This window comes from Phacochoerus africanus, chromosome 1, assembly GCF_016906955.1.
Source record: "Phacochoerus africanus isolate WHEZ1 chromosome 1, ROS_Pafr_v1, whole genome shotgun sequence".
Lineage (NCBI taxonomy): Eukaryota > Metazoa > Chordata > Mammalia > Artiodactyla > Suidae > Phacochoerus > Phacochoerus africanus.
This window is the reverse complement of record NC_062544.1, coordinates 169957426-170245783: the sequence shown is the minus strand read 5'-3', so window position 1 is coordinate 170245783 and position 288358 is coordinate 169957426. Positions and strand designations below refer to the sequence as shown.

The window sequence follows — 288358 nt, the reverse complement described above, 5'->3', positions numbered from 1 at the left end:
TGGAACCGGTATTCCTGGTCTACAAAGACAATGTTTTAAATGTTAGTGGGGCACCCCAGCTCAATCTCACCAAAATAAAACACAGTGAAACATGAAAAATAATGTGGTTCCCCTGGGGATCCCCACCACACTTTGCTGTTGTTATTTTGACTGTTTTGTGATTAGTGTAAGTAATGGGAAGAGAAATTAATATTTATAAAGAAATTTATTCACATGCACCGAGTTGTACTCATCCGTGTCCCAGCTTCCACGTGAGATACGTGAGTTACGTGAGATAGTCACAGATATGCTGTTATCTGCATTTTATGGGAGGGAAAATTGCCTCCGGAAAGTTAAATAAATCGATAAGATTTTAAAATTTAAGATGAACCTCATTACAGAAAAGAATTGGCTTTTTTGCTTTATTTTTTAGAATTGACACAGGAAATCTTGAGTTTCTTCTCTTGTCTTTTTTTTTTCTTTTTTCTGTATTTTAGGGCTGCACCCAAGGCATATGGAAGTTCCCAGCCTTTCTGCATACACCACAGCCGCAGCAACCAGATCCAAGCCACATCTGCAACCTACATTGTAGCTCATGGCACCTCGGGATCCTTAACCCACTGATCATACCCGAGTCCTCAATGATACTGGTCAGGTTCATGACCACTGAGCCACAATGGGAACTCTGAGCTTCTACTGGTGTATGGGTGAAGTTATTTTTTTAAGTCAGATATTTGAACTTGAAATATGTTTTAATGCCGAGTACATGGCAAAATATGTTCTGAACTCTAGTTCTGCCAACTCCAACCCAACCCCAAATCTTAAGTTTCAGACCCTCTTCTCATTTCCCAGTATATCCTTTTCTCTCCACCCACATAACCTGCTGACCAGAGTAGTCACTCTTGTTTACAGGGTCTATCAAACCTGGAGATTTCTTTGGGAGGCAGTGTGGGTGGAGGGGAAAATGTAGCCTTGAGCATCAGACACATCCCTCCCCTACTTATTCTACAGCATGACCTTGAGCAAATGTGACTTGACTGAGCCTCCGTCTCCACTTCAGCAAATAACATAATATATACCTCTTAGCGTTATTCTGAACATTAAGTTAGATATCATTTATACCGTCCTGGAGTGTAATTGGTTCCAAAATACTTCCACCCTCTTTAGTAGTAAATTGGGTAATATCTATCAAGAAATTATTTTTGTGGAGTTCCCATGGGGCTCAGCAGGTTAAGGATCCAGCATGGTCATTGCAGTGGCTCAGGTGCTTGGCCCAGGAACTTCTGCATGCCGTGGGCACCACCTAAATAAATTAATAAATAAATGATTTTGCCATTTCAGTTGTGGCTTAGAGTAGTGAGTACAGCCAGGAAACCCAGGCTGTTGCTATACCATAGGGATTATCTTTTGGTATTGCCCTCAGACTAATGTCAACTTTCAAAATATTTCTTGTTATTAAGGCTCAAGCGTACGAAGATGGGTTACTCAGTGCTGCTTGTGCAGGCCACACTTGCTTTTCCTCCTGAAACAAACTTTTGTCAGCACCTAAAAACACCTTGAATTGTAAAGAAGTGGGATCACATTCACAACACAGGAACTGTTGTGAATTCAGGAGAGTTCAGGAACAAGAGGATGTTGGGAAAACGGCAACTCAAGGACTGAACATGAAGAAAGCCACAGCTAGAAAAGAATCTGATTTGGGAAACGACAGTTTTATGTGTTATTGTTCATCCCTTCTATCTTTTTCTTTTCCCTGTCAAAGTTCCCAATAATTTCATTTTATTTTTTATTTTTGCTTTTTAGGGCTGCACCTGTGGCATATGGAAGGTCCCAGACGAGGGGTCGAATCAGAGCTACAGCTGCCAGCCTATACCACAGCCACAGCAATGCAGGATCCGAGCCGTGTCTGCAACCTACACCACAGCTCATGGCAACACTGGATCCTTAACCCACTGAGAGAGGCCAGGGATTGAACCTGCAACTTCGTGGTTCCTAGTTGGATTCATTTCCACTGTGCCATGATGGGAACTCCAAGTTTCCAATAATTTAAAGTTTAAAACTATTAAATAAAATTCTGCCTTTCTTCCTTTCCTTTTTCTTGCCTTTCCTTGCCTTCTCTTTTCTTTCCATTACTTCCACTCCACTGAGCATTTATTTAATCAAGAAATATAAGCTGGAGTGGGGGGAGTGTACACATTGGGAGGATGGGGTTGGCACATGCACACCACTGTATATCGGGTAGATGACTAATAGAGACCTACCGCATAGCACAGGGAGGTCTACTCAGTGTTATATAACAACCTGTATGGGAAAAAAGAATGGATATTTGTATACATAAAACCGATTCACTTTGCTGTAAATCTGAAGCTAACACAACATTGTAAATCAACTATACCCCAATAAAATTTTCAAAAGAAAAAGAAACATATGCTGAGTGCCCCACTGTGTACTGGATACAGTGCAGAGCACTGAGAATACAATGGTGAACAGAGCTGCCACAGTGTCGGAACTTATGAAGCTCACCTTGGTTGGGAAAGCAGACAAGAAGTAAGAGATATTAAATAAATAAATGAATAGTAGGAGAGGAGTTCCCGTCGTGGCTCAGAGGAAACAAATCTGGCTAGCATCCATGAGGATGCAGGTTCAATCCCTGGCCTTGCTCAGTAGGTTAAGGATCCCGAGTTGCCGTGAGCTGTGGTGTAGGTCACAGACGTGACTCACATCTGGTGTAGGTCGCTGTGGCTGGGGCATAGGCCGGCAGCTACAGCTCCTATTTGACCCTTAGCCTGGGAACTTCCATATGCTGTGGGTGCGGCCCTGAAAGGAAAAAATAATAATAATGATTATAAGAGAGTGCTAAACGTTATGAGGAAAATAAAGCAAACAATTATAGCAGAGTAACTGGGGAACCTCTTTAGATTAGGTGGTCAGAGAAGGCCTCAAGGAGGAGTGACCTTGAGCTGAGATCTGGCTGATGAGGTCTAAGTCATTTGAAGATCTGAGAGAAGAGCTTTTCAGGTGTCAGGTATAGCAAATGCCTAGGCTTTGAGTCTAGACTTTGCATTGGGGATGACCTCTGTTGAAAGAAACAGAGCAGGAAGAGCTGAAGGGAAGAGGGGCAGGAGATAGGTCATGGGAGAGGTGGGTGGGGGGAGGGGCATTTTGTAAAAGACCTTCTAGACTGATTAGGTTTTGGATTTTACACTGGTGCTTTTTATTTATTTATTTATTTTTTATTTTTTATTTTTTTTTTTTTTTGCCCTTTCTAGGGCCACTTCCTACGGTCTTCCTTAACCCACTGAGCAAGGCCAGGGATCGAACCCGCAACCTCATGGTTCCTAGTTGGATTTGTTAACAACTTCGCCATGACGACGGGAACTCCAACTGGTGCTTTTTATTTTTTATTTTTTTCTTGTTTTGTTATTTAATTTTTTTCCGCTGTACAGCATGGGGACCAAATTCCTCTTACATGTATACCTTTTTCCCCCACCCTTTGTTCTGTTGCAACATGAGTATCTAGACATAGTTCTCAATGCTACTCAGCAAGATCTCCTTGTAAATCCATTCCAAGTTGCATCCAATAACCCAAGCTCCCGATCCTTCCCACTTCCTCCCTCTCCCCTGCAGGCAGCCACAAGTCTATTCTCCAAGTCCATGATTTTCTTTTCTGTGGTAAGGTTCATTTGTGCTGTATATCAGACTCCAGTTATAAGTGATATCATATGGTATTTGTCTTTGTCTTTCTGACTCATTTCACTCAGTGTGAGAGTCTCTAGTTCCATCCATGTTGCTGCAAATGGCATTATGTCATTCCTTTTTATGGCTGAGTAGTATTCCATTGTGTATATATACCACATCTTCCGAATCCAATCCTCTGTTGATGGACATTTGGGTTGTTTCCATGTCTTGGCTATTGTGAATAGTGCTGCAAGGAACATGCGGGTGCATGTGTCTCTTTTAAGTAGAGTTTTGTCTGGATATGTGCCCAAGAGTGAGATTGAGGGGTCATATGGAAATTCTATGTATAGGTTTCTAAGGTATCTCCAAACTGTTCTCCATAGTGGCTGTACCCAACTGGTGCTTTTTAAACAAGGGATCTGCTTAAGTGACCTGCTTAATGCTTTAAAGAATTGCTCTGGGGAGTTCCCATCATGGCGCAGTGGTTAACGAATCTGACTAGGAACCATGAGGATTAGGGTTCGATCCCTGGCCTCGCTCAGTGGGTTAAGGATCCGGTGTTGCTGGGAGCTGTGGTGTAGATCACAGATGCGGCTTGGATCCTGCATTGCTGCAGCTCTGGCCTAGGCCGGTGGCTACATCTCCGATGAGACCCCTAGCCTGGAAACTTCCATATGCCATGGGAGTGGCCCTAGAAAAGGCAAAAAGAAAAAAAAAAAGGAATTGCTCTGGACTCCTGGTGGTACTGATTAGAGGTAGGAACATGAGTTTGGGAGTCATGTGAGTCCTCCAGCAGGACGGATAGTGACTGGAACTTAACGATAGCACTTGAGAAGGTGAGCGGTAGACATTTGGGAACAAGGTGTAGAAGGAGAATTCAGGTGACTTGCTGATGGATTAGATACAGAACAGCAGGAAAAGGGTGGGCTTAACCATGACTTCCAGGGTTTTAGCTTGAGCACCTGGGATTGCCATTGCTGAAATGTTAAAGACTGAGTTTGGGTTATGGGTGTATACTGAGAGTTCATTCTTGGTCATGTTAATTTTGAGATTCCTTTCAAATAGTCAATGGCAGATGTCAAGCAGTCAGTTAAATATATGGTTCTGAAGCTCAGGAGAGAGACTAGAGCTGGAGATATCATGTGAGTTTCGGAGAGAGATTAAATCATTTATTTAAAACATATGTATTGAGTGCTTATTATGTATTGGTGGATATATTCTGTACTAATGCTAGAGCAGTCAATTCCACAGTATCTTTTTCTTTTTCTTTTTCTTTTTTGGCCATGCCCCTGGCATGTGGAAGTTCCTGAGCCAGGGATCAAACCTGAGCCACAGCAGTGACAATGCCAGATCCTTTAACTGTTTTGCCACAAGGAACTCCCTTCTCTTTTTTATAACACTTGTCACCTTCTAATATACTATGGAATTGGACTTCCCTAGTGGCTCAGCAGGTTAAGGATCCAGTGTTGTCACTGCTGTGGCTCGGGTTCGATACCTAGCCCAGGAACTTCCATGTGCCAGGGACACAGCCAGAGAGAGAAAGAGAGAAAAGGATGAGAATTGGGATTAGAGGGGTAGACCTGGTTTATGGTTTGGTTTTTTGTGTGTGTGTTTTGTTTTGCTTCTTAGGGCTGCATCTATGGCATATAGCAGTTCCCAGGCTGGGGTAGAATTGGAGCTACAGCTGCCAGCCTACACCATAGCCACAGCAATGTGGGGTCCGAGCTGCATCTGCAACCTGCACCACAGCTCATGGCAATGCTGGATCCTTAACCCACAGAGAGAGGCCAGGGATCGAGCCAGCAAACTCATTGATGCTAGTCGGGTTCTTTAACCTTTGAGCCATGAAGGAAACTCCTGGTTTATGGTTTTGAATAGGGAGGTCAGGAAGCCCTTGCCGAGATGGTGAACTTTAGGAGTTCAAAGAAGTGAAGGAGTTAGCACTATGGATACCCAGGAGAAGAGTGTTCTAGATAGAGCCAGCACAACCTCCCCTGAGATGTGAATATACCTGGCACATAAACAGCAAGCCATGCTGCAGGGCTGTGAGCAAGGTACTGGAGGAAGTCTATGTGGGCCCTAAGGACCTCCATCTTTAAGAGATCAGATATATATCCAGACAAAACTTTCCTTAAAAAAGATGCATGCGGAGTTCCCGTCGTGGCGCAGTGGTTAATGAATCCGACTAGGAACCATGAGGTTGCGGGTTCGATCCCTGCCCTTGCTCAGTGGGTTAAGGATCCGGCGTTGCCGTGAGCTGTGGTGTAGGTCACATATGCGGCTCAGATCCTGCGTTGCTGTGGCTCTGGTGTAGGCTGGCAGCTACAGCTCCGATTCGACCCCTAGCCTGGGAACCACCATATGCCGAGGGAGCAGCCCAAGAGATGGCAAAAAGACAAAAAAAAAAAAAGATGCATGCACCTGCACGTTCATTGCAGCTCTATTCACAATAGACAAGACATGGAATCAACCGAAATGTCCATTAACAGACGATTGGATTAGGAAGATGTGGTATATATACACAATGAAATACTACTCAGCTATAAAAAAGAACAACATAATGCCATTTGCAGCAACATGGATGGAACTAGGGACTCTCATACTGAGTGAAGTAAGTCAGAAAGAGAAAGACAAATACCATATGATATCACTGATATCTGGAATTTAATATGCAGCACAAATGAACCTTTCCACAGAAAAGAAGATCATGGACTTGGAGAACATACTTGTGGTTGCCCAGGGGGAGGGGGAGGGAGTGGGAGGAATTGGGAGCCTGGGGTTAATAGATACAAACTATCGCTTTTGGAATAAATTAACAATGGGAGAAAAAATTTATGTATACATGTATGTGTAACTGGGTTACCATGCTGTACAGTGGGAAAAAAAAAAGTGTGTTGGGGTAAATAACAATAAAAAATAAATTAAAAAAAAGAGATCAGATAGATAGGAGGGAAGCTGTCAAAGAAGACCTTGAGTAGTAAGTAGGAAATATGACGCCACAGAAGCCAAGAGAATAAAGTGTTTCAAGAAAGGAAGACTAGTCCACTGATGCTGCTGGGAGAGTAGGCGTGATAAAAGCCACAAGTGACTGTAAGAGTTGGCCTTTGATGACATGGGCAAAAGTAGGGTCAGAGGAGTGATCTGGATGGAAGCCCAGGTAGTGAAGATGGAGGGGAGAAGCCTACTAAGGATGGAAACTAGTGGTCAGGCTATGTGTGCCCAGGACAGAGGTAGATTTTTCTCTATAAAATAGGATAACAAGTTCCAGTGCCTCCTCTCACAAGACACACATTTTGTAGCTCCTTTGGTTATAACTGCACAGTCTTTTGTGGCATTCAGTGAAACATCTGGCTGTGGGGAATCACTTTCATTCACAATGACCTTATCATCAAATTTATCCATGAACTCATCTTCTTGACAGCCTGAACAAGTCATTTATCTTTTTGTGTAATTTATCCATGCGATAGATAGGATTGCCAGGAAACTTGTTAGCTATTTCTATGGTTGTTTGAAGCATTGTCATAAAGATATATAAGTCCTGAGCTTAAAGGTGTGATTTAGGTGTCAAATATTATTGGTTAAGGACATTACATATCCTTATCCATTTTAGATACTTACTTCTTAAAATGGTCTTCCATTTTTACAAAGATGTCTTTGGGTGGCCAGTAGGCACATGAAAAGATGCTCAACATTGCTAATTATGAGAGAAATGCAAATCAAAACTATAGTGAGAGACCACCATACACTGGTTAGAATTGTCATCATTAGTAAGTCTACAAATAGCAAATGCTGAAGAGGGTGTGGAGGAAAGGGAACTCTCCTACACTGTTGGTGAGAATGTAGATTGGTACAACCACTATGGAAAAAAGTATGGAGGTATCTCAGAAAACTAAAAATAGAACTACCATATAATACAGTAATCCCACTCCTGGGCATATATCTGGACAAAGCTATAATTCAAAAATATATATGCACCCCATGTTCATAGCTGCACTATTCACAATAGCAAGACATGGAAACAACCTAAATGTCCATCACAGATGAATGGATTTAGAAGATATGGTACATATACACAAGGAAATACTACTCGGCCATAAAAAAGAATGAAATAATGCCATCCACAGCAACATGGATGCAACTAGAGATTCTCATAGTAAGTGAAGTAAGTCAGAAAGAGAAAGACAAATACTACACTGTATCACTTATACGTGGAATCTAAAAGATGGCACATGGAGTTCTCATTGTGGCTCAGTAGAAAAAAACCCAACTAGGATCCATGATGATGCAGGGTAGATCCCTGGCCTCATTCAGTGGGTTGAGGTTCCGGTGTTACCATGAGCTGTGGCGTATGTCACAGATGTGTCTCAGATCTGGCATTGCTGTGGCTGTGGCATAGGCTGACAGCTGTAGCTCCAATTCGCCCCCTAGCCTGGAAACTTCCATGTGCTGAGGGCATGGCCTTAAAAAGAAACAAACAAACAAACAAAAAGGCACAAATGAGCCTATCTGCAAAACAGAAACAGACTCACAGACATAGAAAACAGACTTATGTCGGAGTTCCTGTCACGGCTCAGTGGTTAACGAATCTGACTAGGAACCATGAGGTTGCAGGTTCCATCCCTGGCCTTGCTCAGCGGGTTAAGGATCCGGTGTTGCTGTGAGCTGTGGTGTAGGTCACAGACGTGGTTCGGATCCCACGTTGCTGTGGCTCTGGTGTAGGCCGGCGGCTATAGCTCTGATTTGACCCCTAGCCTGGGAACCTCCACATGCCATGGGAGCGGCCCTAGGAAAGGCAAAAAGACAAAAAAAAAAAAAGAAAGAAAGAAAATAGACTTGTGATTGCCAAGGGGGAGGAGGAAGGGAGTGGGATGAACTAGGAGTTTGGGGTTAGTAGGTGCAAATTATTATATTTAGAGTGGATTAACAATAAGGTCCTATACATAAGTCATATATATACTTGACTGAGTCACTTGGTTGCGCAACAGAAACTGGTACAATATTGTAAATCAACTATAATTTAATTAAAAAAGAAAGAAAGGTCTTCATATAAACCCCTAAGAAGAGAAGGGAGAGAGAACTAACTTTACAGTAAATGTCAAATGACTGATGAGGGGGAGGGGAGTCAGGGCACGATAATGCCCCATCCCCACTTCTCAGCAACACACATACTCTTACACCCTCACTCCTACTCACAGACGTGCACCCTAGAAGAAGCTGCTGACACTTAGCAACCTCAAAATAAACAGAAATGAATCTACTTGGCTTATGTCACTTCTGACATTGTGCTTGTAATGATAATAGAATTATTTGTTTCAATTTTACCACTACTTTTTATACTTTTGACTGTTATATCGAGTTTCTGATTGTTTTCTTCCCCAAGTATGTAAAGCTTCCTCTCTTTCCTCTCCCCCATTTTCCTCCCAACTGTGCTCATATAATTGAATCAATCCATAATCAACGTGAGTGAAGTTCATAAGTAAAAGCTGGGGAGTGGAATCACTTTGGCACAGTGATTTAGAGAACATACTTTAGGCGGTCCTTGGTAGCTCAATGGGTAAAGGATCTGGCATTGTCACTGCTGTAGTGAGGTTTTGATCCCTGGCCCAGGAACTTCCTCTTGCCTTGGGTGTAGCCAAAAAAAAAAAAAGAGAGAGAGAGAGGAATGAGAGAGAGAGAACAGACTCTGGATATGAACCTGGGTTTATATCCTGGCTCTGCTCTTTACTAGATGTGTAAACTTGGGCAAGTTACATAACTTTTTTATATGCCTCAATTTCTCCCTATGTTAAAAGGAGATAACGATAATGTTTTATTTTTATTTATTTATTTATTTTATTGTTATTTCCCCAACACAATTTTTTTTTCCACTGTACAGTATGGGGACCCAGTTACACATACATGTCTACGTATTTTTTCCTCCTATTATCATGCTCTGTCATAAGTAACTAGATATAGTTCTCAGTGCTACACAGCAGGATCTCATTGCTAATCCACTACAAAGACAATAGTTTGTATCCTTTAACCCCAAGCTCCTAATCCATCCCACTTCCTCCCCCTCCCTGTGATAGTGTTTTATAAGTGTTTGGCGGATATTAATTCACCTAATCTTCACAACGACTCTGTGAAATAAGTACTACAATTAAACTTATTTTACAGATGAAATCAAAGCATAGGTATTAAGTAAACTACCCTAGATTAAAATCTATTAAAAATAGATTTACTAGGAGTTCCTGTTGTGTTATCTCTGCAGTGCCAGTTCGCAAGTTTAATCCCTGGCCTGGGGCAGTGGGTTGAAGGATCTGGAATTGCTGCAGCTGTGGCATGGGTTGCAACTGTGGCTCAGTTCTGATTCCTGGTGGGGAATTCCATATGCCTTGGGGTGGCCAAAAAAGAAAAACAAAGAAACAAAAATGATTTACCATATAAGTCAGCAATTCTGAGTATATATCTCTGAGAATTGAAAGCAAGGTCTCAAAAAGATACTTGTACATCAATGTTCACAGTAGTACTATTCACAATAGCCAAAACTTGGAAGTGACCCAAGTGTCCATAGACAGATAAAAAGATAAACAAAAGGTTGTATATACATATAAAGGCATATTATTCAGCCCTAAAAGGGAAGGAAATCTGACACATGCTATAACAGATGAAACTTGAAGACACTATGCTAAATGAGATAAGCTAGTCACAAAAAGACATTGTATGATCTCACTTACAGGAGGTATTTAGAGTAGTTGAATTCATAGAGACAGGAGTTCCTTTTCGTGGCACAGCGAAAACGAATCCAACTAGGAACCATGAAGTTGAGGGTTCAATCCCTGGCTTCACTGAGTGGGTTAAGGATCTGACTCTGCTGTGAGCTGTGATGTAGGTCGCAGACATGGCTCAGATCCCAGACATGGCTCAGATCCCAGGTTGTTGTGGCTGTGGTGTAGGCTGGCAGCTGTAGCTCCGATTCAGCCCCTAGCCTGGGGCCCTCCACATGCCATGGGTGTGGCCCTAAAAAGAAAAAGAAAACAAAAAACCCCCGACAAATTCATAGAGACAGAGAGTAGACGGGTGATTGTAGAAGATAAAAGGGACTGGGGGAGAGAGTGAAACAGGGAGTTGTTTCATGAGTACAAAATATCAGCTTTGCAACGTGGAAAAAGTTCTAGAGATTGATTGTACAAAAATATGAATGTGCTTATTACTACTGAACCATACACTTAAAAATAGGATGGTAAATGTTATGCTATATATATGTTACCACAGTTAAAAACAAAACAAAAAGTGAAAACAAACAAGAAAAAAAAAACCCACCAATCTTCTTGAGAAAATAGTGATTCTGTACAGTTGAGAGTGACAGAGAGTTGGGAAAAGGATGCCTGTTGGATGCGGAAAACATGAGCTTGGTCATTGACAAGCCCAAGTACCGTGTTCCTTAGTGACCCAGATAGAAACGTCCAGACATTAGCTGGGGATGCAGGTCTGAGGCCGGTGATCTGTACCATGGAGGTTCTAGGAAGGCAAAGCAGTAGACTTTAACTGCAAAGGTGGTTTGATAGGGAAGGATGGAGATGAGGACAAAAGAAAATATGATGACAACTGCCATCATTCTAGTTTAAGAGAATGGTGATGGCTGTGCCTCAGGAAGGGGAAGCTGGAGCCTGAACAGATGGAAGAGGCAGTTGTGAGTTCATTGATGGATGCCTAACGTTTGAGGATATGCACAGCTGTTCCATTCCATTGACAGTGTTTGAAGTTCGAGTGGCTGACTGGGGCTGAGGAGCCTCTTGTCCAGCATTTCCTCAGGTAAGCCCTAGTCCTCTGAGAAATGGTCTCCTCCGACATTCACAGTGCATGTGAACATTTCAGAGCTCTTAAGAGGGTTTTGGAAAAGGGAATTGCTAACTTTGTTTAACCCAGGCTTTTCTAAACTCCTTTGACTGCCCACTCCCCTTTTATCCCCCATAAAACCTCTATGAATTTACTGAGGACTACACTTTGGGGACTTGTTTTCTAGTAAATGCAGATATTTTTCTGTTGACAAAGTAGAGCAAAGGAGAAACTGGTTAGAGGGTTGATGGATCTAAGGGTATTCAGTGTGTCCCTGTTAAGTCACCAAAACAGAGTGAGGAAGGTTCCAGAAATCCTGGCCTGACCTGGGAACTGAGGACACTGACATCTCTGCATGGACAATGGTAAGAAAGGCTGCTGGGGGTTTTGATCAAAGACAGCTTGCTGGTTTGGCTTTCTACCTACTCTACATGTGCCAGTAAAGCCCTGATCCAATCCCTCCCCTGCTTCTTTTTTATCCTCTACATTGGCTTCTTGTCTGCACTTTTCCATTTGCATAACTAATGCACACAACCCAGAGTTCCCGCAATTTTAAAGACAGCTGGCCGGCACATCTTGGATGCTGATGTCAGGAAACATCTGGAAAAGGGCTAAAGTTAGTGTAGCCCAACTGAGAACAATGGAAACACATTAATATGGAAAATTCAGTATGGGAGGGCTTTCATACAAAAAAATGGCTGCCAGGCTGATTTATAAAAGCCTTGTGCAAAACTCTCTTGTTAGTTTGGGCATTGATGCCACTGAGTCATTGAGTGATAGTCCAGTTGAAACTGAAATATTGCTGCTCTCTTTGGGACCCTTATCTTTGAGGCTTTCCTCTTCTTAAAAGATTTCCTAGACACCCTGCCAGCTAACCAAGATACTCTTTTCCTGAAAAATTCATGAACTAGTTATTTTATTTTATAATAATAGCTTTAAGCTAATCTACCCTTTTCCTCATTCTCTCTCAAAATAAAACTATATAAAATAGGAGTTCCCATTGTGGCACAGTGGTTAACGAATCCGACTAGGAACCAATGAGGTTGTGGGTTTGATCCCTGGCCTTGCTCAGTGGGTCGAGGATCTGGCATTGTCGTGAGCTGTGGTGTAGGTCGCAGATGCGGCTCAGATCCTGTGTTGCTGTGGATCTGGCGTAGGCTGGCAGCTACAGCTCCAATTCGACCCCTAGCCTGGGAACCTCCATATGCCGCAGGAGCGGCCCAAGAAATGGCAAAAAGACAAAAAACAAAACAAACAAACAAAAAAAACTATATAAAATGGAGTTCTCATATGCACATTTTTGCTGTCTCTAAGAAGTCAGTGTTGGCAGAGATAGGGAGCTTTATAAGAGCTGTGACTGCAATATTTAAATATAAACATTATATATTTGGGAAAGCCTACATGACATAATGGTCAAAAGAATGGGTTTCAGAATTTGGATTCTGGCTTCTCTTCTAAACCAAGTATATGTGACCTTGGTTAACTACTTAATTAACATAAATTAATTTGTAAAATTTTGTTAGTTACTTCTGCCTCTTCAGATTGTCATGAGGAATACATAAGCTAATGTATATTAGACATGCTTAGTGAGAAGTGTGGCCCAGGGCAGCTATTATGATTGGAGTTTTGTTGATACCCAAGGATTAAGAAGAAATTGCTGTGGAGTTCCCATCGTGGCTCAGTGGTTAGCGAATCTGACTAGCATCCATGAGGACACAGGTTTGATCCCTGGCCTCGCTCAGTGGGTTAAGGATCTGGGTTGCCATGATCTGTGGGGTAGGTTGCAGACGCTGCTTGGACCTGGTGTTGCTGTGGCTGTGGTGTAGGCTGGCAACTGCAGCTCTGATTAGACCCCTAGTCTGAGAACTTCCATAATCCACAAGTGCAGCCCTAAAAAGGAATAAATAAATAAATAGAATTAGGATTTCTCCTGAAAGTGTCCCCCTAGAATTCTACCTACCATTTCACTTCATTTTGTAGAAACCAAAGCCGTATCCTGTCTCTTCTGTGGATTAATAATTACCATCTCATACTGCCTTCCAATATTTGGACTCCTCGTCCTTTGTATGACGCTCACCTTTGCCCTCTGAAAGTTGGTTGGTTTTATCTCCATCTCCAGGGTTCTAAAATATCTCAATGATATGCTTTGGTGTCAGTCTGTTTTAATCCATTGTACCAGGTATTTGTTGGGCCCTATCAATCTGGCAGTTTGTGTTCCCTTGATTTTGGAAATCTTGGTGAATTGATTTTCTTTCTTTTTTTTTTCGTCTTTTTGCCATTTCTTGGGCCGCTCCTGCAGCATATGGAGGTTCCCAGGCTAGGGGTCGAATTGGAGCTGTAGCGGCCAGCCTACACCACAGCCACAGCAACTCGGGATCCGAGCTGTGTCTGCAACCTACACCACAGCTCACGACAATGCCAGATCCTCGACCCACTGAACAAGGCCAGGGATCGAACCCACAACCTCATGGTTCCCAGTCGGATTCATTAACCACTGAGCCACGACAGGAACTTTTGATTTATGATGAGGAGTTGTTCCTCATCATGAATTCTCTTCTCTTCTGGAACTTCTATTTATTAGAACATTGGCCCTTCCAGGAAGTTCCCATAGTGGCTCAGTGGAAACAAATCTGACTAGTAACCATGAGGTTGCAGGTTTCATCCCTGGCCTTCCTCAGTGGGTTAAGGATTCGGCGTTGCCATGAGCTGTGATGTAGGTTGAAGAGGCCACTCAGATCTGGCATTGCTATGGCTGTGGTGTAGGCCAGCAGCTGTAGCTCCAAATAGACCCCTAGCCTGGGAACCTCCATATGCCGAAAGTGCGGCCCTAAAAAGTAAAAAAAAAAAAAAAAAAATGTTGGACCTTCCAAAGTATTCCTCTGATTGTTGTCTCTTTTCTTTGCTATTATCCTTTTCTTTGTCTTTTGGCTTTATTTTCTAAGAGTTCCTCAACTTCATCACCTCCAACCTTCTAAATTTTTAAACTCTATTATCATACTTTAAATTTCCAAGAGTTCTTTTTTGTTCTCTGTCTCACTCTCTTTTTTAAAAATAACATCCTATTCGTATATCTTTTCATTTCTCTGAAGATCTTAATAATAGCTTTTGCATGGTGTGGGGTGGAGCTTATATTTCCCTGCATAGTCTGTTTCCTGTCTGGTTGATTTTTTTCTTTTTATGTGTGTGTCTGTATATTCTTTGGTGGAGGCTTGCTTTCTTTAGATGTCTGATAATCCTTACCCTTTACTCATATTTTAAAGCTGATAGGAAATTCTGTGCCATAGATGAAGTTCGTCAAATTCAGTCTGCAGGGGGATCTGCCTGTGCCATTTTTATGAGGGTAAATGTCATTGCCTTAGGTTTTTTTTCCTTGGTCTGTTTAAGTTTTTCAGGAAGGAAACATCTATTTTCCTGCCTAAATGGCTTAGTTATACCTGGCTGCTAGTGTTCTGAAAGTTGAATGTGGACTGGGGAATTACAACACTTCATTACATAAACTTTTTTTCAAATCTTTCTCCCTTCAGTATAGTGTTCCCAATCTTAATCTTGCCTAGTGTCCCTAATTCAGGCATAGGGACACTTATCCTTCTGCTGTTTTGCAGACAATTGACTAGGCTGCACTTGGGAAAGGAGTTTGGGCAGTCTGTCCTGAGAATTGAGTTGCTTCTCAGTTTTCCTCTCTGCTGGTTTAGGATTTAGCTTTCTCAGTTTGCTGACTCAGATACCAACTGACCTTTTTCAGCCTCTAATATCTTATTGCTCTAGTTATTTCCTCCTCCTTTTAATTTTAAAAAATCTCTTTTTTTCTATTTTAATGGACATTTGGGAGAGGGAGTAAATGCATTTGTTCAATCAGCCATCTCGTCAGTATTTTTTAAAAAGATACCCTTAATGTAATGACTTGTTCTGAAAAGTTATATATTTTTTATGCCAGAATTCCAAGTCAAAGAGTTCAGCTGACATCAACTAATCTACTTAGAGTAGTTTTGTAAATGTATTCATTAATTGCTAACCAGGTCTTAAAATTTTGGCCATTATAACTGTTGTGTGGTGAATGTTTCTATTTGTTGACAAAACTTGCTTGGGTTGTTCATCACCTTTCATGTGGTTATAGATGTAAACAACATGTGTGCCCCAGATGGGCTCTGAAATCCAGGCTCCCCCTTTGTGACACTCACACCAGAGGCTTCCAAACTTAAGTCCCTAAATCCACTCACTTCAGCTTGCGTCCTGGCAACTGAAAGAGAGAAATCTCTGAGTGACTAAAACCTCTATAAAGAGAAAATGTGTATAGTTGATAACTATTTTGGTGGGAGACTGTATAGTCCACCTTTTTTCTGTAGGATGAGGTGTGGCGGTAGATTTGGACTTAGGGTGGTGGCAAGGGGAGGAACAAGTTGAGTGACATGAGGAGCAAGGATTTAGATCCGTGGTAAATGTAATGTGTCAGAGTGAGGATTCTGACTGCTGATATCCTCCTGGCAGAGCCAATTTCACAGGGGGTGGAGGGTGGGGGTGACTCTGACAGTAACTGGAGTGAGCAGACGTGGCTCAGATCCTGTGTTGCTGTGACCGTGGCTCAGGCCAAGAGCTGCAGCTCTGATTCAGCTCCTAGCCCGGGAACTTCCATATGCTGCAGGTGTGGCCCCAAAAAGACAAGGGGAAAAAAAAAAAAAAAGAGTTAGCCAGGTGAAGGGGAAAGACATGGGCCAAACCTGAGGTCTGAAGTGTTGAGAGGCTCTCAAAATGACTGGGCTGTGCCCAGAGGAGGCCCAGGAGGCTTAACTGAGCCCTGAGGAGGCCAGGCATTGGAGAGCCTGCCGAGATGTAGCACAAGAGTAATGGGCACACAGTGACATTTTAGAAAAATCATTCTGGCTGTGGAAAGCTGAACACACTGGAAAGGAAAATGCTGATTGAGAGAATGGCACAGGCAGGAAATGATGGCAGCCTAAGCCAGTGTCAACCCTGAGAGAGACGGAATCAATAGACTTTCAAGGCCTGATTGTGCAGTAATGGTCATGATAGTAGATTCGAGAACCACTGAGAATCCTTGCTCTGCTTCTTCCTAACAGCAGAGATGCTTATGATGTTGGGCAGAGGTCTTGGACGGAATTGCTTGTGACACTGTACAAGGCATTATAAACTCTCTAATTATCACTTTCTCATTTGCAAAATTGATCTAGCTCTTCAAGGGCAGAGACCAAATATGTGGAGTCATCCCATTAGAAAGAGTGGTCATATCCTCTCCTCTTCCACTTTTCGTTGAGAATGAATGAAATAAATTCTGTTAGTATGGTAGTAAAGAAAAAAAGAGGATCTAAATGAGGATACTATAGCATCTACCTCATAAGGTCATCATAAGAATTAAAGAGAGAATCCCTTTGAAGACTTGAGTGTAATCCCCACACATACTATGCATTTGGAAAATATCAGGTGGAAGGGAAGGAAGAGCCAAGTATATCGTCCTGGCTGCAAGTTTGGGCACCTGAGGGGTTGGTGGTGCCAGTCTCTGAGTTGAGAAAAATAGAAGGGATATATTTGGGGGAAGGTAATAAAGTTTGCATATTTCTGATTCCAAAGCCCATGTCTTTCACGATGCCAATCTCCTTACACACACTGCTACTTTCTAGCTGCATGATTGGGCAAATTACACAGCTTTTTGTGCCTCAGTTTCCTCTTCTGCAAAATGGAGATTATAATCGTGCCTTCCTCAAAGGATTGTTTTAAGGATCAAGTTAATATATAAGCCGGGTACATAGTACAATTATTAGCTGCTATGATTATGTAGAAAAGTGTGGCAGTATCTAATGGGATATATTTTTTTCTTTCCCTTTATTATTATATTTGAGGAACAGGCATGCCACTTCTTTTCTTTTCTTTCGACTTTTCTTTTTGGCCATGACCAAGTCATGTGGAAATTCCCAGGCCTAGGATCGAAACTGCACCACATTAGTGACCCAAGCTATTGCAGTGACAATCCCGGGCCTTTTAACCTGCTGCGACACAAAAGAACTCCCAGCCTTTTCTTTTCAAGTGGATTTGCAACTAAAGAGAGAAAAAAAATTTTTTTTAAGAAGAAATGAAAGAGGAGTTTCCCTGGTGGTATAGCAGTTAGGACTTGGTGTTTTCATCACTGTGGCCTGATCTGGGAACCAAGATCCCACACTAAAACCACTGTATGCTGTGGCAATAAATAATTAAATAAATAAATAAGACTACTGTGGCTAGAGTGAAGAAGTGGTCAGTAAGGGTAGGATTAGCCTGGGAGGGCTTCTCCGAGCAAGTGAGTCTCATCAGTCCTAAAAGGATATTATGCAGCTACTCAAATGGGCATACTGACATTTGTCTGTACTGTGCCAAGGCCAGTCCAGCTAAACTAGATCAATTTGTCAATGTGTTTATGGCCTTCCTGGGAGCCAACATACCTAGAAAAGCTGAATAGGAGAGAAAAAAAAGGCTAGAGTTTCAGAAAGTGAGGACCCTTTTTTTTTTTTTTTTGCTTTTTAGGGCCACATCCTCAGCATATGGAGGTTCCCAGGCTAAGGGTCTAATGGGAGCTACAGCTGCTGGCCTACACCACAGTCACAGCAGTGTGGGATCCAAGCTGTGTTTGCAACCTATACCACAGCCCACAGCAACGCCAGGTCCTTAACCCACTGAGCGAGGCCAGGGATGGATCCCACAACCTCATGGTTTCTAGTCGGATTCATTTCTGCTGCACCATGATGGGAACTCCAGGACACTTCCTTAGGTTGAAAAAATTAATATTCTGGCTACCATACTGTAATCTCATTTCATGCTCACAACAACCTTGAAAAGTACAGTCTCCCCACTTTTCTGATATAGAAACTCTGAAGTACACAAATATATCTCACTAAATGTAAACAAATATATTTGTCCTTAACTCAATTCCCCTTAACACAGTAACCAAAATGCCCATGGCCAACCCGGTGCTATAGCTGATATGAAGAGAACCATGATGAAGGACACGTCAGAGAGGAAACCAGCAGTGGTCTTAACTGATCGAGGTTCAAATATTCTGCTTTTGTAAGTTTTATAAAAACATAGCTTTATGAGGAGTTCCCTGGTAGCCTATAAGTTAAGGATCCCCCATTGCCACTGCTGTGACTTGGGTTTGATCCCTGGCCCAGGTACTTCTGCGTGCTGTGGGCACAACCAAAAAAAAAAAAAAAATTGGTGTTCCCATCGTGGCGCAGTGGAAACCAATCCGACTAGAAACCATGAAGTTGCAGGTTCGATCCCTGGCCTTGCTCATTAGGTTAAGAAACCGGCATCCTATGAACTGTGGTGTAGGTTGCAAATGCAGCTTGGATCTAGCTTTGCTGTGGCTGTGGCATAGGCTGGCAGCTATGGCTCTGATCAGACCCCTAGCCTGGGAAACTCCATTTCCTTTGGGAGCAGCCCTACAAAGCAAGAAAACAAACAAACAAAACATAGCATTATTACATAGCTTTATGAACCCACTGACAGAGCCCTCCCAGGGCCTGGAAAGTTCCCATGAAAGTGAGGGTCCTGAAACTTAAGCTTTATTAGCTTTATTAGCTTTATAGAAAAATCTATGAATCTATATTGAAGATAGAATTAAGTAGATGGGAACAGAAATTGGGCAACTGGTATATAAAGAGATATTGGTTATAAGATGGCTGCTAGAGGGAGTTCCAGTTGTGACTAAGTGGTTAACAAACCTGACTAGGATCCATGAGAATGCGGGTTCGATCCCTGGTCTCGCTCAATGGGTTAAGGATCCAGCATTGCTATGAGCTGTGGTGTAGGTCACAGACAAGGGCAACTCGGATCTGGCATCGCTATGGCTATGGCGTAGGTCAGCAGCTGTAGCTCTGATTAGACCCCTAGCCTGGGAACCTCCACATGCCGTGAGTGTGGCCATAAAAAGACAAAAAAAAAATTTTACCTCTAGGGTCTTAAGAAGCTCTGGGAAATGGAGGAAGAGGAAAACAAAGGGGTGATTTGAAGTATTGATTTGGGGGAAACCTCCTTTAATGATTAAGCACAAAGGCCAGGCAGGTCTTTCCATGAAGTCTATTTCCTGACTTTTTATGTGTGATTTTTATCTAATTTCCTCCTCCAGAGTCCATTACCTGCACACATGCACATTTACCAAGGAAATACTAGGACTTCTATTATTCCTTATTTAATAAGTAACTTAAAATTTCAGCCATATTTTATTGTATGGCTACAAATTAAGTAGCGAGAAATATACCTTTAAATTGTTTTACACTTTTTAAAATGGGTATGATAATTACAGTTACTCTATTGCCTTTTAGCAATTCATCTTATGGGTTCCATAATTTATCTGTGGTTTCATACCATTCCTCAAATTGCATTTTAACTCTATTTGAACTGATAAGTGAATTTAGACTTTTCCAACAGAACATGTATGTCTGTTTTAGCTGACTAACTTGATAGGACTGCCTGTTCCAATTAGTCCGTTTGGAAAATATTTTCTATAAGTTAAATGAGCTAAATCAGTAGCTCTAAGCTTCTGACTAAAATATTACTTGAAAATTAGAACTGTTTTGAAAATAATGTACTGGTGAAAGTATATTGCCATTATATGCTTTTTATTTTTATTTTCAGAGTAAATAAGGCACCTCTAATTCAAAGAGAAGAGAGATAATCATTTGATAAATCTTAGTAGAAATGTTAGCAAACTCCCAGAAATTGCAGAAGTGAATGGCTTTTATAACTGGGTACCAAATCATTTTGCAAGTCAGGTTGTTTCTTTTTTTTTTTTTTTTTGGTCTTTTTAGGGCCGCACCTGCAGCATTTGGAGATTCCCAGGCTAGGGGGTGGAATGGGAGCTGTAGCTGCTGGCCTACACCACAGCCACAGCAACGCCAGATCCAAGCCGTGTCTGCAAACTACACTGAAGCTCACAGCAACACCGGATCCTCAACCCACTGAGCAAGGCCAGAGATGGGCACTGCATCCTCATGGATGCCAGTCAGTTTCGTTTCTGCTGAGCCACAACAGGAACTCCAAGTCAGGTCATTTCTAATAAAAAAATTTCCAGGAGTTTCCTTGAGGTACAGTAGGTTAAGGATGTGGTATTATCACTACAACTGCTCAGGTTGATGCTGTGGCATGGGTTTGATACCTATCCTGGGAACTTCCACATGCCACAGGCATAGCCAAAAAACTCCTCAAACCCCCAACTCTCCATAAAATTGAAGGAATCCTTAACTGAGTTATTAGCTGATGGATTATTATTATTATTATTATTATTATTGCTTTTTAGGGCCGCACCTCTGGCATATGGAAGTTCCCAGGCTAGAGGTCCAATCAGGGCTACAGCTGCTGGCCTACACCACAGCCATAACAACGCAGGATCTGAGCCACGTCTGCAACCTATACTACAGCTCATAGCAACGCCAGATCCTTAATCCACTGAACAAGGCCAGAGATTGAACCTGCAAGCTCATGGTTCTTAGATGCATTCGTTTCTGCCATGCCACAATGGGAACTCCTAGCTGATGGATTATTAAAGCAAATTTTTTTTTTCTTTTTCCACTGCACCTGAAGCATATGGAATTTCCTGGGCCAGGGATTGAATCTGAGCCATAACTGTGACCTATGCCACAGCTGTAGCAACTCCAGATCTTTTAACCCACTGAGCTGGGCTGGGGATTGAACCCTTGCTGCCACAGAGACACTGCTATATGTCGATAACCCACTATGCCACAGCGGGAACTCCTAAAGCAATTTTTTGATGATAAATTATAAAATTACGAGGAAGTTTAAGTAATTAAGATTGCTTTTGTAAAAAGTTTCTTCCATTCCTATCCTTTTATTTATTTGTTTGTTTGTTTATTTATTTTGGCCACACCTGTGGCACATGGAAGTCCCCAGGCCAGGAATCAAATACTCATTCACCTCAGAAGTCACCCAAGCCACTGCAGAGACAATATAGGATCCTTAACCTGCTGCATCTCAGTGGGAATTCTTCCCATCTTTTTATTTTTGTGATGTTTTCTTGGCAGGAACATTTATAAAAATGAGTGGTGATCATTTTGCAGTGTATGGAAATATCAAATCACTATATTGTACACCAGGAACTAACATAATGTTGTAGGTCAAATATACCTCATAAACAAACAAGCTCACAGAAAAAGAGACCAGATTTGTGGTTACAAGAGGCAGTGTGGGGAGTGAGGGGGAACTGGATGAAGACAAACAAGAGGTACAAACTTCCAGTTATAAGATAAGTAAGTACTAGGAATATAATATTTAATATGATTAATATAATTAATACTGCTATACATTGTATATGAAGGTTGTTAAAAGAGCAAATCCTAAGAGTTCTCATTACAAAGAAAAATACATTTTTTTCTTTTTCTTTTATTTTGTATCCTTATGAGATGATGGATGATCACTAAACTTCTAGTAGTCATTTCATGATGTATGTAAGTCAAATCATTATGCTGAACACCTTAAACTTATACAGGGCTTTATGTCAATTATATCTCAATAAAACTGGAAAAAATTCATAAAAATGCAAAGTAGGAATGAAACTGAGGTTCTAACTTGGGGCACATGAACTAACTGAAAAGTAAACTGTCTCGGAGTACCCTTGTGGCTCAGCAGATTAAGAATCCTACTAGTACCCATGAGGATTCAGGTTTGATCCCTGGCCTTGCTCAGTGGGTTAAGGATCCAGTGTTGCCACAAGCATAGGTCACAGACAGGGCTTGTATTGCATTTCTGTGGCTGTGGTGTAGGCCGGCAAGCTGCAGCTCCAATTTGACCCACCCCAGGAACATCTATATGCCCTAAAAAGAAAAGAAAAAAAGTAAACAGTCTCTTTCATCTCTTTAAGAACTGCATATTTGGAAGTTCCCATTGTGGCTTAGCAGTAACGAACCCAACTAGTATCCATAAGGACTCCAGTTCAATTCCTGGCCTTCCTCAGTGGGTTAAGGATCGGGTGTTGCCCTGAGCTGTGGTAATAGGTAGCAGAGGTGGCTTGGATCCTTTGTTGCTGTGGCTCTGGCACAGACTGGCAGCTGCAGCTCTGATTCGACTCCTAGCCTGAGAACTTCAATATGCTGCAGGTTTGCCCCTAAAAAATTAAAAAAAAAAAAAAAAAAGGATGGATGGGAGGAGTTTGATTTCTAAAGACCTCAGGTTAGATGATAGTTGCTTATTTTCCAAAAAAAAAAAAAAGAATGAGGCTCTAGAAGTTGGCAAACTTCATCAAAAGGCCAGACAATAACCCTTTTAGGCTTTGCAGGCCACAAAAGACTTCTGTCTCATATTCTGCCTTTTAAAAATTTTTTAGTAATCCTTTAAAAATGTAAATTAAAAAAAGTAAATCTATTGTTAGCTTAGCTCCCAAGACAACTAAAAATAGGCCCACAAGTTAGATCCTTGTTCTAGGGGATAGCAGAGCCATTTGATGGATGGCTCTTGGATCCTGTAATCACTATGTGGAGGAGAGGACCTTGGTTATCTGTACACCTTACCCAGCACTATCTTGAGAGAAGCAAAGAAACTTTGACTGTGCTGAGCCAAGACATGCTTGGGTCTATTTGTTACTATAGCTCAACCCAACAAAAATACAGGAAATTTACAAATTTAATTTACAAACATTTTTATGAGCAGAATGAATTATAAGAACTTGGAGCATCCTAATGTAGTATATTAAGATAAAAGTATGTAGGACAAGTGAGATAAAAATATGAGCTTAAGCAGACCCACAGATACAGAAAAAAAACTAGTGGTTACCAGTGGGGAGAGGACGGTGGGGAGAGACAGTATAGGAATGGGGATTAAGGAGTTCCCATCATGGCTCAGTGGTTAACGAATCTGACCAGGAACTATGAGGTTATGGGTTCGATCCCTGGCCTCGCTCAGTGGGTTAAGGATCTGGAGTTGCCATAAGCTGTGGTGTAGGTTGCAGACTCAGCTCGGATGCTGCGTTGCTGTGGCTCTGGTGTAGGCCGGCGGCTACATCTCCGATTAGACCCCTAGGCTGGGAATCTCCATATGCTGCAGGTGTGGCCCTAGTAAAAGAAAAAAAGAAAAAAAAGGAATAGGGGATTAAAAGGCACAAATATTACATATAAAATAAACTACAAGATATATTGTACAACAAGGGGAATATAGCAAATATTTTACAATAACTATAAATGGAGTATAATCTTTAAAAATTGTGATTCATGGAGTTCCCGTCGTGGGCCAGTGGTTAACGAATCCAACTAGGAACCAGAGGTTGTGGGTTCGATCCCTGGCCTTGCTCAGTGGGTTAAGGATCCGGTGTTGCCGTGAGCTGTGGTGTAGGTTGCAGACGTGGCTCGGATCCCGAGTTGCTGTGGCTCTGGCGCAGGCTGGTGGCTACAGATCCGATTAGACCCCTCGCCTGGGAACCTCCATATGCCACAGGAGCAGCCCAAGAAATGGCAAAAAGACAAAAAAAAGGAAAAAAAATTGTGATTCATGATGTTATACACCTGTGACTTAAATATCAATAATACTTCAATTAAAAAATGAAAAAATATTACCTTAAGAAAGAGGAATGATGTAAAATTTCTGCTGTTACAGAACTTGTTCACATATTTTTTTAAATGGATGATGATGGGCATCACATTACTTTGATTTTTGATTTAAATGGATCTTTTAAAGAGAGTATTGTGGCTCAGCAGGTTAATGATCTAGCATTGTCACTGCTGTGGCTCAGGTCACTGCTGTTGCAAGGGTTCCATCCCTGGCCCAGGACCTTCTGCATGCCTCAGGTGCAGCCGAAAAATAGACTATTGTGATAATTTATTGTGAAATATATATATTTTTTTGCCTTTTTAGGGCCACACCCATTGCATATGGAGGTTCCCAGGCTAGGGGTCCAATTGGAGGTATAGCTGCTGGCCTACAATACAGCCATAGCAACAAAAGATCTGAGCCACGCCTGCAACCCACACCGCAGCTCACACCAATGCCAGATCCTTGACCCACTGAGTGAGGCCAGGGGTCGAAACTGTGTCCTCAGATTTGTTAACTGCTGAGTCAGATTTGTTAACTGCTGAGCCACAATGGGAACGCTGTGAAATATTTGTATTAATAATATGTTGGAGGAGTTCCCATCGTGGCTTAGCGGTTAATGAATCTGGCTAGCATTCATGAGGACACAGGTTCGATCCCTGGCCTCGGTCAGGGGATTAAAGATCCAGAGTTGCTGTGAGCTGTGGTCTGGGTTGCAGACATGGCTCAGATCCTGCATTGCTGTGGCATAGACCAGCAGCTGCAGCTCTGATTCGACCCCTAGCCTGGGAACCTCCATGTGCCATGGGTGCAGCCCTAAAAAGACAACAGGACCAAATAATAAAAATAATAATAATACTATGTTGGAAATCACAACCTTTCCAATTATCCAAACATATGAAATAGTTTAAACATCAACTAAAAATTTTGTGAAAGTTTACATGGTTTAAAAAAATTATTTTAGGGAACATGCCAAAAGAAAAGTCTCTTCAAAGAAGCTTTAAAAATGCAGAAACAAACCTCTTTTGAAAGCTTTGTAGATTTACCGGGCTGGAAGAACAGGCAGGGACTTTTCTGGTTCAGCTCTGCCCTTTTTCAAAATCCTGTGTCCAGTTCACCTTGGAGTGTTCCTGCATAGGAATGTCTTTCCACATCAGAAGTGTTGCTTTGCTAGGTGAGGACACATTTCTTGGACCTCAGGTTTCCCACTGAGAGGAATGCCTCTTTCTTTCCTTTCAAAACTTTTCCTTTCTTGGTGGTTCTGAGGATTCATGAGTTAAACATTTGTTAAGCACTTTGCAATATTTGGCTGAAAGTACAAAGTCTTATTTATTATTGTTGGGTGGGTGGAAGGTATACAAGTGCAAATTATCATTTTCTTTCCTGGGCACACTGCGTTATCATGCTTAATCCCCAGGAAACTCGTGACCCCATTCTCTTGCTCATGTACGTAACCCACCCCCAAACTGAGCTAACAAAGGACTCCTGGGAGAGATCTGCAGTTTCTTCTGTTCTTCAGAGAATTTCTATCTGCCTACCAGGTGTGATAACTTTCTGTCTGGCTGGACTGCCAGTCATTGCTTAGTCCTCTTATAGCAGCAGTGAGTAGGAGGGAAGATGAGCCTGGGGATGAAGCAGGAGGATTGAGTTCTTGTTTTGATCTGTTCTTGTCCACTCATGTAACCCTTGGCAAGTCCCTTCACCTCTCTGAGGTTTATTTTCCTCATCTGAAAAATGAGCCAGTAGCTCCGGTCCTGGCTCAGTGAGTTACCGGGATCTATGGGAGGGTTCAATCCCTGGCCTTGCTCAGTGGGTTAAGGATTCAGCGTTGCTGTGAGTTGTGGCATAGGCAGGCAACTACAGCTCCCATTCAGCCCCTAGCCTGGGAACTTCCATATGCTTTGGGTGCGGCCCTAGAAAGACAAAAAAAAAAAAAAAAAAAGATGCAGCTCTAAAAAGCAAAACAAATTGGGTTGTGATGATCATTGTACAACTATAAATGTAATAAAATTCACTGAGTTAAAAAATAAATAAAAACTGGAGTTCCCATTGTGCCACATTGGAAGCAAATCTGACTAGGATCCATGAGGACACAGGTTCTATCCCTGGCCTCGCTCAGCGGATTAAGGATCTGGCAGTGCTATGGGCTGTGGTGTAGGTCACAGACTCTGCTCTGATCTGGTGTGGCTGTGGCTGTGGCGTAGGCCAGCGGCTATAGCTCTGATTCGACTCCTAGCCCGGGAACCTCGATGTGCCGTGGGTACAGCCCTAAGAGTCAAAAATAAATAAATAAATGTAAAAAGCAAAGCAACAACAAAAATGATCGCTTTGGAATAAGTAATTTCTATGATTCCTTCAGACTTAAAATCTCCTCTTTGCATGTCAAAATGCTGAAAATCTGCCCTGAAAATTTCAGAATATTCATGCGTTTCATTTGGCAATATGTGATACGCATCATGAAAAATACCAATGAATGAAATGCCTAAGAGATACTGTTTTCCAAATAACTTTAGGGTAGAGTTCTTTGTTTGATTCCAGTTTGCATAATAAATGTTTTATGCTGTTAGATCTATGTCGCTGCTGATGGTGGTGGTTGAGGTGATAACTGGTGGTGTAGTAGGTATTGTAGTGATGTGGGGGGAGATGGTGGAGGTGGTGGTGTAAACTTTGCAGTGACCTTGAATGAAAATACATATATTAATGCTTTCATCACAGGTCTGTTCATCTTTATGATTCCCGTAGATCTTTATTGCATTGCCTAGCACTAAGCAGGTGCTTGACAACTGCTTGATGAAGAGGGGCTGGCAGACAGCTAAGGATTCACCTTGCCCTAATATCTAAGGCAAAAACTAATGCTCTTGTAAAGGTCTCATATTTAATATCATTTGATATAACAGGCTTTCTAAGAAAGCTGTGAAAATACCGTCTTTGAAGTAATTTTAATTGATATTGCTCATGATTTACTATTTAGGAAAGGATGAAAGGTTGTGTAGATTATAGCAGGACCTCCTCTCAAAAGTAGTGGAAAAAAGCCACTGAAATAAATCTACTCAAAAGGAGTTCTCTGGTGGCCCAGTTGGTTAAGAATCCTGTGTTGTCATTGCTGTGGCTCCAGTCATAACATGGTTTATTCTCTGGCCTGGAAACTCAGGCACAAACAAAAAAAAAAAGGGAGGGGAGATCAAAATTTCATAGGAAGAGGCCTGACTTGTTCTATTTCTGAAAAGTAAAACTAAGATTTAAAAAATAATTTTATTTTATACATAACAAAATTTAGCTTACTGTAGAAACTGTGGGCTGGTCCTTGAAATGTACAAAGACTGAATCAAGTATTGCCTTTTTTTTTGGAAGCCACATAATTTTTTCAACGAAGGTTAAGAACACACAGAACACTTTTTTTTTTCACATTTTACTCTTTAATGGACACTAAATCCTGATTATTGTATAAAAAAAGTCTTTTTTTTTTTTTGTCTTTTTAGGGCCACACCTGTGGCATGTGGAAATTCCCAGGCTAGGGTTTGAATTGGAGCTGCAGTGCCAGCCTACACCACAGCCACAGCAACGTGAGATCCAAGTGGGGTCTGCAATCTACCCCACAGCCCATGGCAACAGAGGAACCTTAACCCATTGAGCGAGGCCAGGGATTGAACCCACATTCTCATGGATACTAGTCGGGTTCGTTACTGCTGAGTCGGGTTCGTTACTGCTGAACCATGATGGGAACTCCAGAAAACACTCTTAACATGTAGAAACTTAAGGAGTTTCAATGATGTCTTTCCCCCCACTGCCTTTCTTTTCTTTTTCTTTCTTTCTTTCTTTTTTTTTTTTTCTTTTTGGCTAAGTCCATGGCATGTGGAAGTTCCTGAGCCTGGAATTAAACCTGTGCTACAGCAGTGATCCCAGCTACCACAGTAACAACACTGGACCCTTAACCCACTGCACCATAAAGGAACTCCAATTTTCAGATTTTTAAATAATTCTGTTGACACATGATCATCCTTGATTTTTTTCTTCTTCAGTTGTTAGCTGGTTGACCAGTTACCCAGGATTCCAAATACTCTCTAAAAATAGTTGGATTAATGAAATCATTTCTCTTTTGCAAGATTTAACACTTTCATTTTGCACCGTGTGGGTGGATATGTACAACTTCCAATAATCAGAGGCAGTATCAGGGTTAAGAGCAGAGAGATGCTTGAGTACATGTTAAGGAATATTTTCATTATATGGTGACTTTTGCTTTCCTATATCACAATATTTCAGTGAAGATCCTGATCATTAATGTTTGGATAACAAAACACCTTGTGGAGTTCCTGGTGGCACAGCGGGTTAAAGATCTGGCATTGTCACTGCTGTGGCTCTGGCTGCTGCTGTGGCGAATTTCAATACCTGGCCTGAGAACTTCCGCATGCCACAAATGAGGCCAAAAAGAAAAAAAAAAAACAAAACAACACCTTGTATCCACTCAACCCGTATCTATTAGGCATTATTGAAAGAACTTACTGTGTCAGATAATATTCTTCAAAGATGGATGTAACTATAGTTCTCATCCCACAGATTCATTTGACCACGTGACCTTGCTCCTTTCTGATCAAGGGATGGCATCTGTATCCCTCCCACTGAACCTGGGTGAACTTTTCTGCACAGAACAGAATGTGGTGGAAGTGACTCTGATTTCAGAGGTTAGATCATAAAGGGTGATACAGCTCTTGCGTCACTCTCACTCTCAGACATTGCCAGGCTCTCATTCTTGGAACTGAGCTACCACAATGTGAAGGAACCCACACATGTGGAGGCCACTTGTAGGTGTTCCAGCTGACAGTCTCAGCTACAGTCTCAGACAACAGCCAGAATCAATACTAGACATGTGAGGCTGCCTTTGAGATGACTCCAGCCCTAGGCACCATCTGTCACCAGTTATGGAGATCCCATGAGAGATGACCACCTCACTGAGCTCACTCAACCCCCAGGACCATTGGAAAGGATAATAAAGCATTTTTACCATTTAAACCATGGAGCTAGGGTGGCATGCTTGGCAACAGTAGATATCTGAAACACTTTAATGTAATTGGCCTTCTAAATGCTTCTAATGTAGGAGTTTTGGTCATGGCTCAGTGATAATGCACCCAACTAGTATCCATAAGGACTTGGGTTCCATCCCTGGCCTAGCTCATGGGTTAAGGATCCAGGGTTGCCATGAACTGTGGTGTAGGTCACAGATGTGGCTCAGATCTGGCGTTGCTGTGGCTGTGGTGTAGGCCGGCGGCTACAGCTCCGATTAGACCCCTCGCCTGGGAACTTCCATATGCTTCGGGTGAGGCCCTAGAAAGGAAAAAAAAAAAAGTGCTTTAAAATAGTAACCCTGGAACTATATGGATTTCAGAGTTCCTGTGCCTAGGTCGGCTGCCCAACCCTAAATACCCTCCAACTGGTGGTGAGAAGGCCAAGAAGCGGATAGTTTCCTTGAATGTTCAGACATTCCAGTGAGGCTCTCAAAATGATGTCAAGGTGACAGGAGCCTGGTTAGTGCTATTAAGGTCCCTCTCCATCCAGAGACATTCCTAAGAGGAGAGGGCACAATAGGTAGGACTAAGAGGTTCTGGCTATAAAGGTAGCCAAGCCCTCCCTCATTTTTATCAGTTTCTCTAAGCACTGGCTGCCAAGGGAAGCTTCCCTCCCATTTCCCAAGCCTGGCCTCTTGATCCAGGCCAAGACCTTGACTCTGTTCTTGGACTCATTTTACTCCAGGCCTAGTAAATAGGAAGGACCAATACTGAAAAAGAGATCTATAGCAGGAATAAAAGAGCCACCACTGAAATATCAAACAGGGAGCTCCCATCATGGTGCAGTGGTTAACGAATCTGACTAGGAACCATGAGCTTGGTCATTTGATCCCTGACTTTGCTCAGTAGGTTAAGGATCTGGCATTGCTGTGAGCTGTGGTGTAGGTTGGCAGATGCGGCTTGAATCTCGCATTGTTGTGGCTGAGGTGTAGGCTGGCAGCTACAGCTCCAATTCAGCCCCCCCCCCCCAAAAAAAAGTAGGGCCATATGCGAATAACTTTTTGTTTGTTTGTTTGTTTTGTTTTTTTTAGGCACATGGAGTTCCTGGACCAGGGATCAGATCTGAGTCACAGTTGCAAACTATGCTGCAGCTCTGGCAATCCTGGATCCTTAACCCATGGTGCTGGGCTGGGGATCAAACCTGCATCCCAGCACTCCAGAGACACTGCCAATCTTGTTGCGCCACAGCAGACACTCCTTATTTTAAAAAACAATGTTAAATAGAACTTCCTTGGGTATACAGGGCCTCATTAAAATCAACTTGTGTTACAGAAGAACTAAAGGACCATGGTGGGCCCCAAAGAGAGGAAACAAGTAAGTTTATAGCTTTTTCTAAGCTCAAGGAGAGGGGATGGAGACATTTAAAGGTTTTTGTTGTTGTTTTCATTCTAGGTATTAGTCATCAGTGCAGTTTCACGTAACAGAAATGGACTCAAATCAGTTCACACAATAATAGGAATGTATTGCTCCTGTAACTGTATAGTTGTGGATTTCAGGAATGGTTATTATGAGTTCAAACAGTATTTTTAGAGATTTATCTTTTGTCATGTCCTTAATGTTCACCTGGCTCTAATTGTCTTTATTCTACACTGGCTTCTTGCATGTGGCTAACATGATTTATGCCACAATGACTAAAGTTGTAACCTCCTTACTTACTGCTTCTGTGTAAGGAGGCTAAATTTCTAGACATCACAAGTAAAAACAGACCTAAGCAGGGGAGCTCCCATTGTGGCGCAGTGGAAATGAACCCAACTAGTATCCATTGAGGATGCAGGTTTGATCCCTGGCCTCACTCAGTGGGTCAGCAATCTGGCGTTGTCCTGAGCTGTGGTGTAGGTTGAAGACCTGGCTTGGATCTGGCATTGCTGTGGCTGTGGCATAGGCCAGCAGCTGTAGCTCCGATTTGACCCCTAGCCTGGGAACTTCCATATGCTGTGGGTGTGGCCCTAAAAAGGAAAAAAAGGCCTACCTAAGTTAGATGTGCTAACCTAAGCTAAATGTCAAATACTTTCTCTTCCCTCTTCCTTTGTTACTATCAACTTTTTCACAGTATATATTTGAGGGTTTGAGGGTGGAAAGGATAAAACTGTACCTGAATACATTTTGAGTTTTTTTGTTGAAACATGATATACATACAAAAAATGCACGTATCACAGGAGTGTTCTGTTTGATTAACTTTCACAAGCTGAAAATACCCATGGAACAGAGCCAGAAGCACCTCACTTCCCTTCATCCCTACTGATTGCTCTTCTCTTGCCAAGGATGATCACTACCATGATTTCAAACAGCACTGATTTGATTTGCCTATTTTTATAATTTATCTCATGTAATCATATAGTATACACTCTTGAGCGTTTGTCTTCTTTTGATAATATCATATATGTAAAATTTATCTGTGTTTTGTTTGTAGTTGTAGTTTGTTCATTATATATTTTACATTCTATGGCTGTATAGTGCCTCCTCATTTATTTATTCAATCTACCTTTTTTTTTTTTTTTTTTGCCTTTTAGGGCCACACCTGTGGTATATGGAAATTCCCAGGCTAGAGGTCAAATCGGAGCTGTAGTTGCTAGCCTATGCCGCAGCCACAGCAACGCCAGATCAGAGCCTCATCTGCGAACTACACTACAACTGAGTGGGGCCAGGGATCAAACCCGAGTCCTCGTGAAGCCTAGTTGGGTTCGTTATCACTGAGCCACAATGGGAACTCCCTATTCAATCTACTCTTTAAAGGTTCCTGGGTGTTTTCCATTTGGAGATTTACTGCCATGAACAATTAAAATTCTAGTACATGTCTCTGAGGGAACATATGTAAACATTTTTGTTTGGTTTGTACCTAGAAGTGAAAGTCCATGGATTTAAATATTTTAGACTACTAAGTAAGACTGCCTTAAAAAAATTTTTTTTGGTCATCATGTGGTGTATGGAGTTCCCAGGCCAGGGATCATATCTGAGCTGAACTTTCATCCTGGATCTTTGCCCCACTGTGCTGGGTTAGGGATCAAACCTGTGTCCCAGAGCGGTAGAGATGCCTCAGATCCTCTTGTGCCATAGCTGGAACTCCAAGATTGCCTTTTAAGTAAATCACCTTTGACATTTAATGACTGTATTTAAAATATTTCATAGCCTTCTTCACATTCTAGGTGCTGTTCATAACCTGAAAGGTATGACTTAATATCTACAATCAGAATAAGACAAGAATGAAGGAGGAAAAGGCTAAGACTCACCCCAACAAAAAGTCACCATCCCTTGCTCAGCTCCTGGGTCTGAGCCAATTATCAGTCCACAATCCATTGATAGAAGAGGTGTCCTTAGGAACAGGGACCCTAAACACCATGGCAAGTAATGCTGCTGAAGGCCATGCTCTCCTCAGCCTGCAACGATTGCACACAGCAGGGTGCTCAAGCTGGGCCACTCCTACCCATCGTGGGACATCTGTCAGTTAATCACTGCCTTGGAACTCCCTCTTGGCCTGGCCAGGACTTTCTTAGACTTGCACTGCCGTTTGAGACTCTTCACAGCCTAACCTCCTTCCTTCTTTCCTCCCTTTCTCAGGGGTCATATTTGCCTTTGCAACCTGAATAGTTTCTCCTTGCTTTTCTGCCTTCTCCCTTCTATTCTTTACAGGTGTTTCCTCCAATACATCTTTTGCTCATCTAATTCCATCTTTGTGTCTGCTTCCTGGTGGATCTGAACTGTCTCACAAATCATCCTTGTAGTTCCCTTCCATGTAACCATCTGTTTTTCTCAATTTTTTCCTCCTCGATGGAGAGTTTGAACATTGAAAGTTAAATAGACACCTGCTCTATAAATACAGGAATCTCTATGGGCCAATTTACTGTAATTTAACTCTGCAGAGGCGTTATAGGATGTGTCAGTGTCTTCCAGAAATTGTACTAGGGAGACAGAGGTCTATTTTGTCTATTTGCAGAAGGGCAAGTTCACCTTCAAATTTTTCCTGAATTACTTTAACGGTTCTCTCCTTTTTTCTCCTCCCTTTGGACTCTAGTGGTAGAAACAGTTTGTCTCCTTTAAACCATAGAACTGAGAATACAAATGAAATGATGTTTCCAGAAGAATAGAAATTCCTGATTTAGGTTAGGCCCTTTTGAGTTCAGATGGTTTTGTGATATGTGAAAGGAAGAACGCTCTTGCTCTGAGACCAGCTACACACTGTTGCCCCAAGCTGCTGATGAATGGAACTGGCACGGGAAAAAAACTTGGCTGAGATTTTCCTTGGTGAGGTTTTGTGGCCACCAAGGAGGTTCCCTTGCAAGTAAATAAGTCTGGGTAGGAAAACACCTTTTTATGGGGTTCTTTCTGTCTATCCTACAAAAACAAATCCCCTGGCAGTGATGAAAGAGAAAAGACTGACTAAAGGTAAACACTTGGATTCTGCACAAAGGCTTTCGGTAATTTTAGGTAAAATGGGCTGGGTCCCTCCCGTACCAACAGCTTGCTTTGCAGGCTGTAAGGTCTGGTCTCCAAACTCATTTGGCCAAGCTGCCCAGAAAGTCAAAGGGAAGATTCATTAGCAAGGCTGAACTTTACCACCGGATTATGTCCGTCTGTTCAGCGGAACAGACTGAGATTTATTTCTCGAGGTGTTCAAACACTAACAACAAAATGTTTTGAAACCCATGTGATGTTTTTTGGTGAGTAAAGTGTCTAAAGGAGCTTATGTGGAAGAATCAATGTAACTGTTGCTCCAGAGTCGTCAGAGAATGCATCAAAAGAGTCCCTCTCTGCTAGTGGCTAATTTTATTCTAAGAATGGAATCCATCACTTTTAACTTGGGACCTTAGCTGGTGATGTGAAGTAATGAGGCATCAGCTCCTGGATACCTCAATACACTGATCCCCAAGGCAGAGAGAGGAGATACATCTCTCACCCAAGATGTATCAAATCAACATGAGACAAAGAACATTGTCATTCCTCATCCAAAGGTACACGTTGGGAGTTCCTGTTGTGCCTCAGCAGGTTAAGAACCTGACCCATGAGGATTTGTGTTTGATCCCAGGCCTTGCTCAGTGGGTTAAGGTTCCGATGTTGCCACAAGCTGCAGCGTAGGTCACAGATGCAGCTCCAATCCTGAATCACTGTGGTTGTGGTGTAGGCCGGCAGCTGCAGCTCTGATGTGAACCCTAGCCTGGGAACTTCCATATGCTGCAGGTGTGGCCCTAAAAAGAAAAAAAAAGAAGAAAAAAAGGTACAGGTTGTCATACTTAATTGAACAAGGCAGTCTTTTAATAATTGCAAGAGAAGTAGACAACTAAAAATCTAGGAGCTTTTTCCTTGAAAGCCATTAACCAATTTTCCTTTTTTTTTTTTTTGCTTCTTTAGGGCTACACCCATGGTATAGGGAAGTTCCAGGCTAGGGGTTGAACTGGAGCTGTAGTTGCCGGCTACATTGCTCATGGCAACACCGGATTCTTAACCTGCTGAGTGAGGTCAGGGATGGAACCCACATCCTCGTGGATACTAGTTGGATTCATTTCTGCTGTGCCACAATGGGAACTCCTAGACAATTTTACTTTTATAGATACAAATGTCTACTAGCCAGACTGAGTTATATTATCATCTCTAACCTTGAACTCCTGATTGTACAATCAATCCCAGGAAGAGCCATGATTGGCAATTTAAAAGACAGCAGTTACAGAAATTTTTAGTAAGGTGGTGGCTACATCACAGATGTCTTCCTCCATTTTCTACTTTTTTTTTTTTTGATATTCATCGAGGTGTTTTTTAAGTCTCTTTTCAGATTCTTTTCCTTCCTGTGAAACAGGAAAATGATGGCAGATGGGAGGAAATATACAGAATGAACAATAAAATGTCTCTTACCTGAAATCTTTGTTTAAAAAATTTATTTTAGGAGTTTCCGTCATAGCTCAGAGGTAACGAACCCAGCTAGGATCCATAAGGATGCAGGTTTGGTTCCTGGCTTTGCTCAGTGGGTTAAGGATCTGGCATTGCTGTGAGCTGTAGTGTATGTTGCAGACGAGGCTTGGATCCCATGTGGCTGTGGCTGTGGTGTAGGCTGGCAGTTGCAGCTCTGATTTGACCCCTAGCCTGGGAACCTCCATATGCCATGGGTGCAGCCCTAAAAAACATAAACAATTTATTTTATTGAAGTATAATTGACTTACAATATCATGTTTAATTTCTGCTGTACAGCAAAGTGATTCAGTTACACACACACACACATTATTTTTCCTATTCTTTTCCATTATGTTTTATTACAGGATATTGAATATAGATCCCCTGAAATCCTTGCCTCCAAAATGAGACGTGATGATTCAGTAGAACTACAATGTGCAGCCACTAGGTTGGTACCCATGTAGTCCTAAAATTGTTTGGCCGTAAAGGCATCATGTGATACTTGCAATTATTTTGTTGGTGATTTGTTTCTAACAGGTAAAGAGCTAAGGAATTCTGTGGTGGCTCAGTGGGTTAAGGATCCCGCAAAAAAACAAACAAAACTAAAAGACTTGTGTTCATGCTAAGAAATGCCAAGCATATGAACACAGGCAGCTATTCCATCTTTGGGTTCTCTGCTTGGGCCTTCATTCTGAGAGCTTCCTGCCTTCCCTTTATTTATTTATTTTTTAATTTCATTTTTAATTAAAAAAAAAATTTTTGCCCGTGCCCACTACAAGGAGAAATCACAGGGATTGAACCAGAGCCCCAGCAGTAAACAGAGCCCCAGCAGTGACAACACCAGGGAATTCAGTGCCTTCCCTTTAGAATCATTATACTTTTTTTTTTTTTTGGTCTTTTCTAGGACCACACCCATGGCATATGGAGGTTCCCAGGCTAGGGGTCAAATTGGAGCTGTAGCCGCCGGCCTACACCACAGCCATAGCAATGTGGGATCATTTAATTTGAGACCTACACCACGGCTTGTGGCAATGCTGGATCCTTAACCCACTGAGCGAGGCCAGGGATCGAACCTCATGGTTCCTAGTCAGATTCGTTAACCACTGAGCTACAACGGGAACTCCTCATTATACTTATTCTTGACCTTGCTCTCCCTCCTGCCCCACTATCAAAGGTGATTGGTCCAAAGATGGGCCCTGATTCAAGTTAAACCAATCAGACAGCTTTCCCTGGGAATTTAGACTTGAGGCAAAAATCCATTTCTCTTCTAAAGAGGATTTGTGTATAATATGTGAACTTGTGAGGTATAGACAATATGTGCCATCTGGATTGAAGAGCAGAAAAAGCTGGGTGTAGCAAGAAGAGTGAAGGAGATATGCAGAGAAGAGGAGGTGAGGCGTGAGAGACAGAGATGTAGACTTTCTCAAGTTCTATACAGTATCCTTGGAATTGTTCCCTTTCGCTTAAGTGAACATAACTTTTTACCTGAAGCCAAGAGGAATCTTAACTTTTCTTCCCACCCCTGGCAAATGTATGATATAGAAAATGTGAGTTTGCCAAACAGGAAATCCTGGACTCACAGGAAATATTTTGATCTTGCAGGAACCTCTTCTCCTTGCAGGAAGACATCTGCCTGCTTTGTGCACTCTTTGCCCACTCCAGCTCTCCAAAGGTCTAGAAAGACTGAATCTGAGGATCAGGGCAGACTGAGGTTTGGGGGATACCAAGGATTTGGGGCTGTTAGTGCCCCTGGTTTGGCTAAGCTAGAGTGCTTAGCTATAATTTGTGATATATTTTTTCTATAATAAAATACATTCTGTGTTCCAAATGACCAATTTACAAAATGACTTTAGGACCAAAACCCTTAAAACAACAACAACAACAAAAAAAGGACTGCCTTTTCCATATTAATTAGCAGTGACGGGGAGTTCCCGTTGTGGCTTAGCGGGTTAAGAACCCAAATAGTATCCATGAGGTTGTAGGTTCGATCCCTCAGTGGGTTAAGGATCCGGCATTGCCACAAGCTGTGGTGTAGGTTGCAGATGAAACTCTGATTCGTCCCCTAGCCCGGGAACTTCCATGTGCTTTGGGTGTGGCCCTAAACAGCAAAAAGAAAGAAAGAAAGAAAAAAATTAGCAGTGATGATTCACAACACAGAAAGGGTTCTTTAATACACCACAAACACTCTATTAATCAGGATTTGATTGCATTTTAAGTTACCTCCAACACATTTGACTTTTCACTTATTTAATGAGAGGGAGGAGACAACTAAACTTCAATTTTCTGTGCATTGAATGGCTATTAGATGACAAAGCATTTGTGCAATATTATTGTAAGTCAGTGGAGGAAAAATAACTTAACACCTCCCTTCTTTTCTTTTCTTTTCTTTTTCCTTAGGAACAGACAGAATTCTGTATGCTCTCCAGGGAGGAAGCAATTAAGACTCTGATTCAGTTAAGAAGTTGTAAGAGAAATATAATTCGAAAGCCTGGAGGCACTAGAGGGTTTGAGTTCTGGTTCTGTTGTTACAACTCAATGATCTTTGGCAAGACACAAATTTTTCTGAACCTGTTTTCTTATTTGTGATATAGGTGTTCCAGTAAAGCTTGACTGCCAATTCTTATAGAGTTACTGTGAGATTCATGTGTGACTGTACATGTGAAATTATAGTCTGTAAAATATTATGTAAATATTATTTAGTCTTATTGTGATAATTGAAATACTCATAACTTTTAATTATTATGACTAGGTGGAAATGTCTACAATCATATGATCAAATCAAGATTTATTGTATGACAGACACTATAGGAGAATAAATTCATCCTCTTATCCCAAGATTATCTGCAAATATATTATATATATTTAAAGGAAACTGTGATAGTTTTTAAGGACGTGTGAATTGAACTCATGCCCCTAGGGTTGGCTGTCCTGTGGAGCAGCATCTGCCTCTGGGCTGTCTCTCCACCCTGTCTTGGTTTGGCTGGTCCTCTCCTCGTCTCCTCGACTCCAAACCACAAATTGACCTTTCTTGACCAGGCTCAAAAAGTGACCTCACTTGAGTCTGGACAGTTCTGAGACAGAGATAATAGCAGAGCTTGTATATGTTTGGCTCCTGTCAACATGACAAATAAGACAGGGGAAGAGAGGTGGCTTGAACAGCTGGTGTAACTAGATCTAGAACTTATTTGGACAGAGGGAGGAGGTCAATGACATTGTCAACCAATGAATGTCCTATCAGGTGGCAAACTTCCAAGCTCAGCTTGAAAGACCATGTCTGACTTCTGCTCTTGTATACAGTGAGCACTCCAACTTTTTTTTAAAATTTTTTCCCAAATATATATATATTTTGTCCAAACACACGCATACACACATATATACTTTTTGAATATATGAATAATACTGAGCACCTTGAAATTTCCCCCAAACACTGTTAATTTGCTCTATCATCACACCCAAAATAATTATTAATAATATAGTTTGGGTTTCTGAGAGTGATGATTCAATTTCCTCTATCATGTGACACATTTATAGATTTACACAGATCTAAATACATATCAAGAGATTTATCTTTTTATTTTTTATTTTATTTTATTTTATTTTATTTTTTGTCTTTTTGCCTTTTCTAGGGCTGCTCCCGTGGCATATGGAGGTTCCCAGGCTAGGGGTCCAATGGGAGCTGTAGTCACTGGTTACACCAGAGCCACAGCAACGCAGGATCTCAGTCATGTCTGCCAGCTACAACACAGCTCATGGCAACGCCGGATCCTTAACCTGCTGAGCAAGGCCAGGGATTGAACCCGCAACCTCATGGTTCCTAGTTGGATTCATTAACCACTACGCCACGATGGGAACTCCTATCTTTTTATTTTTATATAGGTATTTATTTTTCGGTATTACTTTAGGATCTTATTTTTTATTCACTTTTCCCCTCATGTTTCTGAACAAAGTCATAATTATGTATTCAGTGATATTTGTTTCTGAATTTTTTTCATCAAAATTATTTTAAAAAACATCTTTTTCACACTGCTACACTATTTTCAAAAATACTTTTGCAGATAGCAGGCAAAAACTTCATTGAATATATTAAGCCATCACATATACTTAGCTAATCTCATGTTAAATGTGTAAGAAACATAATTTTCTCTTACTGTAGATGATGACGAAATTGGCAACTTTGCAATACAGCATGCTGGTTAACTTCCAGACCAGACTTTAGGTTGTTAAGCATTTTCAAAAGTGTATTTTTCTTTTCTTAATTTTTTTCATTTAAAATTATTTTCTCCAGTTGGGAAAAAAAAAGTTAAAATACTAAAGGATAAACAACTTGTGCACAGCATCCCAGTAAAGACTAAATTTCAGAAATTCTTTTTTCCTCTGGTCCAGCGGCATTGCTGAAGCAATAGATACCATTAGGCAGAACACAGTCCCGTCCATCATCACTGTCATCATCCCCATTATCAAAATTATCTTCCTTATGATCATACCAGTGATGCCTGAGGAACACCAAAGGGAAGCCTGACAATAAGACCTGCACCTGGAGAGAGTAAATGCAAAGATGGGTGACAGCACCAATCCCTATGTGTAAACTTGTTATATTCTGGGAACTGTGGTAGACACTTCCGATGCAATAAGTTATGACTACACAAGAGCCAGGTTGGATTTGCCAAGGATCTGGTAAACTCTTATCCTCTTGTTGAAATAAAGGTTAATCTTCTTCAACTGTTCTCTGGACTCTATTATTCAAACCCTTATCTATTCAAAGTCCTTGTCTGTTTTGCTCCTCTTCAGTTGCTAATGATGACTGCCCTGGGAATTTTTTCCATACTGGTTCAGCAAGTCCAGGCAGGTTCTGCCCCAAGGGCGTCTGGGCCAGAGTCCTTTAACGACTCACCCACCCCACCAAGTTTCTGACCACTCACCTTAGCTGGAATCATTCACTCAGGCAAGTCAGCAGTTCAGAGCTGAGAAAAGCAGCTTGTGGCTTTCCTGAGGCAAAATGGCAGATGATATAATTTGGACAACAGCCACTGGGCTAAGCAACCCCATGTATCGGACACTCCTGTGTGGAGAACACCTTGTTAGGTAAGGGGAAAAGAAAAAAGAAAATAAAGGCTTCTTAGACTTGTCCTCAAAGGTCTTGCAACCCTGTTCAGGAACTGAGCCCAAAGGCAGCGCCCAAATTATAGTGAATGGTGGGAGGGTACCTCACAAACTGTTAAGAGTACACCAATGGGTGCTGGAAGAGTAATGGGCAAGATCATATAAAGATCATCATTCCTGCAACAAGGACTTCAGAGAAGCAATTCCATAAAGAAATGCTAGAGGTGTTGAGTCCTGCAGCTATTTACAATTCAACCGGCAAGGCAAGAGATACTGAGATACAAGTTAAAATATAATATAAGACAGTGTTACGTGTGATTATGTGTCAAGGGAGTGGAAAAGACAAGAGCAACCTGAATTTAGGAGAAAGGAGGGAGAGATTAAGGAAGGCTTGACAGTGGAGCATGGAGTGTAGTTTTGAGCAGGGTTCAAACAAAGAGATCAGTGTAGTGAAGGACTAAGCCATTATGCATGGGTCAGAGCCTGGCTGGAGTGGATGAGGAAAGTGTTTGTGTAAAAATTAAGGTCAGAAAGCTTTGAAGATGGTAGTTTGTTGGGAGTCCTTGGGTGCTAGATTGATAGCTCTGACTTTTATTCTTGTGGGTATTGTTCCAAGCTGGTGAGCCAGGGAATGACATCATGAAAATGGGCGGCCAGAAAGGAGAGGCTGGAGGCAGAGAAACCAATTAGGAGGCCACTACCACAAGCCTTCAGAGATAAGGTTCTGCCGTAGGAGTGGGAAAGGAAGGGAAGCTTTGAGTGACAGAAGAATTGATAGGACTTGCCACTGGTTGGATGTGGACAGAGGAGAGATGAATGACTCAGGGGAGCTTTCAGTAGGAGGAATGTTGAGGGGAGGATTTGGAGGCTGGATATCAGCTCCCAGTGGAAAGTTTTGCAAGTGGAAAGATTAACATATTGGCAGGAGTGTACTCTCAATTGATTATCTTATAAAACCTGTGGAGTTTTCCTATGAGATAGGTAGTAGGTATCATACTGATTTAAAACGACAAAACCAGGGAGCAACTCCTGGCTCAAAGGATGGGAGAGTGGAAAAAAGCACTCTGATCTAGGATTACAAACCCTAGGATCTCAGGTTTTTTTTTTTTTTTTTGTATTTTTCCCACAAATTCATTTTATGAACAAAATAAAGGCATACCCCAGAGATTATTGGTTTGGTTCCAGACCACCGCAATAGAGTGAGTTGCTTGAATTTTTTTGGTTTCTTTGTGCATATAAAAGTCATTTACATTGTACTGTAGTCTGCTAATGTGCAAGAACACTATGTGTAAAAAAATGAATATACCTTAGTTAGAAATACTTTATTGCTAAAACATGCTAACCATCATCTGAGACTTCAGTGAGTCATAATCTTTTTGCAATAGTAACATTAAAGATCCCTAATCACAGATCATCATAACAAATACAATAGTAATGAAAAAGTTTAAAATACTGTGAGAATGACCAAAATATGACAAAGGCATGATCTGAGCAAATGCTGTTTGAAAAATGGAGCTGATAGTCTTGCATGATCCAGGGTTGCCACAAACTTTCAATTTGTAGAAGTACCTGTGAAGTGTGATAAAACTAGATGTTGTGCTTTAAAACTCACTGGGCCAGTCTCCTTATCTATAAAATATCTATTATCTATTCTATGGGTCTCAGCCCAGATTGCAGCCATCATTTATTAAACACTTTCACATGTAACAGAATTTGTGATAAGAACTATATTTATATTCTCTTATTTAGTCTTTAGAATGCCCATTATGCATTTTTTAAAAATTCCTAAATTTAGTGGCTTAAAATAATATTCATTTTGTTTGCTTGCAGTTCTACAATCTAGGTTGGGTTGGACTCTGTGATTCCATTGGTCTTGATGCTTGTCACTGACATGTTTACAGTCAGTTGGCGGGTGGGCTGGGGGCTGGGCTCAGCTCTGGTGCTGGATGGCTGGATTTCCCCAATTCTCCAGGCATCTAAAGAGCTCTTCCTCACCCGGTTTCTCCAGCACAGTAGTTGTATTTCTTATCTAGTGGCTCAGATCTCAAAAGACAAAAGAAACTTCCACACTTTCTTATGGGTTAAAAGAGGGAATTAGCACAGCTGTACAGCTGTGTTTTCCAGGTGAAGGCAAGTCACTGCTCCAGTCCAGATTTAAGTGGGAGGAACTCCATAAGGGTGTGACCTACAGAAGGTTGGTCCATTTAAGGGAAGCCATGTCACGTACTATCACAATATTATCTCCAATTTGTAAATGAATAATCTGTGATTTCGGGAGGTTAAATCACTTGCCCGGTGTAGAGTAGAACTAGGCATTTCAAAGCTTGTGTTCTAAGTCAAGGAGAACAGATAAAACTTGTATACAGTTTTCTCTCAATATCAGCAGATGGTTGGTTCCAGAACACCTCATCCCCCATACCAAAATCCGAGGATGTTCAAGTCCTTTATATAAAATGTATGTATGTAAATATAACCTACAGACATCCTCCTATATACTCTTTTCTCCCCCCCTGGCCTCATCTGCGGCATGTGGAAGTTCCTGGGCCAGGGGTCAAATCTGAGCCACAGCATGACCTGAGCCACAACAGTACAATGCTGGATCCTTAACCCATTGCACCGCTGGGGAACTCCATATATATATATATATATTTTTTTTTAAGGGGCCGCACCCATGGCATATGGAGGTTCCCAGGCTAGGGATCAAATCAGAGCTGCAGCTGCCAGCTTACACCACAGCTCACGGCAACGCCAGATCCTTAACTCACTAAGCAAAGCCAGGGATCTAACGGGTGTCCTTATGTATACTAGTTGGGTTTAACCACTGAGCCATGATGGGAACTCCTCCCCATATATTTTAAATCACCTCTACATTTTTTACCTAAAAAAATTAAATGTCATGTAAATGTTATAAAATTCAAGGTTTTCTTTTTGTAACTTTCTAGAAAATTAAAAAAAAAATCTACAGCAGATGTAGAAGCCACGAAAACAAAGAGTCAACTGTAATTTGTTTTAATTTAGAATCCTTTGAGGTGGGTACTGTTATTGTCCCAAGAATAGAGAGTTTAAGTATCTTACCTTAGGTGTTTGCTCCAGGGATACTTCAGATTCATCATATACTTACCTGCTACGACATACTGCCTCTATGGGAAATACCTGATACATACAAGGCACCTGTAAATGTTATTTAGTCTGAAAGTATTGTTTGAAGCACTGAAGCAAATCTCTCCAGCCATCCACTATCATATCTTACAGACAGTTTGGGAACTAGGAGTTTTCCCTTTGAGCTATTTCATGATCGGGGCAATTTCCATTTCAGGCATCTACTTTGTCCTCCACTATCTCTTGAAGTTTGGCAAGGAATGATGGCATCCTTGCCCACCCACCTCCAACTCTGATTCTCTCTGACTGGTTAACCTTATGGCTCCCTCAGCATTTTCCTCTTTTGTAGCAACCAGGTACTCTTTACAAAGCAGGACCGTCCTTCTTGGATTAGGACTTTCCTGGAGTAGGGTTGGCTTCAAGCTTCCATCCATTAATCTCCAAGTGGCTTCTAAATTAGTAACCATTTGGTTCTAGTCACCTCCTCTAGATCTGAAGCGAATTTCCCCATTGTTGCAATTGTGGTGGCTTCAAAAAGGCTGTTTCCCATGGAGTGACCTGTAGTAGCTTCCCCTTCGCTCTGCTGGTCCTAAGGGCTCAGGACTTGCTGATGGGAAAGTTCCAGAGTCTTCTGAAGAGGCCATACTCTGTCTACTTTTGACAGTGATCCATGGGGCTGTCTTTCTCTCAGGCAGCATTGATTTTTTTCTAGTCTGTGGGGAACTAGAATCAGAACACCCTCAAATACAGACAATGGGGGGCTCCCTTAGCTGGGCTCTGCTCTATTCTGGGCAGTGACAGGGAGTAGCCATTCAGGAATGCCCTCCCAATACTCCGACCTTTCCCAAAGCAAAACTATGGGGTTGCCTTGTCTTCCCCATAAACTTCTCTTTCAAAGCAACTCCAGATTTTAATATTGACTTTGTTTCATCTTCATAAAAATGTTGAAGCACAATACTTGCACTTGATACAATTCCACTTTAACAAACAGGTATGTAGGCAGGTATGTCTTCAAAAGTGCTTTACATATATTGCCTCATTTGACTTACTTCATAAGCTTCTGTTTGAATCAAATGCGGTGGACTAGGGGCTCTCTGAAGCCTGACTTACCTCGAAGCCACTCTCTCCGGCCCCCAAATGGAGTGGGGACAAGGGAAAGAAGGAATTGAGTAGCTCCAGAGGGTCAGGCAGCCTCTTACTTCCCTCAGCTGTCTTACCATGCTAGATCTAGAAGCAGGGGGTCTCCACCACTTGCCCAGATCCAGTCGGTGGGAGGGTGGGTGTTTTTTCCGGGTCACTGGCGCACCCTTTCTACTCCCAGCCACCTGCTCTGGTTCCATCCCGGCTCCAAGCTCTTCGGAGGGCGTCAGGGACATTCCAATCCTCCCACTAACCCGCGCGGATGTCTCTGGAGAGAGGGGGGCGCAATTGCTCTCCTTTTGCAGCGCCCAGCTCTGGCTAGGTTTCTTCTCAATTCCTAGTAACTCGAGTCACCCCGGAGAGGAAAAAAAGGATTGATAAAAGGTTTTAAGTTTGTTTGTTTACAATGAACCAGTTGACGAAGCCCCATCCCTAACGACAGAAGCACTTTCTGTGCGCCGTCTACGCACGAGCAGACAATTGAAAGCCAAACTGCCGAGGTGCCTCCTCGCCAGACCAAATATGGTCACGAGCTCTCAGCAGCCTCCCTTGGAAATGCTGGCCTCGGTGTCTACTCGAGTCGGGGCGCACCCAGGCCCGCCCTATGGGTCAGTCCCGGGATCCTGTGCTCAAAACTTCGGCACGGCACCCTGCATGAAGAGAGGGAGCGGCGCCTAGGACAGGCCCTTCCTCGATCTGGGCCCCTCACCCTCGTGCCCTCCGCCGCCCCCAGCCTTGGTTTCGGTCCGCAAGTCCTTGATTAAACAGGCTCGGGCCATTTTCCCTTTGATCCCGCCCCAAGTCCATGGTAAACTCAAAGGAATGCAGATCCAGGGCTCCGCGGGAGAGGTCCGCGCGACCAGGAGGAGTGGGTGGGGGGTACCCGGCTCCTCTTACCCTGCAAAGTACCCAGCAAGCCCAGGGTTTTCTGCAGCCGGGGTGGAAAGAGGAGGAGGAAGGGGAGGGACGAGCGGGGGCAGGCAGCCTCTGGACTTGGAGGTCATGCATAATTCAACAGCTCAACTTTCGGGCCCGCCTCTTTCCTGGGAGTGGGAGTTTGCTCCAAACTTTGTTTATGGGACAGTCGGGGATCCGCGGCAGCCGCTTAGTCTGCTTCACCTCCGCCTCCTCACGGAGCGCGAGCGCCTGAGGCCAGTTCGGGGGATGTGAGAGCCGAAGCCCCTAGGCTGCCAGGCACCGAGTTGGGTCGGAATTTGCCAGCCGGGCCCCGGCTCCAGCCCTGCAAGTTCGGAACGCACCCGAGTGACCCAGGCCCGACTGCGGTTCGGGCGGAACGGCGGCCGCCGCACGCCCAGACTCGGCTTCTCTGCGCGCCCAGGTAGTGCCCGCTGGCGCGCGCCCGTTCACCCGGCACCACTCCAGGGCGCTTGGCTCCTCGGGTTCCGGAGGCGAGATATCTCGGAGTTGGCTCGGTGGAAACTTTTTTGGGGGGCTGCCTGCCCTGGAAAGTTTCGACCTGTCCTTTGCCACTAGCAGTTCAGCCGCGTCTCCAGGGCAGTTAACTTCCAGCAGTGCCCTCCCCTCCTTTTCCTGGTAACTTCTGGGCTTCAAGAAAGTTGCATAATTCTCGAGGCTAGAAGGGACCCCTCCCCCATCCGGCTGGTCTTACTGATGGGTGTCTGGGGTCTCGAGGAGGACCCCTATGTGTCTCCTTTCTTTTCTTTTGATTCTACCCCCGCTCCCGCCCTGTACCCCTTTCTTCAACCTTACATAAAAAAGGCTAATCCTACTTCTTTTCTCCTTGCAGAAGATGAATCCGGCCTCGGCACCCCCTCCGCTCCCGCCACCCGGGCAGCAAGTGATCCACGTCACTCAAGACCTAGACACGGACCTGGAAGCCCTCTTCAACTCCGTGATGAACCCCAAGCCCAGCTCTTGGCGGAAGAAGATCCTGCCTGAGTCGTTCTTCAAGGAGCCTGACTCCGGCTCGCACTCGCGCCAGTCGAGTACCGACTCGTCCGGTGGCCACCCCGGGCCCCGGCTGGCCGGTGGCGCCCAGCACGTCCGCTCGCATTCGTCGCCCGCTTCTCTGCAGCTGGGCACTGGCGCGGGTGCTGCTGGCAACCCGGCGCAGCAGCACGCGCACCTCCGCCAGCAGTCCTATGACGTGACCGACGAGCTGCCCCTGCCCCCCGGCTGGGAGATGACCTTCACGGCCACTGGCCAGAGATACTTCCTCAAGTAAGTAAGCCTGGAGCTAGGGGGGACACAGAGTGATGATACTTAGCCCACCCACGCTCGTTCTTGTGCGTGTGCGTGCGTGTGTGCGTGTGTGTGAAATGAGTGCCCTTCCACGGTTTTTTCCCCAGAGATCTGGGAAGCTGAAAGTAGGGAGTGAATCTCTGGGTATTGGAATTGTAAGAGATCAACTTGTAAGGGTCTGGTGAAGGTCTTACAGAGTCCTGGAAGTCACAAGAGATTCAGGACATGGAGATTCTTCAAAGTAGGAGTTAAAAAAAGTGCTTTTTGGAGGATTCTCATGAAACACATAGGTGACTATCCTTGAATCTGGAGTACCTATGCAGATTGCTGGACCCAAGCTCTAATCCATTCCCTCCCCCCTCTAATCAGATAATTCAGAGCCTGGTCCATTGGGTTCGTGACACAAATGTAAACGCCAGAAAAGTTCTGAGGCTTGGGGAGGAGAGGGACTCTTCTTAATGTAGGGGTCTGCAGCCTCTCCATTCTTGGGAAAAGCAAGCTGGAAAAGTGAACACTGCCCAGTAGGCCTTACTGCTTCCAGCTGGGTGACATAATGACCACACAGCACCTCTGATGTAATTAGGAACTGCTTGGTGAAGTAGTTGTGGGCTGGACAAATCAATTGTGTGGAAATTGGGTCAGGAGTTTTATTATGTGGCACTTGGTAACCTAAAATACCATCTCATCAGGAGCCTGCTTTTTCATTCTTCCCTTCACATTGTTCCAGCTTTTTGGTTTAATGAATTTGGAATTATACTGTATAGGAAAATACATTCACAGGCATAAAGAAGATTATTTCAATTGTGGCGCCCTAAAAAGTTCTATTTTGGAGGAGGAACCAAGCTGGAACTTGAAATGTAACCAGTGAGGTCATGAGGGGTCAGGCTATCTATGGCCTCCCTGAAAGTGTTTCGGCTCAACCACTTCATTCAGGATTGCCTGCACTGGCTGGCTGTTCACTGCCATGGAGGGACACTCCTTCTCAGAACTTGGCTTAGAGTTTGTTTTAAAGCCCATATTTCTTCGACTGAGTAGCCTTAGTTTAAAAGTTAAGATGTTATGTGCTATTTAAAAAAGATCATCAAGCCTTTGTTTGGTGCTAATATTTGATACTTTGATTGTTATGAGAGGACCCTAATAACAAATACCCGGTGATGAAAAAGGCTTATAATAGCCAATTCTTTGACTCATACTGGTGACCAGTTATTCCCCATCCCAAAGCCATTGACATCCTGTGCAAGGAGGAGTTCTTCTTTTGTTTCTGGGGTTGATGCAGTGCTGAAAAAAAAGCACTTGTCCTGAAAGAGATTTGATGGTAATTTTATTTCTCAGTTGGTCTTCTCCTGGTGATTGAGTGATAGTGTGAACATATATTCAGTGCTTTGATTTCTAAATGGGTGGTGGAATTTAAGTATGTGATGTAATATCATGACATTTTTCTAAGTGTGATGGTATTGTTCTAAAGGATGGTGTTAGTTTATATACTATATAAAGGTCCAAAATAGCATCTTATATTAAATTTACTTGGGTAAATGTAGTTATGAATATTCTATTGTGACTTTTATAGAAATGGACTTAGTAATAAATGCAAATAGAAAACGACCTAGTCACTTATAATAATTTTGGAGGATATTTTTGGTTGCAAATGATTTTTGAACGGTGTTTATAAATATGCAGGCACAAATATATATAATATATGATTAGTATAACTGGTTTTTAAAAGTATGACATAAGTGCCAGGTTTACCTGACATCTGAGGAAGCTAGGAGGAAAAGATTCCTAAACAAATGCAAAGCAAGAGAATTCCTTTTTATACATATGTTTTGAATGACTGGAGTAGTTAAAAACTAGGTTTGTGAAACTAGGTTAAAAATGGAAGTTCCGGAGTTCCCGTCGTGGCGCAGTGGTTAACGAATCCGACTAGGAACCATGAGGTTGCGGGTTCGGTCCCTGGCCTTGCTCAGTGGGTTAACGATCCGGCGTTGCCGTGAGCTGTGGTGTAGGTTGCAGACGCGGCTCGGATCCCGCGTTGCTGTGGCTCTGGCGTAGGCCGGTGGCTACAGCTCCGATTCAACCCCTAGCCTGGGAACCTCCATATGCTGCGGGAGCGGTCCAAGAAATAGCAACAACAACAACAACAACAAAAAAGACAAAAGACAAAAAAAAAAATGGAAGTTCCCATTGTGGCTCAGTGGGTTATGGATCCGAGGTAGTCTCCATGAGGATGTGGGTTCCATCCCTGTCCTTGCTCAGTGGGTTAAGATTCTGGCCTTGCAGCAAGCTACGGTGTAGGTTGCAGATCGGTGTTGCTGTGGCTGTGTAGACCTGCAGCTGCAGCTCTGATTTGACCCCCTAGCCCGAGAACTTCCATATGTGGCAGGTGTGGCCATAAAAAGAAAAAGAAAAACAAACAAATAAATAACCAAAAATGGAAGTTAGCCTTGGGTTTAGAGAAAGTTGATATGATCCATCTGCCTCATACCCCCAACTAAACCACTCCTCAGTCCAAAGCTAGATTTGTCTTCCTTTCACTTTGAATAGGCATTGAGGACAACAGCTGGAAAAACGTATAGGTAGTAGGCCTGTAGGCCTGATCTGATGCTATCCCTGGAAATTTTTTGGCCAAAGAGCTGAGGAAATTTAAGAAATGAAGTCATTGTGACTATTGTCTTAGAAGATAGGCAATCTGCCAGGAGTTCTCTGAGTTTCTTTTGGAATCTTGTTTTAAAGTTGGAATAAGGTAAATGTTATATGCCACACTTTGTTACACAGCCTCAAAAGGCAGTGTATTTTGGTGGATTTAAGTAGAAGCTTGGATAATGATGGCAACTGACCCTGAATTAATTTTCATGAAATCTACTCATGGCTTTGCCCCATCATCTGTGAAATGGGGCTAGCAGTAGAATCCTATTTTTGATTCTGTGAGGAATGGAGGGCTTTATCAGTCAGAAGTCAAAGTATTTTATAATTGACAAGGTCATTTTTTGTGGGGATTGGGGGAAGCTAGAAAACTGAGTCAAGGGAAGGGTGACCGAGTGACTTTGGGAAAGTCATGTGATTATTTAGTGGTGGACCCTGGACTGGCCTTCTAATCTGTTGCCAGCGGAAAAGGGGATTTTCTGTTTTCCCCACTCCCACCTTTATGCCCATGTCTCTTCCCCAGGTAATCCAAAGCCTGTTCATCTAAGAAGCGTTTTGTCATTTTTCTCGGATAAGATTATTCCTAGGTATGTGATATAATCACTTTCTAGTACCTCTTAAAGAACACTTTTTCTAAGTGTTCACTCCTTTCCTGTGATGTTAGAGTAAGATTTAACAAATAGGGAGGATTGAATATTAAAACTTATGACCTCTGAAAACAACTACTTTGTTCCTGCTGTCCCCTGCAGCTCATAAATCAGGCTAGTGTGTGTAGGTTTAGGCTTTTAGCAGCTGGCACACAGATTTTGAGCATTGATCAAGCAAAAGTTTAAAAAATTTCTGGTTGCAAATGAAATACGTATTTAGTGTACATAGACCAGAAAATAGAGACTTATAAAGAAGAAAATGATCTGACTTCAGTAGATCTTTGCGTTCTTGTAGAAAACTTAATTGAATAACATTCTATAAGAAAAAAAATTTTTGGAGTTCCCGTCCTGTTTCAGTGGTTAACGAACCTGAGTAGGAACCATGAGGTTTCGGGTTCGATCCCTGGCCTCAATCAGTGGGTTAAGGATCCAGTGTTGCCATGAACTGTGGTGTAGGTTGCAGACGTGGCTCAGATCATACGTTGCTGTGGCTGTGGCATAGGCTGGTGGCTACAGCTCTGATTGGACCCCTAGCCTTGAAACCTCTGTATGCCATGTGTGCGGCCCTAGAAAAAGAAAAAAAAAAAAAAGAAAGAAAAAAATATTTTAGAGTTCCCACTGTGGTACAGTGGGATTGGAGGTGTCTTGGGAGTGCTGGGATCCAGGCTTAACAGTGGGTTAAGGATCCAGTGTTGCTGCAGCTTCTGCTTAGGTTGCAGCTGCGGCTTAGGTTGCAACTGTGGGTCGGATCTGATCCCTGGCTTGGGAACTGCATAAGTTTCAGGGTGGCCGGAAAAAAAAAAAAAAGACAAGAGATTTCCCACTTTTCAATAAAATTCCAATAACTTTTGCATGTCACTCTCAATTTTTAGTAATAATTTTAATGTTAACTTTTCTGAAATGTATGGTAGAAAGTTATTTTTATCAAAGTGATCTATATACTTGGTAACAAATCCAACAAGACAGAAGACTTTTGTTGGAAAACAGTGGTTTCCTTCACCTTCTCAAGGCTCACAGAGGGAACCTTTTATTTATTTTTTTAAATCTGTTTCTGTATGTAAGTCTTAGATTGCTACCTCCTTAACCCTAAGTAATGTGCTTTTACCACTGATTTTTGAGTTACCAATTTTTAACTCTTGATCAGAAAGTGAAAAGTAGAGCTCCTTAGATTGTTTTTTCTTCCTCTCCCAAATTTGATATTTATATTATTTGATATTTATATTATATAATTTTTAGTTTGCCTGTTAGGTTATCTTTGTTGTTTTTTGGTAACTTTTGACAGTATTTCCACATTTTGTAAGTCAGGAGGTTTGGGTGGCTATCAGTAGCACAATTTGCTTTTTGTCAGTGACACCTTAACGTTCCAAAGCTTTGAATTCATAACCAATAAAGGTTTGTGCTTTGTCCCCAAATTGACTTTTTGTTTTGTAAATTATTCTTGAAGTTGAAAAACTGTGGGCATCATTTAATATACTTTTACTGCCTATATGTTAAGATTGGATCTTAGGGAGTTCCTGTTGTGACTCAGTGGGTTAAGAACCCAACTGGTATCTATGAGGATGCGGGCTCGATCCCTGGCCTTGCTCAGCGGGTTAAGGATCCATGGTGGCCACAATCCCTGGTGTAGGTTGCAGGTGCAGTTTAGATACAATCTGGTGTTGGTGTTCTTGTGGCTGTGGCATAGGCCTACAGCTGCTGCTCCGACTTGACCCCTAGCCCAGGAACTTCCATAAAAAGATAAACAAACAAACAAGATGGGATCTTAGACTTGCACGTGGGGTCTGCTATCAGGACTCCTGGGCTGCTCAGAGGAGGCTATCTCCAGCATCAAAGTCAAATGAGTTGTTTTTCACTCTTCATCATTGTTTAAATTTGTCACCTTTTAGTTTCTTCATATTTGGCCTTGACCTTCTTAAACATATTTTGTCTAACATTTCTAATTGCCTTTTGGATTTTATATATTATTTGCCTTTATTATAGTCTCAAAAATTTCCTATACTCTCAATTCCCCTGGTTCTATCAGTTCTCTCCTTTCCTAAGCTTTTATGTCCAGATTCTTTCATTTTTCTCTTCCATTCTGGTTGCTCTCTAGGCCTACTATAGAGCTTTCATCCTAGGACTTCTCTTTACTTCTTTCCATGGCTGAAAGGGCTGTTTGTCTGCCTCTTTTTGGGTTATGCTGTCCTTTTACTGCAGTACATATTTGAGTAGCTTCTTAAGAAATGTTTGTGGGAGGTAAATTTTTCAAATCTTTTCAATTAGAAAGCATTGAAAAGCATTTTAAAAGTAGTTTTAAGTTTATTTTTCTTTTTTAAATTTTTTTAAAGATTTTTATTTTTTCTTAAATAAGAACTGACTGGCTCTTTTTTTTTTTTTTTTTTTTCCTGTTTACCTTTGGATAACTGTATAATGTAGTTGTTTTCACAAAGGGCCTCTTGTCATTCTGGAAAATTGCCTGCTGCCTCAGTTTCCTTGACTGTAAAATGAGGTCAGTAATACCTATTTCATGGTATTCTGAAAGATTAGATAAAATATTTGAAGTGTCTGGCACATAGTAGATTCTCAGTGCAAGTTTGTTCTTGCCTTCCCTTGCCTCTCTCCCCACATTCAGTCGCTCTCTGCCTGGCCAAAATCAGATGTAGAGACTTTGGTAGTGAGAGAAACTAATTTTGACTCTCAGGTATAGCTATGGCTCTGACTGACAGCCTGGATCTGGAATTGCAAACTGGTTTTTAAAATTTTGAATAAGGGAAGTTCCTGTTGTGGCTCAGTGGTTAACGAATCTGACTAGGAACCATGAGGTTGCAGGTTCCATCCCTGGCCTTGCTCAGTGGATTAAGGATTTGGTGTTGCTGTGAGCTGTGGTGTAGGTTGCAGATGCGGCTTGGATCCTGAGTTGCTGTGGCTCTGGCGTATGCCGATAGCTACAGCTCCTATTGGACCCCTAGCCTGGGAACCTCCATATGCCACAGGTGCGGCCCTGAAAAGACAAAAGACAAAATAAACAAATAAATAAATAACCACAATATCGGAGTTCCTGTTGTGGCTCAGTAGTTAATGAATCTGACTAGGAACCATGAGGTTTCAGGCTTGATCCCTGGCCTTGCTCAGTGGGTTAAGAATCTGGCATTGCCCTGAGCTGTGATGTAGATCACAGATTCGGCTTGGATCTGGCGTTGCTGTGGCTATGACGTAGGCCGGTGGCTACAGTTCCTATTGGACCCCCAGCCTGGGAACATTCATATGCTGCTGGTGTGGCCCTAGAAAAGCCAAAAAAAAAAAAAAAAAATTTAGTAAGGGCCGAGAGTCCATTTTTCTGTTAAAAAGCCAAAATAGGTGTGTCCATCACAGATGCCCTTTTGCTTCAGCATCTTGGACAGAAGATATCCGTCCCCTTCCAAGGAGGGTCAACTTTCTTCCTTTTTGACCACTCCTGAAGCAAGTGGAAATTTCCTGCCCAGGGATCGAACCATGTTACAACAGTTCCCGGAGCCACAGCAGTGACAGCACTGGATCCTTAACTGCTAGGCCACCAGTAAACTCTGGCTTTCTGATATTTGGTATCTGGTTGTAGCTGTTAGTTGAGCTGATTTTGTGCGTGGGAAGGAAAAGGAGCTGGGGTGGGATTGAGAGGGGGGTAGAGATAAGGAAGGGAGGTAATTGACATTTGTTGACAACCTCCTCTGTGCCAGAGGTGGCAGAGAGCTGAGTCATTGCTTCCCAATGATACAGGGCAGGGATTCCCCAAGGAGCACACTCCTGACACATGTGAATGGAAACTTTATTCCTCACCCTAGGTGTTTTCATGTGCATTCTTTATTTTAACCTTCACGGTGACCTGTGATCAGTATGTATTATTATTTCATTTTACTGCTGAAGAAACTGAGGCACAAGTGAGGCTGAGTAAATTAGCCCCTGGTCACATAACAGGTGAGTGGCAATAGATGGGAATCGAGTCATGTGATTCTCAAACCTGTACCTGGCCTGCCCTTATACATGGCCTGCCTCATGCCAATTACCGGCCCATTATTAGGTATCCTTGGTGACCAGATAACTTTGGAGTGGTGGGCAGAGCATTCGAGTTTGCTTCTAAACTCAGCTTGGGTGATCACATTTGGAGCTCTCAGGGAGTTCTGGTCATGGCTCAGTGGAAGCAAATCTGGCTAGCATTCATGAGGACACAGGTTCAATCCCTGGCCTCGCTCAGTGGGTTAAGGATCTGGCATTACCATGAACTGTGGTGTAGGTCACAGACAAGGTGTGGATCTGACATTGCTGTGGCTCTGATGTAGGTCAGCGGCTACAGCACTGATTCAACCCCTAGCCAGGGAACTGCCATATGCTGAGGGTATGGGCCTAAAAAGACAAAATAAATAAATAAATAAATAAATAAAATAATTGGAGCTCTCAGTGCTGGAGAGAAAGATGATGCTGTTGAAACAAACAAACCAGAAATGGATAGTATACACACAGTACCTACTTATGTTTTAATCTCATTGAGATTTCACCATTAATAAATCCATATCATTCTATAGGGAACACAGATATTGACCAATTTATGTCAGGTTGCTGAGGACTCATTAAGAGAGTTAATTAGATAATGTTAGTAAAGTACCTTCAAAAAGGTTGCTTCTTGGAGCAGTTCCCATCGTGGCTTAGTGGTTAATGAATCCGACAAGGAACCATGAGGTTGCGGGTTCGTTCCCTGGCCTTGCTCAGCAGGTTAAGGATCCAGCGTTGCCATGAGCTGTGGTGTAGGCCACAGATGCAGCTCTGATGGTGTGTTGCTGTGGCTGTGGCGTAGGCCAGCAGCAACAGCTCTGTTTAGATCCCTAGCTTGGGAACCTCTATATGCCTCGGGTGCTGCCCTAAAAAGACCAAAAGAAAAGGGTACTTCTCATTGTCTTTATAATTACAGAGATTGATTAGAAACAAATTGCTTAAAGGGTTGAGTCAGTCTCAATTTTTATTTGTTGACAAATTAAGACTTGTAGGAATTACACCCTTATGTATCATTCCCACCTTTCCCTTCCTCCCTCAATGAAATGTTTAACCACAGGAGAGGGTGATGGAGGTAAAAGAATCTACCAATCCAGGTGATTTTTTTTTTTTTTAAGAGAGGTTTAGAAGGCTGAGGGCTGAACTAATCAACTTATTATTGAAGAACAAATGCTGAGGGGGTGGCCCTTCTGCTAGCTTGTGGGGGACAATGAATGTTTTAGGACATTGGAATATCAGTAATGTTTTACAAAGTGTATTCCTTGGAACTCTAGTCATTCAGACACTTTGTGAACAAAGGGTTCCTGGACCAATAGATTTGGGACATGTTGCATGCTCTGTCCCTCTCTTGGAATTTCACAATAGACATTAAAGACTCCAAAGTTACTTCTTACAAAACTAGTTTATTTTTAAGCCAATGTTTCACAAGTGTATTTGATTTTTGAACATTTTTATTCCAACTATCATCTTTTACCATCCACCCAAGAATGTTTTAATAGACCACACTTTGGGAAACCTTTTTGTGATCTTCGCTATTACTCTGCTAGTTGAGAGTTTCATGTTTAAATCAAGTCACAGTTTTTCTTTTTGCTGTGCTTTGTGTATAGGTTTTGTTTTCATTTAGATTTCTTTTATTTATTTATTTTTTTAAAAAATTTATGGCCACACCCGCGGCACATGGAAGTTCCCGGGCCAGGGATTGAATCTGAGGCACAGCTGTGCATAGTCCTTTAACCCACTGCACTGGGCCAGGACCTGAGCTGCTGCAGTTGGATTCTTAACCCACTGCACCATGGCTGGGATGCCTATATTTCCTGATTTAATAGTCAGTTACCATTGCTTAGAGATAAGAAATGGTCCTAAATATCAGACAGATGGCATGTAACACACAAACCTCAATAGTTATGGCCCAGTATCATAATCCTGATTTTATTTTATTTTAGTTTTGTATTTTTGCCTTTTCTAGGGTCACTCCCACAGCATATGGAGGTTCCCAGGCTAGGGGTCTAATCAGAACTGTTGCCACCAGCCTACACTAGAGCCACAGCAACTCGGGATCTGAGTCGCGTCTGCCAGCTACACCACAGCTCGTGGCAATGCCGGATCCTTTACCCGCTGAGCAAGGGCAGGGATGGAACCCGCGACCTCATGGTTCCTAGTGGGATTCATTAACCACTGTGCCACGATGGGAACTCCAATCCTGATTTTATTTTAGAAAGTATGTGTGTGTGAGTGTGTGTCTGTCTGTGTGGTAGAGGGATATATACCAAAATGTTTTCTTTGATGGTCATTCCTGGGATTATGGAGATTTTTCTGGTCTGCTTTCTGCCTTTCGGTATGTTCCATATGTCATACAATAAACACTTATTTCTAAATCTGGGGGGAGGGAGGAGTTATAAAAATCACAGGAGAAAGAAAGCAAAGAAGCAAGAGAAGATTTGGGTAGGTGTGTGGGACGAGGGGGAATCTCATAGCCATAACTCAGTAACTGAAGCCTGGAGCTTACGTTACTAAAGAGATCCTCTTTGGGAGCTGCTTGTATTTTTCTTATTTTGGGTTATTTTCTTTAGAAATGAACTGACACACTAATGCTAAAATTGTAAACCAAGAACTCTCCATAAAAGTCACATCAGGATAAGAAGTAGATTTAATGGCAGATCTTCTGGATTTCCCTCAACATATTTATTAGCATGCATTCTTCCTGGACTTCTAGCTTCTGTTTAAAGTTATTATTTTTTTGCTTTTTAGGGCTACATGTGCACCATATGGATGTTACCAGGGTAGGGGTCTAATCGGAGCTGCATCTGCCGCAGCCACGGCAAGGCTGAATCTGAGCCAAGTCTGTGACCTACACCACAGCTCATGGCAATGCTGGATCCTTAACACTGAGCAAGGCTAGGGATTGAACCCGTGTCCTTATGGATACTAGTTGGCTTTGTTACTGCTGAGCTATGACAAAAACTCCTATTTAATGATATTTTATCAAGGCATTGCAGAAGATAAAGGAAAAAATGATGTTCTCTGTTCTCTGTTAGATGAAGTAAAATCGGGAATATAAGTGAATGCTTAGCACCTTGCCTGGCACAGTGAGCACCCCTGAAAGTTTACTCATTCCTGTTCTTGTTCCTGGTTGAGAAGATGATGGGGGCAGCACTCTCCCAGGACCTTGCCTTTGTACCATCCTAAAGATCTTTAGCTTTTTTTTTTTTTTAACATTTACAACAAAAAATCATTGCCCAGATGGACATTAATCCCTCACCCCGTGTGACTCAGTTTATGGGAAGAAAAGGGCAAAGAAACCATGAGTCTTATGGGACATTTCCACCCTTAAGACCCCTATTGGACAAGGACTGATAGAGGTAATTGATCAAGGCCGATGGGAGAAAACCACATCTTTCTGGACCCCACGTTGGTACCCCCCACCTTTAAGGGATACAAAACCCTATAAGACAATAGAGAGCTGGGGCTCTTCTCCCAAATCCCAGGAGCCCTGGGGGCTATTTGCTTTCCTGTAATAAAGACTTTGTTTGCTTGAAAAAAAAAATTGACTTCTTGTACTCTAGCACCATGAGCTATGCTGAAGGGGAAAAGTTTTGGCAGATTTTCTGATCTCAGGCAGATGACAGTCTTAGCTGGAGAGACATGGGGAATCCAGACAAAACTAGGCTAATAGCCCCCTTCTGACCTGTATGCAGCTGCTCTCCTGGGTAGGAAGCTCTTTGAGGTGTGTCACAATAAAGCAGTCATTTCTATTATGGTTACAGGTCTGAAACTTGCAGCCGGGCAGAACGTCCTTTGGTTTCTCTCATTGGCTCCACTCCTTCTGGCATCAGGAACTTGGCACAAGCTGTTGCCTGTGCCTGGAACATTTATTTCCCCGCTTAGGTTAACGCCTACACTACCTTCAGGCATCAGCTTAGGTGCCAGCCCTGCAGGAGGTTTTCCCTGACTCAGAGCCCTTGTGCTGGCTTAGATGCTTCTGCTGGGCTCTCCCATAGCCCTCTGTGTCTCACCACACACAGCACTGCTGCTCTAGTACTGTTGACCTGTTTCTATTTCCCATGACACTGTAACCTCTATGAGGGCAAGAGTGATGTTTTTCCTGCTTGTCATTGTGTAACCTGAGCACAGTTCCTGGCACATAAGGAAGGAATCCTGTAATATTTTCTTTTAAATCTTTGCAAGCTTGCACCCTGGAATTCTTCATAGGAATCTGCCATGTTCAGGAATGTAGTCTCATCATGTCTCTGCTCCCCTGGACTGAAAGTTTAGAATCCTAGGCCCATGTACTAAACACGGTGGAGAGGAAGATGGATGAAGGGTGAGTGTTCAGAGAAGTCTCTGTAAAGGTGGTTGGGCATCTATGGATTCTTCAGGAATGGAAACAGTGGAGGTAGGTGAGCAAAAGGGCCTTCAAGGAAAGAGGAAGAGAAGTGCAGAAGCAGAAATGCTAAGTGTCTGGCATTTGTTGTTGTTGTTGTTTTGCAATGCCCACAGCACTTAAAAGTTTCCAGGCCAGCTACTGAACCTGCACTACAGCAGCGATCTAAGCCCCCGCAGTGACAACACCAGATCCTTAAGCTACTGAGCTACACAGGAAGTCCTCTAAAGGTCTGTTTTTGAGGCCAAGGAGAACCTGACCTGATGGGGTTGAAGATAAGTGTTGGTTGGTACATGACCATGCATCCAACTGAGGCTTTAGAACTTTGCTAAGATGGGTATACCACCCTTTCACTAGAAAATGGCAACTTCCTCATCCTGTACTTTGAAGATCCAACAATCCTCGAGTTATCTGAATGTGGTGTAAGACCCCACCATTGTCCCCTATGTTGAGGTCTTCCTTGTTCTTCAGAGAACTAAGCATTTTATGCTAACTTGTGGGTCTGAAATGATAGTGCTTTCATAGCAAATCGTCCATCCGTCTGTCCATCTATATATAGATTCATCCATTGGTCATATGTTTTGATTTATATCCAATTCACTGTGCAGTTCGACCACAGTGGGTGGTCTTTGGTCTCCAAGTTAGTAGGATATGAGACTACCCTTGACTTAGGCCCATCCCCACTGAATCTGCCATTTTTGCCTGTAAGTGAACAACTTGCAAGTCCGGTTGTTCTCAGAATACACTTGTGGTTTTGGGTGAGGCTGATCAACTGGCCACAGATTCTGGAACCACAGTTAACCCACCAAAGCCCACCTAGACCCAGTCTCCTGAGGATGCCCAGCATGAGCAGCCTGTGGCCTCCCTCTTGGGTACACCCTTCCAAAACTCTTAGGGAATTCTACCAGGACCCTTTTCACATTCATTCACCATGCTGAATCACATATTAATGTTTTCAAATGGCTTTTTCAAATTAAAAATACAAAGGGGAGTTCTCGTCGTGGCTCAGTGGCTAACAAATCCGACTAGGAACCATGAGGTTGCGGGTTCAATCCTTGGCCTTGCTCAGTGGGTTGGGGATCCGGCATTGCCATGAGCTGTGGTGTAGGTCGCAGACATGGCTCGGATCTGGATCCCACGTTGCTGTGGCTGTGGTGTAGGCCTGCGGCTACAGCTCTGATTAGACCCCTAGCTTGGGAACTTCCATATGCCGAGGGTGTGGCCCTAGAAAAGACAAAAGACAAAAAATAAACAAAAAAAAACAAAGGAATTCTCTGATGGCCTAGTAGTTAAGGACTTGGCGTTGTGTCTGTTGTGCCTTGGGTTCAATCCCTGGCCCCGAAACTTCTGTGTGCCATGGGTGTGGCCGAAAAAAATTTAGAAAAATTTAAAAAAGTTTTAAAGTAGTTAATAAGTATATGTAAATGATAAAATTTTGAGTAATATCAAAGTGTATACTGTGAGAAGTCTCTCTACACCCTCCCCTAGTTCTCTGGTCCCCTCCCCAGAATACCAATCTTTTTTTTTTTTGTCTTTTCTGAGAAACTCTGTGTGAGTACAAGTATGCATATATATATAAATTAAATGTGTATTCCCACCTAGAAATACAGTACAAATGGTACACAGTCTTCTGTACCTTCCTTTTTTCACTTAGTATATCTTGGTATTCATTCCTCTTCTGTACATAAATATCTGCCTTATTTCTTTAAGAACCACATAGTATTCCGTTGTATGGAAGTACTATAAATTTCTTATACTAATCCCCCATTGTCAGACATTTAGGTTGTTTCTGACTTTACTTTTATTTATTTATTATTTTTTATGATTTTAATTTTTTCTGTTATAGTTGATTTACAGTATTCTGTCAGTTTCTACTGTACAGCAAAGTGACCCAGGCATACATGTATACATACATTCTTTTTCTCACATTATCCTCCATCGTGTTCCCTCACAAGTGACTGGATATAGTTCCCTGTGCTACACAGCAGGATCTCATTGCTTATCCACTCCAAATGCAATAGTTTGCATCTACTAACTCCAAACTCCCAGTCTATCCCACTCCCTCCCCCTCCTCCTTGGCAACAACAAGTCTGTTCTCCACTGACTTTGCTTTTAACTATAAAAATATTATTTGCTGAGTTCCCCTCATGGCGCAGTGGTTAACGAATCTGACTAGGAACCAATGAGGTTGCGGGTTCAATCCCTGCCCTTGCTCAGTGGGTTAACGATCCGGCGTTGCCGTGAGCTGTGGTGTAGGTTGCAGACGCGGCTCGGATCTTGCCTTGCTGTGGCTCTGGCGTAGGCCGGTGACTGCAGCTCCGATTCAACCCCTAGCCTGGGAACCTCCATATGCCACTGGAGCGGCCCAAGAAATGGCAAAAAGACAAAAAAAAAAAAAAAAATTTGCTCAGCCACTACTGGAGGGAGGAAAATGGAAAATAGATTCTTCTTATTTTTCTTGGATCCCTATTTAGAGACAACCATTATAAACACTTTATCCAAAGAATTCTTTGCACAAAAAGCAGAGAATCTCTGGGTCCTATATTTATTATCTCTCTAGCTTGTCTGTTAACTAATTTCGCTATCATCTACTGTTCTACTTATTAATCACTATACTTGTATACTTGTATACTTCCTATACAAGGGTGATAAATGCTGTGGTGAATGCACTGGCCAGTTAGATGGATGCCTGGCTAGTCAGAGTGAATGACGTATCGGTGTGAAGTAGCTGGTCAGGTACCTCAGTGCTGTGTGAAGTGTAGTCTGTGGATTGCCACCAGTGTGGGCTAATGTTATGGACCCATGATGAGCTAGATATGGAAGTCGAAAGTGTTTAGAAACTTTTATAGCAAAATAACATTGCTGTGACATCTAAGCACATGATCAGTGGGATTGCCTTGTGGAACAGGGTAGTTTGGGTACGTCAGAGTTTTGTGGTGAGTCATATGTGGCCTGAGCGGCCTATAAGCCATCCACAATGGGACCACATACTGATCTTGACAGATTGAAGATAAAAAACACTAGTCCTTTACCACAGATAGTTTGTTAAGAGCTGATCTGCTCCTTTCTCTCTCTCTTTTCTTTTTCAGCCGCACCCACAGCATGTGAAAGTTCCCCCACCAGGGATTGAATTTGAGCCATAGCTGTGACCTGTGCCATAACCTACTGTGCTGCAATGGGACTCCTATTCCTCTCTCTTAATTCAGTTTATCTATTAACCATTCATTTACCTACCTACCATTTTATTTTTCCATCCATCCTTACAACTATATTTTATGTTACCAACTAATCAATTAATCACACCTCTCATTAACTTAAGAATGATTGACCTAAGATGTTGAATAATGAATCTCAATATGGAAACAAATTCTATGGCACAAAGATTGTATATGATTTTTTTTCAGTACATAATATATCTCATCTTTGTGGCCCCCACGCTAACTCATTATTTTAAAAATTTGCTTTTCGGAGTTCCCTTCATGGCTCAGTGGTTAACGAACCCTACTTGGGTCCATGAGGACACGGGTTTGATCCTTGGCCTTGCTCAGTGGGTTAAGGATCTGGCGTTGCTGTGAGCTGTGGTGTAGGTTGCAGATGCAGGTTGTGGCTATGGTATAGGCCAGCAGCTGTAGCTCCGATTTGGCTCCTAGCCTGGGAACCTCCATATACCATGGATGTGGCCCTAAAAAGACAAAAAAAAAAAAAAATTAGCTTTGATAACACTTCAATTCTGAAGATAAATCCAAATTCTCTTCTTTTTTGTGACTAAGCTACCTGCAAGCATTGCTAGCTATAGACTCAGTAATGAAAACATGGTGACTGGAGAAAAATGCACATATTAGATTGTTTATTAAAAATATACATTTCTTGGGAATCCTTTGTGGCACCATGGAGTAAGGATCTGGCATTGTCACTGCAGCAGCTGCTGTTGCTGCTATGGCACAGGTTTTATTCCTGGCCCGGGAATTTCCACATGCTGCAGGTGAAGCTGAAATATATATATATGCACTTTGTGGTGGATTTTCTACAAATATTAAAATACTGAATATTTGTCTTTCCCCCAGTTTGTCCATGAAAAACCTTTCTTGGCTTAGGTGTTCACAGGTTGAGAAAGCAACTGTGATAATTCATCAGAAAGTAGAAAACACAGGCAAATGATAAACATAACTAAAATAGTGTAACTAAAATGAACAGACATTGCTGTTCATTTTACTGACTTTTACTGACTGTTTTACTGACTGACTGTTTTGCTGACTTGATTTTAATTTTGGTTATCTTTTTAACAGCTGGCTTTTTAACATAATTTTATCAAAAAATTAAAGCAGAACTGAAGGATATAAAGTGGAAAGTAAAAGTACTCCACCCTCTGGTTTTACTCAGATGGAACTACTGTTCACAATTGCATGCATATCTTCTAGGGATTTATTATGTATACACATGACCTCATTTATAATTGCATCAGTGGGTTGTTTTGGGATTATGGGAACCACAGCTTAGGTGGTCTTTGTTTCTGGTCGACCCTCACACAACCTCAGGACTGATACAGAAGTGGATTAAATTGTGGAGAACTCGATATGATGCTTGATGCAGAGGTCTGAGGGTGAGAAGCCTTGTTGGGGTAACTGTAGTTCAGGGACTGGGATTTGGCTTTGAGGTTCAGAAAACTGATATCCTTGGTGCTCCAAAACTGATGAGGTTTTCAAGGGCTGTCTGATGTAGGCTGTACTGGGATGAAATGGGAAGACATTTTAACCACAGTTTCACAATTAGCAAGCTGTGACTTGAATATTTTGCCACTCTGGCATGAAGGTACTCATGAGAGTGATTGAATCATGGGAACTTGCTTTGGAGGTGCTGGAAAAAGGGATGTGCAATTAGTCATTTGAGGGATAGTGAAATCATTTCAGAGATATTAGAGAGGTAAATTGAACAGAATTTGGTGATGGATTAGATAAGGCAGTGAGGAAAAGAGGTAAAATGGAAGATGCAGGTTGCTGGCTGTATGATGGTGGTGCTTCTAATTGTAACAAGCAAGGAGTTCCCTGGGGCTCAGTGGGTTAAGGATCTGGTGATGTCACTGTTGCAGCTCGGTTCGATCTCTATCCCTGGGACTTTCGCATGCTGTAGGTGTGACTAACCCCCACCCCTCTCCCCCCAAAAAATCAGAATAATTGTAACAAGCAGTACTGGAAGGCTTAGAAGAGGCAGTTTTAACTGTTGAGTTTGATATGAGTGTAAGCTATCCAAGGGGGAGATAACTATATCTACCTGTTATATTATCTATATAACTATAACTATATATATGTGTGTATTGTGTGTATATATTATTTTTTTTCTTTTTTTTCTTTTTTTTTGCTTTTTAGGGCCACACCCATGGCATATAGAAGTTCCCAGGCTAGAGGTCAAATCGGCGATGTACCTGTCAGCCTACGCCAAAGCCACAGCAACGCCAGATCTGAGCCCTGTCCTCGACCTACACGACAACTCATGGCAACACCAGATCCCCTACCCACTGAAAGAGGCCAGGGACTGAACCACATCCTCATGGATACTTGTCGGGTTTGTTACTGCTGAACCAAAATGGGAACTCCTTATATTATTATTCAAATTCAGGTGTGGATGAAATTCCTTAGATAGAGGTTGCAAATAGATTGAAAGAAAGGAAAAGTTCCATTAGACTTGGTAAAGGAGATGGATGAGAAACAACCAAAGATATCTATGAAGAAATCCAGAAAGTAGTGCCTGAAATTCAGGGAAGTTCAAGGAGGAAGGGTGTTCCTCAGAGGTCCAGGAAGATGAGAACTGAAAAATATGCAGTGAATGGTTTTTCCACTGAGGCCACTTTCTTAATCCCGAGTAGGGCATGGTCAGGGGCTTGGGGCATTAATTCTTATAAAGTAATTTTTGAAGAGGGAAAAATGATGCAAATAAGCATCCAAGGAGTTCCTGTTGTGGCACAGTGGAAACAAATCCAACTAGTATCCATGAGGATATGGGTTCGATACCTGGCCTCACTCAGTGGGTTGGGGATGTGGCATTGCTGTGAGCTGTGGTGTAGGCTGGCAGCTGCAGGGCTGATTCAACCCCTAGCCTGGGAACTAACATATGCTTGGGGTGGGGCCCTAAAAAGCAAAAAAAAAAAAAAAAGTGTCTGAATTACATAAAGTAGGCCCCACAAATTCCCACCTAAGTAGTGGGCCCGCTAAAGAGTATGGTGCTCTCCCAGTGGAGGTCCACTGCCATCTAGAAGGACCACATGTTTGTTTATTTAAACATCCAGTTAACATCAGGTCTGAAATCAGTGTTTTATAACTAACCGAGATAAGTTATAAGACCTGGGTAAAAATATTACTCTAATTGATGGGATAATCACTCGCCATGTAGAAAATTACCATCTCCAACCCTAGTTGTGGTCAAACCTTTGTCACAGTTTGTAGCTCACAGGACTGTTATTGCTGAGACGCGTCATCCTTAATTGCAGCCATAAAAATAGCAGATTATGTTTGGAGAGTATCAGTTAAAAATTTATGGTTCAGAGTATTATGTAACTGTAGTTTCAGATAAACATTTATCTTTCCATCTTTGTTTCTCCGTTTGCAGGAACTGATTTTGTTAGCCAGCAAAGAGGATCCTGAAATTAATGCAGGAAAGTGCCCTGGGCCAGTTTACCTGTTCACAATGGAAGTAAATAAAACACATTTGATTATATCAAACTGGTTTGAGTTTGAGTTTGAATACATTTTATAGTTCAAGCTGGGATTGTAGTTAAAAGGCCAGTCTTCTAATTTGGGAGCATCTAGTGGCCCTGTGACTGGTTTGAGACTTATATGAACATGTGAATTTAGTAGGAGGGATTAAGAATCATAAAGAATCGGTAAACTTAAGTGCTGCTTATAAAATTACTAATGTTTTCTGGAGACACACTCTCTAGTGCAGTCAACACTTTTATGGGTCTTTGTTTTATGTACTATGTGAAGTATGTCTATGTATATAGGACTTTTGGAAAATACGGATTCTTGTTGCATAATTATATCATCCAAAATGTATCTGGCTATTCGTACATTTTAACATAAAATCCAACCATAAGTATGTATTGTAGAAAAACTTATAAGGAGAGACAGGAATGGCGAAGGGATCAGCTACTTAAAAGTTTAGCTGTACCCAAATGTGTTTACAAATATGGTCCGTTTTTGGAGTTCCTGTTGTGGCTCAGCAGGTTAAAACCTGACTAGTATCCATGAGGATGCAGGTTCACTCCCTGGCCTTGCTCAGTGGGTTGGGGATCTGGCGTTGCCATGAGCTGTGGTGTAAGTCTGCAGCTACAGCTCCAATTTGACCCCCATTCCGGAAACTTCCATATACCGCAGGTGCAGCTCTAAAACAAAAAGCATTATAAAAATATGGTCCATTTTTTTCCATTGGCTTTTGCAAAAGTTGAGTTATCTGCAGTCTGAAAAAAGTTAAACTTGCATTTGTTGATCTCGCATTTCTGTAGGATGAGGATGGCAAGGGCTCTGCTTGAGGCTTCGGAAAGCTGGAATTTTCTAGCCGGGGGTCCAAGGGCTGTAACCCATACGGGACACAGAGGAGCCATTGTTCTTTGTGTTTGTCTGTTGCTTACATTTTAATAACTATTGAGTGGTTGGTGATTATTAACAGCTATTTAACAGTAGGAAGAGAGAAGAGTGTGGGGTCATTAAGGACAATTTGGAATGTCAACATTAAAGAAATGATTTTAAAAGTTAGATTCAGAATTGTTGAAATGTTTGCGTGAAACTTTGGCAGGTGGCTAGAGCAAGGGATGGACCAGCATAGCCTTTTTAATTATTAGCCATAGTGAAATGAGTCAAGCTTTGCCACAGTGCTTTTCCTTTAACCTAATGATTGGCCAACCCTAGTTAATTGGTTGAAAACCATTAAAGGACTCAGATTTCCCAGTTGCACATGCATTGGAATGTCCAGTTCTCCTCATGTGTGTGAATAAAATAGCCCACGATCTGACTAATTAAAGTGCATTGTCTATACTTACCTTAAAGCAAAGCGTCAGTAGCAAGTTAAGTTTTAAGAGTTCTCGGAAGGGCCTTTTGAGGGCTAGTAAACAGCTTCGTGACCGGTACATAATCTCTGTGGAGTCTAGTTTTGAGAGCTGCTGAAAAAGAGTATTATAAACTTCCAAGTGATCATGAAGGTGTAAACTGATGCCATGGAGCTGCTTCAGCTGAAGTGAAAGATCGTATTTACTGACACTTATTACAAATAGGTTTTTAAAACAATGTCTGTTTTGTACAGTGATGGTCCAGTCTGCCAAGAGTATAACAAAAACGTTATATTGTGGAACAAGATAAAAGGACACTGCATAATAAATAATATCTAATACCATTAAAATATAAGTTTTCCTTTCCAAAATGTAAATAGGAACTTCTAAATGAATGTTTTAAAATTCTGATTTTACTTTGATTTGTCCAGTGACTTGATGCATAAAGTGATTATGACTCAGAATATGTCCAGATCTAGAGTACATCCGTGTAGCATATAAAATATAAATAAACCTTAAATGACATTGTGTTTTAGTGATAGCATAGAAATTGCTCTTTATTAGAATAGGTTGAAAGTAGTTCATTGACAACAAGCAAAATGTTTTCATCTATCAGTTTCTAAGACTAGGATAACATATATGATCCAAACTCAGTTGGTTCTAAATTTCTTTTTTTACGTTTTTTTAGGGCCGCTCCTGAGACATAAGGAGATTCCCAGGCTAGGGGTTGAATCAGAGCTACAGCTACTGGCCTACACCAAAGCCACAGCAATGCCAGATCTGAGCCTCGTCTGCGACCTACACTACAGCTCATGGCAACGCTGGATCCTTAACCCACTGAGTGAGGCCAGGGATCGAACCCGCAACCTTGTGGTTCCTAGTCAGATTTGTTTCTGCTGAGCAAGGATGGGAACTCCAGTTGGTTCTAATTTTTTATCTGTAGACAACATCATTGGTCTATGAAAATCAGTGGGGGAATATAGGCAAAGGGGTAAGCTATAGAAACATTTGCTAAAGCCTTTAAGATGCAGGGGTGACAATCTGCTAAGTAGTTGAGGTTGTTTTGCTTTTGCCCTGAATGGACTTTGAACACGAGGAGAGATTGGGTGGAATTAAAAATTGTGTTTTTAAAAATGTCTGATCCTGGAGTTCCCATCGTGGCTCAGTGGTTAATGAATCTGACTAGGGACCATGGGGTTGCCGGTTCGATCCCTGGCCTTGCTCAGTGGGTTAAGGATCCGGTGTAGCCATGAGCTGTGGTGTGGGTCGCAGACGTGGCTTGGATCCTGTGTTGCTGTGGCTCTGGCATAGGCCGGTGGCTACAGCTCCGATTAGACCCCTAACCTGAGAACCTCCATATGCCGCGGGAGAGGCCCAAGAAATGGCAAAAAGACAAAACAAAACAAAAATGTCTGATCCTGGTGGAGAGGCATTTATCTGAATCCAGTGAAGCGAACCAAAAATGTTGGGAGTTCCCTGATGGCCCTGTGGGTTAAGGATCCAGTGTTGTCACTGCTGTGGCTCTGGTTGCTGCTATGGCACAGGTTCCATCCCCGGCCCCAGAACTAATGTAGGTTGCAGGTGCAGCCCATACTCCCCCTCCCCTCTGCCCCATTGTTGGTCAAAATACTTTTATAAGAAAGGAACAATTCTTGTGAAAAGTGGTCTAGCTGAATGTGGGAGATACAAAGAGTCCTGAGTGCCCTGTGCAGTTATAAAATCGCAAAGGTGAGCTTTTGAGGAGGTGGTTTGTTGAGGGCTGGGGAAGGTAATCAGATAGGTCAAACAACTGTTTAGAAAAATAAGGGTTTATGAAAGACCTTGTGATATATGTAGATGTCCTTTACTCTAGGACAAGGCCAGAAATGTTGTTTGAGATCTTGATGGGAAGATGGAAATGTTAACTTTAGTTTACTTAGAATAATAAAGAAAAATGTTTTATTCAATTAAAGAGAGGGCTTTGGAGTCTGTCACTAGGACTTTTTGGATGGGCTGACTTGAAAGAAGAGAAAATGTAACCTGGCGTTTTTAAGTGACATTATGGGTGGCTCTTCATGGCAGCCAAAGATGAAGTATCTGACTTCATTCTTCCTGGCTGGATGTGCAGAGATGCCCAGATCTCTGTTGCAGCCAGTGTTTCTGCTTGCAGGCCTGATGGTAGAGTGGCTAGCTTTGATTTGTTTCCTGCTTTGAGTGAATTTAAAAACCTGTTTGTTTCACCCGTCATCCGGCTGGGCCTTACCCATAATTCCTGTGCTTTGATTATGGGGGTTATTATAGGACAAGAGCTTCTTTGTAAAAGAGCATGTTTAATACTCTGGGGTCTAGCGTGACTAGCGGATATAAATTGTATGGAAGCAATTAAACTCGAAGGAAATGTCATGTGGGCTGAATTTAAACATACAGACTTGTGACATTTCATTTTTTTTTTTAAACTTATGCAGAGAAGAGCAGAAAGAGAAAAAGAAAAGAGAAAAGACCAAGAGAGTGAGGGAAAACACACAGAGAAGAGGGAAAATGAGTCATTTTGAGTATTAGGTGAAAACTCCAAAGTCCAGAGCCAGTATTATGCTAATGCCATTGCCCTTTCTATGAACTCTTTAAAAAAATACAAATAGCAGGGATTTATACTCTCTTTGGGGGCTTGATTCCTTTTTGCAGTTGGTTGGTTACCTTCGCCTCAAGGCATATGTGTATCTAATAGTGGAGTGTTTTTTTTTGGAATATGTGAATCAACAGGGGCTGAGAGTAGCCTGCTCATAATGATTGTGAAGGTCCATTTTATCTCCAGTTTGTGCTCATGGCCTCTGCATATTTCATACGGAGTGGCTTGTCTTTGGACTTCTGATTAAGAATACTAGGTCATTTCTCTCCCTGTCTTGGAATGTTCTCCATCTCCTGTTTGGTCTGTTAACACTCAGCCAATCCCATCTCCTCTCTGACACCTTATTGGACCAACCAGCTGGAAGGATCTCCTATTCCTCCAGATCCCTGGTAAATTTGATCTGTAGGGATAATTTGGCAATTGATCTTTCCCGTTGTCTGTTAAAATGTGTATAAGCTTGGAATTCCCGTCGTGGTGCAGCAGAAACGAATATGACTAGGAACCATGAGGTTGAGGTTTCGATCCCTGCCCTCACTCAGCGGGTTAAGGATCCAGCATTGCCACAAGCTGTGGTGTAGGTCGCAGACGTGGTTCGGATCTGGCGTTGCTGTGGCTCTGGTATAGGCCGGCAGCAACAGCCCCGATTTGACCCCTAGCCTGGGAACCTCCATATGCCGAGGGCGTGGCTCTAAAAAAGACAAAAGACAAAAGACAAAAAAAAAGGTGTATAAAGCTTGTGAAATGAATGGGTTTACTTCCTTTCCCCAACATGACAGCTGTCAGAATATGGACCCCTTCATGCCTAGCATGTATTGGTACCAGGGAATATTTGTTCAGATCAAGGCTGATGTGAAAAATGCTTTGGAAATAATCAAAATGTTACTGGTTGGTCAGAGTCAGAAAAGGATGCTTTTATTTATTTATTTTGGCCCAACTCTTGGCATGCATAAGTTCCTAGGCCAGGGATCAAACCCTTGCCATAATAGCAACCCAAGCTACAGGAGTGACAATGCCAGATCCTTAACCTGCTGAGCCACCAGGCAACTCCAGAAAAGTATGCTTTCATTTATTTTTTAAAATTTTTTTCTCCACTTTTTAGGGCTGCACTTACTGCATATGGAGGTTCCCAGGCTAGAGGTCGAATCGGAGCTACAGCTGCTGGCCTGCACCATAGCCACAGCAATGTTGGATCCCTGACCTGCCTAGTGAAGCCAGGGATCAAACCTGTATCCTCGTGGATACTAGTCAGATTTGTTTCCACTGCGCCATAATGGGAACTCCTGCTTTTATTTTATTTTAAATATTATTATTATTATTATTTCAGCTGCATCCAGGGCACATGGAATTTTCTGGTCTAGGGGCTGAATCTGAGCCTCGGCTGCCATCTACACCACTGCTGTGGCAGCACTAGATCCTTAACCCACTGCACCTCAGCAGGAACTCCAAGGATGCTTTTAGATTAAATGTAATAGTACCACAAATTTGGTTTGAATTGAGTGTAAGAAATAATAAACAAAGTCTATTTTTGTCCCAATGGAGAATGCTTATGCTTTAGTCTCATTCTTTATTTTATTTTTATTTATTTATTTTTTGTTTCCTGGGGCTGCACCCGAGGCATATGGAGTTTCCTAGGCTAGAGGTCCAATCAGAGCTATAGCTGCTGGCCTACACCACAGCCACAGCAACACCAGATCTGAGCCGCATCTGCAACCTATACAACATATCACAGCAATGCCAGAACTTTAACCCACTGAGTGAGGCCAGGGATTGAACTTGTGTCCTTATGGATCCTGGTCAGATTTGTTTCCACTGAGCCACAATGAGAACTCCTATTTTCATTCTTTATATTGTGAACTACTTAAGGGCAAAGAACCAAATTTTACCCCACATGTATAGTGCCCAGCCCAAAGCCGGCATACATGTTAGGAGTTCAACTCATATTTGCTGAAAGAAATAGAAATAATTTAAAATTTCTCCACTATTGAGATCATTTGGTACTTCTTTCTTATTCAGTAGGCCAATAGATATTTATTAAGTACATACTGTGTGCAGATATGGTATTTAGCTTATTAGCATAGTGGGTCCACATCAAGTGTACTACTTTATACTTTAGTGTAAATATCCTTTATATATATATTTTATTCTTTGATTGTAATTGTTAGTTTGACTATAAATTCTAAAAAGTCACTTCCTCAAGCAGAACAATAACAAATTAGGAGAGAGAAAATTGCTGGGAATAAATCTAGTATATTCATCTCTTCCCAGATTATTTCTACATTCCACTCCATGCTGGAAGCACAGCCCCCCACCGCCACCCCCCTTTCAAGTGATCCTAAGATTGTAACCTTTCCAAACTGAGCTGGAGAGGTAGTAGAATGTTTAGATTTCAAAGGACTTTTCGGATGCAAAGTAAATAAGGGGAATTTGAAATATCAACAAAACTGTAATTAAGCAGATTAGCTGTGTCAGTAGTGAATACAGAGATGTCAGAGGAGCTAGTTAGTAGCAAGTATTTAAACACAGCCTCAAGTTCATTTTCAGTGGTATCACCAGCATCCACAAACAAACTTGAAAGGATGTTTGAAATGATTCTCCTGGGAACATCTCATTCTAAATCGTATATCTATTATTAATATCTTTATTTTAAATTTTGTCTTGGGCTGCTTTTTTCTTTACAAGTTCCTTAAGGTCACACAGAACTAAGGTTTAATTTTATCATCTTTTCAGATCTCTGAAGAGCAGGCATTGAGCCCCCTTCTGATCTGAATAAAGGGAAGAAGAGTTTAAAGTTATAAACCAGGTTTACTTTACCCATAGATGATCTATATTTAAATGCAACAGTATTTATTTCTTAAAATTGCCAAAGTTATACATGAATGCCTTTTGTTCAAAGAGACAGTCCCTCTTGATTTTCTAACTCCAGTTGTGCTTGTCTCCTTGGAGGGTGAGCCCCTCTCTGAGTTCAAGGTCTATCCAAGTGCATGTACAAACCTGTGGTTCACATTTTTTTCACATGTTGTACCCTTAATGTTCCTTTTTTTTTTTTTAAACTTAACGGTATGTTTTCCCAGAGTTCCCGTCGTGGCTCAGCAGAAACAACCAAGAACGAAGGTTTGATCCCTGGCCTCGCTCAGTGGGTTAAGGATCTGGCTTTGACCTGAGCTGTGGTGTAGGTTGCAGATGCTGCTCGGATCCCATATTGCTATGTATGGCTGTGGCGTAGGCCATCAGCTGTAGCTCCAATTTGACCCCTAGCCTGGGAACTTCCCTATGCCGAGGGTGTGGCCCTAAAAAGACAAAAAAAAAAAAAAGTAGCTTTTCCCATGACAGTAGTAGCTAGAAATGTACCTTAAATATATCACTCCATCATATGGCTATGCTACAGTTTATTTACCCATTCTAATAATGAGACTGTTCATGTTATTTAAACCTCATCTGGAAGAATTAAATTCTTACTTCTTTTCAGGTTTTTTTTTTTTTTTAATCATTTTGAAGGGCTATGTTTAGTAATTATAATTATCCAACGATAGGAGACTCAAGTCCAGTTACTAAGAATTGGTTCTTTGTGTACAATAGTTTAGCCTTCTCTTCAATATGGGTGTGATCTCCCCAGCAGTCCTGTGAGTATGCAGGGTGGGAGTGGGGTGGGGCTGGTAGGGGTGTGGGAAGATACCCCCACAGAATCACAGCCACAAGAAGGTGAGGGTGGACCAGAGCCCTGCTCTCCTGATTTCTGACCTTCCAGGGCCCTTTGGTCAAGATCACAGTGTGTTCCTCCCTCCCACTTGGGAAAGCCAGGATTCCATTTCTCCTCTGTGGCGTACAGGATCTGCCCAGCATTGTTACTTCAAGGTTTGGCCTCAGAGTCTTTAAGCTGAGAGGGGACAGGTACTGTGGATAGGCCTGGAGGGTGAGCTGCTAGGAATCAGGGAGGGAAGAGGCTCAGGGGCTCGGCTGGATGGCGGTGCCTGGAAAGTGCAGCCTCAGGTGGACCCTCAGGCTGTATAAACAGGAGGCACCCCCCCACCCCACCCCGCACCAGGCCTCCCTGGAGAGCTTTGGCCTGACTAGTCCAGGCTCTTTCACTTGCTTCTTTGGGCTGCTCACCAAGCTTGTGGTTCAGCCATTTATTTATTGTGCATGGATCTTGGTAGAGAGTAGTCATTGCTTTTTTTTTTTCTGTTCAGTTTTTCCCAGAAGTCCCACCCTCAAGGGCAGGGAGTGTGTCTTGTTCTTCCTATAACTTAGCACCTACGGGTGAATGCCTGGGGAAAAGTAAATGAAAAAGGAAGCTTGATGGGAGATAATGAGGCTTTTCCCTGTTGCTGCTTTAGTCTGAAAGGGGGTGGATGGAGGGGTGGAGGTGGGGGTCACAGGAGTTCCCTGTTGGTTCAGTGAGTTAAGGATCTGGTGCTGTCACTGCTGTGGCTCAGGTTGCTGCTGTGGTGTGGGTTCGATTCCTGATCCGGGAACTTCTGCATGCTTCAGAGGCCAAAAAAAAAAAAAAAAAGTGAGGTTGCAGAGATCTGAATATGCATTTACATGTATTTATTGAACAAATAGTATAGAGCTCATAGTCAGCGCCAGGAATTATTCTAAGCACTGCCCGTATTTAATTCTGACAACTGACAGAAACACAATTTTATTCTCACTTTACTTAGGAGGATACTTAGGAAACTGAGGCATGGAACATTTAAGTAACTTGACCTACGTCACATAGGTAGTAAGGGTTTAAACCCAGGCAGTCTGGGCCCATAGTCAGTGCCCTGGTTGTTCTTCTGTTCCTTTCCAGAGGTCTTGATATGATTGGATTTTATTGTTTTTCTAGTTTGTGATCTCTTCCTTCCTTCTTTCTTCCTTCCTCTCCATTCCTTTTGCCCCTACCCTAGTACTTGACTCTTGACTTGTAGATTATAACACTCACCTCTGACCTCAGTCCCTTGCATGTTGCAGCCAGGCTACACTTCTGCAAAGAGAGCTCCCATCCTGTCATTTCTCTCTCAGAATCCTCCCTAGCACCCTGTCCTGTCAGGGCTGAGCTCTCACCTATCTACGCATTCTCCCCACAGTGGGACTGTAATGTTTGGTTTGTTTTGTTTTTGCTTTTTAGGGCCGCACCCTTGGCATAAGAAGGTTCCCAGGCTAGGGGGCGATTCAGCACTACAGCTGCCAGCCTAGGCCACAGCCATAGGAAAGTGGGATCCGAGCTGTGTCTGTGAGCTACATCACAACTTCCAACATACTGAGTGAGGCCAGGGATCGAACCCGCAACTTCATGGATACTAGTCAGGTTTGTTTCTGCTGTGCCACAAAGGGAACTCCAGGGACTGTAATGTTATTTAAACCTCATCTGAAAAACCTGGTATAAATTGAATGCTTGCTCGGCAGCTTTTGTCTCCTTTCCCAGCAATGCCTTTACCTTTCTTCTCTGGCCCTGCATCCAGTTCATTCCTCCTGGAAAGCCCATTCCAGGCCTCACCTCCTGCCCAGCTCCTCAGCTCCTATAGTCTTTACCACCTTAGAACCCAGTGCTACAGGCTGTTGGACAGAACTTCATTGTTTCAGGCTTGAAAAAGTTGAATCACATTTAAGCTCTTTGTGGGCAAAGATGAGGGCCTTTCATTTTCCCTGGCTTGGCACTAAGCTGAGTACCCAGGGACATTGAGTCGTGGGACTGGCTGGCAGAGCACAGGAGGACACTGATTTAGACCTTCATACTGGGCTCCTTGCTAGGATTCCTCACCTTTAAAAATGGAATTGAGATAATAGCCAAAGTCTCTTTTAATTTGCTTACCTGATGACACCTAATTTTTATTTTATTTATTTTATTTTATTGGCCATGCCTGTGGCATGCAGAAGTTCCCAGGCTAGGGCTTGAACCCATGGCACAGCAGTAACTCAAGCCATAGCAGTGACAATGCTGGGTCCTTAACTGCTAGGCCAGCAGGGAACTCCAAAACTTAATTTTTAAAACAGCTTTATTGAGATATAACTTATATGCCATACATTTTTACCCATTTAAAGCATACAGTTTGGTGGTGTTTTAGCATATTCACAGATACATGCAGCCATCCCTACAGTAAATATAAGAACAATTTCATCAAGAGATGAATTTGTTCATCTCTTGAATAAGATGAGAATCCCTTACTAGCTAGGTAGCTATTAGCTCTCACCCTTCTCTGCCCATAACCTCATCCTCCCTAGGCTTAAGCAACCACTGTCTCTCTAGGTTTTTCTATTCCGGACTTTTCATATAAATGGAATCATATATTGTATGCTCTTTTGTGACTGATTTCTTTCACTTGGCTTTATGTTTTCAAGGTTCCTCCATGTTGTAACCTGTATTAGGATTTCGTTCCTTTTCATGGCTGAATAATATTTCCTTGTATAGATATACACCATTTTATCTGTTCCTCTGTTGATGAGCGTTTGGGTTGTTTCTAACTTTTGGCTAATTATACCTATTTTTGAGGGGAAAAAAAGGCCTTTCTTGCTGTGGTTTCTACAGTTGCCGACAATAGTTTTCCTCTGCTGCTTTAAAAGTAGGAGTTTGTTTATGTGTGGTGGGGGTGCACAAGGGGTTGAATACTTGGTCATCAGCAGTGGGGAGTAGTCATAGGGAGCACTTGTGAGTTCTGTAGTTAAGACATTCTGGTTTGAATCACAGCTCTGCCACTCAGTGAGCTTGCATAACTTCAGCGAACCCCAGTGTCCCCGTTTGCAAGATGGAAACTGCCCTACCTGCTTCCTTACGGTCAAGGTCATGCTAGAAAGGGTGTGGATCCTGGGGCAACTCCATCAGTGCAGAGGGACCTGATTATGGCTACACAAATAAATAAGTAATAAGTAAAAATGAAAGTTATAAAAAAATAAGTACTTAGGAGTTCCCATTGTGTCTCAGCAGTAATGAACCTGACTAGTGTAAATGAAGACACGGGTTTGATCCCTGGTCCTGCTCAGTGGGTTGGGGATTTGCCGTTGCTGTGAGCTGTGGTGTAGGTTGCAGTTGTGGCTCAATTTGGTGTTACTGTGGCTGTGGTGTAGGCCAGCAGCTACAGCTCTGATTCAACCCCTAGTCTGGGAACCTCCATATGCCGCAGGTATGGCCCTAAAAAAAAAAAAAAAAGTGCTTAAAGCTGTCAATTTTATTAAGGCACAATGACTTAAAGCATGGAGCCCAGAGCCATCACCCCAGCTGCAGTCACCCAGGGGACCTGCTTAGTCTTATTGGGACAATTAATGTTTCCCCTTGATTGTGTTAGCAGTGTTTCTTCCTCTGGGGTCTAGATTTGTGCTCTGGTCACTACCCCATCAGGCCATTTGAGAAGAGTGACTGTAGAGGGTAAGAATTGTTCCCTCTCTGGTAAAAAGATACAGAGGGAATGAATTTCACTCTTTGTGGAAAAGGACAAGGAAGATGGAGTGCTTCCTTTTTAGGCTTTAACTTCAGAGTATAGCTGATACCCTGAGCTTTTTTATGGTCTTATATTGGGGGTTTGTACGTGAAGACTGAAATGCCTTTTTTGGTAAATAGGTGAATAAGAGATGAAATGTTAATTTGATTAAACGTTACTTGGAGGGTGCAGGTTTGATAACAACATCACTGATTGGGCTAGTGCTGTTATTAAGAATCCAAGAACCTTATACTTTTGGTAGGTGTGGCCTGCCTCCACACCCAAAATAAAAATATTGTTTTATTGTTTAAAGTAAGTAGGTTTTAGAAATATACAACTCTTACAAGTTCATGTCTTTTGGGAGAATGGAAAGTAAGACATTGTTCTCATCCAGACTTAGCTTCTGCCCCTGTGAACCTGGTGGGAAGAGGTGAAATCGATTTTGGAACCATATTTGTCTTCCTTCCTCTCTTCTGTTCTGGCCCCAGGTGAGTGCAGACAGGTCTTGCCTGGCATCCTTCCTACCAGTCTGAATTGTGCACGGCAAGAGTGAATAGGCCACCACGTCCAGGCTGACATGACGACCAGGGTTTGTGTAGGAGATCATGACAAAAGAGGATTTGTTTCTGGGGGACCGACAACGTTTTTTTCTGTTAAGTCTGACCTTTCCATCATTAGATTGTGATTCTCTTCAGAATTAAACAGAGCTTAGACAGAAGGAGGAGTGAGTAAAGAAAATGTAGTTTGCTGTATCTAAGTGCAGACTCTTTAGAAACAAATGGATGGGATGAGAATGGACATGATTTATGGGGTGACTTCAGGGCCTTGTGGTCTATACAGTGACCACGGAAAGGAAGATCATTACTCTCAGCATCATGACTTTGCTTCCTGTTGGTCCTGGGGCTGAAGGGCCCTGACTTACATGCAGATTCCTTTTCTTTGCCAACCTGACAAGGGCAGAAAGCTCAGGCATCTGACAGGGGCCTCACATGAAGTGCCAAGCCTTGGCCCTTGGTGTCTACCTGGAAAATACAGATCTGAACTTTTCTGGAGGAAGAGCAAGAAGAAATTCTGATCACCTGTCCCCCAGTGGAGGTTATCCTGCTTGTGAGGTGCCTAGAAAGGATTGTGCAGTCAGTACATGACCTCTGATGATTTTAGATCCTTGTCTTTGTCTATTGGTCTGAAATAAGTTGCTGATTTCTTCTCCTGAGATTTTCTTTGAAAGATCTCTTTCTGTTGTTCATTGCTAGAGCCTGAGACAGAAGCAAGATAATTTATAATGATAATTTAAACTTTTTTATAAAGGAAAGGTCCACAGAAATGTCTTCGCTATAACATCATGTTTTTTTCCTATATGCTTATACATATGCTTTTCATATTATTATATGCTTTCACAATCAAATATTCAGGAATAGATGGTTTGGTTTGGCTGACTTGAAGGTTTTTTTTTTTTTAAATTCCTCTAATATATGCTTTTATCCAATTTAAAACTTAGAGGGGCTTTTAATGTGTTATTTAGGGTCAGTCAGGTCAAAAACGGAAGACAGTTATCACATTGTACAGAAGGATATCTTCATGGCTTTGTTTCAGATGTCACCAAGAGTCTGGACAACAAGCTACTAGTATTTGGAAAATAGAAGAGGTTGACTATTTTCTTCAGATTCAGAAATAGTAGATCGTAGGAATGAAATTGGGAAAACCACAGGGTTTGATAGAAAAAAGTCTTTGAGGCCACATTCAAGTCTTGCTTGGGGTTAGCTTGGCTTAGTGGGCTCCCTAACCTAAGAAATACTGAACTAGTTCTTAGCTGATCCCTGAGGTCTCTCTTTATAATGTATAAATATCCTCAATAAATAAGTGGGAAGTACAAATGCGAGTATTTTTGTGAGCCTGGGGGACCATGCTGTAAGATCAAAGACATGTTTAAGTTTGGTTGAGAAGGAAGTGAAATTGTTTTTTTTATAAACAGCATCACTGACTTAAATAGGGGGGCTAATGTCTTTCCAGTTTTCAAACTTGCAAGTGTTGCAGGAGTGGGGAAGACTTTTTTCCTTCTACATTTAATGATGCACAGTTGAGAAAAAATGTCTTTCTTTTAATCTTTCCTTAAAATATTTGACAGAGATTACTGCTGGAAGAATGATCTGTAAGGCTTGTATCATCAGATTAGAATTTTCCCCTGTGTTAAAAAGTTTGATACAGTTGAACTTGATCTAGATAGTCATTTTTCCAAACCTCCAAAAGCTCACCTTGTATTTCCTGTTGTCAAGGATACACACACTCCATCATATGGAAAAAGAGACTAAGCCCATCATAAAGAGCCGTGGACAATACCAAGAACCAGTTTTGGTGGAAGCTACTTGTTAGAACAGTGTTTGTATGTTTGGGTTTCCCTGTTGCAAAGCATGCAGTACAGAGTACCCCAAATTGGTTTAATAATGGGAGTTTTTAAAAATACTTTCTGACTTTTTAAATGTAACAGTACTTCCCTTAAAAAAGAAAAAAAAAGACCTTCACAGGCTACATTATACAAAGAAAGGGGGAAGACCTACCTTAGAGAGCTTCGTAAATCTTATCGTTGGATTAAAAACCCCTGTGATTTCATGAACCAGATGGTATGGATATCTCTGATTGGTCAAGTATAAATTTTGACCAGTTTGCTTTTGGGATGCCCACTGTAGCCACATCACACTCTCATCTGCTATCGCCACCTACCCTCCCTTCCTGGCTTCTCTGGCATTTCACAGGGGGACAGGGAAGTTCATGGTTTAAGGCAGCTGGCATACCTTCCTTTCTCTCAAGCCTCCTCACCTTTAGGAGAATAAAGAATAGTTTCTTCCTATCAAAATGTGTGTTACTCATTCCATTTCATTGTTCAGCATATATAAATTCTGAGTATATGCTGAGTGTATATTACACCAGAGGCCACCCCACATGGCTGAACATGGGAGCAAGTGTTTCCCAGGAAATTTGGATTGTAGTTAGGAAAGAAGTGGGAATAGGTGATGGAAAGTCAACACTAGATGCCTACCCTAAGTAGGACTGACAGATAAAATACAGTTGTCCAGTTAAATTGGAATTTCAAAGAAACAATGCATAAAGTTTTAATATATGTATATCCCAACTATTTCATGAGTATACTCTACTAAACAAATTATTTATTTATTTATTTATTTATTTACCTGAAATCCAGATTTAACTGGATATCCTCCATTTTTATTTGCTAAATCTGGCAACGCTAAGTCTCTAAGATACCTCTCAAGTCTCATTTCACATTTTTGGTTAGCCTCTCGCTTATTTGACCTGAGATTGCTTTGCAGAGGTTCAGGGGAGTGGCACAGTGGTCAGGCTGTTACACTACTGTGAACTAAGAAAGGGCAGGGCAGGACATAAATACAGTATTGGCCAAGCAGCTGCTTAGTGGCCTCAGGACAGAGTAGGTGTTAAACTACCTGTTCATGATATGTCAGGGTTGGTCAACACCTTGTTTTTGATACTATTCTTGGATGCACCCCGATGTTCAATGCATTTCATCACCCCATCTGAGCACACATTCAGACATGGGCAGTTTTCCAACTGATGCCCTTTTGTAGTCTTCATGGGCAAACACCTGCAGTATCTTCTCTTAGAATTTGGAAGAAGAGAAGTAGAATTTCAGCTATAACCAATCAGACTGAGTGTGCTTTTGAGGTTTGTTTTTTTTTTTGTCTTTTTGTCTTTTTGCTATTTTTTGGGCCACTTCCGCGGCACATGGAGACTCCCAGGCTAGGGGTCGAATCGGAACTGTAGCCGCCGGCCTACGCCAGAGCCACAGCAACGCGGGATCCAAGCCGCGTCTGCAACCTACACCACAGCTCAGGGCAACGCCGGATCGTTAACCCACTGAGTAAGGGCAGGGACCGAACCCGCAACCTCATGGTTCCTAGTCAGATTCGTTAACCACTGCGCCACGACGGGAACTCCGCTTTTGAGTTTTAATGCAAGTTATTTAAATAAAGTAAAAAAAATTTAGGAGTGCCCGTCGTGGTGCAGTGGTTAATGAATCCGACTAGGAACCATGAGGCTGCGGGTTCGGTCCCTGCCCTTACTCAGTGGGTTAACGATCCGGCGTTGCCCTGAGCTGTGGTGTAGCTCGCAGACGCAGCTCAGATCCCGTGTTGCTGTGGCTCTGGTGTAGGCCAGCAGCTACAGCTCCGATTTGACCCCTAGCCTGGGAACCTCCATATGCTGTGGCAGCAGTCCTAGAAAAGGCAAAAAAAGACAGAAAAAAAAAGGTAAAAAAGTTTATTTGTATGTTAAACATCACATTGGTCAATATTCATATACAAACATTATTTCAAAATTCTGGCTCAAACGAGAGAACTTAGCTTTTTTTTTGTGTGTAGTGACTGATATCAACTGAATGGATTTGGGGCAGGCGGGGGGGGGACCAGGAAATTATGACCGTGAGACATAAAGGATGCTTATCTGACATGGTCTGCCCCTAGATCTTACATTACTGACTGCTTACTGGGTTTGGGGGTACTCTTTTGGAGATGCTGTTATTAATTAGTGGGTTCCAGTATTGAATGCAGAGGATTGACAGAGTGGGATTAATTTTATTTACAATTGTTTCCTACTGAAATCTTCATGTGGACAATTTTCCCAATTTAAGACTTGTCCCTTGGGCCTCGCTTTGACTCAGAAAACCATTGCTGATGTTTTTCTTCTTGGACTCTGCAGGAAAACTCTTTGTTCACGAGTGACAATTACTTTGCAGCCATTACTGTGTGATTGCAGCACATTCATCACCAGGAATGGTTGATGAGTGTCTCCTTGATCTATGAGCTCAACTGGGTGTCAGACATCTAGGAAGGGAGGGACTTGGTAGGTACTTAAATAGCAAACTCAGGATGCTATATGGAGGTGTACTAGTGATTAAAGGGGTGGCATTTGGTTTGAGTCAGGGCTTTTAGTGCTGTGCTTGGAACAGCTCATGACTTCTTTATGAGAAAACACTCATTTGCATGTGGTCCTAATTTCTGCTTCATTAAAAACAAACAAGGAGTTCCCATTGTGCTCAGTGGAAATGAACCACACTAGTATCCATGAGGATGTGAGTTCGATCCTTGGCCTTGTTCAGTGGGTTAAGGATTTGGTGTTGATGTGAGCTGTGGTATAGGTCACTGACTTGGCTTGGATCTGGTATTGCTCTGGTTGTGGCATAGGCTGGCAACTGTAGCTCCGATTCAACCCCTAGTCTGGGAACTAACATATGCTTCAGGTATGGCCCTAAACAAACAAACGCACAAACCAAGTCACAATAACTGTCACAGAAGGCAGGGATGAAAAAGGTCAGAGTTGTCTTTTTTACCAACAACCAGCTTTTCCTGAGAAGAGATTTCCCATACAGATTGAGTGATTAGGTTTATTTTTCTAATTTTCTTAAGAAACAGAATGAACCAGTTTCTTCTCCTTAGCACAGACACTGGTACTTTTGAAAGATGCAGATGCAGCTATCTGGATCTTGTGTGACCCACACCTCCAAGGTGCTAGGTAACCCGATTACCCAGAAGGGCTGGGAAAGAAGGGACTGAACCTTTTGGCCATGAAGATAGCACAGAATGTAGAGTCTTCCTCTGGCTTGTGTGAGTGAGAGGGGACCGGTCAGGACTATCCCAGCTGAAAAGGACAGATGTCTAACTCACACTAGCTGATGCTTGTACCATGTGAGCCAGATCCAGGGGCTACCTCAGTATCATTTGGACACCCGTGTGTTTCCTAGGCAGCTCTCTTCTCCTTGGCCACATGCTATTTTTCCATTTGGCAGGAACATGGCCTTAGTTAGATCTGGGCTTCCTATATTCCACATTAGCAATGTCAAATGGATATGAGGGCTTCTTTCTACAACTTCTTTCTACTCTTTCTAGCTTCAGTGTATGTAGTATCTGTTCATCTGTTCTTCCCCGAGCCCAGCAAAGCAAGGTGTTAATTCTTTCACTACCCAAGAATCACCTCAGTGAAAAGGAGGAAGAGCAGTTTCTCAGTGGAAGTGGTCATGGTAGTGGTGGTGGTGGGGTGGGAGCTTCTGTGGCTGGATGAGAGGAAGAGATGCAGGGCACATAGTGACCACATACCTTCAGTATGGTGGGAGACCAAGACCCTGCTGGCTGACTGGAGTGATCACATGCATAAATGGGAGAGAGCATGGCATTGCCCAGGCCATGTAAAAGTAATGAGGAGATGGAGAGTTAAGGGCGATCAGCCTGAGTTGAGGTCATTCAGAGAGGACTGTAAAGTTTTAGCATTATATACAACTTTCCCTCTGCCATAAGTAGTAGACCTTCAGTTTATTCATCAGAATTTCACCTCTTTTTTCTGTGGACACATAGTAGATGATTAATCCTGAAAGCAACGATATCATTTCTGCTTATACAGTTCTACACTTACCTGTAGACATTATTTCTCTCCTGTTCAAGTAAGGTGTCAGAATGCAGGTTCATAGGAGTGATGTTATTCCACGGATATAGGCTTTAATTCATAAAAAAGAAAGAACGTGTTTTGCAAACTTAATGAATTGGAATGCCTTTCACAGCTAAGGGCATGATAGTATGACTTTTACTGGCTGCCCAACATTCCATTTTATGCTTGTATGCTAATTTATTCATCTAGCTCCCCTTCACGACTGTTTAGAATATTTCCTATTTTCACACTTTAAATGTGTCAAGTAACATTCTTACAGATTTTTAAGATATATCCATGATTACTTCATTAAAATTAATTTTGAGAAATGCAATTATTGGATCCAAGGCTATTTTTACCATGGAGAATAGCAGGGAAAAAATCTTGGTCAACTCGGAATCATTTTAGTTGGTTATTGAATCAAGTATGTCAATTCCTTATTTTCTTTCACTATGTGGGAAAATAGAATTTGGTAGTAATTACCAAATGATTGTTATTATTATTGTGTTATATCCATATATTATTAGTATGAATTCATTATTTAATGTCCCTAATAAATTGATAATCGATTGCATTTTCATAGTTTTTGAATCTATTATTCAAATCTATTATATAAATAACAACAACTGTGATAGAAAACCTACTGGTACTTGGGAAAATAGTAACAGCAACGTCATCCCAAGTGTGCTTTAATCAATCTGGCTGGAGCTAAAACCTTGTTGTCTGGGAAACATCTCATAAGATTGGGCTAAAACAAGCCCCTTGCTGTTTTTGAGATGGACAAGCTTACATTCATAGAAAAATGGTTATTACCAATCATGTCATAAGAGGAGGGTGGGAGGCAGTGCGTAGTAGCAGATAGGGGTAGTGTTTTTGTGGGGGAAGGATGTGGGGTATGGATTCATGATTTCTATCAAAGTATTTTTTTAGATAAAGGTGAGTATGTGAGAGTTGAAAGAATGAAGATAAGGACAGTGAAATGATAAAGACATTTTGGGATCCAGAGCAAACATCCTTATAGCACCAAAGAAAAACCGCATACTGGTTTTGAAACTGTGCCAACAACATGTTGAAATGATAGTAGAGGAATTCAAAGAGTTTACTGTTAGGTCACTGGCCTATCTTCCACATAAACCTTTTTTTTTTCCTCTTTTTTTAATGGCTTCACTTGCCCCTTGCGGCATATGGAAGTTCCCAGGCCGGGGATTGAATCTGAGCCACGGCTGTGACCTGCGCCACAGCTGCGGCAACTCAGGATCCTTTAACCCACTGTGCCAGGCCCATGATTGAACCCTCGCCTCCACAGCCATCTGAGCCACTGCAGGTGGATCCTTAACCCACTGAGTCATGGCAGGACCTCTCATGTCAACCTTTTTGAGAACACCTGCAATGCCTTACCTCAGATGGTAGAACATATGTAGTTCTTTAAAAATAGACCTGTAATATAGTTAGCGTAGATGTGCAGGATGACTTTGTCTTCTACTGAATTGAGGGTTTTACTTGAATTTCTTCCCCTCCTCCTTAGTTTGTGTTTTTCCATTTTCTTTTCCTATCATTTTTTAGCAAAAGATTGCCAGTGGAAGAGTGCACCTGGTTACTCTGGTTAACACATAAGAGGGCTGGAAAATCTGGTTGCCTGTCTCCAAATAGTCGTGGCCACTGTGACATACAACAGGCCACTGTGGTCCAGGGTCTCCTTCTCTGTGGGGCCTTATTTCTTACAGTACTTGCTACCAGCATTAGTCACTTCTGTTTGGGCCCTGTGGTTTTCTGCTTCCTTCCAATAACATTACTGGAGTTTAAAAAAATCACAGAAATAGAGTTTCACAAAGACTTCTGTGATTAGCATTACCGTCTGGAATTTTAAAAAGTAGACAGGGAAGAAGCAAATTTAAGAAGCTTGAACAGTGTTAAAACAAGGACTTTTTCTTCATAAAGGAGGCCTAGCAGCTGTAGGTACATATTTTTTGCCCTTTAAAATGCCATATTTAGTATGCCTCAAGACAGTTCAAGTGAGGCAAAAGCCGAGGTAGAGAAGCATGTAGTTTTGTGACATTTTCAGGACCGTAAAGTAAGCGTGGCAGCAAATTTGTTTTTAGGGACCTGTGGTTCATTCAGCAGATTTAATCCCAGTCCAGAGTTGTTCCTCCCGTGGGTGACATGGATTCTTTTTTGAAGCTCCACAGTTCTGCATTCTCTCCACTTGCGTCATTTTGAGCAAATAGGGTCTTGGAATGCACTATAGTCAAAGAGCTTGAGATTTTTATGTAAAGGGTGTTGTGTATGGTCTCTGCAGCCTGGAGATATGGTTCATTCCTGGATGCGTGTAGGGCAGACCTTGTTGTAACTTTCTACAGTGGAAATACTGTTAGTAGAATTGGACAGATTGGATTTGAGCTGAATCTTGAGGGATAGATGGATGGGCTCTAGATAAAATGATCTAAACATTCATTTCAGCACCTGTAGAAACATTCTCTGTCTTGAGTAGATAAGGTACTCCGTGTTGTTTAAAAGAAATCTTTTACAAAGGTAGATGTGTATGAATGTGTGTGGGGGCGTGTGTGTGCAGGAGGGGTGAAGGAGAACATGATACTCAGTTGTGTGAGAGCCAGCTCCCCAAAGGGTCTTCCTTAAGGCACTTGGAACTGAACTTGAAGGCAGCTGATTCCTGAACAAGGCCCTTCATCCAGGCTTGTCAGCCCAGCTGAGCTTTGCAGTCAGACTTACTGTCGTCTTGGAAGGTGGATTTCGTTGGCTTGGACTTGAGGACTGACCAAACACATTCAAAGGAGATCCAGTTACATCCTTGGGTCTCACACCACCGAGGTTAGGATGTCCACACATGACCTTGAGCTTGTTTGTGTTCCACGTGTCCTGCTTGGCATTTGTGAGAATCTTACCTAAAACAGAAAGAAACCCAGTTACCCTAAACCCCCCTTTAAGGAGGTGGCCTCGTGTCATGGTTGAGAATGCAGGTTCTAGAGTCAGGTTGTTAGAGTTCACTTCTCAACTCTGCCTCTTGGGAACAGTGTGACCCCAGGCACATAACATAATTTCTCCGTGTCTCAGTTTCTTCATCTTTTTTTTTTCTTTTTTCTTTTTTAGGGCCACACTCGTGGCATATGGAGGTTCCCAAGCTAAGGGTCGAATTGGAGCTACAGCTGCTGGCCTAAACCACAGCTAACGGCAATGCCAGATCCTTGACCCTCTAAGCGAGGCCAGGGATCGAACCGGCAACCTCATGGGTCCTAGTCGTATTCGTTTCCACTGCCCCACAATGGGAACTCCCTCAGTTTCTTCATCTTTAAATAGAGAGGATAACAAGGCACCTGTTCAACAAGGCTGTTTCCAGGATTAAGAGAGCCAGTCTATGTAAAGTACTGAGGTAATTTATCAAAAGTCTCGTACAATAGAGCCTAGGACCAAAAATAAACATAAAAATGAAAGCGTGTAGATGTTAAGGGGAGCCAAGTCCTTAATTTGGCACCTAAAGGAAGGTACCTGGTGGAATCCTAGATGCTTCCAAAGGACCACCATTTGGAAAACAAAATTTAGAAACTAACTCCCTGAGATCTTGAGAGAACCAGGCCATTGGAGCAATGGGATCCCCAAATTCAGCCTGCTTTTGTGATTAACCAGCACCCTTCTCAGGTGTATTGCTTCAGGCAATAAAGGTAAACTGTGGGTCTCCCCTTTGGCAGTCAGTTAAAAGTACCTCTGTTGTGCTCCAGTGAAGAGTGTGGGGATTGAAGAAATCGTCACCTATCTAGCTGATTTTGTTTTTTAATGCTGCGACAAACACTGCCTCACAGGAACTCTCTGGTTAGTATGAAGAGTTGGAGGGGCAGCCGTGCTATTTTATATTTTACATGCTTTGAGAAGTTGTGGGGGGCCTACTGGGTTGCCTTCAGGATAGTCCCTGCTCCCTGCCTAATCACGTGGTACCACCTCAGTGGGGTGTTAGTGACAGTAAGTTTCATCTCTTCCTGAGAGGTGCCATGAAAACACAGCAGGGCTATTCCTTGTTGCCATTGTTTCTCTCTGTCTCGCAGCAAGATGAGGTCATGACAGATTGGCAGGTTTATCTTGGATTTCCTTGTTTGGCCAGCAGCCTAAACATTAAACATCTCTGGGTTGAGTGTCTCCGGGTATCACGCAGATGTCAATGGCTTGGAGGTGGCGTTGCCTCTTTCTGGAGCCCGGGTGGTACCTGGGGAGGAGGGGGAAGGAGCGGGAACAAGTTTGCACCTGTCAGATTACTGTCCTCTCACTTGGCACTTTCTCTGCCTTCCCAGGGTCCTGCAGCTTGGAGACACATTCTAACACGGTGCTGAGCCCATAGACTTTTGGTCCAGATAGAACTGGGTTCAAATTTCACCTCTGCCCTTTATTAGGTTTCTCTGCTCTGCATTCCCAAATCCCCTTATCCTTATCCTTGACTGATATTTCTCACACCTGACATGACAAGGCCCCCACTTTTTTCCCCATTGTTCTGTAAGCTCCTGGTGTGTGGGGACCACATCATTGCATTCCATTGGTTCAGAGCACTCTCTGGAGGCTGACTTACCTGACTTCCAACCCTGGCTCTGCCATTTTCTGGCTATGTGACCTTGGGTAAGTTATCTAGCCTCTTGCCTGCCTTGGGTATTGTGAGGGTTAGAAATAAACACATGTAGGGCGTCTGGCACAAAGAGCAGCACAAATGGATGCTCGGAGATGTTGGACCACATCCCTCCCTCCCCCCCAGCTTGGTACTAGCGCCTCAGTGTCTGCCCAGCCCCCCAGCTGCCCGGACATATCCATCTGCTGCCTGACATTGTAGCCCCAGCTTGTGGCCACCTTGGGCAGGCAGCCTATTGGCTCCAGGAGCCCTTCCTACCATTCTAGAGTATCTGAAAGAACGTGCCTGCAGAGGACACAGACTTTATCTTTGGAATCTCTTGTTTCAGCCCATCCCTAAGACCTCACTAGCAGCCTTCAAAAAAATCACTTTTTTTTTTTTTTGGCTCCCCTTTGGCATGTGGAGTTCCTGGGTAAGGGATCAGATCCAAGCTGCACTTGCAACTAAAGCTGCAGATGCGGCAACGCGGTATCCTTAACCCACTCTGCTGAGCCAGGGATAGAACCTGCTTCCCTGTGCTCCCAAGATGCCGCCAATTCTGTTGCACCACAGTGGGAACTCTAAAAAAAAAGTAATTCTTAAAAATTATTTCAAAAGTAATCATAGTTCCTTGTTAAATAAAAGAAGGGATTTTCTCATAATTTACCACTTGAATATCCACTGTCCACTGTGGTATCTGTCGTTCCAGTTTTCTCTATGTGCATGTTTTCTCTTGCCCAGTGGTGGAATAGTCTACATTTTAATTTTGTATCCATGGGAGAGGTTTTTAGAGTTCATGAAAAATATTGATGTGATATATGGGATTTTAAAGGGCTCCAAATAAATCCTTTGGTAGACTGAACTCAGAGGTAATGAAAGTGGCTAACCCTTGGCAACTCATACTCCTCTAATAGTTCTGAACTTGAAGAAGCACAGTGGAGTTATGCTGTGTGTGTATTGAAAGCACTCACATGCAACCATGTGGGCCTGGAGAGAGAGGGGTAGAAAGTGAAGCTGGATTGCATAATGCATCACTCTGGCTCTCAGAGGGTATGCCCTGGAGTGAGTGTGAAGTGAGATGTGAGTCTTTTTTTTCCTTCTGCTCATCTTGGTTCCAAGGAGACCTCAGGGTATGACCACAATATGGTGCCTGAGTGCAAGCCAGTTATCTTCCCAGCTGTCCTAAAGCTGGAAGGAGAACTGGGTATGCTGGTTTTACCAAGAGATAGAATGTCTACACATGGTATACGAACTTAATGTCCAGATCGATTTTTAGGAGCAGTTTTCCTATGTCAGTTTGTCTTCAACTTGGTGACTTGATTTTTATTATTTATTTATTTTTTTTGCCACACCCAAGGCATGGGAAAGTTCCCGGGCTAGAGATCGAACCCAAGCCACAGCAGTGAAAATGCCAGATTCTTAACTGCTAGGCCACTAGGAAACTCCCACACTTGAGGACTTTAGATCCTAACTCCTGTATGAAACAAATCTCTGGCCTCTACATAGAAAGCAAGGTTTTCCTTTTTCCCTCTTTCTTTCTTCTCCTTCCACATCAAGCTTCTAGTAGGTGCTGGGACTGTGGTTTATAATAATGAACAGAGTGGCCCTTGAGTGCATTGAGTATTAGAGAGAAATATGAAAATGGCTTATCATAATACATAGTGATACAAGGAAATTTATTAAAGGAGATGACAGCTGTTGTATTAGGAAAGTATGAAAATGAAACACTTAGTTCCAGCCCGGGGGTCACATAGGGTCACAGAGGAAGGCTGCTTCCTGAGCTGGGTTTTTAAGACTAGAGTAGCATTTCGGGAGGCAGAGAAGTGGGATGGAAGAGGGCATCTCAGTTAAGGGGAAAAAGAGACCTTATGAAAGGTTTAAAGCCAAAGCCGTTTGAGGGAATAGAGTTCATGGAATGAATCTGAGGTGAGATGGGAAAAACCTCCACAAAGCAGTCAAAATTCTGGGTGGTGAGTACAGAGCTGCTTCCACTGAACCGTGTGGATGTTTATGCTTATTTGAACCCCGCTGGAATATTCCTGGTTTGTTTTATGAAGGGATGTCTCTCCCTGAGGATATTGACTCAGGGACGTTTCCTTTTACAGTCAGGATGGCCTCCATCAGACCAATATTGTTCTCGGGCCTTTTTTGTTTTGTTTTGTTATCTTGGATAAACAGAGAGAGGCTGATTCATTTTTCTAGAAAAACAGGATGCACTAAAATACTGCAAGTGACAATGAAACAGACATGCTCACGTACAATAATATTTAGAAAGGGACCAAACAATATGTGTAGCAGACACCTCCATGGTGTGGCTGTTCTCCCTCCCCCAACCCCATTGCCCTGTGTCCTTGCCCAAGTGGCTTGTTTCTTGGGGTCTCAGTTTCTTTAGGTATCAAATCAGGACCAATAATACCCACCCAGCAGGAACAGATGAGAAATAGATGCGCGTGTGCTGGGACCAGCGCTGGGCACATGGTAGCCACTCCAGGGAAGGCTTAATAATCTTTACCTTGGGAATGAAGGATTTGTTCACAATACGAGCAATATCTTCAGTGACTTAAAACAGAGACAATAACCAAACGCTTTGTGTTATGGAAATGTTCAAATATACATAAAAGCAGAGAGAATAGTAGAGTATATTCTCGAGTACCCATCATCAGTCACTTCAGTTATCAGCATTCTGCCATTCTTGTTCATTGATCCCCTCACTCTCTCCTCTAAAAATATTTTAAAATTGGTCATGATTAACTGCTAGCGAAATTGTTTTAAAGCAAATTCCACACGGCATCGAATTTTGTGCATGGTTTTTAAGCGTCTGGGAAATCTGTGGGCCAGAGAAGAAACTCTTTTAAAAATGGCAGAAACCAATATTTTGAGCCCAGTTTTCTTTTTCTATAATGATTTTTTTTCCATTATAGCTAATTTACAGTGTTCTGTCAATTTTCTGCTGCACAGAGCCTGATTTTCACAGCTGAGTTAGGTGCCTCTGCATTAAATCAGAAGATGTTTGCAAGTATTTTATTCAAGAGTGGCACTCTGACAGTACAAAGTATTGTTTATTTCGTTTAGTGAGTACTTCACATATTGGTCTGCATGTAAATTAGCACTGAGGTGCAAGTGCAAAGCATTTTTTTTTTTTTTTTACAATGGAAGATTTCAAACATACCCCAATATTAGTAGAGTAGTATAATGAACCCCTTTGTACCAACCACCTAAGATGTCACTCCATTGTCACTCTTTGAAAGATGTTCGTGTTGTTTGTAAGACTTCCTGGGTCAAGATGGCCTCATTAATTTGGAGAAAGATACAGAATCAAACATTTGTATTACACTAGATGGAAAGAAATCCTTAATCATCAATGCCTTTGAGAAGTATGTCAGTATAGCTTCTCTGAGGAACCGACTTTTCCCAGATGGAATAAAAGTAAAATCTGTCTGATGTTTGAAAGCAGTTCCAGAAAGACCTTCTCAAAAGACGCACAAGCAAGAATAAGTTTGGAAGCCAATACCAAAATGTTAACAATGGGTTCTCTGAGTGGAGAAATGATGGCTTTTCTCTTTTTTCTTTTTTCCACCTATGCATCTTTCTGTTTCATTTATCTGTATTTTACATCTTTTTCCCCACCATGGGCCTAGGTAACTTGTTTGTTAAAAAAGTAGTAAAAGAATGTAAGTTGCCAAAATAAAAGAAGGCATGCAGGAAGTAGAGACTGACGTGACTATGTCAGGGCAAGGCAGATACCTTTTTTTTTTTTTTCCCCTTACTTTTTAGGGCCACACCCATGGCATATGGAAGTTACCAGGCTAGGGGTCAGATCAGAGCTGCAGTTGCTGGCTTACACTACAGCCACAGCCACAGCAACTTGGTACTCGAGCCGTGTCTGTGACCTACACTGCAGCTCATGGCAACACCAGATCCTTAACCCACTGAGCGAGGCCAGGGATCAAACCTGCATCCTTATGGATACTAGTTGGAATTATTACCGATGAGCTACAATGGGAACTCCTGATACCTTTTCTTCTTAACTACTGTTTTTTGCCTTAATGTTGCTTCTTATCTTCAGCCCTGTAGTTGGTCCCTGGCTCTTGCCTCTGTTTCCTTGCTACTGATGATGGGAAATGATGCTTACCTCCATGACATCATTTCATTAGGCCAGGCTGGGAGGACATTTGGCCATACTTCCTAGGCCAGGCCCCTAAGTTGTATTTAGATTTCTTACTTGATTCTGTTCTGTCCTCTGCTGTTACATACCCTAATTTGCCTTCTGAGTCTGCCCTGGTTTCAAGAGGTGGCTATTGGGGAAAGGCTGGAAGATAATAGATGCTGGTAGTTGGGACATTAGCAGCTACCAGGACGGGGACCTCAGAGAGCAGGCATAGGCCTTCCTCCAAACCTGGAAGCATAAAAATATGCCTCTGTGCTCTGCTGCCAGGCTTCCCATCTCTACTTTGTCTTTTTGTTTTTTCTTGGCCACACCTGTGGCATGTGGAAGTTCCCAGATCGGGGGTCAAACCTGTGCCACAGCAGCGACAATGCTGGATGATCAACCCACTGAGCCACAAGAGAAGTCTCCCACCTCTATTTTGAAAGAAGTTGTTACATTTTTCAAAATGGTTTTCAGACCTGCTTTGGAACCACTATCTCTATTCTAAAGTTAACTATGGTGGAATCGTTTAGTTATGCAGACCTCTAGACAGGCTATGTTAAAGCAACGAAAATTAAAAATTTTGCAGGAAAAGATGTTTTGAGGGGTTAGTGGAGGTGAGATATAAGTGGAGAGACCTGGGGAAAGGGTTGAGAGGCGATAGCTTCCATGGTTAAAGAAGCCATTTATACCAATGTGATGACTGTGGAAACTCTGACCTCTGGAATGACAAATGGTGAGAGTAACTCCTGTTTTCCATGATAATTTACTCATCACACGAATTTCCTACTGGTGGAGAAACTCAGGGCTGAAGCCTCATATCCTCTTTCATAGGAAATACTTAGCGACCCAAGGTATTAGAATCTCTTTTATGGCACTTCCCTGAAAAGAAGATATTACTCAGCTGGCAGGCAACTGGGGTTTCTAAGGGACTTATTCAAACCCTGTTTATTGTGTACTTGCCAGTACAGATGGATGGAGGAATTTAATATTATTCCTGATGCCTTTCTCTTAAGGACCCTAAGTTTTCCAGGGCAGAATAAAGTGAACCAACCACCAAGATATATATGGGTAGGTGAATTTTGTTTTCATCTCTAATGAATTCAGCTTAATCCATGTGAACTTTGACCTAGTGCCTGTTGTAATAAAATGTGCATGTTGACCAGAGTTTGATGAAGCACAGAATGAACTTCCCTCAAGCTCTTGGTCTTTGATCTAGATTTTAAGAGTACCAAGTTCTAGAAAAAGCAGGCCATAGTTCAAGTTTGGCAAAGATATGTCCAAAGAAAGAATTTCTGTTTGATCATTTTGTATTCAATGATCAGAATTTCTATTCTTGAGTGTAGTCCACATGGCAACCCCTAAATAAAGTGTCTTCCTGGAGTAAATCATGGGGTAGAATCCAGGCCAGTCTCTTGGCCTCTGACTCCACATGGGCACATGGGACGTGTGGTAAGTCCAAGAGTTCCTCATTTACCAAAAGAAAGTAATAATGTCTGTGGTTGGGGATTAAATGTAAGTCTAGGCAATAATGTGTATGAGTGTTTTTGAAATTGAACTCATGTGCAAATTTATGATTGGCTATAATAATCATTCAGTGAACAAACACTTTTTTTAACTTTCGTAATACACTTTAGCTTTTGCTAGGTCCCTGTGAGGGCTTGCCATAAATGTCAAGGGACCTAGAGGAAAGGGGAATAACATTGCCAGTCAGTTAGCAAACGTGATGGAACTGCATTATTAGTGGTGAAACCCCATAGTCTCAGTGAGAGCCATCGGCCTCTGTGCCACGATACCCCTTCTCACATACTGTACCCTGTTCAGATTTGGTCCTTTCTTTGCCCAGACTCTTCTCCTTTTGGCTGTTTTGTCTCTCACAATATTCTTTTCCCATTTCTTTTTTTTTTTTTCTTTTTTAGAATTTGATTTAAAAAAATTTTTTTGGCTGCACCCTCAGCATCCAGAAGTTCCTGGGCTGGGGATCAATCAATCAAACCCATGCCACAGTGGTAATCCAAGCTACAGTAGTGATAACACCCAATCCTTAACCTGCTAGGCCACCAAGATACTCTGTCCTGTTTCTTTTGAAACTCTCCATATTCTTCAAGGCTCAGACCAAATACCAGCTCTTTCAGTAGTCTCCTCTGGTTACCCCCACTGCATGCCTGCTCTCTGTCCTATTCAGGGTTGGCAAACTCTTTCTGAAAAGGGTCAGATAGTAAGTATTTCAACTTTGTGGGCTACCTGGTCTTTGTTCCATCCACTCTAGCCATTGATGATACATAAGTGAGTGGGTGTGGCAAAGTTCCAATGAAGCTTTATTTACAAAAACAGGCTCCCCCCTGGATTGGGCCTGCAGGTTGGCATGTGGCATTGTCCTCTGTGTAGCTTTATTGGTTGTGTGCAGTTCTCTCATACCTGCATGTCAGTAGGTTTCTCAAGGGCCTTTTTTTGCCATTGAATCTCCTGGATGTTGGATAAGAAGGAAGCTGTTCCGTGGCTGAACAGTGGCTGAATGGTGGTTGGTTTCAGGTGTTGGCAACTTCAGTGCCCTCCTGGTTGGCCAAACTCTTCAGACTTCTGAGGTCTTATCCCCTCTTCTTGCCCTGCGAGCAAGGCAAGGGGGAGGCCCTCCTAACTTTGTGTCCATCTCTTGTTTCTTCTGTCTTTCTCAGCCAGTCTTCCACTACTTTAACCAACTACTATTTACAACTCAAAGAATTCTTTATTTATACAGTGTCAGAGACTGTTTACGCGTGTTGAACTAACATTAGGTTTCTTTAAATGTGTTCTTAAAATGAAGAGTGGCCATTTGTAACTTTAGGGAACATAACAGCTGGGGTCATGATGTAAGTGAACATAGACACCCTTAAAGCTCTTTCCAGAGGCCCCAGGAATAGGATTTTCCTAGTTGATGTGTTACAAGGCAGCGCTTTGTATGCTGGTAGAGGAAAGAAATATGGAACAAAATCAAACAAAAAACTCCTTGACATCTTAAAAGTCATTTGGCAACACAGAGCACATATGAATTTGGTACTTTGTTTTCATCTGGAAAACCAGCAAGTTGAAATTTTTAGTATGAATATTGAAGTTTTCCATTTTTAAAAGATGGGTAGTATATAAGCAGAGTTTGTACATTTTAATATTAGAAGAATAGCATCTCAAAGGAAGAGAAAAATGCTTTCAGTTCCAGATACTAAACGTTCTTTTCTTTCCCCCTTAGGGTAAAATCATTTTTGCTAACCTGGCTATTGTTGTTTTTTCTGTCCAAGCCTTTTTCTTCTTCTTTTTTTTGGTTCTTTTTACAGCTGCACCTGAAGTATGTGGAGGTTCCCAGGCTTGGGGTATAACCACCGGATCCTTAACCCACTGAGCAAGGCCAGGGATCGAACCTGCATTGTCATGGATGCTAGTTGAATTTGTTAATTACTGAGCCACGATGGGAACTCCCTGAGCCCTTCTTTTAAAAAATGAATTGTTAGTCTTCTGACTTTATTTGGGGCCAGTGATACAGACCAACTTGTGAGTGAAACATTGCTTTTTAATTTCACTACAAGTGAGGCAGATGAGGACCTTGAAAAAGGAAGGTTATTATTTCCTCTGTGGAAACTTTTATCTTTGTTTTCTGAGTGACTGGTAAAAACAATAGTTTGCTGTGGAGTTTCAATAATCAAAGGAGAGGAAATAGCATGTGAGTGACTCTAGCTGGTTGGTGGGGACGGGGCTGGCTCTTTCAGAAGGTGAAATTTACTGAAGGCACATAAATTATCTCTATCTCCTGCAAGGGTCGGCAGACCTTTTCTGTAAAGGGCCAGATGATAAATATTTGAGAGTTTATGGGCCATGTGGTCCCTGTTGCCACTACTCAGCTCTGCCATGGACAGTGCCTAAACACAGGAGTGTGGCTGCATGCCTACAAAACGTTGTTTGTGGACACAGAAATTTGAATTTTCATGTGTGTCACCAATGTTATTATATTTTTCATTTGTCAAAATTGGATTATTTAAAAATGTAAAAACCACACTTAGCTTACTGGCTAAACAAAACAAGTGGTGGGTAGGATTTACCTACAGGGCATAATTTGCTGACTTGTATCTAGCCTAATGAACTAGCATGATAATTTCTTGAAGGAGGCGGGACGGTGTGGTGGTGAAGTCTTTGGTATTCAGTACCTTTTAGTAGATAACCTGATCATGATTAGCTAACACAAATTTGTTAAGAATATCCCTGGTGGAGTCTGGATGACTCTTGAGGGTCTGGTGCTTTGGTCCTTGCCCTATTAATACAAAGTTGAGTGACGCTTTGGGCCTTCTTAACCACCTGGTGTATGTTGGGTCAGACTAGATGATTCTAAGCTCTTCACATTTTAGACTCTTGATCACTTGTACTTTTTCATTCTTTTTTCTGATGATGATCATGCTTGCAAATTTACCTTCCTAAAAATTGTTTAGATATTTCCTGGGAAACGTATGCCTTAACTGTACAGGGCTCAATGGTGTGGTTGTGTGTGTGGATGTGGATGGTGGGGGAGTCAGAATAAAAAAAATGCCTATTCCAGTATTCCAAATGAATTTTTTTTCTTTTCCTTTTTGTCTTTTTAGGGCCACACCTGTGGCATATGGAGGTTCCCAGGCTAGGGGTCGAATAGGAGCTACAGCTGCTGGCCTGCACCACAGCCATGGCAACGCAGGATCTGAGCTGTGTCTGTGACCTATACTCATGTTGCTCATGGCAATACTGGGTCCTCAACCCACTGAGCAAGGCCAGGGATTGAACCCATGTCCTCATGAATACTAGTTGGGTTATTACCGCTGTGCCACCAAGAGAATGCCTGAAATTTTTTTCTACATTGTGGAAACAATCTTTCTTATAGTTATAGCATAGTAATTATACATTTAAAATACATTTATTAACAATAATAAAATTATATGAATAATTCAAAATATGAAATATCAGGCTTTCCCTGGTGGCATAGCAGGTTGAGGATCTGGCATTGTCACTGAAGCAGCGCAGGTCACTGCTGTGGCCTGGGTTTGATTCCTGGCCCTGGAACTTCCACATGCCATGGGCATGGCAAAAACAAAAAAACACCCCAAAGCAAACAAACAAAGAAAAATAGCAGCTGTCAATATTTGCACTGTTAACTGTAGTTACTCATTTGTTCACCTAACACATACAACACCTGCTATGTGCCAGACACTTGTCTGGGCATTGAGGTCCAAACCATTTGCCCTTGTAAAGCTTATATTCTAAATGGGGATTTTTGGTTGAAGGTGATGGGTGGGTAGTTTTATTTGTACTTTTCACAAGAGGTCTGCTTACTCACTATTTGTTTTTCATATATATATATTTTGTTTCAGTTATCTCTTAGCAAATCTCTGAGTAATATTGAGTTATCAGGAAATTTTACAGCCGCACAGATCTTTGTTGGCTTTCCTACTCTTGTAAAGTTGTGAAAGATAACTCTGGTTTTTCACTGACAGAGACCAAACCCACTCTTTTCAATTATGTTAGCTAATTTGGAAAACACTTCATTCAATTCAAAACTTTAGAGAGGGTCAGTCAAATGAGGTAATTACTGTGTCAAGTTTTCAAGATCACTTAAATTAATTAATACTATCAGCCTTTTAAGCACTAATAGTGGATTTAGAATTTTCCTTGCACAATACTCCTTATAAAAATATTCCACAAGGAGTTCTTTTGTGTCTCTTCAGGTTAAGGATCCAGCTTTTGTCACTGCAGTGGCTCAGGTCACTGCTGAAGCGCAGGTTCAATACCTGGCCTGGGAACTTCTGCATACCATGAACACAGCCAAAAAAGAAAAAAAAAAAATCTGTAAGCATTTATTAAATGAGTACAAAAAAAAAAAAAATCATGGGCAAAATAAAAGCAACTGAAATACTCAATGCCTGTTAAAACTGTCTCCCAGCTTTGCCTTGGTATCACAAATTTTGTTTATTTTTGTAAAGGGGTGGCATTCTTGGGCTTTACAACTAGAAAAAAATAGTATCATCATAATAATAATATTATGACAACACCAAATAATCCAACAATTTTGAAAGCTGTCTCTCTCCATCAGTCCCCTAAAGGCCACTCCATGCTCTGCTCTACTTTCATTCAGAGTGGTCACCTCGAAGTTTCTCTAATAAAGTTAAATCTGAGCTCAGACCTTTCACAAATGAATTTGCTGCTCCTTGAGATTCCCGCATTCTAACCCTACCGTCTAGTTAGTTCATCCTAAGTCTCACCTTATAAGGTCCCCTCTTCATTGAAGCTTTCCCTGATCTTTCTGGGAACAGAAGATTCCTGTTGTTATAAGCCCGGTAGCATCTTCTACTTTGTCAGAACAACTGTAATTATTTCTGAAATTGTCTGACAGCAAGTTGGATGAAAGTGGAGTCTGTTTTGCCTGAAACTCTACACCCAACTTGGTCTGAATGAACCTATGTAAAAATAGTTAAATATTTATATCTTCCCCTCACAAAGGCGGCTTTTGAGGCACAGAGAGGTTAAGTCATACCCAAGGTTACACCCCTATCCATGGTGGAGTTTCAGTGCCAACCCAGGTTTGTAGGACCCAGACGTTGCCTCTCACATGGGCACTTCAGTTGGAGAGTTATCAGTGTTAAGTGCTAACATCATAATGTCTTGATATTTCCTCATCCCATGGGTCTGTGTCTTTTCGTAGTCCTCAATCTTTCATGACCTATGTATTTAATTATAACCTTTGCTGAAAGAGTTTGGTCAATTACTATTTGAGGAAGTGTTGGAATTTTTAAAGACAATTTATTTATTTATTTTTGTCTTTTTATGGCCAACCCATGGCCTGTGGAGGTTCCCAGGCTAGGGGTCCGATCGGAGCTATAGCTGCTGGCTTACACCACAGCCACAGTAACTCGGGATCCGAACCTCATCTGTGACCTACACCATAGCTCACAGTAATGCTGGATCCTTAACCCACTGAATGAGGTCAGGGATCGAACCTGTGTCTTCATGGATATTAGACAGATTCATTTCTGCTGAGCCACAACGGGAACTCCTAAAGAAAATTTAATGGCACAGGAATGCATAAGGCCAGGATATTTGGAACCAAGACTGACTTGGAAAACCCAGGGCCTGTGCCAGACACATCTTTGTCTTTAAACTGCTTAAAGTAAAATACATGTGCATAAATTATTGGTCCGGAACCAATGACCTCATCTTATCTCCCTGCCCCCGCCCCAATACTCAGTGATATTATACAGGCTATTAAGTTCAGGACAGGAATTCAGAACATGAACTGGTGATAAGAAAGCAGCTTCATGGAGTGGTTGGGGTTTGGCGGGGTCTGTAAGGCGTGGCCACGATTCAGTAACTAGGGAAAAGTTTTCAGCACCATTACTTGGACAAGTCCCTGGTCTAAACCTCCAGCTTAAATCTTTCTTTTGAGTTCCAGACTCCTGTATCCACTTGTCCATTCGACATGTTCTCTTTTGTGTACCACGGTCACCTCAAAGGCAACATGTCCAGAGAGAATTTATGATCTCACTCCTCAACTTGCTTCTCCTCCATTGTTTGGAAGTCAGTAATGTTGCTCAAGCTGGAACCTCACCCATCATTCCTTCCTCTCTTATCGCATCCGATCCTTCTCATATTCCCACCTCATAAATGTCCCCCATAGCCTCCCTTCTCTGTGTTCCCTGGTCTAAGTCACCATTAGCTCCTGCAATAATTTTCTAATCAATCTCCTTCCTAGAGACGGTCTTACTCTCCTGATTCATTGCCATGCTGTGGCCAGAGTGATTTTCTAAAAAGACAGATATATTAATATCATGTCACCTGTTTTACAGCTCCTCATGTGGCTTCCGAGTAAAGTCCAAATGCTTTAACTGAGCTTACAAGATCCTGTGAGCTAGCCCCTACCTTCTGGCCATATTGAACTTCTTACAGCTCCTCCCAAATATTGTGTTCTTGCTAGCCTCTGAGCCTTTGCAGTACCCTTCCCTCTGTCTGGATTACTTGTCCTTTCAGTTAGTGATTCTTCTTTCCTCCAGAGGCTGGAAGCCTTGCCATGATCCTTGACACCCTGAAATCCGGGGGCTAAGGTGACTCTGCAGCTCAGTAACTCAAGCCTTCTGTTGACATTCCCCCTCTGTGTTTGGTGGGGGAGAATGCAGAACTTAGGGCTTCAGTTTATGTGTGGCCCTTTCTCTGAGACTGGTGACTCCAGGCACCTGTCCTCACACCTGCCTCCTGGACTGCACGTTGTGTCTGATCTGGGAGCAGGGGAGGGTGTGATGGTGGGTCAGCAAGGCTTCAGGAGGAAGAGCAGTGTGGGGAGGGCTGGGAGCCTTGGGTTTGGCTGCCATCTGCCCCCCACGCTCCACACACAGAAGCACTGAGCAGCTGGTCAGCATGTGGGCTGGGAGGAATGGGGCTGGGCCAGGCACGAGGGATTAAAGCAGCCCTTGTAGCAGCAACTGTGACTCTGGGAGCACCTGGCCCTCCCGGAAGTCCTGGAGCTCTTTCTTGGACCTCCTTCCTTCACTTCCTGCATTTTCTGAATTACAACTACAAGTCAAGGAGCCAGAACTTTAGGAGTGAACCAGGCCCTCCCAGCATTGATTTCCTGAGACTGGCTTCTCTTCTAGTGCCTCCTCTGGGTGATGAGTAGCCATCAAAGCCAACTCTTGCAAAGCCAGTGGAAACCCCTTCCTGGGTGCCCTGGGACTTGCATGCTGTGAGCTGTGATTTTCTAGCAGTATAACTTAGGCAAATTATCTAACCAGCAATCCTCTGTTTCTTCACCTATAAAGTGGGGACGATAATACTTATCTTCCAGGGTTAGAACATGAAATCAATATTAAGAAAATAAAAACTAAAAATGCTTTGTGAATTATGAAATGTGAAAATACTTTGCATGAACTACTGATTTATGTTTTTCCTGCTAGTAATATTATTACTGCTTGTAAAGTTAAAAAATATTCCTTTGAATATATTTTGTGAGTTCACTGTCTTTCCGGTTACCTCAGTGTATCTTGAATGGAATGTAAAATCCATGACTGGTGGCAAAATACCTTCACTGACCTTGGATGTGGGAAATGTGTTCCTTATGAGATCTGTACAGCTTTACATGCTGCTGCGTCTTGTGTGACATTTCCGTAGCACCAGTAAAGGATTTTACCAGTGACAGCATTCTTTTTTTTCACTGACATTATCTCATAATCCAATCATTATTAGGAGAAAATGTCAGTTGATTTTCTGCATTACTATGAACATGAACAAAGAAAACTGTGTGACACGAAACTTTCTATGTGGAAGACAGAAATCTAATCACTCTCATGATTTCATCAGTGGGGCAGTTCACAGCTTTAGGGCAAAGCTGGTAATCTATCCCACTTCAGAGTCAACCAAAGAAAGAAGAAACAGAGAGTGTAATGGGGGGCGGGTCGTGGAATTAGAGTAGAGAACAGAATAAAAACCCCTCACAATTCAATTATTAGGATAATTATGAAGGGACTGTCTTTTGAGTTGTTTTTAAGCTAAAGAAATCATAAACCCAGTATTTTTATGTGACCATTTCCCCTTGCCTTTGAGGTTTATATGCCAGAAATTCTCCATAAATCTTCATTAAGATGTCAGAATTCCTTGTGAAGCCTGACTTCATTTGCATTCCCTTGTACAGTCATTAACAAAAGACCCTTTATGTCTCCACCCAGCTTGATTTCAGTCATGAACTCTATTTTCCTTTTATTATTTCATAGAATCTGGTTACTTGAGTGAACTTAGAAAATCATTTCTTGAGGAGTTGGTGGGAAGCCAGAGAGCAGGAGTGATGCCAGAGGCAGTTTGTGGGCCCAGGGCAGGTGGGAACAGAGAGGGGCAGGTCTCCAGTGACACTGGCTCCTCAAAGTAAGAGGAGCCAAATAATTCCCTCAGAGTCTCCCCTGTCAGAATGAAAAAATTCTTACCCCAATTAATATTTCTTGCAGTTTGAAAATAGATTTCTATAGTTGAAGCATAGAGTTGGATGAAACTTGGTTATTATTCTTATTTGGCTTTAAAATTAGCCTAATATGATAGATACTATATACTAATATACTGTTATATATTATAAAATTTGCCTAATTTATGATGTTCTCATAAATTATTTGAATATCAGCATAATTAATTTAAACAATGATGAAAACATAAGCTAAATAGCTTATATTAAATAAGGGGCTTAGTGATCATTTAAAAGTTATATCACGGTGATGATCAACCACTGGAGTTTCAGCTCCTGAGATCTTGTGCTTTATACCCTTGATGTCTGTGAGACTGAGTCAGGATGTTACCAGCATTTAGGATCCTGTAACTGCTGGGATTTCAGGGTTGCTCAGGGCTCAGAGTGAAATAAAGGAGAGAGAGGGAGTTCCCATTGTGGCGCAGCGGAAACGAATCCCACTAGGAACCATGAGGTTGGGGGTTTGATCCCTGGCCTCGCTCAGCAAGTTAAGGATCCGGCGTTGCCATGAGCTGTGGTGTAGGTTGCAGACTCGGCTCAGATCCCGAGTTGCTGTGGCTGTGGCCGGCAGCTGTAGCTCCGATTAGACCCCTAGCCTGGGAACCTCCATATGCCGCTGGTGTGGCACTTAAAAAAAAAAAAAAAAAAAAAAGGAGAGAAAGTTGCTGTTACCTGCAACATCTTCTGGTCTCGAATGGCCTCCACTCACATCCTTTTCTTACTCTTTAATCCAAATACTCAGCTCATTCCAAAATAGTTGTTAGCAAAAATAGATGCGGATGCTCATTCAAGGAAATAAAAGATTTAAAAATATCCTTTTACACTGTGACTTGGAGAATGAAAAACTCTAACTGAACTTTGCCTTGAGTTTTCCTAACATTTCTTCTGAACCCTACATAGATACATCGCCCCCATGGGAAAGCTTTTTTTTTTTTTGTCTTTTTAGGGCCACACCCGAAGCATGTGGAGGTGCTAGGGGTCTAATCAGAGCTGTTGCTGCCAGCCTATGCCAGAGCCACAGCAATGCCAGATCCAAGCCATATCTGTGACCTACACCACAGCTCGAGGCAACACCAGATCCTTAATCCCCTGAGCGAGGCCAGGGATCGAACCCGCAACCTCATGGTTCCTAGTCGGATTTGTTTCTGCTGCGCCAGGGCAGGAACTTTGGGAAAGCTTCTTTTACTCATTTCCCCCCAGCACTATTTGAATGCCTGCAAAATGTGTATTGATAGTTTTCCTAGTGGGGTCGTTAGTGGTGCATATGAAAATTAGATGTGGTCCAGGCTCAAAAGGAGGTTAAAATCTGATAGAAATCAGACCTCCCACATCCACTAGTGTAAATCTCTTTGGATAAATGTAACTGAAGTAAAGTGCAACCCAACTCTCAAGTCTTGCTTTCATTGAATTCTTTCTGTAGTGAGGTATCCACTGCATACCATATGATTCACAAGGCTGCTTACTTGCTATCTTGCCTATAGGGTTGTTTGCTAGGTGCTATAAACAACTATAAAAACTGTAATCAATATGCTCTAAACAATATGCATGTCCTACTTTGCAAGTAGTTTAGAGGATCCTTAAAAGGTAGGAAAGGAACAGGACCTTATTAAAAACAATCTACAAAAAATTTATTTTCATATCCTAGGTGATACTGCTTTGTTTACAGTGATAGTATGGAATGAAGAATCAGGACATATATTGGTTTGGGGATATTTGGGCTGGTTGTTAAATAGAAAAGGTTAGATATTAACTATGGGAACATTCTCAGGGGAGAATTGACCTTGCAATTTCAAGAAAAGGAGAAACAGGAGGTTCCTGCTGTGTACAGCAGGTTAATGATCTGGCATTGTCTCTGTGGTGGCACCAGTTTGATCCCTGGCCCAGCATAGGGGGTTAAAGATCCAGTGTTGGTGGCTGTGATGCACGTTGCAGCTGCAGCTCAGATTCAGTTCCTGGCCTGAGAACTTCCATACTAAATGTGTGTGACAGGAAAAAAAAAAGAGAGAGAGAGAAAGAAAAGGAGTACTAGTCATGCCTGGTCATTTTTTGGTTGCTTCTTTTGAAATATTCACCCATCTCTTAAAATTTATATGTTTTTGAGTTTAAGAATGTTTGGTTAATTAGAACCTGAATGTAAGAACTGAGATAATGTGATTTTTTTTTTTGTTTTGGTGAGGGGAGGGGGAGGCTTAAACATCAGTTTCTAATTTTGCTCCCAAATCTGCAATTTGGATAGACTTGGCAGGGACAGCTTATGTTTGCTCCACATGCTGTTCATTTAGAGTGGCTTGACTGGGTTTAGGGGAATCCTCTTCAAGGCAGTTCACTCATGTGGCTAGCAAGTTGGTATTGGCTGTCAGCTAGGTACATCGGTTTCTCTCCATGAGAGTCTCTTTATTGACTGCTTGAGCTTCCTTATGACATGGTGGATGGGTTACTCTTAGAATACCTCTTAGAATGAGTAATAATACTCTTAGAATGAGTATTCTAAGACAGAAAGAAAGTGGAAGGTATGCGTTTTTTAAGACTTGAGCCTGGAGGGAGTTCCCTTTGTGGCACAGTGGAAATGAATCCGACTAGAATCCATGAGGATGTGGGTTCGATCCCTGGACTCACTCCATGGGTCAGAGATCCGACGTTGCTGTGAGCTGTGGTGTAAATTGTAGTTGTGGCTTGGATCTGGCATTGCTGTGGCTGTATTATAAGCTGGCAGCTATAGCTCTGATTGGACCCCTAACACAGGTACTTCCATATTCCACGAGTGCAGCCCTTAAAAAGAAAAAAAAAAGGACTTGAGCTTGGAAACTGGCACCATGTTCTATTGGTCAATTAGTTGAAAATGTGATTTTTTTTTTTTTAGATAGGCAATTTCATGACTTATGGGAACAGTTTATTTGAACTTCATTTAGTCTATCAGATGGTACCCCAGAGGTGATATCCATCTTCTTCCTGCTTTACCAGGGTAAAGGAAGGTGCTGGGTGTATGAGGTGCAGTTAAAGCTTATTGTGATGTTTGTTTTATTATTCCTATTCAGGTGAACTGAGGTGTGGATCTCAGTTTGAGTTTCTTGAATGGTTGAAGAAGGCACATTGTGTTAGGTTTGGAGGAGAATTTGGCAGGCTTGTCTTGTCCTTTTTGGCCCTGTGACTTTATTAGCTTAGCTAATACTTACACAGTGCTTACTAGGCACCAGGCACTTTACATCTTTTAACTCATAGACGACGGTGTTATAGGTAGAATCTTAGAGTACCGATTGATTCTTCATAATTACTTTTTCTTTCTTTTTCTAAGGCCACACCTGCAGCATGTGGAGGTTCCCAAGCTAGGGATCGAAGCGGAGCTGTAGCTGCTGGCCTACACTGCAGCTCACAGCAATGTCAGATCCTTAACCCCCTGAGCAAAGCCAGGGATTGAACCTGGATCCTCATGGATGCTAGTCAGATTTGTTTCCACTGAGCCACGATGGGAACTCCTGACATTATTTTTTGAAGACATTATTATTAATAATCCTTTGCCCTGTTTTATTACTCTGTATAATATATACTTTGTTGCTGTTTACAGATAACGTGGAGATATTCTGAAAATCCTTGGAATTTGACTTTTTTGAACACATACCTCAATCCTTCCTCATATTTTTGCAGTTTCTCTTAACGCTGGAATAGATATTATCTTGGTGTATCTTACTTTTAAGTTTACCAAAATATGTGATTTAATGAGAATCCAAGTCTTATAGTTTGGGATGTTACCATGCTGTCAGAGTTGGCAGGGTCTTCTTTTGATTGAGTTTTATTTCCACTCAACACCATTTAATAGTATTGAAAGTGAGGAGAATGAACACCAGTGCAGGACAGTCCCCTCTTTTCAGCTGAGGTCAGTTGGCAGCCGGCATACACTGTTTCTTTATTTTGGAAAGGTTTTACTCGGGCAAAGACTCACTCTTTTAACCAAGTCCTGCTTTTCATCTGTTTTTGATGGCAGTGGACCATATTTCCCAGCCATTTGCAAACAGTGCCTGTCTGGAGGGATTTCCTGGACACAGAGCTCTTGACGACCAGTGCTGGCCAAATTTTTTTGAACTTCAGTGATTAACCTGGTTATTTGTTCTGCCTTTTCTGCCATGGGAACCAATAAGCTTATCCTTTTGAAATTAGCCAAGAGTCTAAGAATAATCCATTTGCTAATTAGACCCATTGTTTTCCCCACTGTATTAACTTTGATGAGTCAAATCTCCCCTCCAGTACCCAGCTGTTAATCTACATGTCAGTACTACGCAGACTGATGTTAATTTCTGAATGAGGTTCCATGGTAGACCTTGGTCATTGCGGGTTTGGAATCCTCACTTTATAGACTGACCTAAGTCAAGCATGGCAGCAATGAATACCGGGGCAAAAGATTACAAATTGGTTGGTTAATTAAAGATACTTTGATATTGCAAATATCATTAAAATTGCTCTTGTGCACAAGTAACTTTCAAAGTCTGTATGTAATGAGTTGTCCTCAATTAATAACATGATCATTTCTTTACCCTATTCAAATAAGTGGAAGATAAAACTCGGTTGCTGCATTGGTCGACTGACTGTTGAGAGTGCCAGTCTTCAAAATGGGGAACGAAGCCTCTAAGAAGGGAAGGCTTGGGAGGTCCACTGAGCTTGTACTCAGAAAAAGTAATGCTCATGCCCAAATCCCATTCTTTTTCCTCCATAGGATGGGTTGCGATGGTCTGTGAGATGTGTATGATGCTAGTATTTCTTGTTATCATTTAAATGTGGCACAGTAAAGCAGAAGACAAATTAACAAGCAAGTTAGATTACATGGTCCCTAAGGTTTTTTTCCCATTTCTTAACATCCATGGTATGCATGGAACAATGCATACATTTTTGTCTCCTAGAAGCAAGCTCTGAGGATATGCACATGAAAGAAAAAAGGGCCTTCGATCTTTTTTTTTTTTTTTTTTTGGCATATGGAAGTTCCCAGGCTAGGGGTCAGATCAAAGCTACAGCTGCTAGCCTACACCATAGCCAGATCCAGATCCAAATGGCATTTTTGACCTACACCACAGCTCTCGGCAATGCTGTGATCCTTAACCCACTGAATGAGGCCAGAGATCAAACCCGCATCATCATGAATACTAGTCGGGTTCATTACCGCTGAGCCACAACAGGAACTCCTAAAAAGATCTATTTGATAACAGATTTTCAGAAGTTCTGATAAGCGATGAATGTATACATGTTGCTGGATACCGTTAGTAATAAGACCATTTATTCAGCCCATCTTGAAGGTAACTGCATTATCTGGTTCTCTCTGTAGGCTACTTGTGAGCTTTATGTAGCACAAATAGTTTGATGAACAATGACAGGAAATTGGTAGAAGTTACTTACATTTTGTAGTAGATGCTGTATGGTTTATGGTGTTGTAATCAGGGACTAGACCATTGCTAGAGATGTCTCTGGTGGATTCTGGATGAGTTTTAAAGAATGCTGTTATTTTATCAGTCTATTTAGTCAGTTATACAAGGCTTGATGGGAATGGGGCATGGTGATCTCAATTTGAATAATCTTTGCAAGACTCTTTTTTGAAAACAATAATACTGTGATTTGCATGGAAGTGTAATTGTTAGACCTTAGAGAAAAGTCTGTTTAAATGTGTTTTTTCCCGTAGGGCTTAGCTATAAAATTTAATTTTAAATATAAAAATGCTAAGGCCCCTGGCTTTAATACTTATAAGTGTCACTAAAATATCAAGAAATTTATCAGAATTTTATTCATTTTTGTTTAATTAAAAAGTCTGGACAAGTAAGCCAGCTTTTTTTTTTGAAGTAGAGTTGATTTACAATGTTGTTAGTTTCAGGTGTACAGCAAAGTGATTAAATTTTACATATATATATATTTACACTATATACATATTCTTATATATACTTATTATTTAAATATATATACTTCTTCAGATTCTTTTCCCTTATAGGTTATTAGAGTACTGAGTATAGTGTCCTATGCTATACAGTAGGTTCTTGTTGGCTATCTGGTTTATATATAGTAGTGTGTATCTGTTAATCCCAGATTCCTAATTTATCCCCCAACCCCCAATTTTCCCCTTTGGTAAACATGCTTGTTTTCTGTGTCTGTTTCTGTTTTATAAATAAGTTCCTTTATATAATTATTTAAAATTTCACATGTAAGTGGTATGATATTTGTCTTTCTATGACTTAACTTCACTTAGTATGATGATCTCTGGGTTCATCCACTTTGCTGCAAATGGATAAGCTAACTTCTTGAATGTTTAAAATTGCGGGGACAATATAGGCAAAATGTCATGAAGCCCCACCTCTTACACCCGCTCACTGAGAGGTTGGACCTACCACTGCAGGTTAAAATGATTAAAAACACCACCTATGCTTATTTTGCTAAAAAAATTCCTGAATGATTCTGCCCTTAGCAGTTTTCCCCTTTCAGTTGAGTTTAATCTTCTTGAAGAGGTTTGAGAAGAAAGCCTGCCAGTTGGAAGGTAAAAGAGAATAAAAATATGGAAAGCATACATTTATCTGAATGCAGCTCTGTAGCACAGAGGCAGGAGCTAAGAGCAAGTGTTACTTGTCTTGAACTGAAGCCCAGCTGCAGACCGGTAATGTCTGTCTACTGCCTCTCTCTCCCTTGTTGCTCAGCAAGGGACTCACATTCCTTAGTAAGAGGGGAGTGCTAGTTCCTACCCCCTTTTTATTTTTCTTCTCTACCCCCACTTTCGCTGTGTCTCTCTGTCTCTGTTTCTCTTTTAATACCTCATCATCTTCCCCAGCTGTGATTGGACCTATAAATATTAATCTCTGAGTCGTGTGCCGGCCCAAGACTGCCAGTAGGAGACCAGAGCCGGGGGTCACCTTCGTGGCTGATTTAAACCAAGCAGGAGGTGGCATGCTCAGGGGTTGGGGAACACAGAGCCTGCATATGTTTAGAAAGTGATGTCTTGCTCTTCACAGAGCCCATGGGGGAATTCTTGGACTTGACCGGGCTTAATTCTTTAAAATATTTATTTTCTTTTAATTTTGGATTGAGATTCTTAAGATTCTGAAGGGACATGAACAAGATTATAGAAAATTTCAGGACTGCTTGGCTTTGGTGCCAGGCAGACCTGAGTCCAAATTCCTACACTATTTATGAACTCTGGAGCTGCAAGCAGGTCTCTTGTCTTAAACTTTTTATTTATTTATTTATTTATTTATTTTTTGGCTCCTCCTGCAGCATGCTGACATTCCCGGGCCAGGAATTGAACCCGAGCCACAGTGGTCACCTGAGCCACAGCTGGATCCTTAACCCGCCATGCCCCTAGGGAACACCCCTCGTCTTAAACTTTTTGTGTGTGTGTGCGTTTTTAGGGCTGCACCCACTGGCATAAGGAAGTTCCCAGGCTACAGATCAAATCGGAGCTGCAGCTGCCTTCCTACACCAAGGCCACAGCAATGCTGGATCTGAGCAGCATCTGGGACCTACACCACAGCTCACAGTTATGCCGGATCCTTAACCCACTGAGCGAGGCCTGGGATTGTGGCTCAGCGATAAGGCATCTGACTAGTACCCATGAGGATGCGGGTTCAATCCCTGGCCTCCCTCAGTGGGTTAAGGATCTGGTGTTGCCATGAGCTGTGGTGTAGGTTGCAGATGCAGCTCAGATCCCACGTTGCTGTGATTGTGGGTGGCTTAGGCCAGCAGCTGCAGCTCTGATTCAACCCCTAGACTGGGAACTTCCTAATGTGGCAATTGTAGCCCTAAAAAGGAAAAAAAAAATTTTTTTTTAACTTTTTTTTTCCAGTTGCATAGCAGTAACATTGTATGGTTTAATGTGTACAACATAATAATTTGACATATGTATATATTGCAAAGTGATTACCTCACTAAGTTCACATCTATCACCTCACGTAGTTACACGTTTTTCCTTGTGATGAGAACTTTTAAGATCTACTCTCAGAAACTTTCAAAAATACAGTATTGTTATTATTCCAAAAAAAATAGTATTGTTAACTATGTACGTTACTTCACCAAAATTGGAAGTCGTACTTTTTGACCTCTTTTACCTATTTCCCACACCCCCCTCCCAAGCCTTTAGCCACCATTTGATATCTTCATTTTATAAATAAAGAAAGGGAGAAATGGGTAGAGGCTGAGTAACTTGTCCAAGGTCACACAGCTAGTAAGTGGCAGATTTTTTCTGACTCTACTGCCCACACCCTTGCCTATTGTGCGGTATGGCCTCTGGAGTCTGAGGCTGTGGGATTAGGTGCTGTTCTGAGGGCTTTTGCCTTCTGTTGACATAACAGCAGAGAAAATGCACATTAGAGGCAGGCTCCCCATCAAAGACCCACTGCAGCAGAGCTGTTGCCTGGTGTATTAAAACTATAATTCCTTGCTTCCTGAGGTCAGAGAGCTGTAGAGAAATGGGCTCTCCTTTTCTAAGTTCATTGGTGCACTGGCTTGGCAGGAGGTTACAGAGTGGGTTTCCTGGGAGAGCTGTGATACCAGGGTTTGCTTGGGGTCCAGCCAGGGCATTGGAAGTACCAGAGTTAATTCTTCAATGGAGAAAAAATGAGTTCCAGGAGGAAAAAATGAATTCCCCAAGGCTGTTGTGTTACCAGTGGCAGCATCTGAGAGAACAGGACAGGAATATGATGGCTTGTCTTTGGAAAATGGACAAACAATAAGATTCAAAACAGATTTTAGTATTTTTCTTAGGACATTTACTGTCTCTTCCCCTAATTATTGTCTGTCTTACCTGGAGTTGAGAGGGAAGTGTGCTTGTTTGACTTTATTTGCAAATAATCAGGATTCTAAGTATGCTGAACTAATGGTGTCTCCCCACGCTCTACCAATTTATGGAGAACTTGGAAAATTAATTGGATTCTACTAAAATTTGTTTTGATAACTTGAGACCCTAAAAAACTTGGGAGGATTTTATTGGTAAAGAGAGAAGAAATATCACAAAAGGTTATTTTTGACATTTCAAACATTCAAGAAGAGGAAATAGTATAATGACTTGCCATACATATATGTATATACACACACACTCATATGTGTGTGTGTGTATATACACACACACACACATATATATATATACATATACATATATATATGTATGCCATGCCTAGATTTAAGAATGGTTAACATTTGCTGTATTTTTTATGACTACACCTGTGACACATGGAGGTTCCTGGGCCAGAAATTGAACCTGAGCCACAGCAGTGACAATACTGGATCCTTAACTGCTAGGCCACCAGGAGCTTCTTTTTCCACTAAACCATTTGATAGCAAGTTACAGGCCACATGAGATTTCACCCCTCCATACTTCAGCATGCCTCGTCTAAGAATAAGGACATCCTTTTATACAATAACAAATACCATACTTACTCAAGAAAATTAGCCTTGGTTAAATAACTTAATATACAGCCCTTATTAAAATCCTCCCAGTTGTAAAATGACTTTAGCAGACACGTGCGTGTGTTCATGTATTGCATTTAGTTTTATGTCTGTTTTGATACAGAAAAGTGCTCCTCTTCCTTTTACCATTTGTTTCTTTTTTGCATTAACTTAAAAAAAAACCCCATTTTTAATGTTCTAGTGTTCCACATGGGTTTCTTCTGATTAAATTAGGTTAATTTTGACAAAAATACAACATAAGTCATTTTGTGAATTACCTATTGCATGACATCAAGAAATAAACAATACTTTCTTAATATCATCTAATACCCAGTGCATACTCAGACTTTCCCAATTTTCCAAGATATTCTCCCCTATCCCCCACTGGTTTGTTCAAAGCAAATATTGTGCACCATTAAAAAAAAAAGTAGAAAGTAGACTAGTCTTAATCCTGTTCCTCCTAAATACTTTAGGTTAATGCTTATCTTAATTACTTTTTAAAATGAACTATAACTTTTGTAGAAAAGTACACAGATCCTAAGTATGTTGCTTGATGAGTAACTGGACACATTGACATAAGAAGCTTTCAAGAAAGAGGACATTCCCAGCTGCAAGAAGTACCCCATCTGCCCCCTTCTAGACCCTTTCAACCCCCAAGGGTGCCACTTTCCTGATGTCCAGTGTCATGGGTTCATTTGCCTCCTCAAAACTACTTCTGTTTCCCTATAAGAGGGAGCACAAATTAGAGAAGCTGTAAAAGATATGTATGATTTAGTTAAGAATTATGAAAACCCACCTTCAGTCAAAGACATCTTCAATGATATACTGTATATATTTTCACACAAAATAATTCCCACAACAATGTTTTACATAATGGTTTCATTCAGTGACTCCCCCTGCTTCCCTAGAAATGGGCTTTAATCCAAAACCCTAAAGGTTAAGTTATCAATAGAACTCAAAGGGCATTTTGTTTCCATTTGTATAAGTCGTTTAATGTTTTTTAAGTCCACGCATATGTTAACAATGGAGGCAGTCAATTATAGGGGAGCTTAGCAAGGCATTCCTAGAGTTCTCCTCAGTGGTGAACAGTGTGGACGTGAATTCAGGAAAAGAGCAACTCTTTTCACTAAAGGAAATTATTTTAATTAGTAACTCTCACAGGATACTGAACAGTCAGATAATTCTGAAATTGCTTGGCTTTGGGACAAATCATTACAATGAGCATGCAGTTAAAAAAAAAAGAAAACAAGGCTGGGGGCATGTATAATCAATTAAATGCAAGTAATTACATTATGAGGGTTTCATGACAATTTTATGGTACATTAACAGTGTGGAAAACATGCATCCTGCATTCTAGTAAGAAAGCTGACAGGCTGCACAGTGTATGGGCAGGGTTGGTTTGGATGGACTTCCAGGCTGTTGGGCTCTGCAGCTGCAAATAGGTAACCTTCTCTTTTTTCTTTCCTTTTTTTAAGGCCGAACCTGTGGCATATGAAAGTTCCCAGGCTAGGGGTCGAATCAGAGCTGCAGCTGCTGGCCTACACCATAGCACCACAGCAGTCTGAGCTGCCTCTGTGACCTACACTCACAGCTTGCAGCAACACCGGATCCTTAACCCACTGAGTGAGGCCAGGGATCAAACCCAAATCCTCATGGATACTAGTCAGGTTCTCAACCTGCTGAGCCACAATGGGAACTCCAATAGGTAACCTTCTAATGCGCTGAACCGCGAGAAGAGATGGAGGCCTGCTGATCTACAGTGTCTAGTGAAGTCTTCTTAGACCACCTGTTTGCGGTCACATGGGTCCTGCATGCTGCATCTGGGTGGTGTGTTGATGTAGGTGCCGAGTGTGACTCTGCTCTGTGTGCCTGGAGTTTTAGGTGGGGGATAGGAATCCACCTTCTCTGGTGTGGTTTTCTTTGTGGCATGCCCTAGAGACATTAGTTGCAAAGTGACTTGCTAAAGTTAGAAAGTGAGATTGAACAGCTGGGTTGATGGCTTAGAGATAGGTTCCCACCAGTTGTTTCTGGGGGATGGAGAGGAGCCATCCAGAGTACTTGCAGCAGCTGTGACCCTGAGCCCAGGGAAGCAACATTTTGAAAGCATGCTAAGAATAGACAGACACATATAGGCTCCCAATTTTAAAGTAAGAAAGAAGGTTAAAAGCTTCTGGGTGCAAACAGGTCAGTTCCCTTTTTTTAAAAATGTAAGTGTAATTTCAAGGTTTCATATATGGAAGTGTATATATACATACATAAACACACAAAAGCTTGAAATTAAGCTTATGTGTAATATATACATACACACCTCTATATACCTTGCTGTATCTCTGTAATCTTATTAACTCTGCTTTGGATAAATTTTGTCATTAGGATACTTTGAAACCATGGGCTTATAGCATCGCACCCACATTTGCCCACTGACTCTGGATGGGAACTCTCTAGTTTTTTAGTTCTAGTCAGTTGGGTATAAAAAGATTGCTGTAATGTCTGAAGCATATTGTGTGTTCAGACAATGCTGCTGAATCTGAAGCTATACTTGGAATAAATATCCCAAATGGTATTTATTCAAATTCCTAAAAGGTAGTCTACAGAATATTAATAAAGTGAAAAAAGATTACACCTGAAATAGAGAAATGTTAGGTTCAGCTAATTTAAGCACAGATCCTTTTTTTTTTTTAACAATAATACATATTTATTGTATAAATTTTAGGAGGGAGATATAACATTCAGTGTTTTCCAAACTTATTTGATAACAAAACTTTCCTGGGTGCGGTCTTGGGGGATCAACTTCTAGGACTCATATCCCACTGAATGTACTTGAGGTTACCCAGCCTGTTAACTGCCTCTCCCTTACAGCCAGTGTGACTGAGCCCAAAAGCTTTTGTCACCTGAGAAGTTAGGTTGAAATGTCAGATGAGGTCCATCCACACGGTGATGCCGTGGGCAGACTCAGAAGTGTCTTTCCCCCTAATTACTTCACAGTGACTTAGTATTAATAACCCATTATGCCCCCACCTTAGGGCACACTTTCATTTTCATCTTTTTGGCAAAATAGTTGTTATCAGGATTATAGGAATTTTCCAGACCAAAACTCAATTGCCTGGCTTATCTTAGCCTCCTTTTGTAGGACTGTGTGGATGAAAACAATGTTCACGGAACATTTTGGAGCAAACTAAGAAAATACAGATAGTTTATAAGGATAGTCATATGAGGTCAAGTTTCTGTCATTTTCCTCTTGATTTCATTTCAATGTAATAATAAGCTTCTACTCTTTGCTCACATTGGGCAACACGTGATAACTAATGTGTATGTATTCATTCTCTTTTGTATTAACATCATATTTATTATGTGTCTGAGAATGCGAACATGAACCTTTTCTCAAAATGTCATTTAAAATGAATGTAAATCCTAACCCCAAATGAACCGTTTCTTCTGATGCAACTATTTTCATTTCAGAACTTCCACCTGCTATGGGCATGGCCAAAAAAAAAAAAAAAAAAAGGCAAAAGGAGTATCTTAGGAATATTAGAACTGTCTCCAGTACTTTTTTTTTTTTCTGCAAAAAAATTAGGTAGGAAAAATTAATCTACATGTTGAATTTTGAATTTCACTTAAGAATTATGGTCAATTATAAAAACTGGTAACCTAATATATTATAGAATGAACACTTATGTGGTACATCAACTCTGTTTGAATATTTTTCCTAGTTATCAACATTAACGGAAACTAAACACCAATCAGCCTGAAGCTGTTATTGTCAGCATGGGGTTTCTCAAGGAACAAGCTTTCCAGGAGGGGGGTCCTTTAACATCACAGCTCTGGCTCTGAGCTGTGCTCAGGGCAGGAAAACTCAGTGGCTACCTTTGTGTCTCAAATCCATCTTCAGCATCCTTTTAACTCATCCTTTTAAGCCATGGCAGAGAGTCTGGCTTTGTTTTTGGTTTATGTTTCTAAAGCAGTATTTGTATTCTTTCTTCTCCTTCCTCCCTAGCATCAACTATAGGATCAGTTGGAGCTAATTTGTATTAGTGTCACGGGAGTCCCTTTTCTTGACAGGGTGGGCCTGACTAAAAGCAGGCCAGTGAAAAGGTCAGCTTTGCAGGCAAGGGTACATACTCCAGGACTCAAGGGCTTCAGGAGGGTTGGTGATGTCTTACTAAAGCAAGGGAGGGTGGGGAGGGGAGAGTCTATCTTGTGGGGCCCTTTTCTCCAAAGGACTGAGCCTGTAGGAGATGTTTTTCCAGAACAAAAGTCAGGCTATCAGCAACGCCAACTTTCTATACCCTCTTTTCCTTCCTTCCTAATGCTCCAGATTACTTGCGTCAGCCTCCTTGGGTTCACAAGGCAGTATCATGTGTGGAAAAAAGCCCCAGGCCTGACTCTGAGAACAAGATTGAGCTCTTTGCTGTGTCACATAGAACCTCAAGAAATTTACGGTCTTTTAACTTTTCCCAACTCAGTGTCTGGATCTTAAAAATGGAGACTAATAAATCTGCTGTGTGAGGATCAAATGAAGATAGGTTTTGAAGCTATTCAAATGTTGTATAAATGTCAGCTGTTACTCTCAAACATTATTACGACCACTGTGAATATTATGATATATGACTAATAATGAATCATTATTATTATGGCTGCCACTATTAGTGAATATTAGTATTACTTCAGTCATGTGTTTATTCATTCATTCATTCATTCATTCATTCGACAAACATTTATTTATTGAATGTCTACTATGTGCCAGAGCTGGTGCACTTTCAGGGCCAATGGTGTGTGGCACTTGGTGGAGGTTCAGTCTACCAGTTTGCTGAGTCAAAGAGGAATGAACTGATAGTGCTCTCATTTGTTTTAGATGATATTGCAGCCTCCTCTCACCTTCATGTCCTTCCAGGGACCAGAAAAGAGAAAATCTTCTTGAGGAGTTTCCTGGTGGTATGGGCTTAAGGATCTGGCGCTGTCACTACAGTGGCTCAAGTCGCTGCTGTGGCGTGCTGGTCTGGGAACTTTTGCATCCTGCAGCATGGCCCCCAAAACCCCAAATCTCCCTGGAAAGTTTTTTGAGCACTTGATAGATAAGGATATATAAGATATGCGTAAGATTCATTGGATATAGACACTGAGAAGCAAAACGATTTGTTAAAAAAAAAAATCCATTAAATATATTAACTCCTTCCTTGCTTTTTTTTTGGTCATTGATTCCATGAGTAATTTCTGAATATCTGCTGTGAGTCTTCTACACTCAATCTAGTATTGGAACGGCTGAGAAGTTGAAGTCTCCTTCCATTTCAACACCCTTTTTAGAAATGTCTCATGGAAAGGAAAAATCTAAATGCATCCTGTAAAGAAAATACCATTTCCTCTGGCCATTATTATGATCTGTATCCTGCTTCTTCATTCCTTGCACAGAGTTCCTCTCTGAGTTGGTGGGAACTGCGTAAAGGGGCTTGAAGGCAGGATGTGCCTTGGAGTAGGAGGAGATAGAGCCTTGTGGCCGGTCATCAGACTAAATTTAAACCATTATTTGGTGTGACTATATAATTAACATGCGGGTTAAAAAATGAAAAATACAGCTGCAAGTGTAGGTTTCTTCCTTTAATAAGAAAAGAAAAAAGTCGGGAGGGTCGAGAAGAAAACAAACAGTGATATGAGGCATGCATTCTCTTTCATAAGGAGAATGAAAGATAGTTTCGCTCTGATCTTTCTAGATACACTAAATACCTCTCCCTTCTGGATTAGGCAGATGACAGCAATAACAGCACCGCAGCTGGGAGTCTCCAAAGCAGACAGGTGCTGGATATAAGATGCCCCAGATTGTCCTGTGAAGTGTAGTCAGTGCTGGGGATGACAGGCCCTGCTTGATCTGCCTGGGGACAGAGCTGCTCCGTCTGTTGACGCCTCGTTGAGCGTCGCCCCCTTGCTCAAACAGCTGCCAGAGGCAGCCATGAAATCTTGCTTAATTATAGAATTCCCCTTGATCCTCTTTATCCCTTCCTTCTATTGCTCCCCATCCCCCTTTGGGCCCGTCCCTGGTTCACAGCACCTTTAGGCTAAACACTCACAGGAGTATTACGATGGCGCCTTTTCCAACTCACAGTTCAGGGACCCACAAGATGTTCAACCCTACACTCTAGCTGTGGAATTATTTTCTCTCGGAGGCTGTAATTAGCAGTTATGGATTCAAATGTGGAATGTAACATTTTTTTAAGCAGGAAGTGAGTTCACTTGGCGGGGGTGGGGAGGGTAGCTTTTCTCATTCTCTGTCCTTTTTTCTGATTGAAAAAAATGCTTATTGTACAAGACGGAGAAAGTACCAAGAAATCTAAAGATGTGAATAAAGCCTACTTTCCCCTTATTCATGTGTCTGTATATTAACCAAAACAGGATTGTATTCACTTGGCAGTGTATTGTGAACATCTTCCCCTATTATGGTTGGTTTACAGTGTTCTCTCAATTTTCCACTGTACAGCAAAGTGACCCAGTCACACATATACATATACATTCTTTTTCTCACTTTATCCTCCATCACAAGTGACTAGATATAGTTCCCAGTACCTCTTCCCATTTTAACAAAACAGATCTATTGTCATTTTTTCATATCTGTTCAGTCTTCCATGGTCTGGCTGAAGCATAATTTATTTAACCATTTAACACATTTGAGATCTAAACAAAACTGCAGTGGACGTTCCTGGACATACATTTTGCATACTTGTTGTATTGGTTTGGAATTATGTTTGTGTTTAACGGAGAGGTGAAAAGTCTGTGTAACCCTTCCGTTTGAAGAACTTCCCCAGAATTTCATACAGCACTTCTGTATATTGTCTAGAGCTTTGTCTCTGGGCCACACCTAGCACCTGGAAGAGGTGGAGAGAAGATACTCAGAAGCAGCCCGCCATCTCTGACGTATCTAACTATTTCCTTGGTATTACCTTCATGGAAGTGGAGTTTCTGGTTTAAAGCTTTTTCAAGGATTGTGTTCTGCGTTGACAAATTATCCTCCAGGAAGATGTTAAGTTTGGTAATATGCAAGAATGACCCCTAGTAAGGCTGTGAGTTCTTTGGTGAGTGTTTTAAAGGCTGTTTTCCTAAAGCTGTGTTTTTTCTTTTGTTTAAGTCACATATTGTGCAGAGGGTTGCTGTGGGGATTTTTAATCAATTGATTAACTAATTAATTAGAATATAGTTGATTTACAATGTTGTGCCAATTTCTGCAGTATAGCAAAGTGACCCAGTCATACATATATATACATTCTTTTTCTGATGTTATCTTCCATCGTGGTCTATCCCAAGAGACTGGATATAGTTCCCTGTACTGTACAGTAGGATCTCATTGCTTATCCATTCTTTTTTTTTTTCATTTTTTTTATTACTCAAATGAATTTATCACATCTGTGGTTGTATAATGATCATAACAATCTGATTTCACAGGATTTCCATCCCACAGCCCAAGCACATGCCCCCACCCCCCAAACTGTCTCCTCCGGAGACCATAAGTTTTTCAGTGTCTGTGAGTCAGCATCTGTTCTGCAAAGAAGTTCCGCCTGCCCTTTTTTCAGATTCCACATGTCAGTGAAAGCATTTGATGTTGGTGTCTCATTGTACGGCTGACTTCACTTAGCATGATAGTTTCTAGGTCCATCCATGTTGCTAAAAATGCTGGTATTTCGTTCTTTTTAATGGCTGCTTATCCATTCTAAATGTAATAGTTTGCATCTACTAACCCCAAACTCCTAGTCCATCCCAATCCCTCACCCCTCCCCTTTGGCAACTACAAGTCTGTTCTCTATGTCTGTGAGCTGGTTTCTGTTTTGTAGGTAGGTTCACCTGTGCCATATTTTTAAGAGTCCACACATAAGTGATATCATAAGGAATTTTCTTTCTCTTTCTGACTTACCTCACTTAGTATGAGAATCTCTAGTTGCATCCATGTTGCTGCAGATGGCATTATTTCGTTCTTTTTTATAGCTGAGTAGTATTCCATTGTATATATGTACTACATCTTCTTAATCAATTCATCTGTCAATGAACATAAAGATTGCTTCCATGCGTTGATTATTATGAACAGTACTGCAGGGGTGCATGTATCTTTTTGAATTATAGTTTTGTCCAGATATACATCCAGGAGAGGGATTGTGGAATCATATGGTAGTTCTGTATTTGGTTTTCTGAGGAACCTCCGTACTGTTTTTCCATAGTGCTTGTACCAATTTACATTCCTACCAGCAGTGTAGGAGGGTTCGTTTTTCTCCACATGCACTCTAGCATTTGTTAGATGTGGCAATTTTTGATATATTTACAATTTTTCTAACAAATCCATGTCTGTACAAGTAGAGCATTCATTCGAAATACTGAAAGAACACTGGCCTGAACATTCAAATGTTATTCATGTGTTTCCTCCACTTGTAAGAAAATGCATTTAGTGATTGAATTAAGAAACTAACTCAAGAAAAGCGGCTCCCTCCTAGTTTGAAAAATTCCCCTGCCAGTTAAGTAAAGGCACAGTGAAGAAGCTGCTCAACCCTTGTCAGTGTTCACATGTATAGATATTTGATTTTTGCTACCCTGTGGTATGGCCATCAGCCAAAAATAAAGGAGTTTTCTACCTGGGATTCCTTCCTCTTACATGGAGCCTGTTTTCTCCTTCAGCAAAAGGATATTAAGGGTCATCATTACTGCTGACTTTTTATTGCTTTTGTTTAGACATTAACAAATTTGGTGTCACTCTGTTTCTTGATTTGGTTACTCAAATTCGTTATCTTAGCCTTTTTTCATCTTTCTTTATCTTAAACATGTTAGAGAATAAAATTCACATCTCTTCAAAGTTAGAAAAGTGACCCGCCAAAGTATTATTAAAGGATCATATGAAAATAGATGATTGGGAGTTCCCTGGTGGTCTAGTGGTTGGGACTTGGTGCATTTGTTGCTGCGGCCCAGGTTAAATCCCTGATCTGGGAACTGAGACCCCACATCATGCCTCAGCAAAACAAAACAAAACAAAGCATGTTTAAAAAGAAAAAGATTATTGGAGTTCTCTGGTGGCCCAGGGGGTTGAGGATCTGGTGTTGTCACTGCTGTTGCTTGGGTTGTTGCCATCATGCAGGTTTGATCCCTGGCCTGAGAACTTCCACATGTCTTGGGTACAGCCCCCCACCCTCCAAAATAGAAAAAGAAAAAGAAAAATGCATTGGGGAAAAAAATCATTGAAACTCTCTATTTCTACATGTTAAGAGTGTTCTGTTTATAAAATAATCAAAATTGAATGTCCCTTAAAGAGTAAATGGGGAAAAAAAAGTGTTCTGTATGTTCTTAACTTTTGTTGAAAAAAATCATATGCCTTCCAAGAAAAACAATGCTTGATTCAGTCTTTGTACATTTCAAGGACCACCTCACAGTGTCTAGAGTAACTTAAATTTTGTTACATATAAAATAAAATTATTTTTCTAATTTTTAGTTTTAATTTTCATATTAGTCCAAGTCAAACTTTACATGCCAAGGGCGTAGCCAAAAAACAAAAACAGATGATTATTCTAGTGTTACTTTTCAGTCAGAACTAACTTTTTTTTTTGTCTTATTTGCTATTTCTTTGGGCTGCTCCCGCGGCATATGGAGGTTCCCAGGCTAGGGGTCGAATCCGAGCTGTAGCTGCTGGCCTACGCCAGAGCCACAGCAACATGGGATCCGAGCCGCGTCTGCAACCTACACCACAGCTCACGGCAACGCCGGATCCTTAACTCACTGAGCGAGGCCAGGGACCAAACCCACAACCTCATGGTTCCTCCTAGTCGGATTCGTTAACCACTGCGCCACGATGGGAACTCCAGAACTAACTTTGAAAAAAATATGACAGTTGGTGAATCTGTAGATGGGAGTACCATGTATATCCCTGAAAGTTTCCTAACTTTTAAAATTATACCAAAATTAAAATTACATACATATTAATAAACTTTTTAAAAAGTGAAAATTAACACCAGCTACTTAAGTGAAAAACAGTGGGGTTTGGATGAGGAAATAAGTCATAAAAAAATTGAAACTTATGCATATTTCTATTCTTTGTTAAATTCAAAAGATTAAAGCAATAGTATATTTTTGATTAACATATACCTGTGCATACAAAGCTAACTGTCTTGGGAGTTTTCATTAACATACTTTGTATAAATCTATGGTACTTTTCTGGCCTTGGAACTTCCACATGCTGTGGGTGTGGTCAAGAACAAACAAAACTATAGTACTTTTTAGGCTAAATTTGTTTTTCCATTTTGTTGAGTCACAGAAGCTTCAAGTCTTCTTGTATTTCTGTACCTGATTTGTACCCCTGCATTTTGGGGTAAACCATGGGGAATGAATTATTGTTACTCTGTAAATGATTTAAAAATGAAATTAGTGTAAAACTTTTTTTTTTTTTTTTTAAGGCCACACCCGTGGCATATAGAAGTTCCCAGTCTAGGGGTCAAATCAGAACGGCAGCTGCTGGCCTTCACCACAGCAATGCAGGATTCAAGCAGCATCTGCAACCTACTCCACAACTTGAGGCAATGCCAAGTTCTTAACCCAGTGAGTGGGGCCAGGGATTGAAACCACATCCTCAAGGACACGACTGTTGGGTTCTTAACCCTCTGAGCCACAGTGGGAACTCTCAATGTAAAACTTCTTGAGCATTTCTGTGAGGAAGAATGGAAAGCCATCAGATAGTCTTTTTCTAGTATTCAGCCTTCTACTTTTCACTTCAAGCTGAAATCCTTTCTACTTTAAACATGAGGCTGAGTCTTGTGTCGACATGGCACACTCATCACTGCTGAAAATGCCTAATGAGAGAGTGAATGGAATCTCAGATTTGGCCTTTTCTTACACTAGTTCTGAGAGTTATTATTATTAGAATGCGAGATGGAGTTCGGTGATGGCTCAGCGGGTTAAGGATCTGGTGTTGTCACTGCTGTGGCAAGGGTTGCCGCTGTGGCACAAGCTCTGTCCCTGGCCCTGGAACTTACTTCCATAGGCCGTGGGTGTGTCCTGAAAAAGAAAATAGAATGTGTGGGGCGGGGCGTGTGTGAAGGAGCCACAGAGGCTGGTGGTTTGCTAGTTCTTTTGTGTTTTGAGACTATTTTTGTCTCTAGATCAATTATTACTCAGCTACTCCATGTAAAGTCAAATACGTCTGTAGTTTTTTGCAGTGAATTGATGTCCACAATTATTTGCCCCCATTTCTTTGGGTTCATTTTTCCATAGGCTGTTTGCTGATTTTTGCATTGGAAATAGTCAGATCTTTTTAAACAGTTGGGAAAGGTTTTCATAAGAGAAAGAAGGGGAATTAATATTTATCGAGTGTCGTGTGTGTCTGGCACTGTGTCGGTGTTTCGCTTTTGTCATTGGATGAAATATTCAGAACAGCCACATGAAAAAGATGTTCTTATGCCCGTTTTACAGTGGAGGAAACAGGCTTGCAGATGCTAAGTGAAGTTTCAGCGGTCTCTTAACTGGTTAATAGCAGAGGCAAAGTTTAAAACCACTGTGCCACTGCCTCTTTTGGGTGATGCTTTCAACCAAAGATGCCCAGAAATACATGTAAAGAGACATTGTGGGCTGGGTTTACAGGAAACATAAGCTCTGTTGCCCAGTGATTATCTTCAACGCCCCCAGTGTCCCTCTCCCCTCCCTGCCTTCGGAAGCCTAACTCAACCCCCTTTTTTTGTCTTCGATCCTCCAAATTGTTTCTTGTGAAATGAGAGGTTGGTTCTGAAAAGCACTTCCAGTCTTTTTCCAGACTGGAATTGTGTTTCGTGCCAGTCTTTCCTCTAGTTCCACATGTCTTGTCTTTCAAACGTGCAGAAAGTGACTGACGACCAGGGCCCAGGGTGGTTCATCCGTTTCCCAGAATTAAAAAAAAAATAAAAAACAAAACCAACAAAAAGTAATTGACTCTCCCCACATGAATAAAGAAGAAACTAAACTGACCTCAAAGAATTTTTGGTTTTGGGCTTTGCCCTCTTTGTGCAAGTGACATTTAATTCATTTGGCCCCATTAGAACAAGCAGTGTGTCAGTGTCCCACTTAAGAACAACTGGAAAAACAACACGTTGGAACATGTGTTGGGCACAGAGAGCCTGGAAAAACAATTTTCAAAGTATTCGAGCATTTAAAGTAGCTCGGTGGCTTAAAAAAAATTCTTTCAAAAACTGATTGCAAGATTAAAGCTGTTTCCCAGATGTCAGATGCAACTGATACAGGCAGCATGTTTAACATACAGATAGCAAGATAGAATGCCAGGTTCTGGACCCTTTATGATAACCATATAAATAGGGTCTGTGCTCTGTTAGCCTCCACACTTATTTCATTGCCCCTCTCTCCCCACCCACTTGATTGCCAGCTCCTAGGGCCCATGCTAGATCATCGTCTGTTACGTCCATCCCGCAGCAGAGGACACCGCAGGCATTCAGGACCATAGGACTATTTAAGTGGCATGAATTCAGCTCTGCATGCCTAGCAAGTCCCAACGTCAGTATTTGAAACATCCTACTAAAGAGCACATAGAACTATGTCCAATGTCTTGTGAGCAGAACATGATGAGAGATAGTATGAGAAAAAGAATGTATATATATGTGAACGACTGGGTCACCATGCTGTACGGCATAAATTGACACAACACTGTAAATCAACTATACTCTAATAAAAAAAAAGTAGTTGGGGAATCATCACTTTATCTGGAGCTTGGCCGTAGAAACAATACTGCATCCTAACCCTGGAAGCATCTGGCTGTTTTGGACTTACTGAAAGACCTTACAATATACTCAAAGCTTAATAGCCTGTGCATTATGGGCCGTTTAAAGGATTTTCAGTGGTAATTTTCACCACACTCCAGATTTGCCAAAACTGATTTTGGAACTGAGTCGCCATGGAAGATGGAGCCCCACTCTAAATGCTTGTGGAATGAATGAATGAATGGATGGAAACCTTTCACTTTCTGTTGATAATTCCAGAAATCAGCATTCATGAAGAGCTTCATCTTTTCTTCATTTCTCATTCCCATCCTGTATTTTTGTGAAATGTGGGAAAATAATGTACCAAGTTCATATTTTATATTTGATACCTGGAAATAATTAAACATGGTAAAATAAACTCTTACATTGTTGATCAGCTTCAATATAAGAAACTTAATGTGATTTATAAATCTTTCAATACCATTATTGATCCTGACATGAAAAGAGAACAAAAATATGTGTTGATAATGTAACTGCAATACAGCCAAGGTTTTTAATAGGGCCCTTGGCCATAGGCAAACAAGCAAACAAAAATGCAGTCCTTTTCCTTCTTGCTTTTTTTGAGAATAGGAAAAATGAGGTTAAGCAAGAGCTGGCTCAATCTGCAGAGACCAAGTCGGGTTTGCCCCAGTGGGTTGGCACTGGGGACTTAAGCGGGTTGACTGGTGCCTCTCACACAATAGCTCAGCCTCTGAAGCAAGTCGGTGAGTCACATCTCAGGCTGTGTCGATGAGTCACAAGCTTCCCAAAGTGGCTTTCTCTAGAAGTGGTGTGTTCCTCGTGTCCCCTTTTTCCCTACCGCAGGGACAAAACGCTGGTAAATAAACCCCTGCAGGAAGGAACTACGGATATTACAGCCTCAAGTGGGCTCACTGGGCACTTCAGGGCTGACAGCAGCTCTGCCTGACTCAGCTTCTGCCCCAACCCAGCAGGTTCAGGAACGAATCTGCAGAAAATCTGGTGATGCTGGATGGAAGGGATTCATGTAGACAGATGCCCACAGCTGCCCGGGCGGAAGTGCCCACAGACCTTACACACTGCCGCGGCTCCTACCGCTGCTAATTTCAACAAGTGGAGGTTTCTTGGCACGACTGGGGTGGAAGTCGAGGATTAGAGCCTGGTGGTTAAAAATACAATCCCTGCCATTCATTCGGAATTCCAGAGAACACTGAAATTTTTTGAATTGGCAAGTGAGTGGCAGAGACCGGAAGCGTGCATCAAAATAATGCTTCTGGTCTTGTATCATCTTTTTATTAGAGGATCCTAAAAAATCCCCTACTTATATACGAGTTATTATTCCTGTGTCATAGACTGCAGCTATGTTTGATGATCTGCTGAAATGAAAATCTGACCGGAACCTTTTAACTATAAATTCCCTGTGGTTTCAAAGAAGGATGAGCTTTCTCAGCCAACTCGCTTTTGTCCTGTGAAGAGTCACCTTTATTGTCTGACAGGAGAGAGTGTGTTTTTATAGCTTTGGGACTTAATCTGTGGATGATATGAATGTTTTGCTAATGGATGTGTCAGTAAGTACATTTGCAGCCTGACTTTTACCCCTTTGTATGTTTTATTCTAAGGCACTGGACTAGCAGGAGATGGTGATGTTTAGGATCTGGAGAGAACAGAAGATGAATTGTAACCAATTATAGTGTTACGAAAGCTTCTTTGGGACAAAGAGTCATCACTTAGGACGACAATACGAAGGATGACAACTTGGGAGGGAGATTGATGGCTTTGGAAATAAAATAAAACATTAGCTTTGTATCTATTCAGCCAGGTGAAGAGCCAGCACTTTATTCTGGATTGTCAGTGTAGTCAAAAGTCAAGTTCCCATCATCCAGCTGGACTCGTAGGGTTAACCAGAAGGGGACAATTTACTGATGGCTGCTGTCAGGTTGGGTTGCCAGTTCAGACATGGGCTTTGAGCTACCACGGCAACAGGGCTCCCACTGTGATCCGCCTCCACTTCTACTGGGTTTGGGTGACAGCAGAGCTACTATCTGGAGATAGAGTATGTGCCTCCAGGTCTGGGAAAATCAATAGGTGTGTATGCCAGCTGCCTTTGTTCTTGTGGTTGGGAGCCACCTCTGGAGTCGTTTGGAAGAACTAAGTATCACTTACAAAACAAAACAAAAGGCAACTCTTGAATAAATTCAAGATCTGACTAAGAAATGATGTGTCACATCTTAGTTCTTGAAATTTAAATCAGAATACACTACCCACGTGTTTAATGTTACTGGAACACAAGCCACATCTATCCCTGAACTACAACGAAAAAGTAAACCAACTTTTGTATTTTTTTTTGTCTTTTGTCTTTTTTGTTGTTGTTGTTGTTGCTATTTCTTGGGCCGCTCCCGCGGCATATGGAGGTTCCCAGGCTAGGGGTTGAATCGGAGCTGTAGCCACCAGCCTACGCCAGAGCCACAGCAACACGGGATCCGAGCCGCGTCTGCAGCCTACACCACAGCTCACGGCAACACCGGATCGTCAACCCACTGAGCAAGGGCAGGGACCGAACCCGCAACCTCATGGTTCCTAGTTGGATTCGTTAACCATTGCGCCACGACGGGAACTCCCCAACTTTTGTATTTTAATTCTAATTGGGGAAATTTTCAAAACTTTGTTGTGAGTCTTGGGCAGATCTCCTTGCCATGTGGGACAGGATTAAACACTGACTGCTTAGAGTGGGTGCAGTTTACCTGGCAGGCCCTATCTGGGAAATGATCAACCTCATGCAAATCTGTTTCAGTTTTCATTTTTAGCACTGGTGGGTTTAATTGAACTGGTTCATAACGTGAAAGTTGCAAAGCTATTTCAGTTAGCAGTTTTTAAGCAAATAATCTTCAGTGTATGTATACTTTAGTTGTAACATTAAGAACATGGCACATTGGCCTTGTAAGTCAAAAAAGTTTTTCATGTCTGATTTTTAAAAATAAGGTCATTTACTTTTGCCCTCAGTTGGGCTTGTGAATATTATGGGGATGGCAGGACTATTGTTTTTCAAGTGCCTGCTGTGTGCAGGACACTTTGCTCTGCCCCATATGATCATTTTGGTCATCAAAAGAGCTTAGGTTCTGTTAGAAAAGAACTATTTCTTTTCTTTCTTTCCTTTTTTTTTTGTCTTTCTGTCTTTTCTAGGGCCGCACCTGTGGCATCTGGAGGTTCCCAGGCTATGGGTCTAATTGGAGCTGTAGCCACCCGCCTACTCGACAGCCACAGCCACACCAGATCCGAGCCACATCTGCGACCAATACCACAGCTCATAGCAACACCAGATCCTTAGCCCACTGAGCGAAGCCAGGAATCGAACCTTCAACCTCATGGTTCCTAGCTGGATTCGTTAACCATTGAGCCATAATGGGAAATCCAGGAAAGAACTACTTTTTAACTATCTTTTTCCCTTTTTTTTGGCTGCACCCATGGCATGCAGAATATATGGGGCTAAGGATTGAACCCTTTCCACAACAGCTACCTGAGTTGCTGCAGTGACAGTGCTGGATTCTTAGCCCACTGTGCCACAAGGGAACTTACACTGGAAGAGAAATATTAGCAACCTCCCAAAAAAGAAAGAATGAAGGGAGTGATTAAAGAGAAACTGAAATTGGCAGGAGAGGGGATGAAGGCAAGGAACACTGAGTGTGAATTGAGTTTTGAGCCAGTCAGCCTTGGTTTTATGACCCCAGGCTGTCTTTTATTTCCCAACTCTTTTTGGTGTGATTCTTTTTGGCCTCCTAGCTAGGCTCTGGTGGAAAAGAAGAGGCTGCTTCTAAGTCCTACCCTAACAGCTTTGTTGATGCTAGGGAGCCCCGAAGTAATGTCTGACACTAATGTGAAACTCTAATATATTAAGGAAGGGAGAACGGGGGGAGAAGGGAGTAAAAAGGCCAAACACTTTGTATTTGAAGATGAACTCTTTTACCCATAGAAATAAAGCAAGCAGTTTATGTTGCTACAAACTCTAAATTTTTCAAAATTAAGCACTCATAATGATTTCTATTTTTATATCTTTGTATGCTTCCAGCAATACAAAATGTATTACATAGCCCTTCTCTCTATTTCAGTAGGTCTTTGTTGTATGATTTCCTTCCATAAAGTTAGTGTAATAGGTCATAAACTGGAGGATAAATTCATCCAAAAACATCAGGCCTTTTCCTGGGCTGTAAGAAGCCGGTGGGTTCTATTTTTATAGATAAGATTTTATCTTTGCCTTTCATGGTTTTGCTGCTGGTCAGGATTTTATATTTACAAAATGCTTTTCATTTTTAGACCTATCTAGTATACCCGGCACAATAGGCATACAACCCACGCTTGTTGAATAAACTCTAACCAGATGTCGCCAGCCTTGGGCTGAAGGCCACCGCCTTCCATGGAGTCACTTGCTGAGAAAGTGAGCTTTGGGAAGCCCAGTGAACTGGCCCTGAAATCAGTAGGTGACTTTGATGGTTGCAAGTTTCTCAGAATAGACCTGTTTACCCCTTACAAGAGGGAACTGGTGGAGTTCCTGTTGTGGCTCAGCGGTAATGAACCCTACTAGTATCCATGAGGTTGCGGGTTTGATCCCTGGCCTCGCTCAGTGGGTTAAGGATCCAGCATTGCCATGAGTTGTGGTGTAGGTCATAGAAGCGGCTTGGTTCCCGAGTTGCTGTGGCTGTGGTGTAGGCTGGCCGCTGCAGCTCTGATTTGACCCCTAGCCTGGGAGCTTTCATATGCCACGCTTGCCACCCTAAAAAGACAAAAAAAAAAAAAAAGAACTGAGACTAGGGTGGGTTAATTGGCTCGTCTGCTTAAGTCACACAGAGTCAGAGCTAGGTTAAAACTCAGGTATATGTGATTCAAGCCCATGCTCTTTTGAGTCCATGATATTCTCACTGGCTCACAGTAGGCTATCAAGGGCCATGAGGACTCAGGACCTGGGTGGGTGGGGTTGGGGTGTGTGTGTGTGTGTAAGATTTGGTGGGGAGTCCTTGGGAGGAGTCTAGAGGTGGGTTAGAGAAGAAATTGTCAGATGTGGGGGGAGGGGAGAAGGGATGGAGGGCCAGAGGAAAACCCGAGAGGCTGGAGGAGGGGAAGCCTGGAGGCCATTGCCCTTATCAAGGTGAAAGGTCATGCAGGAGGCTGGAGGGGTGGAAATAGGAGATAAATTAACAGTCCCCTTGAGGCTGATGGGAGGGACCAGGCCGCTGGGGGAGGATGACTGGGAGGGTGGTAGTGCTGCCCCCTCCCCCACTGATTTCAATGACATTTTAACCCTAGATGCAAAATTTCCGTAATGCAAAAAGTGGCTTTCTAAACTTGTGTCTTTATTGAAGAACATATTATTTCTAAAAGGAAAAGTTATTTAACACAACAACATTTCCAGCCAAATTTTCCAGCCGAATTTTCTCAGAAAAATGCTGACCTTTCTTGCCCCTGGGCAAAGTGCATGTCCTCAGAGCTGAAGCTCTTTTTCTGACCTGGGGAGTTCTGTCACAGACCCTGAAGTGGTGAGGGGATTTGTCCTTTTTGCCGGTGTGGAGAAAGGCAGGTGTGAAGAAAGGCAGTCGGGAAAGTAGTGGTCAAAGGGGCCCCAAAGGAAGAGGAGGAGACCACCCCATTATCTTTGTTATAGGCACCATTTCCACCACACGACACCCTGGGCCTCCATGTGAAACTCTTGCAGACATTTTTTTTTTCAGTCCAGGAAAAAAAATTTATTTATTTATTTATTTAGGTGTCAAGAAGAGTTTTCCATTTGCTTAGAAACTGGCATGCTTTTTTCTTTCTTTCTTTCTTTCTTTTCTTTTTTTTGGTCACGCCTGTGGCATGTGGAAGTTCCCTAGACGGGGATCGAACCTGTGCCTCAGCAGTGACCTGAGTGGCTGCAGTGATAACACCGTATCCTTAATGCACTGAACCATAAAAGAATTCCCTCCTTTTTCTTTATAAACAGCGAGGGGCCAGGTAATTGGTTCCATTTCCCTTTTTACTTCAGCCAATCGAAAATAGGAGTCAAATATAGTCTATCTCCAGTAACTTTTTTTTTTTTTTTTGGCTTTTTTAGGGCTGCACCTGCAGCATATGGAGGTTCCCATGCTAGGGGTCCAGTCGGGCTGTAGCTGCCAGCCTACGCCACAGCCACAGCAATGGCAGATCTGAGCCACATAATATGACCTGCACCGCAGCTCATGGTAATGCTGGATCCTTAACCCACTGAGCAAGGCCAGGGATCGAACCCTCGACCTCATGGTTACTAGTTGGATTCATTTCCACTGCGCCGCAATGGGAACTCCTTCAGTAACTTTTTAGCCCCTATGACCTGCATAGCCATGCATCATTTTTTTTTCCTTTTTTTTCCCTTTTTATGGCCCCACCCATGGCATATGGAGGTTCCCAGGCTAGGGGTCGAATCAGAGGTATAGCTGCTGGCCTACACCACAGCCTTCAGCAATGCCATATCCGAGCCTTGCCTTCGACCTACACCACAGCTCACAGCATCGCCAGGTCCTTAGCCCACTGAGCGAGGCCAAGGATCAAAGATAAGACTTTTTGTCTTTACTAGTTATGAAAACAAGACATAATCACTGTTAAAAACCTGGGAAGTATAGAAGAGTTTAGATAGGGGGGAAAAAAAGCCCCGGTGAGTGTATTATTTGCATAGACCACCATACTACTTTGGTATCTTTCTTCCTTTTTTTGTTCCATTTTCAAATATGAAAACTGTATGGAATGCATATTCATAGAATACACACTAATAGGCAGATTGAACATATGTGTATGTATTATATATGTAAATGTTTATAGAAATTAGACTTTGAAAATAGAAGAGAGACATTTATCTTTTTTTAAATCAGTTTTTTTCTTTTTAAAGTTTTTTCCTTAAATGTTTTCTTGAAGTGGACTCAGCAAGGGAGCGACATCAGGGAGGAGGGGTGAGTAGTAGGAAAGTGGGGATTAATCTGGCTAAACTGTGGGTCCTGGCAAACAGTAAGGCTACACTGAGAAATACAAGAAAGGAAATGACTCAGTGGCTCTGAGAGAGGGAGCAGAGATGAGACAGCAGCATGAAACAGCCAGTGGTTTATCTTCTTTTTGGGAATGGGGTGAGGAGGGGAGCTTAAGTGATTTGAACGAGAAGAGAATTTGGCTTTCAAATCAAATCCTGAGTAGTGTATGATGTTCTGGTGAGTGATGCCCTCTCTCATTCAGATGGGAGCCACCCTGGACATAGCACAATCTGAGCTTTAGAGCAAGGCTGTGGTGGGGTCGGCTGGTGTTTGAGGCTGGGAAATTGGAGAGGCCTTTCTTTTCCAAGTTGTTTCAGAGCAGTGAGAACTGCTCACTTCAGAAGGCTCCCTCTTGTACTCAAGTCTTTGGCGGAATACAGTGAGTGACACTTTTAATTAACAAATCCACTGGGAACAAAACTCCTTTAGAAGCGTTGGCTGGGTGTGGAGTTGGAAGGGTGGGCTTGCTCCCACGGTCCGAGGGGGTTCTGGGGCTTGAAGCCTTGGCTGAGTTGTGCATCCCAGGGGGTGGAGGCTGGCCAGCTGTGGGGGCAGTCCTCAGGCAAGCCTCATCTACCACTGGAGTGCAGGTCTTTCTGCTCTCCCAGGTTTGGGAGCCCCGGTCCACTTGTTCAGAACAGGAGCAGAGAGTGGGCGACCAGTGCTGGGGAACCGTCATTGCCGTTCCTGTCTTGTTCTTACCAGTGACAGGTAGCTGAGTGTCTGTATACAGCAGTGTCCTTAAATATCCTCCAGCATCCGGTGTGTATCACTTCACGTCACCCTGGCTGTGCTCCTGCTGGTTCTAGCACAGGGTCAATATCCATGGTGTCACAGGGTCTAAGAAAGGCTCCTGAAAGAGAGGATCCCCTCCCTCCCCTTCTGGTACCACAGAGGAAAGTATTTCTCTAGGACTAGCCTACCTTGGAAAACATGTTTTAGTAATACAAATCCTGAAGGAGTAGTTTAGTCAAAGGGTGTCTTAGCTCCAGTGACTTGGCTGAGGGGAGTTTTTTTGTTTTTGTTTTTTTTTTGTTTTTTAGGGCTGCATCTGCAGCATATGGAGGTTCCTAGGCTAAGGGTCAAATCAGAGCTGTAGCTGCCAGCCTAGCCACAGCCATAGCAATGTGGGATACAAGCTGTGTCTTCGACCTACACCACAGCTCACGTCAACGCCGGATCCTTAACCTGCTGATCGAGGCCAGGGATCGAACCTGAATCCTTATGGATGCTAGTCAGATTCATTTCTGCTGAGCCACAACAGGAACTCCTGCAGGGAGTTTGCTTAACTCTAATATCCTCTTCAACTGATTCCTCGCTTTGAAGGACTGTGACTAACCCCCTTAAGGCTGGCTCTGAGTTTCCACAAGACCAAAAGTTGATGAGGGATTTTATGAAATCTTTTTTTTTTTTTTTTGTCTTTTTGCTGTTTCTTTGGGCTGCTCCCACAGCATATGGAGGTTCCCAGGCTAGGGGTCGAATTGGAGCTACAGCTGCCGGCCTGCGCCAGAGCCACAGCAACTCGGGATCCGAGCCGCATCTGCAGCCTGCACCACAGCTCAAGGCTTAACCCACTGAGCAAGGGCAGGGACCAAATCCACAACCCATGATTCCTGGTCGGATTCATTAACCACTGCACCACGATGGGAACTCCTTTATGAAATCTTTAAACAGAACTAAAGTTGTTAAACTGAAGCCATAACTAAGATCGTTGTTTCTTTCTTTCTTTTTTTCCCTCTTAGGGAATTGACTTTGTATCTCTTTATTTCAGTATCCCCCTGTTTGTGAAGCATTGTGAAACCTTTATGCCTCAGCATCTGGGTTTCTTTTCTTAACAAGATCATCTTGGTTCTCTTATTTTTATTCCTCCAAGTTTAGTTTTGATTCTTTCTTGATTCTTTGTTAAAGACCACTGATGGCTCCTACAGGATGAAACTCTCAACAGTTAAATTGAATTTAACTTCTTTACAGAGGGTGACTTTTTTTTTTTTTTAATCACACCATTTTAAAGGCCTTTTGGGAAAGCATCCAAGTTTTCACTCAAGGAAAGTCTGGGATGAAGAAATGTGAATAAGAATTTTAGTCGTGGCAGTATTCAGATGTGAGGAAACAGAAGCAAAAGAAAAGATAAATACAATTCCAGTGCTATAGAGATCGCACTGATTTAGGATTAAGCCTAATATTTCAATAGTGGTTTCCTATTCTAAGGAGTCAAAGGAAGTCATTGTTATGAAAAAATCAGGTGTGTTTAACAGAAAAAGCAATCACGATCTCTTTTCATGTGGCTCTAGAAGGGTCTAAAGTGTGTGGGGTTGACATTGCCCTTTGGTTTGGGAGAGGCAACCTGGTTATAAGGCTTAGAGCAAAGGATTGGTATTCAGCTTCTGCTGTCAAAGTTTGATGTCTTTGATAAATGCAGAAAGATCTGTGATACAGTTCATAAAAGTGTTGTGGCACCAGAATAAATACACTCATCTTTAAAAGAAGAACATAATAAACCCTCAAAAAGATAGAATTTATGGAGTTGCATAGGGCCTATAAGGCATGAGAAGTGACTTGTGATGTGGTCTGGAAGGAGGGAGGCAAAGCTGGAGGCCCCCATCCGTCTAAGGATGTATTGGAAACTCTGGGCAGAATCCTGTGTTGTGCCAGTTTCTCTGAAAGAGAGTCATAATAAGACACACTGGAAGTTGTGTATGACCTTGAGTTTAATCATGTCTTCTTCCTCAGAAACCTTTATGCCTCAACATCTGGGCTTCTCCAAATTCCAGCACTTCCTCCATGTATTTCCTGCTACTCTGTTCTTCAGTTACATGGTTGTTACCTTGCATGGTAGAACATAAGCCTCTTGAGTATTACCTGTTTGGACCTCACAGTGTCTTACCTTTGGTAAGAGCTCAGTAATGTCATATTTATGAGATTAGTTTCAAGGGCCCGCAGTGGAGGTGTCCTCATTATGTCAATGATATGAGCTGGGAGAGTGTGGGAGGAGGGCTGGTGGGCAGGAGAACACGGTCCTGCTTTGGGAGAGGAATCTACACTGTGGTTATCCTAGTGACTAGATGGCAGTGAGCACTTGAGGCTGGAGAATGGAGGTTCCTTGGTCTGAGGGGAGAGGGGGGTACTCTCGGCCTTATCCATCCTTGGTAAGACACAAAACCCTTAAGAGGGTGTTTGCATGTAGGAATAGCTGGGACAGCTAAGTTGTGGATTTGTGTTCAGAGAATCCCCTGTAGAATCCCTGGTGTGGCCCACTCTGTATGGAGGGTAAGTGGGCAAACTTGACATTGGCTGAAAACAAAGAATGTGTCAACTGCTGGTAAGGAGATCCTAGGGGAAGAAGAGCCAGCATCATCCAACTGTCGGGTTGTTACTGGTGATGATGATAATGATAATGATGCTGACAATTAAAGAGATAATTGTTTTCCTTCTTTTAGTCACATAGAAAAAATCACCACATGGCAAGACCCTAGGAAGGCGATGAATCAGCCCCTGAATCATATGAACCTCCACCCAGCTGCCACTTCCACACCAGCGCCCCAGAGGTCCATGGCCGTGTCTCAGCCGAATCTCGGTAAGCTTTGACTCGGAGCTGGGTAAACTAGCTTTCAGCTGAGGGCTCTGGAGCTCAGAAGGAGCTCTCTTGCCTCAGTACCTACTCATGCACCCAGATAGTGTCTTTTCCTTACTCTTGGCTGCGTTACCCTTTTATCACCCTTGCCTTCTTTTCTTGGCCTCTTGACTACACAGTTCTTGATACTGCTACCCGGCTTTATGCTACAGCCCCCAGCATCCCCTCCAATTACCTTTATTGAAGTTCTTAGAAAAACCACATCGGCCTCCTGTCTTCATCCAGACCCAAGGCAAGCAGGGCATTAAGCACCTATCTGTGAATTTGGTCCCTGAAGACTGATAAAGGGTACAGTTCTGCCTTCAACTCCCTTTGCTTCCTTCCTTCCTTTTTTTTTTTTCTTCTTTCATAATGTGGGAATGACACCAGGTGAGGTATTTTCTTGCCTTATCTCATTCAGTCCTCGAAAGATCCTTTCAAGAAGTGACAGCATTCCCATTATAGATTGCAGAAACTTTGCCCAAGTCTGACCTTGTGGCCGGTAGAGCTGGAGTTGGAACTGAGGTTACTCTGATTTTAGAAAGCATTCACTTCTTATATAATCTGCGGGTGGCTTTTCCCCACACCCGCCCCAGGTTGATCCAGCTCATATTTCACTTCATTCGGAATGTTTCAGTGTGATTTTAGACTTGAGAAGAGATTAGTTTCTGCTAATTGCCTTCAAAAGAAATACAGTTCTGCCTTCTGGAGAGAATCAGCTATGAATGAACACACTCCAGCAACAGAACCAATCAGCTTTTGTTGCAGCCATTCTCTTCCTCCCCCCAAAGGCTAAAAATAAGAGGGCCAATTTTATAGTTTTTAAAAGATGGTGCCATTTTCAGATCTATTGAAGATCTGCTCTCTAAATACCGCTTTATATGCAGAACAGAATTTTAGAGAGTGTAAAGAATCTCCTGTTGGATTTTCAGGAATGAACAGGATGAAGATGGAAGCATGTTTCTAGACACCCTCCCCTTATATGGTGGCCTAATCGTGCTGAGCATGGACTCAAGTAGATCTGAGTCAACTTCAAGTAAATATATTGTCCCTTCTTCCAGGAAGTTTGGATCTACCATTTTAAAGCTTGCAAATGTAAAATATATACAAAAAGCAAATGACTTGGAATAACCTCTGTTGTGTTTTGTATTTAAAGGGCAGATCAAGGAAATTGGTGCCAGTGCTTCTATGAGCCTCAGTAAACCAAAGCCACCCCTGAGTCATTTGTCCCCAGTTCACGAGAGCTCAATTAGAAAGCAGGTGTGAGTGTAGCAAAGAAACCATACATGAGGTAGCATTGGACTAGTCTCAATTGCTTTTCCTTTTTTGGATTATTTTAATTTTTATATTTATTTATCTTATTGAAGTATAATTGATTTACAATGTTGTGCTATTTTTGTTTTTTTTAATTTTTGATTGAACTATAATTGATTTACAATTTTCTTTTCTTTTCTTTTTTCTTTTTTTTTTTTGTGTTTTGTCTTTTTAGGGCCGCATCCATGCGGCATATGGAGGTTCCCAGGCTAGGGGTCTAATTGGAGCAGTAGCCACCGCCTACGCCAGAGCCACAGCAACACAGGATCCGAGCCGCATCCTTGACCTACACCACAGCTCACGGCAATGCTGAATTCTTAACCCACTGACCGAAGCCAGGGATCGAACCCGAAACCTCATGGTTACTAGTTGGGTTTGTTAACCACTGAGCCACAACAGGAACTCCTGATTTACAATGTTGTGCCAATTTCTGCCATACAGTTTCTTTTAACCATTTAATTTTCATTAAAAATTCTAAAAGCTGATGATTAAAGTATTAATGTTAACTTTATTAATCTATTATCGGAGTTCCCATCGTGGCTCAGTGGAAGACTAGTATCCATGAGGATGCAGGTTCAATGCCTGGCCTCGCTCAGTGGGTTAAGAATCCGGTATTTCCATGAGCTGTGGTGCAGGTCACAGACTTGGCTTCAATTCGATCCCTAGCCTGGAAAATTCCATATGCCACAGGTGTGGCCCTAAAAGACACACACACACACACAAAACCCTTTATAATTGATTATAATTAGAAAAGATCTGTCGTGGACCTGGTTAACAAAAGTCACTTTTTCAAAAGTGTGTTCAAAGAGGAAGTCTTCTGATCCCCACTCCTCAGCCTGATGTTGCCTGGGGTCAGCCAGTGTTTCCGGTCATGTGTATGTTTCTTCACATAAATACGGTGCATTATACCCACTCTTCTGCACCTTGCTTTTTCCACTTCTATATCTGTACACACAGAGCTGCCTCATTCTTTTAAAAGAAATTGCCTAATAATCCAACATGTTGATATGCTATAATTATTGAACTAGCCTCCACCTCGGTGGGTATTTGGGTTTGGTGTGTTGCTAATGCAGTCAGTATTGGAGTGAATATTGTTGTTTATGTTCTCATGTAATTTCCCTAGTTTTTGAAAATCGTGCGATAAATATGAAGTGGACTGAATTAAAAGGACTTTGAATGTAAATGTTAAAAACTGAAGGCACATGTGAGGCTGCCCCCCCACCCCCACCCCACTAAAAGCCCATTTGCTGCTTAAGTTTATTTTGTATTCTGAATGTCTGAAACAAGTTACCTGTGTTTGAATAAAATACCTTACCTTCCAGATTTCTAATAAGTCGGGGCAATAAATTTCTCAAGACACACATTCTGGGGGGTTTCCAGTAATATTTGAGTATTTGCCCGTTACAAAGTGCGTTATTAGCCTCTCAAGAATCACAGATGTGTCCCAAGGATAGAAATATAATGGGGAATGCAAAGTAAGCTCCCAAGATCAGAAATAATTTAGAGAGTCACGATATGGTCCTAATAATAAATGATTTACTCAGAATATTTTATTTCAAGCTGTAGCTCTCCCTGCAGTTTAAACTCTTTATTATCAGTCTTTAAAAATAGAAAGAACAGATCCTCCTACTTTTTCTTTTTTAAGGTTTAGTATGTGGTATTTTATTTTCATTATTTTGGAAATAAGAGATATACATCTGTGTATTTATATCGTGTTTATGTCATATACATTAACATATGTAAACATATATATACCTATAAAGTTAATATTTTGAATATGATACAAAATTTTCTTTTTTTTTCTTTTTCTTTTTTGGCCACCCCCCCGGTGGCATATGGAGTTCCTGGGCCAGGGATCAGATCTGAGCCAAAGTTGCAACCTAAGCTGCTGCAACAGCAGATCTTAACCCACTGTGCCCGGCTGGGGATCGAGTCTGCTTCCCAGTGCTCCGAAGACGTTGCTGATCCCACAGTGGGAACTCCATGACTCAAAATTTATATGTCTGTTTTACATCACTGCAATTTGTTTTATCTTTTTGCCTTTTGTCCAGAGTTGATCCTTCTTCTCCTTCCCCTCCTTAAATCTAGAATTTTGGTCTTTTCAATGGAATATGTCTGATAGATAAGTGAACTTAAATGATGGGTCCTCTTCACTGATAGGTCTTTATGTACATATGAAAATGATGTCAAAATACAGTGAACACTACTGTCAGGTGATGGAATTAGTACCTCTTATAAGCTAGAGCTGTTGTATAAGCAGTGGCGTAGCAATATATCTTCTTATATTTCGATTCTACATTTTTCTGTAAGTTAGAGACAGGGACTTGGGAGTTAGACTGTCAGAATTTGTATCTTGGCTCTGCCAATTGGTGACCCCGCAAAATTATGTAATTATGTCTCATTTTCCATAGCTGTAAAGTGAGGATTATTTTTATGGTGTGAGGAGGTTGTGTGAGTTTATAAGTGTGTAGATCTCTTCTTGGTACATAATGAACCACGTGGAAAGAAGAGTTTTATTTTATATTTTATTTAATTATAGAATGTTAGATTTGAAGACAATTTTATCATTCATCATAAAAGCTCTCAACAACAAACAAAGGAGATTTATCTTAGGCTGGTCAGAGTGCAAATTGCTTTAAATTAGGAATATGAGGAGTTCTCGTTGTGGGTCAGCAGAAATGAATCTGACCAGTATCCATGAGGATGCAGGTTCAATCCCTGGCCTCACTCAGTTGGTTCAGGATCCAGCATTGCTGTGAAGCTGTGGCATAGGTCACAGACTTGGCTGGGATCTGGCGTTGCTGTCACTGTGGTGTAGGCTGGCAGCTGCATCTCCAATTGGACCCCTAGCCTGGGAATCTCCATATGCTGCGGGTGCGGCCCAAAAAAGAAAAGAAAAATTAATTAGGAACTTAGTTTTTTACTTTCAGTGAGGATAGCACCCCCTGGTGGAGATGTTTTAGTCCCCCGCCCCTTCCCTCAGATACTTCTTGTCAGTGGATATCTTATTTTTTTCAGTAGCTCTTTTCCTGAAATGTTGGCTGTAAGTCATATTATATTTTAATTGGGAGAGAAGAGACCCATCACTTAAAGGCATCCTGGAGTGAGTGACTTTGTGAAGGTCACTTTGTGAGTGATCTTGCGAGCATATTTTTGTCAGGCTGCTCAGAATCTAGTGAAAAGGCACCTGTCTCTCAGTAGGACGGTAGATTTGTTGTGTCTACACTCTCTTTTCAGATTCTAAAGTGAAATGAAATAGCCTCTGGAGGGATTATTTCAAATAGCCATCTCAAGCTTGGTCTAATTTTGTTTATTTATTTTTATTTTTATTTTTATTTGTTTTTTGCTTTTTAGGGCCACACAGGTGGCATGTGGAGGTTCCCAGGCTAAGGGTCGATTTGGAGCTACAGCTGCTGGCCTACACTACAGCCACAACAATGTGGGATCTGAGCCGTATCTGTGACCTACACCACAGCTTATGGCAATGCTGGGTCCTTAACCCACTGAGCAAGGCCAGGGATCGAACCTGCAACCTCATGGTTCCTAGTTGGATTTGTTTCTGCTGCTCCACAACAGGAACTCCCAGATTGGTCTAATTTTTAACTGAGATTTTTGTTTTTGTATTTACCAAATGAGGTTGTCTTTCAGGTTTTATCCAATTCAATTCTGTCTGAGCAAATTGGTCACCTTTGAGTCTGAGTCCCTAGCGATACACAGTGAATGGAAGGGGAGAGGAAGGTCTTGGAGAACTTTGGATAGTGCAGAGGAGAGCTTACTGAGTGGAATTCTATACCTGTGAAAGTTGATATTTTTTCATAACACTAACTACTCAGAATCTCATGTCTTTTAAGTGGGTTGTTGGTATGACTAATTACTATTAAAAGCCACTACAGGGGAGTTCCTGTTGTGGCTTGGCAGAAACAAATCTGACTTGTATCCATGAGGACACGGATTTGATCCCTGGCCTTGCTCAGTGGGTTAAGGATCCAGCATTGCCATAAGCTGTGGTGTAGGTAGCAGACACAGCTCAGATCCCAAGTTGCTGTGGCTTGGTGGAAGCTGGCAGCTGCAGCTCCGATTTGAACCCTAGCCTGGGAACCTCCATATGCTGCAGATGTGGCCCTAAAAAAGACGGGAAAAAAAAAAAGCCACTAAATTTTTTTGGAGGAGTGGGAAAAAAATGAAACAAACAAACAAACAAAAGGATTCTGAGTTCCCTGGTGGCACAACCATTTAATGATGCAGTGTTGTTACTGCTGTGGTGAGGGCTCATCCCCTGGTCTGGAAATTTCTGCATGCTGTGGGCACAGCCCAAAAGAAAAAAAGGACTCTACACAGGCATATTATAGTGTATAAAACAATGGGCTTGGGGAAAATGGAACCTGCTAAGGAAATCAGTTAGGTTGTTAGGGTGGTGATGGGGATGGGTTGGAGAGTAGGAACCTTTTTGGTTAATGGGAAGCCTTGGAGTCAAAACAGTTTCTCTTGGGCTTAACATAGGTCTCATTTTCCTTATTTGTAGTAGGTGATGATGATAGTCTTTTCCCCATGAAATTTGTTTTGAGTAGTTAGGTAGTCCATGCCTTGGTACCTGGCATAGAGAAAGCCCCCAAAGAAATGGATTCTTATAACTATTATAATTAGTTGGTAGCTTGGTTTTTCCTCACTTTTCTGGTCCCTGTGTGGTGGGAGGAAGAGCCTGTGGTGTGTGCCATTAGGAAGCCGTCCTCCTCCTCCTCCCTCAGGAAAACCCAACCTCGCATCCTGCAACTGTGATCTTTCCGACGTTTGCTTACATGTTGCAAAAATCACCTTTAACCCCAGCTAGCAAGCACAGTGAATTTGGGCAGAGAAGGTTCACTTAGAAACTTCTCCCTCTGCAAGCATGACAGCATCAAAGTGTTCCCATTTCTCAGCACATCAGTACTGACCTTGTGCAATAACTTCACATCTCTCCAGAAGTTCCCGTCGTGGCTCAGTGGTAATGAACCTGATGGGTATCCATGAGGATGTGGGTTCCATCCCTGGCCTTGCTCAGTGGGTCAGGGATCCTGCATTGCTGTGAGCTGTGGTATAGGTTGAAGACGCAGCTTGGATCTGGCATTGCTGTGGTTGTGGCATAGACTTGCAGCTAAAGCTGACTTGACCCCTAGCCTGGGAACCCCTAGTGCTGTGGGTGTGGCCCTAAAAAGACAAAAAACAAACAAACAAGCAAACAAAAGCAAAACAAAACCTCTCCATATTTTAAAATGTTTTCAACCAGAGAAAGTAACAATTTTGCCTTTTCAGTGATAATCCTGGCGATCATAAACCATGGTGTGCTGGGCCCCTGTCACACATTAACGGGCCTCTTTGTTGGAACAAGGTCCCAACCTGGGGTGCCAGTCTCCTCCCAGACAGGACAGGAAAAATAAAGACTGTGTAACAACTTCACCAGACTGCCAGCCCTAGCCAGTTTAGAAACTTCTGGTAAAGTGCAGCCAGAGTGTATTTTTAATGCTATAGGAATTTTTAAAATATCACACACTCACACACACGCTCCCCCTTTGAAGATGTGCCATCCACCAAGCCAGAGTCTCTCCTCCGTGTCTGTCTTGATCTGTATTTCAAATTATAAGCACATGTGTGGTTGTCTTGCTGTCTTTTTTTCTTTTTCTTTTTTACAGGGTATGCTTTTCAAGACAAGATGGAAAAATCTTGTCTCTGCTCAGTTTGCAAAGTTGGCTCATTCATCCCTCTAGGAAGTGTACAAAGACACTTGAAGACATTTTATCAAAAGCAAATAAAATAGCTAAGGGACACCTCAGCCGGGTGTTGTTGGAAGCCTGTAGAAAGGTATCCTGAAAGTTTGCTGAAAGTCAGATTTATATGTAGGCCATCTTAATATTTTCTTTTTCCAGTAGTTTTTTTCTGATAAAATTTATGTGGTGAGTTTGTGGCAGACACATCTGGCTACCGTGATTTTTCCAGCTCCAATGGTCTCACTGCTTTTTGAACTTTGTGGTTTCTGCAGCATAAATTAGCCTAACACACACAAGCACATACACACAGAAACCCAGAGACAAACTGTAAAACCTCCACTTAAGGGGCAGGGTGGGAGTGATGGGTAGGATTGCTGTAGTGGAAAATGGTTCTTTATGGAAAAGAAGGAAGACTGGTGGGCACAGGCAAAAGGGGGTGTTCTGGATTAAAAAATTTTTTTTCTTGATTGAAAAAAGAGAGAACAGGGAGTTCCTCTTGTGGCTCAGTGGGTTAAGAACCCGACATAGTGTCTATGAGGATACGGGTTTGATCCTGGCCTTGTTCAGTGGGTTAGGGATCTGGCTCTGGTGTTAACACAAGCAGCCATGTAGAATAAATGTATTGAGCAAATCAATTATGTATTTTTAGATATTTATAGTGACTATAGTAAGACTTTTGAATTTGAAGTGGTCCCCTTAATTTTCTCCGTAATATGGTGATATTAGTTTTATAATAGCCAAAAGGGGCAAAAAAGGAGAACCATTGGTGTTTTGAGCTTTCTTTATGGTGGGAGAGGAGGGTGGGGTGTTGGGAAGAAGGCTCCAGGCCCTGTGCAGTGTAGACAATAGACAAAGCCATGAATTGTCAAGCTTCTGCAGCCGACCCAGTCTGCCTTGGCAAACAAGTCATTTTCTAGTCTCTAAGATCAGTGTTTCTTCAAGTGGGGGTCTATGCCTAGGACAGGGTGGATCCATTTGACCGTTTGTTAACCATACATCTTCCAAGTCCAGTAGCCTCATTGCTCCTGAAAGAATGGTCAAGGGCAGCTACTGGGAGGAATGTTGCCTGGACCCCATCCCTGGGGAATTCTGCCTCAGACCCTGTAGAGGGTCTGGGAACGAGCACCGTTTTCAAAGGCTCAGATGGCTGTGGTCATCTGTCGGGTATGGGAACGGCCACAGAACTGTGCTTTAGCACCGTGATTGGAGAACGCCATCATGATCACTGGCAGTAACCCACTCAGAAATCCAGCCTTTAACTTGAGTGACCTGAAAAGAACACCGAGTGTGTTCACCAACTTCTTCCTCCTTTTTTAAATTGAGCTGTAGCTGATGCACAATATTATCTGTTTCAGGTGTACAACATAGTGATTCACAATTTTTAAAGATAATACTCCATCTCTAGTTATTATAAAACATTGGTTCTACTCGATTCCCTGTGGTGTACACTGTATCCTTGCAACTTATTTATTTATTTTTGTCTTTTGTCTTTTTAGGGCCACACCCACGGCATATGGAGGTTCCCAGGCTAGGAGTCTAATAGTAGCTCCAGCTGCTGGCCTACACCACAACCACAGCAACATGGGATCTGAGCCGCATCTGCAACCTACACCACTGCTCACGGCAACGCAAGATCCTTAACCCTCTGAGTGAAGCCAAGGATCAGACCTGTGTCCTCATGGATGCTAGTTACATTCGTTTCTGCTGAGCCATGAAGGGAACTCCTTATTTATTTTATACATGGTAGTTTATGTCCTTAATCCCCTACCCCTATTTTGCCCCTCTGCACCTCCATCTCACCACTAGTAACTGCTAGTTTATTCTCTAATACCTATGAGTCTATTTCTGTTTTGTTATATACATTTATTTTATTTTGTAGATTCCACATATAAGTAATAACCCATGATATTTATCTTTCTCTGTCTTTCACCAACTTCTAACTGGGATTTTTGCTTCAAGTAGACATTTATGGTGACATTGGCATCTCTCACCGCTTTGACACTCAGTGTCAATGCACATGTGAGCATGGGGTGCGTGAATGCTGAAACCACTTTCCAGAGAGTTCTGACCCCAGTCACACCAAGTAAACTTCAAAGACTAGGGAAGCGGGAGTTCCCATTGTGGCGCAGTGGTTAACGAATCCGACTAGGAACCATGAGGTTGCGGGTTTGATCCCTGCCCTTGCTCAGTGGGTTAAGGATTCGGCGTTGCCATGAGCTGTGGTGTAGGTTGCAGACAAGGCTCGGATCTGGCCTTGCTGTGGCTCTGGCGTAGGCTGGCGGCTACAGCTCTGATTAGACCCCTAGCCTGGGAACCTCCATATGCCTCGGGAAGCAGTCCTAGAAAAGGCAAAAAGATTAAAAAAAAAAAAAGAACTAGAGAAGAGATTGCAGTTTTGGTATCCAGATTATTGAAGTGTGTTGTCTAAATTCACAAGGTCCATGTACAAGGCCACCTTGAACCTTGTGGTGCTGAGAAGTGGCCAAGGAGTGAGGCTTCTGTAGACCCGAACCCCTGAAAAATTCTGGAGGGGGGGCCTCTTATCCCAAAGAAGTGCAGAGCCTCTTTGGAAAGAGGTAAAGGCCAGGTCACGCTTTTCCTTAGTTCCTTCTTTGTGTGCATGACTTTCATGTACTAATTTATTTCTAATGATGTCTAATCTCTTCACCAAGCTTTGGACCTCTGTTGAGAGTTTTAAAAATAATTTGGACAGTTTCAGTACTCTCGGTGGGCTGACTTCCAGTAGTTTGCCCCCAGGAACGTCCTCGCTGTGGAGAATTGCACCCAGTTAAAGTTTTAGGCAGAGGGGTTCTGGGATGGTTTGTCATTCAGCCACTTGTTCCAAATCGGTAAGTGTCAAGTGACATTTGGACACTTTGCTTTGATCTCCTCCTTGGGGCTTCTGGTGACGGAGTCCCTGCTTGTGTGTGATCATCACCTCCCCCACCCCGTATCAACGGGACAATTGATTTCTCCTTCCTCTCTGGAAGTCTAAATTTATTCCCTGGGTGTTTTGCAGTTGCTGGTGGTCAGGGACAGCTGTTCTACCACGCTTGACTCTGAATAATTCTCCGTGATGAAGTCAGCAAAATAATACCATAAAAGATGCTGGGAAAACAAAAGCCTTCATGGTCTTTTCTCATTAAGTGTTTTGAAGACAGGAAGATCATCCCTTCTCCCTGGTTTAAAAAAATAAATAAATAAAGACAGGAAGAAATAAGATTCTAAAACATATTTGAGGCAGCAAGACTCAAGTATGTTATTTTCCTCCATATAATATAATTACTATTTGGTCATTTTAGAAAATGCCAGTCGGCAAAAAATGAGAAAATAAGAAACACTCTCATCTGACCATTCTAAGTCACACTAACATTGACATCTGGGAGTTCCCGTCGTGGGGCAGTGGAAACAAATCCAACTAGGAACCATGAGGTTGCGGGTTCAATCCCTGGCCTTGCTCAGTGGGTTGAGAATCTGGCATTGCCGTGAGCTGTGGTGTGGGTCGAAGACGTGGCTCAGATCTGGCGTTGCTGTGGCTGTGGTGTAGGCCGGTGGCTGTAGCTGTGGTTGGACCCCTGGCCTGGGAACCTCCATGTGCTGCAGGTGCTGCCCCACAGAGACAAAAAGACAAAAAGACAAAAAAAAACATTGACATCCTCTCCTATCTTTGTCTTTTTTCAATACAAATGTAAACAAAAAAGTTTGGTGAATTCTCTGTTCTTTTTTTGTAGCCTGCTTTTTTCATTTAATGTATTATGAGCATCTTTCGATTGATAAATATTTTTCAATTCGCTGTTTTTATTGGAAAAGTAACACAAACATGGCAAAATATACAAACAGTTCTCAAGAGTATTCATGAGAAGTCAGTCTCCTTCATACCAGGACCCTGGCCTTTCTCTCCTTCCCAGGGAATCCACTAATGCCAGCTTCCTCAGTACAGTCATGCCTCATACCCAGCTGAGCATAGGGGACTGGTTTCAGGGCCCCTGCAGATACCAAAAGTAGAGGATGCTCAACTCCCTTATGCAGTACAGTCTGCCCTCCATATCTGCGGGTTCCACATCTGCAGATTCAGTTTTAATTCATGGTTGGTGGACTCTGCAGATGTGGATCCTGCAAATACAGGGGTGCCATCAATATTCTAGAAATGCTCTACAGACACAGATGTGTGTTTGGATATATATGTCTCTTTAAAACTTAACATATCTTAGGGAGCTTTATAAATTAGTACTTTATAGGAGTTCCCTGATGGCTCAGTGGGTTAAGGATTTGATGTTGTCACTGCTGTGGCTCAGGTCGCTGCTGTGACATAGATTTGATCCCTGGCCTGGGAACTTCTGCATGCCACAGGCATGGCCAAGAAGAAAAAAGAATTGGTACTTATAGATGTATTTATTCTTTGTTAGTAGTAAATAATATTCCACTCTATTGATGTACAGTAATTTATTCAACCAGTCCCCTATGTTTGATATTTAGGGTTTTTGCTGATTGTTTGCTGTTATTAACCAATGCTACAATGTGCATGCCTGTATGTAAATCCTTGTGTCACATGCTGTTTATTTATAGGACTATTTTGCAGAGGTGGAATTCCTGGCAAAGGTTATGTGCCTTTAAAGTTTTAATAGGAGTTCCCATTGTGGCTCAGCAGAAACGAATCTGACTGGCATCCATGAGGACACAGGTTCAATCCCTGACCTTACTCAGTGGGTTAAGGATCCAGCATTGCCATGAGCTGTGGTGTAGGTCACAGACACAGCTCGGATCTGGCCTTGCTGTGGCTATGGTGTAGACCAGTGGCTACAGCTCTGATTTGATCACTAGCCTGGGAACTTCCATATTCCAAGGTTGCGGTCCTAAAAAGACAAAAAAGAAAAAAAAAGAAAAAATTGAAGTGCTTCTTTTTAAAAATTTTTAAATTTTTTTATGGTTGCACCCACAGCATGTGGAAGTTCCTGGGCCAGGGATTGAATCCATGCTGCAGCTACAACCTATGCCATGGCTTGGCAACACCAGATCCTTTAACCCACTGCACTGGGGTGGGGATCGAACCCTTACCTCTGCAGTGACCCAAGCCACTGCGGTCAGATTCTTAACCCACTGTGCCACAGCAGTAACTCCCTTCAAGTGCTCCTTTCCTCCTACTGTGGCCAATAATGTTCATTACCAAACTTTTTAGTCTTTATAATTCTAGTATAATATATATATGTGTGTGTGTGTGTGTATAAATATATAAAATGTATATAATGTATGTATGTATATAAATATTTGTTATGAATAGACTTGGGCATATTTCCTTCTGTACACTACTTCATGATAAAAACTGTACAATATTAATATTCTGTTGTGTGACTCTACCTTAATTTACTTAATCAGTTCTTTTATTGAGACACATACAGGTCGATTCTATTTTTTATTATTATAAATGATATTGCAGTAAATATTCTTGTACATAAGTTTTTGTGCCTTCCTTTAATTTCCTCATTTTCCCCCCAGTTTCTTTGGATTATTTGTTAGGAAAGTATAAGAATTCCTAAAAAAAAAAAAACCAAAAAAAAAACCACCAAAAAAAAAGTCCCCCCAAAAAATATTGACTTGGTTCGCTTTTATTGAGCTAAACAGGTAATTGTCTGCAGGTCCACTCTGTGTGTGCTGGGGAAGATTTGTTTGGGGTGTTACTTTCTTTTACAAAAAATGATTTAAGGTTGCCAAAAAAGTATATTTTTAGCCAGGCACCTAGTGTTCCCATTAGCTCTGTTTTTCAGCTTGCATATCCATATGTTTTTGACTAAACCATAAATAGAAGTTTCATTTGAAGTTTGCTTCCCAGTACATGTCATGCATTTCATTCCATATTACTTTCGTCCTTTTCCTTTCCAGTATTATATTTCTCAGACACCAGTGAAGAGTGAGTTGTGAGTTTTCAATTTTGCCAAGAGTTAAGTATTTGCAGAAATGGAAAAAAAAAATAAAGTAAAAAAATTAATGTGGCCGATTTAGCCCTGGCTCACAAGACTTTCATGTAGCTGCTTCAGAGCTCACGCTTGCTTTATTTATTTATTTATTTATTTATTTATTTATTTATTTATTTATTTATTTAAGGATGCACCCATGGCATGCGGAAGTTCTCAGGCCAGGGGATTGAACCTGCACTGCAGTTGCAGCCTGCGCCAATGCTGAATTCCTAACTTGATGTACCACAGGGGAACTTCCCAAAGCTCATGCTTTAAATATCAAGAAAAATATTCTATTTCTACCTTTAATGATTACCATAATGCCTGAATTAACTAGCATGGAACTATAATTTCTCCCTAAATGGAACTGGATTATCCACCTTAGCAAAATGAATTCTTAGGGCAGCTACAAATGGTTGGTTTATGGACTCTTTGCCTCTCTGGTATAGATTGTTTTTCTGTTGCTACTGCCTGAGACACTGCAAACAAGGAGTTTTGTCTCTGGAGACCCCACTCTCCCATCTAAACATTTGCTTATCTGTTGTCTTCTCCTCTGTCTCTACTCCAGTTGTTGTTGTGGGTTTTGGCCACATCCACAGTATGCGGAAGTTTCCATGCCAGGGATTGAACCCATTCCACAGTTGTAACCAGAGCCACAGCAGTGACAATGCCAGATCCCTAATCTGCTGAGGCATCAGAGAACTCCTCTACTTTAGTTTTAAGTGCAACACTTTTCCCCCACCATTTGAGGGAATCTCAGGGTCCAAACTGTATTAAAGTAGGATGGCTTAGGCCTGAGACATTCCTTCTTGAAACATACTGCCCTGTGTTGTTTTTTTTAAATTTTTTTTTATTACTCAAATGAATTTATCACATCTGTAGTTGTATAATGATCATAACAATCCAATTTCACAGGATTTCCATCCCACAACCCAAGCACATCCCCCCACCCCCCAAACTGTCTCCTCCAGAGACCATAAGTTTTTCAATGTCTGTGAGTTATCATCTGTTCTGAAAAGAAGTTCAGTCTGTCCTTTTTTCAGATTCCACATGTCAGTGAAAACATTTGATGTTGGTGTCTCATTGTATGGCTGGCTTCACTTAGCATGATAATTTCTAGGTCCATCCCATGTTGCTAAAAATGCTGGTATTTCACTCCTTTTAATGGCTGAGTCATATTCCATTGTGTATATGTACCACATATTCTTGATCCACTCCTCTGTTGATGGACATGGAGGTTGTTTCCATGTCTTGGCTGTTGTAAATAGTGCTGCAATGAACACTGGAGTACATGTGTCTTTGCGAGTCATGGTTTTCTCTGGATAGATGCCCAGAGTGGGATTGCTGGATCAAATGGTAGTTCTATTTTTAGTTTTCTGAGGCATCTCCATACTGTTTTCTACAGTGGTGGCACCAATTTACAATCCCACCAACAGTGTACTAGGGTTCCTTTTTCTCCACACCCTCTCCAGCACTTATTGTTTGTAGACTTTTGTATGATGGCCATTCAGGCTGGTGTAAGGTGGTACCTCATTGTGGTTTTGATTTGCATTTCTCTAATAATGAGTGATGCTGAACATCTTTTCATGTGTTTCTCGGCCATCTGTATGTCTCCTTTGGAGAATTGTCTGTTTAGATCTTCTGCCCATTTTTGGATGGGGTTGTTTGTTTTTTTGGTATGGAGCTACAGAAGGTGTTTATAAATTTTGGAAGTTAATCCCTTGTCAGTTGATTCACTTGCAAAGATTTTCTCCCATTCTGTGGGTTGTCTTTTCATTTTGTCATACTGCCCTATGTTTGCATTTGGGAATTTCTTTTCCAGCCTAAACTCTGCCCTTGGCTAGTTTTCCTTCTATGGAGAAGGCCAGTGTGGAACAGTTTCTTCAGCTAGGGCCTTTCACCCCAGGGCCTCAAGCTTTATAGCCACCTAACTCAACTAACTTAACTAACCAGCTACCCCTGCCAAGAAAACTTGTAGTTCTTTAGTCCAGTGACTTACTGTCAGGCATAGGTGTCCAGAGGTGTTTCTTCTTCTTTTTAAAAAATTTATACTGTTGATTTATAACTTCAGTAGTTGCAGGTTTACAGCACAGTGATTTAGTTACATATATAAATACATATTCTCTTCCCTTATAGGTTATTACAAAATATTGAGCATAGTTCCATGTGCTACTGTAGGTCCTTGTTAGTGTCTTTATTTTTTTTTTTAATGAATTAGTGTGTATGTGTTAATCCCAGTCTCCTAATTTAACACCCCCTTTCCCCTTTGGAAACCTGAGAGCTCTTTTTTTCTGAAAGACCATTCCTGTAGGGCATCTCTTTGTCCTGTCTTTCCAGGCTCCCTATTTTTTGAAAATGCGATTTTTTTTCCCCTCTTTAAAAAAATCGAGATACAGGTGACATAAACATTATATTAGTTTCAGGTGCACAGCTCAGTGATTTGATATGTACATATATTGTGCAATGAACATGACAATACATCTAATTATTACCCATTGCCACACTTTTTTTTTTCTTGTGATGTGCTGACTGAAAAAAAAACTGTACAACCTAAAAGCTGAGAATTATGTTTTATTCGGAACTTACTGAGAACCATTAGCCTAGGAGACAGCCTTTCAGCCCTGAGGAACTGTTCCAAAGGGGTAAGGAAGGAGCCAGGATATACAGGAGTTTGGGCTGAAAAAACAAAAACAAAAACACAGTTGACCATCATAAGATTACTGCTAATCACCAAAAAATGGACATCTCAAGTTAATGATCTTACTGCTTTTCTATGTATGGGAAGATGCAAGCGTCAAGGCTCATTGAAATTATTCTTTTGATATACATCTTAATTATGTAGGGCCTTATCCTGTTTTGCTCCAGCTGCAGTGGCTGATGGCTCCATGGCTGGCAACATTCGTTGTTTACCCAGAATAGCAGGCCACATTCATTGTTTGCTGAAATGTCAGGCACAGTTTTTTTTTTTTTTTTAAACCACAAATAACAGTTGGGGTTGGGGGTAGGGGGTGGATGTGGGGAGGCTGGGAAAGAAGGGTGAGTGTGGGGTATCAGAATCATATAGCACCTGATACAGCTAGGGGTATTTCCCTCTAAACCCCATTCAGTTCTCAAAATCGTTGTGCAGTAGTGGTTCCTCTCAGAGAATTACCACCACAGCGCAGTGGCCCCTATCCAACACCCTTTGTGTGGACTCTGCCAGCCTGAGAAATTTCAGTCTCCAGGGAGTTCAGGGTGTGTTTCGGGGAAGTTTTTTCTTTGTTCTTGTTTTTGTAATATGTCACCTTTTATTTTGAAATAATCTAAAACCTACAGAAGAGTTCGAAGTACACGGAACTCCTACATTCCCTTTGCCCAGATTTGCCTTTGTTAATTGTTTATGATTTGCCTCATTTGCTTATCTCTTTCTCTGTATGAAGATATTTTTTTTCTTTTTCTTTTTTGATCCCTTTGGGACTAAATTGGAGACATCATGTCCTTTTACCCCTAAATACTTCGGATTGTATTTTCTAAAAATACAGGTTCTTATACAAGCATAGCACAGACATACCTCCTTTTACCTCACTTCACTTTATTGCACCTTGAAGATATGCATTTTCTACACATTGAAGGCTGTGGTAACCTTGTGTCACACAAGTCTGTCATCATCATTTTCCCAATAGCATTGTGTCTTTGTGTCACATTTTGGTAATTCTCACAATATTTCGAACTTTTTCATTATTATTGTGTTTATTATTGCGATCTGTGATCAGTGACTTTGGTTACAGTTGCAAAAAGATTGTCTGATTGAAGTCTCGGATGATGGATAGAATTTTTAGCAATAAAGTGTTTTCGTTGTTTTTGTTGTCTTTTTAGGGCCGCACAAGTGGCATATGGAAGTTCCCAGGCTAGGGGTCAAATCAGAGCTGCAGCTATCAGCCTGCACCACAATAACAGCAATGCCAGATCCAAGCCACATCTTCAACCTACACCATAGCTCATGGCAATGTTGGAGCTGGATCCTTAACCCACTGATCGAAGCCAGGGATCATACCTGCGTCCTCGTGGATACTAGTCGGTTTTGTTACCTCTGAGCCATGATGGGAACTCCAATAAAGTATTTTTTAACTGAGGTATGTGCATTTTTTTTATACAATGATATTGTAATGTAATTGATATTGCAACGATATTGTAATGTATGCTATTGCATTACATATATATGTAATAGACTGATATGTAATATATATATAAATAGACCATAGTATAAGCATATTTTTTGTATGTACTGGAAAACCAAAAAATTTGTATGACTTACTTTTTTTCCATGGACTGGAACTGAACCCTCAGTATTTCTGAGGTATGCCTGTATAGTATCAACATTAGGAAATTTAGCATTGTAAGTCCATATTTGAAATTCCATTTGCTGCAGTAACATCCTTTATGACCATTTTGATTTCTGGTCTGGGCTCTATTGAGGATCAGGCATGGCATTTAGTTGCCCTGTCTCCTGAATTCCTTTTTATCTGGAATGATTCCTCAGCCCTTGGGTTTCTGGACCTTGACATTTTTGAAGAGTGCAGGCCAGTCATTTTGAAGATTGCTTTTTAATTCTGATTTGTCTGGTGTTTCCTCCTGGTTTAGCTTTAGGTTATAGGTTTTGGGCAGGAGAAATAACTTGACACAGAAGTGATGCTGGATTCTTCTCACTGCCTCCTGTCAGGAGGCATGCGATGTCACTTTGTCCCAAGATGGGTGATGTGGGAGGAGGGCAGTGTTTGCTTGGGGCAGCTGGCTCCTCTAATAACTGTGTTCCATGAAAACAGTATGCTGTGAGGAAAAACCTTTTAATCCACCAGGTCTCTGTAAGGTGTGGCCTCAGGTCATGTAAACTCTTCTCTCCTCAGGATGATGAGCAAATGCCATCTCTAGCATGTTCACTTAAGCTTCATAGAAAACTATTTAATTCATAAATAATACATAGTATGGCTCTATATACAGAGTTTTAAAATGAAACTTGTAATGCTTCCATCCATTCATTCTACTCTTGTCTCTTCTAAAACACATAATTCAAGGATACCTATAAAAAATTGACCTAAGTTGGGGTCCTGGAGACTAAGGCTGAGAAAATAATAAAGCCTGGGAGAAAAATGCATACCACAGGCCTGGTGTGGTTGCTAGAGGTGTCTGTAGATTTGATTTTGAAAGTCGAGGGCTTAGGAGTTCCTGTTGTGGCTCAGAGGGTTAAAAACCTGACTAGCAAAACAAAAACAAAAGCAAAAACACAAACAAAAACAAAAACCTGCATCCTTGGCCTCCTCGCTCAGTGGGTTAAAGGATCCAGTGTTGCCATGAGCTGTGGTATAGGTCACAGATGCCACTCAGATCCCATGTGGCTGTGGTGTAGACTGCAGCTGTAGCTCTGATTTGGCCCCTAGCCTGGGAACTTCCATATGTTGCAGATGCAGCCCTTAAAAAAAAAAAAAAAAAAAGAACGTTGAGCAGGCAGTGAGATATGTTCAATTACCGAAATCAAAGCATCCATGAGGGAAAGGCCATCCATGTGGAGGGATGGAAAAGCCTTCATCTACGTGGAGGAGAAACCAAGTTTTCACAAGTATAGATGCCTAAGAGGGAGTTCTCCCACTAATGCCTCATAAATGATCTAGACACTGCGATCTAGGAGACCGTCCTCAAAAAATCTCCCTACAATGAATCCCAGGAGTTTTGGAGAGGTTTTCCCCTACCCTTCTTAGACACAGGCTGGTGGCATGCTCTCGGAGCTCTCGCCAGGAATGGCTGTAGACAGGGCTACCCTGCATACCCCATTGGACTCAAGGATACAATTTAGAAAATCCAGAGTTGTAGCTTTTTGCTGTTGTGTGTGTTTTGTTTTATGTTTGCTTCGAAGAACAGAACCCCCTTGGCCCATCCTCCCAAGTGAAAATTAGAAGTGTAGGTTTTTGTTTTGCTTTGCTTGGGACCAGAGTCTCCTTTTGTTAAGTGTTTAAAAGCAGAGCTGCTCTGGTTTCTGTCTCTCCTTACCTCCACCCCAAAGCTTATTCCTCGTGCCCAAAGATGACTCTGAACCACCTCACAGGGCTTTAGAGACTCGCATCCCAGAGATAGAGATTCTGAGGAGCAGACCCAGGAACTCTCTGTCTCTGGATTTCTTCAGAATTCTTACGTTTCCCAAAGTGTATGAAATGCTCTGGAAGTTCCCCCAAGCAGTGAGCCCGAAGGAGAGTTCTATGACTCTGGAGTAGAGGCCAACTGTGGTGCTCACCACAGCCACCTGCCCCTTGGACCCTGGTCCCTGCCCTCCCCCTGTGCCCTCAGCCTCTTGGGTCACCCTGTTTTGCTCAAGTACTGGGCAAGCATTTTTCACCTTAAGACCTTTGCACTTACTGTCCTTAAGCCTAGATTATCCCTCACCTTGACTTCTGCACGTTATTCAGATGTTTTTAGATCACACATTACCTCCACTGGGAGGCCCTCCTTCTGTGCCTAAAATAGTTTCGCGTTTGTTTGTTCAAAGTCCTTATCTCTAGAATTATACTATATATTTGCTATTGTCTGTCTCCCACTAGACTATAATCTCCTGAAGGGATGGGACCTTTCCATCTTGTTCCTCAGTATCTCTAGCACCTAGAAACTGGGCCTTTCACCTGCTTGGGCTCAGCAGGTATTTGATGAGCAAATTTTGTTTTGTTTTGTTTTTTGTCTTTTTAGGGCTGTACCATGGCACATGGAAGTTGCTAAACTAGGGGTCAAATTGGAGCTGTAGCTGTTGGCCTACGCCCCAGCCACAGCAATTCAGGATACAAGCCTCTTCTGCAAGCTACACCACAGTTCACAGCAACACTGGATTCTTAACCCACTGAGAGAGTCCAGGGATCAAACCACGTTCTTGTTACCACTGAGCCACAATGGGAACTCCCAATGAGTGAGTATTTAAAAGAACCTTTGAACACTGGAAAGGAAAAAAAATCATCCATGGCCCTACCATCCAATGCTATCACAGTCAGTATTTTGATACATTTTCATTTTAAAGGTAACTAACCTTTTGGGGTCACTAGAAATCTTATAAGATTTAGGGTTACAGTCCTCAAAATGCATATAAGCACAAATTCCCGAAATCTGACCTGTGATTTTACCAGATTTCTTAATCCTGCTACCCCTGGTGAAATTCTTGTTTTGTTTTTCCTGAATACTCCTAGCCCAGATATAAAACGCCCACATCACCTTACTGTATTATCTCTGCTAATTTGATTGCTGAAGAATGGCTCCTACTTTCATTTGCATATCCATGATTCCTTGCGAAGCTGATAATTTTTCCATGGTTGATTAGTAAATGCATGTTTTCTCTCCTAAATTCTTCAAGTCTTTTGACTGTCTCTCGGAGTGTCTGTTGTATGAGCTCTTTCAATAATAAAGATGTTTACTAAAATGGCACGCAGTAAAAAGAAAACAGATGAAGAACTAGCGGCCCACACTGGCAACTTCTTCCTGCTTCTTGTGGAACACAGCTGTGGATTCATTTTCTGTTACTGAGCTTAGGTTGCCATATTTTGCACCTGGAGTAGTTTTTAAATCATTCAGGAAAGCTAACCAATAAAACACTACAATAAACTCTCTCCTGACTAATGAAAATAAATGCATGAATCAGAGTTTCCATTTCCTGCTGGGATAAAAGTATACCTATTGTCTGAAGATAGTAAAACAGGCGATGGAATTCAATTCGAAGCACAAAGGTAACTTTGTGAAGCAGCACAGTGAAGTACCCATTTTTCTCTCTCTCTCTCTCTCTTTTTTTTTTCCCCCCAAGTTAGGTCATTATTTGCCTAAATCTACTGTCTTTATAGATGTGCTTCCTGCCTGGCCATTTGTGATAAATCTTGAGATATTTAAGAAATCAGATGGAATCTGAGTTTCATATTCTGGTACTGCTTTAGGTGGAAGAAATATGGTTTCTTTTCAGCAAAAGGACCCAGAAGAAATGAACATGCCAGCAAGATGTGATTTTTTTTTTTCTAGCGTGTTCTGGGTATATTAAAATGATGAAAGCTGATATTGATATCCTTTAAAATGCTAATAATGTATACATTGTAGGTAATGCATTGGCTAGGAAAACATAAAAACCAGTGTTTCAGGCCTTTCCATCTTGACACCTAAGAGAGAAGAGTTGTCTAGATACTTGCATCCTAATTTGTCAACTAGATTGCTGTTTGGATGAGTAGACATCTGCTGGTGCTAAAAATTCAGGGCTTCCTGTGAAGGAAATGCAGCTTGGGTTACAAATCTAAAGCTGGAAGACCTGGGGCCATCCGGAAAAACCTAAGGTCCACCTGTCAAGTTTGGAGGGCACCTGGAAGTGATTTTAAGGTTTGACACCAGGAAAGTTTGGCTGAATGCACATGGATCCAAAGGGCTGTGCCTTATCAACTGAGCCAGCTGAAGAAATTTCCTTATGGTTATTCTCACCCAGAATTAGAATAAAGGGCTCAGTGTGAGGTTGGGATAGTGGAACTTCTTGGTTTAATACTTTACAGATTTTTGGAACCAAATGCACCCTGAAGTGAAAAGCTGCCTTTTTTTTTTTTTTTTTTTTTTTTGCTGACCTTGTTGGACGGCTAATACTGTTTCTGGGAAATAAGAGAAACAAGCGGCTCATTGTTGGCAGGAGCTGAGAGAGACACAAGAAGGGCAGAGAGACGTGTCTGCAGCCCTTTTTCCCTCTTCATTGTATCGTGACTGAGTCCAGGCTGGACTGAGGCTGGGTTTTTCTTTCTACCTCTGAAGACATGTGTTTCCCATCAGACAGGCTGTGTGACACCTGACATTGGCCAGTTCACATGAGTTAAGCCCTGTGCGGCCCATAAACAGGGAGGAAAAGACCTGCAGCTGCACCCAGACGCTCTTGATGCTGAAATATTTTTGAAGCTTGGTGTGGCTGGGTCTATACATATGTCAGAAACGATTTACACCTGTATGTTTTGGCTTCTATCCGTTGCCTATTATTACTTCCCCAAAGCCACTCTAGCCAGAAGGGCTAGTATTGCCTGAGGGCAGCACCTCTTCTTGTTGAAACCCTCCTGAATTATGAAATGTAATTCTTCAAAGTTATCTGACTTTGTCTTTTTTTTTTTTTTTGAAGGGCTGAAGAAAACCGTGTATCATTTTCTGGAAAACCAGATTACACAAACAGGGTGCATCATAACATGTGATCCATGTTGGTTTTCATCGTCATATAAATAAATCCATTAAATTAATCAGTGTTAGAACCTTTTATGAAATAAGGAAAAGAAAACTCATCTTCATCCCTGTCACCAAATTTAACTCAGTAAATATTTTTGATTGCAGGACAGGGCAGTGATGGGTGGTCATTGCAGCTGACGCCAGCCAGGCGTTCTGGCCTGTTCCCCGGGCTTCCTAGGTTTGTCCCAGTCTATGCCTGTGATTTGTGCTGAGTCACTTAACCTTCCAAGTTTCTTCATCTCTAAAAAAGTGAATTGGCTTAAATCATAGGTTTTAAATGCTGCCCCAGGCCCCTTGCCAGGGTTCTAGGGGCATGTGAGCAGAAGCTAAGATTAGTTAGTATCTAGTCTCCAAGAGCTGTGTCTGTTCAACATATTTTAAAACTTTGTTTAATATTTTGACACAAGAGTTGGGAAGCAGCCTGTAGGGAAATCAAAGTGAAAGCCAGACTAAGAGAATTTAGAGAAGAGTTGAAAGGACTGCCATGTAAGTGCTCGCTGGTGCTCCAGCACGAGCACAGGCCCTGGGCAGGTCGTAGATGAACCCCTGCATGGGTGAGGTGTCTCTACTCTATGCCGTATAGCAGCCTCTGGAGAAAGACCCTGCTGCTACGGAAAAGATTGAGAATCCTGGTCAAAATGGACTAAGCCCCTTCCAGTCTGAACTTCTCAGGTGATGCTTCAAAGTGGGATAAATACACGGCCCCAGCTGTGATGAGTGTGATGGAGTTTGTAAACCACTAATGATAAAATAGCAAAATGCAATGGATCCTGAACAGGGAATATGCTCTGGAAGTAAAGAGAAAGTAACAAGAAAAATCTAGTATTCATTAACTATTCACTTAAAGGATTATGGAAGTAATGGTTAAAAATGCATCCTTAAGAGAAAGAGTTGTGTGTGTGTGTGTGTGTGTGTGTGTGTGTGTGTGTGTGTGTGTCGGGGGGAGGGTTTTCCAGTTCTGATTTTTCTTCTTTTTTTGGGGGGGGGGCCCTCACCCTTGGCATATGGAGATTCCCAGGCAGCTGATGGCCACAGCCACAGCCACAGCCACAGCCACAGCAACCCCAGATTTGAGCCACATCTGCAACCCACATCACAGCTCACAGCAACGTGGGATCCTTAACCCACTGAGCGGGGCCAGGGATCGAACCCACAACCTCAGGGTTCTTAGTCGGATTCATTTCCGCTGTGCACAATGGGAACTCCCATTATGTTTCCTTTTTTTAAAAAATGTATGGTGATCATCTTATAAATGAAACTGATGTTTTACTGCCAATTTCTGACCCATAAACCCTGAAGTTTAGTTCAGGGAGAATTAGTGTCTACTCTGTGTTAGTAAGTCAAGTCACATTTGAAATGCACTAAATTATTTTTGTTCTTGTTTTGTGTTTATAAGGAAGACTTGTATCATTGGGTTTGGTTCCTAGGGACAAGATGAGGCTTGGCTCCTTCCTGGGTCTTATTTATAAGGAGCACAGATCCAGCCCTCAGGAAGGTGAGAGTTCAAATCATAGGAAGATGAAAGTTCAGTATTTCTTAAAGGGGTTTCTGTTCAGTGTGTATGGCTCAACCCAGAATTTGGCAGGAAAGATTTCCTGATTTTAACCAAGCGCATGTTTTCAAGTGATGCAATGCAGTGTCATAGTGCTTGATTTCCTTAAGAGGTGACAGAGTAAGTGTAGGAACAATATTCCCTCTCTGATTATCAAGTAGTATGGATGCAAAAGGTCAACCAGCTAGTTGTGACCTGTGGAGGACACTGGGAGCTAAGCTGGATAGTCCGGCTGTGGTTCTGAGTATCAAATGGTTATTTCTTATTGCTATAGGTTCTCTTTGTAGGGGAACACGTTAGAGTGGAAATAGGAAATTTGGGTTCTACTGCCATGAATTGTGGCTCTGGGGACGTGGCCAGTCACCGGCTTAGGGTGACCAACCACCCCACTAGCATGGGACTCTTCCGAATTTATCCCTGAAGGCCCCAGTGTCCCAAGAAACCCCTGAGTTGAACCAGGACAGCTAGTCGCTTTCAGTGGCACACCTGTTTCAGCATTTGTTGAGCGGGGACAGAGAATGGAGTAACCTTTAAGCTTTCAGTTGTAACAGTCCATGATGCAAGAGCTCTTGTGTTGCCCTCTCATGAGTGTTTAGGTTTCTGAAAGGTGTTTCCAAGGCAATTTATGTATAAATGTATTGGCCCAGACATCAAACTGAATTAAATACCTGTTCCATCTGGGAAGTTTCCCACATCCCAGCTCAAATGTTTTACCCAAGGTGTGTATTCGAATATTGCATATTCACCTATTTTGAGAAAACTGCAACCAGATTTTCAAAAGAAGTCAGCTTCTTTGAAGCTCTTCCAATCAAGGCATGATGTTAGAAGGATTCTTTGGAATGCTTAAAGTTGTTTTATCCTAGAAGCTGGTTAAAAACAACAAGAAAAAAACTAAACTAAAAGAGAAGTTATTTTGAAGATACAGAACTGAAGGTCATTTAGCAAGGTTCTGCTTACCACCCATGAAAACTGACATAAACCATCTTTGAAATTTTATTGTTAAATCAGCATTTGCTAATGGAGAGTTTCAGCAGGTATTCTGGGAGTCTTTTATTTTATTTATTTATTTTTTTAAACCACATTATTTTATTTTATTGCAAATGAAAAATATAAAACATTAATTGAAACTTTGTTGACTTTGTAAAATGAACAGTATTTATAAACATTTGAAAAATAGAAAATTTTGTGATCATAGTAATATTTGAAAATGTTTCATATATACTCATCTAAGTTATTTTTCCACAAAGTTTTGTTGACATGTAAAGACTGCGTTTAGTTCAGTTTCATGGAGAAAAATATTTTTGTCATGATCATTTTGTATTGTTGAGATAGGATAATAATGGAATTTATTTTCACTTGGATTATTAAAAATGAGCTAGGGTGACACAAACTGAGAAAAGAAGAATGTATAAAAACTGGAAAGCAATTCTCCTTCCTGATCTAGTACTTTGACTAAGAATTAAAATGTTGTTTTGGAGTTCCCTTGTGGCGCAGAGAGTTAAAGATCCTGCATTGTCATGGCAATGGTTCAAGCCGATGCAGTGGCGTGGGTTTGATCCCTGGCCCAGGAACGTCCACATGCCCAGGTGTGGCCAATCTGGGAGTCTTTTAGAACCCTTGCTTTCCCTGTGTTTTGTTTTGCTTTGTTTTTCTGTTGCTTGTATCTTGAACAGCAGCAGGTAATTCTAGGTGCATGAAACCACTTTGTTCAGCATCCACAGGCTGCCATGTTCCCTTCTCTGGCTCCATATCCAGCACAGCTGCTTTGTTGACTTTGAAGAGCTTAGCACATAGTAGGAGCTTAATACATATTAATTCATTTCTAAGTCAGTTCATAATTCGGTACTGCCAAGACATCTGCTAAGATGCAGAGGCCAGCATTTCCCAGTATTCCTCCTCAAGAGAACGCTAGTCTTACAGGATTGAAAAGTGTTGCCATTTGGAGTTCTCTGGTGGCCTAGTAGTTAGGGACTAGGCATTGTCACTGCTGTAGCTTGGATTAGATCCCTGGCCCGGGAGCTTCTACATACCTTTATAGTTTTTTGGTGCGGCCAAAAAACTATAAAGTACTGCAATGTATATCTCTCTCAGAATGTCTCCCTATCTGTTAGTATATTAAAGACTGTGAGAAATCTTGCAATAAAATAAATTCTGTTAACTTTGTCTAGCCCAATATTTCCCAATTTTTTTTTTTTTCCTTTTTGGGCCACACTTTCGACATATGGAAGTTCCCAGGCTAGGGGTCAAATCTGAGCTGCAGCTGCTGGCCTATGCTACAGCCATCACAACACAGGATCCAAACCATGTCTGCAGCCTATACCACAGCTCACAGCAATGCTGGATTCTTAACCCACTGAGCAAGGCCAGGGATCGAACCTGCATCCTCTTGGATACTAGTTGGTTTCCCAATACTGCTGAGCCTAGTATTTCCCAATCGTAATTGACCCTGGAACACTGGAAGTAGCTATTACAATTTTTTAAATTTAAGCTTAATATCTACTTAATCCTGTGGAACATACTTAGATCATATTTTCTTTTGGATATTCATCCATTTTTATATAGAACACTAATTTTTTACAAACCCTGTAAAAGCTAATTAATAGTGAGTGGTAAAGAAACTGTACCCAGCACAATTTCTGGTATTTATTGAAGACATGGTTACCACACACTCACATGCACACAAACACAGCACACATTTTTTTTAGAACTTTTTTCAGTTAAGTAATTGTTTATGTATTTTTTGGTTTCACCCACACCATGTAGATGATCCACATGGATCACTCTTGAGCCACAATACTGATGATGCTGAGTCCTTAACCACTAGGCCACCAGGGAACTCCAGAACTGTTAGATTTACAGAAAAACTGAGTAGAGTTCCCATAGACCCCTCTCTCAACTTTGTGTACTATTAACATCTTACATCATATGCTCTGTTTGTTATAATAATGAATCAATATTGATACATTATTATTATTATTATTTTATTTTATTTTGGGAGTGAAAGAGAAAAGAATAGCTTTTATTGCTTTGCCAAGCAAAGGAGACCACAGCAAGCTAATGCCCTTAAGACTGCCCTCTTTGAGAGAGAATAGGAAGTGGGTTTTTGTTTTTTTTGTTTTGTTTTGTTTTTTGTCTTTTTGCCATTTCTTGAACCGCTCCTGCGGCATATGGAGGTTCCCGGGCTAGGGGTCGAATCGGAGCTGTAGCCACCGGCCTACGCCAGAGCCACAGCAACGCAGGATCCGAGCCTCGTCTGCAACCTACACCACAGCTCACGGCAACGCCGGATCGTTAACCTACTGAGCAAGGCCAGGGACCGAACCTGCAACCTCATGGTTCCTAGTCGGATTTGTTAACCACTGCGCCACAACAGGAACTCCGGAAGTGGTTTTATAGTTTGGGAGTGGAAAAGAGGGCCACAGATGAGGATCAGGGTAGACACAGGCATACATTCTTCAGTTTTGGAAAATTTCAAAATTGACAAAGCTGACATCAGGTGGTCCCAGGACAAGTTCTTTTCTTTTTTTTTTTTTTTGGTCTTTTTGCCTTTTCTAGGGCCGCTCTGATCGGAGCTGTAGCCGCTGGCCTACACCAGAGCCACATCTGCAACCTATACCACAGCTCACGGTTACGTGGGATCATTAACCTACTAAGCGAGGCCAGGGATTGAACCCACAACATCATGGTTCCTAGTCGGATTTGTTAACCACTGAGCCATGACAGGAACTCCCCAGAACAGGTTCTTTTTTGTTTCTTTTTTTTTGCTTTTTAGGGCCACACCGTCAGCACATGTAGGTTCCCAGGCTAGGGGTTGAATCGGAGCTACAGCTGCTGGCCTACACCACAAGCACAGCCACGCAGGATCCGAGCCACGTCTGAGGCCTACGCCACACAGCTCATGGCAACTCGGGATCCATAACCCACTGAGTGAGGCCAGGGATCGAACCTGACACATGGTTCCAAGTCGGATTCGTTTCCACCACGCCACAGTGGGAACTTCCAGGACAGGTTCTTGATTCATTATTATTAACTAACATACTTCATGCAGATTTCTTTAGTTTTCTTACCCAATGTCCTTTTCTGTTCCAGGGTGCCCTGCAGAATTCCACCTTTTACTTGCCATGTCTCCTTAAGCTGTTCTTGACTGTGAGGCTTCTTAGACTTTTCTTGTTTTTGATGACTTTGATAGTTTTGAGAAGTATTACTTAGGAATTGTGTAAGATTCCCCTCTGTTGGAATCTGTGTGATGTTTTTCTCCAATTAGATTGGGATGATGGGTTTGGGGGGGTGAAGAGAGAGGTTAAAGTGTCCTTTTCATCACATCTTATCAAGGGTCCCGCCATCACCACGATTTATCACTTGATCTGGCTGGTATATAAGTTTTCTCCCCGATAGGGTTACTGCCTCCCACCCCCATCCAGGACTGTGTTCCTTGGGAGGAGGTCATGGTGCACAACCAGGCTTCAGGAGTGGGAATTGTCTCCCCTTCCTTCAGGGCGGTATGTCTGTATTAGATTATTTGAGATTTATCCCCACAGATTTGTCTCTTCTCCCGCTGTTTATTTAATGACTCAATCATTTGTTTATGTGAGTGGGGACTCATGGGTATTATATTTTTATTAAGCTAGGGAATCATAGCATGTGCTAGGGAATCAATGCAACAGCTTGTGCAGCTTCCAACATTATTGACGGAAGAGAAGGGTAGCTGGGGAGAGGGTGTTGGGGGTGAAGTTCATGGAGTGCTGGGGGCGGCCTTCCTCATTCATCTACATGGATATTGTGTCTCTGATATGTTGACAAAACTACACACTTTTTATATTTATTTATTTATTTATTTATGTCTCTCTTTCTCTCTCTCTCTCTCTTTTTTTTTTCTTAAGGGCTGCACCTGCAGCATATGGAAGTTCCCAGGCTAGGGGCTGAATCGAAGCTATAGCTGCCGGCCCACACTACCACCACCACAACACGGGATCAGCTGCATCTTCGACCTACACCATAGCTCACGGCAATGCTGGATCCTTAACCCACTGAGTGAGGCCAGGGATCAAACCCCTGTTCTCATGGATACTAGTCGGGTTAGTTACCACTGAGCCACAATGGGAATTCCCCAAACCACATACTTTTTGAAAGTTCAACTTAAAGAGCCAGCATAGAGGTACCACAGCTGAGAAGTTTGTTGTCAAGAAAAGAGGAGACTGAAAATAAGAGGAGAAATGCCTAACTAACAACAGGTATTTCTCTTTGCCCTCCCCACACTCACGTGTGTGTCAGGGAAAAGGATTTGAAGAGAATAAAGCAATATCTGTGTCTTTCTAGGGCTTAGGTGTGGCTCCCTGCCATTGGCACGCTGGTTGTCCTTTCCATAATTGGCTCAGAGCCAGCCCCATGCAGGCCCATGATAGGGTTTGTAGTTGAGCCTAATTTTATGGTTTTGTTTTCTTCATTTGGCTGTGTGTGTGTGTCTGTGTGTGTGTGTGTGTGTAACCATAGCCTATTTTAAAAACGAGGGAAGCAAGCCCAGGACCCAGAAAAGCAAGCCACTGAACCTCTCCGAGGCCAGAAAGGCGTTTGTCAAACATTCCAGGAGGCGCGCTGGGCAGCCTGATTCCCTGGCCTCCCTCCTTGTCTGCAGCTCCTGGCTCTTGGAGAAGCTGCCAAAACACTTTGTCTGCGAGCTGTCCTGGTGCTGTCTGTGTTCCTGGTGCTGAGGAAGGCAAAAGTTCAGGAGTGAAGCCTGTACCTTGTCCTCGGCTGTTTCTTATACAACTAATGATGTGCAGGGCTCAGAACTGAGTCCAGGGATCTTCTTGGCCTTGAGCCTACTTGTGGGGCTTTGTAGCAGCGTTCTGGGCAGTATTAACCAGAGGGTCATGGATAGGGACCCCCTCTGTACACCCCATTCCTATGGTGACCTTTTACTTCACCAAGGGCACAGTCATTCAATCAAGAGTGTTCAGGTGCTGTGGAGTTTGTTTTCCTTGGTGTTTTCTTTTATATTGAATAACAGTGGTAAAGTGTTTCTGGTCATATATCAGCAGAACCCAGTTATGGTGATGGCCAAACACAGCAGAGAAAGCCAGTTATTAAAGAGGGGAGAGGAGTTCCCGTCTTGGCGCAGTGGTTAATGAATCCGACTAGGAGCCATGAGGTTGCGGGTTCAATCCCTGGCCTTGCTCAGTGGATTGACAATCCGGCGTTGCTGTGAGATGTGGTGTAGGTTGCAGACACGGCTCGGATCCCGCGTTGCTGTGGCTCTGGCGTAGGCCAGTGGCTACAGCTCTGATTCGACCCCTAGCCCGGGAACCTCCATATGCCGTGGGAGCGGCCCAAAGAAATAGCAAAAAGACCAAAAAATAAATAAATAAATAAATAAATAAATAAATAAATAAATAAAGAGGGGAGAAAAAGAACAGGAAAAGGAGATGAAAACAGAGAAAAAGATAAATGTGGATTTTAATTTAAATTCTCTCTTGGAAGGGAAAAAAACGTCTCTCTGCTTTAGTTTTGATGCATTCTTGCTTCAATGGAGAAATCTTCTGTTTGGGTTATTCCTTTCTGTGGAGACTGGCAGGAGTCTAGATCTGACTAGGTCTTTAGCCTTTTTGAGACATTTAATGGCAGTCTGCCCTGAAGTGGTTTGGCCTTAGATACTGCATTTGGGATCCTCTGTCTTTCTTTCTTTCTTTCTTTTTTTTAAACTGAACTATTCTTGCCCTAAAATGTTCTGGAATATTGTCCCAAGGAATATTTTGTTTCCTGCAAATCTAGATGTTTTCCTTCCCATGCTCTCCTCTGTGTTTTGTTTTCTGTCTGTTTCTTTTTTTCCAGCTGAGCCCGTGGCATGTGGAAATTCCCAGGCCAGGGATTGAACCTGGGCCCCAGCATGACAATGCTGGTTCCTTAACTCACTGTGTCACAAGGGAACTCCTAAGACCCCCCTCTCTGTTTATCTCTGTCTTGGGCCTCCTTTCCCCCTTGGTCTCTGAGTAGCTACAAAAGCAGTGGTTTTAAAGAACCTCAACCATTAGTGAAGTTCATGAGATTCAAAATAGAAGGTTTAATAACAGTTTGAAATGAAATGCGTAGAATGAACAGAGTGGAAGGTTCAATCATGGGCACCTGGACTGAGTGCCCTAGAAAGGCCCTGGAGCATTTTATGACCTTGACCAAATTCTTGCATCTCTGGGTCTTGTTTCCTCACCTCCACAAGGAGGATTCTTTGCTTTGACAATCTCAACTATATTCTAGGCCTTATTTGCCGTTTTTCAAATAATTTGGGGGTTATCTCCTTTAACTCCCCCAAGAAAATATTTTGTGTATTTGATGGATAAATGACCATGTTCTTATATTTTTTACTTTTAGATTTTCATGTTTTACATGCGTAATAAATGCACACAGGAAAACTTCAAACAATACAGAAGAGGAAAAGGAAGCTCTCCTCCCATCCCCGACACCTTGTTTCCTCTCTAGAATAACCCACTGTTGTGTGTTTTTCCAGAGGGATTTGCTGTATGTAGATAATACTCACCTCCACCCCCCAATTTTTCTAATTACAAAAAGTAGATGCTCATACATACATTTCTGTTTCTTGGGTTCCTCCCCCCTCCCCTCTTCTGAACATTGTTTCTTAGAGATGCTTCCATAGAAGTACCTAAAGAGTGTCTTCATTTGGGGGGAATAGGTACATAGAATTCCTCTGAATGAGTGGATCATGATCTCTTATTGGCAGACACTGTTTTGGGTCTTTTGCTGTTATAGACAATACTGCAGTGAATAGTCTCACACAGACTTCTCTGTTGGTATATGTGCTTTACTCTGAAAACAAAGCTATTGTCTAAGTTTTGCTCTTTTCCAGCCTCCACAGTTAATCGTTGGAGATGTTTAGTCTAAAAGGCCAGCTCCAGATTAAATGAAAGAAAGCAGCATATGCCCCATCCCCCCCCATGGATGGCCTCTGTATGGGCTGGTGTTTTAAAGGCAAGCAAGGGTGTGATTTTGGAAGAGATCTTCTCCACGTCTTAACCTCCCCCAGATAAGGATGCAGACATCAACAAAACCCGCCGAGCAGTATCTGTACGATATGTGGAGTTAAGTAAAAGAGTCCTGTGTGCATAAGCTGACAGGGCTGCCTTTTCAAGTCATGGAAGATGGTTCTGATCCAATGGATTTGTCATGTCAGTAAGGACCGGACCTGAGTCAGTTTTAATATTTTTCAGAGTAGCTGAGTTACAAAAATTAACATAACCTCTGAACAGCTAACACATTTAAAAAAACAAAACAAAACATTTTCAAGCCCCTTTTTTCCTATCCTGGGGATTTCTGATATTGGAAATAATTCAGTTTAACACATTTCTCTTATAGACACAATTGGGTTTTGTTAATTTTTGTTTTTAATTTTTTTGTCTTTAGTTATTACATCAGAAAAATAGGAGCATCCTTTTTCAGAAGGTTTAGTAATGACTATGCCTGGAAGTAATCACTATTCTTCCATCTAAGTTTCCATCCCCTGGCCTGAAAGAGGTCTTATAAATTACACCCTTCTGGATATCTGGACTTTGTCTTACTTGAATCTGTATTTAAGAGAACTTTTTCCCTATGACACAGTGAGTGTCACACTCCCTGACCGCCTGCCCAGGCCTTTGAATAGAGATAGTAATTATGCTCATCCAGCTGTAGAAATGAAATACTTAATTATTTTGGCATTGATCAGGACTGTGCTTTTTTTCCTCTTCTCGAACTAAGAACATAAGGAATGCCCAGCGGGTTCCATTCATTCATCCCATCATTTACTGAGTTTCCCTGTGTGCCAGGAATGGTGCCAGGAGGTGAGAGCACTTGGGGGTGGGCTTGATTCACAAAGGGAAAGCCAAACTCTTTGGGCAGAATGGTCCAGTATCTTACCTTGCCTTGAATGACCTGTCTGTGATTGAGTGGAGTTATCAATCTGTCCAAACCCTGCTTGAACCCTTCCTAATTGTAACCTGAGCAACCTTCAGGTCCAGGGTCCTGTTTGAGGGCCTGCTGTTTAAGTGGTGCTTCCTTATGGTCAAAGGCAAACTGTGTGTAGAGGGTTACCTCAGTTTCAGTGACTGCTGGTCTTCAGTCTCAGGTGTGGCAGAGGGCAGCCAGAGACACTTGAGAGAAAGGGCAGGTGGATGGGGTGTCAGGAGCTTCAGCTCTGGCCCTGGTTCCACCTGTTTCTAACTAGAGCACACCCCTCATCTCCCTGGGTTTCACAAAATGAAAAACTGGACTAGATACTCTCTAAGAATTCCTATAAAGCCTAACATTCTAGCACTCCACAGCCAAGCATAAAAACCACCTCATTTCTTCATAAATTCCTTCCAACAGCCTGTTAGTTCCTGTGAGGGCAGGAGCTATTTATCCAACTACAAGCCCAATGCTGGGCACACAGAGGGAATGCAATAAAGATCTGAGTGAATTGTAAGTGAATTTTTAAAAAGAATATTTTTATCCCATCTCTGCACCCATCCATAGGAAGTTCCTATTACGGAATTAATTCCTTCTAAAGAAAACCGGTTCTTCAACAGAAATTCTTCAGTGTTTGTACTTGATTTTGAATGTGTATATATATTTTTTCTACACAATCGTTGAATACATAGTTGATTGAGATACTTTAAAATTCATTTAAGATGAGTTCCCTGGTGCATTAAGTGTCTGTTATTGTCACTGCTGTGGCTCAGGTTCAATACCTGGCCTGGGAACTTCCACATGCTGTGGGTGCGGCCAAAAAAATTCATTTAATTTATTTTGGCCATGCCTGTGGCATGCAGAAGTTTCTGGGCCAGGGATCAAACCTGTGCCTCAGCTCTAACCAGAGCCACAGCAGTGGCAACACCAGATCTTTAAACCCCCAAGTCACTAGGGAACTCCAGAAAGTTTATTTATAAAATATGTTTGCACATAATGTCCATAACAAACTGAAGATATGAAATATTTAACTTTTTAAAAAAAATTTATGGCTGCACCCGCAGCATATGGAAGTTCCCCAGCCAGAGATTGATAAAATGTTTAACTTTGAACTTTAGGTAAAATATGCCAATAATTTTATCTTTCATTGGTAATGATACCAAACATAGCAAAGTTGAGAGGGTTTTTTCTCAGAAATGAAGTGATATATAAAATTACGCATTGTTGCCTTTGGTCCTGACCTGAGAGCAAATAGGCTGAAAAGCATGGTTTTCTTTATGACAGAATATTACCAAGGCAAAAGTTAAGCAAATTTGACTGGTAAACTGTTTGAGAAAAACTAGCACTTTTTTTTTCCCCCCTGGGGGAATAGCAATTACAGAATTTATTAAAGGATTTAAAATTTTTTTCTAAAGTGAGTACTGTATGCTAAAATTTTTTTAATGATTTTTACTTTTTCCATTATAGTTTGTTTACAGTGTTCTGTCAGTTTTCTACAGTACAGCAAAGTGACCCAGTCATACATACATATATACATTCTTTTTCTCACATTATCCTCCATCATGCTCCATCACAAGTAACTAGATATAGTTCCTAGTGCTATAGAGCAGGATCTCATTGCTTATCCACTCCAAACGTGGTTAAATTTTAAATGTTGATAAATGCAAAAAGGAAATCCTTAAAAAGTTTAAAATATTTCTTGTGGCTTTATCTAATCACAAACACTGCATTTTTATATAATTTCTTTCTCACTAATAATTCTCACTAAATGTTTCTCTAATTGTTCACTATAATTTCTCACTGAATAATTGCTTTGGGGCACCCTTTTTAAACAAAGCATTAAAGGACTTCTCCTTTTGTAAAGGTCCTTGAACTAGGTGCTGTTTTACATGTTACTTGTCCATTCCCTCATCCATCCTAAATATTATTTTATACCCCCCACCTGCCAATGATCACATATCCTCCTTAGCTCTACCATAAGGTTGTCTGAGAACATACACACATGCCCAGATGTCCTGGTGAAATTATCTCTTACGCAGTGGTTACCTTTGTGGTATTTACTTATGACCACTGTGTTCTATGAAAGGCTTAAAAATGTCCTCTAGACACAGGCAAGGTGTGAAACAGATTTTTTTTTAATAGGGCACAGAAGCTGTGACTAAATGAGTCAGGAGAGGGGGCCAGTATCCGAGCCTCCATAAATTGAATTAAGGTAATTATTACTTAAACAGTAATAATTCACAGGGATGTGCTTTGGAAGGAATCTCAGGAATCTATACTCCAAAGCACAAAGCATTCTGATGGTCTCTTTGTGATAAGGAGCTGTGGTCGCTGATTGTTAATCTCTTGGTGTTCTCCCCTCCTGTAGTGATGAATCATCACCAGCAGCAGATGGCACCCAGTTCCCTGAGCCAGCAGAGCCACCCTCCTCAGAACCCGCCAGCAGGGCTCATGAATATGCCCAATGCGCTGACCACCCAACAGCAGCAGCAGCAGAAACTTCGGCTTCAGAGGATCCAGATGGAGAGAGAGAGGATTAGGATGCGCCAGGAGGAGCTCATGAGGCAGGTATGGCCTTCAGAAGTACCTGGTAGAGGCTGTGTGTACCAAGGCTAGTGGGTAGGTAGCTGCTGGCCGTCAGAGTAAATCTTTATCTAGAAGCATTAAGAGTCCAAAGTCCCCCTCACCTCAAAAAAGAAAAGAAAGAAAGATAAAAGGAGTTCCTGTCATGGTTCAGTGGTTAACGAACCCGAATAGTATTCATGAGGTTGAGGGTTTGATTCCTGGCCCCGCTCAGTGGTTAAGGATCGGGCATTTCTCTGAGCTGTTGTGTAGGTCGCAGATGTGGCTTGGATCCCATGTTGCTGTGGCTGTGGTGTGAGCCAGCAGCTACAGCTCCAGTTCGACCCCTGGCCTGGGAACCTCCATGGGATGTAAGTGCTGCCCTAAAAAGACAAAAAAAAAAAAAAATGTCCAAAGCCCTGCTCTAAACTTGCTGAGTAGTTTCTGTTTTCTCTCAGTATCTATGTGCACTATCTTGAGAGCCAAACTTATGAGCACAAAGACTTGCTGTATTAGCATGGCTGCCTTTGGCTTTCACTGCTCATCATTAGAAGGAGAGAAAGAATATGTTCCAATTATTTATTCTTGTGCAATGAATTATCCCCAAACTTCATGGCTTTAAATAATAGCCATTTTATTATGTCATCCAACTTTGTGGTCAGGAATTGGGGCAGGGCTCATCTGGACTGTTCTTTTGCTGTACATGTTATTGTCTGAGGTTACTTGGTGGTGTTCAACTGATGGGTGGGTTGGTCTGGAGGGTCCAAGGTGGGTTTACTTGAGTGGAACCATGGTAAGGGTTTCTGGAACACTGGGCTTAGCTGGCATTAACCCATGGAACATCTGCCCGTGGCATCCCTATCATGGCAATTTCAGAGCAGGGTGGGGTTGCAGCAGGGGGACATACTTCATAGCAACTTGGGTCTCCCCCAGAAAAATGTTCTAAGAGTCAGGAATTGGAAGCTGCCAATGTCTTAGGGCAGGCATGGTTCTGAAAACTGCCCCCAGTCACTTCTTCCATATTCTCTTGGTCAAAGCAGTTACAGAGCTCCCCCCCCCACCTGTCCCCAAATTAGAACAGATAGCAGAGGGGATGTTCTGTGGAAGAAATGACAAAGAATTTGCAACTGTCTTTGATCTGCCATGGAGCATGAAAAAAAAAATTCAAGAAAACTGAGAAAAATGAGAAAAGAAAATATTTTGCATATGGACTCTGATAGAGTCGTCTGCAAAGCTTCCTGGGCTTTCATCAGACACTTTTGTGCCACACTCGCTTCATTCATTTACTCAGTAGGTCAACCAGCAGAATGTGTGTGCTCTGTGGGTCAGTCTCAGTGCCTCACTTCAAGAAATAAATAAAAGGGAATTGCTGAGGGAACCCACAGTTGTCTCCCTGCATCAGTGGCTTGGTCTCTGCAAGAGCAGAATCCTCTTCTCTGTTGGTAAACTAATATAGCACATGTTTTCTTTTCTTTTATTAAAGTATAGTTGATTTACAGTGTTTCTTCAATTTTTTACAGTGTATAGCAAAGTGACCCAATCACACACAGTTTAGCATATACTCTCAGGTCTCATAAATCATGCTGGCTTCAGTTTATTGTTTTAATTCTTCAGACTTTGCTTTATAAGTCACATGAAGCAAGAGACATGGGTAGCTTCCCTTCATGTTTGAGGAAATGAGTAGTTTTAACTGTTCTGGAAAGCTTTCTTACAGGGGGCTGGGAGTATTAGGGTCAACATTATTTTTTTTTCTTTTAGTTACATCTGATACTTTCAAAAATATGCATAGTATACATCAACTGTCATAGGTAAATAATGTATTTCTCATCAAATAAATTCTAAAATATAAAGTATCTGTACTGCATGAAGCTTACAAAGCATGATGAAGTAAAAGAATTCCTGAGACCTAGCCTTTTAAAATGAGGGCATATGAATCTAAATTGTGCTCTGTTGTTTTGTTGAACTCGCCTCTAAATTTGAGGACTACAGTTTTGTAATATAACCGTTGTTCTGCTTTTCACCCTGAGGATTTATGTCTAAACTTTCATGGTTATTTCAGGGTAACAGTTGTTTTTACTACGTTTAGATATACAGTATCATGTTTCTTAGCAGGAAATAATTGTGTTACGGGTTTCCGTCTTTGGATAATTCTATTTGGAATATTTTACCTATTTTACAATATAGAGCAAATAATTAAACAGTATTATAGTAGCAGTTATATTTTCTCTTAATTTTATATCCAAATGAGCTTTAATGAGGGTTTTTTTTCCCCCACAGAGCTAAGACTATTCTGCAAAGAATGACTTGTTCCTCAGTTTCTGCCTCTGTGTTTCTCTTTTTCTTGCCCCACCTCCTCCTTTCCCACAGAAAGTATTTCTGAAAAGGGGTGGAGAAAAGTGCCCCAAATTGTTTCCTTTATTCCAACCATTAGGTGCCTTTGAACCAGAATGTTAATATTGATGGTTCATATTACAGAAATACCAACCGAGTTCCTTAAATGCTGATCCCTAGAGGCTGTGGAACTTGGAGTATTTTGCTGCATCATAGTGTCAATTCCAGTGTACAGGACCTCAGGGAGAAATGCTGTCCAGATTTGCTTGCAGAGGCTCACATAGTTCAGCTTTAAGTGAGTGTGTGTGTGTGTGTGTGTGTGTGTGTGTGTGTGTGTGTGTAGTTAGGGGAGGAGTCCAGATGAAATGGATGGTTATGATGTCTTTTTATCTTTATTATGGAATATAGGGAAAAAAGACCTAAAAGAGACTTTTTTTTTTTTTTTTAATCTTGGAAGATATTTTCTCCCATCTAGAAGCAGCCTGCTCCTCCCGGTCAAAGATATTATTTGAGGCCATATGGTAAATGGTGTTGGGGTGTTTGATGATAGTTTTCTGGGGCATTTGCCAAGATGTCGGATTGTTCATGTGTGGATTATGTGTATCCCCTTGGTGGAGTTTTGTTGTTTTATTTTTCCTCTTTTTCTTTTGGTGGTTTTCACATCAGCCACACTATTTGCACTTAAACCAGGGTGGGAGCAGGGAAATGGACGGGAAGTAGAAGTGATATTTGGCTCACCTGCTTAGACACAGTTCTGTGGCTTGGCTGAGGTGGCTGTTTCACAACTGTATTGTGTATTTATCAAAATTTAGAATTGTCCAAATGGTATGGTTTGTTATCTCTCTCTCTCTCTCTTTTTTAATATACTGGGAAGTCATATATTTATTCTGTAGCAGCCATGGAAGTTGTCCTGTGGGTTTGGACGTACCTATTCTAAGCTGCCTGGAATCCTTTCTACAACAAGGCTGGACATAAATTTTAAGATACCATGCCCACAAGACTATAGAATATTCTGCTGCTACAGCTTAAAAATCAACACAATATTTGCTCAGTATCATAAAGGGCATGTTTACAACTTTACCCAATGAAATGGAAAATTTTAGTAACTGGTAAGAAATTGAGAAACAGGCTTCGCAGTCCCTATTTACCTCTCTGAAAGAAAAATTCCTTGACAGGAAAACAGACTTCTTGGCTCTATCTAAGCAGAGTTTGTCACTGTATTATTCATTTAAATATGAAGCTGGGGGTGTGCTTCTGCCTCAGAGATAATTATAACCTCAAGGACTTCCTGTCAGCTCCCAGGGAAGAGCCTTAAGTGGAGAAGCCTTCACTCCCGTTGTTGAGAAACCGTTATTACTCCCAGGCAGACTCAGCACTGCTTTTACCCCCATCCGTCCCTTAATTGGGGCCCAGTGGACAGGAGAAAGCAGCCTGTCAAACAAATCTGCTGACTCAGCCTGGCCTCTGGTTACCAGGGCAACAGTGACAAGGGGAGAGGGTTTGGGCGGGAGGCCCTGGAATTCTTTTGGCAGGTTTCACGGATTTCAGGGTCTTGACAGCCACTACCGGGGCTGGCTGGCCAGCTGGCTGCCTTCTCGAAGCCATTCCTGACCAAGGGCCCCAGGGAGGGACACACCCGGCTGTGAGCAGCTCTGGTCCAGGGAAGGCTCTGAGGTCTGTTTTTTGTCATGTGAAGAATAGCTATTGAGAGAGGTTAAAAAGTGTCATATCATAGCATAAATAGCAGCTGTTTCAGTGTTTCCTTCAGCCCATGGGGCCATAGTTTTCCTTTTAGAAAAGCATTTCAGGGAATTAGGTTTCAGGGTTGACTGGGCTCGTCAGCAGTCATGTTGTCCACCCAGAATGTGGCTCCCTCTGAAGTAGCCTGACCATTTATGTTCATTCATTTATTTGTGCAACATGCTGTAGGCACTAAATGCTCAGCAGTGCATTTAGGCTTGGTCCCTACCCTCTTAGAGCTTTCATTCTAACTGCTGTCAGTGTTTTATTTGCCTACAGGTCCCAGAAAGAATCCATTTTCTAAAAAAATACCAATTCTTTTTAAAAGGATCCCTTTGAAAGATGTTATAAACCAGAACACATTTTCATTTTTATTTATGTATTTTTCAATTTTTATTTGTTTTCTCTACAATGTTTTAAAAATTACTGAAGTATAGTTGATTTACAATGTTGTGTTAGTTTCAGGTGTACAGCACAGTGATTCAGCTATATTCTTTTTAAGATTCTTTTTCAGGTTCTTTTCCCTTATAGGTTACTACAATTCTGTATACAATTTTTAAAGGTTACTTTCCATTTACAGTTATTGTAAAATATTCGCTATATTCCGCATTTCGTACAGTACATCCTCGAGCCTATCTTACATCCAGTAGTTTGTATCTCACCCTCCCTCCCCTCCCCTCCCACTGGTAACCACTAGTTTCTTCTCTATATCTGTGAGACTGCTTCTTTTTTGTTATATTCACTAGTTTGTTGTATTTCTTAGATTCTATATAGAAGCGATATCACACAGTGTTTGCCTTTGTCTGACTTATTTCACTTAGCATAATGCCCTCAAGGACCATTCATGCTGTTGCAAATGGCAAAAATTTCATTCTTTTTTATGACTGAGTAATTAGTACAAATACACTTTTTAAAATGAGGTTCACCAAGTGTGCACAAAGGAAAAGCAGCTTCTTTTTTCCTGATTTTGATAAGATCACTGAGGTATGAAGAAATATTCCATCTCCAAATCCATTCAGCTATTTTTAAAATTACATTAATTTTTTTATGCAGGATTATTTTTTAAGTACAAAGACTTTCCCAGTCACGTCTCTTAGAGATTTTTTTTTTTTTGTCTTTTTAGGGCCACACCCACAGCATATGGAGGTTCCCAGGCTAGGGGTCGGATCAGAGCTACAGCTGCTGGCCTACATCACAGTCACAGCAATGACAGATCTGAGCCAAGTCTGCGACCCTATGCCACAGCTCACGGCAATACCGGATCCTTAGCCCACTGAGCGAGCCAGGGATCGAACCTGCTTCCTCATGGTTCCTAGTCGGATTTGTTTCTGCTGAGCCATGACGAGAGCTCCTCAGAGATCATTTTATTCACTGCTCTGTTTCTCCACCAGTCTCTTGTCTCTCTCCCCAGCAGTGGTATGGCGGATATCCTTTCTAGGGGGAAGACAGATCCATGGTTTGTTGCTTTTGCAAATAACAAAAATGTTGGAGAGCAGGGTGGCAAAGCTGTTGCCATTGGCATCTTTCACATGAATTACATCAAAAGAACCGGGATGTCTCTCCCTGTTGGTGATCAAACCAATTCTTCCTAGGTTGGCGCCTCCAATAACTACGTGAAGGTTACCAGCGTCCAATTTGATGAAATCAGTAATCTTGCCAGTCTCCAAATCAATTTGAATGATGTTATTCACCTTGATGAGGGTTCGAGTATCTGGGTCACCAAATGAGGGATTCCACCTGGCCTCCTCAGGTGTAACACAATGAACAGCAAACCCATCCTTGGTGTCGTAGATCAGACAGATTCTCTGCAGTCTTGTCTATGCTGATAACATCCATAAAACCAGTAGGGTAGGTTATGTCAGTGGGGACGTTGCCATCAGTCTTAAGGAAACACTGCATACAGACTTTTTTCCTTCATCTACTGTTAGGAAGACTTAAGTCTGTTCCTTAGGAAAATAAAGAGTGGGAGACATTCCCTCAGCTTGTGGGGATCAGTAGATGGATGAGGAGCAAACACACCAGTCAGTTTATCCAGCAGCCAGTGTTTTGGAGCTGCTACGTGCTTCAGCTGCTTCTTGGGACCACGAGCCATGGCTGCACCAGGCATGAAAAGAGCAGCTATTCTTTTTTTTTGTTAAGTAATGAGAAGAATATCTAAATTAGATAATGTTTTCCTTAATGTGATTCTAAAGGATAACAGATTATGGAATAACACAAGGTGGCTGTATGCATCCTGAATTAAAAGAGCATCAAACAGACCATGGATAATGCTTAAGGACTCAACAAAATGTCTTTCTCCAAATGTCAGAGTTTCAACTGTCATTTCATGGTGATAATCTGAATCTAGCAGCTGAGCCTGTGTGATGAAGTATTTGCAAAAGGGAGGCTCCAGGAAATGTGACAGTGAATTTCTAGAATCCCTTGGCCCAGAGTTAAAAAGAAATTTACATTGGGATTTTTTTTTTTTTCCTATAAAGAAGGTAAATAATTCAGCATTCTGCCTCTCAAGTCCCTTGGGGTTTTGGCACAGAGCAACTTCTCTGCACCAGAGTAACTATTTTAATGTTAGGATTTCAAAATATTGTCTTTTTTTCCCCATTTGTTTCTGTTCACCCCACCCTTTATAATGAAAACAATCCAATCTTCCATTTTTGTAGAACCCCTGGCCACACACGTTTAAATCAAGCAAAGCACCCTCAGAAGAGGTTATTGTCTTTCTCTTTGAAGTACATTCCAGGAAGGGCCAGAGCTGGCTGGTGGGAGGTGCTCCCTCAGCCCAGGACGGACTGGGCTGCAGGATGCTTTCACTGCTGTTTGCTTTCTCACCTCCTCTGTTGATTTATTCCACAGGCAGGCTGCAGGCCAGTGGGGAGCTGGAAGGAAGGGAGGTTTGTCGTTTGCTTCCAGGGACACCTTCCTCTTACAAATCGGTTTTTGTCTTTCACCCCCCTCAATGCCCCCCCCCCCCTCGCCCCAGCTATTTTACACACTACCCCCTCCCCCAGCCCCTAAGGGAGGGTGTTTTTTAACCCTCATATAATTATTTGTTTCCGGGAGCTAGATGGAGGACCGAAAACTCTGAAAGACAGTCTCTCGCCTTTATTTGCATCCGTCTTTCCACCCCCAGCTTGGATGTAGAGAAAAAATAAAGTTGTGGTGGAGGAGTGTAGGGGTGGGGTTACCAGGGACATCTTTCCAGATCTTTCTGAAACTGGCCTTTAAGATCTGAACTTGGAACTTTGCTAGATGTGCTTGCGAGTTCCCAGGACACTAGCTCCACCCATATACATTGAAAAGGATCAGAGGATCCATCCAGCTCAATCTCTTTTCCAATTCAGAGGGAGAAAACGTGTTCAGGATAGTGAAACAGGCCACTTCATTAGATCCTAAACTGCCGGAAGGAGGGGGGTTGTTATTTCCTTTTTTTGGCTGGGAAAACAGACTCAGAGAACTGAAATAACTTGCCCAGTTCCTACAGACAGTAGGTGAAAAGGCCGAAAATTTGAGGTCTGCCAACCTCAACCTTGGCTCTCCTCTCTCTGCCACTATTTGCAGAGGGACTGTGAGAACCGGGGCCAGATCCTGGGAAAGTTGCTTAGCTCTCTGTGCCTCAGTTTCCTCGTCCATAAAATGGAGACAACTGGGTTGTCACAAGGATGAAATGAAATAGCAGGTTAAAGCACTTAGGACAGTGCTTCATAAGTAGTAAGTGACATGCAAGTATTAGCTAATATCTCTGCCTCCTAAAACATTCTATTAACAGTCCAGCAAGATGTGTTTTATAAGCCACTTTTCTTTTTCTTTATGCCTTCAGCACATGGAAGTTCCTGAGCCTGGGATCAAACCTGTGCCGCAGCAGTAACAATGCCAGATCCTTAACCCACTGAGCTACAAGGGAACTCCAAACCACTTTTTTTTTTTTTTTTCCAGATGAGCGAACTGTCAAGAAAGTTTAAAAATGTAGTCCAAGATGTTATAGCTTGGGAGTAGCTGAGCTGGGACTTAAGCTTGCATCATTCCAATTCCAGGGACACTGTGCCAAGCCTTGATCATGTCCAGTAACATTTAACCCTCAACAACTTCTTGAAAATTCCAGTGGCCAGTAGCTCAGAGAATGGAGAAGCCAGTTCTACCACTCAATAGACTACTAACTAGAAAGCTTCCCTCTGGAATAGAAGGCATCGTCCTTCTTCATGTGACAGTCCATTAGTAGTTGAGGAGCTGTGATGTGCCCACTCAAGTCTCTTTTAAAACAGTCCCTTTGTAAGTTCCTGTCGTGGCTCAGTGGAAACGAATCTAACTAGTATCCATGAGGACGCAGGTTCGATCCCTGGCCTTGCTTGGCGGGTTAAGGATCTGGCGTTGCTGTGAGAGGTGGTGTAGTTTGCAGATTCGGCTTGGATCTGGCGTTGTTGTGGCTGTGATGTAGGCTGGCGGCTACAGCTCTGAGTCAACCCCTAGCCCGAGACTCTCCATACGCCTTGGGTGCAGCCCTAAAAAGACCAAAAAATAAAATATATATAAAAAAAAATGAAATAGTCCCCTTGTATCTTCCTAGGACATGACACCCTGACCTCTCCCCATCCTTATTTTTCTCCTCTGGCGACTCTGTAAAATACTGTGACAAAGTGTAGAACATGGGAGGCCGCTTTGCACGGGGAAGTTGACTAGAGGCGGGCAGGTTGGTTGGTAGCTCTAGAGAAGCAGTGTGGACTACGTGGATTGAAAAGGAGGTCTGGAGCATGTACACATCAGGGAGAGGGATCCCACAAAGAATGGCCCTTTTTTTTTTTTTTTTGCCTTTTCTAGGGCCACACCTGCGGCATATGGAGGTTCCCAGGTTAGGGGTCTAATGGGAGCTGTAGCTGCCAAGCCTATGCCAGAGCCACAGCAATGCGGGATCTGACCCGCGTCTGTGACCTATACCACAGCTCACGGCAACGCCAGATCCTTAACCCACTGAGCAAGGCCGGGATCGAACCCGCAACCTCCTGGTTCTTAGTCGAATTCATTAACCACTGAGCCACGATGGGAACTCCTCCAGCATTTTTTTTTATTACAGTCTGTCTCCCCTCTAGAATCCTCAGTGAGGCAGGATGCTGTCTGTGTTGTTTATGGCTGTATTCCTGCTGCCGAGAACAGTACCTGGCACCTGGTAATCTCCGTGGTATTTTTAAAAATATAAATACAGGTGCACATGAATGCGTCGTGGGAGCTGAGAGAGACAGCTGACTGAGATTTGGAGCTGGGATAGGTGGTGATGGCATAAGGAGGAAGCTTGAAGTTAGTAGGAAGGGCTGCTTTGTGGCTAGATGAGGAGTGTACTGTGAGATGTGGAGTTTCAGACTCCAGCTGGACACGTTTATTTTGGACTTCAGGGCTGGGAGAGGGGAAGGTAATGGTTTGCTGTGGTTACGGTTGTCAGGGACGGCTTGCTGGAAAAGGTGTCAGAACCCCCTTTGGGTTGGAGAGTTATGGCTCAATGAAGAGGGACCCAAAGCACTGAGAAGTCCAAGAAACTGAAGACTTTTTCAGAAGGACAGGGTGGGTGGGGGTGGAAGGGACCCTGGGAAAGGATCTGTGAACAGACTTGCTGAACTGGAGTGGAGGTGGGAGATGAGACAGACCCAGGGGCTCAGATGTGTCTCCAGCTTAGCATGTTATCCTGCTTGGAGTAGGGGGAGCTGCGGAGGGAGCATGGTGTTTGGAGGCCTGAGTCCTGTTTTGGACCAGCCTTGTTCAACTGTCCCCCTGTTTCCATGTCAGTTTACTTAGTCCAGTGCCCCTGGCATTGGTCTTTGCTTTAGCTGTTTTAGTTCCAGCAGTCTTGTCTGCCACATCTTGCTCAAACTAAAGTCAGGTGTTTGCCTTTCATAACTGCCCCTGCAAGGGCAGCAGATGTCATGTGGCAGCCAAATCATACTGAGTCCGAGGCTTAATTTTATACCTAAGTTTAGTGTGTTTGTTTGTTTTAATACAAATCCTCTCTTGTTTGGATGAGGACATGTTAGTGACCTTCCTCTCTTCCTCCTTTCCTTCCTTCCTTTCATTTCTTCTTCTTCTTCTTCCTCTTCTTGTTTTCTTGGCTTAAGGATTCAGCAACTTGATGTGGGATCTCAGTTCCCAGACTAGTGGACTGAGCCAGGGCCACAGTGGTGGAAGCACTGATTCCTAACCACTAGAACACCAGGGAACTCCCAATTCTTTTATTTTCAAGGCTTAGGTTTTGTACTGCTTTTCTTCTTCAATTTATGAACAAAAATAGGCAACTATTTTCCTTCTAAAAAGGCTACAATTTAAAAAATTCTAAATATGGGACTATTATATTATGAAATATAATTGAGTGAAATGAAACTTCTCACCATTCTCCATTTATACTAAAAAATGAATTTTACGCTATACAAAAAGGTTTACAAAACCTCTCTTTGTTAGAAGAAGAAGTTGTAGTAGTAATTTTCTTAGCCTTGCTGACTCATGGTGAGTTTTACATTTGGTTTAATCCTTTCAAGGTGAAAGTTGACCAGGAAGAAGTGTCAAACCATGTAAAGTGGATTAGTTCCATGTGATAGTATGACTTTTAAGATTGTTTATTTTTGTTTTCTGGGATTGGACTACAAGGCAAGAGATGATAATAATCATAATATTTAGTTAACATTTATTAAGTGATCTCATGTACGAGTGCACCACAGCTACCCTACTTGGTGGATGCTATTATTATCCCCAATTTACAAATGAGGAACAAAGAAGTTAGATAACTGGCTGGGAGATGGCCTGGCCAGGATTCAAATCCAAGCATCTGGCCCTGGAATCCCTGTTTCTGACCACTCTGCCCTCCTGTTCATCTTCTGTGTTGGGAGTAGGAAAAACACAGTGGGGTCATTTCACTAGGATGGAGTTTGAGCCTGACTAGTTGGGATGTATAAAATTGACTGTTGTTTTACTCATATTTGTGGTTGGAGCTGAGAACTGAATGTTCTTAGTTAATTTTTTCTTTTATTATTAATTACAATGTAAAATATTTCCACTTGAATCCCAGTGGATTCATTGCTTCTTCACTGAGCAAGTATTTATCAAGTACATATGTGCCTGGGTTGTTACACACAGTGGGGATATAGGAGTCAACCTGACAAATAAGATCCTTTTCCTCCTGAAGCTTACATTCTAAAGAGAAAGATAGGCAATAAATCCATTAGTTGCTATGAAGAACCGCCGAAGAGATGGCAGCTGTAGAGACAGACATCAGTGAGGGAGGGAACGCTAGGAAGATCTGAGGATTATGTTCCAAGTAGAAGGAACAGTTGGAGCTGGAAGTGAGGAACAGTGGAGGGGAGTGAGGGGATGCGGGGAGCATGTTCAAGACAAAAGAGAAGACAGGGCTGTCAGGCAGGCTTCTGGGCCATCATCCAGGTGGGATAGGGAGCAGATGGGTTTAGAGCTAGGGGCCAGCCTAATCTTCACAGTGCCTACTGTGACCCAAGAAAAACCTTAGAATAATCTCGGAGAAAGTGTTGCCCCCCCCTCGAGAAATTTTCTCAGACTGGCTTAATTTATATTTCAAAGTGAGTCTTCAAGTATATTCAACACTCTTTCTGTATTCTCGCTTATGTGTTAGTCATTTGAAGGTGAAAAGGATACTGTGAGCCCCCTACAGGCAGAACGTGGCATTGCCTTCTGTGATGTTCAGGGTCAAGTCCTCAAGAGTTAGGGAAACAACATTATGGTGAAGAATGGAACTTCAGTTATCTTTCATTTAAAATAGCAGGAACAGATGTGAAATGGCAGCACTGTGAAATGTTCCCTGATATAGTAATGGCTCTTCCAGCTTTGGTTATTATAAATAGGACTTTTGAATTTTATTTGTATATTTAGCTATACACAAGCATTCTTTTTAAAATGCATGTTGTATCTATTTGAACTATTCCAGAAGTAATTTAAATGAAGGGGAAATTTTAAAACTATATATTTTGTATCTGTGTTCTCACATTTTTCTTTTAAGTTGAACATTTTATTTTCATATTATGTCACTACAGATGACATAGTTCATATGCATTGTGTGTTTTGTGTGTGCGTGTGTGTGCACGTGTGTGTGTGTGTATATATATATATATATATATATATATATATATATATATATCCAATGGAGTTCCAAAAATGATTCTTATTGTGTGTAAATTCATACTACCTGGAAATTGCAAATTCAACTAGTGCTTTTAGGATATATGATGATAAAATTGTATCACGTATAAAGAAATGCATCAATCTCTTCAGGTCGTTTAAACGGGTATCCATTAAGAGCTAAACCCACATTTATTCAGAATAGTTGGAGAACTGGGACATTCTAGTTGATTTTTTTTTTTTTGACAATGATGGTTATTGCCCAAAGATCTTTGTAGATACAGTTTATAAAGGACTAGGAATTATATCATTGACCAGCTATTTTCGACTGTGGTTTGTGTAGCTGAGTGTGTTTGAGGAGTTGGTGGGCTCTGTACCCTCATGCCAGCTCCAGTCCTTGTTATTTTTGTGTATGAGGCCTCCATGTAAGCTTTGGCTGGAAGATAAAGTTTCTAACGCACACTGCCTACCATATAAAAACAGCTATCGGGAAATAATTCATTTATTCTGGATTTATTCAGAAGATACTTCCAAAGTTGAGATTACGGACTAAAATTCCCCCTTAAAAAATCTCCATTTTTTGGTTTGCTTTTTATAGATTACTGGATAAAATTTGTTAGTTAAGTATTTGATCATTTGCCATTTGGATGAGCATAAGTGAACTAGAAGCCCTTTCTAGACAAGAGTATTTATTTCTGTATAAGTCAGCAGTGCAGTTTCTTATCAACCAGGCCTCTCACGGTCTATAAGAGTCATGCTACCATAACTCCTGAACTCTAGTAACCGAAAGCTTTTATAGCCGATGACTTCACTAGACTTGTCTAGACAGCAGTTTCTCTCTAAAATCATAGCATGCAAGCGCTGGAAGAGCTTTAAACAGGCACTGTAACTCAGATGCCTAAATATTCTGCTTGCCATGGTAGCCATGGTTTTGGGGTTTGAGGGATGGTGAGAGCAATGACTTCAGCCTGGGTAGTGGGAAACTAATAGGCATAAATATGGGAAAGGCCTAACTTTGGTCAGGGGAACAAGGATAAATATACAAAAGTATCACTGTGGAAACGGCAGCACATTTGAAAGGAATTTTATGTCTGGTCATATTTGTCAAAATGGAAGAAATTTCCTGGAGGTTATATCTCAAGAAAGTAATTGCAGTCAAATTAGTAACCTTTTGGATTGACTTTCCTTGGCACAGTAATGCATGCCAACTAAAAAAAAAAAAAAGTGATGCTTGTGTTTTAATTTTTTTCTGATGAAATCCATATGCTATCAAATGGTTGTCAGTGGGATTTGGATTGCATCTGCATGGTTCCCCAAGCTCCAGCCATTTTAGTCAGCAAAATAATTAGTCAAAGAGAAAAACTGATTGACTAACAAAGCTTTTAACTGATTGTTTTTGCTCTCCCGATTATTGACATAAAACTGCCAGATGTGATTTAAGGCAGAGCCTGAACTCTAATTTCACAGCTTTACTGGCCTGTAAGTGGCAAAAACCAGAATGCACCTGCCAGTCTAAAGGAGTCCAGTTGTTTTGATTGACTTAGATTTATGATCTGAGCACCTGGGATAAAAATAGCCTTGTCTCTGAGAAAGTGTCTTTATATGATTTGAATATTTAAACAATTGGATGGGTTGGACACTTGCTAACTAAGTGCCTCAAGGGCAGATATTACATGAGTTTCTCATTAACTTTGTGACTGTGAGAAAGTGACATGCTGGTAGGACTTTCTTCAGAGGAATAACACTAATGATTTCCTGATTATTTTGACCTATGGGGGATAAAGTGCTTTTCTGTTTGGTGAAAAGTTTTTATGCAAAGCATCATTTGCTCCCATCCTTGTGACAATGAGTGAATAACTGTCACCTCTCCCTCTGACTGTCGTATTTCTGTAGGAAGCCGCCCTCTGTAGACAGCTCCCCATGGAAGCCGAGACTCTGCCCACAGTTCAAGCTGCCGTCAACCCACCCGCCATGACCCCGGACATGAGGTCCATCACTAACAATAGCTCAGATCCTTTCCTCAATGGGTAAGTCAACACTTGGGGTGACTTATTTTTGCTTTCTTTATTGTGTGGTTTAGAGTGTAACAAAGCTTTGTTTATGTTGTATGAAGTTAGGGATTTTGGATGGAGGTTGGGGTCAGTAGGCAAAAAAAAAAAAAAGAAAACAGAGGAAGAAGTCATCTACCTTTTTAAATCTCAAATTCAAAAATTGGTGCTATGAAATGGAGTAAACCCCTAATCAGTAACTTGAAAATGAGGATGGAATTATGACTTCAGTGGGTTAGTATCATGTAGTAGTTATTTATAGATATATATTTATTTAAATTTTTTATTATAGTTGATTTACAATGTTCTGTCAATTTCTACTGTACAACAAAGCGACCCAGTCAATTATATATATTCTTTTTCTCACATTATCCTCCATCATGTTCCCACAAGTGACTAGATAATAGTTCCCTGGGCTATACAGCAGGATCTTATTGCTTATCCACTCCAGATGCAATAGTTTGAATCTACTAACCCCAGAATCCCAGTCCATCCCACTCCCTCCCCTTCCCTTTTGGCAACCACAAGTCTGTTCTCCATGTCCATGAGTGCTTTTTTTTTTGTTTTTTTAGTTAGGTTCATTTATGCCATATTTTAGATTCCATATATAAGTAATATTGTATGGTATTTGTCTTTCTCTTTGTGACTTACTTCACTATGAGAACCTCTAGTTCCATCCATGTTGCTGCAAATGGCATTATTTTGTTCTTTTTTATGACTGAGTAGTATTCCATTGTATGTATGTACCACATCTTCTTAATCCATTCATCTGTCAATGGACATTTAGGTTGTTTCCATGTCTTGGCTATTGTGAATAGTGCTGTGATGAACATATGGGTGCATGTATCTTTTTCAATGAAAGTTTTGTCCAGATATATGCCCAGGAACGGGATTTCTGGGTCATATGGTAGTTCTGTATTTAGTTTTCTAAGGTACCTCCATACTGTTTTCCATAGTGGTTGTACCAATTTACATTCCCATCAACAGTGAAGGAGGGTACCCTTTTCTCCACATCCTCTCCAGCATTTGTTATGTATTTATTTACTAAAGTATAATTGATTTACAGTGTTGTGTCAATTTCTGCTATACAGCAAAGTGACCCAGTCATATGTGTATATACATTCTTTTTCTCATATTATCTTCCATCATATTCTAGCACAAGAGATAGGATACAGTTCTCTGTGTTATGCTGTAATTATTTAGAGGAATCTTGTGGTTTTACATAGCCAATAGGGCGATAAAAGTATGTTATATGGCAAATATGGAGCAAAACAACTTGAGTTGATGCGTCTGGTGAAATGTGACTGAGATCTGTAGTTTAGTTAATGGTATTATACACTGTCAGCCCCTGATGTTGATCATTATGCTATGGTTAAGCACCATGTCCTTCAAGAAGCTGGGTACGGGATGCACAGAGACTCTGTACTTTTGTTACATCTTCTCTGCAAGTCTAAAATTATTATCTCACAATTTAAATATCAATTAAAACAAATAGGTATTGTTTTAAAATATGAAACATATGAATAGAAGAAAAAGATAATTTAGCCAGAAATACCTTTATGAGTAAAAGAAATCAACCTTAACTGTAGCCTTTTAAACCCAAGTAAAGAGCAGTTTTCTATTTCCTATGTCTTTCTTGCCCTTGCAGAGACTTCTGATAAATAAGCAAATAAATTTTGAAAGTTATTAAAAACAGAGAGAAAGATGAAAACAAAAAGTAACCAAAATAATCAAGGAAAAGAGTTTTTAAATGACTGATTTAAAAATACTTCACATGTACATAAAATTATAAAGAATAACTTAAGATTTACCCATATACCCAACACCCAGATTTACCACATTTCCATAGATCTTATTTTTTTAATAAGTATTAAAATTAATATTTCATCTCATCCCTGCCACTACTGAAATCCATTTCTTTCCCTCATTCCCCCCCAGTGGTATCCACTATTTGGAAATGGATGTGTATCCATTACATGTTAGAAAAATTGTTGAAGTATAGTTGATTTAAAATGTGTTAGTTTCTGCTATACAGCCATGTGACTCAGTTATACATATATATTCTTTTCCATTACGATTTATCACAGGGTATTGAATATAGTTCCCTGCTGAACAGTAGGACCTTGTTGTTTATTCATCCTATATATAATAGTTTGTATCTGCTAATTCCAAACTCCCAATCCTTCCCCTCCCCACCTTCACCCCACCCCTTGGCAACCACAAGTCCATTCTCTATGTCTATGAGTCTGTTTTTGTTGTGTAGATAAGTTCATTTGTGTCGAAATTTTAGATTCCACGTAAAAGTGATACCGTATGGCATTTGTTTGTGACTGTATTCTATTTTTGACATTTCTTTCCATTTTTTGCTCCACAGGGGACCATATCATTCAAGGGAGCAGAGCACCGACAGTGGCCTGGGGTTAGGCTGCTACAGTGTCCCCACGACTCCAGAGGACTTCCTCAGCAACGTGGATGAGATGGACACAGGTAGGATCAGGGCCTGTGAGGAGGGCTCATAATGGGTTTACCCATTATTTATTTTTTATTTGGCCACGTCCATGCCACAGCCATGACCCAAGCTGCTGCAGTGACAATGCTGGATCCTTAACTCACTGTGCCACAGGAGAACTCCCAGGCTTGCACTTTTTTTTTTTTTTTAGGGCCGCACATGAGGCATATGGAAGTTCCCAGGCTACGGGTCAAATTGGAGCTGCAACTGCCAGCCTACACCACAACAACACCGCATCTGAGCCGAATCTGCAACCTACGCCACAACTTTCGGCAACACCAGGTCCTTAACCCACTGAGTGGGGCCAGGGATCGAACCTGCGTCGTTATGGATCCTAGTCAGGATGGTTACCACTGAGCCACAACAGCAGCTTCCGGGCTTGCACTTTTAAGTCGTCTCTTTAGTCATCACAATTCTAAAATCCAACCAGAAGCATTTAACCTCAACAACAACAAAGTGACCGCTGGAAAGCCCCCTAAACCTGGGCACTGTAAATAAACTCTAGCCCTTTCTCCATAGTGGACACAAATATAGTTTTATATGTGAGCATGAGATTTTAATTTCTGCTCTCTTTTCTTTCTCCTCCCCGCCCCCTTGTCCTTGCTTCATAAAACCATTTCCTCGCAATTGCACTAACATACCACTCTCTGCTTTGCCATTCTTCCATAATGGAATATTCGTGCTTTTCTAGCTTTCGGTTATGATGTATGGGCCACCAGTATGCAAGTTTTCTCATGCATTCACTGCATTTGGGAAGCAATTGGCACGGGCATTTGGAAAGTTAAGCAATTCAGAGAATTCTAAATTGTCAGCTCCACGTCCTAACATGGTAACAGTGTTCTCCCACAGCAATTAAATTTAACATAGTCCCTGGCCCTGCCTCAGCTGGTTTCCTGGTTGCCTCCTTTTCTCCATTTCTCCAGGAGTGAGGCTTCCAAATTTGGTTTTAAGAGCCAAATCTAGATTGAATTATCAAAGTCCTCAACTCCCAGAAGATATTCTAGAACCAATATTAAATATCAGCTAACAACAAGGATCTACTGTATAGCCCAGGGAACTATATTCGGTATGTTGAAATAACATATAATGGGAAAGAATCTGAAAAAGAATGTATGTATACACACACACACACACACACACACACACACACACACGCATAAAACTGAATCACTTTGCTGTACAACAGAAACTAACACAATGTTGTAAATCAACTATACTCCAATGGGGGGAAAAAAAAACTAAAAATGGACTTAAAAACATTAAATAACAGCTAACGTGTTAACTATTTGGACTTGTTCATGCAAGTTTCTCCTCCATCATCACTGATGATAGAAAATGGTTCTGTGATGCAGGAGTTCCCGTTGTGGGGCAATGGAAATGAATCTGACTAGGAACCATGAGGCTGCGGGTTTGATCCCTGGCCTCGATCAGTGGGTTACGGATCTGGCATTGTGGTGAGCTGTGGTGTAGGTCACATATGCGTGGCTGTGGCATAGGCCAGAGGCTACAGCTCTGATTGGACCCCTAGCCTGGGAACCTCCATATGCCGCGGGTGTGGCCCTAAAAAGCAAAAAAAAAAAAAGAAAGAAAATGATTCTGTGATGCAAATCATTGCTCTCCCAGTGCAGTTGTCCAGAGTGCCCTTGTTTGTTACCCTCCGCTCCTCCATGACTGTTCTTTGTGCTCTGAAACTAAACGATGGGTCATACAAGAGTCAAATTCGGCCAGAACGTTGGAGCAGCTGTTCCCGGCTCTCTGTGCGGGCTGTCATCTACGTGTTTAGAGAATTGCACAGACTGTCTTGTGAGGAGTCACACAGGAATAGTTTGAACTGTTTGTTTTGTTATTCTTCAATTTATTACTTCAGCCTCCTCCCTCCCTTCCTGCCTCCCTCCCTCTCTTTCTTCATCTCTCTCTTTATTTTTCGGTGTGAGATTTATTTCGCCCTCTTTGTAACAGCCTAATGAAGTGGCTCCTTCCTATGTTTAATAATTGTTTGCTTTCATCTTTTAAACATTGGGACACCAGTAAAGATAAAAAGCAAAGTTAAATAAGAAAAGATCTGGAGATCTAAATCTAAGCTTGATGCTTAAAAATAAAAAAGTAAAAAAGCTGAGGAGTTCCTGAGGTGGAGCAGCAAAGCAAGTTAAGGATTTGGCGTTGTCTCTGAGGCGGTGGGGGTTTGATCCTCAGCACAGCAAGGATCTGGTGTTGCCATGGCTGTGGCATAGGTCCCTGGCCTGGGAACTTCCATATGCTGTGGGTGCAGCTGAAAAAGCGTTAGAAATAAAAAGGATGAATGCTATTCTGTGGCTTTTTAAAATGACATTGAGTGGATAAATGAGGGATGTTTTGAAGCCAACATGTAGAATTAAAGGGTGTCCTGAAAAGAGCATGGTCTTGGCCAGACAGGCAACTGGGTTGGACCTTTGCTTCTCTGCTTCTTAGCAGTGACTTTGGGTGAGTGACATAAACTCCCAGGGCCTCAGATTTCTCACTTATAGAGTGGGAGTAAGGTGCTCACTTCATAGAGTTGTGAGGGGGTCGTGAGGTCATAGAGCTGGGCACCAAGTTTTTTCTCCTCCTTGAAGAAGGATGAAGTGATGTACAAGCTGGCCTTAACCAGGTTAACCTGGTTAAGTGAGTATTAGCCCATTGAATTTAGGGTCACATCTCTGAAGCCTTAATAGGAAGTGGGCATAAACCCTCTCAAGGGGAGATATGAGATTAATTGTAGAGATGATGAAAAGCTGAGAAGTGGGCAAAGCTCAAGTGTAACTAGCAAAATTCTAGTAGACCCACTGACCTCACCCTAACCACATGCCGAGTGGGAAGCAGCCAGCTGAGCACGTCCTTTGCCAAATACACATGGAAACAATAGCTGGACGTGGTGTGAGGATAGAGTAGAGGGAAGAACAAGAGAAAAGGCCGGGAAGTTATCTACCTTCTAGAATATTCTGTGATAACCACACCCTTTTAAGAATTGCTTTGTTTTTTTTGTTTTGTTTTGTTTTGTTTTGTTTTTTGGCCTGTCCCACTATTATTTACTTATTTATTTGTTCTTTTTTTTTTTAAATCTTTTTATGGCTGAAAACATGGCATATGGAGGTTCACAGGCTAGGGGGGTCGAATCAGAGCTGTAGCTGCCGGCTTACACCACAGCCACAGCGACACCAGATCTGAGCCACATCTGCGACCTACACCACATGATCCCTAGAGCTATCAATGAAGATAGCCTTTTAATGACATGGTTAAGAGAAACTCCTCACTGCTGTCTTTGAACATAAAGAGGGATGTTAGGGACAAATTTAAGCTTACAGTTAAATCGTTGGATTACAGCTCCGGGATAAGGCTTTTATGCAGTCACGGCCTCTCAACTCTTGGCACCCATCGTAGGTCAGATCCACAGTGCCTTCACCTGCTCCTTTGCTGTCTCCCTGGACTTACCCATTCTGGACCATGCTCACCCAGAACAATAAAAGATTCACCTGGAAAAAAAAAAAAAAAGATTCACCTGGCACCTCTGCATCTCTCGTGGGGAAGCATCACCAACTCAGTTTCAGTAACATGGCAGCTGTGGTTTGCACAGAGATGAAATAGTTTAGATCTGCAGCAATAAAATCTTCTGATGGAATGTAGACATGGTGAAATAAAGAGAGTTATGCTACCACTTGAGTTTGTCCCTCTTTCAACAGCTTAGAAAAAGGAATTAAAATGGTTTCGTTTCATTCTGTTACAGGAGAAAATGCAGGACCCACACCCATGAACATCAATCCTCAGCAGACCCGTTTCCCTGATTTTCTTGACTGTCTTCCGGGAACAAATGTTGATCTAGGAACTTTGGAGTCTGAAGATCTGATCCCTCTCTTCAATGATGTTGAGTCTGCTCTGAACAAAAGCGAGCCCTTTCTAACCTGGCTGTAATCAATACCATTGTAGCTTGGATGCAGCCGTGACCTGACATTTCCTGGGCCTCTTGGAAAACATGATGGAGCAGAGCAAGTCTGCAGGTGTGCTGCTTTCTGCCTCCATGACGCATGCTCCCTCCTTTCCTTGTGGCCAGTTTAATCATTGCCTGGATTTGATTGACAGTAACTTAAGTTCAACCCAAATAAACATTCTAGTTTCATTTTCTGCAAGCCTGCATTCCTGTGATGGCTTAAGCAGAATTGTTTCTGCAGAGTTAATTATGCAGAATTGCTTCTCTGCTTTTCTCTCTGCTGCCCCATGACTAAGCTTTATGGGTGTTAGTTGAAATTTATACATCAATTAATTATAAACCATGAAGAGCTGACCACAAGCAGTGACAGGCGGCTCGGTCCAGGAAATGTACACAAAATTAGACCTGATTTACAGTTTCAAAAACTGTATTGATGACCTTAGTACCAGATGCTTTAAAAAAATATTTAACTTGAGCTTTAAAAATCATTGTACGGATAGTAAAATTCTGCTGTTTGGAATACAATGTAGTATTGAATCCGTGCTAGTTCTGGTAGTTCTTCTTTGTATTTACAAAGGCGCATGCAGTCCCATTGCAGTTTCTCCTTCTTCATTTTACTGCACAGCATCTAAATAACTAATCCTTTCAGCAGGAGAGTAACGGCAGCATTAGTCACAGTTCCTACTCTAAGATCTTATGAAAGAAACCTGTTTGGTACTCATTATGAACATTTATTAGACAGAAGTTTTGAAAATTACAAGTTGGATTTTTTTTTTTAAATTGCAGCTTAGACCTTGATGTTTATTTTGTCAAGCACTATCATTTCGTAGCTGATGACAGAGGGCAGCCGAATGTTTTTGATAAATCAGTGGCAACTGAATTTTTGCCTTTTGAAACTATCCTAAAAACATTAGGACAACATAGCTTTCAACCTGATGGCACACACAGTAAGCTGTCACTTTTTTAAATGCTGAAGCCTTTGATCGGTTTTGCTTCTTTCAAGATTTGAGGTATTTAAAATCATTTTATCTATGAAACTGTTTGAAGGATGAAGCAGATCTCTGACTGACATGTAAAAATATGCCACCTGAGGGTGTATGGTGGAGACATGTTTCTGAAGTCATTACAGTTGATTCCTAAGTATATTATCCTAACCCTGTTTGCTACAGTTGGTATAAAAAGGCCTGAAATATGTACTCAATACCTCTTATGTAACCAAAACCATTTTTTATTAGCTTTTAAGGACTGAGAGGGAGCATCGGGTTCACCGGGCGTGTGCTCTGCCTGCATTGCCAATGAAGTCCTCAACTGTTTAATATTTTGACATTATTTATAATCTATGAATTTAATATCTCTTTTGGAAAGACATTAATACTGCAGGTCTCTGAGAGGAACCTTCCCATTCCCAAGGGGCTGATTTGCTGGGGATCTTTCATGGGATCCTTTTCAATCTACCAGGATCTAGACGAGCAGAATTCATCTTATCTTGTTGGAAAGAAGGCAAGTGTAAAGGTCAGAGATGAAGTAGAAAAGCAGTGGAATAGAGTGGAAAGGATGCCAGGTGTGAAATGGAAATAGACAAGCCAGAGTACCCCTAAAGCAAGACGAGCAGGAGGTCTGAGAAGTGCCCCAAGGAACAAAGCAACGATTTCCTCCTACAACCTTTGTATCCAAAGACTCTGTTGTGGAAGGAAAGCAGGCTTCGGTGCACTTTATGTGGGAGAAGGAGGAGCAGGACTGGTGTTGCCCAGTCCGTGCCAATATTAGGTATGTAGGCGGACAAGAACATACACCTACGGTTGTTTCCAACACAATGAAGTAACTTTTTTTTTTTTCCTGAAGGACCCATGGTTTCTGTTCCTCTGACTCCTTCTCTCTTCCTCGAAGCGCCCTGAGAGAGATGGGGGTAGATGTTTCTGTTGCTACTAAATTGAAGGGAGCACTACTTCTTTTTCTCTCGTGTTAGTAATAATTGCAAAAAAGCTTTGTGCGTTCTTTCTAAGAAAAAGCAAAAAAACAAACAAAAAAATTTATAACCCCACCAAAACAAGGGACCTAATAAAACTGAGCAGTGTTACTGTATTTTTAAAAAAATATTTTTGTAGACTCATTTTCAGGTTATTAAACATAAAAGAAACATATCCCTCTTTTTTTAAAGTAGTTAAAACATCGATGATTTTTATTGTCAGTTTTTAGACGTAATTTCCTAGTAAGCTTGTGGCATTAGAAAAATAGATTAATTTTTTTAGTGAAATTAGTTGGAACATTTATTAATGAACATAACAAATATTTTTCCAGAGTTAAATATGGACCTTGACTATGTGTTTACTAATAATAAATGAAGCCAGATAGAATTTTTTTTTTTAAGGTCATAAAATATGGCCTTTGTTAAAGAACACTAAAGCTAGAAATCTAAAGTAAGAACAACTTTTTAAAGGCTATTTCCTATTATTGTTTGTGTTTAAAGCCCTGCAGAATTCATGATAAGGTGCTATTTATACTATATTTCTTATTATAAAACAACTGCCAGAATATCTTGTCTTTTTAGTCCTAAGTCAATCAATAGATGTCAACATTTTATCCAATAATTTTGCAGAGAAAAGGCATATTAAAAATTGAAATAAAAAATAATTTCAGAGTTCTTTCTTTTAAGATATTGTATTTAGGATGTGAAATGCCATTTCTTTCATGGACTATTCAACACAGCGTAAAACATTTAGTCTCCTGGGGGTACTGCTGACTCCAGCGTGGGAGAAAAGCTCTCTGTGGAGGAAGGTTATCTGGATTGAGAGAATGCAACATTCATGAACAATAAAAGCTGTTAAAAGGAAATTGTAGATTAACTTAATTGGGAAAATAGGTGATTGACAGAGACTGTTTCCCTAACACACTACAGCATTTATGTGTTAGTACTTTAATTTAAAAAAAATTATTTCTACTTTTTGTAGTATGACATATGTGTGTTTATTTTTAATTTAGATTGCTATGCATACAGAAAGTATGCAGAAAAATCAGTCAGTCAGATCAAACCATTTTACCTGGAGTTTGGTACTGGTTTTTACTTCTCTGATTCTGTATAAGAAAAATAAATACAATTGAATTTCCACTTGGAGCCTTTATCTTGTCATTATTTGTGTGTGTTCCTTTCACTTAGGGCTTTGGGTGGTACTGAGGAAAGGCTTATGTAACATTCTGGCAGACAAACAAAGAAAGAAAATTTTGTAGGCAAATATTTTTTTTGGTTCAAATGCCTTCAATATTCTAAATATCCACAGAATTCTGATTTCCATTGTATTTGAATTTACTCCCTGAGACTTTACATATATATAAAAAAATCACATTGTCGTTTCAACACCCTCACAGATTTGACAGAGACATCACAAACACAAAAAGCTAGAAATGCATAGGAATTTACATCCTACAAGAGGGCCTTTGGCCAATCACAGGTAGGCATGTAACTTCCATTCCAGAGTGAGTCCTCTGTTGGGATCATGCAGAAACTACCTTCTGTGGGATTTTGCCTGAAAGCACACTTGCTATTTTCTCCCCTTTCTGGTGCTGTTTCCCTGACTCTCTTACCAGTTTCTCCTATAAACAACCACTTCCTTGATAAATCCTTGCTTAAACAATGCTCTCTTAGTAAGTCACTTGTACATGATTACTTATATCTGTTCTGGAAACCAGACCTAAGATAGCATCCAGAACATACAACACACTCTTGCAAATCAATAAGAAAAACAAGCAATTCAGGAGTTTCCGTCATGGCTCAGCAGTTATCGAACCTGACTAGCATCCATGAGGACTCAGGTTCAATCCTTGGTCTCCCTCTGTGGGTTAGGGACCATGATGTAACTGTGATGTAGATCGCAGACACGGCTTGGATCCTGCCACATTGCTGTGGCTGTGGTGTAGGTTGGAAGCTACAGTTCCAATTAGACCCCTAGCCTGAGAACCTCTATATGTTGCAGCTGCAGCCCTAAAACGACAAAAAAAAAAAAAAAAAAAATGCAATCCAGTTGAAATACAGTGTAAGGAGTAAGGATATAAATTGAAATATTTTGCAGTGGGAAACTGGATGCCAAATAATTTCCCAACCTCAGTACTCATCAGGAAAATGGAAATTAGTTAGTAATGACATAACATTTCACTTCTATCAAACGGCAAAATAAGAAAGGCTGATAATACCAAGTGTTGGCTAGGATGTGGGGAAGTGGGAGAACAATACACTGCTGGTGGCAGTGTAAATTGATAAAGGCAATTTGTAACTTCCATGAGGCTGGCAACTTGATCTATTTTGTTCACCACTATATCCTCAGTCCTTAAGGCAACGCCCAAAACATAGTAGACACTAAATAGTAAATATTTGTTGACTGAATTAATATTTTGTCACTCTGTGTTCCCCTAGGAAGCAAGTAGTTTCAAAGGGAACATACAGAGAAGAGTGGTTGCAAAATAGGGGGAAAAGAACTTCCTAGACAATTTAATTGATTAAACAAATCTGTCAGACCCAGTCAATGGAGTGACAGCATTGTACCAACCACATTTTTCATCTAGTTGATCAATCTATTTGATAAGTCAGTCTGACAGGCATTGCAGCCAAACCAGCTGAGATCTGGGACTTGTACAATTACAGTGTATTCAATTTTTTTTTCTTTTTACAATCTACTAAATATTCATATATGGGTGTTTCCCATGAAAAACTGTAGCCACTATATTTTAAGTTTTTCCCTGGGGCACTCTAAAAAAAATTATGACTAAATATTGTGTGGACATCAAAGTTTCTGGATATATAGTTTACTTGACTTCCAATGAGAGCCTATGTGAAAGTATTGTGTTAGGTTAAAATCTGGAGAAGCTATGATACCCGCCTTGCTGTCCAGAATAGTTAAATGTATGTAATATATCAAAATGAATACACAATAAAGATCAGATGCATTATGTCATATGAGGAAGACTTTTTGAATGAGATTCTGGTCCCTGGCATGAAATGGGTCTATGGATTCTGGCCCTAAAATGGAATGGATTTATTCCAGGGATGTCTCAGAACGTCTGGTACATTCAGGTCCTCAGAGCAGAATTCCTTAAAATGTTCTCCAAAATGTTCCCAATGTTAAAGATTCACCAAAACAATTAACCAATGCATTTTTATTTTTGCATCATCTCTGAAGCCTTCAGGAAACTGACCAAAGCTTGAGATGCTGTTCACAGAGAGATGTTCATACACATATGTCACACTCAATTCCAGTTGACGCATGGCTTTGTTGAAGCCCTTCCATTGACCTTAGACTCTGCAACTCTTCCCTATAGGCTGTCTTTTGAAATAGGTCCCTTGTAACTTAAAAGTTGATAAAGCATTAAATGGTCATTAGCAGAGATCTATAAGTCGTGTTTAGAAATATTAATTTGTAGATGGTCACAGATAGACATCACAGAGTTTTATATATTCTAAATGGACTTTTTTATAGGTCATTGTCATATTATTAATTGAACAAAAGGATGTAAGCCTCATATGTTTGCAGTTTGAGGATCAAGAGTTGGGTGACCATTTTTTTCTGATTTGCCTGGGCCAGAGGGCTTCCCCCCAAGACTCAGGACTTTCAGTGTTAAATTTGGGAAAGTGCCAGCAAACTGGAAAAATTTGAAAAGTAAGCATCATGTACTCATTGGCAAGACAGACTACATAATTTGTGGGACCCAATGCAAAATGAAAATATGGCTCTTCACCCAGATTTATTAAGATTTTCAAGATGAGGTGTTCCCATTGTGGCTTAGTGGGTTAAGAAACTGACATATGTTTGTGAGAATGCAGGTTCTATCTCTTGTCTCACTTAGTGGGTTAAGGATCTGGCGTTGCCACAAGCTGCAACTTAAGTCACGAATAAGGCTTGGATCTGGCATTGCTGTGGCTGTGGTATAGGCCTCAGCTACAGCTCTGATTTGACCCCTAGCCCAGGAACTTCCATATGCCACAGGTGCAGCCCTAAAAAGAAAAAAGGGAGTTCTCACTGTGGCGTATCAGGATGGGTGGTGTCCTCTGGAGCACTGAGATGCAGGTTCAATCCCCCACCTGGCATAGTGGGTTAAGGATGTGACGTTGCTGGCTCAGATATGATCCCTGGCCTAGGAACTCCATATGCCACAGGGTGGCCAATAAATAAATAAATAAATAAAAATACAGGAATGAAGTATTTCTCAGTCCTTTCTCTAGAGGAGCTTACAGTTTATTAAACAGCTTTACAGTTTAATCAGGGCCATATATTACAGGACAGAAGGGAATGGGAGCTAAGAGTGGGGAAAGAAGAAGAGGAGTGAACAGTCTCAAATAGGCTGTGGTGTCAAGGAATTTCCTAGGCATTTCAGGTAAAGAAAACAGCATATATGAAATCACGAATTTTGAAAGAGGAGTGGTGAAAAGGTCCACATCCCTGGTGGGAGAGTACAGGAAGGCGATGAGGCAGGAGGTGAGGCCAAATAAAGGAGATGCAGAATAGTCCTTAAAGTGGTTTGTATGCTTGTTTCCAGAATTGGAGTTTAATCCAATCAATGAAAACCACAGGAAGATTTCCAAAGGTAGAGTGGTTTGAGAAAAACAGGCAAAGGGAGTTTGCATTTTGGCTCAGTGGTGATGAACAACTTGTATTCATGAGGATGGGAGTTCCATCCCTGGCCTTGATAAGTGGGTTAAGGATCTGGTGTTGCCGTGAGCTGTGGAATAGGTTTCAGACTCAGCTCCAGCTCGGATCTGACGTTGCTGTGGCTATGGTGTAGGCCAGCAGCTGCAGCTGTGCTTCTATATGTGGCAGGTGTGGCCCAAAAAAGAAAGAAGAAAGAAAGAAAGAAAGAAAGAAAGAAAGAAAGAAAGAAAGAAAGAAAGAAGGAAGGAAGGAAGGAAGGAAGGAAGGAAGGAAGGAAGGAAGGAAGGAAGGAAGGAAGGAAAGAAAGAAAGAAAGAAAGAAAGAAAGAAAGAAAGAAAGAAAGAAAGAAAGAAAAAGAAAGAAAGAAAGAAAGAAAGAAAGAAAGAAAGAAAGAAAGAAAGAAAGAAAGAAAGAAAGAAAGAAAGAAAGAAAGAAAAGAATGACAGATAGGAACTCCCACTGTTGTGCAGTGGGTTAAGGATCGGCATTGGTGCATCTGTGGCATAGGCTGCAGCTCTGGCTGAGATTTGATCGCTGGCCCAGGAACTTCTATATGTTGCAGGTGCGACATACCTGCAAAAAGAAACGAGGGATATAATTGCAATTTTCAGAAATCCACTTAACCTTTCTGGTCTCATTCCTTTTCTCTCTCTCTCTCTCTCTTTTTTTTTTTTTAAATTGAGGTACAGTGGGTGTACAATGTTATATACATTTCAGGTGTACAACATAGGAAATTACAAGTTTGAAAATTTTTTCTCCATTTATATCTATTATAAAATATTGGCTATATTCCTTGTAATATATAATATATCCTTGTCGCTTATTTCTTTTATATATAGTAGTATATACTAGGTCTCATTTGTTATTCTTCTTATCTATAAAACTTTCTCATGGCACCAAAACTTTCCCATTCTATAATCTCCCAGTGTTTGAATAGATTTTCTATATTCAGGAGATTGATGGATTTGTGTCAGGTACTACAAAGACACACTCTTTTTCTTACTTTTTGAGAGTCCAATAGTTATAGCAGCTGGAAGATGGGAAACATATTTTACCTATGGCTCTAATCCCCATACATAGCACAGTTTCAGCAAGCATGTTCACAGTGCCCAACCAGAGGGCCTGATTTTTCCACTGTGAGGATTAGGGACTATTTCCAGAAAAAGATTCCTCTCAAATATCTTTCCTGGATAAGGATGAGGTGATTAATTCGGCTATAAATGGAGAAAATTAATTTATAGAATTAGTAGGGATTAATAGTCATTAAATTCTCACACTCTAGAAAGTGAATTGTTTATGGAATTAGCATAGAATAAAATAAGAGTTTCAGAGAATGAGAACAAGGGAAAGATGAATTGGGAAATGTGATTCTGGCACATGCCATGCAGCATTGCAGGTCCTGGAGAAGGTGGCTGTGTGAGTTGAGAAAGGGCATGTGTGGGCAGTCTCCGTTACAAATTTGCCCTGGGCTTCGTTCCTATAACCAGTTAAGAAGTTCAGTGCCAGGCAGCTATTAATTAACATTGTGGCCTTAGTCAAGCTTCTTACGCTACTTACTTAGCTTTTGGAACTGCAGTGTCTTTACATGTAAACTGGCTATTATCCTAAAAAAGGGAGTTACAATGAGTGGCAAAGATCAAGAGAAGTAACTTATGAAGAACACTCAATAATTCCAAAGGTGATGAATACATGTTCATTTCCTTCTTCTTTTTGTTGTTGTTGTTGTTGTTGCTTTATCGGACTTTACCCATGGCATAGAGACGTTCCCATGCTAGGGGTTGAAGCAGAACCACAGCTGCCAGCCTACGCCAGAGCCACAGCAATGCCAGATCTGCCAGATCCGAGATGCGTCTGCAACCTACACCACAGCTCAGGGCAATGCCAGATCCTTAACCCACTGAGTGAGGCCAGGGATTGAACCCGCAACCTCATGGCTCCTAGTCAGATTCGTTTCTGCTGCACCACTACAGGAACTCCTCATTTCCTTCTTTTTTTGGCGAGCTTTTTTCTCTCTTCTTCCCAGGCCACATTTTTCTCTACAGCACTTAACACCATCTGATAGTCTGATGTCATTGTCTCCCCCCATTAACCTGTCAGTGCTATGAGAGCAGGAATTTTTGTTTAGCGTCTAGCACCTTGAACAATGACTAGCACACTGTTCAAAAGTATTTTCAAAATAGCTGTTGAATGAATGAATATGTTTATGGGAGCTTGTCTTTCATGCTGCAACCCTTCCTGTGGACCGTCTTTGACTGGACCAACGCCACTGTTGATTGACTTGTTTGATTCTACTTCTATGTCTTGAATTAAAGAGGCTTTTGGAAAATGCTCAACAGGGAGATTTTAGAGAAAAATTGGATTCTTTAGAAAGATGACCAAATCTACCCCCCTTAGAAACTATCTGCTGCATGATCTGCTGGGCCAAGTTGCTGTCTGAGGGCCCCAGATGGCTTTGTTATGGTGTGGTGACCAGTGCCTGGGAAGGCTGGGGAAGGAGTGGGACATCACAGGAGGGGAAACAGAAGGAAATGCAGAATACTGATAGTTTTGTTACTTTCTTTGCCCTCACCTACATATCCCTTGCCAGGAAGATCTACAGCTTTTGAGTGACAATAAAGTTATTTTTAAGTACATAGGAAAAAAAAAAAAGGAAAAAGTGAGGCATTCTGAGAGCAACGGTCATAATGGAGTCAATGGAAAACTGCCTCAGATTGTCTGCAGCTGTCAGTGTAAAATGTGGATTTCCCTGACTTCCTGCATCTGAATGAGGCCAAGGGCTGGGAATCTGCATTTATTTAGTGTGATTCTGGCACACCCTCAAGTGTGAGGACCACCACATGTGATGAATAGTCTCCAAAATTTTTTATCATGGAGGCCCAACATACGTATGTATGTTGGCCTACTTATTTCTCTCTATATACATAGACGGCTATCCTAGTATATCTTATACATCATAAAACAGTTCACAAAAACAGAAATTTTGAAAGATTGAAAAAGACATATACATTAAATTTTACACGTGGACTTTCTATGCCACATTTTGGATGAGAGGATACAGATAATTCATGCTGATGAAATGTTGTTTAGCTGATCTGCAGGCTGATTGTGAGGGCACAACCTTCACTGTCTCAAGTTTATGGCCTTGGCAGCAATAGGCATGAGGCAGCATGTCTATCTGTAGAGGTTTTATTTCGGCTTCCAAAGAGTCACTGGGAATTCTCTCTCCTCTCTCTTTTCCCTTCACTCCAAAATTCACATTTGGTCCTGGGGAAAACTGTCATGTGTACCCTCTTCCTCAAACTGATGCCCTGAGGGCAACTTCTGGGTGGGAAATCAAGTGTGGACTGTTGGGTGTGTTGGCATCGTAGAGCCTGGCAATGCCCAGGTACTTACACACCACACACACACAAACCCCTCTGGGACTACGTCAAGAATGAACAACTTGCAAAAATCATCTGCTATGAAACCCTGCCTACAAAAATCTTTAAATTCTTGTCAAAAAAAAAAAAAAAGCTTTAAATTATTGATTAGATTCTAAATTTGGCTTTTAAACTTCTGAGGTCATAGGTCTCTGAGAATCTAATGAAATCTATCAACTTTTTCCCCAGGATGGGGGAAAACAATTTCTCATCCCATTTTAGAGGGTGTGAAAGTTTCTGGAGTTCTCAACATGTGGATTCTGAGCCAGCAGCATCAGCATTTTCTGGGAACTTACTAGAAGTGCTCCACCCTCAAAGCCTACTGAATCAGAAGCTTTTGGGTGGGAATAAACCCTCCAGGTATTTTTGGTGACTATTCAAGTTTGAAAACACCCCAGAGCAGTGGTTCTCAAATCTACCTCCTTATTAGAATCACCTGATGAGTCAGAAAAAAAAAAAAAAGGCACTGATGCCTGGATTATGATCTCCTTCAATTAAATCATATCTCTGGAGGTAGGGCCTGAACATTGGAATTTTTAAAAGCTCTTCAAAGGAGCTAAGCCCTTTGGACCCAGATTTTAATAACCCTGGAATTCCCATTATGGCTCAGCGGTAACGAACCCAACTAGTAACCATGAGGATGAGGGTTTGATTCCTGGCCTTGCTCAGTGGGTTAAGGATCTGGCATTGCCACGAGCTGTGGTATAGGTCATAGACATGGCTCAGATCCCATGTTGCTGTGGCGTTGGATCTGGTGTTGCTATGGCTGTGGCTCTGATTCGACTTCTAGTCTGGGAATTCCCATATGCTACAGCTACAGCCCTGAAACAACTCAGGCTATTTCTGACAATCCCAAACTAGGGCAGTCTATCTCCTCCTCCTAGAGAGGAACTTTGAACAGCTTGACTAATTCCTTGCATCTATAGGAAGAAACTGATGCCCAGAGGAGGGAGACTGAGGAGCTTCCCTAAGCCCACACAGTTACTGAATGACTCAGGAGCACCCAAATCTCCATCTTTCCTTTCCCAGGACGGGACCTCATACTCCTGAGGAAACCTGGGCAATGAAGATGCCCATGTTTAGGAGTCGCCAACACCTCGGTATTTTCAGAAGCAGATCACTGACCTTAGTGCCCAGCAGGTTTCCTCTTTGGCTTCACTGTCTGCGGTGCCTGCTGCCCATTTCCACTGAACTCAGTCTGTGGCACTTTCTTGAGAATGAGCTTAACCTATGCCTAGCCAGTGGGAAGCAGCAGAGCTGTAAGGCCCAGGTAGGGTTGGTGGGGAGGGGCTGTCTTCGGGTTGACACTTGAGGTGCCCAAAAGGAGAACCTGGTGGGGATCAGAGGGAAGGCTCAGGCTTGGAGCCAGGTGTCCTGAGGTTACTGCCAGCTCTGCCACCAACTGGCTCTGTGGCCTTGGGCCTCTTGCTCTACCTCTTCATGCCTCAGTTTCCTCATCTCTCGCTTAATGGTGATAATAGCACAACCACTGGAGTTCTGGTTGCTTCCCCTCATTCAGGTGGGTCTTTGGCCTTGTGTAAGAGGCTCAGTAGAGTGCTAACGCAGAGGGGAAACCCCCTGAACAACTGAAGTTAAAGCCTGGAGCAATGATGCGCAGAGTCAGAAATAAAATACAGTTATAGAAAATATGGGTGTAACTTGTATACTCCCAGATCTGTGTACTAAGATCACTCTGGGCCCTTGTTCATTTTGTAACACAGATGCCCACATCCTACTTTTTTTGGCTACTCATTTTTGAAATCATCCTACAGTTTATTTCAGAGCAAGGGGCACTGCCTCACTCAGTCTGAGGATATAAAAGAAAAAGAAATGGGCCCTGGGCATCTTCACCAACCCTACACATTTATTGATTGCCTACTACATGCTAGGTTCCCTGTTAGGAACTGGGGATGTAGACTTGAATCAGGTACTGCCCTTGCCTCAAAGAATTTGTAGTCCAAAGTGGAGAGATATGTCATGTACTCAAGAAAGCAACACAACGTTGGTAACCCCCATGAAAGAATTTTCTGGAAGGAAGTAGCCAAGAAAACAGAGTAGGAAGAGCCTGAGCTCATTGCCTCCTCTGGGCACACCAAAATTGCAACTATTTACAGAGCAACTATTTATGAGAATGACATGAAGATGAGCAGAAAACATTTTCCATAGCTAAAGACATAGAAAAGGAGTCACACCAAGGTGGGTAGGATGGGCAGAGACAGTCTGGTCAGGTCCCACACCTCATAGCTGGTGATCCCCAAATGGGAGGAGTATCACAATCACGAGGTCCTATTCAAGGAGCCGGGGGTCTGATCCCACACTGGGCTCCTCAGCCCAGGGATCTTGTACTGGAAGATGAGCTCCTAGAATGTCTGGCTTTATGTTTGGGATAGCTGAGGATTTAGAGGGAGAAATTTTTTTTTCATATTTTTGGCTATTCCTGGGGTATGCAGAAATGGCCAGGGATAGAAGCTGTGCCACAGCAGCAATGCAACCTGAGCCACAGCAGTGACAACACTGGATCCTCAACCTCTATGCCACCTGGGAACTCCGAGACTACACATTTTTTTTTTTTTCTTTTTTAGGGCCGTGCCTGTGGCATATGGGAGTTCCCAGGTTAGGGGGTGAATCAGAGCTATAGCTGCCGGCCTATGCCACAACAACAGTAACATGGGATCCAGGTTGGTCTGCAACTGACACCACAGCTCATGGCAATAGCAGATCCTTAACCCACTGAGCGAGGCCAGGGATTGAACCCACATCCTCATGGATCCTAGTCAGTATCGTTAACTGCTGAGCCACAAAGGGAACTCCCTGAGGCTCCACCCTTAGCAAAAATCTCACTTGCTCTGAGACCTAGTGCAGAGGTAGCAGCCCTAAAAGAGCCCGAATAACACTCACTTGCTGATCTTAGAGAGTGTCGTGGAGAGTCAGCAGGCAATGGAGACTCCCCCTGGGGATGGGGATGGTAGTCATTTTGGGGAGCTTGTTCTGTTTCAGTAACAGCAGCACTGGTAAATATCATTTTGGAATACTCCGTCTATTAACACCAGGACCTGGTAGAATTAACAATGTTAAAATGCCCATACTATCCAAAGCAATTTATAGATATAATGCAATCCCTAACAAAATACCCATGACATTTTTCACAGAACTGGAACAAATAATCCTAAAATTTATATGGAACTACAAAAGACCTCGAATAGCCAAAGCAACCTTGAGGGAAAATAAAGCAAAACTGGGGGTATAAGGCTCCTTGGCTTCAGACTATACTAAAAATCTACAGTAATCAAAACAATATGGCACTGGAACAATAACAGACACATAGATCCATGAAACAGAATAGAGAACTCAGAAATAAACCCATGTACTTATGGTCAATTAATCTAAGACAGAGGAGGCAAGAATATACAATGGGGAAAGATAATCTCTTCAATAAATGGTGCTGAGAAAACTGGACAGCTATATGTAAAAGAATAAAATTAGAACATTTTCTCTTACCACATACAAAAATAAACTAAAAATGGATTAAAAACCTATATGTAAGACTGGCAACCACAAAACTCCTAGAAGAAAACATAGGCAGAGCGCTCTTTGACATAAATCATAGGAATGATTGTTTGGATCTGTCTCTTCAGGCAAAGGGAACAAAAGCAATAATATTATAATAACTTTGTGTGGGGACATATGGTTAACTAGACTTATTGTGGTGATTATTTCATAATGTATGTAAATGTTGAATCACTGTGTGGTACACTTGAAAGTAGCATAATATTATATAGCAAATACATTTTATTAAAAAATAAATTTTCTGGACAGTCTGATGACCAACCTTGAGAGGTGTACCTGCGTGTGTGTGTGTGTGTGTGTGTGTGTGTTGTGTGTGTGTGTGTAGGAAAAGGTACCAAGGGAGAGCATTCATCTTTACTGTTTATTTCATCTCTTCGTTTTAAGTCTTCTTATTCAAAGTAAGCTATTTTCCCTAATTTTATAATTAGATCTGAAAACTTTTGTGTGAAAAATGTGTCAAAGGCTTGTTTTAGGTCTTATTCTATAAAATAATGAGACTAGATTTGATGATCACTCACATTCCTTCATTCCTAAAGCTCTGAATCAATGAAAACCCCTAAAAAAGGAATTGATATACCTTCCCCACATTCTTATTTCCTCATCAAAGAACATTGGTAGGTGAATCTGTCCTAATGCCCTGACAACTCTGAGCCTCTGGAATATTCATTATCTCTGTTACCTTCAAGATTTAGCATGTACGATGTTGATTGATATTAATCAGTAGAGTGTGAGCTCCCAACAGACTGTCGGTGGGTCTGACTCATTGTCATCCTTGGTGCCTGCCAGTTTGTGGTCTAAGTCAGTGGTTGTTCAAAGTGCGTAGATTTTTAGCATCACCTGGTGAGCTTTAAAAACTACATAATGGAAAAAAAAAGCAGACTTTCCTGCCTCATGCCTAGAGACAGTAGGTCTAGGCTGGGGCTCAAGAATCTTAATTTTAGAGTAATACCAAGCTGTTTCTAGTGTCAGTGGTATTTGAGAAACAATGAATTGAAACATGTTTTATTTAAGTGTGTATGTGTGTGTGTGTTGGGATTCATTGTTCCCTGGACAAGACCTTAATTGCCTGTCTGCCTGCCTTTCTTCCTTCCGCCTAGCAAGTGCCTGATGTGATCTCTGACCTCAGAGTTCACATTATAGTGAGGGCAAAATCACAGCATGAAACTCTTCGAGTCTTCTGTGCCTGGTCCTGGCGATTAGTAATTGCCTTATTGGTGACTGAGAAACCCAGCTTTTTTCTTTCTTTCTTTCTTTTTTTTTTTTTTTGGTCTTTTTGCCTTTTCTAGGGCTGCACCTGTGGCATATGGAGGTTCTCAGGCTAGGGGTCCAATTGGAGCTGCAGCTGCCAGCCTACACCACAGCCACAGCAACGCCAGATCCTTAACCCACTGAGCGAGGCTGGGGATCGAACCTGCAACCTCAAGGATCCTAGTTGGATTTGTTAACCACTGAGCCACTATGGGAACTCCCTGAGAAATCCAGTTTTTACTGTGCCTAACTACACAGGGCAGCCCATCTGCTTGGCAGGTAGAGAAGTTAGACTCCTGTTTGTAACACCCTCTGAGATCCTCTTTGTTATGCATCAGTCATTTGGGCAATCCCACAGGCTCTTTGTTTCACCCTTGGAGGACTTCAACATTTTTTGGATGACTGATTGCCCGTCAACAGTCTTTGTACAGAAGGGGGAACTGAGACTTAGAAAGTGACATTCCCAGGACCCCTAAGCTGATATGTGGGTAGTTGGTGCTTGAACTCAAATCAACAGATGGATTTGACTCTATTAGTGACTGACTCATGCAACCAAAGGTAATGTCTTAATGTAACACATAGATTTGATAATACCAGTTACCATAATCCTGGGCCATAGGCTGACAAAATTGTTACCCAAATCAACTTTTAAAAAACATAGTTTTTTTGTTTGATCAAAGGAAGTATTTATGGAAAAGATGGAAAGAAACTGTTATTCATTCAATCTTTTGCCCCTCCCCCCAAACACACAATCTTTATTATATTTCCTCTGAATTCTGATTTTAATTTAATATACATAAGGAAAACCTAGCAAATGATGGCAGGCCTCAAAGACTAGTAACAAGTAATTCAAACATGTTAGCCCAAAAGACAACAAATAAAAATTATTTATGATACATCAGTCATTCTTTTTTTTCCCATAAATCTTTAAAATAAAAACTGGTCTTAGCTTCTCATTTTATTTTTAATATGCATTCCTCATTTGATTTCTGTAAAACTTCCAAAGATATTAACACCTCAATATACAAAGAAGCAGTAAGGCAGTACATGTGACTTTATACAGTTTTCACTCTTAAAGAAAAAATGATGGAGTATTTGCTTTGAACCCGCTCTTCAATTCTAAAAGGAAGCTAATTTGTAAGACTCATAAATATTACTTAAGTGGTGAAAACTATTTTTTTTTCTAATTTGAAACTAGCATAAAATTATAACTTGAGCTCAGCTGGTTGGAAAGAAGGACTAACTCTGGCCTCCCTAAGCTTTGTCAGTTGGGAAGCAGATAGGAATTAGTAACCTCCGGAGGGGAAAGGCATTGAATGTATCTTCTCACACGCCATCAAGTTAGAGCAGCTCATCAGAGAGGTTCAGACTGGTCCATCTCCCTAGAAGGTAGGAAAAGGTGACGAGTTATGACATCATTTTATTTTTTCTTTCTTTTCCCCCTCTCCATCCCTCCTTTTTTTTTTTTTTTTTTTTGAATGGCTGAGACTATGGCACATGGAAGTTCACAGGCTAGGAACTGAATCTGAACCACAGCTGCGAGATACACTGCAACTGCAGCAATGCCAGATCCTTTAACTCACTGAGGCAGGCTGGGGATTGAACCTGCAGCTCCGCAGAGACCCGAGCTCCTGCTCGGATTTTTAACCCATTGCAGAACAGTGGGAACTCTCCCATTACCCCTCTTCTTCCTGATTACTCCTGTCCATTATTGGTTACCTACTGAATGTTTTCTATACTTTTCCTATTTTGTTTCAGAGCTTTCATCTGTCACTTGCCTATGTTTACTTTATAGGCACGGAAGCTTCATTTTCTGTCATTTAAAGAAAAAACTATTTTATTGTTTTACAGGTTGTGTTGCTTTCCGGTGTACAGCAAAATGATCAGTTGTATATATAAAATGCACACACATATTCTTCTCCAGATTTTTTTCCATTATGGTTTATCACAGGATATTGAACATAGTTTCTGGTGTGCTATACAGTAGGACCTTGTTGTTTATCCACCCCACATATAATAGTTTGCATCTACTAATCCCCAGATCGAAATCCATCCCTCTCCCACTCTGCCCCACCTCCCTTGGCAACTACAAGTCTGTTCTCTATGTCTATCCATTATTTATTATTAAAATTAGTTTTGAGGAGTTCCCGTCGTGGTGCAGTGGTTAACGAATCTAAGAACCATGAGGTTGCGGGTTCGATCCCTGCCCTTGTTCAGCGGGTTAAGGATCTGGGGTTGCCGTAAGCTGTGGTGTAGGTTGCAGACGTGGCTTGGATCCCAAGTTGCTGTGGCTCTGGTGTAGGCCGGTGGCTACAGCTCCGATTCGACCCCTAGCCTGGGAACCTCCATATGCCACAGGTGTGGCCCCAGAAAAGACAAAAAGACAAAAAAAATAAATAAATAAAATAAAATTAGTTTTGATAAGCGGCACAGAGGGCTCAAGTAATGTATATAAAGCCACAGTTAATAAGGAGAGAAGCCAGGACTTAATAAAGAACCCTAGGGAAGTTGAGCCCAGAGACTGTGCTCCTTTCCTTGAAGCTATGCTGCCTCACTGATTTCCAGGCTATTTCCAGTTATTTACTAACAAGCAGTACAAAGTACTGAGCCTTCTATCTGTTGCCATGGATGCATATTGAACACCCCAAGTTAGACCCTCACTCAGCAACCTTAGGAAGTAGGTTTAATAACCACATTTTACAGACAAAGAAGCAGTTGAGGGCAACTGACTTGGGCAAAGACTGCACAGCTGGCATCCAATCCAGGTCTTAACAGCTTGTATTTTGAGGCCTGTTTCCATCTATTACCTCATGTAAAGGCTGTGCCAGGCCAGGAACCTCTCAATAAATACTTTCTGTCTGAATGGATGAGGGTTGATCTGCATACTCTCTGTGGAAGTTTGGCAAGAGGCACTTGGGGGGACCAAGACGGAGAAGCCAGGCAGCTAGCTTGGCTCACTCAGCGAGTGAGTGACAGGCAGGAGCCCAGATTCCACCGCGTCCTCCAGCGGGAGGGACGCTGACCAGCTGCCTGCAAGAAAGGCAACCTCAGCAGACTGTTTTTTTTTTTTTTTTCTTCCCCCATGCAGCACTTATGTGCACTGAAATATTTAGTATTGAGGTTCATGATATCTGCAAATTACTTTTCTAATGGTTCAGAGAGTGAGCACGTAGTAGTATGTAGATCCAGGCGAAAACACACAGGAGTTCATTGTACTGTTTTAAAATTTTTACATAAATTTGAAATTATCCAAATAAAAAGAGAAGGAAGAAAGGAAGGAAGTGAGTGAGGAAGAGGATTTTGGTGATGTGTGGTCTTCCTCTGTGATTCTCTGGTGCCAGCTATGCTGACAGCTGTGAAGTTCATGTACTATTTTTCGACTGTCAAGTGATTAGTTCACTAAAATTGCTAAAATATGATGTCTAAACAGATAACACTCACTGGAAAGAGTCAGCTAACTGCACCTATGGATATGTTGTTTTAAATTTTTAATTAAACATTTTTATACAATTAAAAAAATAAAAATAAAAATTTTTATACAATTTTAAAAGTTCCTTTCCATTTAAAGTTATTACAAAACATAGGCTACATTCTCCATGTTGTACAATAATACCTCCTTGAGCCCACCTTCCACCCAATAGTTTGTACCTACCACCCCTGACCCCTATTGCCTGCCTCCCCCAGTAATACACTGGTTTGTTCTCTATATCTGTGACTCTGCTTCTTTTCTGGAATATTCACTAGTTCGTTGTATTTTTTAGATTCCACATAGAACGGATATCCCTTTCTCTGTCTGACTTATTTCACTTATAGCATAATGACCTATGAGTATGTTTTAATTAATTTATTTATTTACTTATTTATTTTTGTCTTTTTTGCCTTTTTAGGGCTACACCCATAGCACATGGAGGTTCTGAGGCTAGGGGTCCAGTCAGAGCTGTAGCTGCTGGCCTATGCCACCGCCACAGCAGCACCAGATCCGAGCCGCATCTGCGACTTACACCACAGCTCAAGGCAATGCTGGATTCTTAACCCATTCAGCGAGGCCAGGGATTGAACCTGTGTCCTCACGGATATTAGTTGGATTCGTTATCACTGAGACACGATGGGCACTCCCTCTCGCTCTTTTCAAATAACACTATCTCAAGAATTTTCAGTGTTACTACAATGTCAGAAAAAATCCTTTTAAGGTAGGGGGAATGAAAAAAATTAAAAAGAAACTCTGGGGAGTTCCTATCTTGGTGCAGTGGAAACAAATCTGACTGTGAACCATGAGGTTGCGGGTTGGATCCCTGGCCTCGCTCATGGGTTAAGGCCCTGAGCTGTGGTGTAGGTCACAGACGCGGCTCAGATCCCGAGTTGCTGTGGCTGTTGAGTAGACTGGTGGCAACGGCTCCAATTGGACCCCTAGCTCCGGAACCTCCATATGCTGCAGGTGTGGCTCTAAAAAGAAAAAGACAAAAAAAAAAAAAAAGAAGGAACTCTGGGAGGATATATGAGAAATTACACAACTCCCCCAGTTTTAGAACTGAAGGAATTAGGTGCAGGAAAGGTAAGATTTTCCAAAAGAAATTCTAACAAGGAATTTGACATGTTGACCTATATACATGTAATCCTTGTTGGAATTATTTGTATCATTTAAAATTTGGGTATAATATTATATTCAGTAGATAGACTTATTTACATAATCCCCCAGTTACGGAACTCAAGACTTGCTAATTTTTTTCCTCATACATCAATCTGTGGTTTTTTTTTTTTTTTTTTCTGCACCCACACTGTAGAAGTTCCTGGCAGGGATTGAACCCATGCCAGAACTGTAACCAGAACCAAAGCAGGAACAACACCAGATCCTTAACCCACTGAGACACCAGGGAAGTCTCAATCTGTATTTTAAGATAACTTTATGTGTATGAATATTTGCCTAATCTGGTTTGTTCAGTAGTTGAAATAATAATCACCCTGCCTTACTGTCCATAGGTTTACTTTTCATATTGTTGATAATTTACAGTCATATTGGGAGAGTAAGTCTCCATTGTTTTCTTTCATTTTTCTCATTTAAGAACTATTTCTCTATTCTACATCTTTTCCAGGGAAAAGGAAATACCCTTCCATATATACTGGACAACTTTAACTCACTGTCTAGATCTATTTAGGAAATAGAGCATTTGGGGAACAGACCACAATTCCTGTCAATATGTGCCTATAACAGATGCCCACTTCCTGGGGACATTTTTTGGCCTCCCCACAGCATATGGAAGTTCCCAGGCCAAGGATCAGATCCCAGCTGCAGTCACAGCCTATGCTGCAGCTGTGGTAACACTGGATCCTTAAACCACTGTGCTGGCCGGGGATTGAACCTGCATCCCAGTGTTGCAAGGACACTGCCCAATCCCTTCCTGGGATTTTGATGTAAACATTTATAATAAACTTTTATATGTATATGGAGTCCTTTGCCCTAAGACTGTGGTCAACTGGGTGGGAGACTGAAAACCTTGGTCAGCTTCAACCTGGGGTGTTAGTGTCACAGAGACCACAACTTTTGGGTTCTGACAACATGGCATCTCTGTTTCCCTTGGCTAAGGGGCTCCCTGGACCTTCCAGCCAAGCTCTGGTTTTCGGCAGTCGCCACCCCTCTGCCCCTCATCCCCATTAGTGTGGGTGGCCTGATCTGGCCTCCTCCTTGCTGAGAAGAAAGGACGAAAACCCCAGCTTACCCTGCAGCAGCCACAACACTGGCAGTCTCCACACAGGGTCCCCAGAAGGCCATTGATCACCTGGATGGCACAGATAAGCATCTGGACCCCTCCTATGATCAGCAGGATGGAGAAGAGGGTCAGATTCCAGGGAACCACGTTGTCCGGCTTTTGGCAGTTGCTCCATAAATCCCGATTACTGAGGTAATCCCTGTTGGGGACATGGGGGAGAAAGGAGTCACTGGTAAAAAGCACATAATACCCTAGGCTAGAAAGTCACCATAACAATTTTTCTTTTTCAATACTCTATCCAAGACATAGCTCTATAAGGGAAACAAAACAAAACAAAACACAATAACACTTTTAAAACCAATTCCTAACAATTTTATTGAGTATATACTATGTGCCAGGCCGTGTTCTGAACATTTTACACACATTCCCTTGTTTATTTCCCATAAAAATTTTCAGGTTCTTTTCTACCATTTCATAAATGAGGTCATTGAGGCACAGAAAGGCTAAGTGACTTACCCCTCGCTCACACAGCTACTGAGTGACAGAGTGATTTTTTTTGTGTGAGTTGACCAGGAAGATGGGTACATTTAATATCTATGAAGGGGCCACGAAAATGAAGATTCTTGAGCGTCAGAATCTCACAAATATTCAGTCTTTCTCCTACTCTTATCATCAGGGACTATTCGGACCTCTCACAAATTATCTGTCAAGTCTAGTGGCCACTGAAGCCATGAAGAGTACAGTCCTGTCATATAGTTAAAGGGAAGAGCTTGACACTTTTAAAGCCTGTTTCTAGCCCAACAGTGAATTTGACAGCTATATATATATATATATTTCTGTTAACATGTAAGCATTCCACTTGCAAAGGTTTAATTAATTAAAAGGAAGAAATAATTTGTTGCTTTCATACACATTACATAAAAACTTTGAAATAGGGGAAATGGTCATATATTTATAAAATACACGCGTTAGGAACCCACTGTGATATCAAAGGCATTGTCCCTTGAAGGAGAAATGTGAAGTATGTTATCTTTAAGACAAAAATGAGGGTAAAGAGGGTAAAACTTCAGCATTATTACAATTTCTTCCCACATTCTTTTTTTTTTTTTTTTTGTCTTTTTGCCATTTCTTGGGCCGCTCCCGCAGCATATGGAGGTTCCCAGGCTAGGGGTTGAATCGGAGCTGTAGCCACCAGCCTACACCAGTGCCACAGCAACGTGGGATCCGAGCCGCGTCTGCAAACTACACTGCAGCTCTCGGTAACGCCAGATCGATAACCAACTGAGCAAGGGCAGGGATTGAACCCGCAACTCATGGTTCCTAGTCGGATTCGTTAACCACTGCGCCACGACGGGAACTCCTTTTTTTTTTTTTTTTTTTCCACATTCTTAGAGCTGCAAATTGGCCTCTCTTCCTTTATGTGTCCTCTCTTCTTTCAAGGGCTCAATGGAAACGCTCCACCTGGCTACTAATTAACATCTACCTTATTGTTTTCAGATCTTTTCAACAATCTGATTATTTCTCCAGTGCATCAGTACACACATATTTTAAACACATTCTGTATTAAGATTTTGAAAAAACTTTGAAATGATGAAAGATGCCCCAGAGTTTAACAGAGCAGAAGGGATAAAGAGAACTTGCTCTTGATTTAAAAATAAAATGCTGTTTATTGTGCTGATTCACCTTCCTATAAGAACAGAGGTTCTAGCAGTTCACCGGCTATGTGACTTATGTATCTGTAAAATGGGAATAACAATATCTATCAAATTATAGGGTTAAATTAGGATTAAATTAAAATGAGGATTAAATGAATTAACACTGGTAAAGTACTTAGAACAGAGCCTGGCATATACTAAGCGTTCAAGAAACCCCTAGTATTATTATTACTTTATTTAATCTGAGTAGTCTGCTCTAAAGGAGAAGGACTAGTATTTTGAATTCAGATAGACCTGAGTATGAATCCAAGCATTCTTCTTACTGGCTGTGAATTACAGGTCACCTACCCACGCCTTGCACCCCACCTCCAAGCCTCTGCATCAGTTTCTTCATCTGTAAAATGGGCTGAGAACAACCTCACAATTGTGAGAATTCACTGAGGTAATATAATATACCTTATGTATTGCTGTGTGAGACTTCTCTTCAATATGCTTTTGTTTGTTTGTTTGTTTCATTTTTGTTTTCTTGTTTTCTGTTTTTTTCTCTTTAGGGCCACACTCGCGGCATATGGAGGTTCCAGGCTAGGGGTTGAATTGGAGCTGCAGCCACCGGCCTATGCCAGAGCCACAGCAACACAGGATCTGAGCCGAGTCTGCAACCTACACCACAGCTCACAGCAACACCAGATCCTTAACCCACTGAGCGAGGCCAGGGATCGAACCCAAAACCTCATGGATACTAGTCAGATTCGTTTCTGCCAAACCACAACGGGGAACTCCAGTATGCATTTTTTTTTTTCTTTTTTGTCTTTTTGTCTTTTCTAGGGCTGCTCCTGCAGCATATGGAAGTTCCCAAGCTAGGGGTCAAATTGGAGCTGCAGCCACCGGCCTATGCCAGAGCCACAGCAACACAGGATCTGAGCCGAGTCTGCAACCTACACCACAGCTCACAGCAACGCCAGATCCTTAACCCACTGAGTGAGGCCAGGGATCAAACCCACGACCTCATGGTTCCTAGTCGGATTTTTACCCACTGAGCCATGACAGAACTCCCAATATGCATTATTTTTCAGACATTCATCTTTCTCTTCTGCCTTTTTCCACGTATTGTTTCCTATTTTAATTTTTTTTTTTTTTGTCTTTTTGCTATTTCTTTGGGCCGCTCCGGTGGCATATGGAGGTTCCCAGGCTAGGGGTCGAATCGGAGCTGCAGCCACCGGCCTACGCCAGAGCCACAGCAACGCTGGATCCGAGCCGCGTCTGCAGCCTACACCACAGCTCAGGGCAACTCCGGATCGTTAACCCACTGAGCAAGGGCAGGGACCGAACCCGCAACCTCATGGTTCCTAGTCGGATTCGTTAACCACTGCGCCACGACGGGAACTCCCTATTTTAAAAATTTTTAAATTTGATGATTAATAGAGGTTGTGAAGAGAATATTTTCTGGGCACATTTTATAAAGAAAATATTCTAAGATGAAGTTTTTGGCAGTCCTGAGTTGATTCCTGCTAAAGTTTGTCCGGCGGTGGGACAACAGCACCCTCTGGTGGTGAGATTGACAAACCTCTCATGGGGGAGCTTGCAAGCAAAGATTGAGTTTGGGTGGAGAAATCCTCTCAGCCTCACTCCTGCTGTTGCTTCACCTCTTACAAACTACCACGGATAGCCATTCCACAGACCCTTCTTCTTTCACCTCAAACTCTCAAGTTCTGAGAGTTCAGATCTTGCCAATGACTGTTGTGTCCTACTCTCCAATCCTAGGGGAGAGGAGGCCCTAACTTTTCATGGATCTAGTGGCAAACCGTGTTTCCACATTCCGTGAAGCAAGGAGAGCTGAGGCAGTTTAACCCACCGAAACCCATCATTGCGAAGGGCCGTCCCACCTGAGCTGCAGTAATTCCATCAACCTCAGAGTAGAATGCCATGGATTTCATACCACTCACTTCTTGCCAGCAACAAAGACCTCTGAGGGAAGAACAGGGGAGCTGAAGTGCTTTGCCTGGATAATCCCATGCCACCTGCTCCTCCCAGACAGATGCCCTGATGCTCCTCCTGCCCTTAGCTGGCCTTGGGACCCCTTCTGTGCTTCTCTGTCCTCTGATACAAGGACAAGACCCCTCAGCTGTCCTTATGTGTCCATTTGTCAGTCCTCTCTTCATGACTATATACCCCCAAGAATAGAGACCATGTCCCCTATCTCTGTCTCCAGTTTCAGTACAGGGAGAGTTCAATAAATGAGTAGATCTCAGGTACAGGGTCCTGCCCACATTCCTGGTGCTGGGCTAGCTATGTTATGCCATCTCTCTCTTTCTCTTTTGTCTTTTTAGGGTTGCACCTGAGGCATATGGAAGTTCCCAGGCTAGGGTTCAAATCCGAGCTGCAGCTGCCAGCCTATGCCACAGCCACAGCAACTTGGGATCCAAGCTGCATCTGCTACCCACACCACAGCTCACAGTAACATCGGATCCTTAACCCACTGAGCAAGGCCAGGAATTGAACCCATGTCCTCAGAGATACTAGTCGGGTTCGTTTACTGCTGAGTCACGACGGGAACTCCTGTCATCCTTCTCAATCCTTCAAGGTGGTGCCTTTTTCCTAGAACAATGCCTGGCATAGAGGAGCTCCCAGGAAACAGTCATTGAATGAATGAACATATATATACACAGATTAAGAAGTTGAGGGGGGAAAGGCAATATAAGGGTAGGGAATTAAAAGGCACAAACTAGGAGTTCCCATTGTGGCTCAACAAGTTAAAGACCCATCATTGTCTCTGTGAGGATGCAGGTTTGATCCCTGGTCTTACTCAGTAGGTTGAGGATCCAACATTGCTGCAAGCTGCGGTTTAGGTCACAAATGTGGCTTGGATCCAGCGTTGCTGTGGCTGTGGTGTAGGCTGAAGCTACAACCCCAATGTGACCCCTAGCCTAGGAATTTCCATATGCTGCAGATGTGGCCATAAAGGGGGCGGGGCACAAACTGTTATGTATAAAAAAAGCTACAGGTTATATTGTATAACCTGGGGAATATAGCCAATATTTTATAAAACTGTAGATGGAGTATAACCTTTAAACATTGTGAACCACTATATTGTACACCTGTAACTTATATAACATTGTACATCAACTATACTTCAATTACAAAAAACGTACTTCTTAAAAAAAGACATTAAATAGTCAGAAAGTGTAAAAAAAGTTGCGGCTAAGAAATGCAAGTACCTGGATTTGATTTTCCTTCTGTCTGACTCCAAAGCCAATCCTCTTAATCATTACACTTCCTCTATTTGACTAATTTCATCCCTTCAAAATAATTAAAATAGGATTTATTTGTGAAGTTTGATTTGTACAATACATCTTTAACAGTATGTCAATCAAGGTTTCCCGATATCATAATAAAGAGATTATTCTCTTTTGAGTCTTCAGGCAACTGTTTGGAAAAGATTAAGATTAATCACAAACTTATTATAAAATCACATTTTAGAAAATTCTAATGCATCGTAATTAATTCCATTTACAGTATATGCTCTATTCATAAAAACGAGTAATAAGATTGAATGTTTAGCAAGCAGTACTTGTGCCAAGTGCTTTATGCACATTATGCTAGTTCATTCTTGCCTGAACCTGTGAGGAAGATCTTACCATCACCCCATTTCACAGGGAAAGAGCTGAGAGGGGACTGCATCACCCAAGATCACATTGCTGGTATGTGGCGGAGGTGGGACTGGACCCTAAGTCTAGTCGGGCCAAAGGCAAAGCCAGATCTTAACATCTCCAGGGTTTTCCTGCTTCATGATTGCACGTTAGGACAAAGCCCATTTCACCCTCTCCACATGGCTTTCAGCTGAGGGAGTGTGTTCACAGCAGCATATGGGGGTTCCTTCTGCTAAAAAGTAATTACTGAAGAGCGGCTGCTGATAGTCTTAACTGAAAGCCCAGGCACAACATTGAATTGTATCAGTTCTGTGCTTGGTGAGAGAGCACTCTTCTTCCCCCCTGAACTCCTTCCCCAGGGAGCAGGCAGTATTGTGCTTGGCCATGTCCTTGTTGCTCCCCCACTGCTGACTGTCCTTGGCCTTGCCTCCTGTATTCCCTCCCACAGCTGTCCCCATGCCCTATGCAAGCTGCTTCCCTTTCAGCAGCTCAGGGTCAGGGGAGAGGTGGCCAATTGTCTCAGAAAGGAAGGCCTGGATGGGAGGAGGTCCTACTTCAAAGGAAACTAAGAGGGCGGATCTCAAAATGCCCTAGGTTTCTTTTTTCTTCTAGGATGCTTCTTTAGTATGCTTCTTTTTCCTAGGACAGAAAAAGTTACCTGCTTTTGCCACTTTAACATGATGGTCAACAAACATTTCTAAGGAAACAGCATTAAAATCTATGGCCTTGAAGAGCCCTGAATTTTGTGCCCCAAGCTGGAAAGAGCCCTCCTGATAACCTTCTATCTTTCCTCACACCTAATCCTGGTGATTCCATCTCAGACAGTCTCTGAAATTTCTCTCCTTTTTTGATCCCCAGTTCCATACCTTGGGGATGCTCAAGATCTTATCTGGACAAGTACTCCAACCTCCTACTTTGCTCCCTCTTTCAGTTACTGAACCTTCTTGTCATTCTACATGTCACTACTATCAGGATCATCCTAAAACTCCCGAGTGGTCATGGCTTGTCCTGCTTGAAATCCTCTGCTGTTCCCGGATGACCTGAAGGTCTTCCTTCTTCTTAATCATCTCCATCCTATGGGTTCCCTCGGCTCTTCCTCCCCAAATTAACCCTGAGCTTCCAGCCATACAATGAACTGACATACTCTGAGCTCAGGGGACCTTTTCTAGGTTGCCTCAGGATTTGCTCTTCTCTCTGCCTCTGCTTCCCTTCCTCCCTGGAAGGCACGCTTCTGTGCAACTTCCAAAACCAGCCCACGTCACCTCCTCTGAGAAGTTTTCCTTGCATACTTCCATTTCACCCTTTTGGTAAGTGAGGATCTGTTCCGTGTCGTCACTCTAACTTAACATGTATTCACTGGGGCAGGGCCCAGGTCTGTCCTTCTGTGCTCCATGTTTGGCACAGGCTTCAGCACAATGTAAGGTACTGTAAGGTGCTTCTTTTTTTTTAATTCTTCTACTAATTTCTAGCTGCGGAGCCCCAGGCAAATTAACCTTTTGAACTATATTGTTCTACTCTAGGGACAAGAAATCTCCTGAGATTTATTAGGAGGATTAAGTGAAATAATGAAAGCAAAAACACTCAGGCTTTAAACATTAGAAGGAGGAGGAGGAAAAAATGAGGAGGAGGAGGAGGAGATGCTGCCTCTGACACTTGGTGATAAGGGAAGCTGTTTTAAGTCCTTCCCTTTGGGCTTCTACAAATGATCATTCCTTTATACCCACTAGATAGCTGTCTATGTGTGTTACACCTGCAGCTACAAAATAACTCCTGTGATGTTTACACACTAGGATCAATGGATAAGAAGAATCCACAGAATGGGACCCAATTAAACTTAAAAGTTTTTGCACACCAAAGGAAACCATGGTGTGCAAAATGAAAAGACAACCCACAGAATGGGAGAAAATTTTGCTCAACAAAGCGACTGACGAAGGATTAATCTCCAAAATATACAACCATCTCATATGGTTTTATATAAAAAAATCCAATCAAAATGGTCAGAAGATCCAAATAAACATTTCTCCAAAGAAGACATACAGATGGCCAAAAAACATATGAAAAGATGCTCAACATCACTAATTATTAGAGAAGTGCAAATTGAAACTACAATGAGGTATTAACTGCACACCAGACAGAATGGCCATCATCAACAAGTTTACAAACAATAAATGCTGGAGAGGATGTAGAGAAAAGGGAACCCTCCTACACTGTTGGTAGGAATGCAAACTGGTCTGACCACTATGGAGAATAGTATGGAATTTCTTTAAAAACTAAATATAGAACTACCATATGATCCAGCAATCCCACTCCTGGGCATATATCCAGACAAAACTACAAATTCAAAAAGATACATGCGCCCACATGTTCATAATAGCACTATTCGCAAAAGCTAACACATGGAAGCAATCTAAATGTCCATTAACAGAGGAATGGATAAAAAAGATGTGGTACATACATATAAGGGAATATTACTCAGCCATAAAGGAGAATGAAATAATGCCATTTGCAGCAATTTAGATGGACCTAGAAATTATCATACTAAGTGAAGTAAGTCAGACAGAGAAAGACAAATGTCATATGAGATCACTAATATGTGGAATGTAACAAAAAGTGATACAAAAGAACTTACAAAACAGAAACAGACTCAAAGATTTTGAAACCAAATTTAGGGTTATGGAAAAGGAAACATTGAGGGGAAGGGATGGATTGGGAGGTTGGGATTGGAATGTACACACTGCTATATACAAAATAGATCAGAAGCAAGGACCTACTGTATAGCATGGGAAAAATCTATATGGGGAAAGAATCAGAAAAAGAATGGATATATATGTATATGCATGGCTTATTCACTTTGCTATATACCTGAAACTAACATAACATTGTAAGTCAACCTTACTCCAATAAAATTTTAGAAAAAAAGAGTCCACAAGACAGTAAAAAAGATTTGAGACAGATGCCCCTGAGCTTTTCTAAATGGACTCTTCAAAAATCAGATAGCGAAATCAATATAAATTGTGTCCTAGAAAATGCTCTGTGACTTGAAGTCAGAAAACCTAGATTCAAGCTTTGATGATTAAGAACAGCATTCCTTCGGGCAAGTCGCTTGCCCTCTCTGGGCCTTGGCTGTCTTACCTCTGGAAGGAGAGTTGATCATCTCACGAGCTTTTTGTGAGGATCAAATAAAATACTGTAGATGAAAGCTCTTTGTCAAACTGAAAACACCTAAGTTCAAGTATTATTATAAGAAACTCAAGACAAGCCCCTGCAGTTCAAGGGGAGATTTGGAGCTGGCATGGGAGGTAAGGTTATAAAGGAAGATAGGAATAGGATGTAGGGACAATGGGATGCTGAGGAAAGCCTGCCAGGTGGCAGAGGTATGGTGAGACACTCCACCATGACCTACCCTCCTAAGAGCCCCTCCCATAGCAATTTAAGCATATTTCACAGTGAGAGTGGACCTGCATTTATATGGGATTAAATTCTGGAGTCAGGGCATGATAGGAAAGAGCATGAAGAGTCAAAATCATTCTTATTTATAAATCACATGGAAAGGGTAACATATATGGTTTTGTAATAAACCCCTATATAGCAATTTTTGATCATATTATAGTTTGAAGTCCTGAGGCAGATGTCCAGGTATCTAATCTTTCTCCCGTCCAATAATTATCAAAGCCATATGGTGAACAGAGGATGGGTGGAGAATTCTGAAATGTTGCCTGCACAGTTTATTCTGGTTTTGTTATTAAACTGCTCTAATCTGATAGCTGTCAATGGGCGGGTTAGCTGCTGTGGTGAGGCGTAGGTAAAACAATGCAGACAAAAGCATCTATCACAGTGATGTGCAACGCATGAATCAGATGTGAAAGCAAACCTGCTTCAGTAGGAGGACAGATACAGAAGACTTTGAAAAGGGGTTTCCTGTCCTCCCACAAGCTAGCATTTCCCGGTGTGGCCCACAGACCAGCTGCCACTGTCCTGACCTGGAGCATTGGGCCCAGCTCACCCCAAGCAAGCTGTGAGTGTGCCAGGGGAGGGTGTGAGGGCCCACTAGTCAGAACAATATGGGATCATTGTACTGCCTTGTTACTTAGCTTTTCTTTTGTTTCTTTCTCCCTCCCTTGTTTTGGACATAGATTTATTCAAATTGGTCTTAAATTCATCAAGGGTAGTATCGTTCACATTACAGAATAAATAGAAAATGTGTTTAATACCGCACTGATGGTGCTGATGGAAATACTGGTTGCCAAGGGGGAATGGGATGGACAGGGAGTTTCGGGTTAGAAGATGCAAACTGTTGCATTTAGAATGGATAAGCAATGAGGTCCTCCTGTATAGTACTGGAAACTATATCCAATATCTTGTGATAGAACATGAGAGAAGATAATATGAGAAAAATATTGTGTATATATATATATATATATATATATATACACAATATATATATGTATGATTGGGTCACTTTGCTGTATGGCAGAAATTGACACAACATTGCAAGTCAACTATATTTAATAAAAAAAATTAAAAAAAAGAAGTTCTAGGGAAGGGCCCTTGAAAGGAGACGTAATCTATAGCTTCATAGACACACCTCCTGGGTCGGGGAGAGGGAGCCATAGAGGCAAGGACCTCAGGAGGTGGTCCCTCATGCAGTCTGAATGCTATGCTCAGGCAAGCCAACCCTACAGCCATGGAGCCCAGCAGTCCTCTGTAACAGGAGAGGGCTTTCCACAAAAACTGAACATAAACATCCATGGGAATCACTGGGTGGGACATGAGGATATTAGAGGGCTTATACTCCTGTTTAACTACAGAGAAGGGTGGGGATGATGTTTTATGTGAAACACTTGAGGACAAACTGAGACCCTGTGTCATACAGAACCAGCACCCCCCCATTTCTTCCATGTGAAGCTTACTCTTAGGGTTCTGTAGAATCTCACTATATGTTAATAAATTGGGGGGTAAGTTAATGAATTAGTGTCCTACAGATTTGTTAGGCAAAGACCTATCCTCCATGTGCAGGAGGACCCAACAGCTGTAATTCCTGACTCTCAAGATACGTCAGTTCTTGTACGGGGCAGCAGGGCTGCAATGGTGAACAAAATAGAAATAGTCCCAGTCCTTCTGGAAGTTAGGGTCTACTGCAGCCCCATCTAATGGAAAGTCCTCTCTCTGCGGTTTTCATTCTGGTAACTAATAGTCCTGTGTAGTTACTGAATGCTTGAAATATGGCTCATGTGATTGAGGAATTTTAAAATGTATTCCATTAAAATAAATTTATGTTTAAGTGGCCACATGTGGAAATTGTGTACTGCCTTGGGCAGTGTGTCTAGGGGCAGAAGGGTGTGTAATATAAAAGGACTAAGGACTTTCACTTAGAAGATGTGTGTTTACGCCCTGTCTCTGTCCCCACTAACTGTATGACTTGGAGCAAGTCACATTTATTCAGCCTGCCTTGGTGGGGAGTAACTACCTTCTGAGGTTGCTGTGGAGTTTGTTGTAAATTTATTTTTTTTTTACGTTTTATTCTTTCTTTCTTTCTTTCTTTCTTTCTTTCTTTCTTTCTTTCTTTCTTTCTTTCTTTCTTTCTTTCTTTCTTTCTCTCTCTCTCTCTCTTTCTCTTTCTTTCTTTCTTTCTTTCTTTCTTTCTTTCTTTCTTTCTTTCTTTCTTTCTTTCTTTCTCTCTCTCTCTCTCTCTCTCTTTCTTTCTTTTTTGTCTTTTTGCCTTTTCTAGGGCCGCTCCCGCAGGATATGGAGATTCCCAGGCTAGGGGGTCTAATCGGAGCCATAGTCACCGGCCTACACCACAGCTCACAGCAATGCTGCATCCTTAACCCACTGAGCAAGGCCAGGGATCGAACCTGCAACCTCATGGTTCCGAGTTGGATTCGTTAACCACTGCGCCAAAACGGAAACTCCAAGTTTTTTTTTTTATTTTTAATAAATCACAAAGTACCATGAAAATATGATGTGTAATTTTAATAGGTTCTATTGACATCAACTCTCTTGAGGAAACTACAATGTTTTCAAGGTCATTTTCCATAAATTTGCACCATAAAAGATTGTTTAGTTATCCATCATTTGGGTTATTAGTGAAAGCCTCTGAACTCTGTTAATGAGTAATCATTCTTGTTTCCTATTGAAAGATGTGCAATGGAAGCCACTGCTTTCTATTTATGAATATTACTAGTTGCCTCGTGTTGATGCAATAAGTGTTTGAATGCATGTGGTGACCCCCACCAATCTCCAGGCCTTGGGCTAGCTGAGGCACTCTCTTTCATGATTTCTCCTGATGTCTATCAAAAGAGCACTGAGAGATGAAAGCTTTTGCAAATCCACCCCACAACTCTGACTCTGCCCCAGAAGAGCAAAATGTTGGAGATTGTACACTGAAGATGGCGGACTGTGTGCTGTGTCCCCCTTGGGCCCTTTACCAGCTGGTGCCCCCTGTGGTGACACATGGGTATTGTAGGTGTACAGGGTATACCTTACCCGTCGTGGAAAGGGTAGCCCCACGTGCTATTCCTGGCTATGAAACATTTTGGCCCCTTGTTGATTGAGACGGCTGAGATGATAAATGAGTATCCGGCACCCAAGAATCCAACCACAGCAAATATTGTGGAGGTGAACATCTGAAAGAGAAGGAGAAAGACCACCAGGTTCTTAAGGTGTCCAGAGATTATCCGCAGCACTCCTAAGCAGCCTGTTGCTGAGCACGGTGAATATAGGGAAGTTAGGGGTAGAGCCAGTCTTTACTGGAAATAGGGTTGTGGGGTCTCCTAGAATGATTTTTGGTGTCTCATGTGCCCCTTTTCACCCTATCCCCATACATTTTTCACCTATTCATTGATGACTCAAGTGCTAGTTATGATTTGATACATTTGAACCATGATTTTTAACCTCATTAAGAACAGACGCTCCTTCACAAAGTTAATAATGGAAGACTAGGCTTTTATAGAATCAAAGAATCTTAGAATGGAAAGTGATCTTCAGTTTTCTGGTCCAGTTATCTTGCTGAAGCTAAGTCATAGTGGGGCGTCATTTGGCAGGCGGATTCTGTTTATGACAAGGTGTGGCAGCCAAGAATTTCTCCTCATCAGTCCTAGTTATATTCCTTGAATTCAAGAAGATTAAGTCCAACCTCTTTCCCATGAGGTAGCAACCTCTAAAATATCCAAAGATATTTTATATCTTACACAAAACTATTGCCTGCTTTACATCTCTCCACCCCTTCCGCTCTCTGAAAGTTTTCTCTCCTTTGGATTACACAAACCCAACAATTCCAGTTGTTTTAATTTCTTTTTTTTTTTTTTTGACCACCTCCATGGCATGTGGAAGTTCTTGGACCAAAGATTGAATCCAAGCCACAGCAGCGACTACACTGAATCCTTAAGCACTAGGTCATCAGGGAACTCCTCTTTTAAATATTTTTATATGACAGAGATTAATTAGTGAAAAATAGACTGCACTAGCATCTTTTTTTTTCAAATTATAAAATCAAGATAGAATATAGAATAGATATATAGAATATAAAAGGCAGAAACGGTCCTGGAGCCTATCCAGGCTAACTCTCTATTAGAGATGAAAAAAAAAAAAAAAAGATCTAGAGAGGCAATGTCCATTCTAAAACAGAAATTAGAGAGTAGTATGGAAACATGAATAATTTTGGAAATGGAGGTGAAAAATTATCACCTCTACTGCTCCGGTGACACAAAGGTATAGTGCAGAGCAGAGTTTAAAAAGTCAGCAGACTCAGGCTCAGATCTCAGCTTTACTACTTTTCTCTGTGAGATGACTACACAAGGGATGTATCCTCAGGGTCTTTGTTTCTTATCTAGAAAAAGGGCACGATAAAGCCTACCTAAGTTAGATGTGCTAACCTGAGCTAAATGTCAGATATTCCCTCTTCCCTCTTTCCCATGTTACTATCAATCTTTTCACGGTATGTATTTCAGGGTTTCAGGGTTGAAAGGATCAAATTGTACCAGGGCAACTGGAGTCTGTGTAATCTATTTAGCAGGGATTCATATTCATAGCATATATAAGTGTATTTTGAGTGCACATTTCCAAGACTGAGCTCTGGCACCACGGGCCATGTCTGACTTCCCATGTAGAACCTACATTTCCTTCCTTCATATCTCTCACCCGCCCCATACTCTGGAATGTGTCAACTCCCATCACAGCAGCTACCCACAACCATAATGCATAGCTGTTTATGTGTGTCTTGGCCAACCAGAGGACAAATTCCTTGAAGCCGTGGACAGTAGGTTATCTGAAGATAGTTTGGATGTTGCCCGACTCCTACCACCAACTGTACATTTGCTGTTTTCCTTCCTAGCTTATCAAAAATACTGAATCAAAGGTACTTACTGGATGATTTCATTATTTTTTCTTTTTATGGCTGCACCTGCGGCATATGGATGTTCCTAGGCTAGGGGTTGATTTGGAGCTGCAGCTGCCAGCCTATAACACAGCCACAGCAATGCCAGATCCGAGCTAAATCTGCAACCTATGCCACAACTTGTGGCAACACCGGACCCTTAACCCACTGAGCGATGCCAGGGATTGAACCTGCATCTTCATGGATACTAGTTGGTTTTTTAACCCGCTGAGCCACATTGGGAACTCTTGGATGTTTTCAATGACTAGCCTTTCATATTACTTATCAGTTAGATTTTGTTCCCCTTATTTTTTTTTTTTGTGCCTAGGATATCTTAAACCTATTCTCACCATCAAAAAATTTGTGAATATAATGTAGGTCAGAAGTAAAAGAACATTTTTCTCAATTTATCATGGTAGAATGGGCACTCTCCTCAGATGTGAGGGAATTGCCTTAGAGCCCTGTCCTTATTTCATCCATCATGCAATAGGGCATTTCCTCAAATTTGAACAGCCAAGTATTGTGTAGGAAAGACATTAGTCAGAAACAACCCCATTACTATTGGATGACAGAATTATTTAAAAATTTCTTTCTTAACACAGATTTGTTAATAATTCTTGGAAAGTTTACCTCACAGTTCTTAGCTCTGGATATCATAGTTAACAGGCCTTTTAGAGGGCATTCTAATATGAGCACACAGTGTTTACAGTAGTGGAGATAATTAATTTATACCTGCAAGAGGAATGTCTGAATCTGTCTTTGTCTTATGTGAATTGATATTTATGACTAAGACTGAAATTCCCACTGACGACATCACACATGGATACAAAAATGTCATTAAATGGAAGAGAGAATGTACTGTGGGAAATTTTTCTTTTTTGGCTGTGGCATGCAGCAGCTTGAAGTAGGATCTCAGTTCCCAGGCCAGGGATTGAACCCAGGCTGTAGCAGTAGAAGTGCTGAATCCTAACCATTAGACCACGGGGAAACTCCCTGTGTGTAACTTTTGATGGCTCCAAAGACTTCAGTGAGAGCAAAGACTTTGATGTCAAAGATGTATGAAAACATTTTAGAATAAATAAATGGGGGAGAAGTAATATCTCAAAAGCATATATTAAAATTATTTTATGGAGTTCCCATTGTGCTTCAGTAGTAATGAACCCAACTAGTATCCATGAGGATGCAGGTTCAATCCCTGGCCTCTCTCAGTGGGTTAAGGATCCAGCATTGCCATGAGCTGTGGTGCAGGTCCCAGATGCAGTTCAGATCTGCTGTTGCTGTGGCTGTGGTGTATGCTGGCAGCTGTAGCTCCGATTCGATCCTTAGCCTGGCAACTTCCATATGCCATGGGTGCAGCCATTAAAAAAAAGACAAAAAAATTATTTTATATTTTATACATGTGATTAAAAATTTGCTATGTCATTGAAAGTTTATGTGAATATTAATGCTAGTCAAGGAACATTTTTTGAAACTTTATGGGAAAATGAGAGATGATTATATATTGTTTTGCCTTATATTTGGGTATACATGATAATTATATCCAGTGTCCTGTAAACTTCACCACTTCACACACACACACACCACACACAATACTCTGCCAACTAACTCCAGATACCCTGTCATTTTCAAATTTCTTTGTAAATGACATTGGTTCTCTCATATAAATAAAACAATAGATAAGGAAAAAATATCTTTTTGCCTACTTGACCTTCTGATCTTGAGTTATATTTATTAGTTGGGAATCATGAAACTATTGACAGGTAAGAATGGAAGAGTATCTAAAATTGCTGTAATAAAAAAGAAGCTTGCATTTTCAAAAAGGGAGTTTGGAAGTCTGAGGACACCTGGGTTCCAGCCCTCCCCCCCCCCCCCACCCCCAGCTCTCTGGCCTCAGCTCCCAGTGGTAACAGAAGAAATGGGTGGGCGGTACTAAAATGTCCCTTCAGCTACAACTCAGGATTTCATCACCACTGGCTGGCAGTGAGAGGAGAAACCTAACTTGCACTATTCCTGCTATATGAGATGGGTAAAGGATTTTAGATATCATTCTTGAAACATTTTAACAGGCAGATGTTTACAGACATGAAAAGTGTGTACAACTGCAAGCAAGCAAGTCTTCATTTTAAGCAAGTCTGAGGAAATCAAAACCAGGTTCTTATAAAATATCAATGAGAGGATTTTCCCCTTTATGGAGAGTCTTCATTGTAAGCACCTCTAGACTAGCCCTGTCCAATTGAAATATAACGCAAGCCCTATATGTAACTTAAAATTTTCTAGTAACCTCCGCTTTAAAAGTTTTTAAAAAGTGAGTTTTTTTGTTTTTGGTCTTTTTCTATGGCCACACCCGTGGCACATGGAGGTTCCCAGGCTAGGGGTCTAATTGGAGCTACAGCTGCCGGCCTGTGACCTACACCACAGCTCACGGCAACACCAGATCCTTAGCCCACTGAGCAAGGCCAGGGATCGAACCCGCAACCTCGTTCCTAGTCAGATTCATTAACCACCAAGCCACGACGGGAACTCCGAAATTAATCTTAATGACACAGTTTCTTTAACTCAACATATACAATGTATTATCATTTCAATATGTAATCAACAAAACAATTACTATGAGACATTTTACATTCTTCTTTTGTACTAATTATTTGAAATCTGGTGTGTATTTTATACCCGGGGTACATCTCAATTTAGACCAGCCACATTCCATGTGCTCAATAGCTCCATATGGATAATGGCTACTCTAGTAGACAGTATAGTCTAGAACATTTGATAGATTGATTTTTGGTAGTAAAAGTTCAAAAAATGGATAGATATGGTGTGTACTGATTTCATGATTATGGTTACTCTCAGGAAGGAGGGAAATGTGGTACGGAGAATGCCATGACTCTCAATTGTTTTATTTCTTGTAAATGTTTTTTGCAAGAAAGGTTTTATTCTTGTTTTCTTTACTCTCAAACATTTTATTTCTTTATAAAACTACCTGAAGAAACTATGGCATCAGTTTACAATTTCTTAAAGCTACAGGTGGTATGTTTTGTTTTTGTATTCACATTTGAAATATCTCATCTTAAAATGAAGAAAATAAATACTCCAAATTTTTTTTTATAATTTTCCAGAATGGATGACTTACATGAAGCAAGGTATACTGTATGTCTCTTTGTTTTAACTAATTTCATTTTCAGAAGAATTAAAAATTGCCAAATTCACTACTCAGAGATATTATCAGTCTTGAAATCAGATGGAGCACCTTCAATTTTTCAGGGGGTCCTGATCCAAAAATTTTAATGTTAAAAGAGAAGTGGAGTTCCTGTCGTGGCGCAGTGGTTAACGAATCCGACTAGGAACCATGAGGTTGCGGGTTCGGTCCCTGCCCTTGCTCAGTGGGTTAACGATCCGGCGTTGCCGTGAGCTGTGGTGTAGGTTGCAGATGCGGCTCGGATCCCGAGTTGCTGTGGCCCTGGTGTAGGCCAGTGGCTACAGCTCCGATTCAACCCCTAGCCTGGGAACCTCCATATGCTGCGGGAGCGGCCCAAGAAATAGCAAAAAGACAAAAAAAAAAAAAAGATAAGTTATTAAAAAATAAAAAGTAAAAGAGAAGTTATTGAAATCAAGCAGAATATGTTAGGGAACAGACACTCTAAATGGGGTGTTTTTTAAAGCAAACAGACAAAAGGCCTTCAGTATTTCTGGAAGGAGACACAATAACTGGGGACACTGGTAACTTCTGGGGAAGGGCGTTGCCAGACTTTGGAATCAGGAATGTGTGGCTTCCTTTGCAGTTTTTGTACTATGGACGTGTTTTTCCTATTCTAGATGAATAAAAATAAAGAGAAGCATTGCTGTGCAGTGGTCAAGGGCATGCAGTATAGGCAGATAGATCTGGGTTTGAGTCCTGGTTCCTCCCTCATGACCTTGGGAGTTCATCTTTCTAAGATCTCCATTTTTTCTTCTGTAAAACAAGGCTCAATAATAACTACCCGTCTCCCAGAGGTCATGATAAGTAAGATATCTAATCAATAGGAAATAGAGAATCAAAGGTACACATCTCTAGAAAATCAGACAACCCCCAGGTGGGTCAGGCAATTACATAATGCCTAGTATTTCACTGTTGGGATATCCAGAAATTTCTTTTGCTTATTTCCAAGATTTGGATAATTTCACATGACATTAACAAGCATTTGATAAATATCATTGTTATATAATATTTTTTGGTCTTTTTTTTTTTTTTTTTAGCGCCACACTTGTGACATATGGAGGTTCCCAGGCTAGGGGTGGAATCAGAGCTGTAGCCACAGCCACAACAATGTGGGATCTGAGCCGTGTTTGCAACTTACACCACAGCTCACAGCAATGCCCGATCCTTAACTCACTGAACGAGACCAGGGATTGAACCTCCTTCCTCATGGATAATAGTCGGGTTCGTTAACCACTGAGCCACAATGGGAACTCCATAATAATGTTTTAATGATCATAGCTTCACAAACATTAACCTCCCACAAATACAGAGAGCAGAGCTCTGGGGAGAAAAATAAAAGTAAGCAGGTTATCTTGGGGTTGCTCATGTTCAGTTCATATTTCTAGAGAAACATCCGTTGATGTATATGCTGTAAACACTTCCCTTGAAATGCAAGATAATGCCGTCAAATTCACCATGTGTTAGCTTCAAGACCTCTGTCTCTGCTGGGCTCTGAAGGCAGATGATGTGGGATCAGATCCTAGCCTTTTCTGTCAGCTGAACCAGATGGAGGAAGCATGGGAGCTGAGAAGGGAGGAAGAGTGGGAGATTCGGAGACATGGTAGGTACTCTTTTCTTTTCTTTTTTGGCTGCACCTGTGGCAGGTGGAACTTCCTGGGCCAGGGTTTGAATCTGCACCACAGCAGTGACAACGCTGGATCCTTAACCTGCTGAGCCATCAGGGAACTCTGGAAACAAGGTATTTTGCAGCTTGGGTAGTGGCAATGTGTTGGGGAAGCATTTCCGTGGATATGAAGTTTCCTCTAAGAAAGTATTCTTTTTTTTTTGTCTTTTGTCTTTTTTTGTTGTTGTTGTTGTTGTTGCTATTTCTTGGGCCGCTCCTGCGGCATATGGAGGTTCCCATGCCAGGGGTTGAATCGGAGCTGTAGCCACCGGCCTACCTACGCCAGAGCCACAGCAACGCGGAATCCGAGCCGCGTCTGCAACCTATACCACAGCTCACGGCAACGCCGGATCATCAACCCACTGAGCAAGGGCAGGGATCGAACCCGCAACCTCATGGTTCCTAGTCGGATTCGTTAACCACTGCGCCACGACGGGAACTCCTAAGCAAGTATTCTAAGAGTCATTTAGAGATTACTTGAAGTCTTTTTTCACTTAAACTTTCATATCCTCCTGAATTTTCTGTCTCTGTCTTGGGAAGCTGGGAAGATGGGCTCAGGGGAGGCAAGCGGTCGGTCAGAAACTTAACCAGCAAGAGGCTCAGTTTCCTTATTTATGAATTCATAAATTTAGAAACTTAATGCCTAACTCAAAGGGTACTGTGAGAATTGAGCCTGAAAAAGTGTGCACATCACCTTAAATCCTTCCTGGACATTCATTCACTTCATCCGCCCAAAATGCACTTACTGAGCACCTGTGTGTCCTCAATACCCCAGATCCTTGGTACTCGCCGCCCTTTCCCTGCATACTAATGCTTGAAACAGCTTCCTCAATCCCTGCAATGCCCTTATGAAAGCTAGCAACTGCCATGGTCCACTTTACAGCAGAGGGTTTTGAAACATAGAAAAAATATTTAGTGAAGAGATAGGAATCTACACTTTATTTCTTCTGTAAGTTAATCCATTATTTCAAAAGAATTGTCTTTCTTAACCCCCACCCCCCTTCAAACTGGCTGTCCTTCCAAGGAATGCAGTGGTGAATGGCAGGGAGTCAGTGTTCCTGGCCTCAGCAAGTGCCATCCCCAGCAGTGCTCACCACACAGGAGGCGTCCCTAGAGGGCACTGGTGAGACAAGCTGGGCACAGGAAGAAGCACTGACTCTACACTGAATAGACTGATTTATGATCTGACCAAGATCTTTCAGGACAGGTCTGTCAACCATCTGGCTCTGCCTATGGGTGGGGTGGGCTTTTATCTGCCTGATGTACTTTAAGGATGCTGAAATACCTGCCTGCCTCAAAATATCTTTTTTTATCATCCCATTATTAAAGACACTCCTTTAAGTCAAGGTCAAGGTCTTCTAAAGGTTCTTATTAAAGCACATATTTAACAGGCAAGAGTTGATAAAATTAACTAGCTGTCCCTTTGGATCCTGACAGGTCCATTTTTTTTTAAGGGTTAGAGGGCAGGAGCTCCTGATCTACCACAGATCAGCTACTAGTGAACCTCCAGGATGGGAAGGAAAGCTTGAGACCTAGCAACAGACCCAGGCCAAGGTTTTTGACGCCCACTTTGGAAGACATCCTCCCCTCACAGGTCACCCTGTTCTCAGTTCTCATTTACTCTAATTTATGTAAAAGGGTACAGACCCCTGGGATTGGGTTTCAGTCTTGTTCTGTTTCAGAGGAGCCTTTCCTCCAATTTTTAGTGTCACCATGAAACTATCAATTAAGTGACCTCAAGATTTTTTTTTTTCTCCTGCTCATTGTCTTACTTTATCTCTACAGCCATAACATCCTGCTTCCATTATTTTTATTTTATTTTTTTGGCTGCTCTGGCCACAGATTGAACCCATGACACAGCAGTAACCAGAGCCACGGATCTGGCAGTGACAATGCCAGATCCTTAACCCACGAAGCCACCAGGGAACTCCCTGCTTTCACTATTGATTAATATGTCCTGGTTTTACTACCCAAGGAAAGGGAAGGGAGTGATGCAGCTGATTTCTGGGGCTATTCTAGAAAGACAGCAGAGAAGAGAGGAGAGAGGCCAGGACAACTGATGGAGAGCAAAGCTGTGAAGACAGACGTAGGATTTAGTCCAACAGCCCTTGGCCTAGTCTGTTTCTGCCTCACAGGACTTTCCACCCAACAGCATTTCTTACACAGTGTTGCTTGGAAGCCCAGTGACCTTAAATATCTGGAGAGGAAGGCTGTGAGCCTTTGGAAAAATAATTCAAATCTTTAGCATTATAGTCCTGATCAGATTATGTTGTAGCTTTTTTTCTTTTTGTCTGTTAAATATCTTTCTTTAAAAATTGGTTATCGCTTTGTGCTCCAGAGCCTCAAAACATTAAGGAAATGTGGCTCCAAAGCTGGGACATGAATCCAATAGCCCTTTGGGGTGTGGTGAAGGACTTGATCATGCCCAGGGCAGGCCATTTTTGTGCCAATGTGTAGGCCCAGGAGAACCAGGTTAATTTTTTGTTTTTTTTTTTTTTTTGAAGAGGAAAATAAGTAAGATATCTAGATATTTTTGGTGAAATCTTTCTATTTTTAAAAGTTGGGAGCTGATTAACAAACAAAGGAACCCCAAGTAAGAAACCCTTCTTCTGACCACCTAGTTTGTGGTCACCCCTGGTGCAGGGTGGCTGTGGCTGGTGCCTCGGTTTCCAGCTGGAAGAGCTGGTACTTGATGCGCACTGCCTTGTGGACAGGCAGCCAGTCGCTGGGAGGCATCATCCTCAGCTCAGGCACAGTGAGAGCGCCCAGTCAGACCACTTCAATCGGGTGCTCTAAATGTTTCTGAGCATATTGACTTAACTTTGCTTGGAAAAATAGGACTTCTCTGCCTTCCTCTTGGACTCCCCGTAAATCTAATTTAAAAACATGTTTTGCACAGTATTTTGAATACTGTTTCACATCTCACTGTGGTTATACATAAACCTAAAAACAAAACAAAACAACCCCCCAATCCTTGTTTTATACTGGCTAATCTTCAGCCTTCTACTCTGCACCAGGGAATGAGCTGTTAGATTTCTAAGCAATTCATCCAAATTCCTTAATTGCTAATTTTTTGCAAGTTCTCATTTCCGACTTATCTCCCCCCAAAAAAACTACAAGTTATAATGGGACTACGTTTCAAAGGGAAATGAGTTAACATATTTATTTCTTTCCTTTACAATTAATTATTTTAAAATATTATTATATATAACACACATTATGCAAATATAGCAAATAAATTGTGGTTAATTTTGACATCTTTATAAATGGTGATTTTAGGGTCACATGCGCAGCATATGGAAGTTTCCAGGCTAGGGGCTGAATGCAGCTGCCAGCCTATGATGCCACAGCCATGGCAATGCCAGATCTGGGCAATATCTGCAATGTATGCCACAGCCTGCAGCAATGATGGATCCTTTAACCCACTGAACAAAGCCAGGAATTGAACCAGCAACCTCATGGATACTAGAAGGGTTCTTAACCCACTGAGCCACAACAGGAACTCCTAAATTATGATTTTAAATGCTGCTATAATCATCAATGCTTGATGGTGTTTAAACAGTGAGAACATCCTCTTGGAATGATCTTTGAGCTCATACGGAAAAGCATCATTGTATGTAGAGTGCACCAGCTGCAGCCCTTCATATGTACTCAATACATATTTTTTAGTTGACTAAACGAGCAATTAATGATGAGAAATGCTGATATGTTTCTGTTTCAGGACAAATAGCTGCACCTTTCCCTTTTTTAAAAAAATGACCATACCCTCGGCATATGGAGGTTCCCAGGCCTGACCTGCGATTCCTCAGTGACCCCAGCCGTTGTAGGTGGATTCCAAATCCACTGTGCCACAGTGGGAACTCCTATACCTTTCCTTTAAGAGGTAAAGGTGAGAGAATGTAATTCATCACTGGGTTCATGAGTCTCTAAGATGGACAGCTGAAGCTCAGGAAATTAGAGCAGGAGCTTGCCTTATCATCATTCAGACAGTAATTCCAGTTCAGCTTTCTTCATTTTTGCCACATCAAGATACCCGAACTCACTATTCTTCTCTAAGTTAACTCTATTTTATTCATTTATATCACCTCTCTGAATGAAAAACTAGAATCACTAATGTATGTAAACACAATGTTACTGATTTTCTCATTAATGTTTCTCATCTCCTGGAGCCAGAGACTTGATCTCACTTTGTTAAGAAAGGGAAATTAAAAAGGATTTGAATTAGTAAGGACTAATTTCCATCAAAATAAGAGTTTTCTGGTAGAATCAAGAGGATTGAAGGAGAACAAAAAAGAAACTAACTTTCTATGTGATCGAACGATAGAGCATATCTGTATCTGGGCAGAGCTTGTCTGTACTTGGGGAAATTCTGATCTAGTCCCATATCCTTATGTTGTAGATGAGCAGAGGGAGACAGAGAGCAGTGACTCCAGTTGTGGAAATGGGACCCAACCCCACTCCCAGTCTTCTTTCCCTCCCGCTTGGAACAGTGTAGCCCACTATAAGATGTATGGCTGCAGAAAACAAGAAAGGAAACAGAGGAATTCCCATTATGGCTCAATGGTTAATGAATCTGACTAGGAACCATGAGGTTTCGGGTTCAATTTCTGGCCTCCAGTGGGTTAAGGATCTGGCATTGCCATGAGCTGTGGTGTACGTCACAGATGTGGCTCCAATCCCTCTGTGGCTGTGGCGTAGGCCAGGTGGCTACAGCTCCTATTCGACCCCTAGCCCGGGAACCTCCATATGCCACAGGAGCAGCCCTAGAAAAGGCAAAAAGACAAAAAAAAAAAAAAAGAAAGAAAGGGAACAGAGTTCCCAAGGCAAAGTCCATGTAGAGGACGGAAATGCTGAGGCTCTGAGGCAATGAACTTGCTGGTGGTGAGAATGGAGAGTTGAGGGGGCCACTGGGGAGAAGACAGGGTTATTGTCTGTTATTCTGTCCCACTCCCCTTTACCGATGAGGCAACACAGAGCCAGAGAAAGGAAAGGCCTCGCCAGGGAACTCAGGGCTTCTCAGTGGCAAAGGGAGAGTTACAGCCCTTCTGCCTGCCAAACCTGTATTTTTTATACAGCACTGCTGCACTTTTACAACTCTGCCTGTTTATAACATTTTAAATGGTACTCATGCCTTTATAAGTATGAGGGCGATGGTTTTTAAAATTTAGGATTATTGTCACTTTGCTCCAGCACGAACCCCATCTTCATCCTCCTACCAGCTGCTCCCAAAGTCCTTCCTGGGGTTGGTAACTTCTCCATCCCCTGTCACCCACCTCCGCCAGCACAAGGAGGCAGTGCGAGGGAGCAGGAGGGCACAGAACCAGACTCACCGCAAAGCGCTTCCCGCAGCTCTCGTTGCCACAGCACCCACAGCAGTCATTGTTCTTCAGGCCCAAGAATACCAGTGCAGGGAAGATCATCTATAGGCAAAAGAAGCACCTTAGAGGGACTCTGGTTTGGTCATGAAGGGGGTGCCCATGCCTGCCTGGCTGTGTGAGGAGCCACACCTGTGATGTGGGACTTGGTGGCCAAAGAGTATGGCAGGAACTAACAGAGCCTGGCTGGTGGGTGGACAAGTGTTGAGTATCCGGGTTCTATTTGGCCTAAGGGCAGCTGTTGTGAGGCAGGATGTCGAGATCTGACACCCTGTGTTCCCATTTACATGGTGGGTCAGGATAGGGATTAAAAATCCTGTCCTCAATGGTAGTGAAACATGAGGCTCTCTCATTCTCTAAGCCAGAGGGTCCCAACCTCTGTTGGAAATGAGGGATAAAGAAATCATTAGCACAAGAGTGGAAGAAGAATCCACTGACACCTGCTTCTCTTGTGGTTTTCAGTCATTTACTAGAAAATTTGTGTTCACCTCCTCCCTGACCACCACCCTGCACCCCAGCGTTTTCTTGTTAAAATAAAGAAATTATGCGGCAATCAGTTCGGTTCAGGAAATTCAACTGACCCATGAGAACTGCTAGCCTAAGCTTGGGGATTCATCACTTAGTCCATTTAATGAACGTGTCTTTGGCCCGTCCCAATGGGGAGGGCAGAAATTAAAGCGCTAACTTTTCATCATGCAGTGCTTGGGCTTTTGTTAGCAGCCAAATCTCTTCCTGTTTAGTCAGTACCCACTTTTAAAAGGATAGGGTGAATATATCCTCTGGGGGGATTTTAAGGCTTCCCTACTCACCAAAACTCCGCTTCCTAATATTCCTCCAAAAAGCCAGACTTCATCGGAAAGGTGGTCATTGTTGTCTATCACTTTTCCTCCAGGGAAAAATAGCAGGATGTTAGCCAGGAAGCCAAACACAGTGAGGGGAATGAGGGTGCCCCCCAGGCACTTGGCACAGCTCCCAGTGCACATGCTGGAGATGGAGCTACAAGGTTTGCGATACAAAGTCCTTCGCTTCCTTCTTCACAGGCTCTCTTCAAGTTATTGGCCACAGCGTCTTAATAATTGTCCACAAATCAATCCGTATTTTGGAGCTCAGAAACGAAATCAGCCCGTGAACTGTGTCCCTGGAGTTGCTTCAGCCTCTCAAATACAGCAGAACCTTGATGGCAACAGGCATTTATACATTCTGCTTGACACTAAGTCCTTTCTTTTTTTTTTGCACCCTCATAAATAAGATTACGTCCTTTGCAATCATTTTGCCATGGAGACCAATAACCTCTGTTAATAATCCACCAGCACAGACAAGATACTCAACCTTGTTGCAGTAGAATATAGGGCTGAAACAAACAGCATCTGGAAATACTGCACTTTTAATATGACAATGCCCCTGCCCAAATCAAGAAATATTTTCCCCAGGCTCTTTATAAATCACTGTAAAATTGAGTTACATCCTGCCTAAAACCATGTCTCTTAAGTACTTAATGGCCTACAGTGCGTGTCTTTGTCTTTTCCACTGAAAGCTGGGAATGCAAAAGAGATATTTGAAAGAGTTTCTGTTTTCCTCAGTAGGAGAATAACAATCTGATGATCCAGTTGGATACTGCTGAGCTTAGGTCTACAGGAATTTTTTAAAGGACAATATCAGAATGACTGTTTGTTGTCTCATTGCTCTATTTTTATACTTGCTACTCCATTAAATTCTCTCTCCTTCCCTACTTGGCATGCTAGAATTAGCAAAAACAGTTTCCACAATCAACTTGTTCAGCTGCATCTTCCATGCAGAGGTAAAAACCTCTACCTTTACAAAAGGTAAGGGGAAAGAAAGATTGAGGTTGAGTGGAGGAGGGGAAAGATACTGATAAATGATTGGAGGCAGAGCAGAAAAAGTTGAAAGAACAGTTAGAGAATGTAGGAGGCAGTAAGATGGACTTCTACTGGAAATTTTGCCAACAGCCTGGGGCATGATTAAATTACTAGTTTGCACTGTGTCACTTTAAGAAGGTCTCTGCCATGCCCAGACCAAACCCTACCATGTGCAATGACCCTGCTCTGAACTGGTGTTGGGTAACAGCTGAAGGACTATGGGATGGAAAGGGAGCCTGCTAGCTCTTTGTTGGGAGTCTAGAGGTTAGAATAAGACAGTAGATAATATTTCATAGTCAGATTTTAGCTAAATAAAAAGCAAGTAACATCATTATCATGGTGAGACTTGTCCTCCCATGGAGTTGGCCACATGTTCCCTGGGAAGCAGTGGGCTGCATTCTACCAAGGCTCAAGGAGCCTCAACCAGGGGAGCTGTGGACAGAATTCCAGAAGATTCAGAGCAGATGGACTCTGAGGTTCCTTCTAAAAGTCTATGAAACATGCATTGGTTGCTCTATAAAGATACTTTCTGAGATCTCAGGATTGGGGATGAGAAGAAAAACAGAAAATGTTTCTTGAGCACTGGGAAGAAGATGTCATGTCCCCTGTAGAAGGCAGTAGGGCTTAGAGAGGTTAAAAATACATTTTGCGAGATCACCCCAGCCTAATGAAGTGTGGTGCTAAGAGTTTAAATCAAGATTCTTTGTCACCAAAACCCAGGCTATTGTTTTCTCATAGATTTTCCCTTTTCGAAATTAAACAAGTTATTTTTTCAATATGAACAAGAATGATGCCATGTTGAATTGTATGGGTAAGTTTGGACAAATTTCCTGCTGAACAAAGGTGAACAACTGTGATTTTTTTTTCCTATTAGAAAATAATATGGATTTTTTTTTCTTTTTTGTAGAAAAGTCAGAAATATAGACAAACAGAAGGAAGAAAAGGAAAACCAACTGTGTTCCATCGCCAATAGGTAAGGACTCTTATCTCTTTGCTGGCAGTTGTTTTCCAACACCCCAAGCAGGTGCAAATAAGCTTTCTTTGTAACCCACCAGGTTTGACAGGGAGCCATAAGAATAATCCCAGAAGGAAGACAAAGATTCTAGGGTTGTAAGTGGTAAGTTCACCCTTATAGATGCCACCTTGGAGCTAGGCCGTTCCCCTTTGGACACCGGGCAGTTTTTTCTTTCTTCAGAGACTTTTGCCTCTAGAAGTCAAGGCATTTGAATAACTCATCAACACAGCCCTGATATCCTAGACTTTTTAGATGAGCAACTGGGGTTGGCAATCACTAAGTGAACAAGTGAAAGTAAGAGATACTGTGGATCACAATTCAGTTTTTTAAGAAGACTTGGTAACTGAGTAACTGTGAGGGAGAGGCCAGACGTCCTTTATTTCCTGTGTGGAGAAGTGGAAACACAGACAATCACCCTTCTGGAATGCCCTGACTTCAAGCTTGGAGGGTGATTAATTCATTTATTGTTCAATATTCATTGTGCCTTTAGACCTGTAGGCAGGAAGTGGAATACCTAATCTAGGGAAATGGGATGGTGAGGGGAGGGAGGCTTGGTGAAATTCACCCTCAGGAAGGGTGGGGTCATGGCTCTAGGTACTTGTGAGATTCAGACAATAGTTCTTTTGATACCCTTCTTGTTTGCTGTTCACTCTTTGTTTAGCACTGAAGCCCTTAAACCAAAAGGGCTAGAGCCTTCCTTTTCAGAGAGAGCAAGGAGGAGGTGGCTGAGACAGAGCCCCACTTTTTTTTTTTTCTTTTTGGGACCACACCTGCAGCATATGGAAGTTCCCAGGCTAGGGGGTCTAATTTCAGCCATAGCTGCTGGCCTACACCACAATCACAGCAATGTGGGATCCAAGCCGCATCTGTGAGCTACACCATAGCTCACAGCAACGCCAGATAATGTACTGAGCAAGGCCAGGGATCAAACCCATATCCTCATGGATACTAGTTGGATTTGATACCACCGAGCCACAACGGGAACTCCTGGAGCCCCACTTTGGGTCCTGTCCTATAGGAAGAAGACCTCAGAAGACCTCTCACCTTCTCAGAGGTGAGAATAGATGGAATCTCTGGAAGGCACAGAAAGGGATCCTTTCGGAGAGAAAAGGAGAGGAACACGAGCCTGGGTGGCACATGACTGGCTCCTTCACTCTTGGGTCATTCCAGCATAAGCGTTCCATAAGTGGCCACTGTCCTGTTTGAGACTAGACCACAAAAGGACCCCAACAGCCTAGAGAACTGAACGACACAGGGCCCACTCTCGGATTTCTCTCTGTCAGAACCTAACTGGAATTGTCATCCAAGCCTAACCAGAGCCACCATTTACAGAGCACTTGCTATATGCCAGGCACTGGTCTACTGGTCTCTGCCATAACTCATTTAATCCCAGAGCATTCCAATAAAATGGGTACTTGCCCTGTTTTCGTGATAACAAAATAACTAGTAAGTGCTGTTCTGGTTGACTCTTGATGTAGCATAAAGCATCTTAAAACTTTATATTTAAAATAGCAACTTTGTGTTTAAAATAGGGGTCAGGAGGGAGGATTGGGAGTTTGGGATCAGCAGATGCAAATTATTACATATAGGATGGATAAACAAGGTTCTACTGTATAGCAGGGAACTATATTCAGTATCCTGTGATAAGCCATAGTGGAAGAAAAAGCAACCATTTTATTATACAGCATGGTTTTGTGGGTCAGTTGTTTGAGTGGAGATCAACGAGGTATTTCTTCAGCTCTAGGTAGTGTCATTGGAATTATTGGCTCTTGTTCAGCTGGGGGCTGCAGTGCATTGGTCTGTAGGGTCCTAGATGGCTTCACTCACATTCCAGGCACCTCGATGGATAGGGTGGTAAGACTGGGCTCAGCAGGGCCCTCCCTTCCCCCATAGTCTTAGAGGTCCGCACATATTCTCTGCAGTGACATAGTGAGGTTTCACATGGTGCTGCAAAAGACAAGGAATGGAAGCTGCCAGTTTCTTAAGACCTAAGGCAGAGACAGGGACAGGCCCCTTTCATCATATTCTCTTGGTTAGGATTGTCAGAGTCATCTAAGATTCGAGGACTCGGTCGTAGACCTCACATCTGCATGAGAAAAATGTCAAAGAATTTGTGGCCATCTTTAATCCGCAGCAATGGTAGAGGTGGGATTTGAACTCAGAGTGCCTGGTTCCAGAGATCCAGAGACTGGGCTCTTAACTACCTCAGTGTAATGCCTCAATACACTGTGCTTGGATCAGCACAGGGAGAGCAGTATTTACCTTTCTCAGTGACAGGCTGAATATCTGGATAATTCCCTCTATTTCATATGGGTGGACACAGCTTAATTAGGATTTGAACTTGGGGATTTTGCAAATGTCATGGACACCTAAAAGTCAGTACCTCCAGTTGTTTTCAAAATCAGAATGAGTCATTATAAGCACACAATACCTCATGATTCAAAGGGGTGCTCCTTGGCCCTCTCTAATCTAGTTCTCAGTACAAAAGGGCACAGCCTGACCTCTCAGAAAGGCATGAACCCTGGCTGATGAATCTCTCCCGAGAGATCTGCCCAAATATTGATCGGCTTGAGTGTTCTTTCACATCGCTATGGTTATAAGTGAAAAGTTACCTTTCAACAGAAACTCATCCCTCTACCCCTACTCTCCAGAAAGTGGAACATCCCTAATTCAGGCTTCTCATTCTCTTTTTAAAGTTAAATATACTTATGGGTTCTAAAGTACACTAAGTTTAGACATTCATGCTATGGTTTTAGAAGGCAGAAAAATTTGAACACTACATTTATTTTTATGTGTGTAAATCTGATTTTATGACATCATAAATATATATATATATTTTTGGCCTATACCTTCGCACAGTTATTTCCCCAGTCATATTTGCTCTTAAAAAATTCACAAATATACTAGAAAACAACAACAACAAAAAACCCCGAAAATAAAACAAGTAATATTTGGAAAATATGAAGGTTCTCTAGGAAGGTAATGTACCTTTGAAATTTTGTTCATTGCCAAGAATAAAATTTTAACAAAATTATATAGTTAATATTTATTGTGTGCTTGTTACATGCTAGGTATGGCTTCAATGCTTTTCATTCTTTGCTCTTTTGATCTTGACGAAGTCTCTCTAAAGTGGGTAGAGTAACTCACTCTTTCCTATAGAGGAAGAAACTGATGCTCTGAGGGGTAAAAGGAGCTCATCAGGGCCTGTGCAGTAGAAAGGATCAAGTTAACATTTGAACCCAAGCCCAAACTCTGCTTACCTTTTTTTTTTTTTTAGGGCCGCATCTGCGGCATATGGAATTACCCAGGCCAGGGGTTGATTAGAGCTGTGGCTGCTGACTGACAGCCACAGCAATGCTGGATCAGAGGTGCATCTGTGACCTACACCACAGCTCGTGGCAGCACTGGATCCTAAACCCACTGAGCAAGGCCTGGGATTGAACTGGCATCCTCATGGATACTCTGTCTGGTTCTTAACCCACTTGGCCAAAATGGGAACTCCTACTTGTCTTAATAAAAGGAGAAGCCCTCCCCGAGCAATGGGAGGGCTCATGCTGTCCCACTGCCCAAAGATGCTCACATTGACTCTAAGGACCGATTCTCAGCTGCAAAAGTACTGAGCAAAGAGAGCAAAAATTATGGGTAAGACTACATTCTTAGGGGTGGTGAAAATATTAAAACCAAGTTTAAAAAGGTAGATCTTGGTGTGGGCAGCTGGTGTGATATGTTTACTCTGTGGCCAACTTGGTGTGCTCTTTCTCTGCCAGTGGTGATGTCCAGAAGCCTGAGTTGAATGATAAACATCACTCACTTGAAACTGAATGCCCATTAGTAACTCTGGTCATTAAACTTAGAGGTAAGAGAATGCATCCTGGAGGTTTTGGTGGTTTTCATAGTACCCTATGCAGCCTGAGGCATATTGCAGAAGCCCAATATTTTTAAATTGAGATTAGCATTACTGTGGTTACCTATATGTACACCAAAAGTTTTAGCAAAGTTATAGACCAGGGCTTCTCAAACTTTATTGTGCATATGACTCATCTTCGATCTTGTTAAAAGCAGATGGTGATTTAGAAGATGTGGAGTGGGACTTGAGATTTTGCATTTCAGGTTCTCTCTTGTTTTGTTTTTAAAATTTTTTTTCTTTTTTTTTTTTGCCACACCTACAGTATGTGGAGATTCTGGGTCACACAGCAGCTACCAGAGCCACAACAGTGAAAACGTAGGGAGCCTTAACTCGCTAGACTCTTGAGATTTTGCATTTCTAACAAGCTTCCAGGTAATGCTGGAGGTCATGTCATATGTCATACCTGTGGTTCTAGGACCATATAGTAAATAATATACATTTATTGGTATATTTATTTTGGGCCAAACCTACTCCCTTCTTTGACTTCCTACCAGATCTGCCCTGTGTAGAGTGTTTTGGGCAGCTGCTCCTTGCTCTAGCAAACTTTGTTCTTGAGATACTTACTGCCAACTTGGGGATTTCAGAAGGTTTGGCGACTGAAAGAGAACTCTCATCTCTCTAGCCTGCCAATTTCTGCATGTTTTAAGGTAGTGGTTCTTAAAGCGTGGGCCCATTAAAAATTTGTGCTGACATCCATGGGAAGGATCCTGCCACTCAGCTGTCTGTCTTCCCCTGGCACTCAGTCATTATCAACTGCCTTCCAGGACTGTCGTTCCAGCCCTTTTCACATTTCTCAAGCCCGCCTTCTTTTGGCTCCCATTCCTTTGCATCTTACAGTCTCTCCTCCCACTTTGTGGAAATGGGGACCCACATTCCCTCGTTCACCTTACTTTTTTTTTTTTTTTAATTGCTACACCCACAGCATATGGAAGTCATCCCACATGGCTATAACCTACTCTGAAGCTCAGCAATGCTGGATCTCTAATTTAACCCACTGTGCCGGGCCAGGGATCAAACCCTCCTCTGAGATGGCTTGAGACACTACAGTTGGATTCTTTTTTTTTTTTTTTGCCTTTTGGCCTTTTCTAGGGCCGCTCCCATGGCATGTGGAGGTTCTCAGGCTAGGGGTCTAATCGGAGCTGTAGCCGCCGGCCTACACCAGAGCCATAGCAACTCAGGATCTGAGCTGCGTCTTCAACCCACACCACAGCTCACTGCCAATGCCAGATCCTTAACCCACTGAGCAAGGCCAGGGATCGAACCCGCAACCTCATGGTTCCTAGTCGATTCATTAACCACTGTGCCACGATGGAAACTCCTACAGTTGGATTCTTAACCCACTACACCACGGAGGAAACTCCTCATCTTACTTTTAACTTTATTACATATACATACATATATGCACACAATAATTCCTCTCCAACACAAGTTTTATCCTTATTTTCATTGATTTTTTAAAAAATTATCCTTCCTGTATTAAGGTTAATTCCCCCCCCCAACTCTTTTTTTTTTTTTCTCTTTTTAGAGGTGCACCTGAGGCATATGGATGTTCCCAGGCTAGGGGTCCAATTAGAGCTATAGCTGCTGGCCACAGCCAGAGCCACAGCAATGTGGGATCCCAGCCTCGACTGCTACCTACACCATAGCTTACGGCAATGCCAGATCCCTGGCCCATTGAGCAAGGCCAGGGATTGAATCTGAATTCTCATGGATACTAGTCAGGTTCGTTTCTGATGCACCACAGTGGGAACTCCCCACCTAGCTCTTGTTTCCATTTCAACACACCTCCTCTGAGACCATCCCATCAATTATGGTTATTCCCTCATATACACTTAGGATATTCCCTTTACTCATTTCTCTACCATCTTTCGGGATGCTAGTTCTTGCGTTTCTTTTCCTAAATTTTTATTAAGGAAGTTAAAAAAAATTCTAGCCGGTATAACCAATATTTAATAATAACTTTAGTTTTTTAAATTTTTTATTAGCATGTAGTTGATTTACAATGTTGTGCCAATTTCTGCTCTACAGCAAAGTGACCCAATTATATATATATAATACATTATATATAAATATATATTATACATGTTATTTTATATTACAACTTTTAATTATATATATAATACTATAATAATTTTAAATGGAGTATAATCTGTAAAAATATTGAATCACTATGTTGTACTCCTGAAACTAATATAACATTGTAAATCAGCTATACTTAAAAAAAAAAAAAACCTGCCAAGTAGAAAGAATTATATAATGAACTCCTTTTTACCCATCCACTAACTTCAATCATTATCAAAATTTGCCATTTTTGAATTTTTTTTCTCGGAATTGTCTTCCCTTGGGCCTGCGCCTTCCCTCACCTACCACCGCTACTTCTTGGCTTCCTTTTGTGACCAAGCTCCTCTCTGCAATTCCTGGTCCTCTTGCTGTCCAGCTCCTGTCCCAGGCTCACTATAGAGAGCTCTTCAGCAACATTTTGCATGATTGAATCCAATGGCCATTTCTCAGGCCTCACTCTTCTTTGACCTCTGCTGCATTCTTTTTTCCTTTGTGTGGCTGTGGTTCTCTGTATAGGGACTTTGGCAGTTAACCCTCTGCAAATTTCTCCCTTCCCAGGCCTTTCAGGACTACAATGACTTTCCAAACTTATCACCACATCAAAACCTTTCACCTTAACATCTGCCCCAGGAGTGGAGACGGACCACTCCTTTAAAGACAGTGACTGTACCTTCTAGAAAGGTAAAGTCCTTGACTGTACCTGGTACGGTCCTTCACTTAATCGAAGCACCATAAACTATTAACTGATAATGGTGATAACCATGATAATGACGGCTACTCCCACGCAGCTATAAAACCTGACTGGCGGAAACATGAGGTAGGATCATTTATTTTTACTTCTTAAACGCCGGTTTTGATGCCCTTTTGGAATAACCATATCGCTAATTACCTAAGTTTCCCAGGCTGGGATTTCCATGCTCATGTGGTTCCTATGTAAAACTGAATGCATTTTAAAATTCAAGTTAACACTTGAGTATTCATGCATCACTTTTTCACAATTGAATACTTAAGAGCACATGTAACCAGCAAGGTGGGGTTAGGGGGATCACATAGTGGGAGGATGGAGAAAGAGAGGAGAGATTATTTTACCTGATATAAGCATTGTATTTTCTCCCCCTGTATGTTTGGAGGAACACCTGAAAAAATAATCATATTGAACACTTTTTGGCAAACAGTTTAGACAGTTATCTTTTAGAGGAAACATAAGTCACATCCCTTCTCCCATGTGCCCACATGGGCTGAGAGTCCCCATGTGGACCACAATCTCATAGCTGCCATGATCCGCAGAGTCCTCCCTCTGCCTGACCTGGGACACCTCTAGTGTTTTTGTTGACCATGAGTTAAGCTCCTAGTTACTTTTGGAGCTGGCTACCAGCCTCAGAGCTCATCTACCAGCTGCAGAGCAAGCAAAGAAGACTCCAAAGATCCCCCAAAGCTTCCTGGCTGAAGGGGTTTGTTCCCTGAATTGTATGCTTTGTTCTCGTGAAGACACTTGGCCATCATTTCACATGAAATTATTATTATTTTTTAAGCCATATGGTGCAGCAGCTTGACATGGGATCTCAGTTCTCAGATCAGGAACTGACCCTGGGCCACAGTGGTGAAAGTGCTAAGTTCTGACAATTAGACCACCAGGGAACTCCCAAAACTACCTTCTCAGAGTAACTGAGGTATGTGTGCTTTTGAGGCAGGCCCACCATCAATTTCTTTCAGAAACTTTGCTAGTATAGTGGAAAGAGTCCTTAGATATAAGTTCTGGCTCTACCACTTAATAACTGTGACCCTTGGTTACTTCATGTATGAAATGGAATAGTTGGCTATCAAGAGCCAAAGGAGGTGATGTAGCCAAAGGCCACCACACAGAATAGCTGCTCATCCATCAGTATGTTCAATAGGCATTGGGGTCAGCATTGTTCTCAGTGTGGGGATTTGATGATGAACAACCCTGTTCCCAGGGAGACCATAACTCCAGTGAAAGTTAATCACAGATTCCTTCCTTTTCCTGTTTTTGTTAGTTTGTTGTTTGCTTTTTAAGGCCCTACTGATGGCATATGCAAGTTCCCAGTCTAGGGGTCTAATTGGAGCTACAGCTGCCAGCCTACAGCACAGGCACAGCAACATAGGATCCAAGCCACATCTGTGACCTACACTACAACTCAATAGCTCATAGCAATGCCAAATACTTAACCCACTGAGTGAGGCCAGTGATCAAACCTCCATCCTCATGGATCCTAGTCAGGTTCATTAACCGTTCAGCCATGAAGGGGACTTCTCTTTTCCTGTTTTTATTCCTTCCTTATTCTTGTTCAGAATAAGAATCTCTATAGTTATATCAGATAGATAATATTTTAGAAAAACTGATGTTCTAGCCATGCCTAAATCTGCCTCTCTTTGGCAGGGTCAAGGCAAATAATTTTTCCCCCCCAAAGGAATAGAAAATGATCTGGTTCATGTAATTTATTCCTCTGTTAGAAAAAGGACACTGGAAAACCCATATCAGATCCTACATCGTGTTGCTTATACCCAACTTCCAGGCCTAGGATCCCTGCCTCATGTTAGAGGTCATCTCCTGTTGGTTTACCCGAGGGTAAGTCCAAGGGAATAACAACACTGAAGTCCTCAGGAGGCAACGGGACTAAGAGAGGAAATGTACATGGGCAGCTGAGAAGGTCATGGCTGTGTCTGAAGAATGCTTACTGTCTGCACCTGGCCTGGAGACTGTTAGAAAATAAAACATGCATTACTTTATAAGCAGAGCAAAACTTTTATTCATTTATTTATTTTATAAAATAAAATCCAGGTATTTGGCATCACATAGATCAAACAATGACTTTTTAGAAATTAACAGCTTTTCTTAAGTTTATCAGTCATATTGAGTAGTCCAGATCAAATTGTCTTCCTAATATGTAAAGAATTTCTAAATAGGACTTTTCCTTGAAAGATGAATGGCTCAAATATAATTTATATATTTATTTATTTTTATTTTTTTAGGTTTTTATTTCTTCCTATTATAGTTGATTTACATTGTTCTGTCAATTTCTGCTGTATAAAATTTAAATAACCAAAAATGAAGTACAGTTTTGAAAGTTTATTTTAATTAATTAACTTAAGTAAAAGTTAAGAGAATTAGAACAGCCATTCATTCTACAAAGTTTAGAATTATTGCACAAACTATCAACTGATTTTCCTATGATCCATTCAGTAGTTCTTTTTTTCTTTGTCTTTTTGTCTTTTCTAGGGCTGCCTCTGCAGCATATGGAGGTTCCTAGGCTAGGGGTCTAATTGGAGCTGTAGCCACTGGCCTATGCCACAGCCACAGCCACTCCAGATCCAAGCTGCGTCTGCGACCTACACCACAGCTCACGGCAACGCCGGATCCTTAACCCACTAAGCAAGGCCAGAGATCGAACCAGCAACCTCATGGTTCCTAGTTGGATTTATTAACTACTGCACCACGACGGGAGCTCCCTATTTAGTAGTTCTTAACTGGTTTTGTATGTACAGGTAAATAGCTTTCACAATCATAATGATTTTGACATTTTACCCCTACAGATGTAAATACATGCATTTACATTTTAGCTGTCCAGTTCACGAAAAGCACACATAGGAGAGTCTTCATTCTGAGCTGCATCTGGAATGTTTATCTGTATTTGAAAGTGAATAGTCAGATACAAGATATCAAAATGACATCACATGCTGTGGAAGGTTGCACTTTCTAAAGATGACCATCAATATGTACCCCATCCTGCTCTTCTCCCTATGTGACAAAAATAGTTCAGTTCTATATCCCTTCCCTTTGAAACTGGGTGAAAGTATCACTGAGGTTAGGTCATAAAAGGCAGTGTGCCCTTGGCTGGATTCTCTCTCTAGGAACCCTTGCCTTTGGAGACCAGCTACTCTGTTGTAAGGAAGCCCACATGTGAGCACTGCAGCCAACAGCTATGTGCAGGGCCGACAACCAGCATCAACTGCCAGACATAAGCATCCTCCATCTCCTTGCTGAGGCCTCAGACCTCGTGAAGCAGAAGTGGCAGAAACAGTCCCCCACACTCGGAATCCCTGCCACAGAGAGTAGGAAACATAATAAATGACTATTGTCATTTTAAGCCACTAAGTTGTATTTTGCAGCCAGAGTAACTAGAACACATACCTTGTAATTAAGGTTGCCAGTTAAAATATAAGATGCCTGGTTAAATTTGAATTTCAGATAAACAATATTTTTTTTTTTTTTAGTTTAAGTATGTCTCATAATATCTGGGACATACTTACATCAAAAAATTACTCATTGGTAATCCAAAATTAGAAGGTAACGGGACATCCTGTATTTTTATTTGCTAAATCTGGCAACCCTACTGGCAGTATGAACCTATGTGGGATCCGTGCCATCATATTCAGTGATCACCCACAACATTGGTGAGGTCAGATATGACCCTGCAGACCCAGGCACTCAGCCTTCCAAAAGCTGGGGCCCAAAAAAGAGCAGACTGTGGCTGACTGGGGCTGAGCCATCCCTCATCCTATGGCTCACATCCTCTCTGATCCCCTTGTCCCTTGATATGCATGGATTCAATTAGAACTGACAAATGGCCACAGAAGACTATTTTTTTTTGTCTTTTTTGTCTTTTTGTTGTTGTTGTTGTTGCTATTTCTTGGGCCGCTCCCGCGGCATATGGAGGTTCCCAGGCTAGGGGTTGAATTGGAGCTGTAGCCACCGGCCTACGCCAGAGCCACAGCAACGCGGGATCCGAGCCGCGTCTGCAACCTACACCACAGCTCACGGCAACGCCGGATCCTTAACCCACTGAGCAAGGGCAGGGAGCAAACCCGAAACCTCATGGTTCCTAGTCGGATTCGTTAACCACTGCGCCACGACGGGAACTCCAGAAGACTATTTTTTTAAAAATTAATTAACAATTGATTATTTTTTTGGCTTTGCCTGTGGCACATGGAAGTTCCTGGGCCAGTGACCAAACTTGAGCCACATCTGTAACCCAAGTCACAGGATCCTTAACCCACTGAGCCACCAGGGAACTCCATTTTTATTTTTTATTTTATTTTCTTTTTTATTGAGTGAATATGTCTCAGTTCTTTCTTTATATTAATAATTATATATATTTAAAATTTTATTGGAGTATAGTTGGCTCACAAAGTTGTGTTAATTTCAGTCATGCAGCAAAGTAAATCAGTTATACATTATATATGTATCTATTCCTTTTCAGATTCTTTTCCCAAACAAACCACCACATGGTATATTGAGTAAATTTCCATGTGCTGTACAGTAGATCCCCGTTACCCATCTATTCCATATATAATAGTGTGTATGTATCAATCCCAAACCCGTAATTTATGCTCCCACTCCCAGTTTCCTCTTTGGTGAGCGTAAGTTTGGTTTTGAAATCTTTGGACTATTTTTATTTTTTTAATTAATTAATTTATTTATTGCTTTCTAGGGCTGCACTCGAGGCATATGGAGTTCCCAGGATATGGCTTGAATCAGAGCTGCAGATGCTGGCCTACACCACAGCCACAGCAACACCAGATCTGAGCCATGTTTGTAACCTACACCACAGCTCACGGCAACGCTGGATACTTAACCCGCTGAATGAGGCCAGGGATTGATCCTGTGTCCTCATGGATGCTAGTCAGATTCGTTTCCATTGAGCCACGATAGGAACACCTGGACTATTTTTAAATGCAAAGAATACTCTGAAAAAAAAAAACCCACTTTTTCTTTACCTTTTTTTTTCTGCCATTGGGCATCATGCCTGTTAAAACCACGTCTGATAAAACTGTTGTCCATTTCCAGTCACACTATTAAACATAGACTCCTTGTCCTGAAATTTCTATATATGAGCAAATGCGACAATGTGGGACTCTAAATTTAAAAAATGCCCTTTTTCTTAAAATTTTTTTTTTCCAGTCAGGAACAGCAGATGAAATAAATGATGTCTGGGGATTTGCTTCAAAATAGCCATTGGCGTGGGTGAGTGCAGAGACATAGCAACCTTGGCCAGTGCTGGAAACCTGGTGGCTGGAAAGCCCGTGATGACTATAGGGGGTTTTGCTTCACTGTTCTCTCAACTTTTACACGTTTGAAATTTTCCATGGTAAAAGTTAGAAGGAAGGAAGATACATATGTATGTAATATAGCAAAGACTATTTTATGCTCTAGAATCAGATTGATAGAACCAAAAATCATCCAGCCCAATCCAGTATATTGTAGCTAAGATATTGGAGAACTGGTCAGACAGTGACCAGACTAAGGCCACATGAATGCAGCACTCAGACACAAGTCTTCTGAATTCCACACCAGTGTTTACATGGCTTACATTACAGTGTATTCTTTAAAATTTCTGGTCTTATAAATCATAATTTTATAATCATCAAAAGTTTAGAAACTATTTTTATTTTTTGCTTTTTAGGGCTGCATGTGCGGCATATGGAAGTTTCTAGGCTAGGTGTCAAATTGGAGCTGCAAGTGCCGGTCTATGCCACAGCCACAGCCACAGCAATGCAGTATCTGAGCCACGTTTGTGACCTACACTATAGCTCATGGCAACACTGGACCCTTAACCCACTGAGCAAGGCCGGAGATTGACCCTGCATCCGCAGGGATACCAGTTGGGTTTGTTACTGCTGAGCCAGAACAGAAACTCATAGAAACTATTTTTAAATAGCTGTGTTTCCTTGTATCTCAGTAGGAATGCAGACCAAGAAAAGAATGTTTGATTTATTTAGGTCATAATGGAAAAACTTATCACCACTTAAAATATATCTTTGTGAACAAAAAGGGCAAAATGTCTAATAGATACATATGCTATACATATAATGTACATATTCAGGACATATTTTAAAAACGTAATTACTTATAACTTTCTCTGACTAATTCTCCCCCCCCATACACAAACTGACACACACATTCAGTTGTCTTTCTTGACTCTGAATTCAGAGGCAGCATACTTTTTCTCCTAGCACTTATCACTTCCTACTTTATATGTGATTTCCTTATGCATCTTTATATACCGCCTTATTTATTCATTCGATGACTATGTTGTTGGGTTCCACTCCTGTGTCCAGAGGAGTTGGGTTTACTGTGCTAAATAAATGCAGACTTGGTCCATGCCTTCGTGGAGCTGAGTGAGAGAGAGAAGTTGGCAAACTTGAAAAAAATACTTCAAAACTGGGATGAACCCTATAAAGGAATCAAGCAGAAGAGGGAGGTGGGGAATTACGAGCCCAGCATTGCACAAGGTTTGGGGACACTCACGATGAAATTTAAATGGGGAAGAGGGTGTCTCATTCCAGGCAGAGGCATAGCAAGTGCAGGAGCGCCTGGGTAGGAGAAGCCCTGCCCCAGTATGGGGGCTACAGGCTGAGACAGAGCTGTCCTGTGGCTGGAGGGAGGGCAATGGACAGCTTCATGGAGGCATGAAGCCAGGGTCAGAAGCTGGGGTTTTAGTTCTAGTTCAGTGGGAGGCCACTGGGAGGTTTTAAGCAGAAGAGCTACACAATTCTTTCTGCCTTTTTCTTTTAGTTAAGATCATTTTGGGAGTTCCCTCTGGTGCAGTGGGTTAAGGCTCTGGCATTGTCATTGCTATGATGTGGGTTTGATGCTTGGCCTGGAACTTCCGTATGCCGTGTGACCAAATTTAAAAAAAAAAATCATTTTGGTTCTTGGGTAGATAATGGATTATAGCAAAACAAAGGTATTAATCAGGAGACCAGACAGAAGATCATGGTAGTGGCCCAAGTGAGTTATTGAGGTTGGTGGTGGCAGAGGAGTGGCAGATTTGAGATATAATTTGGAGGGTAATCATGGCAAAGTCTGGATGAGGGGACACAGAGAAAAAGTCTAGACTATTTCCCAGGTTTTAGGCTGGAGCAACTGTGTCTATGCTAACTCCATAGATGAAGATAATTCAGGGAAGAAAATGTTTTCTTATTTTTCCTCTCAGGGGATGGGGGTGTGGGCAATGGTCTAGTAAGAGAAATTTCCTTACTAAATTATAAGTATCTTGTAGGCCCAGGATCAAATCACCCATTACTGTATTCTGGGAAGGAAGATTGACACCCACCACAAAGGGAGGGATTGAAAAAAGTCACTTATTTTGTGTGCAAACAAGCAGAACCCTAAAAAAGGGAGGAGCACTTTGGAAATTTCCCCTGGACACAGGATTTTAAAATAACAAAACTTTTGGAGTTCCCATTGTGGCTCAGTGGTAATGAACCTGATAGTATCCATGAGGACGTGGGTTTGATCCCTGGCCCTGCTCAGTGGGTTAAGGATCTGGCGTTGCCGTGAGCTGTGGTGTAGGTTGCAGATGTGGCTCAGATTTGGTGTTGCCGTGGCTGTGGCTGTGGCATAGGCCGGCAGCTGCAGCTCTGATTAAACCCCTGGCCTTCCATATGCCTCTGGAGCAGCCCTTAAAAAACAAAACAAAACAAAAACAAATAAAGGAAATAAAAGAACCAAACTTTTAAATAATTATTGGTTATTTAAATTTACATTGCAGTTACATACTAAGAGCCCATGCCCTTTTAAAAACTTGTCATAAAATACACACAAACTAAAACTGACCATTTTAGCTATTTTTAACTGTACAGTTCAGAGGCACTGAGTGCATTCACATTGTTGTGCAACCATCACTATCGATCTCCAGATCTTTTTCATCTTTCCCAACTGAAACTCCATACCCTTTAAACACAAACTTGCAACACCTCCTTCCCATCAGCCTGCTGTAATCGCCATTCTACTTTTTGTCTCTATGAATTTGACTGTTCTAGGTACCTCATAGGCAAACATATTATATTTGCCTTTTCTTGTCAGCCATTATTTCACTCAACAGAATATCTTTAAGGTTCATCCAGGTTGGAGAATGTGTTAGAATTCACTTCTTTTTTAAGGGGTGCAAACTCTTTTACAGCAACTAAAACAACCAAGCTTAGGATGATTAGCTAAGTGTTTCCTCAGGTGAATGGCAATGGCAGTCAGATGTACTGGCTCAACAAAGTGCTACCGTGCAGGCTAGTGCTCAATCTGGCAGGGCTGGGCAGTGCCCATCTTTATTCAACACTTGCCTAGATGGCCTCTATGGTTAGGTGGTCCCCCACCCCTGAGAGGCACCGCTCACACCCAGCCAAGTAATGCCCCTCCTTTATTAATCTTCATTTCCCCAAACCCACCACAGGCTCTCCATCCTCAAGAATTCAGCTTGGGAGTTCCCGTCGTGGTGCAGTGGTTAACGAACCCGACAAGGAACCATGAGGTTGCGGGTTTGGTCCCTGCCCTTGCTCAGTGGGTTAACGACCCGGCGTTGCCGTGAGCTGTGGTGTAGGTTGCAGACGCGGCTCGGATCCCGCGTTGCTGTGGCTCTGGCGTAGGCCGGTGGCTACAGCTCCGATTTGACCCCTAGCCTCTATATGCCATGGGAGCGGCCCAAGAAATAGCTAAAAAGACAAAAAAAAAAAAATAGAATTCAGCTTGGTCCTGCTCTGTTCTTTGGTCTCTCATCTACTGTTGGTGAATAAATGTTTTGATCTCTTTGTCTTGATATTCAAAGCCAAATTTAAGTTTACTACTGATGGTGAGTTTAAAAATCTCTGTTCCTCATCTCATTTACTGTGAGTAAATTTGGGTCCTTTCTTCTTTATGGAGAATGAAAGAGCAAGGAATCAAAAAAGAATGATGTTGACAGTGGCAAGGGTAGAAATGGGGAGTCAGCAAGAAAGACCTTGGGCCTGATAGGTATCACCAAATGTCATCCCTCTACAGTCACTTCTTCCAGCTAAGCTTTCGGTAAAGTGGAAGAGAGATCATTCCACTGGAATGTAGTTCTGCTGTGTTGATAAGTTGGACTTGGCTTAAAACCCAATTATGATAGTCCTGATGCATGATGGAGACACACCCAATACAGGTTGTCTCTGCACGGGGGTAGCCAGAAGTAGAAGAGCGAGAACCACAATTTTCTCCACAAATAATTTGTTGTGTTCTATGCCATTCAACATGATTGTCATCATTGTGGGCAGGGAAGATTTTTAAATGATTTTTGCAAAACCCACCACAGTTTTAAAAAACAGTCATTAATACAATTCAATGAAGTACCTATAAGTATTTTATTTAATGCAAAGTAAATACCCCGGGCCAAGTCAGTCTTTCAAACGGCATGTTGTGATCCATTAGGCGGTCATGAAGTCAATTTAGAAGATTAGTATTTAATTTTTAAATGAAATAAAATAGAAAATATTGAGGTATATCACAATTGGTAAAAATAAATACGGCTTTGTAGAATTTTGAGTTTGGTAATCTGTGTGTATGTGTGTATTTTGGGGTATACTTTTTACTGAGTGCAGTGTACTGCTTACTGAGGGTCCCAGTGAGGGTGAAAAAGTTTAAGAAAATTGCCCCAGTTAAACTGAATAAAGTAATTGCAAAAGTAGGTTTAGTTAATTCTCTACTCAAGCAAAATGTTTTTTTTAAGAAATTGATTTAAGCAAAATCTTATTGAATGTTCAACCAAGATGAGTTTGATTTTGGAGTGTTTGACAAAAAAAATATAGATAGCAGGGTTAGTTTCACATTTTCAAACATTTATTTGAACATGAATTCATTTTTCTTCTCCAGAAAAAGATTTAAAGAAGTTTATAAACAGTTGAATATAATAGAACACACACACTCACATTAGTAAATGGTGAGTGATAAAAATGATCTTAAAGAAAAAGTGGGTTCACAAAGTCAAATAGAACGAGGACTAAAGTTAGTAGTATTCAGTGAACTCATATAGTCTAGAAATTGGTAATGAGAAAGAAAAAAAAAAATAGCCCCTTACATCCAGAATGGATTTGACGTTGGCAGCTGGATGTCTATGAGCTAGTCTGATGCTCACAGCCTCCCTTTGTTCTCCTGTTGCACAGAAACAATGTTACAGAAAATCCATGTCCAATGAGGCACATCTCAGATCATGATGAAGTGAGACAAAAAGAAGGTCTCAGTGTATCACAAAATATCATTTTTTCCCCCATTCAGCAAGGGACCATTACCCTGGTGTGCAGAGTGGAGACTGTAATTTCTTTACCTACGTCAATGTTCGCCGTTCTCTAATCTGACCTCCCCACAGAGATGATCGATTCAGATATCCATTCACAGAACTGCCTCCACTTTCGGACAACTCCAATCCAGAGTAAGCTGCTGCTTCCTTTGATTCTTCCCCCAAACTGGCCCACCAAAGCCCACATCTGTTACCAGCTTCCTCCTGACACTCTCTTACTGAGAAACGCCATGGTTCTCCAGGGTGTGTTTCCACCACTGCAGCCCATAAAAACCCCCAGCTTGTTCAACAACAGGTGTTCCTGGTGGTCTTTGTCTGAAGAACAGGAAAAAAAAAAAAAAAGTGAAGTCAATGATCTATTAGTGTTCCATTGTACACAGAACAATAAAGGGTGTCCTCGGAAATGCACGTCTTTCTGTACTTTAGAGAGTAGGAACCTAAGTTTGCTTTTGGAGACGTGGGGAGGCAGTGGTAGAGAAAGGCTAACTTTGTGGAGCTCTGTTGTATCAGTATGTTTCAGACTGAAAATTAGCAGTCACTGACATTTAAAGGGCCCCCAGTATTTTTAGGTATGATAATGTATTTTAGTTGGAGATGGATACTGAAATTCATCCAGGGGCTAGGGGAAGTGGGTGGAGGTGTGGATGGAAAAAGACTGGTAATGAGTAGATAATAATTAAAGCTGGGTGATGCCTATATCAAAGTTTATTATAATATTTTCTTTACCTTCAAAATTTTCCGTAATAAAAAGTAAGAATGAAAAAAAATTCTGGAATTCCCATTGTGGCTCATTGGGTTAATAACTTGACAGTATCCATGAGGATACGGGTTCAATCCCTGGCCTTGCTCAGGTGGTTAAGGATCTGGCATTGCGGTGACCTGTGGTGTGGGTTGTAGGTGTGGCTCGGATCCAGCGTTGCTGTGGCTGTGGCCTAGATCTGCAGCTGCAGCTCTGATTAGACCCCTGGCCTGGGAACTTGCATATGCTGCAGGTGCAGCCCGAAAAAGAAAAAAAATCTGGAGTCCAATTGCTCAACTGTGCTAGCTGTTTGTGGAATCCTAAAGCAGGATCGGGCTGTGTCTGAATACGTTGAGAATCAGCGTATTGGAATTTAATCAAGGATTCCACAGTCATGTGTAGGTGTGGGTCTGGGCCTGAGGTAGGACGGATCTTTGAAAGATATTGCCCAAGGGCGTCAGGGAATTCAGGGAAATTTTAAGCCAAATTGACCCTACAACTGTAACATCCATCAACTGGGGTTAGGTAACCAGGTATGAGGCAACTGGGAAGGAATGCGAGATGCAGGAAGAGGGCAAGAGGGTCTGGAATGATAAGTGGGAGCTGAAACTTGGATACATTCCTTTAGTAGAGCCTGAGGTCATATCTGCTGCTGTGGAGTGGTTCTTTTTTTTTGCTTTGCTTTTTAGGGCTGCACCCTCGGCATGTGGAGGTTCCCAGGCTAGGGGTCAAATTGGAGCTGTAGCCACCGGCCTACGCCACAGACACAGTTAAATGCCAGATCTGGGCTGCATCTGTGACCTACACCACAGCTCACGGCAATGCCAGATCCTTAGCCCACCAAGCAAGGCCAGGGATCGAACCCGCAACCTCATGGTTCCTAGTCGGATTTGTTTCCATTGCTCCACAATAGGAATGTGGAGTGGTTCTTAAAGATTACTTTATTTTTACTGCCTGAGTCACAGAATTCAATAATTTCACTTTTCTTAAGCAGGATATCAAGATTTCTTCTTCTCCTTCTCTCTCTCTCTCTCTCTTTTTTTTTTTTTGTCTCTTCAAGGCTGCACTCGAGGCATGTGGAAGTTCCCGGGCTAGGGGTCGAATCAGAGCTGTAGCTGCTAGCCTACACCACAGCCACAGGATCGTGGGATCTGAGCCACATCTGCAACCTACACCACAGCTCACAGCAACACCAGATCCTTAACCCACTGAGTGAGGCCAGGGATCGAACCTACATCCTCGCAGATACCAGCCAGGTTCATTTCTACTGAGCCACAATGGGAACTCCCATGGTGGCACTGTTTTTAGTGGTAGGAATTCAAAATCTTGAGGCATGTGATGAATGGTGCTTTTATAACACGTGGTTGAAAAACTCTCAGCACAACAAAATTATACAAGCAAATATCTTGTGTTATATCCACATGGAACTCATGTGTTGTATCCATTGGTGATAGCTTGTCTCTAAAGATCCACTACCAATCAATCCTTTCCCTTTGTGTACATAGCGCTACTTCCCCATCCAGCGGTAGAGTCTGCCCCTCTTCTTCCTTGGATCTGGTCTGGCTGTAGTTACTTTGTCATCAGAATCTGGTAAAGGACATGCTGGGCCATTCCTAAGCTCAGGCTTTAAGATCACTGGCAGTTTCTGCTTTCTTTCTCTTGGAGCCTTAAGCCACCTGGTAAGAAGTCTAGGCCACTCCACTGGAAAAAGATGTCATAGGTAGGATTACTCAGACCCCTGATGAATCTGGGAAGAAGCTCTCTTGGATGCCCAGCCCAGACGGTCCTTCAGATGGCTCAGCATCAACTGCCATTGCATGAGAAAAAGCCAGCTTGGCCTAGTCCACCCACAGAACCATAAGGGACAATAATATATTTATGTGTGTGTGTGTGGGGGGGTGTCTTTTTAGGGCCGTACCCACTGCATATGAAGTTTCCCAGGCTAGGGGTTGATTCTGAGCTGTAGCGGCTGTCTTACACCACAGCCACGCTGGATCTGAGTCACATCTGCAACCCACACCACAGCTCACGGCAACGCCAGAACCTTAACCTACTGAGCGAGGCCGGGGATTGAACCTGTGTCCTTACGGATGCGAGTCAGATTCTTTTCCACTGAGCTACGACGAGAACGCTCATTGGTATTTTAAGACACTACATCTTGGGGTGGTTTTGGCAATAGGTAATCGGAAATCATTTTTAACTCCTAGGACCTTCAAGGAGATAACACGTGCTCCACAAATCCTTCTTAAGTCAAATTTGAATTGAAATTTCCTTCGTAGAACAAACCAGATCTCGCCAAAATTCATGACGGCTTTTTGTCAGGGTCACTGGGGCAAATTTATAGGATAGAAGGAGTTGTTTTGCATGCTCCTATTGGAAGTGTGTGAAATGACAGTGATTAGGGGAAAACTGATAATTATTGAGGCTCTATTATGAGCCAGGGACATTACCATGTGCTTGACATGTGCTATCTTGGGTCATTCTCCATACAGCCATTAAAAGGAGGTGATATAATCATCCTCATTTTATTGAAAAAACTCAGGCCACAAAGTTGCTGCATGGCAGGGCCGGGTTGGTAGATCTGTTTGGTTTCAGTGATGGTTACGTTGCCTAGAATCCCTTGTCCAGAGGAAATGCCACAGAAGTCACCTATAGAAGTTCTTGCAAAGTTCCTTTGTGGCAGATTCTTAGGGATTCTTAAGTCTCTCTCTGAGCCTGATGCCACCTGACCTGACTCTGATGTTTATTTCTTGTTGTGTGAGTGAGGGAAGAGATATATTTGAGGGTGGAGGGGATATGATAATGGCTATATTGGAAATCACCATTGCTCCCTGGGATAACAGCCTGGTGCTGGCTCCTCCTTTCCTCCCACACCCATGCTCCCTGGCATCCTGCATCGCCCAGGCCCAAGCTACAGGAGGCTCCAATAGCTATCTGAAAGCTAGAACATTCCCAGATTTTGAGGGAGGCCAAGAGAAACAGTCATGGGGTAAGGAGAGTGGAGGAGGCCAACAGGGAAGTGACCTGTCACATTCCTTCAGACCTCCAAGCTGGTAGGAGGCTACCTTCCCTGAACACCATTCCCAAACCTCCGGGAGCAGGGGCAGGGTGGGGAGCAGGTTCCACCCTCAGCCCAGAGGCTTCTCTGGTGGGGGTAGGGGGAGGGAGGGTGAATTCACCCCTGGCGAAAAGCTCTGGTTCCAGCAACCTTCATCTTACCTTTAGATGCTAAAAGGTTCAGCTTTGCCATACTATGGCTTAGACTTGGGAAACCTCTGCATTCTTCACAGCAGAATTGGCAATGTCCCCTAGTTCAGGGCTTGCACAGGTGGTGTGTGTTGGATATGCTGAAGACGTTCTTTAGACATCTCCTACCTCCCTGGGTGGTATTTTCCTTTTTGAGGGTTACTTCCTGCATTTAGTTGTCTTTTCTCCTCTCTCACTCTGCAATTAGGTTCGGGAAAGAAAAAGATAGATTGACCCTGTCGAATCCTGTGAAGTTGGGAATCTCCTTGGGAAGAGCCTCAAAAGGAGGAATTCAAGGTGTGTTGCCTGAATTAAGTAACGTCACATTGCCCACTTGAAAGAGAAGTGAAGCTATCATTAAAAGGGCTTAAAACACCACTGTGGTGCAGTGGAAATGAATCCGACTAGTATCCATGAGGACGTGGGTTCAATCCCTGTCCTCATTCAGTGGGTCAGGGATCCGGTGTTGCAGAGACCTGTGATGTAGGTTGTAGATGTGGCTTGGATCTGGTGATGCTGTGGCCGTGGTGTAGGCCGGCAGCTGCAGCTCCGATTCGACCCCTAGCCTGGGAACCTCCATATGCTTCAGGTGCAGCCCTAAAAAGTGCACACACACACACACAAAACCAAAAAAACAAAACAAAACAAAACAAAACACCCAAAACCCAAAAAACGCCACTGCAGACCAGGGAAACTAGTACTGTGTACCTACTATGCCCCAAGCATTGTACTAAACATGTTTCTTCAATTCTCATAAAAATTCTGAGATAGATGTTACTTTATTTCTATTTTACAGATTAAGAAACTGAAGACTGAGAAGATAAATACATTTTAAGTAGCTTTTGATAGTTCTTTAATCATCTTTTCAGTCTATTATATGGCCAGTCTATGTTTCCCATTTCTTTGTGGGCCAATTTCAGTTACTTATATTTGTTAGGAAACTGTTCATTTCCTACAGGTTTAAAAAATTTACAGCTGTTTCCTTATACCTTGTATTTGCTTGGGGACTTATTTGCTTACTTTGCAAATCAATTTAATTGGGGTATAATTTGCATATGATAAAATCTGCCTGTATACCTATTTTAAGTATAGAGTTCAATGAGTTATGACACAACACACAAGATATACACAAGATACAGAGCCTGCCATTACTCCAGAAGTTTCCTTTGCTCTTTTGCAGCCAACCCTCACATCCTGGCCCTGGGCAACCACTGATCAGCTCTCTGTTACTGTAAATATTGTCTTTTCTAGACTCTTGTATAAATGGAATCATACCATATACTCTCTTTTGTTTGCAGTTTGTTTTCTTTAGTTATCTACGTTGAAGCAGGTATCAGAAGTTTGTTTCTTTTTATTGCCAAGTAGCATTCCATTGTATGAATATGCTGAAATATGTTGATCATTTTTCTACTGTTTCCAGTTTTTGACGACTGTGAATATGTATTAGTTATCTATTGCTGTGTAGCAAATTATCACACAACCTAGTGATTTAAAAAGGAAACATTTATTATGTCATGGATTTTGTGGATCAGGAATTCAGGTCTAGCTTAGCTGGGTGCTTCTGCCTCTAGGTCTCTCTCAAAGTCATAGTCAGGTGTTGACCAGGCTGCTAGTCCCCAGGCTCATGGTTATTGGGAGGATTCAGCTCCTTGTGGCCTGCTGGACTGAAAAGCCTCCGTTCCTTCCAGAGGCCTCCTTCAATTCCCCATCATGTGGCTTTTTCATAGGGAAGCTCATGGCATGTCTATTGGCTTCATCAGAATGAACAAGGAAGAGGGCAAGAGAGAGCAGAGAATAAAAAACCAGTATTTTGGTGGCCCAATCTCATCACTTTTGCCATATTCTTTTTATTAGAGGTAAGTTACTAGGTTCAGCTCACACTCCAGGAGAGGGTATTAACAAAGGCATGAGTTCTAGGAGGTGAGGATCATTGTGATCCAGGTTAGAGACCTCTAACCACATAGTGTGACTGCTGTGAACATTTGTGTACAAGTTTTTGTGTGGACACATTTTCATTTTTCTTGAGTAAATACCCAAGAACGGAATTGCTAGGTTATAATGAACACTTTGGTAGAAATCATCGCATTATTTTCTCTAGTGATTGTATCATATTATACTCCTATGAGCAATATATGATATTTCTAGTTCTACAAGTTTGGCAATGACTTGTGAGTCTTTTTATTTTATTATTTATTTATTTTTATTTTTATTTATTTTTTTGTCTTTTTGCCATTTCTTTGGCTGCTCCCGCGGCATATAGAGGTTCCCAGGCTAGGGATCGAATCAGAGCTACAGTCGCTGGCCTATGCCAGAGCCACAGCAATGCGGGATCCGAGAAGTGTCTGCAACATACACCACAGCTCACGGCAACGCCGGATCCTTAACCCACTGAGCAGGTCCAGGGATCGAACCTGCAACCTCATGGTTCCTAGTCGGATTCGTTAACCACTGAGCCATGATGGAAACTCCTATTTTATTGTTAATTAAATTTTTTTTTTTTTTAATTTTTAGAGTCACACATGTGGCATATGGAAACTTCCAGGCTAGGGGTCAGATTGGAGCTGCAGCTGCTGGTCTACGCCACAGTCACAGCAAGGTGGCATCCAAGCCACGTCTAAGACATACATGGCAGCTCATGGCAATGCCAGATCCTTAAACCACTGGATCCTTAACCACTAAGTGGGGCCAGGGATCAAGCCCAAGTCCTCATGGATACTCGTTGGGTTCGTTACAAGGGAGCCACAATGGGAATTTTATGAGTCTTTTTGATTTCAACCTCTCTAATGGATATAAAAAGATATATCCTTAGGGTTTTAATTTGCCTAAATCATTTGTCTAATGATGGTCTTGAACATTTTTTAATGTGCTTCTTGGCCCCTTGTATATATCTTCTTTTGTGAAGTATCTGTTTAACTCTTTTACCCATTTTCTACTCAGTTGTCTTCTTCTTATTAACTTGCAAAAATTCTTTATATATTCAAGCTCCAAGTCATATATACATACATATATATAGTATGTGTGTGTGTATATATATATGTATGTATGCACATATATGTACTTGATTTGGGAAATTTTAAAAGACAAAGTCACCACCCACAAGGCTGGAGGACATCTCCAAGCTATTTATATTTGGTTACAGAGTTTTTTCTGTAGCTTGGCTCTGTAGTCCTGAGGGAAGTCCTCTGAGCCACCAGAGCATGCAGTAGAAGGTCTCAGTCCAAAGCAAGCTCAGGGTTATGTTCAGGCTGCTAATCTAGCCAGAAGTCAAATCTCAGAGGCTTTTCATTGACCCCGCTGCTAACTCGTGGGCATCCATCAGGCAAACTGCTTCTGTGTCATAGTTTACTCTATAAAATAGCAATAACAAACCCAAGTGTCTGAGACATCATTAAATTAACATCTGAAATCATTAATCTTGAAGTTGAGCACACTAATTCATGTGAAGATGAAAAGATAGTTATGCTTTGTTGGTTTGACTTTTATTTCTCATTTAGTTGTCATTTAACCACAGGGCATTTTGTATTTTTACCAAATGATCGTTATGTGCCTTAGTCATCTTCATAAAAACATTGTTAGATAGAATAATATGGAAGGGAAGGGGGAGGAGGATGGGGGCAGGAAGAAGTGGAGAGGGGTCCCTTAGGAGCTATATGATTTAGGTAAGTCCTATGATAAGTCAGGCCGAAGGGAAGGGCGGACACACCTGGAAGTTTTAGTCTCTTGGCAGGAATCCCACACATGCCTTCCTGAAGCCAGGTAACATTACCACATGGTAGCTGATTGAGAAATTCAAGTCAGGTGCTATTTAAGTCATGTGCTTCCTCGGACTGAGAGCATGGGGAGGTTTGGAAGCTCTTCCATTTTCTATGTCTCACTCCTGGAGCTTGCCTCCACTTGTCACAGTGCTTTGAAAAACAAAGAAAAACAAAACAAAAAACCCCCAATTAAATCAGAGTTCCCTTGGTGGATTAAGAATCTGGTATTGTCACTGCTATGGCTCAGGTTCAATTCATGGCCCCCTGATGGTAGAACTTCCTCATGTCATGGGTGTGGCCAAAAGAACCCATTAAATCCAATGTTCATTTTAGTCTCCTTTTTTTTTTTTTTTTTTTGAAAATCTAAGTGTCTCTGCCTGTTCCACTTTTTAGAATCCTCCCCGAACTCATAGGCCTTCTCGAACAGCCTCCTCCTGCGGCTCCTGCCTCCCTACTTAGAACCTCAATAATACCTAGTGAATACCTATTCTACAGCATTTATCAGCCTCCTCCAGGTGGCAGAGTTATTTATGCAGTTCAAATAGTTATTTATGTGGGTATGGTCACCATATATCTCTGTCCTTCCAAAGAATATTAACCAGGATTTATTTATTTATTTTTAATTTATTGTCTTTTTAGGGTCGCACCCATGGCATATGGAAGTTCCTGCGCTAGGAGTCGAATCGGAGCTGCAGCTACCAGCCCACACCCCAAGGAAAAAGAAGGTATTTAACCCACTGAGCAAGAACAGGAATCAAACACGATCTTCATGCATGCTAGTTGGGTTTGCTACTGCTGAGTCACAACGGGAACTCCTGGATTTATTTGGTTCTTAATAAGTCTCAATTATTGTTCTAAGTGCTTGGTATGAATTACATCATTTAGTTACCACAACAACCCTATGAGGTACATGCTATTATTATATCCTTTATGCCTATGGAGAAAAATAGGCAGAAAAACTTGCCTAAGTTCACACTTGTAGGAGATGGTGGGTGGGATTCAAGTCCAGGCAGTCTGATCACAGAGTATTTAGTCTACTGCAATATTCTGCCTTACTAATACAGAGTGGGCTTCTGTGTCATCATCACTGAATTAAATAAATATCTGTGGAATTGAATTAAATGAAAATTTGTGGAAAAGAATGTAGGCCATTAATAATCACTGTATATTTTTATCTTACAGTGATTGGGCCATGATTCCGGAAAATACTTGCAAATGGAGCATGTGGGAAAATGACCAAAGATGAAAAGAGCCAAGTATAGTGGAAAGAACTATGAATTTAGAGTCTGCAGTTAGCCAAAATTCCAACCATGATACCTAGCTCCTTAGAGTCCTCGGATTAAGGACTTAGGATGGTCAAGCCTCAATTTTCTCATCTGTCAAAGAGGACTAATGTTTGTTTTATTTTATTTTTTTGGCCACACCTGTGGCATGCAGAAGTTCCCAGGTCAGGGACTGAACCTGCACCACAGCAGTGACAATACCAAATCCTTAACCTGCTGAGCTACCAGGGAACTCCAAAGAGGACTAATATTTATACCTTCAAAATGTTGTTGTGAAGATCAAGTAATATTTAATCTTATGAATATATGAATGTGTGTTTCATAAACTATAAAGTATTATAAAATTTTTTTAGTTTAAAATAATGTTATAGGAGCTATATGTATACATATGTGCATATATTATATATATATATATAAATACATAATTTACTAGAAAAAATGGAGTAGAAAAAGGAATACATTGTTTTTCTGGTTAAATATGTAATTTTGATTCCAAGAATAGTGACTTTGTGATCCTTCAGCAGGTCTTATATCTTATATAACAGATATCTGACAGTTTCCAACTTAGCAACTAGACTCAGAATTCAGATTTCAACAGCAGTGCTATGGCAGTGGGTCCATCTGAAGTGGATGAGGTAGAAGCAGTTTTCTTTCTAACTCCCCTCTAAGATTCAATATTTTAGCTTGAATTTATTTCATCATGATCATGTTTAAACAAAACCATGCTCATATAGAAAAGGCCCACAGCTCTATAAGAAAGTCTCTTTGAAAATATCCTCTTCTTATGGAGGGAGCAAAGAGTAGAAAAGCCATAACTTTTTTTTTTTTTTTTTTGCTTTTTAGGGCTGTACCTGCAGCATATGCAGGTTCCCAGGCTAGGGGTCTAATCGGAGCTGCTGGTCTATACCACAGCCACAGCAATGCAGGATCCAAGCCACATCTATGACCTACACCACAGCTCATGTCAACGCCTGATCCTTAATTCACTGAGCAAGGCCAGGGATGGAACCTGCATCCTCATGGATGCTAGTCAGATTCATTAAGCACTGAGCCACGATGGGAATTCCCTAAAGCCGTAACTTTTAAACTGTGATTGTATCTCTGTCCAAAGAACTGTTAGGGACAAAACGACATCCTCTTTACAACAGACAGTATTTTCTTCTTCAATTTGTTTTTCCACCTGGAAAGCAATCATTTCAGGAACTGTGAAGTCCTAAAGTTGAAGTATATTAGAACCACCATGAAGTAGAGAAAACTATTCATAGCCTGGGACATGCAATCTAGATACATGTCTGAAGAAGTTAAGAGCATATGTATCCCCGTAGACAGTAAGGAAGAACAGATAGCAAAGGATTCTTAAAAACTGTTCTGAGATTGGACAAAAAAAAACCAAAACGAGCAAATACATACTAAAATATGCCTTTCTCCATCAAGGCTTGCAATTAATGATAGGCACCATAGTAGGTGCATTACAGTTTTCTTGTAGCAGGGCACACACACACATGCACACACATGCCTACACACACACACACACACACACAGCCCACCACATTTGGATGTGCAGACAGCAAAATCTCAACATAAATCCCTTTTACGAAAGGGTTTTTCCTACTTGTGGTAGATCAGAAGTTTTTTAAAACTACTAATTGACTCAATTATAGCAATCAGGTAAAGGATGACGTCAAGCCCAACACAGTCCATGCCTGGGGGAAGCTTGCACAGAGAAAATGTGCAAATAACTTTGGACAAAGGAGTGAGTGAATGGCTTTATTTGTAAGAAACCTCATGTCCTCTGTGTTATGGGAGATTTAGGCAATTTTCAAGGTGAATTTTGAAAATAAGCAACTGTCATCTAACCTCAGGACTTTATTTTTTTATTTTTTATTTTTTTTGTCTTTTGTTGTTGTTATTGTTGCTATTTCTTGGGCCGCTCCCGCGGCATATGGAGGTTCCCAGGCTAGGGGTTGAATCGGAGCTGTAGCCACTGGCCTACGCCAGAGCCACAGCAACGCGGGATCCGAGCCGCGTCTGCAACCTACACCACAGCTCACGGCAACGCCGGATCATTAACCCACTGAGCAAGGTCAGGGACCGAACCCTCAACCTCATGGTTCCTAGTCGGATTCGTTAACCACTGCGCCACGACGGGAAATCCATAACCTCAGGACTTTAGAAATCAATCTCCCTACCTCTCCATCTCAAATCTCTCTCTCTCTCTCTCTTTTTTTTTTTTTTTTGCTTTTTAGGGCTGCACTTGCAGCAGCATATGGAGGTTACCAGGCTAGGGGTTGAATCAGAGCTGCAGCTGCCGGCCTATGCCACAGCCACAGCAACACGGGATCTGAGCCATGTCTTCGATCTACACCTCAACTCACAGCAATACCAGATCCTTAACCCACTGAGCAAGGCTAGGGATTGAACCTGTCCACATCCTCATGGACACTAGTTGGACTCATTTCCTCTGTGCCACAATGGGAATTCCTCTATCCCTCTTTATGTCCTCCTCTCATGCCTTACCCCCCTGTATCTCTATTAAAAAGGTAGTAAGTATCCAAAGGGTATTTCAGAAGCAAAAAAATAAACATTTAAATGCTTAAAAGTCTGAGAGATTTTTGTGCCTTGTGAAAACTGAGCCTTCCTAGGTTCTTGGAAGGTCTTTAAAGGATGGGTGTCCTAGGAACCCACCTGTTCTTCCACCTGTTTTGCTCTCCTCAGGTCTCTTCCTCAAGCCCACATATAGCTCTTCTCCCCATCAAGTGTCTCATTGTAATGGTGCTACTTTGTTCCTTGAAAGTCTCTACTACATCCTGCTGCTCCATCCCTCCAGTAATGCCTCTGCATTTCTCTGAATGCCTGTTGTGTGTTTCCAAAGGATATAGCCCCACACTATAAATGAGGATGAATGCCAGTCCTCTCATTACTGTTCAGACACTCCTCCCATCAGAGTGTGTCCCCGTGCTGCAAAGCATTATGTTTCTTTAAAGGTATTTATTTGCCTTAGTGGCATGGGTTTAACCTCATCCTTCAGGAACTATAGGCACCCCCTTCCTCACCAATGGACCAAGAGACATGGCCTTGCCTGGGATTGTCAGAGGAGAAGCCACATGAACTGTTAGCAGTCTCTTTGCTACTTTTTTTTTTTGGCCACACTTGCACCATGTGAAAGTTCCTGGACTAGGAGTTGAGCCCAAGCCACTGCAGCAACCCAAGCCACTGCTGTGACAGTGTTGGGTCCTTAACCCACTGAGCCACAGATGGAACTTCCACCACCCTTTCTAACTGATGCCAGCTCTGATTAGACTGCTTTGATTATAAGTCTCAATAGAATTGATGGCTGTGTGTGTGTGTGTGTGTGTGTGTGTGTGTGTGTGTGTGTGCGCGTGTGCGTGTTTTCTCAAAGTGGACATGATATTCATCTCACCTATGTTGTTCATTGAGAGATTCTGGGACCCAAGTTGGTAACCCTGGGACCGGCCCCTAAGAGCATCTATCCAAGCCCCCACCTGGCCCATCAGAGTCCAGTGGGATTCTGGGTGACTCCCATAAAAAAATCACTTCTGTGTCTCTCATGGCTGTTGCAGAACTTTCTGTCTTGCCACCACCCATGAAATGCCTTACCCACTTGCTATACAAATTCCATCTAGTTTTAGGTTTCCTGAAACTAAAGTTATGAATGTTTGAGGGATGATATTCTAAATGATTTCCTGCATCCAGAACACCAACCATCCCATTGCCTCCTCCACTTCAGATTATAGGTCCCATCTACGCCTACCCTCCGTGAACCTACAGGCAGGGTCCATCATTAGGGCCTAATGAATGGAAAACGGAGGGCCCTGTCACACAAGGGCTGGTCATGCCCAGGAGTTTTCCCATCATGATAGCGGTATCTACTATGGGGAGGTTGGGAGAGAGGACGTGATATTACCTGTTAGTCACCACCTCTCAATCATGTTTTAGGTCATGGATGGTAATTAAGGGCTCCACATCACACTGTGTTTGCCATAACCTTTGTCTCATTCTTGTCATTTATATCAGACTTTCTTCATTTCAACTCCGATAAGAGCCTATGACACATACATTTGCAAGCAAAGTTTCTTTGTGCAAAAGAGATTGTGAGGTCATCAACTATGAACTCAATCCATAGGACACCAGTTTGAATTACTTAGAAGACTTACAGTGTAACAGTGTTTTCTCTCTGGGTTTAAAATTTGAGGTTAGAGGTTAGTGACCTTAACCAAAAATTTAGCATTGTTGCTGTCACAGTTTGGAGCACCAGTGGTTATCTTTTTAGAAGGACACAGCATCAGACAAGGCCAGAGAGACTGCAATGCTGGTCAATGCTCATTATTTCACAGTAAGGTCTGGACCCAGAATCAGAGATGACTGGGGAAGCTGATTTCATCAGAGACTGTATCTTATATTCCTATCACACAGCTATTTAGAAGGAAAACAAACACATGAACAAACTTCATTTTCCCCCATATACTCTGAGGATCCCAGACTGCATTGCTGCTCTTTCCCTATGCAAATCTCCATGTGGAAAATACTTCAGATATAAGTTAGGCCTATGAATACATAGACAATGGCAACATAGGAAGAGATGTATGTTTTATTGCTGCTAAAAATAAGAGCAAGCCACACCTCAAGATGACTAGAAACCATGGAGGTTAATCATCTCAATATTCTCTAATAAAAGCTAATTACTTCCTTCTCTTTAATTGCTTATTTATCTTTGTAGCCTTCACTGATTACTGAAGGTCGGATGTAAAAATGGCATGTGGTGTGGCTGGCAGTATGCATGGCAGGAAATAAGATGGTTTGAACAGAAAGACCTTTCTAATTAAGACCTGGGAGAAAAGTGTGTCTACATCAGAGGGGGATGCAATTGGTAGCTTTCAGATCCCCCAAAGTCACATAAACTAGGACCTTAGCTTATTACTGAGTGATCTAAATGCAGTTATAAAAGCAAAAATCTTTCTTTTTGAGGGGGGAGTTTGTACTGCTTTTAACAAAACTCTAACTTATCTTTGATCCTCTTACATTTAGCTGGGAAGTTTGTGCTGATCCATAAAATCAAAGTCGTTATATTAAAATGTTAAGGTATAAGAATTTTTGTTTTGGCTCTCCATTTTTCAGTAGTGGAATCTTCTTGTCACATTTTCTCTGTCGTTGCCAAAGAAATCTCCACAGGAAGTTAAGGATTTAGGGAAGCCATGGTTACAATCATCAAAACAGGCATACAGAATGACTAAAGTATATTTTGAATTCTTCCTGAAAATTAGTTGTGCATGGCAGATTTCAAATACATGTAGCATAAGGCTATTTACTGTGAGCTAAAGGTATGCCTGAGTACCAACTAATATTCAATGGTAATTTCTAGAGCTGAACATCTGGTGCACCAGAGGCTGAACCTGTGACTACATACTTAGCATTCTGTTTTGGAAGTTTGTGGGTAATGATGGGACAATGGATGACACATGCACGGGAAAGCAGCAGCCCCCCCCCCCCATCTAGTGGGGATGTTCCGTACATTTTAAAGTACGCATGAGGGACTAGGGAAGAACAAAAGGAAAAATTAAATGACTAGACACCATTTATATACGATGATAAAAGGAGTTGGGATGGTTAGGTTCAGAGGTGAGAGGGCTAAAAATGAAGTTCACTTTTGTGAAGGCTCTACCATTTTGTTTTTATCTGTATTGGGGGAGCCAATTTATCTTTGCAGAACTGCATGCATCCATCTTGCTTTGTGGCATTCTGGAAGCAGATTGAGACAGCTCTGTTCTAGTGTGCCAAGATAGGTAGGGCCTTAATATGTAAGAGTAGATATAAACCAATATACTTGCTTGAATAAAGCTTTTGTAATGACTTAATGGATTTCATGTCTAAGTTTCGGCTGTTTCATGTTCATTATCATCAGTATTACTGGGTGCCTACTGAGTGCATGGCATTTGGGGAATGTCATACTGTCATTTAGCTATCCATTAAATGAATGCATTGGAGGAACATACAAGATTCCACTATTTATTGAGCATTTTTATGTTTTTCACTTTATGTATATTAACCCATTTAATTTGTGTAATTGCCTTGTGAATTAGGTACTATTGTCATTCCCATTTTACAGATGAAAACTATAAAGGCTAAATAGCTATAAAGATTATTATTATTATTATTTTCTAATTTAAAGTAATTATTTATTTATTTTTTATTTATTTATTTATTTATTTTATTTTCCCACTGTACAGCAAGGGGGTCAGGTTATCCTTACATGTATACATTACAATTACATTTTTTCCCCCACCCTTTCTTCTGTTGCAACATGAGTATCTAGACAAAGTTCTCAGCTATAAAGATTAAATTACTTAAAAAGGCTAAGTTACTTCCCTAAAGTTACATATAGAGTAAATGGCATGATCTGGATTCAAACCCAGGCATTCTGGATCTAACACTTGTGCTCTTAACCATTTAGTTGTATATGATTTTTAAAATTTTATTTTTATTTATTTAATTTTATTTATTTTATTTTTTGGATGTGCCTGAAGCATGTGGAAATTCTCAGGTGAGGGACTGAACCCATGCCACAGCAGTGACAATGCTGGATCCTTAACCCACTGAGCCACCAGGGAACTCCTGTGATTTTTTTTTAAATGGGAGACACATGGCAGGGGGGATAAATTAAAAAATTTGTGTTCAGAATTGGATAAAATTTAGATGAACTGTAGATAGCTGTTCTGAAAGCTCATATTAACTAATAATTGGTATGAGAATAAAATCTGTGAATTATCTCCTTAATAACCAATGATTACCTATTTCTTTTCAGAAACTGTGATTCTTGCTTTACTTGTGAGACATAGTCTTGATGTTTTGAAATGAAACCCCGTACTCTCTTCACCAGTTATTTCAAAGGGTGGTAATCACTATCACTGCACACGTAAATGTCATTGAACTTTGGAGTGTAACTGACTTGGAGGAGATGGCTCTGGTTCTAGTGTAAAACCACAGAAAGCCCTCGACTTCCGGGGATGGTAAGGTCTAGAGATAAGGTCCCAGAAGAATATCCTCATAGATTAGGCGTTCAAAATAGTTACCATGAGTTGTGAGATAACTCAGTACCATCTGCTTTTAGAGGGCCTTTTCACTTTTCTTTTTCTTCCTTCCTTCCTTCCTTCCTTCCTTCCTTCCTTCCTTCCTTCCTTCCTTCCTTCCTTCCTTCCTTCCTTCCTTTCTCTCTCTCTTTCTTTCTTTTTTTTGTTTGCCTTTTAGGGCTGCACTCTCAGCATATGGAGGTTCCCAGGTCAAGGGTTGAATCCAATCTACAGCTGCTGGCCCACGCCACAGCCACAGCCACGCTGGAATTGAGCGGTATCTGCAACCTACAGTGCAAGCTCATCACAATGCTGTATCCTTAACCCACAGAGAGGAGCCAGGGATTGAACCTGCATCCTCATGGATGCTAGTCAGGTTCCTTACTGCGGAGCCACAACGGGAACTCCCCTTTCCACTTCTCTACTATCACAGTCTTTGAACTTTACCCATCTTGTCTTCCTGGGGCTATTAAGGCAGTATTGAAAAAAAATTTGAAACCACATAAAATATAAGCAGAGATCCAACAAAAATAAAAGTTAACATTGTATCATATATGTTTAAGTTTATTTTTTGGTTTGGAAATGACATAAAACTTTATAAATAAAATTGCAATCCTTTTCTTCTCTTTCCCCACCCTAATTCCCTTTTCCCATCTCTAGAGTAAATGCTATCACAGGTCTGGTTTGTCTTTTAAGTTTATGTTTTCATACATTTTTCTGTTCTTATATGTAATGAAACAAATGTACATAATATTCTTATTGTGATTTTTAACACTTTTATATAAATTTTATACATATATATTTGCACCTTCCTCATTCAGTATTTCTTTTTAAGATCTAATCATGATAACATAGGTATAGTTCATTCACTTTAACTGTTGCATGAGTTACCACATCAACATTAATGCATTTTCCCGAACAAGGACATCTAGAATGTTTCAAATTTCTCTCTTTAAAAAATGTGTTTGTAAATCTCTTTGCCATGGTTTTTATCCCTATGCACACATGAGAGAATTTTTCTAGAGTACATACCTAGAAATGGATATGCTGGGGAATAAGATATGTGCATTTTCATTTTTACTAGACATTTGCAAATTGTTTTCCAAAACAGCTGATCTAACTTACACTTTCATTATAAGTATATACAAAAAAATTTCTCTCTCCAACAATACTCAGATTTTTAAGATTTTGCTCATCTAATGGTGTCTCAAAACCTAATTTCATTTTAAAGTGAATATAGAACCACTACATAATTAGCACTATTATAACTATAGAGTCTTATGAGGTGAGAGATTAGAATTTGTTTCTTCCCACTCAGATCTTCCTATGCTTTACAACAGATGATTTTTGGCAACTACAAGGAAGTGTATTAATTCCCTGCTAAGTTCATCTGTATATGACTGTTCAGCTAGAAGTGGTGCAAGTAAATACTCTAGTAAAAAACAAAAACTTTTTTCAAAGAAGTAAAATATGTTCATTGAAAAAATATTATAAAATGTAGAATGCAATAGAGAAGAAACTGGAAATCACTCAAAACTCCTCCATCCAAGACAAGAACTGAGAAACTTTGTCAAGATGTCTTTTTCTATGCATGTAAATACATGAAGAGGTTTTTTTTCCTCGAAAAACTGATGTCCTGAGTGTGTTCTTTTATTTAAAATTAAAACATGATTTTTTATTTTTAAAAAATATTTTATTGTAGTTGATTTACAATGTTCTCTTAATTTCTGATGTACAACAAAGTGACACAAATATGCATATATATACATTTTTTTTCTCACTTTGTCCTCCATCATATTCCATCACAAATGACTGGATATAGTTTCCTGTGCTATACAGCAGGATCTCATTTTTTATCCACTCCAAATGCAGTAGTTTGTGTCTACTAACCCCAAACTCCCAGTCCACCCCACTCCCTCCCCCTCCCCCTTGACAACCACAAGTCTGTTCTCCATGTCCATGAGTTTGTTTCTTTTCTGTAGATAGGTTCTTTTGTGCCATATATTAGATTCCACATATAAATGATATCATATGGTATTTATCTTTCTCTTTCTGATAATTTCTCTTAGTATGAGAGTCTCTAGTTCCATCCATGTGGCTGCAAATGGCATTATTTTGTCCTTTTTTATGACTGAGCAGTATTCCATTACGTATATGTACCACATCTTATTAATCCATTCACCTGTTGATGGACATTTAGGTCATTTTCATGTCTTGGCTATTGTGAATAGTACAACAATGAACATAGGGGTGCTTGTATCTTTTTTGGCATGAGAGCTACTTTTGGTTTGGATGCTTGCTGTCTCTTTCCTAAGTGTGTGTAGGCTGTTATCCCCTTGATAGTGTTGATGAGAGTACTTCCAGGGAGATGGAGGCAATGGGCAGGGCTAGTAGCCAGTGCCTGGTTGCTGGGTCATTGACAGTGGCAAAGCCCTGTGGGAAACTGGCAGAGACTGCTCCTAGTTGCAAGGCCCTGGGAAGTGGCAGTGATCCTTAGGCAGGTTTAGGCAGTGCCAGGAATGTTTGGCGGTGGCTGTGACAGGATGTATACATTTCCAGGAGAGTGAGAACAACAACAGGTGGTGCTTGGTTGTAGTGTTGTCCTCCTCCATGCTGACCTCTGAGGTGACTGGGGCTACAAGTGGTGCCTGTTCATGGCCCGCTAGTGGTGGTGGGCCATGCCCACCTTTGGAGTCTGAGATGACTAACATGTTTTGCCCTGGCTTGCCACCTGTAGACCATGCAAGAGGTACTCCTTTGTACTTAGCCTGCACAGGAGGTGCTTCCACCCATAGCTCTGCCCTCCAAGAGTCAGCACTTGTGCAAAGAAAGATATTCCTATCGTGGTCCACCCCTCCTCCTCTTGCCCTCTTCAACAATGTCATCTTGCTTCTCCTGTAGGCCCAGACCTCCTCAGGGGTTCCCTTGGCTGTGGTGCTCTTCTTCCCAGCCCATGGCACACTGTGCCCTCAAGCTGTTTCCACATATCCAACCCTTGTCCTCTCCCCAGAACAGACCCCCAGAGTCTGAGTCTCAGTGCCCAGCCCCCTTCTGGGCATCTCAGACTGTGGTGTTCCAGGAGGTATTGATAGTCTGTGTGGCTCTCTCCTTGCCTTCAACAGTCTGGCTGGTGTGCTTTTCTCTGAGGCTTTGAGGTCCCTCTTTCTTGGCTGATCTCCCCATCTGTTAGATGGCATTCCAGGGTGTGGGTTCCTTTCCTCTTTCACAATTCCCTCTCAGAAAGGCTAGTCCAACCCTGATTCCTTTCTCTCTGTCTCTCTTTTTTCTTTTGTTCTATCCAGTTATGTGGAGGGTTTCCTGCACTTTTGGTGGGTTTAGGCCAGTGTTCAGTAGATGTTCTGTGTCAATCATTCTAAATGTAGGTTTTTTTTTTTTTTTTTTTTTTAGGGCTGCACTCTTGGCATATGGAAGTTCCTGGGCTAGGGGTCCAAGCAGAGCTGTAGCCACTGGCCTAGGCCACAGCCACAGCAACATGGGATCCAAGCCATGTTTGAAACCTATACCACAGCCCATGGCAATGCCAGATCTTTAACCCACTGATTGAGGCCAGGGACTGAACCTGGATCCTCATGGATACTAGTCATGTTCGTTTATGCTGAGTAACGATGGGAACTCTGTCAATTTGTTCCTTTTAAATATTAGAAAATGAGGACTAAGTAATTGAACAAATTGTTTGCACTATTCATGTACACACAGAACATCCATAGTATTGACTCAGAAAGTCAAGAGTATTGACTTCTTCTGAAGTCAATTAAAAAGCCATGTTTAAACTGGGTAAAGGGTATGCAGGATTTCTCTGTTATCTCTTACAATAGAATATGAATCTATAATTACCTCAAGAAAATTTCAATTAAAAAAGATAAGTTTAAGCTAAAGAAAAATCACCTTTTTAGATACCACATCCTGCTGTAGAAAGAAATCAGGAAACAATCTTTCTTTCTAAATAGCATTTGAAAATGTTTCCTTAGCAGTCAATTTCTTGATAAATGAAAAAAATTCCTGTAAGAATTAATCACATAGATGCCAAAATACTGAAGAGCACCAAACAAATTTACATGAACTCAGAAATGTGTGTCACTGACCTTGCAATGACACAAGGCAGCACCCTTCATAAAGTCTGTAATGGGGAAGTTTTACAGCTAATCTTGTCATTAAGGATAAACCTAGTCTAGGAGGCCTGCTTCCAGGGCTCTTGGCCAACAGGGAAATCTCTGCACTGTTTCAGTATTAGCAGTCAGGATGGTACTTTGCACTGTAGTGAGACAGTCTGTGACCGTCTCCATTTTATATGGCAAAGGCACAGGTGGAGAAGACTTCTTGGTTCCTGTAGAAATGCAGCCATGTCTATAATGGCCAATTCCCAACCATCTTCAATGGAGATAAAACACCAGCTGCCTCTTCTCTTTTGGTGAATCTTTTGTAGGTGACATAGGCCTGTATGGGAGCTCCTAATAGTCATGCAAAGTTTGGAGTTTCAAAATAATACACCAAAGTAGCATGTACAAAAAGAGAACTTGATTGGTTAGAGAGTCTCACAGTTTCCTGGAGTCTAAAAATTGATTTAAGAATTGATCTATCAATTGATTGATATATAATCAACTGAAAGATTGATTTATTCTTCATTCAATATGCATTGGATATGGTCCATGAACTTTTCCCTAGGCTAAGAAAGTATGAGATCAAGTTAGAAAAACTCATTTTAGGAAGACATGGAAGTATTTGGAGTTCTGGCTGCAAATGTGGTGAGGTAGGTTCAAGTGATAATATGGTATAAAGTAACCCAAATGTGTCTGAGAGTTCTCTGAAGCCTTCTAAAACATAGGCTTCTCTTAAGGATTTCCCATATGAATAGGAGGATATTTTGCATCTGTACAGAGATGCAGACTTTTCCACTAACTTTACCAGCCACCTCATTCAATCCTTTCAGCCCTCTCTTAGGTGATTTTATGACTGGATTTTTTTTTTTTTAACATGTTTGGCACTGGAAGAAATTAAACCTAGAGTAGGCTGGGGGCTTGCTGATACCAAGTTAATGAGTCAACCAGCCATTTAGGCAAGCAGCATAGTAGAGCAAAAGCAAAATGTGGGCTTTGGGTTCAGACTGTCTTGAGTTTGCTTTTCCAACCAAGGGTAACTTGGGCAAGCTACTCACCCTTCTTGAACCTCTGTTTTCTTATCTTTAAAGGAGATTAACACCCATCATTTTGAGTTATTATGAGGATTAAATGAGAAAATATGTGTCAAATTCTTGGCATACAGTGGTGAAACAAGAAAAATTAGTTTATGTGCCCTCACTTTTTCTCCTGTCTCCTAGAAGAAAAACAGGGAATATACAAGTTTTCTACTTTTGAGTTGGAAGGATGAATTTATATTTTGTATTGTGCATATAGGGCATGATTTGATGGGCCAGATGGAGGAAGAGGGCTGTGGGTTTGGGGGTTCCATAGTGTTCAGTAGCACTGGATGCATTTGTCCCTTTCTCTCTAGCATGTGTGTCTTCACTGCATCTGCCCTCCCCCAAGTCCAGACATCTGTGTTTTATTTTCTCCTGAGCAGTGGAGAAAATAAAACACTAGTGGAACTTTCTGCAATAGTGGGAATGTCCTATATCTGTCCTTCCAATAAGACAGTCATGAGCCACATGAGGCTTAAGCACTTGAAATGTAGCTAGTGTGACCAAGGAACTGAATATTTAATTTTATTTAATTTTAATTTGTTAATATTTAAATTAAATTTGCTATATTTGGCTAGTGGTTTCCTATTGGAGGGCTTGGCTCCAGAGAATTAACCTTCAGTCGGGGTGGGATAATTTAAATGTCCTAGCTGCTTACACAGCTTCAATCCCATCCTTAATTGCAGTCTGGCCCCTTCATCTCCATTTCCATAGACAGCCAGGCACACATTTGTGGGAATTTGGGAGATTCTGTGGTGTAAACTCCTTTGGTTCTCAGCTTTCCCATTCTAGGCTCTGTATTGTATGTTGAACTGTGTCCCCTCAAATTTCATACATTAGAGTCCTACCTCCAGTATTTTAGAAGGTGACCTTATTTGGAAATATTTGTTAAGATGAAGTCATTAGAGTGGGCCCTAATCCAAGATGACAGGTGTCCTTATAAAAGGGAGAGATTTGGGAATTGCTGTTGTGACCCAGCAGGTTAAGGATCTGATGTAGTCTCCATGAGGATGTGGGTTTGATTCCCGGCCTCACTCAGTGGGTTAAGGATCTGGTGTGGCTGTGGCTGTGACTGTGGCATAGGCCAGCAGCTGCATCCCAGATTTGACCCCTAGCCTGGAAAGCTTCATATGCCATGGGTGTCACCCTAAAAAGAAAAAACAAGGGGGGGAATTTGTACACAGAGATATGCAGATAGCTAGAACACCATATGAAGATGAAGGCCAAGACTGGGTGATGCTTCCACAAGCAAAGAAACTCCAAAGATTTCCAGCAAACCACCAGAAACTAGGAAAAGGACAAGGAACAGATTATCCTTCACAGTTCTTGGAAAGAGCCAACCCCACCCATACCTTGAGCTTGGACTTCTGCCCTCCAGAGCTATGTCAAGATAAAATTCTGTTGCTTAATCCATCTAGTTTGTGGTACTTTGTTACAGCAGTCCTAGCAAACAAATCCACTTGGGATTCAGTTGTCTCTTGTCTGTATCCTCAATTGCCACTTGTCCTGCTTTAACAAGTTCAGGTTTCTGTGGCTGTTGTCTCTTCTCCTGTTCTTCACATCTTTGTGCCTTAAAAAACAATAGCAATGAAAAACACTCTTTACTGTCATTTAATTGAGGGTTGAGGAGGGTGAGACTAGCTGTGTTCCCTTTGCTCTCTTTCCTGGAAGTCTATATTTTAAAGTCTTTAAATTTTTTTTTTTGGGGGGTCTCTTTTGGATTTTAAACTGTCTTATCTGCAAACAAGTCTTTGCTTGTCCTCTCAGTACTTCCATCAAGGAACAAGATGCCCTTGTTGAGAAAACAAGTTAAAATTTCTCCCAAGGGGCTAAGTACTGGTTGGAGGAGGAAAGCAAATCAGTTTTAGAACAGAGATGTCTCCACCAATGTCTTTCTTCTGTTTTTTGTTGTTGTTATTATTATTGTTGTTTTCTTTTTAGGGCCCCACCTACAGCATATGGAAGTTCCCAGGCTAGGGGTCAAATTAGAGCTGTAGCTACTGGCCTACACCACAGCCACAGCAAAGCCAGGTCTGAACCACATCATAACTCACAGCGATGCTGGATCCTTAACCCACTGAGCAAGGCCAGGGATCAAAACCAAGTCCTCATGTATACTAGTCGGGTTCATTACTGCTGAGCCATGATGGGAACTCCTTTCTTCTGTTTAAAATAGATGAAGACAGTCGAAATTCCAAATGTACAGGGGTGGCAGGGAAGGGAGAGAGAGTTGGAACGTTCATATTTTTGCTTAGAGAAGATGCTCCTATCACCCAGGAAAGACCTAAAAATTTGATAAATGATTGCTGCAGTGTCTACTGGGACAGCAATTACACAAAGCTGCAAGTTTGGAAGAAAAGCAAGGATATGAGAAGACATGTATTTGAAAGCCATGTGATGGAAATAAGATTCCAGGTTAAATAAGATATAAACATTTGAGTGGCTCAGATTTCATCTTGGGGATTTCAACCATCACAGTTGCAAGGATTTTCTAGTTTGGAGCTAAAGTATTGGAGTTCTTATTTTACATAATAAAATGGAAATTCACAAAGGACTAAAGAGAATTTTCTTAATCATTCCACCCTTGTTCCCATTTCCCATGCAGCAAAAATTTCTTATTGGCAATTTGGTCTAAATAAATTCTATTATCCTTTATACAAGTCTTCCGATAATAGTAATAATATATGAAACTTTATTGAGCATTGTAATGTAACCATGCTTCAGTTTTCTACTGCCGAGAAGCCAAGCACACCAAAATGCAGAGGCTTAAAATAATCTCACTTACTATTTCTCACAATTCTGAATGCAGAATGGGCAATTCTGCTTGGAATTTCCTATGTGGCTGCATTCAGCTGGCAGGTTACCTGGGACCAGGCTCAGCTGAGGCTCCTGTCCAGGGCACCCCAGTTCTTCACGTGGCTTAATGGCCTGCCTCACAGCATGGCAGTCTCACGCATTCCAAGCGGGATCGCTTTAACAGCAAATGAGTAGAAAATGTCCATCCTCTAAAGACCTGTACTTAGAAGTCCCAGAATATCCTTTTCAACTGTATTCTGTCTGTTGTAAGTCACACATAAAATTTCTTCAGTTGATCTCAATACTTGCTGAAGGTCATCCCTATAATTAGATTTCAGTAGATTCACTATGTACAAATTTCTATATCAATATTTGTCTTGTTATTCTTAATAGAGGAAAAAAACATTTTGAGTTCAGGAATTATGGAGATTATTTAGAAGTATCCTTAATAAGTGTGTCAGCCGAATTAATATTTTCCACAGCGGTAGCCAAATGTGCCACTTGCATCCCACCGGAGTTTAAACAGGTGTCTTTATGCGCATTTTAGAAACTGCAAAAAAAGCCACCAGGCCAGCCCAGCTTCAAGAGGAGGAGAAATAGAATGTACAGCCTGTATGAGAAGCTGTGAGTACAAGGTTGGGAAGGATTATTTGGAGGCCATATTTAGACTATCACAGGCACATGCTCTCTGCCTCATATGTTTCATCTTCTTTAATCCTCATAACAAGGCATCAGATAATTATTTATTTATTGCTACTTAGTAGTCACAGACTTGATGCTTCTTGCCTCTAATTCTTAGCCCTGAATCAGAACCCGGGCTTCCTCCAGACCCAGTAACATCTCCTCCCTTTCATCAACTTGTAAAGCAGAATATCACATTGAGAGAGTTGATGAGCTGTGTCTGGCTCTGTTATTTTCTGGAATACTCCATCTGTGAAGTGAGAATTGTTGTGTCATGGTTAAAGTGTTCTGGTGTGGAATAAATTTAACAAAATAGAACAAAATAGGGTTGGAAAAGAGGGCCAATGGTTTTTAAAAATTGGGATGTAGGAGTTAAGAATACTTTATGCACCTTTCACTAGCATTTTTGTGAATGAATCACATCCACTGGAAAACAGCTTATAAAAAAGGGAGTTCCCATCGTGGCTCAGTGGTTAACGAATCCTACTAGTATCCACGAGGAAGTGGGTTTGATCCCTGGCCTTGCTCAAGTGGGTTAAAGATCTGGCAATGCCGTGAGCTGTGGTATAGCTGCAGGTGTGGCTTGGATCCGTGTTGCTGTGGCTCTGGCGTAGGCCAGCGGCTACAACTCTGATTCGACCCCTAGCCTGGGAACCTCCGTAGGCTGGGGGTGTGGCCCTAAAAAAGACCAAAAAAAAAAAAAAAGAAGCAGTTTATAAAAAAGACAGATAAAAATGAGCATGGTTTAGAAGGTCTGTTCCAGTTATTTACTGCTGCTTGATAAATAAACCACTTTAAAATTTCATGCCTTACAGCAATAGTTTATTATTATTCCTTCCAAATGTGTGGATTTACCAGGTCAAAAAATCCTTCAGGATTTATTGCTCTGGTTATCTTCAGAAAATACAACCTGCTACCTTACCTACTTTGGCAGATTCCATCATCTGTTATATCTTTGACTGGGAAAAACTTCTGATAATCCAAAGGGGTCTGGTGCCTTGATATCACAATGACTAATCTTTTTTAGATGTCTACAAACATTCATAGAAAAGACTGGCTGATTGACTAACGTGTCCTTCCCCAAAATCTGCCCCTAACTCCCTATGTGTCCCTGGGGAAATGTCTCAATCTCCCTGAACTTCAGCTTGTTTCTCTGGAAAATTGGGGAGGAGGGTTGGACTCGATGGTCTCTAAAGTGCTTTCCTTAAGAATAAACTTGTGATTGCCAAGATGGAGGAGTGGGATGGATTGGGAACTTGGGGTTAACAGATCAGACTATTGCCTTTGGAATGGATAAGCAATGAGACCCTGCTGTGTAGCACTGGGAGCTATATCTAGTCACTTATGATGGAGTATAATAATGCGAGAAAAAAGAATCTATACATGTGTGTGTAACTGGGTCAGCATGCTGTATAGTAGAAAATTGACAGAACACTGTAAACCAGCTATAATGAAAAAAATAATAAAAATATTATATATATAAAAAACAAAGTGCTTTCCATAGCTGATGTTCTATTATTTAAGAAAGAGATTATTTGTTATACAAGGGGAAATACTTCCTAATTGAATTTTTGCAGAATCCTCAAATTTAGGAGAATAGATAGTGAGAACCATTCTCTAACACAAAAGCATGTAAAACAGTTTAAATTGATGTCTTGGGTTTGTACAGCATCTGAACAAATTTGTAATTTGTGCTATTTTAATTTGATGGAAGATGTCAGCAAGTCATATACTAGGAAGTAAAATAATTTATAACGGTCTTTTTCTAATTCTAAAGGCTTGCTTCCATGTTAAAATTTGGCTTACATCTCGAGACTCTTTTAAAGAATTTTTTAAAATGTTAAATTACAACAAATTTCACAGAGCTGGAGGGCAACAACTATAGTATTATTGCTTTTGTATTGCAAGTCATTTTGTAGATGGGAAAATAAGGAGTCACAGAGAGACATTTTATGAGGAACATTGAGTTTGGGTATGTCTAGGAGAGAGTGGCCAAAATATGAAGAGCTCTGGGGTTCCTGCTGTAGCTTAGTGGATTAAGAATCTGACTACGAGCGCTTGGATCACTGCAGAGGTGTGAATTCAAGACCAGCTGGGAAAAGTGGGTTAAAGGATCTGGTGTTGAGGCACCTGCGGCTCAGTTTCAGTCCTGGGGAACTACCATAAAAACAAATAAATATAATAAAAATTATAGTAAATGAGTGGTTGAAGGAACTGGAGTGCTGGTTTGGAAAATTTAGGGAAATATACCCTCATCAAAGATTTAAAGGGGTGTCATCTCCTAAGAAAGACATTTTGGGTAATTCCATTTGAGAGAACTAGGAAGAATTTACTAAGATCAATATAGAGCCTTCCAGTCAACATAATGTATTTTCCAATAATTACAGCACATATTTAGGGTTGATACCCTTGAAATAGTGAAGTTTCTATTATTAGAAATGTTTAAATGGAAACCAGATACACCTTAGCAGAGATGTAGATGGATCAATTCATGCAAAGTACTAATGTATGAGGTGGACATAGGACTGGATGACTCTGGGAGGGTTTTTAACTTTTGACCTTTTTTTCCTTCAGTGACAGTCAATGACATTGGTAAGAGGCTAAGCAAGCAACCAATGGAAAAATAGTTTCCCTATTTCTACCAGAGTTTCATGCAAATCTCCCAGGAAAAAACACTATGATTCCAACTGGTGAATATTCAAAGGCCAAGAACAGATAGTTCAAAAAAGAGGAAATCATTCATAAGCTTATGAAAAAATGTTCAACCCCACTGATAAAAGAAATGAAAATTTGAATACAAATACAATATTATTTTTCACTTTTTAAATAGGTAAACCTAAGAAAAATAATGTACAATTTTGGTGAAAATGTGGTGAGCAGTCAGTGTCAAAAATGGTTGGTGAAAAGATAAATTTGTTTAGACTTTCCAAAAAGCAGTTAACAATATGTATCCAAAGTTTCAAATATGTTTAAACCACTCTATAAGGACATTATTAAAGAATTATTATTATTAGATGCAATTATAGTATTGAAGTTAAGGTAAAAACCAAAAGCATTTTTACATTTTTGAAATGCATGTTGAAATATTAACAAATGAAATAATGATGTTTAGATTTGCTTCAAAATTATCCCTTGGAGACTGGAAGTGCCTACATGCAAACTAATTGATTTTATATTGGCCTTTGTTGAATAAGGGAAATGGCCACAGACAGATCCATTTACCAAATTTCGCCAACTAAACTCTGTGATGAACTCACCTCTCTCCTTTGGTTAGATTTCTGTGTGTTAAAATGGAATGGCAGATTTTTTAAAAATTAAAGTGTAGATGACTTACAATGTTGTGCCAATTTCTGCTGTACAGCAAAGTGACCCAGTCATACATATATATACATTCCCTTATATTATCTTCCATCATTGTCCCAAGAGACTGGATATAGTTCCCTGTGCTCTACAGCAGGAACAGCAGATTTTTAACCTTCCAAAGGCAATGGTAAGATAAGGGGCTTAAAGGGAAGAGTGCCTGCTGCTCTTTCCTCCACCTTAGACTTTATTTTATTTTATTTTTTTTTCACCTTAGACTTTAGATGTAAATACATTTTAGAAAGAGTGCCTCCTTTGCCTTAAGAGAAATCCACATCTCAAAACTTCCCCCAAAGAAAATAACCATCATTCTATAGCTAGGACAACTTTGTACAGTGGAGCTGACAAAGAGAATGGAGAAGAACTCCAAAATGCCAATATCTTGTCAGGTGATGAGTGCCTGAGAGAGATCAGATCCTTGGGGGTGAAAAAGAGAGAACTTTGAATTGTGCAGTATAACCCTGGCTTTTATTTTATTAGCTCAGGAATACATGGTCTAGGGACAGCTGCATTCTCTTGGCTTCTGGTTTAAGATAATGAGGGCAACAAATTTTAATCAAGGAGAAATGTTCCTGTTAATTAAGTAATGAATGGGACTTGGCCATTTTCTATATTAAATTACTTTAATTTCCAGAGCAAAGGAGTCTACTTCCTGGCTAGCTCACTTTCATAATCTAGATGATGGAACTAGGAGGCAATAGAAAAAAAAAAAAAAAAAAAACCCTGTCATCTCTAAATTCTATTGCAATTCCTCGTGGTTCACATATACATGCTGGCTCATTTTCGAAGAGTCTGGGCCATAATGCCTCTCAATCTGGGTGTGTCTGATTGTTTCTCACAATTAGATTCAGATGAAATATTTTTGTGGTGGAAATTCTATATAGACAATGGCAGGAGACATGTGATGTCATTTTGTTCTCCAAATCCATCCCCCACCCCGCTATCCACATAAATACTTTAAAAAGAAACAACACTCAAGCAGCTTGTAAGGCTAAGCCTTTGAGAATTCAAATGGACAGCTTTTTATTTCTTCATTTTGACTTGGCCAGATACTCAAAAATTTTGTTTGTTTATAAATAAACAAAGATCTGGACTCATCATTGACTTAGCTTTTTCAATTAAACCCCATAAACTTTGGCTAAAGACCCTGCACATGCTCACCATAAAGATTTCAAGGCACTTTAAAAGGCTTCGCTGGAGTTCCCTTCGTGGCGCAGTGGTTAACGAATCCGACTAGGAACCATGAAGTTTCAGGTTCGATCCCTGGCCTTGCTCAGTGGGTTATGGATTCGGCATTGCTGTGAGCTGTGGTGTAGGTTGCAGACACGGCTCTGATCCTGCATTGCTGTGGCTCTGGCATAAGCCAGTGGCTATAGGTCCAATTAGACCCCTAGCCTGGGAACCTCCATATGCCATGGAAGCGGCCCTACAAAAAAGGCAAAGAGACAAAAAAAAAAAAAAAAAGACTTTCCTGAACAAAGAGCCTATATTTTGTTTGGAAGAATTGCCCGAAAGTTGAACATAGGGAAACGCTGGACAAGGAAAGAAAAATGCATGGACAAATGGATATTCTCAATATAGAGTATCTTTCTTGTTAAACAGAGCCATGTCATTTGTTTTTATTCATTCATTCAAAGAAACAGTTATTGAGGCAACCATTGTTCTAAGTGTGGGGTTATAGTTGTGAATTAAACCAACAGACTTTCCTCCTTCTCTGCTTGAACAAAAAACACACCTCTTTTTAAAAAAGTAAATGTTTGTGCTAAACTAAAAGATGTTTTCTTTTGGAAATGTATCACTGCACTTTCTGTATTTATCGAGATAAGTTAAGTATATAGAAAAAAAAAATCACCTCCTGGAGGGGTATGTCAGAATGTTGAAGCTGTTTTTTCCCTGGAGGAAATAGTGGTTTTAGTATTCATACTAGTCTGATTGGAGATTTTCTCTTTCCCATGTGTTACCATGTTTCTGTGCAACCATGAACTTGTACTCTGAACTGTGTAACCTTGAACAAAACTAAATGTTTTGTCACCTGAAAAATGAAACCCCCTGCTCTTGACAGCTCTGCTCTAGGCAAGGTCTCCAAAGCCCAGGTGTATTGGCCTGTGGCTGAGTGTTATGGAAGGAAGGAGAACCTCCACATTTACAGGTTGGGGGGAACAAGAGCTGGTTTGGAAGCAAAGCCTTTCTCTGGAGGTTCTGTGAGAGAGGAGAGTAGAAGGAAGGGTGCAGAGAGAGACAAATATCCTCAGGCTCTAGTCCAGGAGAATACCACAAAGATGCCACTTAAATTTTTATTTCCATTTGTCAATGAGCTCTTGTCTCTAGCCTTATCTTTGTTGAACAGCCAAAGGCATGAATGTACCCTAGTTTAGCTATGCATTTACTCTGAGCATATTCTATTGTGGAGTAAGGAGAGGGCTAACCATCTTCCTCTGTGGGTTTCCATTTGTCCTTCTGGGAACCCCGTGAGAGAAGAGTCAGTAGACAGAGGAGAGCTGATAAGGGCCTGAGCTGAGCATGTCTGGAGGAAGTTCAAGTTTGTGTCCCCATCAAGTACAGAAGGAGCCAGAATGAAAGGAGGAGTCAGCACAGAGTTCGTTGATTTGGACAGTTAGCTCACCTCTGAAGGTGTCTTAATCAACAGGTGTGCCTGGAGGAGATACATGGAACTCCTGCATATTGCCTGGCTGCAAACTGGGTTCTGGGCCTGGGCCCTGCCCTCATGGAGCTTCCATTCCAGAAAAGGAAACAGACAATGTATGTACAACACAAATAATCTATTAAGAATGTGTTAAGTTGGAGTTCCTGCTGTGGCTCAGTGGGTTAAGAATCCTACTGCAGTGGCTCTGGTTGCCGTGCACATGCAGGTTAGATCCCTGACCTGGCAGCAGTGGTTTAAAGGATATGGCATTGCCAGAGCTGTGGCATAGGTCTCAGCTGTGTCTTGGATTCAATCCCTGGCCTAGGAACTTCCATATGCCACAGGTGTGGACATTAAAAAAATGCATTAAACAGGGAGTTCCGTGGTGGCCTAGTGGTTAGGATTTGGTGCTTTCACTGCTGTGACCCAGGTTCAATCCCTGGTGTGGGAACTGAGATCCAACAACATGTCTAGCATGCTGTGGCCAAAAAAAAAGTATATATTAAATATTGGAACCAAGTAGAAAGTGACAGAAAATGGTGGGCAAGGAACTTCTTGGAACAGATCAGAGGGCCTCTGAGATAGGACCATTGAGGTGAGATGACAGTTATAGGATGAGAATAGACAGCACTTGTACAGGAACCATCAGGAACTCCAGTGCCATTTAGAGATGAGTTCTGTTTCTTCAGAAAGATCCAGATTTTGCACCTTATTTTGGTTTTTCTAGATTCTGAAAATGAGCTGACCGGAAAGTTTTCCCTCTTACTATAGAAATTTGAAAAGTTGAAAAAAAATATTGCTTTAAACTCTAATTAGTACCATTTTCATTCATTGAAAGAATTCAAATCAAGCCACTGGTTAGAATCTGATTATCAGTTTCTGTATTTTGAGCACCCACGATGTGCTGTGAGATGTCTAATGTTGTGTTTTCACACAAAAACAAGCACTTCTCTGTCCATCAGCAATTGCTATGAGGATCCCACATCTATTTCTTCTTGTAATATTTTGTCGTAGATCCATAAAAGGATCAAAGGTAAGTCTATACAAAACAGACCTTAAGAGGGCTCATGGTTGTAAGGATTTTCTAAAGATACTTGAAAAGATGAAACACATTGAAGCAACATGTCTTAGCATGGGAAGACAATCATGGCAATGGCATTGCAGTCAATAAACCCAAGAATGGCACTATTTATGGGGTATTGGCTATGTGTCAGGCCCAGGACGAAGCACTTGGCATGCATCCTTTCATTTAACCCTCAAGAAAACCATGCAAGACTTTATTCTCACTTTACTGAGGAAGAAATGACAACCCAGAGAGGAAATATGGCCCGTGGATACATTGTCAGCTAGTAATCAGGGCTTTCTGACTCCAAAGCCTGCAGTTGTTCTTAATCACTAAGAAATGGTGCTTTTCCTCTTTTTCTTGGTCTTTTCTAAGGCCGTGTCTGTGGCAGATAGAGGTTCCCAGGCCAGGGGTTGAATCGGAGCTGTAGCCGCCGGCCTAACACCAGAGCCACAGCAACGCGGGATCCGAGCTGCGTCTGTGACCTACACCAGAGCTCACGGCAATGCCGGATCCTTAACCCACTGAGCAAGGTCAGGGATCCAACCCACAACCTCATGGTTCCTAGTCGGATTCGTTAACCACTGAGCCACAATGGGAATTCCTCCTTTCGTTTTAAATTTGTTGAAAAAATTTGATGTTTCACAGAAAAGCAGCACAGCTCATCTACTGTTCACTTCTCAACCTGTGGCATTCCATGAAGAAATCTTCTGGCAATGAAATGCTGTACAATAATCATAGGTGGAAACATTTAACTCAAGTGAAAAATAAGAAAAGGAATACCTGGAGTAAATATTTAAACATGCAATAATATTATGATAATGATGATAATGTCTGCTGGCACTTAAAACATAGTCAGTGAAGAAGAACATATATAATTATTTGCAAATATTTCTCACTCTTCAATATCTGCAACATGCTGTTTAGCGGTTTGGCTATTTCCCCTCTAAAATTTTTTAAATTAAAAACCTGTGACCAAGATGGCAGGTAAATATTTATGTATATGATATTTTGAAAATTATTTCAAATTAATAAAGGCATTTAATATCATATTAAATGAAAGAGCAAAGGATGTGCGTATTTCAGAGGAAAATATATCTGATGAATAATGCTACCAAAATCACTAATCTTGAAGGTAGTAAAAGAAATACAAATTAAAATTGACAATTCTGGGAGTTCTCTGGTGGCTCAGTGGGTTAAGGATCTGGCATTGTCATTTCTGTGGCTAAGTTTCAATCCCTGGCCTGGCCTCCCCCCACCAAAAAAAAAAAAAAATTAATAGCTCTGCGTATTATTTTTCCAATCACATTGGCAATGATGGAAAAAAAATGATAATGTCACAGCTTGCCAGAGTATGGTAAAGTAGGACTGATCTATTTCTGATGGGAAAGAAATTGATATAATTTTTCTAGAAAGTGATCTGAAAATATGTTTCACTAGCCCTAAAAATGTCACATGTATATAAGGGATTATTAGATACTGATACATTACCTTAAAATAATATTTAATACCATGATAAAATGCTGCACTATTAAATGAAAAAGATCACATTATAAAATGATGATTAGTTTAGTAGCAAAAATGCTTTACATAATTATATGGAAACAAGGCTCGAAGTAGAAGCTGAAAATATTAGAGTATAATCCACAGGAAGATGAAGAGATGCCTTTGTTTCGTGGAGTCTGGCTTCCTCTCTCTGCTGGGTCCCAGTTTTCTCAGCCCTATTACTTATGAGATATCCCGACCCAACCAGTTTTCCCTCCACAGGCTCTTTGCCTGGGCCTGTGAACTGGTACCGGTAACCCCATCTGGAAATCTCTCCTGCTAGTCCCTCTAGACATGACTCTGTTCTTGAGTCCCAAACGCCTTTGTTTGTCTTCTGAAAATAATTTTCCTATTATTGTCAATACATGTTTACTTTTTTTTTTCTTTTTAGGACCACACCCACAGCATTTGGAGGTTTCCAGGCTAGGGTCAAATTGGAGCTATAGCTGCCAGCCTACACCACAGCCATAGCAACGCCGGATCCTTAACCTACTGAGTGAGG

At 41.6% G+C, this 288358-nt stretch overlaps 2 protein-coding genes and 1 pseudogene across 2 annotated transcripts; 1 reads left to right on the top strand and 2 right to left on the bottom strand.

The window, feature by feature from the left end:
• The first annotated feature begins 45329 nt into the window (after window positions 1-45329).
• Window positions 45330-193182, top strand: WWTR1 (WW domain containing transcription regulator 1). Its single transcript, XM_047784445.1, has 7 exons — window positions 45330-45609; window positions 46039-46472; window positions 133936-134072; window positions 169200-169399; window positions 183473-183606; window positions 186002-186114; window positions 189876-193182. Exons 2-7 carry the CDS (start codon window positions 46042-46044, stop codon window positions 190058-190060), a joined length of 1200 nt encoding a protein of 399 aa, XP_047640401.1. The 5' UTR covers window positions 45330-45609; window positions 46039-46041; the 3' UTR covers window positions 190061-193182.
• On the bottom strand, window positions 174814-175556 carry LOC125129598 (40S ribosomal protein S4, X isoform-like; annotated as a pseudogene).
• Window positions 193183-205703: 12521 nt separating the features above from the next.
• TM4SF4 (transmembrane 4 L six family member 4) lies at window positions 205704-235967 on the bottom strand. Its single transcript, XM_047754922.1, has 5 exons — window positions 235370-235967; window positions 234516-234605; window positions 222439-222578; window positions 210660-210849; window positions 205704-206327 (listed from the first exon to the last, which is right to left on the bottom strand). The coding sequence occupies exons 1-5, from the start codon at window positions 235541-235543 to the stop codon at window positions 206310-206312; spliced, it is 612 nt and encodes a 203-aa protein (XP_047610878.1). The 5' UTR covers window positions 235544-235967; the 3' UTR covers window positions 205704-206309.
• Window positions 235968-288358: the final 52391 nt, after the last annotated feature.

Bases quoted from the DNA above. Each gene is read 5' to 3' on its own strand.
- WWTR1 (XM_047784445.1), top strand. From the start codon at position 46,042: ATGAATCCGGCCTCGGCACCCCCTCCGCTCCCGCCACCCGGGCAGCAA. The intron at 169,400-183,472 runs GTATGGCCTTCA...GTATTTCTGTAG, and splicing joins AGGAGGAGCTCATGAGGCAG to GAAGCCGCCCTCTGTAGACA. The intron at 183,607-186,001 runs GTAAGTCAACAC...TTTGCTCCACAG, and splicing joins TCAGATCCTTTCCTCAATGG to GGGACCATATCATTCAAGGG.
- TM4SF4 (XM_047754922.1), bottom strand. From the start codon at position 235,543: ATGTGCACTGGGAGCTGTGCCAAGTGCCTGGGGGGCACCCTCATTCCC. The intron at 222,579-234,515 runs GTGAGTCTGGTT...CTTCTCTTTCAG, and splicing joins GCTGCGGGAAGCGCTTTGCG to ATGTTCACCTCCACAATATT. The intron at 210,850-222,438 runs GTAAGGTATACC...TGTCCCCAACAG, and splicing joins GGCTACCCTTTCCACGACGG to GGATTACCTCAGTAATCGGG.